A 288,358-nucleotide genomic window follows, 5' to 3' on the forward strand; every position below is an offset into this window, starting at 1 on the left:
CAAACCATTGACCACAGCATGGCCGATGTGTACAACATTCCCCATGCGTGAAATACAGTTTTGGAAACATCCGAAATTCTACTTTCACATCACCTCAACAAAAAATGTGCAATACAAAAGATACATTTAGATACAAAAGATACATTTATTTATTTAAACCAGAAATTAAAACAAAGTTTTCCTCCTCCACAATGATCAGTAGAAGCATGCCAATCTTGCTTAATTTCTAACGAGGGCGGTATTTGAAGAATCAACATGTAATACCCACAGGAGACCGGATGGATGCTCTGTTCTACTGTTCACTCATCGTCCAATCCAAATGACGTTTAGAACATTAGTGTTTGATTTTAGTGTGAATATAGAAGTTTGTTATCGTATGTAGTAGAAAGCAAAGCTTTTTGTTGATGATCAGACCTGAAATTGCTTCCTTGTTATTTATCTCAGTCAAAACAGAAAATGTGTGTCAGTCTGTCTCTGTGAAAACAGTGAACAACTTCTGAATTATATATTATATTTCTGAATTATTATTAACTGACTTAACACAGATTCCAACAGAGGTGTTTTGCGTTGCACATTTACCTTCACTATGACACTTCCTGAGCTACTGGAATCTAAGACAGCAAAACAAAATTATAACATTGTCTCAAAGCTATTACACTTCTTCCCCTGGTCTTTTGCGTTTCTTTTGTAAAGTTATTTTGGGATGATAACTAAGTTCGCAATCAAGGATAAATTGTTTTTAGATAGAGCAATTCATGCCTAGATCAATTCCCCTCAGCAATATTGAATGACTCCAATGCATTAGAAGGGCAAACTTGCACCATGCCATAGCAGCATGCTATGTTTCGGTTGCACAGTGAAAATTGTTACCAAACTTGTACTTCAGGCAGTGTGCATTGTGTGAGTTAAAGTTTTTATATACAGGCACAGGCTCATCCCCAAGGCAGACAGCTGTCTAAGGCACTGCATCTCAGTGCAAGAGGCATCACTACAGTCCCTGGTTTGAATCCAGGCTGTATCACATCCAGGTGTTATTGGGAGTCCCATAAGGCTGCGCACATTTGGCCGAGCGTGTCCGGGTTTGGACGGGGTAGGCCGTCATTGTAAATAAGAATTTGTTCTTAACTGACTTGCCTAGTGAAGAAAGGTTCAATAAAAAATAAAAAAAAAACTGCTGAACATGCGCAGGGTAGCCTAGTAAGCCCACCTACCCTAGACATCCCGAATATCTCGAAATCTACAGAGGCAAGCTTTTCACCTCCACTATTAACGTTGGTAGACATGGCAAGTATAAGAACCACTTAGAATAAAACTAAATAAAACTATATAGGCTTTCCACACAACCCATGCAATAAAGCCAGGCCCTCTCCCGGCTAACAGATTTAGCTACTTTAGTTGCTTTTCTCAAAGATACGCCTGAGCTATACCCTGAACACTGCCACCATTTTTCTTCTTCTTCTAATTTAACCAACTTTAATGGTGAATTACTACCACCTACTGGACCAGACAGAGAAGGTCGAAAGCCTGCCTAATCTCGGAAAACCCGATCTAAAATCGTGCGTAATTGCGTCAGATCCTCCATACCGTCTGTCCACGAGAGATTAAACCCTGTGATAGTAATTCCTTGTAGGGGAGGGCTTATAATTGTCCTGTTACACACAAGTGCATAATGGAAATGTATTGTTTTGCATATCCCAAGTCCCCTTGGGGCAATTAGAGCTAAGGGCCATGCTCAAATGTAGCAAAATATCTATATATATGTTTTACCTTGTCAGGTCCGGTTTTGAAACCAGCAACCTTTACAATTACTGGCTCAACACTATAACCTCAAGGCTACCTGCATTCCCTTATTCTGATGTTTAGCTGACGTTTAGCTTACACTGATTTTGTACTCAAGTGCTCAAGGTTTAATGTAAGAGGTCCCCCATGTCAGAAGCACCCCAGCTGCTGGTCCGTGGTAGAAAAGGTTTGAGATACATTGATTTAGCATACATATTGGACGGTACAAAATGATCTGTAGATTAAGTCGCAATAAAACTATTGAAAATATTTGATTAAGATCTTTATTCTTTATGCATTAGGGTTCTGGTTGGCTCAGTTGGTAGAGCATGGCACTTGCAATACAAGGGCTGTGGGTTCAACTTCCATGGGGGACAAGCATGAAAATGTATGCACTTACTACTGTAAATTGCTCTGGATAAGAATGTTTACTATAATTTTTTGAAGGTACAGTTGGTTCTGTAGATCAGTGAAACAAAATCCTGATTTAATGAATTTACATTTTATATTTTAATTTATAAGGTCACTAAATGTGAGTAATTTCACACTATATTTGAATGCATATTGTACAGTACTGTACATCATTCTCAACTCATAGCTTTGAACATGTTCCAACATGTTGTTGAAAACATAAATAGGCTACAGTATACTTTCACTTATCAGTATTACCAGTACTGTGTCTATTAGAGGAAGATCCAATGTTGAGACGTTGGGAGGGAATCTTCTGTTTTCTTATTAGTAGGTACGGATTAGAGTCTGTTGCTTGAGCATGAATTTGAGGCACTATACAAATATAATAACCCACACACATCAATAGACATTTCTAATATTTTTATTTTTTCAGTGGATATTTTTAGTCTTTTATACACAACAACAACAACAAAAACACAAACCAGTCAGCCATTTACGATTCCTATAATAGGCCTATATGGTTTTGCGGACATACCTGCTGCACTGGGTTTCACTGACTCCAGAATATCGACAATTTGTATTGTGGAGAGAGTGATAAATGGAGATAAGAGATTTACACAGCGCTCTTTTGAAACAAGGTAAATAAATCAAATAAGTCAAGTCGAGTCATACAGAAGTAAATAACGTATATCATTTTTCAAGTTTACAGTATATATGGCCTGTGTTTAAAAAAAAGTGTTTTTATTGTAATGAAGTCATGTCCCAACTAGGGCTTGAACCTAGGCCCTTGAGCCTGTCAACCCAAAACCTTAGCAGTTACGCCAAGAGATCTATATTTCTTCACTATACGATGGGTTCTTCGGAGAATGCATCCTTGTGCTTCACTGCTCCACGTACCTCAAGAGGGCCACAACCGGGGGCCATCCCACTTCTTACACCGATTTTGTAAATGGCGACAGTGCAAAGTCCTATACGTGTCTCGAAACCAGGTCTCCTGAATGGGATTTACACACTTGGGGTCCCTACAATATTATGATGGCAATTTATCTTGACTGCAATTACCTATGTGGATATATGACTCGTGAGGAGCAAATTAGCCTATCAATCTTAAAATAAGCCATTTTGACACACGAGGGCAGGCCTGAACTATTCCTGCGCAGTTGATGCGGGAGTCGGGACAAAAATATTTGGTCATGTGCATTTGCCGAAAGTAAAAAGAAAGTATCTGATCAACAATCTATTCCCTCCACCATTTATTAGTTTATGCGATACAATCAAAATTATTTTGAGATTTCAAAAAATATTTAGATGCTATCAAAAAATGTAGATACCTAATATCTCATAACTCGATGTCACAAAAAAGTATAATAATTTGACAAGGGAATGGGCTTCCATACAAAACAATCAAATAAGAATAAGACCATTTTCAGTTTAAAGACCCAAAACAGACATTTTTATATCAATATCAAATAATTTCTGTACCTTACTGTAATAGTTAAGTACCTTACTGTAATAGATTTCCACTGAAATGGGCAAAAATAGCTATTTCTTAAGCAATAATTTTGCTAGGAGTGTCTGGGAGGGGTCTGAGTGAAAAACTGAAAACTAGCTGTTATTGGCAGAGAGGTTTGGAACTCTCTATGTTATTGGTCTATTAACCAATTTACTGCATGGTGATCTCACCATGGAAAGCCGAAACTCCTTGTTGTGGAAATTCTTACACAGGGACACTCAAAGTCAATCTTAATATGAATCATTGTTTATTTGTCAGCGCGCTGAAGAGGTTCCAACCAACTCAATGCACCACCATAGTACACATGTCAATCAGGAGCTCTGCTTGCTTGGATAATCCCAGCAGTTGTCATATATACAGCTATACACAGACAAGTTATATTTGCACGATTTAGCATAATTAATGAATCATTACCGTTTTGTTTCATTAATGTGACCGACCAATACTGGTTCATAACATGTGACAGACCAATACCTCATGAGGCTTCTTCTCTCTAAGCTGAGACCTTGAAACTGAGATATATTTTTTCTCAAAACAAGGTCTGGACATTCTACCAAATTGCAGATACTGATGATTCGTTAAATCAGTCACTTGCATGAGCACATAAATTGGTTTATATAACAGCACATCAATTGAACACAGAAATTAGTTATAAGAAAAGCACAAACATTAAAATTCCAATTATAACCTGCACATGCAAACATGCTGGTTAGAAGGTCCTGTGTATATTGCATTTTCAACTATCAACTATCAGGAAATAACAGTGATCAAATTCTGTCACACTTTTACAGTGTTAGTTTCATCATCAGTTGTACAATAATGAAAAAATGTTTTTGACTGCAATGGCCTTTAGAATATTACTCAAACTGTGCAGCACCTAGCTGAAATCAATGCTCTTGTACAAGGAGGTTGTGAGGGGTTTGCAAAGGAATGGTATTGTGGTTCAGTTTGTTGGATTCCTGCCACTGCGGGAGTAAAGAGAAATGATAGAGTAGATCTAATCGCGAAGGGTGTAGTGAAAAATAATAATAGTGGATTAGCTGGGTAGACGTGAGGTAAAAACTTTTCTTCAAAAAGACAGGGTTGGAATGCTGGCAGAGACAATGGGATTCGAATAGTAAGGGGAGTCGTTTCTATAGTATTAAGGAAATCTGTACGGGAGGTAGTGTCATATAATGCCATCTTCACTAGCACACTATTTCCCCCTTTAAATGTGTTATGTGAAATGTATTTGTGAATTCAAATCTAAATCTAATTTATTCATATAGCCCTTCTTACATCAGCTGATATCTCAAAGTGCTGTACAGAAACCCAGCCTAAAACCCCAAACATTAAGCAATGCAGGTGTAGAAGCACGGTGGCTAGGAAAAACTCCCTAGAAAGGCCAAAACCTAGGAAGAAACCTAGAGAGGAACCAGGCTATGAGGGGTGGCCAGCTCTCTTCTGGCTGTGCCGGGTGGAGATTATAACAGAACATGGCCAAGATGTTAAAATGTTCATAAATTACCAGCATGGTCAAATGATAATAATCACAGGAGTTGTCACACGAGGGTGCAGCAAGTCAGCAGAGTAAATGTCAGTTGGCTTTTCATAGCCGATCATTAAGAGTATCTCTACCGCTCCTGCAGTCTCTAGAGAGTTGAAAACAGCAGGTCTGGGACAGGTAGCACGTCCGATGAACAGGTCAGGGTTCCATAGCCGCAGGCAGAACAGTTGAAACTGGAGCAGCAGCACGGCCAGGTGGACTGGGGGGTAGGATACTTGTGCGTCTGTTTTTTTTAACATGAATGTGGATGCTACCATGATTACAGATAGTTATAAATGAATCATGAATAATGATGAATGTGAAAGTTACAGACGCACAAATATCATACCCCGCCCTAAAAAATGCTAACCTCCTTATTGTAATGGTGAAAGGTTAGCATGCCTGTATTTGCACATCTAACTTTCTCACTCATCATTATTCCCTATTCATTATGGACTATCCTTAATCATGGTAGCATCCACATTAATGTAGAAGAGTTTTACATTAAAAGTGACTCAAATGACACAATACATTATTTACCATTCATTTCTATTGGGCACAAAATAATCTGGAACACGACCAAAACAAACAGCAAATGCATCCAACAAGTTTGTAGAGTCATAAGCTTGATGTAATCATTGCGTGCTAGGAATATGGTACCCAATACTAAACTTTTGACTACTTTAATACACATACAGTATATGTGAATTTGTCCCAATACAATGTATGTGCAACAAGTGCTGTAATTTCTTAACGGTTCACCCGATATGGATGAAAATACCCTCAAATTAAAGCTGACAGTCTGCACTTCAACCTCGTAGTCATTGCATCATTTCAAAACCAATGTGCTGTAGTACAAAACAAATTGTCACGGTCCCAATACTGTTGGAGCTCACTGTATATCATGAATATCGTACCAGTTAAATTATGTTGATCAGCCTGACAAACAGATTTCCCAGAATGCTTTATGTCAAGCACTCCAGAATGTATGGTAGCCTAACATCTAAAAAACAAAACATAAAAAAACATATTTAAGTGATAATCAAGTTATTATTTGAAATGTTATATTCAATGTTTGCAGTGATATGACTAGTGGCAGATGCTTTTAGTAATATGAATGAGACTTTTCATGTTTCAATCAATTCAAATTTCAATTTCAATTCTGAGTTGGATCGAGTTGTTTTTATACTCTAGTAAGAATGTTTCAAATTGACTACATGTTCACTCATTAGAAGGTTCTCCAATTGAATGTGTTCCCGCATATAAATACTTAAGCATTTGTATTGATATGGATTTGACGTTTAAAAAACATATAGATGAGCTGGTTAAGAATATAAGATTTAAAATTGGCTTTTCCTACAGAAAAAGATCGTGCCTTTCTAGTAGGAGGCAGATTATTCAGTCAACCCTTTTATCTGTTCTTGATTATGGTGATATTATTTATCACAGTGCAGCTGCCTCTACTCTTAAACCTTTGGATGCCATCGACCATAGTGCCCTTCGGTTTGTTAGAGGTGACAGTTTTGATACTCATCACTGCATCCTGTATCAGAAGGTTGGCTGGATTTCGATTTAAGACCCGTAGATCTCTACATTACTCCCTTTTTGTTTACAAGGCCCCACTTCATAAACTTCCAATTTATCTAACTTTGCTGTTGAACTATGGACACATGAGTTGCCTAACTTGTTCACAGGATTGGTTAACTCTTGAGGTTCCTAGGGTCGCCACCGAGCTAGGTAAATATGTTTTTACGTTTAAAGCACCGTATTGCTGGAGCAAAATTCTAAATGTCATCTTAATGTTCTGGTGCTGTTCGGGCAGTTTAGAGTATTGATTGGGGACTTAATTGTGTAGGAATGTAACTGTTTTTATGGGTGAATTGTGATGTTTGCGTCATTTTCGGTCACAACTTGCAGACTTGTTTACGTGCTGCTGTGCGTTTTGTTGCCAACCTTACTTTGCTACCTGACAACTTTACGGTTTTTACTTTTTAATTACCGTTTATATTTTTAGTTTTTCCCTCACTCAACTTTTTTTCATTCAACTTTTTCACTCCGGACGCTTTATCTGGACATGTTTCGCCAGGACCTCCAACAGCCGAAGCTAAGTAGTAACATTAACATGATGCCTTCTAATTGCCGTCGCTGTACTCATAATATACAGGAGAATGATCGCCACGGCGAGGATAGCTGTGCTGTAAGCCCAGCTTCAGACGCAATCGTTAGGCAAGGGTAATTTCAGTGTAGGAAAGGAGTAAACAGCATCTGTGCCACCAGTAAGTACAGATAGTAACTTTCTCGTGGCTTCTGGAGGGAAATGCTGTAGGAATGCTCAACCGGTGTCGCTCATTCAGCCGACAGAAACTTTCAACCGGTTCTCCCCATTAAGCAGCGAGTCGGAGTCAGAGGCCGAGCCTTCTCTGGTCTCTACTCCTCCAGTTACGGGGTCTGAGACGCCGAAGCTTCCCACCATTAGCTCTGACAAATTTAAAACCCTAGTCATTGGCGACTCCATTACCCGTAGTATTAGACTTAAAACGAATCATCCAGCGATCATACACTGTTTACCAGGGGGCAGGGCTACCGAAGTTAAGGCTAATCTGAAGATGGTGCTGGCTAAAGCTAAAGCTAAAACTGTCGAGTGTATAGAGATATTGTTATCCACGTCAGCACCAACGATGTTAGGATGAAACAGTCACCAAGCGCAACATAGCTTCAGCGTGTAAATCAGCTAGAAAGATGTGTCGGCATCGAGTAATTGTCTCTGGCCCCCTCCCAGTTAGGGGGAGTGATGAGCTCTACAGCAGAGTCTCACAACTCAATATAATATAATTTATAGACAATAGCCCTATAAAATATTTTGTCCACGTCTAATTCAATAAAAGCAACAGTAAAATAACAAATCGAGAAATTTTAGCCATAGAGTCCAATGCAATTGTGTGTTGTATGTCTTCATCTGTCCCTATAATAGATTATTATCTCTGGAATCTTAATTGAGTACCAGGCTGACCCACTAAAAAACATGAACACAATCACAAATCATTCAGAATTGCTTAGACCCAATTTCAGGAAAATATTTTTTAAATTAATGAATTAAAGGTTAGTTGTGAAGACATACCTGCAATACATCCAGTTCGATCTTCCCGCTGTCATGTTTATCAAGCGTTTTGAACATTTCTAGTAGCGAGAGAGAAATACAATGTGATTCTGACTGAGAATCTGCCTGCCCATAACAGGTATTGCTAATACCTTTTCATTTTATTGTAGTAACTTTTATAAATGTTAAAACAATATCCTCAGTTCCTGGGCTTTCCCAAGATAGTTCTGTACATTTTTTTAAATAATTATCAACAAATAATAATAATAATGGTCATGTAACAGACACTTTTATCCAAGGCAATTTACAGTGTACAATATCCAGAGATGCAAGCACCATGCTCTGGATTGAGTGATTGGAACCACCTATATTAGAAGGCATTATGAAGTCAAAAACCACTCACTAAATAGCATTTCCAGTCGTATCAGGCAGCCCATGAAGCAGTCAAAATCAATGGCGTACTCTGAGTTAGCATAGCGGGACACAATTAGCTGGAGCACCTCGCTGTGAAGCTGAAACCCTGCGATAATAATAAGCATAATAATTAAAACCTGGCCCAGCATTTCAACCAAGTCCTAATCCCACAATTAGTTATGTACTGACCCATGTAAATGTTGTTGTGTGACATGGGGGTAAATTAACCAGCATGATGCTGCATTCGAATAACTTTTTGCAATTAACAAACAAATGCATTTGAATTGATAATATTACAAAAGTAGGAGTGTTGTGGCAGTAGTAGTTGTGTTAGGAGCAACATACAGTAAGCCGCATTATTGCAACTTTAAAGGGATACTGCGAGATAGCATACACAAGCAGCTAGCATACACCAGTGGTTTTCAACTGGTTTAGCTTGGGGACCCAAAATTGACAATAACAATTGAGTAGTGACCCAATATTATGTTGTATTGCAGCTATATTTTGTAATGTTGTATTGCATCTGCCTTCTTGGGCAGGCCTCACTTGCAAAATAGACCATCTCAATGGGTTACTATTATGGCATTAAAGAAAGTCGTTACACAGCCATATTAACTGAGAAAATATCAATTCAAGAGAATAAGCCATTTAATTAGGCGACCAGTTCAGGAGTGGGTGTAATAAATTATCAGATTCAGAACATGACATCGAAACCAGTCCAGTAATGTTAATGAACAGTAACACATAGCAGTGTTTAAAATAGAAAAAAATAACAATCATTAGGATTTCATAATCAGTTATTTCAACCTTGAAAAGGTGTACATTTTTAACCAGTTCAATAAAATGTAATATTAATGTCAGAATTAATTAACAATAATAATTAACATACTGCACAATAACTCATCAGTGGGAAAACTGGGGGTGTTTCTTCAGTTTGAGACATTTATTCACTGTAAAAAAAAGTCAAAATAACTTATTTTATCTATTCAAGTCAACTACATTTGCAAAATGTGTTGATTTGACAAATCATGTTAAGTTGACTTCAACTCAATAAAAGCTATAAACATATAAAATCAAGTTCAGTTAGCAAAGAACAATTTGCTCAGTCAACTTTCAAATCAGAACTAACAAGTCAAATAAACTAAAACAAGATCCTAGTTGTGCTGACGAAACATGGCAAGTTATAATAACTACCAGTCATTACATTGTCTTAACTTATAAAATCAAGTTGAGTCGGCTATGAACTATGTGTTCCCTCAACTTTCAAATTAGATCCAATAAGTCAAATGAACTAAATAAAGACAACAGTTGCTTTGACTTTAAATGTCAAGTTAGGATAACTACAAATCCTTGTGATTGTGATTGATGAAAAATGCATAATCCATGCACCTTCTTTTTATACCCCAGTTAAAGGGAGCCATGGAAGGCCACCATACAGCTCCCACCAAGTAAGAATCCCTATGGGGTGCCAACAATTGTCATTTTGTGGATCGGTTTGTTTTAAATGGAATTTGATTGGTGCAACTTTGCTGGAGTGACTTCCACCATATTCCTTGTAGCCAATAAATGCATGTTTTGTCTGTGAGGGCAAAGGTCACATGTGTGTTGTTATGTGTTAATAACATTTAGACTACATTACCCAGCAGGCTATGCGGGAGGCAGATGGTTAAAGAATGCCTTGCATGGCTAAACATGGAGTTTTCTAGCTGAAGTATATGTTCATTAAAAGTAGTTAAACCTACGCCCCGGTTTGTCATTATATAAGGAACAAATATAACAACATGCAATATCTAATTTTCTTATTTCTGACACCAATGCCACAAATGTTAAAGAATATGTAGCCACAGCATGAACTGTGTCAATTGTATGGGCTATGGTTTCATATTGTGTTAGCTGAGGGTTACAGGTTTTTACTGCGTGAAGGTCTACACATGTGTAACTAAGGCCAAGCTGCTTGCTTAGCAAGGAGGCCTATTGCTTATTCCTGTAAGACTAACTGTAAGTCGCTCTGGATAAGAGCGTCTGGTAACTGACTTAACTGTAGGAGAATGATTTACATATACTATTTCTCTATGCATGCACATGTATTAGTGATCCTAATATTGGGCCTAAACTTTCATGGCTAGCCATCTAGCAATTCATGTTTGGTGAGGCCAATATAGTGAAAGTAATATGTGTAATGTTACAATTGGTTATAAATGAGATTAACTACAAAAAAACACTTGGAATGCATCAGATCACCTATCCCATTGTGTGATGTTTGTGTAGAGCTTGCTCCTTGTTTGCGTATTGATAGGGGATATAGATCAAACTTAATTTGGTTTAGCACTTGCTCCTTGTAATTCTAGTAATCAATTCAAATCAATAGTAATCAACAAAAGTGTATAATGTTGTCATACTAGCACAATTTATTTTATAACTCAGTGGTAATTTATAGGCGGCGGCGTCATTTCAGGAAGTGGCTTGATCAAGACCGCGCTTCGGCAACTCCTGCATTCAACAGCTTTCCAAGCTGGAGTGAGAAGCTTGGAAAAAGTTGAGTATCTCCTTTAAAACAATACAACCACTAGCATGTTATTTACCTACTTGGTAACCTACACGGTATAAATATTTATTGGGTAAGTTAACAAGTGCCTTTATAAACAATTATGATAACTTTTCAGCACAAGAATAGCAAGGACATTAGCCACTATGTTACATGATAGCTAACTGGTTAGCACCGCACACGCTCAAGGTTAAAATGGTAATTTGGCTAGAAGAAAAACAGATATTTGGCTACGTTTGGCAAGTTTAAATCAGATTACTTGTGCAATTCTGCTACGTGTCCTGTAGTATAATTGTAGCTAAGCTTGCTGTTATCATACTGTTAAATAGTACCGCTCTAGCCAGCAGCATACATGGCGCCAAATTGCAGACATGCTGACTAACTTGTCATTTGTTTGATAACCTGTATAACAGTAGCTATCTACAAAAGCCAACTGTAGCTATGCTTGTAGTTATAATTACTAATAGATTGGGTGGTAATGAGCTGTTATCAGTTTATTTTACTATTGTGGTTGTATTCAGTGACTTGCTAGCCAAACATCAAATATAGGCATGTATAGCTAAGTAAATTTGACAGGGTATGTTGTGGCATTTAGCTAGTATGCTTTTAGATAGAATCGCACTATCTAGCATGGTGTTAGCTAGCATAGTATTAGTTAGGACCGTTTGAACACGTTGCCGAACTTGCACATATGCTGGTTAAAGTGCGTTTAGCTAGCTTGGAAATAGTTTGATAACCTGCTGTCACGCCCTGGCCTTAGTATTCTTTGTTTTCTTAATTATTTTAGTTAGGTCAGGGTGTGACATGGGGAATGTATGTGTTTTTTGTAGTGTCTAGGGTGGTTGTAAGGTTTAGGGGGTTTATTAGAGTAGTTGGGTTTATGTTTAGTATAGTAGTCTAGCTGTGTCTATGGTTGAGTGTAGGTATCTAGGAAAGTCTATGGTTGCCTGAATTGGGTCTCAATTAGAGACAGCTGGTTATTGTTGTCTCTGATTGGGAGCCATATTTAAGGCAACCATAGGCTTTAGCTGTTTGTGGGGAATTGTCTATGTTGAACGTAAGTAGTTTGTGTGTGCACTTGCGTTGGTAGCTTCACGGTCGTTTGTTGTTTTTGTATAGTTTGTATAAGTGTTTCGTTTCATGTTCATCTTCGTCGTTATAATAAAAGAAGATGGCTTATTTTCCACATGCTGCGTTTTGGTCCGTCTCTCCTCCACACGATCGTGACAGAATTCCCCACCAACATGGGACCAAGCAGCGTAAATCAAGGCAGAGTGGCTGGAAGCCCGAGAGGCTACCCCAAAAATTTCTTGGGGGAGGGCACACGGGGAGTGTGGCTGGGTCAAGTGGGAGAATTGAGCCAGTTCCCCGTGCTTACCATCAGGAGCAGTTGGCTAAACGAAGGTATGAGTCGGAGAATGTGGAGGAGTTATTGGACAGATTGGAGGAAAGTGAAAGGATGGGAGATTATGAGACATTTGAGGAGTTGTTGGTGTTATTGGAGGAGAGCGAAGAGAGAGAGATGTTGATATGGGGGAGCATACAACCAGGTAAGGTTGGGAAGCCTCCTGTGCGTCTCCTGAGCCCTGTACGCACTGTTCCTTCTTCCCGCACTCTTCCTGAGGTGCGTGCCCTCAGCCTGGTACCACCAGTACCGGTACCACGCACCAGGCCTATAGTGCGCCTCGAGAGTCCAGTGTGCCCTGTTCCTCCTCCACGTACTAGCCCTATGGTGCGTGTCTCCAGTCCGGTACCACGCACCAAGCTTCCTGTGTGTTCCCAGAGTCCTGTGCGTCCTGTTGCTGCTCCCCGCACTAGCCCTGAGATGCGTGTCCCCAGCCCGGTACCACCAGTTCCGGCACCACGCACTAGGCCTAATGTGCGTCCCCAGGGTCCAGTATGCCCTGTTCCTTCTCCCCGCACTAGCCCTGAGATGCGTGTCCTTAGCCCGGTGCCTCCAGTTCCGGCACCACGCACCAGGCCTACAGTGCGCCTCATCCGGCCAGAGCCATCCGTCTCCCCAGCGCCATCTGAGCCATCCGTCTCCCCAGCGCCATCTGAGCCATCCGTCTCCCCAGCGCCATCTGAGCCGTCCGTCTCCCCAGCGCCATCTGAGCCGTCCGTCTCCCCAGCGCCATCTGAGCCATCCGTCTCCCCAGCGCCATCTGAGCCATCCGTCTGCCCAGCGCCGTCTGAGCCATCCGTCTGTCCCGAGCCATTAGAGCCGCCCGTCTGTCCCGAGCCGTCAGAGCCGTTAGTCAGTCAGGAGCCGCTAGAGCCATTCGTCAGACAGGATCTGCCAGAGCCGCCAACCAGACAGGATCTGCCAGAGCCGCCAACCAGACAGGATCTGCCAGAGCCGCCAACCAGACAGGATCTGCCAGAGCCGCCAACCAGACAGGATCTGCCAGAGCCGCCAACCAGACAGGATCTGCCAGAGCCGCCAACCAGACAGGATCTGCCAGAGCCGCCAACCAGACAGGATCTGCCAGAGCCGTCAGCCAGCCATGAGCAGCCAGATCCGTCAGCCAGCCATGAGCAGCCAGATCCGTCAGCCAGCCATGAGCAGCCAGATCCGTCAGCCAGCCATGAGCAGCCAGATCCGTCAGCCAGCCATGAGCAGCCAGATCCGTCAGCCAGCCATGAGCAGCCAGATCCGTCAGCCAGCCATGAGCCGTCCAGCCAGGATCCGCCAGAGCCGTCCAGCCAGGATCCGCCAGAGCCGGCCAGCCAGGATCCGCCAGCCAGCCAGGATCCGCCAGAGCCAGCCAGCCAGGATCCGCCATTCAGTCCGGTGCTGCCCTTCAGTCCGGAGCTGCCGTACCTCAGTCTGGAGCTGCCCCTTATCCTGGGGCTGCCCCTTATCCTGGGGCTGCCCCTTATCCTGGGGCTGCCCCTTATCCTGGGGCTGCCCCTTATCCTGGGGCTGCCCCTTAGTCCGGTGCTGCCCCTTAGTCCGGTGCTGCCCCTCAGTCCGGTGCTGCCCCTCAGTCCGGTGCTGCCCTTCAGTCCGGTGCTGCCCTTCAGTCCGGAGCTGCCGTACCTCAGTCCGGAGCTGCCCATTATCCTGGGGCTGCCCATTATCCTGGGGCTGCCCATTATCCTGGGGCTGCCCCTTATCCTGGTGCTGCCCCTTATCCTGGTGCTGTCCCTTATCCTGGTGCTGTCCCTTATCCTGGTGCTGCCCCTTAGTCCGGTGCTGCCCCTTAGTCCGGTGCTGCCCCTTAGTCCGGTGCTGCCCCTTAGTCCGGTGCTGCCTCTTAGTCCGGTGCTGCCCCTTATTCCAGTGGGGTTAAGAAAGCGGGTAGTGACTATGGTGGGGTGGGGACCACGACCAGTGCCGGAGCCGCCGCCGTGGACGGACGCCCACCCAGACCCTCCCCTAGACTATGTGCTGGTGCGCCCGGAGTTCGCACCTTAAGGGGGGGTTATGTCACGCCCTGGCCTTAGTATTCTTTGTTTTCTTAATTATTTTAGTTAGGTCAGGGTGTGACATGGGGAATGTATGTGTTTTTTGTAGTGTCTAGGGTGGTTGTAAGGTTTAGGGGGTTTATTAGAGTAGTTGGGTTTATGTTTAGTATAGTAGTCTAGCTGTGTCTATGGTTGAGTGTAGGTATCTAGGAAAGTCTATGGTTGCCTGAATTGGGTCTCAATTAGAGACAGCTGGTTATTGTTGTCTCTGATTGGGAGCCATATTTAAGGCAACCATAGGCTTTAGCTGTTTGTGGGGAATTGTCTATGTTGAACGTAAGTAGTTTGTGTGTGCACTTGCGTTGGTAGCTTCACGGTCGTTTGTTGTTTTTGTATAGTTTGTATAAGTGTTTCGTTTCATGTTCATCTTCGTCGTTATAATAAAAGAAGATGGCTTATTTTCCACATGCTGCGTTTTGGTCCGTCTCTCCTCCACACGATCGTGACACCTGCATAATAGTACAATGGAAAGATGTTTGCTAGCCATGCTTCTAATTAGTATTGGGTTTTAAACCCTTGTTTTTTCAAAAATATATGATTTAAAAACCTAGCTAAGAGTATTCTAATGATTAATTAGCCTAATCTTGCAAGTAGTAACGTTAGCATATATTTTGTTATTTTACAATTGTTAGTTTGAGTGTAATGAGATGTTACGTTAAACAAACCATGTTATAAAAATGAATTTTGCAGTTAGTAAATAGGTTTACCTAGAAAGCACTTATATCTTGAATTTGTTAATCAAATTCAGAATAATTTGTTAATTATTAACATATTAACTAAAGTGTTAAGGCAACATAATTGTTTTGATTCTTGGAAATCCAAAAGCATTCCTTCAATGGATAAACTGGAACTGTAAGTACTGCAGATTTGACACATCAAATCAACACATCCTTATTAGACATTTAAGGTCGACCGATTATGATTTTTCAACGCCGATACCAATACCGATTATTGGAGGACCAAAAAAGCCTTTGATTTAGATTTTAGATTTTTTTTAAATGTATTTGTAATAATGACAATTACAACAATACTGAATGAACACTTATTTTAACTTAATATAATACATCAATAAAATCAATTTAGCCTCAAATAAATAATGAAACATGTTCATTTTGGTTTAAATAATGCAAAAACAAAGTGTTGGAGAAGAAAGTAAAAGTGCAATATGTGCCATGTAAGAAAGCTAACGTTTAAGTTCCTTGCTCAGAACATGAGAACATATGAAAGCTGGTGGTTCCTTTTAACATGTGTCTTCAATATTCCCAGGTAAGAAGTTTTAGGTTGTAGTTATTATAGGAATTATAGGACTATTTCTCTATATACGATTTGTATTTTATATACCATTGACTATTGGATGTTCATATAGGCACTTTAGTATTGCCAGTGTAACAGTATAGCTTCCATCCCTCTCCTCACCGCTACCTGGGCTCGAACCAGGAACACATCGACAACAGCCACCCTCGAAGCAGCGTTACCCATGCAGAGCAAGGGGAACAACTACTCAAAGTCTCAGAGCGAGTGATGTTTGAAATGCTATTAGCGCGCACCCCGCTAACTAGCTAGCCATTTAACATCGGTTACACCAGCCTAATCTCGGGAGTTGATAGGCTTGAAGTCATAAACAGCACAATAGCTGCTGGCAAACGCACAAAAGTGCTGTTTGAATGAATGCTTACGAGCCTGCTGCTGCCTACCACCGCTCAGTCAGACTGCTCTATCAAATCATAGACTTAATTATAACATAATAACACACAGAAATACGAGCCTTAGGTCATTAATATAGTCGAATGCGGAAACTATAATCTCAAAAACAAAACGTTTATTCTTTCAGTGAAATACGGAACCGTTCCGTTTTTATCTAATGGGTGGCATCCATAAGTCTAAATATTCCTGTTACATTGCACAACCTTCAATGTTATGTCATAATTACGTAAAATTCTGGCAAATTAGTTCACAATGAGCCAGGCGGCCCAAACTGTTGCGTATACCCTGACTCTGCGTGCAATGAACGCAATAAAAGTGACACAATTTCACCTGGTTAATATTTCCAGCTAACCTGAATTACTTTTAGCTAAATATGCAGGTTTAAAAATATATACTTCTGTGTATTGATTTTAAGAAAGGCATTGATGTTTATGGTTAGGTACACGTTGGAGCAACGACAGTCCTTTTTCGCGAATGCGCACTGCATCGATTATATGCAACGCAGGACACGCTAGACAAACTACTAATATCATCAACCATGTGAAGTTATAACTAGTGATTATTATTGATTGATTGTTTTTTATAAGATAAGTTTAATGCTAGCTAGCAACTTACTTTGGCTTCTTACTGCATTCGCGTAACAGGCTGGCTCCTTGTGAGGCAGGTGGTAAGAGCGTTGGACTAGTTAACCGTAAGGTTGCAAGATTGAATCCCTGAGGTGACAAGGTAAAAATCTGTCGTTCTGCCCCTGAACAAGTCAGTTAACCCACTGTTCCTAGGCCGTCATTGAAAATAAGAATGGGTTCTTAACTGACTTGCCTAGTTAAACAAAGGGGTAAAAAATAAATAAAAAAAATGCAAAATCAGCATCCAAAATTACCGATTTCCGAATGTTATGAAAACTTGAAATCGGCCCTAATTAATCGGCCATTCCGAGTAATCGGTCGACCTCTATTAGACATTACAAATTGAAGCATGGACATTATGCAAGAACCTGTCCATTACCATTTATCAATCAAGACTACCTTTGAAACAGAAACAGCACTCAAGAAGCATTTGACTCAACACCAAAGAAATGTTCATGAAACAGTTACTGCTTGTATAAAATGTGAACTCTGAAATTTTTCTGAGCCCTGTAATGTTAAGCAGTACTTTTCTCATTTGAGATGTCATTTCAACAACAAGGAGTATATGCAAGAAGAGATTCAGAAAATAAGTCTTGAATGGGTAACTGTTGACGCAACAATGATGACTACTTTCTCATTAAGAAGAAAGGAGATTGGGGAAGATGAGCCCCTTGTGATTGACATTAAATCTAGATGGCCAGCGCTGTTCACAGAAAGACAAGTGCTTATTTAAAATCTGCAACAGGTTCAATAAGATTTTCGGTGATTGTTGAAATTAATAATATACACAGTTTCTCATACTTCAAGAGCTTGTCTCCCTTCAGACCTTTGTGTCACGAGGAGCGAAGGGGGGGAACCCAAGAGCGGACTCAGAAGAGGAAGCCGGGATGAATGCACCAAAAATGTTTATTGAACACAGAAATATGAAGTGCAGAACCAGGGTTGCTCAGATGAGTTGTAAAAACCAGGAGTGTAGAGTGAGGTTGGCTGAGCAGAACAGGGAAACAGGTCCTGAGGGGAATCCAAGGTAAAATGGTGGGGAGTGAAAGCCAGAGCAAGGTGGTTGGTGGTGAGATGTGGAACAGGAGACAGAGCGGTACTGCAAGGAGAGGACAAAAAATGGTGTACGGCAGGGAAACAAGCAGAGCACAGCAGAGCAACGGGCTCTTGAGAAAAGACAAAAGGCTAGAATAATAACTGACTGAGCAGAGATTACGATCTGGCAGAGTGGAAGTGGCAGGAATGGGTATATGTAGAGGTCTTGATTTATGGATGAGTTGCAGCTGGTAGGGATCTGCTCTGACTCCAGCACACCTGTCTCCAACCACACAATTAAACAGAGAGGGAGAGAGAGAGTACAGGGAAAGAACTGTAGGTCAAGGAGACACCGGACGACCAACAGAGGGCGTAGCAGGAGCAGATGTGACACTTTGTGCATTTTGAGATGGTGATTAGAGGACACAAGGAACTACATAAGTTTATCAATGTAATACACTTTCCAAAAATGTATTCATTTTATCTGTAGTGGTCTTAGGCTGGGTTTAAAAATTCTCTGACTGTTTATAGGTCACACAAATGCAGGGCTCTATACAGTGTAAACGTTTCACTCACATTTTCTGAAGTCAATTATGGCTATAAACTATTGTTCTCAAAGTATTTCTGTCATTTAGTTTCATAGCTTGACTCTGAATCCCTTAACTTTATTTAACAATGAGTGCAGTGGCAGTCACAGGCTGTCATAGATACATTTTAAATGATCCCAACTGAGACTTAGCTAGTTTCCATGTTTCCTAGCTATGTATATTTTAATCACATGCTTCCTGGTTTTTCAGTGTTGTTTTCAGTTTAAACTGCATAATCAAAATATATTTCCCCCCAATCAGTATAAGTACTGTAGCCCCATTAACATGGTAACCCTTTGGTCTGAAAGTGGCAGCGGATCATTTTAATCACTTTCCTACATTAACTGCTTATAGTGTTTTTTAACAAGTGTTTTATTTTTTTTGTAGCAATGTAATTGGCTATTTTGCTTGATAGCCTGGCTGATTGTTTTGGTGCACTGGCGGATTAGGCACCCCCTTAAGGCATAATGGCCTCGTCCCTAAAATTCCTTCCCTGGTATGTTGTGCTCTTCAAACAGGTTGCTCTGGAGTTCATGAGACTGGTGTCTGTGGACCTCAAGAAGACATTTTATGAAGGCCTGAACAGTCATCTTTCCAAGCTCCTTGAATTCTACCGAGCCAATAGTGGTGGAGGGACGGAGCTAAAACACCTTATGGACGGTCTTGACAAAGCTGTAGGTTAGATTATATTGACATTAAAGTCTTCTGTACAGTTATTACCTACGTTTTGGTGTATTGATAATTGCTACCTTTTTAAATACACATCAATATTGGGGATGAGACCTTATCATTGACAACCACAATAACAATGTCATAAAACAGTCAATTGTGCTTTTGTTGTTAAGAGTTCCAATCAAAGGAAGAGAGAGGCTGTGCTCCGAGGCTTGCCATACTTCCTACCGAGAAGACCCAACCAATTTTTTGAAGACATGTGGGGTATACAACCCTACAACATAAACGTATGCTTTCTCCCAGGAGTGAAATTTCCTATGAATTATGATGCACTGTAACGTTCAATGGAGTCAAGTTGAATGTCTGTCGCCATCTGAAGTGATTATAACATACAGGCCAAATCAAATGTGAACCAACTACAGTATATAAGGACATCTCTTTTAGCAATGTTTTATTTGTTCTACTTTTACTCAACCTTTCTCCCTTGCCAGACATTCAGTTGAGAATAGTGATTTAGCATGCTTTTTGTCAAGAAGAAACAAAATCTTTATCTTGGACAACGTTATCTTGGACTGCAAAGCAACAGTCTGGACCATACATCAAACACAATACTAGGTTTGGGCGATAATACCTAACTACCATGTAAACAACTATTGATAGCTGTTGTTGACGTTTGTGAAATGTAAGTATGCTCAAGTTTTAGCATATTTGAACGTATAACACATCCCTGGTGTATGGCAGCACACAATACTGCAATGCAGTGTGATATGTCAAATTCCCTATTGTTTGACAATTAACAGAATTAAAAGCTGTAAAAACTATATTTCTTGTCATTTAAAAAATATAAAAAGCGATTTTGATAGGACAATTAATCCCTACACCATGCAGAGCTGATTTTGCCATTTGAACAGGAATTGCAATCAGTTTAGCTTCAACATTGTTCGTCAGTGGGCTCGCGCCGGTCCGTCTTCAATATAAACTTAGCATTTTAGGCTGTGCGTAACAACTGAATTGCTTATTATAGGGAATCATTGTCCTATCTAAATAACTTTTTATATTTTTTAAATAAATGTAAGCTGATCATTTAAAAAGGAAGTAGAAGAGGCGGAATTGTACACAGTGCACGTTTAATATAATGAATGTTGTCTAAGGAGCTAATTGCTAAAACATAGATACAGTGGGGCAAAAAAGTATTTAGTCAGCCACCAATTGTGCAAGTTCTCCCACTTAAAAAGATGAGAGAGGCCTGTAATTTTCATCATAGGTACACTTCAAGTATGGCAGACAAAATGAGAAAAAAAATTCCAGAAAATCACATTGTAGGATTTTTAATGAATTTATTTGCAAATTGTGGTGGAAAATAAGTATTTGGTCACCTACAAACAAGCAAGATTTCTGGCTCTCACAGACCTGTAACTTCTTCTTTAAGAGGCTCCTCTGTCCTCCACTCGTTACCTGTATTAATGGCACCTGTTTGAACTTGTTATCAGTATAAAAGACACCTGTCCACAACCTCAAACAGTCACACTCCAAACTCCACTATGGCCAAGACCAAAGAGCTGTCAAAGGACACCAGAAACAAAATTGTAGACCTGCACCAGGCTGGGAAGACTGAATCTGCAATAGGTAAGCAGCTTGGTTTGAAGAAATCAACTGTGGGAGCAATTATTTGGAAATGGAAGACATACAAGACCACTGATAATCTCCCTCGATCTGTGGCTCCACGCAAGATCTCACCCCGTGGGGTCAAAACGATCACAAGAACGGTGAGCAAAAATCCCAGAACCACACGGGGGGACCTAGTGAATGACCTGCAGAGAGCTGGGACCAAAGTAACAAAGCCTACCATCAGTAACACACTACGCCGCCAGGGACTCAAATCCTGCAGTGCCAGACGTGTCCCCCTGCTTAAGCCAGTACATGTCCAGGCCCGTCTGAAGTTTGCTAGAGAGCATTTGTATGATCCCGAAGAAGATTGGGAGAATGTCATATGGTCAGATGAAACCAAAATATAACTTTTTGGTAAAAACTCAACTCGTCGTGTTTGGAGGACAAAGAATGCTGAGTTGCATCCAAAGAACACCATACCTACTGTGAAGCATGGGGGTGGAAACATCATGCTTTGGGGCTGTTTTTCTACAAAGGGACCAGGACGACTGATCCGTGTAAAGGAAAGAATGAATGGGGCCATGTATCGTGAGATTTTGAGTGAAAACCTCCTTCCATCAGCAAGGGCATTAAAGATGAAATGTGGCTGGGTCTTTCAGCATGACAATGATCCCAAACACACCGCCCGGGCAACGAAGGAGTGGCTTCGTAAGAAGCATTTCAAGGTCCTGGAGTGGCCTAGCCAGTCTCCAGATCTCAACCCCATAGAAAATCTTTGGAGGGAGTTGAAAGTCCATGTTGCCCAGCAACAGCCCCAAAACATCACTGCTCTAGAGGAGATCTGCATGGAGGAATGGGCCAAAATACCAGCAACAGTGTGGGAAAACCTTGTGAAGACTTACAGAAAACGTTTGACCTCTGTCATTGCCAACAAAGGGTATATAACAAAGTATTGAGAAACTTTTGTTATTGACCAAATACTTATTTTCCACCATAATTTGCAAATAAATAAATTAATTAAAAATCCTACAATGTGATCTTCTGGATTTTTTTTTCTCATTTTGTCTGTCATAGTTGAAGTGTACCTATGATGAAAATTACAGGCCTCTCTCATCTTTTTAAGTGGGAGAACTTGCACAATTGGTGGCTGACTAAATACTTTTTTGCCCCACTGTAGATGAGGCTTTACATGGGTTTCCCCCTCATTTTCAGTGATGGACGACCCATGTTTTTTGCAAATAGGAAAAGAACAGACCATGTTATACCTCAACTAAGAACGCATTCTATCTAGACCTGGGAGCAATCATGGTTGACTGATGTGCTTAAGGACCATGCTTGTTTAACGCTTCAATATGCAACAGTACATTTGCAGACAGTTTCAAAGAAAAATTCTATTGGAGGATGTTTTGTAGGGCAATGCCTCTAACATTTGCCTATTTTTGTTCTGCTTTTCAGAAGACAACTGATTCTGAGGAATTCCCCAGCGGAGTGAAAATCGGTATCCTTGTAGTTGTGGATGGAGCTGCAGCAGATGACCCAATGCCAGTTGACAATGTGGACGTTGCCCTTGTGATAGAAGAGCAGGTGATCATACATGAACTTCACAATGTCCCAAATGCCTTTGCCACTTTGATTGGACTTCTTTATTGTCTGAACATGGATTACCCAAAATGTTTGAGGTAGTCCAGAAAATATTCTTGAAGATTGGTGCAGAAAACTGTACAGCAAAAGTGCATGGGCTGAAGAACCGTCTTCTTCGTTAAGACAACTAATTGGTGTGTTTTTGTTTTACTCGCAGTAGTTGAGTTAATTTCTCGTACAACGATGCTGTTATTTGCCTAAATCTTACAAATCTCTGTTTTTGGGAAGATTTAAGTTACCCTATTTTTACGTGTGACCCTCAGTCTACAAACTACAACCGTCTTTTTGTTAGAGACCATTGATTTGCTATCATCTCTTCCCATTATTAACTACAGTGCATTCTGAAAATGTTTACAGCATGTTAGAATTTTTCACACTCAACACCAACTAGAAACCATTCTGATGGTTGTCTTTGTTCATTGTTTGATTTTGTTTTTACCATGCCATAAAACCATTTTCAATGGTGTCATTTACAAATGTGTATGGGTTTATTGGACAGTGGAATATATATTTTTTTTTGACAAAACATTTATCTTAAGAAAATAATGTTCTTAGCTGATATTGGTCAAAAGACCAATTAGTGGGAGCCCATGTAAATGCACCCAAATACTTAAAAAAAAAAAACTTTATATTTAACAAGGCAAGTCAGTTAAGAACAAATTCTTATTTACAATGACGACCTAAGAAAACTGCTTTGTTCGGGAGCAGAATGACAGATTTTTACCTTATCAGCTCGGGGATTTGATCTAGCAACCTTTTGGTTACAGGCCCAATGCTCTAACCACTAGGCTACCTGCCGAACCCCATCTACAAATATGCATTGTTAGATTTTTTTTTCTCATGACTATCAAAATGCATTCTAGGGAACAGTACATTGTTGCAAATGTATTTGTTTGTTAATACATAGTGTAATACATGTTCTGAAATACACAATAGGACTATTTTGTTGCCATTACAATCTAGATGGAATTAATTGATTTCAATGTAAGTTGTTGAATCGATCAATGTACTCTTGATAGTAAATCAATTATTGTAAATATAAAGGCATTTTAAAACGGAGATAAGCTTTACTAAATCTGAACTTTGTTCAACTGTACATACTGGGTTATATTAAGTTTACATGTTCTATTAGTCAAAGTCATGTTGTTGAGTTAGAATAGTGATTCTCAACTTGCAGCCTGTGGCAAGCTTGTCTGTTATGTCATTAATAGTATAGTTATTTATCTGTGTGTAGCTGGTGTAGAGGAGTCAGGCGCAGGACAGCAGATATGAGTAAATAAACGTACTTTACTCAACATATATAAATGCAATACAAAAAAAGAGAGCCCACATTAACGGACCTTACTACATACAAACAATTACTCACAAACAGACATGGGGGGACATTTACATTACATTTAAGTCATTTAGCAGACGCTCTTATCCAGAGCGACTTACAAATTGGTGCATTCACCTTATGATATCCAGTGGAACAACCACTTTACAATAGTGCATCTAACTCTTTTAAGGGGGGGAGGGTTAGAAGGATTACTTTATCCTATCCTAGGTATTCCTTAAAGAGGTGGGGTTTCAGGTGTCTCCGGAAGGTGGTGATTGACTCCGCTGACCTGGCGTCGTGAGGGAGTTTGTTCCACCATTGGGGTGCCAGAGCAGCGAACAGTTTTGACTGGGCTGAGCGGGAACTGTACTTCCTCAGAGGTAGGGAGGCGAGCAGGCCAGAGGTGGATGAACGCAGTGCCCTTGTTTGGGTGTAGGGCCTGATCAGAGCCTGAAGGTACGGAGGTGCCGTTCCCCTCACAGCTCCGTAGGCAAGCACCATGGTCTTGTAGCGGATGCGAGCTTCAACTGGAAGCCAGTGGAGAGAGCGGAGGAGCGGGGTGACGTGAGAGAACTTGGGAAAGTTGAACACCAGACGGGCTGCGGCGTTCTGGACAGAGGGTTAAATCATGAACAAGTAATTGGGGAATTGAAACCAGGTGTGTAAGACAGACAAAACAAATGGAAAATGAAAAGTGGATCGGCGATGGCTAGAAGGCCGGTGACGTCGACCGCCGCCCGAACAAGGACTTTGGCGGAAGTCGTGACAGTGTGGCCTGCCTGGTTATTGTGAAGTACTCTGAGCTTCAAAAAGGCCACGCAACTAGATCACTGGAAATGAGTTGAAACAACAAATCATGTTTTACTGTGTTGATGTCATGTAGCTAAGCATTTCATCACTGCAGACATGCTGCACGTGTAAAGTCAGCAACAATAAGCAGTGCAGCGCACGCACGCCTGTGTGTAGCAGTAACGTTGTGTAAAGTCAGCAACAATAAGCGGTGGAGCGGTATCCTTTCAAAATAAAAGTTTAGGTGTGGCGGTTACCATTCAAAATTATATATATTTTTAAATATATTCTATATAAGTCCCACTACCCCTTCAAATCCTTCAAGTGACCGTTGAGAATCACTGGCATACACTCTCGTACCTGTAGACTTCCAGTCATTGCGCAAACACTAGTTAGCATTGGCTTGCGAAACTACCACTAATTGTCGGAATCTCGCAATATCCCTTTAAATGTGTTTAAAGAGGTTCTCCAACTCTCCATAAAGGAAGAGTGCATTGTGTTGCAATGATGCTATTTGTTCTACTGACTGACCCTGATATGTCTGTGTTACTGTACAGTTGGCAATGTTTTCATGCAGGGCAATACTCCGTTACATGTAGGTAGATGTCTTTTTTTGTTGTAATTTTACTCCCTTTTTCGTAATTTCCAATTGTTAGCTATGATCTTGTCTCATCACTGCAACTCCCCAACAAGCTCGGGATAGGCAAAGGTCAAGTCATGCATCCTCCGAAACATCACCCGCCAAACCGCGCTGCTTCTTAACACCAGCTCGCTTAACCCGGAAGCCAGCCACACCAATGTGTCAGAGGAAACACCATTCAACTGACGACTGAAGTCAGCTTGCAGGTGCCCGGGCCCGCCACAAGGAGGCGCTAGAGCGCAATGAGCCAAGGAAGACCCCCGGCCAAACCCTCCCCTCACCCGGACGACGCTAGGCCAATTGTGCGTCGCCCTATGGGACTCCCAGTCACAGCCACAGCCGGTAGTGACGCCTCAACACTGCGATGCAGTGCCTTAGACTGCTGCGCCATTCGGGAACCACACACATGTGCCCTCAAAACAGCCTCAATTGGTGTCGAAAGTGTTTCACAGGGATGCTGACCCATGTTGACTCCAATGCATCCCACAGTTGTGTCAAGTTTGCTAGATGTCCTTTGGGTGGTGGACCATTCTTGAAACATACGTGAAAAACCCAGCAGCGTTGCAGTTCTTGACTCATTCAAACCGGTGCGCTTGGCATAGCCACGGGTAGGACCCTCTGATAAATTCCAATTAAAACAATATATATATTTTTTTATAATAATAATGGGGGAGGGGAATCATCATTATTGCACTAGGTCTTTATTACTCCTGTATGAGCAGAGAAAAATTGTTGTCAGCAGAGTGGGGAGAAAAATACCCCCCAAACATGTTCCCGAGACCTGGCGCCTGCACCTACTACCATAGCCCTACTGATACCTACTGTAAATCTTTTTTCTTGCCCATTCACCCTCTGAATGGCACACATACACAAACCATGTCTCAATTGTCTCAAGGCTTAAAATCCTTCTTTAAACTGTCTGTCACGATCGTCGTATGGTGGAAGAGAGGAGGACCAAGGCGCAGCGTGAAGTGAATACATTCTACGTTTAATGACACGAAACGAAGAACACTTGACAAACTAACAAAACAACAAACAAACGAACGTGAAGCTATACTACGACAAGTGCAGACACAGGCAACTTACGTAATGACATGGACAATAACCCACGAACTACCCAATGAATATGGCTGCCTAAATATGGTTCCCAATCAGAGACAACGATAGACAGCTGTCTCTAATTGAGAACCAATCTAGGCAACCATAGACATACATACACCTAGACTAGACACTGCCCCATAAACATACAGTCTACTTCATGGAAAGAGCATGTTTTGTACACTCTGTAAATTAAATGGTTAAAAAAATCTACGTTTCTCCATAATACCTGCTTCAGTCAATGCCCCCCTCATCTCGTGGGTGCTCATCGTGCCAGAGTTGTCAGAGTCGTGACTTTTGAAGATTTCCTACAGGACATTAAAATTATTGTCAGACTCAAATGCCAGTGATAAGTTTCAATGCAAATAAAGTTTCAGTATTGTACACTCAGCATAGCCTCTGCCTTTAATCTTACCAAATACTTCTGGATCTTAGTCCACAAAGTATGGAACTCAACCAGGCCCAACTTTGCAGTGCCATTGTGGTCAAGGCAGAACATATCATAATGTATGCCATTTAGCAGACACTTTTATCCAATGGGAACCGAGCCCACAACTTTGGAGTTGCAAGCGCCATGCTCTACCAACTGTGCCACACAAGAACAATATCCTAATACCACATGTTGAATAGTAAAATGTGTATTTTTCCATATCATATCGAGAGTTAATGACTCATGCTACTGTAGGAAAGGATACATCCAACAGACTGATGATGTGACGACAGGTCTCGAGGCTAAATCCATCAGTTTTGACGTGAGATCCTTGAAAACAGAGTAGTAAAAAGTAAAGTTTAAACTTTGTATTGTAAGTAATTATAGGTCATATTTCATAGAAATTTCATAGAATTTCATAGAAACCTGGAAACAATGGACATACTATAGGTGATCTTGTGAGACATTGATTCAGCTTTGATCTAAACTTTATTAAACAAGCACCATTCTGAGAAGCGTAGCTTCGGTGCGCTCCGTCAGCAATAACGTTACACCACTGTAGCAGAAGCTTACGTGTTGGTCTGCAGTAGGGACTCCAAGAAGCTCCTCATTAAATACACTACTGTTCAAAAGTTTGGGGTCACTTAGAAATGTCCTTGTTTTTGAAAGAAATGCAATTTTTTTGTCCATTAAAATAACATCAAATTGATCAGAAATACAGTGTAGACATTGTTAATGTTATAAATGACTATTGTAGCTGGAAACGGCAGATTTTTTATGGAATATCTACATAGGCGTACAGAGGACCATTATCAGCAACCATCACTCCTGTGTTCCAATGGCACGTTTTGTTAGCTAATCCAAGTTTATCATTTTAAAAGGCTAATTGATCATTAGAAAAAATGTATAATCTTAATTTGGGTTTTGGCCACACTTTGCAACACACCATCACAATAAATGTAATTCTACATTTTTTATTTTTTTATTTCACCTTTATTTAACCAGGTAGGCAAGTTGAGAACAAGTTCTCATTTACAATTGCGACCTGGCCAAGATAAAGCAAAGCAGTTCGACACATACAACAACACAGAGTTACACATGGAGTAAAACAAACATACAGTCAATAATACAGTAGAAAAATAAGTCTATATACAATGTGAGCAAGTGAGGTGAGATAAGGGAGGTGAAGGCAAAAAAAGGCCATGGTGGCGAAGTAAATACAATATAGCAAGTAAAACACTGGAATGGTAGATTTGCAGTGGAAGAATGTGCAAAGTAGAGATAGAAATAATGGGGTGCAAAGGAGCTAAATAAATAAATACAGTAGGGACAGAGGTAGTTGTTTGGGCTAAATTATAGATGGGCTATGTACAGGTGCAGTAATCTGTGAGCTGCTCTGACAGCTGGTGCTTAAAGCTAGTGAGGGAGATAAGTGTTTCCAGTTTCAGAGATTTTTGTAGTTCGTTCCAGTCATTGGCAGCAGAGAACTGGAAGGAGAGGCGGCCAAAGGAAGAATTGGTTTTGGGGGTGACCAGAGAGATATACCTGCTGGAGCGCGTGCTACAGGTGGGTGCTGCTATGGTCACCAGCGAGCTGAGATAAGGGGGGACTTTACCTAGCAGGGTCTCGTAGATGACCTGGAGCCAGTGGGTTTGGCGACGAGTATGAAGCGAGGGCCAGCCAACGAGAGTGTACAGGTCGCAGTGGTGGGTAGTATATGGGGCTTTGGTGACAAAACGGAGTGCACTGTGATAGACTGCATCCAATTTATTGAGTAGGGTATTGGAGGCTATTTTGTAAATGATGTCATGACGTTGGCCTGGGGGTAGGTTAATGACAGTCATAAATACCTCTTCCCCCCCCTTTCCTCTCCCTACTCTACTGATGTGACATTAGAAAACCCTTTGGTTAACATAGAGATTCTGGGAACATCAGAAGTTGGGGGGAAATGAACTATATTCTGGTAATCCGACCATTTGAACATATGCGGTGGTACTTAATGAGGACAGAGGGCGCTGTTTTCACTTTGGGGGAAAATTGTGCCCAATTTAAACGGCCTCGTACTCAATTCTTGCTCGTACAATATGCATATTATTATTACTATTGGATAGAAAACACTCTCTAGTTTCTAAAACCGTTTGAATTATATCTGTGAGTAAAACAGAACTCATTTTGCAGCAAACCTCCTGATCAGGAAGTGGAAAATCTGAAAACGATGCTCTGTTCTAGGGCCTGCCTATAAATGGGCTTGATACGTATAAGTATACATGCACGTCATACACCTTCCACTAGATGTCAATAGGCAGTGAGAGAAGAAATGGAGTGTTTATCTTGGTCTGAGGTGGAATAAAAGCTCTTGGCATGACGTGTCACACATTTCCTGTTTTCTGGAAAGCGCGAGAAGGAGCCTGGGATTGCCTTCTGGAAAGCTGTCGTTATAGACCACTAATATCTCCGGCTTTGATTTTATTTGATAAATGTGACAATATCATCGTAAAGTATGTTTTTTCAATATAGTTTTATTAGATTATTGAAATTTTTTCGGGACGTTAGGCGTGTTGCGTTGTGTGCCTTTGTTCAGGAAGGAGAGCTTCGCGCTACTTTGCTAGCTTTCTGTGCTAATTGACTGGAGAAGAGGACGTTCTAAAACCAAACAACGATTGTTCACGACAAAGGACCCCTTGTACAACATTCTGATGGAAGATCGTCAAAAGTAGGACCCATTTTATGATGCTATTTCATATATCTGTCGAACATGTGTACTATTAGGTAGCGCCCAGATTTTGGGCACGCTCTCGCTATAACATAAGCTGGATGTCGTAATGAAGTTATTTTTAGAATTCTAACACGGCGATTGCATTAAGAACTAGTGTATCTATCATTTCCTATACAACATGTATTTTGTAGTCATGTTTATGAATAGTTATTTGGTCAGAATAGGTGAGTTTTAGAAAAATATCAGCACATTCTGGGAAAAAGATGCTACGTTAGCACAATGTATAACCACTGATTTCAGCTCTAAATATGCACATTTTCGAACAAAACATAAGTGTATGTATAACCTGATGTTATAGGACTGTCATCTGATGAAGGTTTATGAAGGTTAGTGAAAATTAATATATTTTGCTGGTTTATTCGCTATCGCTAACGTGCCTATTGCTATCGCTAACGTGCCTTGATGAATGAATGCGGTAGTGTGGTAGGATATTGTAGTAAGCTAATATAATGCTATATTGTGTTTTCGCTGTAAAACACTTAAAAAATCGGAAATATTGGCTGGATTCACAAGATGTTTGTCTTTAATTTGCTGTACACCATCGATTTTTCAGAAATGTTTTATGACGAGTATTTAGGTATTTCACGTTGGTCTCTATAATTACTCTGGCTGCTTCGGTGCTATTTTTGACGGTAGCTGTGATGGTAGCTGCAATGTAAAACTGATTTATACCTCAAATATGCAAATTTTTCGAACAAAACATAGATTTATTGTGTAACATGTTATAGGACTGTCATCTGATGAAGTTGTTTCTTGGTTAGTTTGGTTGGATCTTGGTTAGTTATGTTGGTTATGTGCATGCTACCTGTGCTGTGAAAAATGTCTGTCCTTTTTTGTATTTGGTGGGGGGCTAACATAAATATACGTGGTGTTTTCGCTGTAAAACATTTAAAAAATCGGACATGTTGGCTGGATTCACAAGATGTGTATCTTTCATTTGCTGTATTGGACTTGTTAATGTGTGAAAGTTAAATATTTCAAAAAAAAAAAAAATGAATTTCGCACTCTGCCTTTTCAGTGGAATGTGGGAGGAGTTCCGCTAGCGGAACCCCGGAGCCAGACAGGTTAAGGTATATTATGTCAGTTCGGTTGTCATCCACCACATTCTCATCAATGATAGAATGACATAAACTCTACTGTGGAAAGTCTGCTCATCAGAGGTATCAGATTCACATGGAATTGTTGTTTAATTCAAATGTTTGAATATTAATTTATTTGTGAAGAGATTAAATGTAATTTTAGCTTCCAAATGAGAGATTTGGGTTTTCATAAGTTTAGGGCTCTGCTCAACCAGTTGCCCGCCCCTGTGAAGAGACATGGGTTCTAAACCTTTCAGACACACCCCTCTCCCTCCACTATATAAGCCATTGACGAAAATGTAACCTTCTGTTCCGAGGATGTGAGGACGACTGTCACGTTCTGACCATAGTTCTTTTGTGTTTTCTTTGTTTTAGTGTTGGTCAGGACGTGAGCTGAGTGGGCATTCTATGTTGTGTGTCTAGTTTTCCTGTTTCTATGTTTGGCCTGATATGGTTCTCAATCAGAGGCAGGTGTTAGTCATTGTCTCTGATTGGGAGCCATATTTAGGTAGCCTGTTTTGTGTTGGGTTTTGTGGGTGGTTGTCTTCTGTCTTTGTATTCGCTGCACCAGATAGGACTGTTTCGGTTTTTGCCACGTTTGTTATTTTGTATTTGTGTAGTGTTCACGTTTATCGTCTTTTATTAAACATGTTGAACACAAACTACGCTGCGTCTTGGTCCGATCCCTCTTCAGACGAAGAGGAGGAAGGCTGCCGTTACAACGACGGTCCTATGTCAGAATGGTTCAGATAACATTTCAACTACAGAACTTAGCCAACCTCAGCACGAGCTTTGGTTGCGAATGGTATGAACTTTGAACTCTTATTCACTACAGAAGTGATACCTCCTAGCCGTTGAGTTAGCAACAGCTGCTGCAAACGCAGGTTAGGAAGGACAGACAGAGTATCCAGTCTACCACTCAGCAGTAGCAGCAGAGACATTCTTCAAAGGACAAAGGACCCGGTTGGGCAACACGGCCTTCCATCTACCACCAACCTACCGAAGCACAGCTCAGAGTAAATATTTATTGCATTTTCCTTTTCCAAATGGGCGGAAATTTAGAATGCATAAGATATTGTATTTACGATAGCACAGCTTCGCCCTTTGTTCCTCAGTCTTCCCGCTCTTTCACTCAAACCCAGCCCCTTTTCTTTTGTGTAACAAGCTGTCATATCTGTTCCGCCCGCTAGGGACGTTTTCCTTTATGACGTAATTTGTAATCAAGGTATGATTTATTCTGTGTATATGTAATTGTGTGATTTAGTTAGGTATTTAGTAAATAAATAATGAAACCCAATTTTGTATTGCTGATTCAACTTGTTAGACAGGGTTCGTGAAGATAACCAAGAATTTACAACTTTCAGATGAGACTGAAATAAGGTGAAGATTAATATTGACTGCTGTTGATGTAAAATATTACTAGGTCTTTAAGAATTTATTCGGAAGATAACAGCTCTATAAACATTATTTCGTGGTGCCTCTCCTCTCTAGTTAACCTGTCTAGGACTGGGGTTCCGCTAGCGGAACGTTTCACAAAAATTGGCGAAATGACATTATTATAAATATTTAACTTCAATTAAATCAGAAGTGTTATACACCAAATCAAAGCTATACCTCTTGTTAATCTAGCCACCATGTCCGATTTCGAAAAGCTTCACTGCAAAAGCGATTATCAATCAGTAAACAACACATTAGGTACAGTTACAGCAAAGTAGATTAGTCACGAAAGTCAGAAATTGCAATACAATTCATCAATTACCTTAGGAAATTTTCTTCTTTTGGCAATCCTAAAGGTCACGACGAAACAATAAAGTGGCGTTTTGTTCGATATAATCCATTTTTATAGCCTAACACGAATCATTTTGTAAACGGCTTGGGGGGAAAATTCAGCGTCCTTCAACTTTGGACGTAACATTCATTGTAATTACTCACTCTAAACGGACGTTTATCCAGTCATGTTCGGTTTCATTGCAATCCTCTGTTAGTTAGTAAAACAACCAAACTTCATGGTTCTTTTCCCGGGACATATTGACCGAAAGGAACTGATTTGAACACACCAAACAACGACCTCATTACGCGCCAATGAAATGACTTGTTCTTCGTTGATTGACTGTATTTCGGACCAATGACCACTGATCTTCTTGAAATCTAGCTGGGTGGATAGCCAATGAACTGAGGTAAATGGGAACATGTAATGGTTCGACCCGGGAAGAATAGCCTTTGTTGGAAACTCATGCGTACACACAGCTATTCGCCATTGAAAATTCTACAAGAAGCAGCCACGCAGGTTACGCGCAGCATTTCAGTTTTTTTTAGAGCATTTCCAGAGCAGAATAATGGCAAATAAATCAGTCAAATCGAAGACGAAGACTAAATACACGGACCTACACGATATAATTGACGAAATAGATAGAGATAGTGAAAGTGAACACCAAAATGAATCAAGTGAGAATGAATCCTTTGATTCTGAATTTGAGGAGATGTTCCTCTACGGGGAAGACGCAGTTTTGGATCGGTGAGTAACGTTGTTTGAAATTAATAATATCAAATATTATTCATTTGAGTTGTTTGAGATATTTGTATTTTATTTGCCTTATATAAAAATATGACTAGGACATGAAATATAAAGTACACAAGTATATTGAAATGTAGAAAGTACATATTGCTCTACATTGTGGGTGTATGTCTGTGTCTGTATAATTATTACCTAATTGTTTACATGTATTTTATATCTAAAATGGAATGGACAACACCTCACCATAGTCACTTATTGTATATATAATATGTGTCTGTGTCTTTATTTCACAGTCCCAGCGATTCTGATTGGGAGCCAAGGTGCAAATCCCCCACTGAAGCTGGTCCATCCAGCTGGACCCCTGCTGTTTCCGGCACCACACCTACCCCCGCCCGGCCATCAAGGGGTGGTAAGCCGGCGGCAAAGAAGCGGAGGAAGGGCAGCGTGGAACCGTCCAGAGCGTCCAGCGTGGAACCTGCCAGAGCGGAGGAGGACTGTTGGCACTCTGTTCTGGAGGAGGATGTGGCCCCACCACCTCCACTTTTCCGACCAAAACGCCCAGTAGGCCCTCAATTGGACCTAACTTCCAAATACAGCCCCATGCAACTTTTCCAGTTGTTATTCACCTCGGCAGTTGTTGATACCCTGGTGATGAACACGAATAAGTACGGCGCTAAGAAGCAGGAAGGCAAGACAGAGACATGGAAGGCCATTTCCATTTCAGATCTGTTTTGCTACCTTTCTATGGTCATCTACATGGGGCTGGTGAAGTTGAAAACCCTGAAAGACTACTGGAAAACTGCACCACTCTATCAACTGCCTTTCCCCTCAACGGTCATGTCTTGCAAAAGGTTTCTGACAATTTCACGGGCGCTTTACATCAGTGACCCAGAAGTTGATAAGGACAACGAGACGAAACGAGGCACGGCAGCGTTTGATAAGCTCTGGAAGATTAAACCTCTCTACCACGATATCGTTGAGGCATGCAAGACTTATTTTCAGCCCGCCCAGAACCTTTCCATAGATGAGAGAATGGTAGCCTCAAAGGCCAGAATTGGCCTAAAACAGTACATGCGTAACAAACCGACAAAATGGGGTTACAAACTGTTTGTTTTGGCCGATTCTGCGTGTGGATACACGTGCAATTTTTTTGTCTATGAGGGGAAGAACAGTTGTGCGAACGGTAAGGGACTCAGTTATGACTCTGTGATGCAGTTATTAGATTTCCAGCTGCTAGGGAAGGGCTACAAACTATTTGTAGACAACTTCTACACAAGCCCTACCCTGTTCACAGACCTGAGGAAGCTGGAGATGTGGGCCTGTGGCACCATTCGGACCAACAGAGTGGGCTTTCCAAAAACCAGGGTGAACGACATGCCTGAGCGGGGTACCATGAGATGGATCCGTGAAGATGGCCTGCTCTTTGTGAAGTGGATGGACACCAGAGAAGTAGTCATGTGCTCCACTATTCACAAGTCCTTCGGTGGGGATCACGTTGTTTGACGTTTGAAAGGTCCTACAGGCGCTTGGACCGCCAAAAATGTCCCCATTCCAGCTGCTGTGAAGGATTACAATAAGAGCATGGGAGGTGTAGACCTATCGGATGCGCTGATAGGACACTACAATGTTCTTCACAAGACCATGAAATGGTACAAGACTTTGTTTTATCATTTTATTGACATTGCTGTGGTGAATTCCTTCATCCTCCAGAAGGAAATGGCCAAGAACTGTGGACAGCCCCCCATCTCACAGCTAGCCTTCAGGGAGCTGCTCATCCAGGAGCTTGCTAACTACAGCAAGAACACTGTAGCACCTTCTGTCCCCTCTACCTCTGTCCCTTCTGCTCCAACCAGTGGTACGCACATGCTGAAATTCATCATTGCAGGCAGGAATGTGCCTAAGGGAAAAAGGGGCTCAGTAGGGCGGCTTCGTTGTGCCCTGTGCCATAAGAAGTCCCCTGTCACCTGCACCACCTGTGCTGTGACCCTCTGTTTCACACCAGAGAGAGACTGCTATGGGCTATGGCATCAGGAGTGCAACATTGTGTAGAGGACTGAGAGTCTTCACATGATTGAACATTGAAGTGTAAATAGTTACCCTTGTTCTTTTTTTTATGGTCTTATGGTTTTTTTGTTGTTGAAATATTCATTTTTTTTTTCTTGAATTTTTCAAATATATATGTTTTGGGGTATGTTAGAATAATTGTTTTGTATTTTGTATATAGTTATTTGTATCATTGTACCAATTCGGCCACTTGGGTACATTTGGGAAACTTGTGAGGGACACCTGGGTGACTTCATGCTCAATGGCATGTACCTCACTCATTCCTGAAGGTATCTATCTGAAACTTTGGTCAAATACTGTTGCCTACTTATGTTCTGATTTGAAATGATCCCCAGTATCATAACTGAATGTTTGGCCCTTGTTGATTTTAAAGATGCAACAACAGTAAAAGAACAAAAAACGTCTGTTGATTTCCTTGTATTTTCTTCTACCAGATCTATTGTGTTATATTCTCCTACATTCAATTCACATTTACACAAACTTCAGAGTGTTTCCTTTCAAATGATACCAAGAATATGCATATCCTTCCTTCTAGGCCTGAGCTACAAGCAGTTAGATTAGGGTATGTTTTCAGGCGGAAATTGAGAAAAGGGGGGTCTATCCCAAACATTTACATGATTAGCTCAATCAGGTAATATTAATTACGGAGAAAGTATTTTATAGAATAGCATGTCATAACACTTAATCCGGCATAGCCAAAGACACGACAATGACATCGCCAAAGTCGAGGATTGGTAGGATGGTCAGTTTTACGAGGGTATGTTTGGCAGCATGAGTGAAGGATGCTTTGTTGCGAAATAGGAAGCCAATTCTAGATTTGACTTTGGATTGGAGATGTTTGATGTGAGTCTGGAAGGAGAGTTTACAGTCTAACCAGACACCTAGGTATTTGTTGTTGTCCACATATTCTAAGTCAGAACCGTCCAGAGTGGTGATGCTGGACGGGCGGGCAGGTGCAGGCAGCGATTGGTTGAAGAGCATGCATTTAGTTTTACTTGTATTTAAGAGCAGTTGGAGGCCACGGAAGGAGAGTTGTATGGCATTGAAGCTCGTCTGGAGGGTTGTTAACACAGTGTCCAAAGAAGGGCCAGAAGTATACAGAATGGTGTCGTCTGCGTAGAGGTGGATCAGAGACTCACCAGCAGCAAGAGCGACATCATTGATGTATACAGAGAAGAGAGTCGGCCCAAGAATTGAACCCTGTGGCACCCCCATAGAGACTGCCAGAGGCCCGGACAACAGGCCCTCCGATTTGACACACTGAACTCTATCAGAGAAGTAGTTGGTGAACCAGGCGAGGCAATCATTTGAGAAACCAAGGCTATTGAGTCTGCCGATGAGGATGTGGTGATTGACAGTCAAAAGCCTTGGCCACGTCAATGAATACGGCTGCACAGTATTGTTTCTTATCGATGGCGGTTAAGATATCGTTTAGGACCTTGAGCGTGGCTGAGGTGCATAGCGGAGAAGGTGCGGTGGGATTCGAAATTGCCGGTAATCTGTTTGTTGACTTGGCTTTCATGATCAAAGGCTACTACTAACGTTACTGCTACTGATACCACTGCTACTAGGGAGTAATAATAATAACAATAGTAATAATTATCTTGTTTATGCAGCAGTTCAAAGTGCTTTACAAGCTAAAAAGGAACTTGTAATAGATTTTAACCCAAATAATACATTACCCATAAAGGCGTGTGCGGCATGGCGGCAACTTTAAAACCAGACCAGTTTCAAAAAAATATAAAAATGATAAGAGACACATTATAATGTTTTGGCATACGATACATCTTTAATATTATAACTGTTGACATTACCTACAATGTGGCTTACCTCTTGTTTATTTTGTAAGTAAGAGGAAGTAGTAGTCGCTAGTGCACACTTTATTTTCAGTTGTCCTGCTTTTGGTCGTACTGCATATGCTTGTTTAACATTAGTGAGTGAATGTGGACCATTGAATAGGCTTTTTTTCAACAATCTGGGCAACCTGGGTTGTTGGGTTGTACAATCTGTATCATGTGAATGGATGCTTGTGCAACAATCTCTCGCCATTGAATGGGTGATACAAGGTAGAATTTATGGAAACTTCTGCCTTCTCTAAGGCTGACAGGTCACTGCGCAATAGCGAGCAGTAGTTTCCCCAAGGTCTAGCTAGCTAGATGTAGGCTAGTTTACAGCGGCTGCAGCAGGTTTTATTGAAGAGGATGTTGTCCCTAATTTGTTAGCTTCGCCCAACTCAAGATTAACTTTCAAATTATTATGCGTGTGAAACATTGTTGCAGTTAAACTTTAGATCACCGGTTGCTTTGTGTGATGAACGTGAAAAATATGTATGCAATGGATTGTAATAATTGTACATTTTGATTGGGGAATGCTTAGCCTGATGTCCAAGAATATCGGCCGTATATGTTATACAAAAAGTGTGCTCTCCTACAGTATACTACATTACATGGAGTGTGCTGAATATTAAGGTCGCAGTCCTTTCGGCATCATGAGCCTGTCACACACATTCTTTGATGTGTCACTGTTGTCGCTTTTGGTGATTGTGTGATAGTGATGGCATTAGGCATCCCGTCAGTTCAACGTCTAGTTTTGATTTTATATTTGGTTGAGTTGTCAAAAAATGTGAATTCAACATGAAATCCCCCCAAAAATCACGTCATTGGATTTAGGTTAAGTTGTGTAAAAAAAGAAAGAAAATGAAATGCCCTTATGTTGATGAATTTTGTAAATCCAATTCGTTTTCCGTGTTGATTCAACGTCATCACATATATTTTTTGTGGTTCAAATGTCGTGTAAACAATGTTGATTCAACTTGTTTTACCCCAATGGGGTGGCTCAGGCTTGTTCGATTCAGTTGGGTGCATTAAGTGATGCAATTTTTGTTGTTGTTTTTCTCGATTTTTTGGGTTCGGTACAATGTGTTGGAAGGTTATTTTCCCCACAGGTCCAATAGCCACGGTTTGCCACTGACCAATCCAGTGACAAGAGTGTGTAACCCTTTAATAACAAATCTAACCCTTTATTTCTGAGAGTGCAAACAGAAACTTGTGGCAAACAGATCTTTAAATCTGGATGTCCAGATAATCATTATCTATACTTTTAAATTGATGCAGTGTGCCTCTCATATGGACTACCTATAGGCCAAGCCTGCTTGTTGTCAAACCCTGGGTCCTTTTACTCCTCCATGTTGTGCCAACCACCACGTCCTGGTCACCACCACTCAGCCCACCATCACAAAATGTCAGTGTGCTGCTCAGTGATATATATTACCCTCTTCCAGGAATGTGAATCATCCAGCGGGATGCTGTGACACACTCATGCCATTTTGGTGACTTATCCCGCCAGCTTTGCCCTTGGACCAAATTCTGAATATAATCATGTTGACACTTGTGTTCTGTTTGGTCGCCAGAATTCAAATAAGAGCAAATGATAAAACCAGGGCCCTAGGGGGTCCTGATGCTAGATCAACACTAGGGTCGACTAGGGTCAACTAGGATCGACTAGGGTCGGAGACCTGTTACCATTGGCGAGCGGTGACAGAAATCCTCCCGCAGGCAAGTCAAATGAGTTCGATGCAGCCAGGGTATAGTAACATTTAACATTGTTATTACCGGGAAATCCCACGGGGTTGCAGTTTGGGGGGAAAAATCCAACGGAAGCAGAAAGGGGTGAATATTGACCGTCTTAAACGTACATTTTATTGACACAAAAACAAACATCCATGTTATTATAATTTTTTCTTGAAATAACAATAGACTATTCTGATGCTACAATAGAATAAATAAATCCGCAGTGCCACCTACTAAGAGTTTTAGTCTGTATCGTCCTCACTCAAATGTTTTCAAACGACTCTCCTTAACTCCTTTCTGTGCTCAGGCTGAGATTTCTGAACACACCCATCTCCGTTGTTATCTCAATGTATTAAGAATGTCTGTAGTTTCACACATTGCAACACTGACAAGTAAATACATAATACTGGATACATAAATAAAATGTAATGCATAACACATTATTTGGCATGTGTACTATGTATTATAATACTGGTGAATGCATTTAAACAACATTGCAAATCTCCAGTGTATCGGCAAAAGATGATGCTTTACTGTCAAATCATTTAGGATGCGTTGAGTTTGCAATACTCCCATGAAGATGCATCCATGTTTTTGGGATTATCACTCAGCTACACAGCTATTTCATGAAATGTACCACGAGGCAAAATAACGATTTAAAACAAAAATTACATTACATGACATGACATATAATAATGGTCAAATATAATTTGGTCTGGCTTTGCCGTTTGTTCACTTTAGAAGATATTCCTTAGAGGGTCTGAAAAAAAGAACAGAAATGTTTGCATCATAATATAAAAACACAATAGCATGATGTGTGTATGATGTCAGCCTGTCTCCCTGTGTCAGAAAAATCACAGAAATTGGGGACCATATCAACTGAGTATCATATTATTAATAATTCATGAATATTTAAAGTACATCAACTGAGGCTAATATACAGTATCTTAAAATACCAATAACTCACAATTGTTTTGTTAGAAATTAGCATAAAAACGTTGTACTGTACATCAGTTAAAAACGCATGAAACTAACATGCTAATATCCAAGCAGGACCTACTGTACCAATGAAAGACTATTGAGGAGTTCATGAATTGAGATGTCTTCATTGGTTTGCTGTGAGGAAGGCTCGCTCCTAATGGATAATTCTGGAATAGTAGGTTCCTCCAAGCTAGAATTCAAAAAGTAAAACCATCAGTATTCAATTTGTTTTGGAGAACAAATTAGTTTTAATAGACATTGGACCTACATTCAGGCTTTATACATTCAGGCTTTGGGGCGGCAGGGTAGCATAGTGGTTAGAGCATTGGGCTAGTAACCGAAAGGTTGCAAGTTCAAATCCCCCAAATCTGTCGTTCTGCCCCTGAACAAGGCAGTTAACCCACTGTTCCTAGGCCGTCATTGAAAATAAGAATTTGTTCTTAACTGACTTGCCTAGTTAAATAAAGGTTAAATAAAGGTAAAATAAATACACTGTTTAAATTATATTGTCCAGTCTTTTATGTTAAAAAACTAGGCCTGTCCTGGTTCCTACCTCCTCTTGTTTGACAGCGCTGATTTCAAGTATTTCTTGATGGCCATCTGTTTTCCATAGCGACTGTAGTTGTCTGTAAACACAGTGTCTGACTGGTGTTTTACTGGCAACTGGTCCTCCAGGAGGTCATTACTACAGATGAAAATATAATTAGTCAACAAAAAATTATTACAATAACATCTTCTCAAAGCAAGTTTTACTTGTTCACTGGTTTACATATTGTTGTACCATGATATACAAGACTTTATGAATTGTTGTTGAAACATTAATACTATGGCATTATTGAATACTAGTTTCTGATTGACTTGAAGAGCATTATAGAGTGTGCATTATTTCTCAGTAATGCACGGCAATAACCAACGGCAATGAAGTAGTTTCAGCGACACATTAGTCGTTCTTTTTACCTGTTTGCTAAACAAAAACATTAGCTAAGAATTCTACTAATTTCTGATCGGCTTGAAGGACATTCTAGGATATGCATTATTTCTTGGAGGGTGCACTAATAATTCAGATGGAACTGTTAACAGGTATTTGCTGCAGAGTATGGTCTGTGCTGTAACTATAGCTGATAGAATGATGCCAAGTGGCGAAACCAACATTCTTACGTGTTCCATATTTCAGTTGATCTTTCAAGCCAAATTGAAAACACTATTGGCATTGTTGAATTCCATTTTTATAAATAGTTAGCTAGCTAATATTAAGGAGGACAAGTGGTTTGGTTAGTCACCAAGTCTATTTATTCTGTTACTACACTTTACTGTAGCTGTAGTAGTAAACTTCCTAGCAACTTCAGTGAATGTTGAACACATTTCTACCGGGCAAATTTGCGTGAGTTGTGTGTGTTAAAATATAATCGCAGTATGGTCATGATAATCAACTCGGGGCTCTATGTGATCTCTGAAAATATGCAACCATGCGTAAGTTTGGTGCCACTTCTGACCGGGCAGTACGGACCTGCACAGGGCATTGTTTCAGGGATCTCTGCCATATTCATGGAGATTCCAATCCATAAGGACTCAAAATATTCAGTTTAAGGGGAACTGCAACTTGGGCATTACCACAAGGACCAACCGATGGTCACTACACAGGAATCATTTCCCCCCGAAGGCCCTTCTGATTGACTACTGGGAGATTTGAGGCAGCACTAGATACTTTTTGGGGGAACCATGGCATGGTTGCTAAAAACACAAATAGGGAATCTTCGACATTAATATAACATTGAGTTACGACCCATTGTAACGTTCTTTAATCCAAATCATGTTGCGGTAATAAGAGAAATGTGGCAATATAAGTGAGATATAACGTGTCAAACATAGTACCTCACATACTACTAAGGCCTCATAAACACATTTGACGAGTCAGTCAAGCCAAATTGTGGTGGTATTACATCGGTAGAGTGATTCAATCGCCAGGATGAACTGGCAGGATCGCAAATGCGACATTGTTATGATAAACTTCTATGAACTTCTCAGCTGTAAAACTTCAATTCACACCATGGGTGTTGATTTCGGGCAACCTACCTTAGCGCTGCCCCGGCGTCCCTATTTGAAATTTAACGTACTGATTGACTACATAATGAATGTTAGAAATAGAGGTATAGACCAAGATAAATTAGAGTCCCTCAGAGCACAATTTATGGTTACCATATGAAAGTTGTACCTGACTCGCTTTGCAATCAAGGATTCAAGGTAGTCCTTGGCCGAAAGCTGACCTAAAAGTTTGCTGTAGCCACTTGTGAAGAGACCATCTGCGTGTCTTTTTGGTCTAAAAAAAAAAGATTAATAAAATGCTTTCAGATTGAGATTCAGGACAAATTCTGTTAAGTGTCAATAGTTACATGAATTAACTTTTGATTGTTGCAGACAGGATGTCAAGAGCAGATTATTCAGCAAAATGTCATAGTCACAAAGTATTAATTGCTGGTGACGGGCACTTTAGGACGTTCGACATTTACTGCTAAGAACTTTAGCCTCATCAGGTGGTATCCACTATTTAGTGTGCAAAAGTTAAACTGTGGGAACCTGAATATGTTGGTGGACCCTGATGTGAGGTCAATGTTGCCTTATTATTATCATTGGCTAACAACACAACACATTACATTTTTTATTGTAATACAGACTTGGCCCATCAGAAAACAGATATCAACAGATACCTGTATGACAGACGTGCATTAAAATCCATAGGAGGAACCAATTTCATTCGATTCTGTGCTGAGAAACATAAGTGAGGGACTGATTTCATCACAAACCATGTAACTAAGTGAATGTGACCATTACCTTGCAATTATATCATAGAGAAGTTTAAGGGTTTCCATGTCATTTATTGACAGACTCTGCTCCCAGTCACCCTTTCCATCTGTCTCAACAGTCCCTGACCTATAGAATGGAAGCAATAAGTGAGTCCATCGTCACATGAAATTCAATATACATAATTGACCAATTACATTATTATTTAATTTCTCAATTGCTACATAGTCGAATTCACCAAATGTTTTATGTGATAACGTTTTTCTTTTGAGTTTCTTCTTAAAAGTTCCCTTCGGATGGCAGAAATGAATCTAAACATACACTATATTTAATACGCACCAACAATTTCCAATCAGAATAATTTAGCAAGACCAGAATCATTTAAACATTGTTTTAGTACCGACAGTCAGATAGCTTGTTTATGATAACCATGTAACCATATAGCAAATGTGTCTATCTATCAGCGACTGTAACAAGATGCTTTTCAAGTCAGCTTTTCTTTAAATGATCAGTAAGAGTATCTCAGAACAGAAGTCAGAACAAAATCATAAAATACCGTTACCTGACTGAGTATGCGGCGACAGCAGGTAGACTCATGGTCCTGGTACACAGCATACTGCATAGTGCCATCAAAAAAAGTCGATGAAAGCTGTTCGTCTGTGCCATAACGCTCTGCACATGCAGAGACAGAATAATAGCATTGTATTTTTCTCCTTCTTGATCACCATTGAGACAATTACTTTATCATTGCTGTTAAGCTTAACATTTAAACTAAATTAAATTAAAATACGCCGTCTTGTATTTCTTTAAGTAAATCAGGTTGTATATATTGCACAATGCAATAGACTCACATGCATCAACAATCACCGTGGGTCGGCTGGGTTGCTGTCCACAGTGCTGAAAGAAAAGTTTCTGTATTATTCAAGCCGTGGTTTGGATCTGGTCAAATGAACCACCACCTTTCACTGACTCTGTATCTATTATTTCCTTGCTTTCTAAGTATGGAACGCAATCACAGTAGTGACGATACGTCATCATAACAATTCCCAATGCGCTCGTCGCAGGCTTATTAAGAACGGACAGTCCGGACTTCGTAGTTGGCCCTGATATCACGAGCCAAAAAGGTCAGATTATTACAGAAGGCAGGGCTAAATGTGATATGATGATGATGGCCCTTCTGATATTAGTATTGTCAAAATTCATTCTGTTTAATTGTCTTCAAAATGTTCCATAATGGAGCCCACTGGGCACACACTGATTGAATCAACGTTCTTTCCACGTAATTTCAATGAAATGATGTTGAACCAACGTGGAATAGATGTTGTCTGTGCCCAGTGGGAGGCTTATTGTTGCACTGAGTGTACAAAACATTAGGAACACCTTCCTACTATTGCGTTAAACCCCCTTTTGCCCTCAGAACAGCCTCAATTTGTCGGTGCATGGACTCTACAAGGTGTCGAAAGCATTCCACAGGGATGCTGGCCCATGTTGACTGCAATGCTTCCCACAGTTGTGTCAAGTTGGCTGGATGTCGTTTGGGTGGTGGACCATTCTTGATAAACACGGGAAACTCAGACAGAGAGGGATACAGTTCAATCATTGTCCAAAATTGGATGGATTGGGGTTAAAAAAAAGCAGACAAAGCTGGCGCTACAGTAGTGTGGAGGAAAGACAAATATGTGACAGAAGCCTACCATCAATTAGACAATGACGAATTCTACCAATCTCTTACCTTCAACCCTACAGAGGACCTAAAAACTGAATTGAAAGGGATCCTCACAGAAGCTAAGGAGAATGGCTACATTTCAGAGTTCAAATTTATTTTCAATGGCAGTCCGGCATATGGCTTCTTTTTACCTTCTTCCAAAAGTCCACAAAATCTTGAAAATCCCCCAGGCAGACCAGTCATTAGTGGTAATGAAAGTCTGACAGAACCCATCTCTAAGTACATTGATTACTTCATTAAGCTTTTTCTGCCATCACTCCCAGCCTATCTTCAAGATACCACAGATGTTCTGAACAAAATTAAGGGATTGAGCAATATAGGTACAGCTTCCTTTTTAGTCACCATGGACGTGGAGTCTCTATACACCACCATTGAACATGATCAAGGATTGGCAGGTATGCACCATTTCTTGAGTACCCGGCCTGAGACTGAAATGCCTCCTACAGAATTCATTGTCTCACTGACTAAATGGACTCTTAAAAAAACATCTTTGTCTTACAGGACCGTATTTTTAAACAAGTCAAAGGATGTGCCATGGAAGCATTCCTACAGCCCTTCCTACGCTGGTTTGTACTTGGGTAAATGGGAAAATGACTTCATTTTGGATCCTTCTAATAACCAGTTCTTTGACTGGATTATGTGGTGGGGACGCAATATATTGATGATGTTTGCCTGTTCTGGTACGACTCAGAAGATGAACTTATTTCCTTCCACCAATACCTTAACAGAATTAACCCTAACATCAAACTAACTATGGAGTACAGCAAGGATAACATTAATTTTTTGGACCTTGACATCAGTAAAGATGACAAAGGTTGTTTGCACACATCAATCTTTAGGAAGCCTACAGATGAGAATACCATTCTGAGGGTAGACAGCTTTCACCCCAAAAGGCTAAAAGAAAACATTCCATATGGCCAATTCCAAAGAGTCCGCAGAATTTGCGATCAGGAAACAGACTACAGTATCAAATCTGCTGAATTGGAGAATCGCTTCTTGAATCGGGGCTACAGCGTTGAGGTCCTGAAAGATGCAGGTATAAGGGTCAGACGACTTGACAGAGAACTTGTCGTGATTGGGAGTGCCTCGTGATACATCCAAGAGAGTGTACTTTGTTACAAAATACAGCGCTGAAGCAGAGCACATTAAAATAATCATAAAAAATAATCGCGGAATCATCGAAAGCGATACGCTACTACGCCAAGTCTTCCCAGAGCCACCAGTCATAAGCTTTAAGAGATGTCCTACCCTAAATGACAAATTAGTCCACAGTTATCTTCCTGCTGACTCTCAAAAAAATTGTCCGGACCATAAACCCAAGGGCTCTTAAATGCAACCAGTGCAACCATTGCAGAAATATTGCAAAGAAAAAGTATTTTGTTTCTAAAATGGAGTATCACGTCAAGCATTTCATTAACTGTAAAACCACTCATGTCATCTACAGATTGGAATGTCCACAGCGCAAGGTGTTCTACATTGGACGGACAAAGAGACGCCTTCAAGACCGCTTAGCGGAACACAAGTACGCCATACGGGGTAGGCAATGAAGACCATCCCATGGCAAGGCACTAGAAGTCCTTACACCATGGCCTCCCTACAAGCTATAGGTATTGATCAGGTTCCGGCCTCAATTAGGAAAGGGGGCCGTCTTAAATAGCTAAACCAAAGGGAAAGTTTTGGGATTTACAAACTACAGGCCACTAAGAACCCTGGTTGAACTGAAGATATGGATTTACAAACTACAGGCCACTAAGAACCCTGGTTGAACTGAAGATATGGATTTACAAACTACAGGCCACTAAGAACCCTGGTTGAACTGAAGATATGGATTTACAAACTACAGGCCACTAAGTACCCTGGTTTAAATTAAGATATGGATTTCACACTTTCCCTGTAGGGTCATGACAGGTCCATTTTCTGTCATCTAGTGGACATTTTGCTCTATTGCCCTCAGCCATGTTTAAACTGTTGTTGTCCATGTTTGCTGTGTTCTAGTGTACTATGGAATAGATTGCTTTCCTATTCTTGGCACTTTGCCCAGTCATATTTAAGGTTAGACCTACCTTTCTAGGCATTCTGATGCTTCTAGCTTGGAGTTAAATTTTTTGATAACACATCTACAGTATTTAACTTTTTAATGTGTATAGTATTGCTTGCTAGGTGTTGTCCAATCAATGTTGTAACCACTCCCTCTTCAAATTAGGGATGATTGGATAAAGCTGTACAAAAGAGGACATTGTATTATCATTTCTTTGTACTCCCTGACGAAGGCCATGCAGCCGAAACGCGTCGGATTTTTAAAACTTTGTTTCCATTGAACATGCCATACAAATAAAGGCATTTTAATTAATTATATGAAGAGTGCCTTGGTCCTCCTTTTTTTTTGATAACCAATTTACCCCTTTTAGCAAAGAGCACCTTCTGTCTACCAAAATCTACTATTGTGTCCCTTAGCAGCGCTTCCCTTCCTCCTCTTTTTTTCTACAAACACGGGAAACTGTTGAGCATGAAAAACCCAGCAGCGTTGCAGTTCTTGACACACTCAACCCGGTGCACCTGGCACCTACTACCATACCCCGTTCAAAGGCACTTAAATCTTTTGTCTTGCCCATTCATCCTCTGAATGGTACACATACATAATCCATGTCTCAGTTGTCTCAAGGCTTAAAAATCCTTCTTTAACCTGTCTCCTTCCCTTCATCTACACTGATTAAAGTGGATTTAACAAGTTACATCAATAAAGGATCATATCCTTCACCTGGATTCAACTGGTCAGTCTGTCATAGAAAGCAGGTGTTCCTAATGTTTTGTACACTCAGTGTATGTTCAAAAAGACAAAACAGCCTGTTTTTGGTCTTAGTCAGCACAGCTAATTAAATATGATTTATTCGCATTCACCGCAATGCTTTAGTACCACGATTGACATTTAAGTGGATCATAGCACAGTAATTATTTATGCTACAGAAAGACAGAATCCCAGAGCACACAAGTCATCAGGTCCAATCACATTACAGGACTCAAGACAGCAAATCCAATTCTATTTCACATTTCCCTTTTGTGGACAGAGTTCCCAGATGTACAAATGACTGTTTGAGTGCACATCTCCAGTTGCTGTATCTCTGGTTTAGGTGAACAGTTGTTTAGATTAGACTGGGGGTCAGACTTTCTTACCTTTTAAACATTAGCAAATGATTGACAGCCAGGAGAGAAGTGACAGGCTTTGATTTACATGACAGTTTATCTCAGGTTCATGCTGCCCAACTGTTCCAAAGGGAATTATCAAAAAGTAAACAACATTTTTTTTTAAATAATTTCCTTTACAAAACAAATCACACTAAGTATGTGAGGGCTGTGTCAACCAGACCTGCTTTCAAACACTATATAAGTTAAATAATTTGAAACACTTAAGCTTGCCTAGTGCAGCATTGAATACCATGTCATACCTTGTCCATAGACCGCATACAGGGTAAGGAATTTAATATTGAATTTTGTCATTTGGATGAATTATCCCTTTAAATACATTTTTACTCATATGAGCACCAGGCCCTTGCTTGTGAAAAGCCAAAAGGTTTGAAGATCACCCATCACATCCTATATACAGAATGTTTTGGATGGCAGGGCCAAGCTAAATTTGTCACAGTGTGATGGCAGAAGTTGATTCATAGTGACATCAGGAGTTGATTCATAGGGACATGGCAGTAGAAGCAGAATCACCCTGCAAAAGGCCATCTGTTATGTGCCCACCAGGAGATGGAGAAGGTTAAAAGCCCCTCACAACCTGCCAACACATTCATTTTCTGTCAGAATGACTGTAATTCCGGGCAACTATACTGTCACAATGCATATGATGTATGCATTTGTAGACCAACTTAGAAAATGTAGAATGGTTACATTATCCATAATGCTCATTGACCGGACATTCCAAATTACCATGGCAATTATTCATCACAATAGTAAACCGTAGCAATTTTGCATCACACTAGTAATTCTATTTATATTGTGTAGGGCAGACTAGTAAGTTTTGCCATCATTTTTAAGTTAAGCAATTCAAGACAGTTCAGGAGTCATAGATGGGATCATTAATCCACTGTGATTTTACTGACCCGGTCGCAGAGACTTTTATGGTCACACAAAGTGCCACCTGTAAATTCAAAATGAGTAGCTTAATTATTTTACTAAATTAAAGGGGAATTCCACTCTCACATATTTTCAAGCTTTTATTTAGACAGATTACACATTACAAGGGGATACAGCGGTTAAAGAGGAGAGAAAGTTGGATTGAACCTCGGTCTATGGTGAGTAAGTTGGAAGTGGTATATTTGCTGAGTTACCACTCAGCCACAGCTCAGCACGGCCAATAAACATTTTCGGAACCAAATACTTTTTCAATATTGCACACATAGGGTGACATTTTGCGTGCACAATTGGCAGCGAGCACAATAATCATAACATTGTAAATCAACGGGATGTTGCGAATAGCTTTTTAGCAGCATGAATTTGTGCTTTGAATTTATGATTCTCTGACGGTTGACGTCCGCAAAGATGAAATTGCATTGAATCGAATGAACCAGGTCCATTGATTTAGTGCCCATAGACTGGGGTGAAGCTAGTGTATTTTAATAAATCATGAATGTAAACTCAACTGTAATTGAAGTACAGAAAACTTTTGATTGGTGGATTCATGGACGTGGGGAGGTGGCTGTGGCATATTTTATGCTGTGCCATCATGGCGCACATTGCTTCTCTAAGCAAGCTCTGGCTCAGCCGTAATTATTCTCCTGAGACAAATCTCCACATTTCCTGGAACTGATGGTGAGGGTGCACCCAGGCTAGGGCAATGCAGAGAGGAGAGAAAACACACAGGAAATGACAGTCAAATTACTCCCTTCTCTTTATGTCCCTGCTTCTGTCCTGTTTCTTCTTTGCACTGTTCTCACAGTCCATCATTTGTCAACCACAGGGTTTTCATAATCAGATTCAAATAGCAACTTCAACTCTCAGGATCGATTATTTGATCATGTGCACCTCCATTTTATTTAGCATTAATATTATCCCCAAAACAAAGTATTTCTTGCAAGATATGATACATTCTGCATTCCATAGTATTTTGAGCTTTATGTAGCCATCATTCTACCCTGTCTGGTAAATCCTTGTGAAGAGGTAATCTCACAACTCAAGTGGATTCACTAGGCACACTTTATGATGCTGCTCTACGATTTGTGACCAACATTTACCCATCTCTGTACCTTATATCAGTAAGCAGAATGGCCATCCTTAAAGGGATTATATCCTGAATAAAAAATTTATTAAATGTAAATTTAGTTTGTCACTGGCCTACACACAATACCCCATAATGTCAAAGTGGAATGATATTTTTAGAAATGTTTGCAAATCAAGTAAAAAAGAAAAGCTGAAGTGTCATGAGTCAATAAGTATTCAAGCCCTTTGTTATGGTAGTTCAGGATTCAAAATGTGCTTAAGAAGTCACATAATACGCTGCATGGACTCACTCTGTGTGGAACAATAGTGTTTAACATCATTTTTGAATGACTACCTCATCTCTGTACCCCACACAGACGATTCATTATCTGTAAGGTCCCTCAGTCGAACAGTGAATTTCAAACACAGATTCAACCAAAGATCAGGGAGGTTTTCCAATGCCTCGCAAAGAACGGCAGATGGGTAAAAAAAAAGAAGCAGACATTGAATATCCCTTTGAGCATAGTGAAGTTATTCACTACACTTTGGATGGTGTGTCAATAAACCCAGTCACTACAAAGATACAGGCGTCCTTCCTAACTCACTTGCCGGAGAGGAAGGAAACCGCTCAGGGATTTCACCATGAGGCCAATAGTGACTTTAAAACAGTTACATAGTTTAATGGTTGTGAAGTTGTCTGCGGCGGTCACAGAGAGACTGATGAATATGTTTCTATGTTTAGCGAATATCTTCTGTGTATAAAGTGATATGGTAGGGAAAAACGCATCTAACCACGCGCTTAGCTGTTCTACGAGTGGTCTGAGGCAGTCGGTAAATAACAAGAGTTTAAGTGCAACTTTAGTAATGAGAGTTTTGGGACACAGCTTGGATATTTAACGATGCTTAACATGCAATTAGTTCTGAGCCTTGACAGTGTGCGCATGATGGGTTCGATTAAGGATTTGCGTGCTTACTATGATCCACATAACGCTAGTCTCACGCATTAGCTTTAACAGCCCTAAATTATTTTTATTTCATTAATTCATTTGAAGTGGTGGCTGCATGCGTGCTATGCTGGGTCAGTTTGTAATTCAAGCCTATTTCGTAAAATTGCTACAGTATATTAATCCTAGTCCAAATCTCCCCATTTATTGATGAAATGTCTTCCTCCATCAAATCCCCTCATGTAGGCCTATACCCTAACCCACTTATATATTATAGAGAACAACAATCTTTGATGTCTGAATATAGCCTACTTGTTCATTGATTAGATATATTTATTTTAAGCAATTTGGCATCACAGCATATTTTAGTAGTTTTAGGATTTGCATGATTATTTAAAAACGTGTAGACGAGTGAAATGGGCAAATAGTTGATGTCAACTGTGGTCTCTCACTTGAGAATCCCATTTGAGAACCCATTGACTTCTCCAAAGTGTTAAGCATTGTTGTGAGACGCAATGTGTATGGATCATTCAGTGATTTCATTTCACATTACTTTTACTTACATAGCCAACTCATCTCTTTGGATTACTCATCTTCTGCACAGCGCAGTAGAGGTGGCCACTTGGCTTATGATTTGCCGAATTGACACCTGTGGTTTTCCATGGTTCAATTAAGAATTCCTTCTCTGGTACGGCACCTGCATAATGGTGAGCGACTCATTGCTCTGCGTCTCATTAACCTCTCCTTTTTTCCTGCTGTGTGCTCTTTAAAATTCCTCCCCAGAAAATTCTAAATCATATGAATATGCTGCCCCTAATCCTGTCTCTCCATCTCCCTCTCATTTTATATGCTGTAAAGGCATGAATGACAAGGTCAATGTTGCCAAGTGATCAATTATGAACAGCGAAAACAACAATAAGAATAGTAGATATAGGGCTAATATATATTTATATATACAGTTGTCAGAAGTTTACATACACTTAGGTTGGAGTCATTAAAACTCGTTTTTCAACCACAAATTTCTTGTTAACAAACTATAGTTTTGGCAAGTCGGTTAGGACATCTACTTTGTGCATGACAAATAATTTTTCCAACAATTTTTTACAGACGGATTATTTCACCTATAATTCACTGTATCACAATTCCAGTGGGTCAGAAGTTTACATACAAGTTTACAAATTGACTGTGCCTTTAAACAGCTTGGAAAATTCCAGAAAATTATGTCATGGCTTTAGAAGCTTCTGATAGGCTAATTGACATCATTTGAGTCAATTGTAGGTGTACCTATGGATGTATTTCAAGGCCTCCCTTCAAACTCAGTGCCTCTATGCTTGACATCATGGGATAATCAATAGAAAATCAGCCAAGATTTCAGCAAAAAATTGTAGACCTCCACAAGTCTGGTTCATCCTTGGGAGCAATTTCCAAACGCCTGAAGGTACCACGTTCATCTGTACAAACAATAGTATGCAAGTATAAACACCATGGGACCACGCAGCCGTCATACCGCTCAGGAAGGAGACGCATTCTGTCTCTTAGAGATGAACGTACTTTGGTGCGAAAAGTGCAAATCAATCCCAGAACAACAGCAAAAGACCTTGTGAAGATGCTGGAGGAAACAGGTACTAAAGTATCTATATCCACAGTAAAACGAGTCCTATATTGACATAACCTGAAAGGCCGCTCAGCAAGGAAGAAGCCACTACTCCAAAACTGCCATAAAAAAGCCAGACTACGGTTTGCAACTGCAAAAAGATCCCAAAAAATTGTAGTTTTTGGAGAAATGTCCTCTGGTCTGATGAAACAAAAATAGAACTGTTTGGCCATAATGACCATTGTTGTGTTTGGAGGAAAAAGGGGGAGGCTTGCAAGCCGAAGACCACCATCCCTACCGTGAAGCACGGGGGTGGCAGCATCATGTTGTGGGGTGCTTTGCTGCAGGAGGGACTGGTGCACTTCACAAAATAGATTGCATAGATGAGGAAAGAAAATTATGTGTATATATTAAAGCAACATCTCAAGACATCAATCAGGAAGTTAAAGCTTGGTCGTAAATGGTTCTTCCAAATGTACAATGACCCCAAGCATACTTCCAAAGTTGTGTCAAAATGGCTTAAGGACAACAAAGTCAAGGTATTGGAGTGGCCATCACAAAGCCCTGACCTCAATCCTATAGGCAATTTGTGGGCAGAACTGAAAAAGCGTGTGCGAGCAAGGAGGCTTACAAACCTGACTCAGTTATGGTGAGAATACATTTTGGTGGTAGATGGTTGCTTTAAAACTTGTTTGGGCTGCAATCCCGACACAGGTACACTTATGACAACATCCAGCTCAAGTGCAAGGCGCGAAATTCAAAATCTAGTTTGTTAAAATATTTAACTTTCACACATTAACAAGTCCAATACAGCATATGAAAGGTAGACATCTTGTGAATCAAGCCAACATGTCCGATTTTTAAAATGTTTTACAGGGAAGACAAAATATGTAAATCTATTAGCTAACCACGTCAGCAAAAGAGAGCACTTTTCTAACTCCATCAGTTTTTTACTCCGTCACTAGCTATCACTAATTCGACCAAATAAAGATATATATAGCCACTAACCAAGAAACAACTTCATAAGAGGACAGTCTGATAACATATTTATTGTATAGCATATGTTTTTTTTGAAAAATGTGCATATTTATGGTATAAATCATAAATTACATTTCAGCTACAATCAGAAATTGCACCGAAAGCAGCCATAACATTTACAGACACCAACGTCAAATAACTAATTACTCATCATAAAACATATCTGAGAAATACATACTGTGCAGCAATTGAAAGACAGGATTCTTGTGATTCCAGACAATATTTCCGATTTATTAAATGTTTTACAGCGAAAACAAAATGTAGCGCTATGTTAGCATAGCCACAATAGCCAGACACACTTGGGCGCCCGCGACCAGTTGACATGCACGACAGATATATGAAATAACATTATAAATTGGGTCTTACTTTGGCTGATCTTTCATCAGAATGTTGATCAGGGTGTCCTTTGTCCAGATGAGTCGTTGTTTGGAGTCAGGATGGCAACTTTCCCTTCTCACTTAGCATTGGCACTGGTCGACTGGCACGGATTTGTCCAACGTTAAAAAAGTCAGAGAACGGAACACGGCAAAACTCCCGAAAAAAATTCAAATAATCTGATTAAACTATATTGAAAAAACATACATTACGATGATATGGTCTCATTTATCAAATAAAAACCCAGCCGGAGATTGTTCCCGTCCAAAACAGCAGCAAAACAGAACGCAATTTCACTCCCAAGTCGCGCGCTTCAGACTTCCGGAAGTGGTCGGTCACGTCAAAGAAATAGCTCTTATTCAACCTCTGAACAAGATATTCAGTCAATTTCTTCTCTCATACCCTCTTGACACCCAGAGCAAGGCGTACGGAGTGTACGTAGGGTCTTACGTATAATGACCATGTATAGGCATAACGTTGAAGCGAGCATAGATTTCTGACATTCTACTTCTTGGTCAGGGAAAGTGCTACCAAATGACTTCTGTACCACTCAGAGAAAAAATTAGAACGGTTTTAGAAACTAGAGATTGTTTTCTATCCAATATTAATATTAATATGCATATTGTAAGAGCAAAAATTGATTAAGAGGCCGTTTGAAAATTGGCACATATTTTCCAGTTTTTCCAATACGCCCCCTGCAGCCATAACAGGTTTTAACTCATTAGGAAATATCTCAAGGGCTGTATACATCTCATCTGCTTGGACCGGGAGAAGAATCCCGGCAGATGCATGTAGTTCAGAAGGCTCATTGCCGCTTATTTTCTTCCCAATGTAGTTATTGGAAGGGGATTCCACTACTGCTCCAGTGACAAGGCCCACACACTCACTCACTGTGTTCTACTGGGACTTGGGGCCTACACACATTCATATAGGCCAACTCCTATTCTTCCTACACTGGATTATTCATCGCCCTTTTATTCATGCCATTCCTCTTTTCATCATCGGGTAGCATGTTGCATCATTAAGATTCAGTGAATAAATGGGACTCTATCCGTCTCCTACTTATTCAGGAAGTCACCTCAAACAACGGCCATTTCGGCCCTGTCTTCACCCTTTGCCATTTCACATTACACTCACTTATTCCACTATGGACGGCCTTCAGCTGGTATGGAGGCCAACCCTGTTTGTCATGTCGTTCAGAGAAACGTCTGTCGCTATCTTACATTCGGCAGACAAAGACAGCATGCAAAACCCCCACACTTGAAACGGATACAAAGTAGCCACTCTCCAACTCGGCCCAAAGCGCCGGCCCACAATGGAACAGTCCTACAATGTACAGCCTACCTACATACACATTCATTCGGTTGCGATGGAATTGCTTTTTCACTGACAGGGTGGGTGGCTCTTAAAATATCCTTTGGGTTAGTAGAGCAGTCCAAATGCGCTGCTTACTGGGAGCTGGTGTACTTGGTTATGGCCTTGCTGCCCTCAGACACTGCGTGCTTGGCCAGCTCACCAGGGAGCAGCAGACGCACGGCGGTCAGGATCTCCCTGGAGGTGATGGTAGAACGCTTATTGTGGTGGGCCAGGCGTGAGGACTCTCCGGCGATACGCTCGAAGATGTCGTTCACGAACGAGTTCATGATTCCCCTGGCCTTGGAGGAGATGCCGGTGTCGGAGTGGACCTGCTTCAGGACTTTGTACACGTAAATGGCGTAGCTCTCCTTCCTGGACTTTCGGCGCTTCTTGCCGCCCTTCCCTGCGGTCTTGGTGATGGCTTTCTTGGAGTCCTTCTTGGGCGCGGACTTTGCTGGCTCCGGCATGATGTTGATGTCTCGTTGCTTCTCAGAAACGAATGAGGGGGTGGAGGGCGCTTACTCGTCTTATGAAGAGGAAGCTAACCAAATTCAGCGGCTGTGGACACACCCCTGCTTTCTCATAGGCCCAGTGGAGCTCTAGCACTCAAAAGAGCCTTCCACTCAGAGGCGGGCTTCCCGAACAAAGACAATTGCGTGCGATGCCTTTCTCTCCCCTCCCCTAACCCTTCTCTATTGCCTACATTCTGGGACGGATGGGGAACTGTGTGTTTCAAAAACTGTGTGTGTGGGGGGGGGCACGATTGCTGCTCCAAATAACACTGATCGTAGAATTGCCCACTTTGGCACTGTCACACATAGGCCTCACTCTGTGCGCAATGGCTGCACTGAACAGAGTCCTGTCATTAATACTTCCTGTCCACTCGGAGTGGCTCATGCTTTCCTGCCAAATAGCATACCTAAACAATATTCCAATATCATACCAACCACTATATGGAATTGGCCCTTTTGAAGCGGATGTGGGTGGCTCTTAAAAGAGGCCTTTTGTTTCAAGTCGGGATGTCGAAGTTCCGAAAACAGTGCGTTTAACCGCCGAAACCGTACAGGGTGCGTCCCTGGCATTTCAGAGCGAAGACCACGTCCATGGCGGTAACGGTCTTCCTCTTGGCATGCTCGGTGTAGGTGATGGCGTCACAGATCACGTTCTCCAGGAACACCTTCAGGACACGGCGGGTCTCCTCGTAGATCAGACCGGAGATACACTTCACACCGATAGTGGGCTTGGTGATTCCCTGGATGCTTTCACAGAGAACTTTGCGATGGCGCTTGGCGCCCCCTTTTCCGAGTTCCTTGTCGCCTTTGCCTCTTTGCCTCTTTGACTCTTCCAGGCATAGATTCGTTGCTCTATTTTCCTTTCCCGACATGAATTTACTGTACCTAAAACCAAATGTATTACAATTACAGCTCATAGCTGTACGGGGGGAAATGGAGGGGGGGGCAAAGGAATGCCACCACATATATACACACATTTTTATTTGTATTATGCAAATGTTTATAATTTCTTATTTATTTTTTTTGTGCTCTTTTTATGTTGGAAAATAAACTTTGTGTAATTAAAGTCAGTCTTGCATGATTATGTTTTAGATAGGGGGATATTTTAGGTCAGTTTCAGCATTATGTACATGGGTGTGTCTGTGGCCCAGCTTCCTTCAATTATGGATTATGAGTGGCTCTGTTGATCAACTTCTGTCCAATGATTGACTGTCTATTGTTGATTGATGTGAGTCCGGATATGCTGTGAATGTAGCGATTGCTGATGTATCTTGGTAGTCTGTAAGCCATTTTTATTGCCATGTTTCGGATGATCTGTAGCCGATTCATCTGCTGTGGTGAAGCTGTTATCCAGGCTGGTAGGGCGTATCCAAAGAGAGATCGGATGTAGTTGAGACTTTCAACACTGTCTGAGGTGAAGCTCCGTATTTTCTTCCGCACAGCGTTTTTAAGTGGTTTAGTATTTTTTCGTCCCTCTCTCTCTATGTTCGCTATATGGGTTGTCCCGTGCATGTTCTTCTGGAAGGTGAATCCAAAGAATTTTGCTTATTTTTCTACTTTCATTGTTTCGCCGTAAAGTCTGAGATCTATGGGTTTCCTGTTTTTTTTGCTGGCGCTTCTTGTAAAGAGGACACATTGAGTCTTTTGTGGGATCAGTTTTACTCGCCACATGTTAAGACCATGTCTCAATCTTTTCAATAGACTGCTGGAGTTTTTTTGCAGCAAGTTGAGGACATTTGGAGCTGGACCAGTAGCAAAGGTCATCGGCAAACTGTGAGACTTGGCCTATGGTGGGTAACAAATGTCTGATATGTATAGTAGAAAAAGTAGTGGGCTTAGGAATGCCCCCTGTGTCAGGGGTAAATGGTGGGGATATTGCTGTGGAGACCTTCACTTTAATTGTACGGTTGTGGAGAAAGCTAGTGATAATGTTTCTGATGGCGAGTGGTAGTTTGAGATTGGCGTCTGCAAGCCGTTGGCACAACCCATTGTGCCACATCTTATCAAATGCTTTTTCTATATCAAAGTAATTTTTTCTTGAAGTTCCGAAGGATGTATCAGACCACCACAAAAACAACTCCCACCACATATCCTCAGTCTCATCAAGCAGAAGAGAAAGGTCCGGAGAGATTTTATAAGAACAAGAGCACCAAACTTGAAAACAGTTAATTGGTTACAGAATCATATCAGATATCAATTCACCCTCCACAAATAGAAACAGACGACTGCCTTTTATCACCAGCTAAATACAGACACTAACCCCCGGACCTTCTGGCAAAAAAAATCAAAGCAATTAACGGAGACAAAACCAATAATATCATACCTGTGCTAAAGTCTCAAGACCAATTCATTGAAGACAACAAAACAAAAGCTATATTATTTAGAAACCACCTACAAAATGTTCATTCTCGTCGCAATTAATCCCTCTATGACAAAGAATGGGAAAAACATTGTCGACAGAGAAATATAGAAAACAGCATATACTTCAAATCTGACACCAGTAGACCATCCCCTCACCCACTTTGTTACTATTGACTATTTCACTGCCGTACTGTGTTCGATCTTGTATAGCCATCTTGTCTCAAGAGGACCACAATGGAAATAAGTCCCAGACTTTATTGTGTGTTATCCTCAATGATTTTATTCATGTGCTTGTATGGCTTTTAAGTTTTATGTGTGCTTGTTTTTTTAAATGGTCGAATTAATAAACTAAACTAAAATTGAAGAAATTAAGACTCATCTGAAAGAAAATGAAAAACAAAGCATCTGGGGAAGACAACATTGACAGCACACTCATCAAGCAAGCACCTGACAAACACCTGCACCTCCTTTCTAACCTCTTCTCCACGTGTCTCACGTACGGCCACGTTCCCCTACCTTGGAAATCTGCAGTTGTCACAATGAGTCACAAACCTGTTAAAGACCCACACAACGTCACACGTTAAAGACCAATCAGCCTCCACAGTCATGTTGGGAAGCTGTTTGAGGGAGCACTCACCCAAAGACTGAGGAGCCACACTGAGGAAATGGGCCTCCTTGGAATCCACCAAGCTGGCTTCAGAAGAACAAGATCAGCTACCGATAACATTCTAAGATGCCGTTATCTGTGTTTGGTGGACCTGATTGAGGCCAGTGGCACAGCAAGCGCACACTTTTGCCTGGCCTCTGTTGCAAAGGGGAGTGCACTCGTTCTAGGGAACTAGGGAGGAGCACTAGGGGTTCAGAAAAGAAGAAATGAAATCAACTGACATGCACAGGGAACATACTCAAATACTCATATAGGCTATGTGGAACACAAGGCCAAACTGTGACAACTGGGGGATCAACATTGTTGTTGCACCTGATTTGACTCTTTGAGAACTTGGTGATTAGTTGACAAGTATGTTGAATCAGGTGTGCCTGTCCAGGGCTACAACACAAATGGGTATTGTTGGGGGTAGGCTACTCTTACCACTGGAGTTGGGAAACACTGAACTAGTATGATTCACCCCACTGCAGTTGCCCCTCACACGTGGAAACCCTCTAATAGGGATAGGCCTAAAGAACTCGAAGAGGTCCCAAATAGAGAGGAGAAAACAAGGTGACTCTCCCACACACAAAATAACAACTCACACACCAAACCTCCATTGGAAAAAATGCCCACTTTTTCCATACACGGTACACCGTCAAATCCAAACGCCGAAGATATAGGCTACAGGGAAACAAATACACATGGGATGCCATAAAGGCAAATGGGCCCCATCATGTCACCTTGTGGAAGGCCATGTCATCTTGCAGCGGTAGTATATTGACTGTCCTTAATAACATCATTTTTCTTCTTTCTTCCCTAGACAGGATCCAGCCTAACAGTCAGGGGGCCAAGAGGACCTGAGGTGCCGATAGGATGGGTGGTGATACCTCTGTAAGCTGAAACGCAGTAAAACATTCCTCAGACACCCACACAATGAACAGATTGTTTTCCTATCCATACAGAGGTGATAGGGATGTGCAAATATTGTATTGTACTTTTCTTTGCTAACCAATAACAAAGTGTCTTATTATGGGAAAAACATTGTCGATATGATGTTGCTCATTTCTGGCCCAGATGACACTATGCCCACAAGATGGCCTCAGATGTAGCATAAAACGACGGCCACAGAAGTAGGGTCCATCTCAACTGTTCATTTCAAAAGGGACAAATGGGACGGACCCATTGACGCCATAAGGGTCCAAGAGCACATACTGGCACTTATCATTCAGTGCAGTCTAACATCTCAGATGTGACTAGCTATAATCTAGCAAATTATTATTGCCATACTGGTCTCTTACCTGTACTTACTGTCTGCCAGCCCTTAGTTTAGTAAAATATATATATATATATATATAATATAAATAAATAAATAGTACATAGTACATCAATGAAAAGAGTTTGATTTTTAGGATAAGGGCTGACAAGGTTTTGACTAGGTGGGCTACAGCTAGTGTCATGAAGTGACTTTTTCCTAGCAGGTTAGGAGAATTAGGTTAAGGTTATGAAAAGGGTTAGGGTTACCGAAAATGTCCCTTCTGGTCGTAGCTGTACTCCATCTAGTCACAATCAACTTACAAGTCATCACACAGAGAGCAGACTTGAAGCACAACTGCACTGTCTGGAAGACTGCATCGGACTGAATTGGAATCCCTCAAACAGCACACTAACTACATTCCACTTTATGATGTTACAGTCAGCCCCTCAGAACACTGGCCCCCAACATTCTCAAACACCTTGGATACCAAAGCCAAACATTCTCGAATCACTCGCATGCCCAAATCAACTAGGGAGAAGGCTGCCATGAATTGGATGCTGAAAAGCAAACCTCCTTCACAGAGCAAGATCATAGGACTGGGAGTGAATAATACTCTGTCTGCAGAGGTGTTTGGGGCCTTGTGTTGAACAGCAGGTGAGAGTCTTTCACTAGTTCCCCTCAACTGCTTGCATTCCCCTATTCTCAACAGCCCTGCTCTTCTATAGGCTAGAGTGCAGATACTTCACATGCACAGTACAACAACAAATGACAGAGGGCCTGTTACCACACCCTATAGCCTAGGAAATCTACTTTGACTACAGTGACATTGCTAGTAAGTAGCCTACAGTATAATGGATAGCTCCCCAACTAGGACATGAAGTGGAAATGGAAGGTGGACACACACTGAGGAAAACGCCTACCAACATCAAATCTAATCCAATCACCCATCAAATCAAATCAAATCCTATTTGCCACATACACGTGTTTAGCAGATGTTATTGCGGGTGTAGTGAAATGCTTGTGTTTCTAGCTCCAACCGTGCAGTAATGTCTAACAAGTAATATCTAACAATTTCACAACAACACACACAAGACACACCAATCTAACAAAGGCAATGGAATTACAATATACACATGTACGGGCGAGCAATGTCAGAGCGGCATAGACTAAGATACAGTACAATAGAGTAGAATACAGTATATACATATGACATGAGTAATGCAAAATATGGAAACATTATTCAAGTGGCTGCTGTTCCATTATGAGTGGCTAGTGATTGCCGAGAGAAAAAACACACACCTTAGTGGAACCCACGTGGCAAGACAGGGAGGAAGACATGCAGAGGGACTAATGAAGAGGACATGAAGAAGGCCGGAATTATCTCGAATTAAGTGAAGAAAAGGGCTCAGGACAGGGTTCAGCCGAGATGCACTGTTGACACCCTATGCCTCATTTAGGAGCTCAAAGGAATAAGTAAACTCATGTAGGGAGGGATTTCACCGCCACCTACTGGACCAGAAGTCATGTGGCCAACACTCTGCTTAAAATCATTAGGAGCTATAAGGAGTCAGTCAACTAACTGGTCAGTCAAGTCATATAGGGAGGGATTTCATTGCCACCTGCTGGATCAGAAGTCATATTGCCAACACTGGCCTTAAATGCATTAGGAGCTATAAGGAATAAGTCTACTCATCATTCAAGCCACGGGGGGAGGCATTTGAGCACCACCTGCTGGATCTGAAGTACTATTCACAATGGCCACAGAGAGCCATCATCGCTCAACTGGTGCCATTTCCCCTCATTTATGTGGTAAAAAAAATAAAATAACAACAACAGATCAAATAGGCAGTGCTTTCAAAACTCCAAATACATTTTCAAGTAGAGTACACCAAATCATAGTTACTTTTTCACCCAACTTAATCAGTGTTTCATCTACAAATATATGCTGCACATTGCAATACATGTTTTTATAAAGGCATTGCTTCCACAATGCAATGCTCACATTACTTTTGATATGATATTCTATTTCATTTGTTAAAATGTATTTCACTATTACTTAATCTGACTGCTCTGAAATCCGAATTACTTAACCGTTTGGTGTTGACCTGCACATTTTCAGCTGGTTTTTATCTACTGCAGATTTGGAACACTACGTCATGACACTACGTATGTTTGTGAAGTATAAAATGAGGGTCACTTCAAATGGTACTACTTGATTAAAAATGGATTGCAACTGTTCTCTCTAACCTAGTGCATTATTTTTCTGTACGCTCTCCTACTGGTATATGGATTGTAAAAAAACGTTTGAGATGACATTACATTATATATCCTGTATAACTTCTTCTCGAGGACTATATATTACATCAATGCACCTCCACAATCATTTTGTTGCAGTGACTTAAAAAGTGGAGATTCCACAGATGACCAGGGAAAGTGGAGGAAATAAAGTGGCTTCTGTGAGAATTACAGGGGGGGGGTTATATAGATGCTGGGGTCTATTGGATGAGGGGTGTACTGAACTGTGCCTATAGCATGTCAAAATTCCCTCAAACGGGAAATAGCCCTTGCCAACTGGGCAGAGGTGGTGGCCATTTCACCACCACGGTTACTATGAGAATATTTAGTTCCTTATGAAGTCTATGCAGCAACCAGGACGTACCTGCAATGTTGATAGCAATTCTGTAATTTGTCAAGTAATAATTTGACCGTCGTTGCTGCTGCTTTTGTACTGTTTAATAAGAGCTGTTTTGCAAACCGTTGATGTTTAAATCAATGGATTCCTGCTGTCCTAATACCTTTTCTTTTCAGGGAACTCTGATCTAGTAAATCCAAAGGTAAAATGTGTACCTTTGTGACTGGGTCTAAATGTATTTATAAAGCCCTTCTTACATCAGCTGATGTCACAAAGTGCTGTACAGAATTCATTCATGTCAAATAACATGGATCTGAGTTCATTCAGCTTAATATGATTCCCATGGCCTTGGAGGAGATGCTGGTGTCATGGTTGGACCTGCTTCAGGACTTTGTACATGTAAATGGCGTAGCTCTCCTTCCTGGACTTTCGGCACTTCTTGCCGCCCTTCCCTGCGGTCTTGGTGACAGCTTTCTTGGAGCCCTTCTTTGGCGCGGACTTTGCTGGCTCGGGCATGATGTTGATGTCTCGTTGCTTCTCAGAAACGAATGAGGGGGTGGAGGACCTGTCTTATGAAGGGGAAGCTAAGCAAATTCAGCTGCCTGCTTTCTCATAGGCCCAGTGAAGCTCTAGCACTCAAAAGAGCCTTCCACTCAGAGGCGGGCTTCCCAAACAAAGACAATTGCGTGCAATGCCTTCTCCTCCCCTCCACCTTCTCTATAGCCTACATTCTGTGGCGGATGTGGAATTGTGTGTTTCAAAAAGTGTGTGGGGGGCACGATTGCTGCTCCAAATAACGCTGATCCTAGAATTGCCCTCTTTGACACTGTCACAAATAGGCCTCACTCTGTGCGCAATGACTGCACTGAACAGAGTCCTGTCATTAATACATCCTGTCCACTCGGAGTGGCTCATGCTTTCCTACCAAATAGCATACCTAAACAATATTCCAATAACATACCAACCACTATATGGAATTGGCCCTTTTGAAGCAGATGTGGGTGGCTCTTAAGAGCCTTTAGTTTCAAGTTAGGATGTTGAAGTGCCGAAAACAGTGCGTTTAACCGCCGAAACCGTACAGGGTGCATCCCTGGCATTTCTGAGCATAGACCACGTCTTCCTCGTGGTATGCTGGGTTTTAGGGGCGGAGTCACGGATTTCTAAATAAATAATACTTTAATATATTGAACTGGCTTCTTACCAAGGAGCTGCTGCTTTTCCTTCAAGACTGTTTTGGACATTGAGGATCTCTTGAACCACACGACCACTGCTGATTCGGGCTGCCCATTTATCAATGGAAGTCATTTTGTAGATTTTCTGGTCTGCCAGATTCAATGTGTGCTCAAAGCATCCTATTTTTAGGATGTGTAGCCTCTTGATGGCAACATCCATAATGCCAGCATTATCAACAGTCACAGCTACAATCTTTGCTCAGCTCTATCTCAAACTCTTCCAGAATGTCTGAGATCTCCTGCCACTACTTCGCCAGTTTGCGATTTTTACACTGCCCTGGCTTGTGTAGTGCACTGTAACAGTGAGATAGTGGTCCTGCCAGAGGCTGGTCCACCCGTCTGATGTGATGGCCAGCTTTGGCACGTCCTTCAGCTCAGTGATCACATTGGCCTTTTCTACACCATAGCAGGTAGGAATTAATGTGTCACTGATGTAATTGCTTGGGGGAGAGATATATTTGGGGGTGAGTGCCTTGCTCATCTCCCTACAGTAAAAAATATATAGTTTTCATGTGTTGAATTATCATTATTGTGTTGTGTATTGTGGAGTGATGGGACTAACATACAACCCTTTTATACTACTATATCCTAAAAATTAATACAACTCAATAAATACTGACAGACTGTTACCTAAAGCCCTTGGACTCCACTGTTGCAAAGGGGTGTAGGTCTTTCACTATGAACTTGGTCACGGCTAGGTGGCACTCATTCACCCTCTCCTCAGTCATCCTCCCACTAGCTGCCAGTGTGAAGGGGCTTTGGGCTTGTCTGGCTTGGACCAGCGCTATTAGAGGGAGGCGTGGGTTGGTTCATTGTAGCTGCAACTTTGACAAAAAAGTAGCAAAATCTTTAAATGGGTGATTGAATTTATGAACGCACCCATAGCTAAACAATCAGCTGGTTAATGGTTACTTTGATCATAAACCCATGTTCACATAATTTAGTTAACTCTGTGTGGGCTCTAGGCTCCTAGCATACATACCTAACGTAGATCGGGCAATGAGAGATGAACTATGAGCTATGCAGCCAAACTGCATTTCTCTGCCTGTACATGAAGCACTTTCGATAGATGTTTGGACAGATTGCTCGTGTTTCCACCCTTACAAGCAAAAGTGTTGTTGCACTTGTGGCAACGAGCATTATCAGCATCGACTCTGGTGACGTGTAACCACACTTTTGAACGTTTAGTTCTCTCCGCCATCGTCACTAATTAAGAGCAGGGTCTTTCGTGTGTGTGTGTGTGTGTGTGTGTGTGTGTGTGTGTGTGTGTGTGCTGTAGCATGTGAGAGACACAGGCTCCGCGCGAGAGATCTCTCTTCTGGCTTGGGAATAGCTAAAATGCATCATAGACGAATGTCTTAATCTTATTGCAAATTAGAAACGATTGGTGAGATAAAATGTGCAAGATAACGTTTAGGTTAGCAATAATAAATAGGACATGTATTTTATTAATTTCTCCAGTACTGAAAGCAGAACCGATAACGTCGGAGCTTATCGATACTACGGTCTTTCATAATTTAGCCCCGGGGCCCGTTTAATACCGGGTTTCGGTACCCATCCCTACTCCATTCTCCTGCTTCCTGTTTACAAAGATGCACAAAATACTGAGGTGGTCGGAGGAAGCAGATGCTACAAGACTGTTTTGCTAGTACAGACTGGGATATGTTGCGGGATTCATCCGATTGCATTTAGGAGTTTACCACAACAGTCACGGGCTCCATCAATAAGTGCATAGATGATGTCATCCCCACAGTGACTATAAGAACGTATCCAAGCCAAAAACCATGGTTTACAGGAAATATCCGTCTAAAGGCTAGAGCAAGGGTGCCCAGACTTTAGTTAGATAGGATCTACTTTTTCCACCCTCTTCCTAACGCGGTCTACCCCCCGCCCCCTCCCCTAGCCAATATTAAATAACATTTCACCTTATTGATTGGATGATTTGCACTGCATGCTGTCAGCAAGCTTTGTATAGTCTGGGTTGTAGCTACTGATTGCTATCTTCAAGCAGGTGTCCAGGTGATCATCTGTTAGAGTGGACCGGTATTTTGACTTGATGATCTTCATGTCTGAAAATAGATCCAAAAAACGCTGTCAAGTACATGGCAACTTTTCTCATGTTTGGATATTTTTCCTCCATGATAAGGTTCCGAAAGTGTTCCCCTGATGCCCTCAATTTGATTTGGAGGTCGCTTTGCAGAGTCAAAATTTCACTCTCGGCGGCTGATGCCGTCATGTGAAAAAACTATGCAATTTCTTTTGCAATTTCGTCAACATCAACTTCCACACCAAACATAAAGCACATAAATGTTGCCACATGTTCCAAGATCGCAAAGTCTTGAAAGCGTCGGTCAAAGTCTGCGATAATGTTCAACGTATCGACCACAGTCACAAAGTGCTAGTGCTTTTCCCTGACTTTCAAGCTCTGACATATTTTTGAAATTCCTCAGTTCATGTCACTGCGATTGTGAGGACAGCAATTTCAATTTTTGTTTAAAAGCTGTCACAAAGCTAATAATTTAAACAATATTTGTGTATTTTCCTTGCAGCTCAAAATTAAGCTCATTCAGCCGAACAGTTACATTGGTCAAAAAAGCTAAATTTAACAGCCACACTTTGTCTTGCAACTGCTCATATTCTGCATCTTTTGAGACCAGAAACTCCTCGATTTCAAATAACAGATCCCTAAATTTCTGCAGGAATTTACCTCTACTAAGCCACCTTACATCTGTGTGTTGCGTGTCTGTCGACACGTCAAATTAAAGTGAAAAGAACACTTACTCATTTATGTACTTTAGGTGCTCCCTCAAATCCTCATCCATCATTTCACAGCGCCACAGGTTCCAGGATCACCTGGACACCTTTCAATATGGGACAGGGACATGGATGCATACAAGAAAGCCTGCTACGACCTCCGACGAGACATCAAAAGGACAATATAGGAGGATGGTGGAATCCTATTACACCGTGGAATACTATTACATAACACCATCATCCCAGACACTGTAGACCCACTCCAATTCGCATACCTCCCCAACAGATCCCCAGATGATGCAATCTAACAAAATCGCAATTTAATCCATTTTAAATTCAGGCTTTAACACAACAAAATGCTTTTAAATAGCAACTTTTTAACTGTGTCCAGCAAAACTCCACCAATCAGGCATTTATGTTAGAGTGGCCGAACGGAAGCCAATCTTCAGTAAAAGGCACATGACAGCCCGTTTGGAGTTTGCCAAAAGGCACCTAAAGAAACAAGATTCTCTGGTCTAATGAAATCAAGATTGAACTCTTTGGCCTGAATGCCAAGCATCACGTCTGGAGGAAACATGGCACTATCCCTACGTTGAAGCATGGATGTGGCAGCATCGTGCTGTGGAGGTGTTTTTCAGTGGCAGGGACTGGGAGACTAGTCAGGATCGATGGAAAGATGAACGGAGCAAAGTACAGAGAGATCATTGATGAAAACTTGCTCAGGACCTGAGGTGAACGTTCACCTTCCAACAGGACAACAACCCTAAGCACACAGCCAAGACAATGCAGGAATGGCTTTGGGATAAGTCTCTGAATGCCCTTGAGTAGCCCAGCCAGAGCCTGGACTTGAACCCGATCTAACATCTCTGGAGAGACCTGAAAATAGCTGTGCAGCAACGCTCCCCATCGAACCTGACAGAGCTTGAGAGGATCTGCAGAGAAGAATGGGAGAAACTCCTCAAATATAGGTGTGCCAACCTTGTAGCGTCATACTCAAGAAGACTTAATGCTGTAATCGGTGCCAAAGGTGCTTCAACAAAGCAAAGGGTCTGAATACTTATATAAATGGGATATTTCAGGTTTTTATTTTTATAAATTAGCGAACATTTATAAAAACCTGTTTCTGCTTTGTCATTATGAGGTATTGTGTGTAGATTGATGAGGGGGAAAAACAATTTAATCAATTTTAGAATAAGGGTGTAATGTAACAAAATGTGGAAAAAGTCACGTGGTCTGAATAATTTCCGAAGGCACTCTGTTAGGGGCCTTGCCTTCACCTACATAACTCAGCCGGGCCCGGTACTGAGAAATGGGAGCCATGATGGTAAGGGTTGGCTAATCACTGTGGGAGATAAGGTGGACCACAGCTTACTGGCCTCGTCCTGACAGTGTGTGTTCACTAGTTGAGTTCAAGTGGTTGAATTACCATCCCCAGCCTCTTTGTAGGCTCTGTGGTAAGGTACTCCTCAAACATCATGTAGCACCCACCTGAGAGATGCCGGATAGGGCGCCAAAGGGTCGCTGCACCTCAGTTACAGGAAAAGTCCACCTTGGAGTAACCACTCGGGAGATCTGTGCCATTTCCAAGCCAATTCTTCTGTTCTTGTTAAAATAAAAACAATAGCTAACTAGCTAGTTAACTAGCCTCTTAGTTGTCTTAGCAAACCAACTGACTAGCCAGTCTATGATCTTATGATAACCACTGTTTGCCTGCATTTAATTAGTTATCGTTTTCCTTTACTACTGGTCTGGCTGCTTTGTACATTAGTAAACCCAATCCAACTGGCGGCGCTGTTGCACATTTCCGGGTGCGCCAGCCGCTGTTAAACACAAAAGAAGAAGAAAACCACAAAACTAGATTTAGTTTAGAAGAAGAGAATGGCCAAGGAGAATTTTTTTTAAATTGCCCTTACAAAAAAAGTCCCGCAGGAAAACAATCCTGCAGATAGTCGTCAAATAAATCTTGCAGTATTTTTTCCTGCAGGAATTGGCCCCAAAATACAGTGGGATATCCTGTAGGTAAGATTCCTGTAGGTAATTCCACAAGATTTTCAGGGCCATTTTCCTCTGGACAACCTGCAGGATCCCTTCCTCATCCTTCAGAGAGAATTTCCTGTATGATAATCTACTTTCTTTCAAAGGAATGGACAGAAAGCACAAGATATCAGATTGCATGGCAATTGTATTATTCAATGCAGCAACAGAGGATGTGTTTGATTATCCATTTCACTTGCACTGCATAAAAGATGATTCCTAGGAGAAAGAAAATATGAGTTTTTTTTATAAATATGGTAAAAGCATATGTTGTAACGAGTGAGTAATGGTGACATCACATGAACAGTTTATGTGTATTTGTGTTAAGAGAAACGGTTGTCTGCCAAGGTAAACTTGTTAATAGTTGATTGCCTGGTACACGAACAACATCTGGGAGTATGCATGTGTGTTACTGTCCTGTGCAGTCCCACCCACTCAGGCCCCAGAGACTGAGCAGGGTATTTGAGTTTGCGAATGACTGAAGGAATGGGAATGGGAATGTATATATTTTTTATTCATACTTTTTGGGGAGTTTGTGTGGATTCATCTTAATTTCCCCTTCCCCTATGGAGTTTGTTTTGTAAATGTTTCACCCCCGTCCATTTGGTGGCGACAATACGCCTTTTGCGTGTATTTCGCCATGAAACCCAAAGAAGAAAGAGGAAGTAGATTTGGAGACTAATTTGTTTTGGTTATGAACATTCCTTGCGGATTCAATACCTACTGACTGGACGGAATAGGCCGACTACCCACCTCACTCAGTCGAAAATGTCTAAACTGCAGTCGTTTCGTGTGTTTTTAAATGAGCGTTTAACGGCGGCTGCCCTGGAGATTTTCGTGGCAGTTGAGAAAACGGTGGCAGAGTACAAGGAGGAGAATGATCGGCTACGGAGACTGCTGCGGATCACACCGAAGATAAAACTAAGTAGAATTGGTTAGTATGTAGCTAGTAGATATCTACCAGGGGATCTAGGGTTATGTAATTATGTAATGGATAAACGCCCGACAAATTTTCCCCAAGCTGGTAATGTACAGAACTCAGGCCTTTATCCCGCTTATATACCACAGTTGCCAAATAAAACAATACTAAAGTACACTTACCAGGGGAAAAAATGAATATTTTTTTTACAAGATGAATACTTTAATCTTTTGGTTGCTAGACGCGACCCAGTCGTTCGTTTAGTTCGATATTCATGGACGCTGCCCAGTTCGTTCTATAGCTAGCAAGGCAACGTTCTTGCCCCTTGCTTGCTAGCTAGCCAACTAGCTACGGCTAATACAGTCACGACCTCTGCAGACAGTAGCTACATTTGCGTGTGTTTAAGCTGCTTTCTATTGACATTAATTTGGATACATCCATACCAACTAGCGGATGTTGCCCGATGTTTCCTTGCATAGCTAGAATAGTTTGCTTTGTCAGGGCTGCCAACTTTTGAAAAAAGCTTGAGATTTGCGATGTGAATTTCTTTGCCCCCTGGCACAACCCCTAGGCGGGGGACTGGGGAATATATTTAAAGCGAATTTCATGCCATTCTACGTATTTTGACACAGGCCTAAACTATGACCAGAGTGGGCAATAAAAACCATAGGTCAGGTGTATTCAGGGTGCTTTGAACATTTAAATGAACACTCGAACTTCGACGACTTTGTTACTTGTAGATTTTTTGGGGGGTGAAATTGACACTTTTAGGTTCACAATCTGTTCAACACAATTATTTGTATAGTTACAAATCAGGTCACCTTACAAAACTTCCCTGCTAAAACACACTGTAGATCTGTCTGCTGCTTTTAAGTTGTCACAGCCTAAATGACAAGCACCAAATGAGGGGACTAATGTGATTACATCGACTTTTGTACATGCTGTCAAAAGGCTGCATTCTGCAATAAGGATGGGAGTACCAGCAACCTAATTTAGTTGACAACATTGTACATGCTCCTTTTAGTTAAATAAATTCAGCGGAGAACATTCTCTCTCTCCATTCAGCTCCACTCTAATCTTGAGGTGTGTTTCTTTAAAACATGCATCCAATCCTGTTGATCCCTTTCATAACTATAGAAAAAAGAATGTTAACCTTCATTTAACTAGGCAAGTCAGTAAGGAACAAATTTTTATTTACAATGACAGTCTAGGAACAGTGGGTTTACTGCCTTGTTCAGGGACAGAACAACAGATTTACACCTTGTCAGCTCTGGAATTCGATCTAGCAACTTTTCGGTTACTGGCCCAATGCTCTAACCACTAGGCACCTGCCGCCCCTAGACCAATGAAATGCTTCAATGTGCCACGGGTTCAAAGTGCCGTGGCAAGACAGGCCAATTAGAGGTTTCGCTCGTGATGTTAAGTTGCCGGCGCAGATGAGATCGCATGGTCCGATTTCAAAAACTATTTGGAGCACAGTTGAAAATTGTGTTTCTATTTAATCCTCAGGTATCCTAAAATGTAAATAAACTATAATATTTCATACGGAAAGAAGTATGTTCAATAGAAAAGTAAAATTAGTAAGCGCGCAGTCTATTGGCGTGCTCTTCACCGCGTGCCAACAATGATTTTGAACCAGGAGTCTTTGTACAAAAACGTAAATTTCTTGCTCATTTTGAAGATACAAGCCTAAGACAATGAACAAAGACTGTTGGCATCTAGTGTAAGCCATGGGAATTGCAATCTGGGAGCTGGAATTACATAGAACCCATAGCTTTCCATTATAAGAGCCTGGGAGCTCCAAAAAAAAAATTGGGGGGGGGGGGGAATTCGCCTGCCATATCAATTGTGTTCTAGTCTGACATTATTTTAACATTTCTAGAAACTTCAAAGTGTTTTCTATCCAATACTACCAATTATATGCATATCCTGGCTTCTGGGCCTGAGCAACAGGCAGTTTACTTTGGGCACATCAGTCATGCGGAAATTCAGGAAAATAGACCCTAGCTCTTTAATTTACTTTACCAGATGCCTTTTATGAAGATTTGTCATAAGAAAATGAAAACGCAATCGAAAATCTTCAAAAAAGGCATTTGATAGACGTAAATTCATCCATAAAAATAAATATAATTTGATCTTAAATGACCTCTGCGCGTTTTCATGAATTTCGTTATCTTGCAGCCAATTCACAACATTATGGGAAAGGATATGGAAGTGAAACAGAAGGGTCATCACTTTCACCAAAGATTTGCGATTATATTGACAAGATGGTCGGCTAACCGCTCTAACAATGGAAATGCATGTCCGCAAAAGGCAGGCGGCGAGGTCAGGTGGGAACATTCTAGCCAATGAGAGGCCAGATATGCGTGTGAACAACAGGTGCAACTCCGATATAAAATATTTTTGCGCAAAGTTGCTGGAATGTCACGTGCATTACACTTATATCAGTACATGCGTAACAACCTATAAGCATTATGAAACTTATATTCGATCAAATATTATCTTGACCAAATTTGACACTCTTGGTCTGCTTAACGCTTGATTTCGCACAGATAGATTTTGGGCGGAGTCGAACCCTCTCACTTCGCCTCTACATCTCTGCTCGTATAGCTGTCGCAAAAAAATTGGTTAATGCTAGTGTTTCCCTGGTCAGATGTTGCTGATGCATGTCAGATGCCTGGATAGGTATTTTACGTATCAGCACTGGCAATCTACTCCAATATAAGAATACTGTGGTTTGAGGGTGCCAGAGCGCAGAATAATTGAGGAATATATGAACGACCTAGTACCCAGTTATGACAGGTGTCAGTAAACATCGGCAAAAAAAACGTAATTAAATTGTTGCCAGTGTAACGCAGTTAAGAATGTGCCGTAAGCTCACTCCACAGCCAGCTTGAAATATCCTGGATGGAGCCATCCAATAGATACCTTTGTGTGGCTCAACCCGTCGCAACATTGTCAAGTTTCATAGTTACCCACTAACCCTCTTGATAACATGAAAACACTCTAACCAGATCTGCTAGGACGAGTAAAATGGTCAGAGTGAGGTATTCTCTTATTTGTGCCTGGAAGTAGCTGTTAGCTTGGGTGTTTGACTGACGTTTTGAGGTACGGACGCTCGGATCAATCCTACTCCTCAGCCAGAGGTTCCAGTGTGCACTCTGAGACCGAAACGCTCTGAATTTACGAACGGACAATCTGACCACGCTCTGAATTTACTGATTGCCCAGAACACACTCTGAACACACTCTGACACTCGAGAGTGAATTTACGAATAGAGCACCCTATATGTTATAGCAATCTGCTGCCCTATGACACAGTCAAAGCTGGTCACGCAACCATTGGTTGATGCATGCAATGTCTGAGCAAGGGAACACAACCGAAGATGTCTATACTGTCTCTGGCTGGTGGTGGCTCAAAAGTTGATGAATAAATAAGTTGAGGGTGTGACGAGGGCTTGATCACTCACTGGCCAATCAACGTTCTCCTTGGCTTAGTACTGCATGCTGTTGTCTCAAGTTGTGTAGGTTTTTGATGGTCTTTGCGTTATCATCCACTCCAATTCGGCTGGAGGGCACAGAATATTCTCTTCATAGCCCATTGTAAATTGATAGCGTTTATTACATAGCATGCAGTAACGAATAATAGCAACAGTTAAATGAATCCAGTTTTGCTTAATATGTTTGTCATGTTTGCAGTCTACAATGTTCTATTTGGCTTCAACATGTAGGCCTAAATGCTTTTGCAATCTAGAAATTTGGCACTGTTGGGTTGTAATTTGAAATACTTGCTACACCAGAAGTTAATGTTTATATATAGGGGGAATGTATATGTTGGGGTCAATTAAGGGTGGATATGAGCCATGGGCTTGGAGAGTGCCTTTTCCCTTACTTAGTAAATCACATGGTTGTGGTCACTGATAAGGGTGGATAGCGAGGAATGGCAGCAGAGGTCAGGTCACATGAAGGGACAAGGAACAGTTTATTACCCACGTCCTGCTTGGCAACAAAGATGTCATGTTTAGAGAAAAGTTGATAAAAATGTATACCTTAAGGTGGGTATAAATACTGCTGCTGGTGGGAGCATGTCTTTGTCTGATCAGCTGTGTGACCCAGTGGGTGAATAAACTTGGTTTAAGCTTTACTAATCGTCTGAGTTTTTACTCCGTTTATTTAGAACCTAACAGCACGTTTTCAATAGCAAAGATCTATTTGCCGTTGATATGGAATTATAGGACTGAATAATTTAAATAAGTTTGGAGGAGTGCTTATTTGGTAATCAGACAAGACTCACTCTTTGAAAATGGGATGGATACTTGAACAAGCAAAATGATGTATGCAGGTAACTATGTGATTTATGCAAAAACCTCATATTTCAAGGCATTCTTACGAGTACACCATTTAAAAACCTTCCATTGATGGGCTACTTGGCTAATGCATGGCCAGGATAAAAGACACTGATGCATTGCTGTTAAACCAGACTTCATTATAGTATTCTAAAATTGATTAAGTCATTTTTTCCCCTCATCAATCTACAGTGGGGCAAAAAAGTATTTAGTCAGCCACCAATTGTGCAAGTTCTCCCACTTAAAGATGAGAGAGGCCTGTAATTTTCATCATAGGTACACTTCAACTATGACAGACAAAATGAGGGGGAAAAATCCAGAAAATCACATTTGTAGGATTTTTTATGAATTTATTTGCAAATTATGGTGGAAAATAAGTATTTGGTCACCTACAAACAAGCAAGATTTCTGGCTCTCACAGACCTGTAACTTCTTCTTTAAGAGGCTCCTCTGTCCTCCACTCGTTACCTGTATTAATGGCACCTGTTTGAACTTGTTATCAGTATAAAAGACACCTGTCCACAACCTCAAACAGTCACACTCCAAACTCCACTATGGCCAAGACCAAAGAGCTGTCAAAGGACACCAGAAACAAAATTGTAGACCTGCACCAGGCTGGGAAGACTGAATCTGCAATAGGTAAGCAGCTTGGTTTGAAGAAATCAACTGTGGGAGCAATTATTAGGAAATGGAAGACATACAAGACCACTGATAATCTCCCTCGATCTGGGGCTCCACGCAAGATCTCACCCCGTGGGGTCAAAATGATCACAAGAACGGTGAGCAAAAATCCCAGAACCACACGGGGGGACCTAGTGAATGACCTGCAGAGAGCTGGGACCAAAGTAACAAAGCCTACCATCAGTAACACACTACGCCGCCAGGGACTCAAATCCTGCAGTGCCAGACGTGTTCCCCTGCTTAAGCCAATACATGTCCAGGCCCGTCTGAAGTTTGCTAGAGAGCATTTGGATGATCCAGAAGAAGATTGGGAGAATGTCATATGGTCAGATGAAACCAAAATATAACTTTTTGGTAAAAACTCAACTCGTCGTGTTTGGAGGACAAAGAATGTTGAGTTGCATCCAAAGAACACCATACCTACTGTGAAGCATGGGGGTGGAAACATCATGCTTTGGGGCTGTTTTTCTGCAAAGGGACCAGGACGACTGATCCGTGTAAAGGAAAGAATGGGGCCATGTATCGTGAGATTTTGAGTGAAAACCTCCTTCCATCAGCAAGGGCATTGAAGATGAAATGTGGCTGGGTCTTTCAGCATGACAATGATCCCAAACACACCGCCCGGGCAACGAAGGAGTGGCTTCGTAAGAAGCATTAAGGTCCTGGAGTGGCCTAGCCAGTCTCCAGATCTCAACCCCGTAGAAATCTTTGGAGGGAGTTGAAAGTCCGTGTTGCCCAGCAACAGCCCCAAAACATCACTGCTCTAGAGGAGATCTGCATGGAGGAATGGGCCAAAATACCGGCAACAGTGTGTGAACCTTGTGAAGACTTACAGAAAACGTTTGACCTCTGTCATTGCCAACAAAGGGTATATAACAAAGTATTGAGAAACTTTTGTTATTGACCAAATACTTATTTTCCACCATCATTTGCAAATAAATTCATTAAAAATCCTACAATGTGATTTTCTGGAGAAAAAAAATCTCATTTTGTCTGTCATAGTTGAAGTGTACCTATGATAAATTACAGGCCTCATCTTTTTAAGTGGGAGAACTTGCACAATTGGTGGCTGACTAAATACTTTTTTGCCCCACTGTATACACAATACCCCATAATGACAAAGAAAAAACAGGTTTTTAGAAATTGTAGCAAATGGAAACATAAGTATTCAGACCCTTGACTCAGTACTTTGTTGAAGCACCTTTGGCAGCGACTACAACCTCGAGTCTTCTTGGGTATGACGCTACAAACTTGGCACACCTGTATTTGGGGAGTTTCTCCTATTCTTCTCTGTAGATCCTCTCAAGCTCTGTCAGGTTGGATGGGGAGCGTTGCTGCACAGCTATTTTCAGGTCTCTCCAGAGATGTTAGAGCAGGTTTAAGTCCGGGCTCTGGCTGGGCCACTCAAGGACATTTAGAGACATGTCCTGAAGCCACTCCTGCATTGTCTTGGCTGTGTGATTAGGGTCTTTTTCCTGTTGGAAGGTGAACCTTCGCCCCCAGTCTGAGGTCCTGAGCGCTCTGGAGCAGATTTTCATCAAGGATCTCTCTGTACTTCGCTCCATTCATCTTTCCCTCGATCCTGACTAGGAAGAGTCTTGGTGCTTCCAAACTTCCAGTTAAGAATGATGGAGGCCACTGTGTTCTTGGGGACCTTCAATGCTGCAGACATTTTTTGGTACCCTTCCCCAGATCTGTGCCTCGACACAATCCTGTCTCGGAGCTCTACGGATAATTCCTTCGACCTCATAACTTTGTTTTTGCTCTGACATGCACCTTATATAGACAGGAGTGTGCCTTTCCAAATCATGTCCAATCAATTGAAATTACCACAGATGGACTCTAAATTTTAGAAACATCAAGGATAATCAATAGAAACAGGATGCACCCGAGCTCAATTTCGAGTCTCATAGTCAAGGGTCTGAATACTTATGTAAATAAGGTATGTTTTTTTATTTTGAATACATTTGCTAAAATTTCTAAAAACCTGTTTTCGCTTTGTCATTATGGGGTATTGTGTATAGATTGAGGAAACATTCATTTGATACATTTTAGAATAAGGCTGTAACGTAACAAAATGTGGAAAAAGTGAAGGGGTCTGAATACTTTCCGAATACAAGTATCTTGTGATAGTGGACTTTTGAAGTTGCTTTGAGACATGATTTGGGGGTACGTGTAAGACTAAGAAGAGATGCAAAGAAGTAATTGAAAATGGATTCAATTTTTTTTTTTTTTTTTTTGAATTTCTGTTTACTTCCTGAATTTACTGACTTCAATTCAAATTGACCCCAATTTGTATAGATAATATCTGCTCCTTTCTCCTTCCCTCCAGACTCCCTGCAGCTCTCGCTTGCTGTCTCTGAAGAGGTTCCCTTTGAGCAGCAGCACTGTGAGCAGGAGTGGAGCACAAGACTGGGGCAGGAGGATCCAGAGCCCACACAGATTAAAGAGGAACAGGAGGAAGTCTGTACCAGTCAGGAGAAAGAGACGCTTCAAGGGATGGAGGCTGATATCATAGAGTTCAAATTCACTCCTTGTGTGAAAAGTGAATGTGATCAGGAGGACACACTTCAGTCCTTGACTCTTCCCCAAACCCAAACTGTGGAGAACAGAGATAGTGACTCTAAACTAGTGGATCTCAAACCTTTTGGCAATGTGACTCAACCAAATAATCAAAACAATGACTCCAGCCACACCACGTCTATAAAAACTCAACGCTGCCGTGACTGTGGTGAAACATTTGCTTTGAAAGCTGACCTGCAGAGGCATTTGACTCTCACTAAGATGAGACCCAAGGAATGCAGATTCTGCAAAAAACACTACAACTCCACCTGTAAACTGAAGGCCCATGTCCGACTCTGTCACGTGGATAAACCCTGCTCCATTTGTGGCAAGACCTTCAAATACAAAGGGGTTCTGTCCAGGCACATGAGGACTCATACAGGAGAGACAGGAGAGAAACCATTTAGTTGTGGTGACTGCGGGAAAAGCTTCAAACGCAAGCAGCATCTAACCAACCATGTACGGACTCACACAGGAGAAAAACCATTCAGCTGTGGAGACTGTGGTAAAAGCTTCATTCAGAAGGGACATCTAACCGAACATATTCGAACCCATACAGGAGAGAAACCATTTAGCTGTGATGACTGTGGGAAAAAAAGCTTTAATCAGAAGTGGCTCCTAACCGAACATATACGGACTCATACAGGGGAGAAACCATTTAACTGTAGTGACTGCGGGAAAAGCTTTAGTTACAAGGGGGACTTAAGGAGGCATATGCTGACTCACACAGGAGAGAAACCATTTAGCTGTGGTGACTGCGGAAGATGTTTCAATCATAAGGGGCACCTAAGGAAGCATATATTGACTCACACAGGAGTGAAACCATTTAGCTGTGGTGACTGTGGGAAAAGCTTCAATCAGAAGGCAGCCCTAAAGACACACATACTGACTCACACAGGAGTGAAACCATTTAGCTGTGGTGATTGCGGGAAAAGCTTCTATCAGAAGGGACACCTGAATGAACATATTCGGACTCACACAGGAGAGAAACAACATGTCTGCTCAGTATGTGGTAAAGGATTCACTCAGAAGGCTCATCTGGTGAGACATATAAATAACGTCCACAAAGAAAGGAAACGGGACGAAAACAGGAAATAAGAAATTAGGAGAAAGATCTTTTGTCAGATTAAAAAGGCAGTATGTGGACAGGACAACACTCCTAGGAAAACACAAAGAAAAGCAAAATAAGTGTGGGTCATTCATGCTGTAGGTTTCAGATAAATAGAGGAATGATATTTTGTCGGCCTACAATTGGGGTAAGGGTAGCGACCATAGTGCCACCACTACCAACCTTGTTAGCCTAATGGTTTTGGACCTCTGGTGTAATATTTGAGGGGTTTGACTGATAGTCGCAGGAACTGAGTTTGAGTCCTGGTATTTTTTACCATGTCATTCTTAATCCAGAGGTCTTTGGTGGCTCAGATTGCTTATCTAGCTAAATATATTGTTCTGAACTGTTTGATTTGTCTTCCTAATCATGTTTCTTTAACTTTAAATATATATTATTTATAACCACAGTAAGGAAAGGTGATAGATAGCCTATGGATATTTTGCTCTGAACTTGCCACCCGAAGCAATTTTAGTCAGGGACCATATTTTAGTCCTGTTTTAGGCCTCTCAAATATGTACAAATACATCATACAACGGAGCATATGTATTCCATTCTCTGTATAGTGAACAGAAGATTGCTGTTCAAGGTCATGTATATTAAAATGTAGAGGAAAATAAAGTGCTTGCTAAATGCTGATGGAGTGCTGAACTGCCGAATAGAGATACCCTGTTAATTCTATCCATCATTTTTAGTGAGCCTAAAACACGATTTACTCTAAAAGCATTTGTCTAATTCAATTTGTGCAATCAAAATGTTTTACTCTTAACTATTATCCATGAGTGCTGTAGCTATGCAAAGGTATTCCTGTGTTAAACATTACAGCAGCCATTTGGCATAGACTTAATTTTATCTGATTTCAAGGGCAGAAGCAAACCAAAAAAGCAACTTATTAAGGGTAAATGGCAATGTGTGCAACAGCGTGAGAGTTGTCCTACTTTCGAAAACACAAATGCTGTTTATTACGTGCCACATCAGGCTTGTTGTTTGGGGGCTTACAGTAATTCTGTAAAATTACCTATGTGACAATATATTTTTTTTGTTGCCTGCCTGCCTGCCAGGAATTGCATTGAATCGATTAATCAGATCCATGATTAGTTGAGTCCAGGGTTCAAAATAATGACTCGATGTACCTACAGTTGAAGTCGGAAGTTTACATACACTTAGGTTGGAGTCATTAAAACTCATTTTTCAACCACTCCACAAATTTCTTGTTAACAAACTATAGTTTTGGCAAGTTTTTTAGGACATCTACTTTTTCCAACAATTGTTTACAGATTATTTCACTGTATCACAATTCCAGTGGGTCAGAAGTTTACATACCGGTACACTAAGTTGACTGTGCCTTTAAACCGCTTGGAAAATTCCAGAAAATGTCATGGCTTTAGAAGCTTCTGATAGGCTAATTGACATAATGAGTCAATTTGAGGTGTACCTGTAGATGTATTTCAAGGCCTACCTTCAAACTCAGTGCTTCTTTGCTTGACCTCATGAGAAAATCAAAAGAAATCAGCCAAGACTTCAGAAAAACAATTGTAGACCTCCACAAGTCTGATTCATCCTTGGGAGCAATTTCCAAATGCTTGAAGGTACCACGTTCATCTGTACAAACAATAGTACGCAAGTATAAACACCATGGGACCACGCAGCCGTCATACCGCTCAGGAAGGAGACGCGTTCTGTCTCCTAGAGATGAACGTACTTTGGTGCGAAAAGTGCAAATCAATCCCAGAACAACAGCGAAGGACCTTGTGAAGATGCTGGAGGAAATAGGTACAAAAGTATCTATATTCACAGTAAAATGAATCCTATATCGACATAACCTGAAAGGCCGCTCAGCAAGGAAGAAGCCACTGCTCCAAAACCGCCATAAAAAAGACTACGGTTTGTAACTGCACAGGGGAACAAAGATTGTACTTTTTGGAGAAATGTCCTCTGGTCTGATGAAACAAAAATAAAACTGTTTGGCCATAATGATCATTGTTATGTTAGGAGGAAAAAGGGGGAGGCTTGCAAGCCAAAGAACACCATCCCAACCGTGAAGCACGGGAGTAACATCATGTTGTGGGGGTGCTTTGCTGCAGGAGGGACTGGTGCACTTCACAAAATAGATGGCATCATGAGGAAAGAAAAGTGTGGATATATTGAAACAACATCTCAAGACATCAGTCAGGAAGTTAAAGCTTGGTCACAAATGGGTCTTCCAAATGAACAATGACCCCAAGCATACTTCCAAAGTTGTGGCAGAATGGCTTAAGGACAACAAAGTCAAGGTATTAGAGTGGCCATCACAAAGTCCTGACCTCAATTCTATAGAAAGTTTGTGGGCAGGACTGAAAAGGTGTGCGTGAGCAAGGAGGCCTACAAACCTGACTCAGTTATACCAGCTCTGTCAGGAGGAATGGGCCAAAATTCACCCAACTTATTGTTGGAAGCTTGTGGAAGGCTACCCAAAACGTTTGACCCAAGTTAAACAATTTAAAGGCAATGCTACCAAATACTAATTGAGTGTATGTAAACTTCTAGCCCACTGGGAATGTGATGAAAGAAATAAAAGCTGAAATAAATTATTCTCTACTATTATTCTGACATTTCACATTCTTAAAATAAAGTGGTGATCCTAACTGACCTAAAACAGGGAATTTTTACTAGGATTAAATGTCAGGAATTGTGAAAAACTGAGTTCAACTGTATTTGGCTAAGGTGTATGTAAACTTCCGACTTCAACTGTGACTGCAGAGATGGAGGACAAGCATGTGAAGACTCAAGAGGGAGAAAGAGCTGTGGCAAAGGGAACTGTGTATGTCAACGGAAAGAGAGAGGTATTTTCTTTCTCTGTACTTTACTTTTTTTTCTACAGTAATTGTAATTATTTATCACATTTTGTGAGGGTGTTATGATTGATTGGTCTGTGGTTGACTAACTACGGGGTTCTCAAAGCTATCGTCAGGGACCCCCAGCCGTTCCATGTGTTTGATCTATTCTAGAGCTAGCACACCTGATTCAAATTTGTCAACTAATTATCAAGCCCTTGATTAGGTGAATCAGGTGAGCTAGTTCAGGGCTACAAAAAAAAATTGTGAAACGTCTGGGGGTACCCGAGGAGGGGTTTGAGAATCACTGATCAGGAGCAAAAGCCTATCATCATTCCTGGTACTGGTATCTTGATATAGTATGAGTCTTTTGAGCAAAGTGATAGCAAGTAAGAACATGAACCTTCCAGTGGGCCTTTTCTGAAGAGAGAGAGAGAAAGAGTGTGTGTGGCGTATGTGCATGTCCATTGTAACTCTGTGTCCACAGGATGATGTGATTAGAGGAGTCCAAGCTGAGCGTGGAGTCAGCTGTTCCACACGCAGCTCACACCACCCAACAACCGAAGATGAGCAGAATGGCCAGGGCCATGGACAGAGTTCAAAGAGAAAGGAAGGCAGAAAGACAGGAGTGGAAAAGAGAGATGGAGAGACAGTCAAGGAAAGCTTAGGTGCAGAGGTGAAGAATGAGATCTGTAAGACCTGCAAGAGAGAGAAAGATGAGTTTGAAGGTAAAGAATTTGTAAAAGAAAGAAAACAATTGAAGGGAAGAGAAATAGTAGATGAAGATGGCGAACAAGGAATTGGATAAGGAGGAGGTAGATAAGAAAAAGAAGGAGGTGGTGAGGGAGAGAGAGAGGAGGATAGTTGAACAAGAAGATAGAGACAGAGGAGAAAAAAACAACAGCCTTGGGGAAGGAGAAAGAGATGCTGGAGAAGAAGAGGCATAATTTGGACATAAAGGAGAAAGAGTTGGAGAGAAAAATGGTGGACAGAAAGGAGATGAGAGAAAGGAAGAAATGGACAGGAAATAAAATGGAGACACAAAAGTTTGGGGAAAAGGATAAAGGGTTGGAGAAGAAGTGGAGAAGAAAAACAACAGTCTTGAGAAAGAGATGCTGGAGAAGAAGAGAGTTTGGAAACAAGAGAGAAAGATGTGGAAAAGAAGGTGGCTAGGAAGAAGGATGTCTCTCTCTTTAAAATAGTCCAACATCAGAACAAATACAAGGTGTACACCTATGTATTTTCCTCTGCAATGCTTTTGTACATTTCTATGTAAAATGTGTAGTCTTCTCATACTGTAGTTAAGGTTTTGTTGGGGGCTAAAATGTAGACTTTATTGCTGAATAAGTAAATAACAATAAATATAATATTCTGGGGATTACCAAACGATGTCCCAAATCTCGATATAGAGGCATTACTAAGGCCAACTGGAGGCCAAGGTTCTCTGATTAGTATCATGACTAGGGTTGCAAAATTCTGGTAGCTTTTCCAAATTTCTCAGGTTTTCCAAAAACCCTAGTTGGAGGATTTCCTGCTTATTCCCTCCTGATTCCTCTGGGAATCTTCCACATTTTGGGAAAGTCACTGTAATTTTACGACCCTAGTCATGACAAATGACTCTGATGACGAAGTACTGGATGGAGGCTAAAAGCACCAGATTGTCGCATAGAGTAGATATTTGTGCTGTCAATTTTGACTTATGTAAACATGGTAATTGCTTAATCATTTTTATTCTGAAAATATGTTCATGTACTGGTAGAAAACTATATACACTCCAATCCAACTCATGAAAATATACTTTTCTGACATGTAGTTGTAATAACATTTATAAAAAGTTGTATTTTTTGTCTAAGTTCTCAGATATTGTCAGCACAACTTTAAAAAAAGACAAATTGCAGACACTTCCGCTTGGAACACAACCATTCGATACCATTAGATCGATACCAAAAATTATCTAAACTCAGCAAAAAAAATGTACGACCCTTTTTCAGGACCCTGTCTTTCAAAGATAATTCGTAAAAATCCAATTAACTTCACAGATCTTCATTGTAAAGTGTTTAAACACTGTTTCCCCATGTCTTAATTGAAATTACGGATTGCCTCTTATCCACTTGTCGTCCCCTTATTATACATAGCAAGTTTGCACATCAATTGTCAGTAGAAACCACATTTGTTTAGGTAAGTCAGCCATATCAGCTGTTTTTCTTACAAGGTAGTTAAAGAGGCTGAATTAACTGTTTTGCTGCCAGACAAGGCTTCGCTGATAGCCAGGTGTAGCAGTGGTATAGTGCAATTAATGTATAGTTTAGTGGCTTTGCTGACATGCATCCCACAGTTATGTTTTTGACCCACCAAGATTTACATGCTAAAAATCAACACTGGTTTAAACCATTGTTCTAAGCATAGTTAACAATCCCATGTGGAGTCTAGACAACTGTCTGATTGACCAGTGTGCCAGGTGTACTTGTTTTGGAAGCCTTATCTATTCACTCAACCAGTTTGAATACAAAAAGACATCATCCACCCTTGGTGGATGATCAGCAAGACAATAGAATCTGAGTTGAGAACATGTGAGAAGTCTTGAGGGTCCACTCAATGATAGTTATCAAATTTGTTTCAAAGTAATCCAACATGTAAGAATGTAACTAAGCAAATTACATTACATTTTTGGGGGAATCTGGTTTGATCATTACAGTACATTTAAAATCATGTTACACTTAATCCATTACTACCCATCTGTGGGAACTACAGTCTCCATTATTTTAGGTGTAAAATGTTTTAATGATTTCTCAGATCACCTGCAGTCCAGATTGGACCCCTCCCCATGGGCCAGATCCAACACCTCTGATCTAACATCAAGTTGTAAAATCCTCAACTTCCCCTTGAACATATAGTACAACTGCATATTGTGTTTGTCACAAATAACTCCTCTTCTCAATAATGCATTTGTGCTAAAAACAGTAATACACCCACCAACCCAAATAGATCTACAGTTCATTTGTTACAAATTCTCACATTTGTCAGCAGCCCCCTACATTGTTTTGCATCTGCGTACCATGAAATCACCTCCCTTTTCAATGTCATACAAAGGACAGGCAAAAGGACAAGAAAGTTATTGCACTAGTTGCTGCACATTTAACGCACAGACAATTCCCCTTATCAATAACACTGAACCACTGGGTGTTCTAGGAATGTCAGGACAAATAAACTGAAGTTTGACACAGCCAGAGACTCAATTAATTGTTGGTTCCAACATAACAAAAAGGCATACAATATTAAACGTTTCTGAAATCCACATCCATTTACAAAACTATAATTTGACTACAAACTACTGTACATGAGAAAAGAGTGGAAAAAAGGAATAAGTAAAATAATTAAAGCATTTTGGCAAGTTGTGGGATATTCATTCGGTCTTCGACGAATGTCCCTTCCTTTGGTTGCTCGGGCTCCTCCTGGTGGAGAGAAAGTACCAAAAACAAATAGCACTTTGAATAATCACTGTCCAGAAACATATACAGACCATCTGATAAATATTAACGAGGGAAATAACAAGTCTAAACCACTGCTTGAATTCCGACAACTAGGGATGGGCGTATGTACAGTATACCAAAATATCGATACTGCCAAATCAAACTGATATGTTCTGGTATCGATACTCTGCTCACTTTCTCTTGATTTAAGCATTGGTGTATTTGCAGGTGTGTTTCTTCAGTATTCATGCATTTTTAATCCAATGGTATTGATATCGGCAATAGTAGCCTGATAAATACTTGGTATGATATCGAAATTGAAATGTGCAGCAAAAAAAAGTTGTTTTATGTTGAAATTATCCAACCCTTGAGGTCAGTTTGCCAGAAACAGATTATGCCGAGTCCTGTGTCTAAATAATATTCCCAATTGAGAATCTCCATTGAAAGTGCCTTTTAGTCCAGGACAGGGGCTTGTTCTGGGTCCGGGAAACACCCCATAACGTGTCTCAATCTATTCAAGTGCTACTTCAGCCCTTCCTAATCACCTAGGGCCCCGATTCCGATCAGAGTTAAGTGTGCGTAAATGGATTGCATTTCCCTTTTTAGGGGAACTTTTCGAATAAATGGTGGTGTGGCAGAGGTGTGTCTACAGATACACCATATTCTGACCTTACCTTAATCCCACCCCCTTTACGCCAAGGAAACATGTATAAGGTCTTTTTTATTTATTTATTTATTTATTTATTTAACCTTTATTTAACCAGGTAGGCAAATTGAGAACACGTTCTCATTTACAATTGCGACCTGGCCAAGATAAAGCAAAGCAGTTCGACACATACAACAACACATAGTTACACATGGAGTAAAACAAACATATAGTCAATAATACAGTGGAAAAAAAAATAAGTCTATATACAATGTGAGCAAGTGAGGTGAGATAAGGGAGGTGAAGGCAAACAAATATATGTATAAATAAATAAAAATATAAAAGGCCATGGAGGCGAAGTGAGTACAACACAGCAAGTAAAATAAAAACTAAAAAAACAATGGAATGGTTGGTTTGCAGTGGAAGAAAGTGCAAAGTAGAGACAGAAATAATGGGGTGCAAAGGAGCAAAATAAATTAATAAATAAATACAGTAGGTAAAGAGGTAGTTGTTTGGGCTAAATTGTAGATGGGTTATATACAGGTGCAGTAATCTATGAGCTGCTCTGACAGCTGGTGCTTAAAGCTAGTGAGGGAGATAGGTGTTTCCAGTTTCAGAGATTTTTGTAGTTCGTTCCAGTCATTGGCAGCAGAGAACTGGAAGGAGAGGCGTCCAAAAGAAGAATTGGTTTTGGGGGTGACTAGAGAGATATACCTGCTGGAGCGCGTGCTACAGGTAGGTGCTGCTATGGTGACCAGCGAGCTGAGATAAGGGGGGACTTTACCTAGCAGGGTCTTGTAGATGACCTGGAACCAGTGGGTTTGGCGACGAGTATGAAGCGAGGGCCAGCCAACGAGAGTGTACAGGTCGCAGTGGTGGGTAGTATATGGGGCTTTGGTGACAAAACGGATGGCACTGTGATAGACTGCATCCAATTTATTGAGTAGGGTTTTGGAGGCTATTTTGTAAATGACATCACCGAAGTCGAGGATTGGTAGGATGGTCAGTTTTACAAGGGTATGTTTGGCAGCATGAGTAAAGGATGCTTTGTTGCGGAATAGGAAGCCAATTCTAGATTTGACTTTGGATTGGAGATGTTTGATGTGAGTCTGGAAGGAGAGTTTACAGTCTAACCAGACACCTAGGTATTTGTAGGTGTCCACATATTCTAAGTCAGAGCCGTCCAAAGTAGTGATGTTGGACAGGCGGGCAGGAGCAGGCAGCGATCGGTTGAAGAGCATGCATTTGGTTTTACTTGTATTTAAGAGCAGTTGGAGGCCACGGAAGGAGAGTTGTATGGCATTGAAGCTCGCCTGGAGGGAACTACAGGCGAACTCGCCGCCTCGTCTTAGGGAACTACCTTTTTTTTGTATAGACCACATTCCATTTAATTACATTGTTTTGTTATACTTCATTTGCTTCCTCTGTCAATGGCGTCATGGCCATGTGGTTGTTGCTGAGGATCATGAGTAATAGTTAAATCATATATAAAAATAAAGGGATGGGCTAATTCAATCATTATGGAGGAGCGCAGACCAAGTCATAACAGTCTGAAACCGACGCATGGCGCAATACTTGGCTGTATTATCACATAATTCCATGGCTAGTGCAGGCAATAGATACTGTTTTACTCTATTCTCCCCATTATAATTCTTTGTACACTAATCTTCAAACATAACCATGGGTTAAAGAACGGAACATTTTTAGAATGAATCAAACCAGTATTTCTTTCTTGCGTAAAGGGTCTCCAAACACATTTGACTCATAAACCTAAATAAGCCGCAAGATCAGAGTATTATTTAATCACCAATTGGTGCAGAAACAGAAATGAAAATGCATATATTTAGAGGTCTTTCTTTCATTGAACCCAAATATTTTGAACCCATTCTCTCAAATTCAAACTAAAAAAAGGTACACTATATTTAAAGGGATGGCTTAAGATAAATGTACTGAAAAACCTATTGAATGAAAACTCCATGAGAAAATCTGTTGGCGAGCAAGTGGGGGGGGGGGGGGGTTCAGCGGTTGAATTACATTTATTCAGCGTGCGCAAGGGAACCACACCTGCAAAGCCCTCTATGCACCTTAAAAAAGGTACACTACATGAACAGTATGTTCATTAATATTAATGTGGAGTTTGTCGTCCCCCCTTGCTGCGATAACAGCCTCCACTCTTCTGGGAAGGCTTTCCACCAGGCAGTGTCAGAGGAAGGCCCTAAAAATTGTCAAAGACTCCAGCCACCCTAGTCAGACTGTTCTCTCAGCTACTGCACGCAAGCTGTACTGGAGCGCCAAGTCTAGGTCCAAGAGGATTCTTAAGAGTTTCTACCCCCAAGCCATACAACTCCTGAACACCTAATCAAATGGCTACCCATCCAAAGTGTGCAGAGGGTCTCCCAAACAGTTAGGTTAGAACATGTAGACACCTAAAGGGCAGTTTCTGGTTCAGGTGAAACAAGCTGCGCTGGTCTTCCAAAGTGGTCCGTCACGCAATGTACCAAACAAGCATCAACCTCACTCACTACTGAGCTCTGGATATTTGAAAAATACATTAGAAGGGTGTTAGCGTTTTGCCGTTCCACCCCAAAATTATATTACAACAGCCACTGGTGCAGCGCTTCAGAGCATAGCACATCTCCAATGTCAACTCAATAAGCGAGGGACTTGCAAACACACACGCATACAGGTTCGTGCAAAGAAGTGAACTAGAGTTAAAAATAGGCTTTTAGTTGCTATAAAACATTTTATAACGCACATAATGTGGTTAGCGTATAGCAAAAGCTGCTGCCTTTGAGAAGTATCAGACTGAATAGATCAGGTGTGGAATAGTTTTTACACTGGATTCTGCTGCCTCGGATTTGAATGAAGTCAAATATTTGGCATAATAAATAACTGAAAATATGAAATATTATTTAATTGTATAAGGGCATAATTAGTGTGCCATGCAGACCATTATTTATATACAGATTGGTCTCTAATATGTAACTGAACGGTTTGCGAGTGAACACTAAATTGGTAGGGTGCCCTAGCCTAGTGCTTAAAGGGATATTACACTCAAATTAAGATGGAGCACCACAAATTAGAAAATTACGCAGTGCTTATCGTTTCCATTCGGATTGCGGCTTTTAGTCAATTCGATGAATACATTCTGAGTCTGATAGTTCTCGGCAAGCTTCTGCAGGGTGCACCCCGTCGGCCAGGCACCATGACCTGTGTGGACTCGGAGGCCTCCTGGCTCTGCACATGCGCTGTCATCTCGATCAGCTGCTGTCTGACCTACAACAGGAAGCAATCTGCTGCTCAACACACAGACATTGTCCCAATGCTCCAATTATCTCTCCTTTCTCCTAAAGTGTACACTTGTTCACTTCCCTTCACTGATTTGAAATGACTGGAATAAGAAATATGGTAGATACTACCACTAGCCAATGCTTTTAGATTTGTAGGATGTAGTGAACAAATGCGCACTTCAGGTAGAAAGAAATATTGGGACGCACCCAAAGCCCTGGGTCGCACTCAGGAGGGTGCTTCACTTGGTATACTGAACATTGCATTAACTCTACACAATGTCCTATCAGAATATTCCATATCGTTGTGCCCTTCTGAACTCAGACTGCTGTTCAAAGAGGCCAAAGAGCCTTGTTGATCATTGCCCACACTAAGGGCGCAATACAGTTGGTAGAAGTGACCACTAACCACTGATACAAGATCAGATATTTTTCATAAGCCAATTTTTTTTAACTTCACCTTTATTTAACCAGGTAGGCTAGTTGAGAACAAGTTAATTTGCAACAAAACAAAGGAGATGATTGTGGACTTCAGGAAACAGCAGAGGGAGCACCCCCCTACCCACATCGATGGGACAGTAGTGGAGAGGGTAGTAAGTTTTAAGTTCCTCGGCGTACACATCACGGACAAACTGAATTGGTCCATCCACACAGACAGCGTTGTGAAGGCGCAGCAGCGCCTTTTCAACCTCAGGAGGCTGAAGAAATTCGGCTTGTCACCAAAAGCACACAAACTTCTACAGATGCACAATCGAGAGCATCCTGTCAGGCTGATTCGACTGACCAGTGTGCGTGTGTATTTTCTCAGGTCCAAACCCAGCTGGAGCAGGCTACAAACAAGTTGCAAACTGGAGGAAGAGATGAGACAGCAGCTGGCCGTTGAGATAATGCCTAGATGCTTTTATAGTGGAGATCAATTTTATAAATTGCCTGGCTGGGCTGATGACATTTAACATTACATTTAAGTCATTTAGCAGACGCTCTTATCCAGAGCGACTTACAAATTGGTGCATTCACCTTATGATATCCAGTGGAACAACCACTTTACAATAGTGCATCTAACTCTTTTAAGGGGGGGGGGGGGGGGGTTAGAAGGATTACTTTCTCCTATCCTAGGTCTTCCTTAAAGAGGTGGGGTTTCAGGTGTCTCCGGAAGGTGGTGATTGACTCCGCTGACCTGGCGTCGTGAGGGAGTTTGTTCCACCATTGGGGTGCCAGAGCAGCGAACAGTTTTGACTGGGCTGAGCGGGAACTGTACTTCCTCAGAGGTAGGGAGGCGAGCAGGCCAGAGGTGGATGAACGCAGTGCCCTTGTTTGGGTGTAGGGCCTGATCAGAGCCTGAAGGTACCGTTCCCCTCACAGCTCCGTAGGCAAGCACCATGGTCTTGTAGCGGATTAATTGATGAGACAGTGGATTGCGCAGTCAGATGGAACAGAGTAGATCGGCTAAATCTATGACGTTAAAATGCCTGTGGTAATTTGTGGACAAGACACCGGATTTAATGCGGTTTCAATCAGCATTCCAGATTAGACCCACCCGTTGTATGTCATGACAGCTGACAACCTGTTATAATAATGGTCATAACATATTTAGACCTGTTGTGACATACATAGTGTTATTTTATGGCTGGTTATGAGTGTCACAACCCACAAAACCTACCACACAAGGCAAAACATGGCATTACACCATAGTCTACGTGTCAACAGTATGTTTGTTATATATACACACACACACACAACATTTAAATAAAATGTACCATATTAAATTATCATTGTAATTGCGCACACATTGGGGTCAGACATGCATCTATCCCAATGTTCTGTTGCTGATGACTGGAATGAATGCAGGAGTAGATTTCAGGAGCAGGACAAGACACCCTCTTTTTGACTGATGACTGATATAAGAGCATGTACGTGATAATCATATATGCCAGATAGGCCTATGATGGTCATAATGCTTCTTGACATGGTTTAAGAAAATACACTTTATGACAAAGTAAAGTGACACAGAATGGTCATAATATTTCATGACAGTGTCAGTTTTATCTACAAATTATTTAAAATATGAATGGAAAAAAACTAAAGAATTCATTACAACAAAGGATTTAACAAACTTTCAAATGAAAGGAAACTTATTGGCAGAAACTGACATTTAATTAGGTGTCATAACCATGCATTAAATAACAATATATGTCACAACAGGTGTAAATATATGGGTCATGACGGTGTTATGACAATATTATGTCAGCTGTTATGACAAGTTATGTCAGCTGTTATGACAAGTGTTACCAGATCTTTTTATTATGCTAATTTGATTTCCGCGGGGGCACGGAAATCGACTCTGGGGGGTTAAGTAGATTGTAGTAGTAGATTAGTTGGTAGCCTGTGCCTGCTCAGTCAACTCAGTTGTTGTGTTTGGCATTACAACGATAGGAGTTGGCTAAAGCACAAAGACTGGAATCCAAGCCATAATTTTACAAGTATAGAAACAGGGCAAGTGAAATTCTAAAAGATGTATGAATAAAGTTAGTAAGGCACACTGTAGCAAAACAGAGAACAGAAAACACAAATATCTGTTCTTATGCAACACATTTTAGGTATTACCTCCATATTTCACTACATTTTCTCCCTACTGAACACACCTCAGTTGTCCACATCTGTTCATGATTAAAACTGACTGACCTTAGTCCCAAATAAATGGACACCCATGTTCTTATGTAGTGCACTGGTACAGTAGAACTGAATTGACTAAAGCAAAAGGGGGGGGGCAACTTCATCCTCCTCCGCTCACCTGGAACTGGGCAAGTTGCTCCTCTGCAGCTGCCACTTTGGCCTCCAGGGCCTTCCTGTGCTCATTGTCAGTCTGCAGGGCTTCAGTCCTGTCTCAACACAGCTTCAAGTGTAGATTTTCAGACACAATCTATGATTTTACAACCCAAAGACAATTATATATCTTAATGAGTTTATAACTGTCTTATGAACAAAAAAACAACAAACCTATTACTTCATGTTTCAGTTGTATTAGGGAATTAAATGCTAGAAATGAACTAATTCTCACCCCTTGATGAGTTGAATCAGGTGTTTTAATCTTGGGCTAAATCAAACATGTGCACACTCTGGGAAACCCTGTACTTGAATGAAAATTATGGCCAGAGCTTGCAGGTACAATATCTCTTAGAGTTCTTTGTAATGAAAGCAGTCTAACAGTCTACTTGTGAGTGCTGGACATCTTGAATGTGTTATTCAAGTTGGATTACTACTGAGGCTACAGCATCCAAAGACACTGACATTTTTTCGCCTCTCTCAATTCAGATTTCCTTGATTCCTCAAGTCCTGTCTCCTTTCCGCCTCCTCAAGACTAAGAAGATGGTGGCAGGGAGAGAGGAGATAAGGAATCAAGTTAAGTCGAATTGGGAAAAGGGCATTTTAAAGAGTAGACCACACCTGGGTTGTGTTCATTAGGGCACACCATAGCAGAATGTTTCAACAAAAGAAAATTCCTATTTCTTATTGGGGAAAGCCCAGGCAGTTCCACTCCATTTCAAAATTATTATAAATAAATTTAAAAAATTACATTGGGTGCCCAATGAACAAAACTCAAGATTTCCCCATAGAATAGAGAATAGGAGTAGTATTGTTTATTTCCCCATCTACTTGCTCTCGGACAGGCTGGTGGCCTGGTTGAGGGCGTCTCTCAGGATGGAGTTCTCCTACTGCAAGCAGGCCATCTGAACAACGGGGCCATTGTCCAGCTGTTCCTGCAGTCTCGCTATCTGTATGGGGGTGTTAACAAAGAAAAAGTTCATTTTTGTGCTGACCGTTAAGTTTATTTTTATCGTCTTGTCTGCCTTGTACTTTTATAAACAAGTCCAACACATTTTTACCTAGGGGTCACAATACCTTACTACTGTCAAATTCAGAGGCTGCTGTCAATATCACAAAAAGGAAGTAGTGGTAGCAGCAGCTCCACATTCAGTCAGGCACGAGAACATTGTGGAACGTTCAGATGGAAACACATGCCTCTGATGCGGAGTCAGGACTCAAGTCAGCTCTATTCATTGAATTTCTGTCTGGACTGTTCAGTACGTTAAATCACCCCTCCTGAACACAACCCTGACGTTTATGGGGTAGTGAACTCTGACCTTGAGATTGAGCTGCTGGCTCTCAGCCACGTGGTCCTGGTAAGAGGCCTGCATGCGAGCCTGGAGGGCAGTTATCTCCTGAGTGTGAGCACTCAACTCCGAGCTCAGATGGGTCTTGACCGTCGCCATCTTCGATTTCTCTTGACCGTCGCCATCTTCGATTTCTCTGCGCTCAGCTCCTGTGTTGGCATCGGGGATTGTTAGTGACAGTGAAAAACACTTGGCTAAAGTTGGTGTTCCACCAATCCTGTGGTGCACATTTTTGTTTTACCCTTTTTTTTGTTTTGTTAATCTGTTTCTCCTGAGTGTTCCAACAGGCAGTGTGAGCCAGTGGCATAAATACCGCAGGGAGATACTTACTGTAAGCACCAGCTACCAAATCCTGGCCTACTGCACTGAGGCCAAGACCTGTTTAAGATGCTACCTAGCCCAACAATTCAATTCATCAACTTATCATCATGCATTTCATTAGTCGAACAAAGCGTATTATGGCATTGTTTGTACCCTGTGCCTGGAAGTCAGTAGGATGTTGGTTTACCCAATGATCTCTCCTTCCTCCCAAAGTGTGCACTTGTTTATTTCCTTTCACTGATTTGAAAGGACATTACTGGTATAAGAAATAAAGTGGAAATACCCAGTAGCCCATCCCTCCAACAATCCAATGCTTTTAGATTTGTGTACACTTCAGGAAAAATACGATTTTATTGGGATGGACCCTTGGGCTTTTACGGACAAAATAACCTCTGTTGGGAAATATCAGAACAAAGGCGTTTCCAAAACTACTAGAATGATTCAATGTTAAGGGTGTAAAACTTACAATATTAAATTAATTTGTTAACAAGTGTGAAATGCTAGTGTTCTTTATTACTTGTTGCTGTGCTTAAATAATTCAAAGGTGTCTGCAGTTTAGAAGTGTGTGTATGACTGTTTGACCAAAAAAATATTCCATCATGCACAATCATGTCCGAGTCATTTTAACCGTAACCAAGGTTTCTCAATCTTGTCTCAGAAAACGCCTGGTCCTCTTTATTTATGCATGTATACAGTGCATTGGGAATGTATTCAGACCCCTTGACTTTTTCCACATTGTGTTACGTTACAGCCTTATTCTAAATTGTATTACACATTTTTTTTCTTTCTTACCTATATGCAAAAACAAAAAAACTGAAATATTACTTACATAAGTATTCAAACCCTTTACTCAGTACTTTGTTGAAGCACCTTTGGTAGCGATTACAGCCTTGAGTCTCCTTGGGTATGACGCCACAAGCTTGGCACACCTGTATTTGGGGAGTTTCTCCCATTCTTCTCTGCAGATCCTCTCAAACTCTGTCAGGTTGGATTGAGGGCGTCTCTCAGGATGGAGTACTCCATCCTGAGCATTGATATTTTCAGGTCTCTCCAAAGATGTTTGATCAGGTTCAAGTCTGGGCCACTCAAGGACATTTAGAGACTTGTCTGAAGCCACTCCGGCGTTGACTTGGCTGTGTGCTTATGGTTGTTGTCCTGTTGGAAGCTGAACCGTCGCCCCAGTCTGAGGTCCTGAGCAGGTTTTCATCAAGGATCTCTCTGTACTATGCTTTGTTCATCTTTCCCTCGATCCTGACTAGTCTCGCACTCCCTGCCACTGAAAAACATCCCCACAGCATGATGCTGCCACCACCAGGTTTCCTCCAGATGTGACGCTTAGCATTCAGGCCAAAGAGTTCAATCTTGGTTTCATCAGACCAGAGAATCGTGTTCCTCATGGTATTAGTCCTTTAGGTTATTTTGGCAAACTCCAAGCGGGCTGTCATGTGCCTTTTACTGAGGAGTGGCTTCTGTCTGGCCACTACCATAAAGGCCTGATTGGTGGCGTGCTGCAGAGATGGTTGTCCTGGAAGGTTCTCCCATCTTCACTAAGGAACTCTGGAGCTCTGTCAGAATGAACATCGGGTTCTCAGTCACCTCCCTGACCAAGACTCTTCTTCCCCGATTGCTCAGTTTGGCCGGGATGCCAGCTCTAGGAAGAGTCTTGGTGGTTCCAAACCTCTTCCATTTAAGAATGATGGAGGCCACTGTGTGCTTGGGGACCTTCAATGCTGCAGAATTGTGTCACCCTTCCCCAGATCTGTGCCTCGACAATCCTGTCTCGGAGCTCTACGGACAATTCCTTCAACCTCAAGGCTTGGTTTTTGCTCTGACATGCACTGTCAACTGTGGGATCTTATATAGACAGATGTGTGCCTTTCCAAATCATGTCCAATCAATTGAATCTACCACAGGTGGACTCCAATCAAGTTGTGGAAACAGGGTGTACCTGAGCTCAATTTCAAGAATAATAGCAAATGGTCTGAATACTTACGTAAATAAGGTATGTTTATTTGCAAACATTTCTACAAACCTATTTTCACTGTCATTATGGGGTACTGTGTATAGATTGATGAGAAAAACATTTAATACATTTTAGAAATAACAAAATGTGGAAAAATTCAATGGGTCTGAATACTTTCCGAATGCACTGTATGCCTGCATTTCTTCTAAAGGGAATGCAGAGGTGACTCGGCCACAGGCCACTGTTTGTAATGCTTGCGTGTGTCAGTCTCTCATTCTGTAGAGGAATACTGTACCAGTTGCCAGGAGTCGAGGCCAGCCTTGTCACTGAGCACTTCGATGAGCCTTTGGGTCTCTCCCTCGCTGAATGTCATGCTGCTCACAGCAGACAGAGTCTTGTATGGCAGGAGGGGAGCAGTCGCAGAGTCAACGTCAGCAACCACTACAAGGAGAGCGAGTTAGATGATAAGTCTGCCAGGGAGTTCACTATGTCAGGGGTTACAGGATGTAGTACTCGAGTATCATTTGGTTGACTTACTAGTTTAGAAATTGAATAGTAAACATACTTTACTATAACTTTGATGAATGACTTAATTGTTTCTTACTTGTATGACTAAACTAGTAATAAACAAAAAATAAGTTGGGGGATGGTTAGAGGGGGAGGTCTTGGGAGAATGAAGGGCCATGTGATCTTTAATTCTATACTGAACAAAAATAATGCAACATGTTACAGTTCATAAGGAAATCAGTCAATTTAGATAAATGAATTAGGCCCTAATCTACGTATTTCACATGACTGGGCAGGGGCGCAGCCATGGGTGCACCCCTATGTTGATTCCACAGGTGAAGAAGCCAGATGTGGAGGTCCTGGGCTGGCGTGGTTACAGGTGGTCTGCGGTTGTACGTAATGCCAAATTCTCTAAAATGACATTGGAGGCGGCTTATGGTAGAGAAATGAACATTCAATTCTCTGGCAACAGCTCTGGTGGACATTCCCACAGTCAGCATGCCAATTGCACGCTCCCTCAACTTGAGACATCTGTTATGTGTTATGTGACAAAACTGCACATTTTAGAGTGGCCTTTCTGTCCACAGCACAAGGTGCACCTGTGTAACGATAAGGCTGTTTAAATCAGCTTCTTGATATGGATTACCTTGGCAAAGGATAACATCTTCACTATCAGTGTTGTCAACAAATTAGTGCACAAAATTTGAGAGAAAAAAGTTGTGCATGTAGAACATTTCTGGGACCTTTTCTTTCATGTGCAATAATGTTTAAAAGCCTTTATTCATTTAGAAAAATGTGTTGGCTGGCTCACTGATCTAATATATTACAATGATCAGTCAAATAGGAAAATTACAGGCAGGGGTAGAGATGGCACGCATGAGTGTCTCGCAGAACTTGAGAAGTTCATACCAGTAGGCTATTCGTCCCCTGCGGTACAGGAGAAGACTGACACACGAAAGGCACTAATTACAATAATCATACATTTTACTGAATCTGTAACAATTTGCGTACTATTGAAACTTAAGTAATTGATTATCAACCTAAACTAATGGTCATCTATCAATTGATTAATTTATTGGGATTTTCTAACAGTAACCAGATTCTTATCGTTTAGGGTTAGGCTTTCTTGTTTTAGTGGCCCAGCTTTGGTCAGAGTCTTTGAGGAAAGGGAAACATTTTTTTTGCCCAGTGCCTATGCACTCGTGCCTATGCGTCTCACACATTCCGGTCACTACATTGGTAAAGATGGACCAAATGTTGCTGGGTAAAAATAACAATCTCTCCATTTCAGGAGCTGGTAGCATGGCACTTCTAGTAGGGTTAAAGAAAAACAGATGTCTGAGAAAAGCTCTTCTCACAGAGGACTGAGAGTTCAGCATGCAACATTTCACCCACAAGAGAACTCATGTTACGCAACCCCTCAAAAGACACATATACCCACGCCCCATCTACGTTCATGTAAAAAACACACACTCAGTCTCCAGTTTGCAGAGGATGGTTTGTGCTGTGGCGGAGATCTTTGTGGGCTATACTCGGCCTTGTTTCAGGATGGTAAGTTGGTGGTTGAAGTTACCCCTCTAGTGGTGTGGGGGCTGTGCTTTGGCAAAGTGGGTGGAGTTATATTCTTCCTGTTTGGCCCTGTCCGGGGGTATCATCGGATGGGGCCACAGTGTCTCCTGACCACTCCTGTCTCAGCCTCCAGTATTTATGCTGCAGTAGTTTGTGTCGGGGGGCTAGGGTCAATCTGTTATATGTGGAGTATTTCCCCAGTGTCCTGTGTGAATTTAAGTATGCTCTCTCTAATTCTCTCTTGGGGGACCTGAGCCCTAGGATCATGCCTCAGGACTACCTGGCATGATGACTCCTTGCCGTCCCCAGTCCACCTGGCCGTGCTGCTGCTCCAGTTTCAACTCTTCTGCCTGCGGCTATGGAACCCTGACCTGTTCACCGGACGTGCTGACCTGCTGTTTTCAACTCTCCAGAGACCGCAGGAGCGGTAGAGATACTCTTAATGATCGGCTATGAAAAGCCAACTGACATTTACTCCTGAGGTGCTGACTTGCTGCACCCTCGACAACTACTGTGATTATTATTATTTGACCATGCTGGTCATTTATGAACATTTGAACATCTTGGCCATGTTCTGTTATAACCTCCACCCGGCACAGCCAGAAGAGGACTGGCCACCCCTCATAGCCTGGTTCCTCTCTAGGTTTCTTCCTAGGTTTTGGCCTTTCTAGGTAGTTTTTCCTAGCCACCGTGCTTCTACACCTGCATTGCTTGCTGTTTGGGGTTTTAGGCTGGGTTTCTGTACAGCACTTTGAGATATCAGCTGATGTACGAAGGGCTATATAAATACATTTGATACACCTGTATGCAGTTGCTCTGCACAAATTCCCTATGAGTTACTAGACTAGGAACCATTCCAGAGAAGGACTCCTTCAAGAGTCAGCTTTCAGCCACTCATAGGCAATGCTGACTCAATACAGTAGATAAGGGCTGCCTACCAAATGGTACCCTAGTTCTTATGTAGTGCTCTGTTGACCAGGGCCCTCTGTTCAAAAGTAGTGCACTACATAGGAAATAGGGTTCCATTTGGGACGTAAACAAGACCTCAGGTGAAGAAAAAATGCTGACTCTAAAGGAGTGAAAGACACACGCTTTCTCCCTCTCTTCAATAGTCAAATACTCATAATAGATCAGAAAGCAATAGTATCAATCTTATGGAACACAAGCATTTGGGTATCCATTCTGAAACAGATACTTAAGGATAAAATGCTTTAGTGTTGAATTTAAATTACTTGACAAGGTGATTGGGAGACATTCAATCAAACTGAAATAAACTCCTAAAGGAGCAAACAGTTGATTTATATCAACATTATCCTATAGATAAATAGGGTCACTAAACAATTGGTTTTGCAATGGGCAACTACTCCTCCAATGATGCTTTAAAACAAAACAAAAATGTGGGTGTGCAGTGATTATGCAGTAGCCCATATTGATGAGGTAAAATGTCAACAAAAAACTGTAAATAAAAGTATCCAAAGCCTTCACATCGTTCTCTAGCTACAGATTGTTACACCAGATAATGCGATTTAACCAAATATTGTTGGTATCCATTACTGGGAGCTACAGCTTAGGTACTGTGTCGTGTAGGACAGAGAATTTTCGACCAACCTTAACGATACTATTTTCGTTCTCGACACGATCAAACATGCATCTTTTAAAATGTCATTGTCCAGTTGCATATGGTCGGGTTGAATTTAGAAAATGCTCCCTTATTAAAATAAAAATGTTGCTCCATGAAGTAATCCAACAATACGTACGCCGCCATATTTATTACTTCAATTCTTCCATTAGATCAAGACAATTGAGTCCCATGACACTTAGGGAGTGGACCTACCTGTTTCAATCAATGGTCGAAAATGACCTGTACTGCACCAAACAGTACCTAACCTGGAACTCCCAGTAATGGATATCAACAATTGTTGGATAAATCACATTCTGGTGTAACAATCTGTAGCTAATCATTCTAATGTAAAAATGCCTAATGTATCAAAATACACTAACGTTACATACATTTACCCTAACTGTAGATAATGCTGAATTCCAGAGTGTGTAGAAGGGCTTACGTGTCTACAGACAATTAACCCCTTGTTATGTAACAAGAAGAGTACAGTTGCTTTCACGTTTCTACACATAGTTTACTTGACCACTTGCCAGTTTCACAAAGTTTATTGGCATCATACAACATACAGTACCTCAAATATGCTACCCATTAGAGTTAGACAATTAATAATTTAAAAAAGTTTGAGAATATTATTCAGAATAGGTTTATGTGGCGTTTCACCACAGGCAGGCCTACAATAGCGTACTTTATATACTAGTCTCATTCTGTAAAGTTGTTCATTTTAAAACATCAGGCATCACCTCCACACGAAATACATTTAACTGGGAAATTTGTTTTCGTTGGCCCTAGTTAAGAAAACTTAACTCCAGTGTACAGTAGTATCTTTAGCTACGTGTCCCCCAGAGACGGCCCACAACAATCATTAGAGCCCGTTGATTGATCACTCATTGACCGCAGCATCTCAATTTGTTTGATGTTGAGTCCTTTAACTCAAGTATATGAGCGAGGAAATAAGGCTTTCCCGATACCATCAATACAGCCATTAAAATACATCGTCACTTGGTTTGACTATGTAATATATATATATATAAAGATCAATCAACATTGTATCATCGATAGTTCCGAAATCAAAGTTAAGAATATATTTTTTTCAACGTGAAATATAATCAGTTCATTTTCCGACATGCATTTGTCTATTCGTACGAGGCTGAGTTACAACTGTTCCTTACACTACGCTCAGTTAAGACAATGTCCTATTCTTTTTTTAAATTACTCAAATTGTTTTACAAAGAAACTCTTACCCCGACCACCAATATTCACTGTTTCTGAATAGCCGCTGAGTGTGGAGTCGTGGCACTTTCTCTGAGCTGGCGAAAAGCCATCCCGTTGCCCAAAAAACGAATTTCAAAGAGCGATTTCATTGGGTAGAGGGAGATCAGTCAAAGGCATTTAATAAACTAATGCATGTGTGCTATGTGGATATGCATAGTACCCTCCCATTTAAGTGAACCTAATTCGGGTTCACTTAAATGGGAGGGAACAAAGTGAAGTGAGAGGGAGAGATAAATAGATACTGCTGGAACAGTCCAACAGAAATAGATATGGAGACCTAAATTTGAGACTACAAATCCCAAAAGTCGGGCTTTATTGGACAGTCACACCTCCTCTGTCTCGTGCATCCTAAAACTGTGTCTTCATTACCACAGCCACAAAGTAAAAAAAAAAAACGCCTATTTCTACCATTTATCTTTTTAAAGGTTTCAACTAGTTACCACAGCCACAAAGTCAATATATCGTAAAAATATATATATATACTAAAACATTAGGTTAGGGTTAAAATCAGATTTTAAAAAGATAAATGAGACTACTGTAGGCCTACTAAACAAACACAAAACAACATAACACAACAAAAGACAACACAACAACTACTTTTTGAGTGGTAAAATATCTCTAAGATGTCTGTGACATGTCTGTGACATAAATTCCTGCATGTCATCAGACTTGCATTTACTTTACCAATTTTGGTCCATTGCACCATAAGGATCATAAGCCATCGGTTATCACCACGTACAGGAAATCTGCAAGTCTGTTGATAGTCAGTTTTGGGCATTCACAAATCATTTGTGGGGCACTATCCAAAGGAAGTGGGACCAAATTAACTTTGAAATCCAGTACAATTACATCCCAGAACTGGATATGGTTGTGTTGCTACAGTTGCTCAAATGTTGTAGTTCTTTAATAGGGATTGATTACACTGGGCTTAAAGACATTGTCCTGTGCCTACACAGCCTGGTCTCATAGACTAGACGTAACATAATGAAGCTAAATCCGGGATACTCAATTTAGTATGGTTAAATAAGACTTCATTACTTAAGGCAAAAATAAAAGTATGGTGGTTGGTAGGGGTGGATGGGTAGGCGTATAATGCTAATGTCTAGCGAACCTAAAAGTTGCAAGTTCGAATCTCATCATGGACAACTTTAGCATTTTAGCTACTTAGCAACTTTCAACTTCTACTACTTTTTAGATACTTTGCAACTACTTAGTGTGTTAGCTAACCCTTCCCCTAATCTTAACCCTTTTAGCTAACCCTTTCCCTAGCCTTAACCGTTTAGCCTAGCTACCGTTAGCCACCTAGCTAGAATTCATAACATATTGTACGTTTTGCTAAATCGTAAAATATAGTACATTTTTTTAATTTGTAACCATATAATAACAATTGTAATTCGTAACATAACATACGAAATGGGTGCTGGACATCCACAAGTGAATACACACCATAAAAAATGTAACATATCACACTAAAGTACTTGGGAGTATGGCTGGACGGTGCACTGTCCTTCTCTCAGCACATATCAAAGCTGCAGGCTAAGGTTAATTCTAGACTTGGTTTCCTCTATCGTAATCGCTCCTCTTTCACCACAGCAGCCAAACTCACCCTGATTCAGATGACCATCCTACCCATGCTAGATTACGGAGACGTAATTTATAGATTGTCAGGTAAGAGTGCTCTCGAGCGGGCTAGATGTTCTTTACCATTCGGCCATCAGATTGGTCACCAATGCTCCTTATAGGACACATCACTGCACTCTATACTCCTCTGTAAACTGGTCATCTCTGTATACACATTGCAATACCCACTGGTTGATGCTTATTTATAAAACCCTCTAAGGCCTCACTCCCCCTCTCTGAGATACCTACTGCAGCCCTCATCCTCCACATACAACACCTGTTTTGCCAGTCACATTCTGTTAAAGGTCCCCAAGGCACACACATCCCTGGTTCGCTCCTCTTTTCAGTTTTCTGCAGCTAGCGACTGGAACGAGCTGTAAAAAACACTCAAATTGGACCGTTTTATCTCCATTTCTTCATTCAAAGACTCAATCATGGACACTCTTACTGACAGTTGTGGCTGCTTCATGTGATGTATTGTTGTCTCTAACTTCTTGCCCTCTGTGCTGTTGTCTGTGTCCAATAATGTTTGTACCATGTTTTGTGCTGCTATTTTGTTGTGTTGCTGCCATGTTGTGTTGCTACCATGTTGTTGTCATGTTGTGTTGCTACCATGCTGTGTTTTCATGTGTTGCTGCCATGCTATGTTGTTGTCTTAGGTCTCTCTTTATGTAGTGTTATGGTATCTCTCTTGTTGTGATGTGTTTTGTCCTATATTATTTATTTTATTTTATCCCAGCCCCCGTCCCTGCAGGAGGCCTTTTGCCTTCTGGTAGGCCATCATTGTACATAAGAATTTGTTTTTAACTGACTTTCCTAGTTAAATAAAGGTTAAATAAAATAAATACAAATAAAAGAGTGTTTCGGTTTACGTACAGAATAATACAAAATGCTCTGAGACCAAGTTGGCCTACAAGCTTTCAGAATACTAACAGCTGCATTGTGCTTGTTGTCTGTATGCTTTCTCATCTGCCTATACCTTCTGTTGTGCCGTTTTGCATTTTCTCTAGTTCCATTACTCTAACATCACCATGTATAGGTTTCATTATTAGGTTTTATCTAGCTGACATGTGGTTAGATGCATCCTATATTGTTCTATATTACATTAACTGTATGTTTCATAGACATAGAGCAGAGTCCTGGACTTAATTGCGCTTAAATCCAGACAACTGTAGATTTAGATGCATGGACATGTTTTTATATACACTGAGTGCACAAAACATGACATAAACTGCCCAGGTGAATCTATGGTCCCTTATTGATGTCACCTGTAAAATCTACTTCAATCAGTGTAGATGAAGTTGAAGAGACAGGTTAAATAAGGATTTTTAAGCCTTGAGACAATTAAGACATGGATTGTGTATGTGTGCCATTCAGAGGGGTGAATGGGCAAGATAAAAGACGTATGTGCCTTTGAACAGGGTATGCTAGTAGGTGAGTGTGTCAAACTACAACATTGACGGGCTTTTCACGCTCAACAGTTTCCTGTGTGTATCAAGAATGGTCCACCACCCAAAGGACATCCAGCCAACTTGACACAACTGTGGGAAGCACTGGAGTCAAAATGGGCCAACGTCCCTGTGGAACGCTTTTGACACCTTGTAGAATCCGTGCCCCGACGAATGGAGGCAGTTCTGTCAGCAAAAGGGGGTGCTTTCAGGGCACTTGTTAAACTACATTTTGGTTGGAAGAGAGAAATAACTCAAGGCCTTGCTTTTCTGTACCCCTTTAGAAGGAAAATGTACTACAAACATAGCTACTGTATGTGTACACGATTTATATCGCAGGGTTAAAGTTAGCACCCAAGAATGTACGGAATAGTGAAAAGCAAATATTTGACTGTAAAAAATAATTTGCCTTTCTCAACCACACCACCAATTTTTTTTTGCCTGTTGTTGCCTTACAACCTGGAATTAAAAATATATTTTTGGGGGTTTGGATCATTTGATTTACACAACATGCCCACCACTTTGAAGATGCAAAATATTTTTTATTGTGAAACAAGAAACAAGACAATATAAACAGAAAACTTGAGCATGCATAACTATTCACCCCCCCAAAGTCAATACTTTGTCGAGCCACCTTTTGCAGCCATTACAGTTGCAAGTCTCTTGGGGTATGTCTCTATAAGCTTGGAACATCTAGTCACTGGGATTTTTGCCCATTTGTCAAGGCAAAACTGCCCCGGCTCCTTCAAGTTGGATGGTGTACAGCAATCTTTAAGTCATACCACAGATTCTCAATTGGATTGAGGTCTGGGCTTTGACTAGGCCATTCCAAGACATTTAAATGTTCCCTGTTAAACCACCTGAGTGTTGCTTTAGCAGTATGCTTAGGGTCATTGTCCTGCTGGAAGGTGAACCTCCGTCCCAGTCTCAAATCTCTGGAAGACTGAAACAGGTTTCCCTCAAGAAATTCCCTGTATTTAGCACCATCCATCTTTCCTTCAATTCTGACCAGGTACCCAGTCCCTGCCAATGAAAAAACATCCCCACAGCATGATGCTGTCACCACCATGCTTCACTGTGGGGATAGTGTTCTCGGGGTGATGAGAGGTGTTGGATTTGTGCCAGACACAGCGTTTTCCTTGATGGCCAAAAAGCAAGATTTGTCTCATCTGACCAGAGTACCTTCTTCCATATGTTTGGGAATCTCCCACATGCCTTTTGGCGAACACCGAATGTGTATTCTTAGTTTTTTCTTAAAGCAATGGCTTTTTTTCTGGCCACTCTTCCGTAAAGCCCAGCTCTGTGGAGTGTACGGCTTAAAGTGGTCCAATGGACAGATACTCCAATCTCCGCTGTGGAACTTTGCAGCTCCTTCAGGGCTATCTTTGGTCTCTTTGTTGCCTCTCTGATTAATGCCCTCCTTGCCTGGTCCATGTGTTTTGGTGGGCAGCCCTCTCTTGGCAGGTTTGTTGCAATGCTATATTCTTGACATTTTTTGCGCCGTCAGATGTTCAAAGTTTCTGATATTTTTTATAACCCAACCCTGATCTGTACTTCTCCACAACTTTGTCCCTGACCTCTTTGGAGAGCTCCTTGGTCTTCATGGTGCCGCTTGCTTGGTGGTGCCCCTTGCTTAGTGGTGTTGCAGACTGGGGCCTTTCAGAACAGGTGTATATATACTGAGAACATGTGACAGATCATGTGACACTTAGATTGCACACAGGTGGACTTTATTTGACAAGTTATGTTACTTCTGAAGGTAATTAGTTGCACCAGATCTTATTTAGGGGCTTCATAGCAAAGAGTGTGAATGCATATGTACGCACCACTTTTCCGTTTGAAATATTATAATTTTTTTTGAACCAAGTAATTTTTTCATTTCACTTCACCAATTTGGACTATTTTGTTTATGTCCATTACATGAAATCCAAATAAAAATCCATTTAAATTACAGGTTGTCATGCAACAAAATAAGAAAAGAGGATGAATACTTTTGCATGCACTGTACATTTTCTATCAGCAAAGATACAAAGGGAGCAGATTACCTTCCAGTGATTAAACCACTGCAATTTATACCTGATTGAATATTCACGGGAAGGAGAAAAGGCAAGGATTGACTTTGCCCCTGACACCCCCTTTGTCAAAATACCCCAGTCATTGGGTGACCTCATTGATGGTGGCCTTTGTCAGGTGTGTTTTTGCACAGGTCACAGTTTAAGATCAAATCAAATAAAAAATGTATTTGTCACATGCGCCGAATACAACAGGTTTTGACGTTACAGTGAAATGCTTACCTACGAGCCCCTAACCGACAGTGCAGTTAAAAAAAATACAGACATGTACATGTAGGTAGAGTTAATTAAAGTGACAATGTATAGATGATAACAGAGAGTGGCAGTGGTGTGGAGAGGGGAGGTGGTGGGGCAATGTGAACAGTCTGGGTAGCCATTTGACTAGATGTTCAGGAGTCTTATGGCTTGGGGGTAGAAGCTGTTTAGAAGCCTCTTGGACCTAGACTTGGCGCTCCAGTACCGTTTGCAAAAACAGTCTATGACTAGGGTGGCTGGAGTCTTTGACAAATTTTTAGGGCCTTCCTCTGACACCGCCTGGTATAGAGGTCCTGGATGGCAGGAAGCTTGGCCCAGTGATATACTGGGCCATTTGCACTACCCTCTCTAGTGCCTTGCGGTCGGAGGCTGAGCAGTTGCCATACCAGGCAGTGATGCAACCAGTCAGGATGCTCTTGATGGTGCAGCTGTAGAACCTTTTGAGGATCTGAGGACCCATGCCAAATCTTTTCAGTCTCCTAAGGGGGAATAGGGTTTTGTCGTGCCCACTTCATGACTGTCATGTTGTGCTTGGACCATGTTAGTTTGTTGGTGATGTGGACACCAAGGAACTTGGAGCTCTCAACCTGCTCCACTGCAGCCCCGTCGATGAGAATGGGGGCGTGCTCGGTCCTCTTTTTCCTGTAGTCCACAATCATCTCCTTTGTTTTGATCACGTTGAGGGAGAGGTTGTTGTCCTTGCACCACACGGCCAGATCTCTGATCTCCTCCCTATAGGCTGTCTCGTTGTTGTCGGTGATCAGACCTACCACTGTTGTGTCATCAGCAAATGTAATGATAGTGTTGGAGTCATGCCTGGCCATGCAGTCATGAGTGAACAGGGAGTACAGGAGGGGGCTGAGCACTCACCCGAGGGGCCCCTGTGCCGAGGATCAGTGTGGCGGATGTGTTGTTACCTACCCTTACCACTTGGGGGCGGCCCGTCAGGAAGTCAGGTATCCAGTTGCAGAGGGAGGTGTTTAGTCCCAGGGTCCTTAGCTTAGTGATGAGCTATGAGGGCACTATGGTGTTGAACGCTGAGCTGTAGTCAATGAATAGCATTCTCACATAAGTGTTCCTTTTGTCCAGGTGGGAAAGGGCAGTGTGGAGTGCAATAGAGATTGCATCATCTGTGGATCTGTTTGGGCGGTATGCAAATTGGAGTGGGTCTACGGTTTCTGGGATAATGGTGTTGATGTGAGCCATTACCAACCTTTCAAAGCACTTCATGGCTACGGACGTGAGTGCTACAGGTCTGTAGTCATTTAGGCAGGTTGCCTTTGTGTTCTTGGGCACAGGGACTTTGGTGGTCTGCTTGAAACATGTTGGTATTACAGACTCGGACAGGGAGAGGTTGAAAATGTCAGTGAAGACACTTGCTAGTTGGTCAGCGCATGCTCGCAGTACACGTCCTGGTAATCCATCGGCCCTGCGGCCTTGTGAATGTTGACCTGTCTAAAGGTCTTACTCACATCGGCTGCGGAGAGCGTGATCACACATATGTCTTCCGGGTACAGCTGGTGCTCTCATGCATGTTTCAGTGTTATTTGCCTCGAAGCGAGCATAGAAGTAGTTTAGCTCGTCCGGTAGACTCGTGTCACTGGGCAGCTCTCGGCTGTGCTTCCCAGTACTCTGTAATGGTTTGCAGGCCTTGCCACATTCAACAAGCGTCAGAGCCGGTGTAATACGACTCGATCTTAGTCCTGTATTCATGCTTTGCCTGTTTGATGGTTCATCGAAGGGCATAGCGATATTTCTTATAAGCTTCCGGGTTAGAGTCCCGCTCTTTGAAAGCGGCAGCTCTAGCCTGTAGCTCAGTGCGGATGCTTCCTGTAATCCGTGGCTTCTGGTTGGGGTATGTACGTACGGTCACTGTGGGGACGACGTCATCGATGATGTGCTTATTGATGAAGCCAATGACAGATGTGGTGTACTCCTCAATGCCATTGCAGGAATCCCGGAACATATTCGAGTCTGTGCTAGCAAAACAGTCCTGTAGCTTAGCATCTGCTTCATCTGACCACTTTTTTATTGATCTAGTCACCGGTGCTTCCTGCTTTAGTTTTTGCTTGTAAGCAGGAATCAGGAGGATGGTATTATGGTCAGATTTGCCAAATGGAGGGAGAGCTTTGTATGCATCTCATTTAGCCACTTATATTTTAGACTTTAAACACATTTTGTATGTTTTACATGATTTAATTCGTGTTTTATGTCCAGAATATTTGCAAATTATTATTACTATTATGAATTGCATAATTGTTTACAAAGTTGATTACATCGATTTGTTCTACTGTCTCCAGAGTCGGTACCCTGCTCGGTACTCTACTCCACAGCCTAAACTCATCGACACATTTCTGAGATGGCCTGTGCTGTGCTAACGTTATCCAACTCCTTGTTTAGCAATTCCCTGTGTCTCCAAACTACATGCAATACTAGATAGCTAGCTATGTATACAACCTCTAAAGTTGTACTAGGCGTTTCTGAGATACTTACGGTGAGCACCGTTGCAGGAGTGCATCTCAAGCAAAACTGGGACCAAGAGGTAAACAATTAGCTCGCCTGCGGACCAGCTCAATTACTGTATGCTTCAATTCCCAGACAACGTTAGCTATCTAGCCATGTGTCTTAGTAGGGTACAGTATTTCCCATGCAAAAGTCCGTTGCAACTTAGCTAGCTACATTGAGAACGTTGTCGGGAGAAACATTACCTTTTGCTTAGCCTACGTTAGCTAACACTAGAGTTAGCATCTGCATGCTTTTCTGCTAGCAGACAGCTAACGGTAGCTAGCTAGCAACAGCACATCTAGCCATAATTTTAGACAGAGCAGAGAGAGAATCTGCGAGTGCTCGAGCAACGAAGTCTGACCAAGGAGCTCAAGGCAGAGTGCGACAGGAGAATCAGGGCAGTAGGGCTCCGACCAACCACAGGCATAACAACAACTACTTTGACAACAGCCTTCACAATTGTTATGTAGCGACATGTAGTGTAGCTATGGCTAATGTTCGTGTTAGAATATTGATAAAGCGATGTAGTACACCGCAGTTTTCTTTCAAACTGGGCTGTCTTTGTGCAAATGAGCACCCATGCCTTTTACAATAGACATATTTGTAGATTCTCTGGCCAATGATTTATCAATTACAGGTTTGGAGTAAACTAGCTGACACTGCAGAAGCCATTGCCACCCTTCTGGATAGCTATTGATTGTCACTGGTTTTGAAAAACATGTAGGCCTATGCGTAGCATGCAGTTAGTTCCCTAAAGGTTGGCTATACATAGTGTTTAGTTAGGTAGTAGGTAATGTTATGTCCTTACACAATTGTGACTCTTGACTCTTTGCACAGGATTAGACTGTCTGACTCCACCTGGTGATGATGGAAAGCGGTGGTGAGCAGAGGGGCCAAGTGGAAGATGAGGCCATGTGCAACTCTGCCTCGGAGGGGCTGGAGGAGGGTGAGGTGGAGGGTGAGACGCTGCTCATCGTGGAGTCGGAAGACCAAGCCTCGGTGGATCTCTCGCACGACCAGAGCGGTGACTCGCTCAACAGCGATCTGGGGGAGGACACCGAGGGTGGCTGGAACGAGGACATGGCCTTTTACTGCGACAAGTGCCACAAGTGGATCCCCATCGGTGAGAGGAAGGCCAGGCAGTCCCTGGGGGCGCACCGAAAGCAGGGAGGGAGAGCGACCTCTCCCTGTGACGGGGCGTCATTCTTTCTCAATATCACATAACAATTGCAAATCACAACGATTTGGAGTATATTTTGCGCAGTTATTTCCTCAGTAATTTCAGTGGGGTTGGCCTTATCTGTCCATCCATAGATATTAAAATGGGCTGCTGCTTTTCTCTATAAATTCGCACAAGTCTATATTTGGATGTCGTGTCCTGTTGCACCGTACATGCTTTTCAAATAAAGAATGAGAATGAAATGAACAGAATGCTTTGTCTCTTAGCGGTCTATTTATTCTCATCCCCACCATTCAGCACAGCTGCACGGAGAGCAACCCAGCTACCTGAAAGGAGACAACTTCTTCAAGTTCACCTGCTATGACTGTACGGAAGATGTCAAGGAGACCTTTGAGAGGATGAGACTCACCTGGCAACAGGTATATGTGCCACAATGTTTACAATAAAGAACTGATTTGTAGTGCAGCTTACATAAGATAATAAGAACATGAACAGGGTCAAAAGAGGGAACACCTTAATAAAAACATATGGGGCAAGATCCTTATCTACAGTATGAACAAGTATAAAGTTGCAAAGTATGGTATAATGCTGTAGACTTTATTTCAGTGATTATATTTGTTCTGGGCAACAGCACTCTGAAATGAGTACTGGACAAATGTCATATTTTATTTTCCTGGTTTTCATTGCAGTTCGGTGTGTTTTCTGTTTTATTTCAGGTGGTTATGTTGGCCATGTACAACCTTTCGTTGGAGGGCACGGGGCGTCAAGGCTACTTTAGATGGAAGGAGGACATCTGTGCCTTTATTGGGAGACACTGGACCTTCCTACTGGGCACCAGGTTAGAAAGAGAACAACATTCATTTGGTTGTCAGTTGGTAAGGTTTTGATAAGTTTGCATACAACCTTAAAAATGTAAACAGAAAACCTGATAATCGTTCAGTCAATTATCAGAATATCAAGAGCGGACAGACTTGGAACTTGACCCAACCTTTGTGGAAAGAAGAGCTATGTTTGAATTATTCTTTTCCAGTCTAGTATTTTGTAAATGGTTAGTGTTTTTGACGCCTCACCTTCACCTGCAGAAAGAAGACTTCCACATGGTGGAGCACAGTGGCGGGCTGTTTGTCGGTGGGGAGCCCCACGTTCTTCCGCTCAGGGGCCCAGGAGTTTGGCGAGCCGGGCTGGTGGAAGCTGGTGCAGAACCGTCCCCCCACCCTGCGCCCAGATGGAGACAAGTCCTCGGTGGCCTCCCTAAAGTCTAAAGGTGAACTGCAGAACACTCATAAATAACCTTAAGTTTTCACATTTTCAGACACAACCAAAATATTATTTGGTGATAAAGAAATTATAATAACGTCAGTGTGTTAAATAGACTTATTTAGGAAAAGTCAAGGAGGGATATGACTTTAAAAATGACAGGGATAAATTCACACTTCTATTGTTAGAGGTAGTTAACCCTAAGCAGTTTGCAGAATTGTGCAAAGTCTGTTGTGTGAATCAATTATATGCTTTTGAGGGATAAGCAGCTACTGTTGTATAAAATAAATTCACCCCTCCAGGCGACTGTACATGCATGTGTTTTTGATTGAGCATTTAGAGCCCTTTTTGTTTAACAATTTGCTTAGCTGGCGTTTGTTACTTTCTCAGCCGCCTCCAAGCCAACCCTGGACCCCATCATCACGGTGGAAGGCTTACGGAAGCGCGTGGGCCGGAATCCGGTGGAAAGCGCCATGCAGCTGAAAGAAAAGCGCTCACGCACCCACGAGGCGAAGGACATCCGGCGGGCGCAGAAGGAGGCGGCAGGGTACATGGATCACAGCGCCTCCTCCACGCCTGTCAAGTTCAGCGGCCGTGGCGGCGGGCGGAGACCCGACTTGGTCCTGGAGAAAGGTGAGGTGGTGGACTTCTCCTCAATGAGCTCATCGGACCGAACGCCACTCACCAGCCCCTCGCCATCGCCCTCTCCGGACTTCTCTGCACCCGGCACCCCCGCCTCCCACTCAGCCACGCCCAGCCTGCTGTCGGAGGCTGACCTCATCCCTGACGTCATGCCACCGATGGCGCTCTTTCACGGTAAGAAGTCGGGGTCCCCTTTGATCTTGGAGTTTTTAGTCTAGATAGAAAAGGCAAGATGAGAAATGGTGTCTGATAGCATTTAATGGCACAATGAACGTCAACAAAAAACGTCAACAATGAAGCAATATTCCAAGGTGCATTACATGCCAATATCAATTGATTTCTATGATATACAGTATCTGTCTGTAGTGCTATAGGAATGAATACCACTCAAAAGTGGTATTTAATTAGTTGAAATTATCAGTGAATGGCTGGAAATCTCACAGAATGTATCGTTAATATTTCCCCTTTCTGATTTGAAACTCCAGATGACGAGGAGCTGGACGGCGAAGGCGTCATCGATCCCGGCATCGAGTACATCCCCTCACCCAGTATGTCCCTGGGCACTGGCGCCCTTGTCATTCGCAAGAAGCTGCGGCCTGGGGTGGCAGGGGCGCACATCAAGCAGGAAGCAGAGAGTGACGACGAGGAGGGCCGCGGCCGGAATGATGAAGACGACGAGAGGCGGGGGCACGGCGATGGCCAATCCAATGTGGCCAGGGGGGCCCGGGGTGGCGGGGAGAGGAGGAGGGGGGCCTTAACAGAGAAGGGGAAGGGTTCCCCCCCTTCAGAGCCCCGGTTTGCCCCCCTCAGCCTGTATGAGGAGCGTGTGCTGCTGCAGCGCCTGGAGGCTTGTCCGCAAGCGCTGGCGGTGACTGCGCATGCCAAGCGGCTGCACCGGAAGCTACTGGTGAGGAAGGCCAAGCGCCAGAGAGGGCTCCCCCTGCTGGACATTGACCAGGCGGTCAGTGCCACCCTCAGTCTGGTGGGAGGGTTGTACGGGGCCCAGGAGGGGGGACAGGGCCGCTACGAGGGCTCCGGCGCGGGGAAGTACCGCACCACCAGCCAGGACCTCCGAATCCTCGACCGCTTCCAGGTACACCTTCACTACCACAAGCACAGATGTCAAATTTGTGCACAAATCACACACATACACAAATATATGCACTCTCTGTACTGTTGGTCGCTTTGGATAAAAACTCTGCTATGTGGATTTATGATAAAATTCAGATTTGTTATGAATGGTCACGAACGAGAGGAATGGTTTGAATATTTCCAAACACATTATATCACATGCGTGATACGTCTTTTGCTTCAATCACACGTCTATGGAATGCATTTGATCCCTTTAGACAACGGTGTCCAGCAGAAGAGGGTACCACCAGCCCACAGTGTCCTTCTGGCACCGCCTCATGGGCTCCGACGCCAGCATAGACCAAGGCATCAAGAGCCCGTACACCTCCCGCATCCTCAAACCCTTCATAAGGTATGCCACACGCCCTTACCTCCTTCATGAGGCACACCACATGCAGCCTTTATACCCCTAATATGGTAAGAGACATTTGTGACCAACTGACCTATGACATTAACCTGTAATTAAACCCTGATACTCAAGGTGAGGTATAACAATCACAGCATGGAAGGAATCAATATTATTGTGGCTCAATTCATGCCGTTTCTAATCTATTACGTGCAGTATGTAGCCCTCCTGAACGTGGCCAATATCTTTGTTACATTCAGATTGAAATACATTATGAAGAATAGTCATTCCTCTCTGACACATAAATTAAGAAATCATGTTGGCTCTATTCATGGCATTTATTTTCTATCCCATCTCCTTGGTTATATTCACTAGACACCAAATCGAGCGAGAAAAAAATGGACTGAAACAGAGTGACTATTTGAACTTCTCCAATAAGAAACTCTCGTTTTGGTTGCGAAATGTTTCCCATTGCAAAACGTTTTGCTACGGTGTGCACTAATGAATCCATCACCAGGAGAGACTACGAGAACAAGCCTATGAAGCTGAAGCTGTTGGCGGAGATCCGTGCCTACCCCCACAGGAAGGACCCCTGCTGGGTCCCCAAGCCAGAGGCCCCCATCGACTACTGTTACGTCCGGCCCAACCACATCCCCTCCGTTAACTCCATGTGCCACGACATCTTCTGGCCAGGTAGGAGACTGAACAGGGCCATACTATCACATTTTGATTTTACTTGATCATTTTTACATGTCAGACTGGGAACTTAAAAGGGACATTTAATAAAAAAAAAAAAAATCTGTCAGATGTTCCAGACCTCAAAAGTATCCTTGTGTCGAGTTATATTCCAGGCCATCCGTTGTGTAGATCCAGCTATATGCCTCAATTCCAAATGAATGGAAAAGATGAGCATCATCTAATTTCCTGATTTTAGTCAGTTCTTATCTTTTCCATTCATTTGGGGTTGAGACATATTTCCCTCAGTTTTAGATTGATGGCTGATTTTCTCTCTGAATCTCCTATCAGGCGTGGATCTCTCTGAGTGTCTCCAGTACCCAGACTTCAGCGTAGTGGTCCTTTATAAGAAGGTGGTGATCGGCTTTGGGTTCATGGTGCCGGATGTGAAGTACAACGAGGCCTACATTTCCTTCCTGCTGGTGCATCCCGAGTGGAGGAGGGCTGGGATCGCTACATTCATGATCTACCATCTCATTCAGGTATGGTAACAAAATCATAATAATGATTATTAAAACAACAATACTACAGTTGCAAGCAGCAATTAAAGGGGCACTATACTGGCGTCTACATAAAGTGGTGAAGTGCAGCTTTAATAGTCTCTAAACCACATTGTATAGAGCCATATTGCCATCATATACACGTCATTGTAATAGACACTGAGTGTATAAAACATTAGGAACACCTGCACTTTCTATGACAGACTGACCAGTTGAAAGCTATGATCCCTTAAGGATGTCACCTGTTAAATCTACTTCAATCAGTGTAGATGAATTGGAGGAGACAGGTTAAGGAATAATGTTTAAGCCTTGAGACAATTACGACATTGATTGTGTATGTGTGCCATTCAGAGGGTGAATGGGCAAGGCAAAAAATGTAAGTGCCTTTGAATGGGGTATGGTAGTAGGTGCCAGGCGCACCGATTTCAGTCGGTCAAGAACTGCAATGCTGCTGGGTTTTTCACACAACAGTTTCCCATGTGTGTCAAGGATGGTCCACCACCCGAAGGACTTTCAGCCAACTTGACACAACATTGAAGCATTGAAGTCGACATGGGCCAGCATCCCTGTGGAACACTTTCAACACCTCGAAGAGTCCATGCCCTGACAAATTGAGGTTGTTCTGAGGGCAAAAGGGGGTGCAACTCAATATTAGGAAGGTGTTTTGTACACTGTGTAAAGTCACTGTACTGGTGGTTAGTGCTTTTTAGACCAGGGACTAACTTGACCCAACGGCTACATTAGAATTAGTCGAGTCAGCTCGAGACTGCTAGAAATAACTATAAATAAATAACCATGAAAGTCACTTAAATTGTTTGGATCGATCTACAACAGCACCGGTTAAGTGGTTGAGAAAAGGGAAGGTGTCTTTTCAAGCAAGGTTCTCTTTCCCCCACAGACCTGCATGGGAAAAGACGTCACTCTACACGTCTCTGCCAGTAACCCCGCCATGCTCCTATACCAGAAGTTTGGCTTCAAGACTGAGGAGTACATCTTGGACTTTTACGACAAATACTACCCGCTGGATAGCAAGGAGTGCCGACACGCCTTCTTCCTGCGGCTACGGCGGTGAGACAGGAAACGGGATAGGACAGTATTCAGGCCATAGAAATATAATTACTAGAATGGACATTCCCATGTAAGTTAACGTTCCATTGGTGAACTGGTAGCCATATTGAGTGTACTAGTCAAATTGTCGTTGTCTGTGGAGCTTTGTCTGTTGTAGAGTTTATATTTCTATACAGGCAACCAGTCAGAAGGAGGAAAAAATACATCTGGAAATGCCTGTGCTATTCAGTGTATCCATTTTATGTTACACCGTTTCTTTGTGGTCATTATATTTGTGAGAACCTATGGTGAGGTGTGACTGAAGGACGATATTTTATTGTAATTTTGTACACTTGCATTTCTAAAAAATTCTGCAGTCCAAGTGGCAATTATTTAAAGAAAAACTCACTCACATTGCAAATTCTGTCTTCATTTGCTTGCTGGAATATACTGTACAGTGAGATCCAAAAGTATTTGGACAGTGACACATTCTTTGTTCTTTTGGTTCTGTACTCCAGCACTTTGGATTTGAAATGATACAATGACTGAGGTTAAAGTTTTAATTTGAGGGTATTGTCATCCATATTGGGTGAACCGTTTAGAAATTACAGTACTTTTACTCCATAATACTAACGCAATTGACAGTGAAAAGGATGCCTGTACAGAATAAAAAAGTATACTGCAAAAAATGTGTCAAAGCAATACATGTTTTGTCCTGAATACAAAGTATTATGTTTGGGGCAAATCCAATACAACACATGACTGAGTAGCACTCTCCATATTTTTAAGCATAGTGGTGGCTGCATCATGTTATGGGTATGCTTGTTATCATCACAGACTTGGGAGTTTCAAGAAGAAAAAAAATGGAATGAAGCTAAAGGTAAAATCCTAGAGGGAAAATTGGTTCAGTTTGCTTTCCACCAGACACTGGGAGATGAATTTACCTTTCAGGACAATAGGCTAAAACACAAGGTCAAATCTACACTGAAGTTGCTTACCAAGAAGAGAGTGAATGTTCCTGAATGGCAGAGTTACAGTTTTGACTTAGATATGCTTGAAGATCTATGGCAAGCCTTGAAAATGGTTGTCTTGCAATGACCAACAACCCATTTAACAGAGCTTGAAGACTTGTATAAAGAATAATGGGAAAATATTGTACAATGCAGGTGTGCAAAGCTCTTAGAGACTTACCCAGAAAGATTCCAAGCAGTAATTGCTGCCAAAGGTGATTCTAACATGTATTGACTCAGGGGTGTGGATACTTATGTAAATGAGATACTTCTGATTCTAAAAACATGTTTTCACTTTGTCATTATGCGGTATTGTTTGTAGTTGGGTAAGAGAGAACAATTATGTAAATCCATTTTAAATTCAGGGTGTAAGACAACAAAATTTGGAATAAGTCAAGGGGTATGAATGCTTTCTGATTATGTGAATTTGTCCAAATACTCTTGGTTCCCTAAACTGGGGGGGACTATGTACAAAAAGTGCCGTAATTTCTATGGATGAGAATACCCTAAAATTAAAGCTGACCGTCTGTACTTTAACCTCATAGTTATTGTTTAATTTCAAAGTTCTGGAGTACAGAGCCAAAACTATGGAGGTACATTTGTCTAGAGCAAAACTTTTTTATTTTCAATCAAAAAGAATTGTTCTGAAAGCAAAAAAGAGGCTTCAAAAGTAAAAAAATTAAAAAATGAATACAATTTGCAATAAAATATTTTGTAATAGAGCGCAAAACGTTATGCATTTTATTCCCCCAAAAAGATTTTGAGAACAAAAAATGTATTTGAAAACAAAACTCCAATTTCATTTCGCTATCAACCACCCTCCATTTTGCCCCCTTTGCTTGCAGTGCATCTTTTTTTATTTTTTGCTTTTGAAACCTTTTGTTGATTGAAACACTAGTTCCTCGTTTGCACTTTTGACCCCACCGCTGTGGGCGGGCTTTAGTGGGAGGTGTGGATGATGGTTCTCCATTGGTCAGCCATTTTTGTGAGTGTCAGTTTGGCTACAACCAATACTGCACTTAGAACAGGACACCATCTTGCCTTCTCCAGATGGAAGTGGCGGGGCACTCTGACTGCCCAAAACAACCTAGAGAGAAAAATGTTAAAAAACCTATGGTAGCACCTTGACTTCTCAAAAAATGTATTCTTACACGGAATGGCGTGTGCGCCATCGTGCATACATTTATTTTGTCCCCCCACACCAAACGCGATCACTACACAAAGGTTAAAATATCAAAACAAACTCTGAACCAATTACATTAATTTGGGGACAGGTCGAAAAGCATTAAACATGTATGGCAATTTAGCTAGTTAGCTTGCACTTGCTAGCTAATTTTCCGATTTAGCTAGCTTGCTGTTGCTAGCTAATTTGTTCTGGGATATAAATATTGAGTTGTTATTTTACCTGAAATGCACAAGGTTCTCTACTGCAACGGCACATTTGTGGCCTGCTGGAGGTCATTTTGCAGGGCTCTGGCAGTGCTCCTCCTTGCACAAAGGCGGAGGTAGCGGTCCTGCTGCTGGGTTGTTGCCCTCCTACGGCCTCCTCCACGTCTCCTGATGTACTGGCCTGTCTCCTGGTAGCGCCTCCATGCTCTGGACACTACGCTGACAGACACAGCAAACATTCTTGCCACAGCTCGCATTGATGTGCCATCCTGGATGAGCTGCACTACCTGAGCCACTTGTGTGGGTTGTAGACTCCGTCTCATGCTACCACTAGAGTGAAAGCACCGCCAGCATTCAAAAGTGACCAAAACATCAGCCAGGAAGCATAGGAACTGAGAAGTGGTCTGTGGTCACCACCTGCAGAACCACTCCTTTATTGGGGGTGTCTTGCTAATTGCCTATAATTTCCACCTTTTGTCTATTCCATTTGCACAACAGCATGTGAAATTTATTGTCAATCAGTGTTGCTTCCTAAGTGGACAGTTTGATTTCACAGAAGTGTGATTGACTTGGAGTTACATTGTGTTGTTTAAGTGTTCCCTTTATTTTTTTGAGCAGTGTATATAGACCTGATCATTTGTTGAAGAAATTGACCATCACTTGCTTTCTGACTAATTACATACCACAACAAAAACCTAGGCATTTATACAAGTCTAAACTAAGCATAATAAGGATAATTAGGCTACTCTAATACAATCAATGAGCTCTTACAGTGGGTGGCCGCAGTAGTTTAGTTTCACAGGTGACACAATTTGAGATATGAGGAGGGTTTTCGGGTTCCACACTTGACTGACAGATCACCTTGTTCTACAGCACAGAAAAAGAAAGTGAGTGGACAGGTGTACACATACACACACACACTGCAAGAGAGAAAACCAATACATTTACACTGCTTTGGATTGAAAAGGTAAATGTTAACACACCCCCAAATAAAGTATTCTATATTCAAACGTGTAGATGTGCAAAGTCACAAGATGTTTGAAAGCGGAGTGTTTGTGGCAGTAAACTTCATATTTACCTGGAGTCTTAAGCTGGCCTGAGGCTGGAGCTGGAGGCCTCACATACCACACATGTGGGGGTGTTGACACGCACCATTGTTTTACAGTGGACACACAAGCCCATCTAAAGACAAAAGAGAAACCCAAACCTGGGCTGACGAACATTGAATTGAAATGCCAGAATGAACACACAGGCCAAATTGAACATTGAATTGAAAGGCCTGAAAGAATACACAGACCCGTTAGCCTTGGGTGACAAAGTGGAAAAACGACTTAAAACACTGCATGAAACAAAACTGCATTTCCATTTTGCAGCTATATACTGCAATATGCTAAATATCTCCAAATACTTTTCGGGATTTTCCCTGAATTCCTATTATTTTGTGGTGGCATTTTTTTGCATCTTAATAGGGAAAAACAAACACAGTAAGATTGACCTAATGTTAAATGCCACACTGTAAAATGTGCATACAATCAAAGAGTAGGCCATCAACAAAATGTTAACAATAGTAGCAGTATTAATAGTAGAAGGTGGTTTTAGGACTGGGGTGATACCTGGTATCATTCGCTTCTCCATTAGAAACAATCTCTCTGCATCTTTGTCTCATGCTTTTTCTCTTTCTTTCTCTCACTTTCTGTTCACTCACCTCAGAAAGTCTGTCTCCCTTTGGATCCTTGACATTTGAGTGCTGGTTAGGTTTTTGAAAGGACTGTCTTCCAAGCTTGCAGTCTGAAAGAGCATTCAACAATAAATAATTCATGTTCTGTGGCGTTCTAAGTAAGGAGCTGTATTTGCTCATATGATTTGATCATCTTTGCATGGCAGCCTGTTTGTGATCTCATGTTGAATGTCCATGCAGAATTTTTTGTTGGTAGAATAGGCTAATTTGGAACACCAGAGTTGTGGGTTTGATTCCCACATGGGTCACATGAATGTATTTGTTAACTCTTAGCAGATTCTGATAATTGACCATATTACTACCAGTCACCATCATCACCGTAATAATGATATAATATAATTGATAATATAAATAGAATTATAAACCGGGCGTTGCGTTGTGCCTAAGAACAGCCCATAGCCGTAGTATATTGGCCATATACCACACCCCCTCGGGCCTTATTGCTTAAATAATATTCACAATATATTTTTGGTGAATGTACCAGTGTCTGAGAACGATGTGAAGACATGGGACATAAGCCCTAGACGGCTGCTGAGGAACCATGGACCTTAAGGGGGCCTGCAGGTCTTTGGGACTAAAGAAGACACACACAGCTATTACCAAAACGTACACGCTCTTACACTGCATAACATTCATAAACAATCAATAATCCCCTTCATATTATAAAGGGTATTATTGATAGCTTATGAATGTTATAAAGTTTATAAGTATTATATGAATCTCCATATATATATATATATATATATATATATATAGTAAATGTCAGTTTGACAGTGTTTGCACCAGAGATCCTATTCTAATTCTTAATTCAATGGTATGCACTGACACAGCAGCTTGCACTTATTGAGACAAGCATTTATAAATACTGATATTGAGTTTCTAACAGTGTTGTGCATTGCATATGAATATGATATTTAGTACTTACATTACAGCATGACCGCAGTATGGTCAAGTATACACAAATATTTTTGTGACACTAATACTTTTATAGGGCATTGGGAAATAGCTCAATACTAATTTCCCTAAAGGGCTATCTTTGTCATGTTGTTTAGGCAGTGTAAATTGCTCATTAGTAAAAGTTATTAAATTAGACATACCTTGAAGCTTCAGTGAGGCATCTCCAGAACCGTTCTCTGTCCCCATCTCCTGTGAGAAACAGAGCAATACAATAGATCCACAGTAACAGTATACTCAGCTTCACCTCAGCTTGTTCAGAACAGATATTGATGCAGATGGTAACACATTTGTTTGAATGCTCCATCATTGTGATGTATACAGTTTTCAAGAGAATGCCTGGTGTAGCCTAACATGTAATAACTGTTGTGTCAGTTATGTCACGCCATTGCTAGGCTTCTGCAACAAATCTGTGAAGAAGCATGACATTTTAGTAAAGTTCTTTAGCTTTATAGCAACTGTGATGCAAACCGGCAATGTGACATATCTTATCATAAGTTGTCATTACATGTTACATGAAATGAAGTAGTTCGCATGCAAATATGCCTGACTATACCTGTCTAGGGAGGCCTCCTTCATACTCCTTCAGAAAGTTCTCTTCCTTGTCCTCAATGGAAGGTGGCTCGTCTGAGGGCACATACTCCACCAGAAATAGCTTGGTGACAAGGCTGATAAACATAAGGTCAGTTTCAGTCATCTATTATCCATAATAGCAATTATAATAATATAACAGCACCAGACATGGATCAAATAAGTCAAGTATTTAGGGTATCCCTGCTTGGACTTATGTTAATTCCATGGTACAGGGAAAACAAAATCTGATTTAACCCAGGACTGAATGGCAATGAAACAATAAATGTCTTTGTGTGATATATTTTTGTAGAATCCTTTCACAATTCAACCTGGTAATAGCCAGAGCTATGACTGACACTTTGTCCTCAGGTAAGCATATTGGTCCGCTATACTTCAAAGTGCTGTTCTCTCCAAACCCTGGTCTCTTCATCGCCTCTGGTTTAGTACCATCCAGAGTGTAGTAGATAGTGACATCTGGGATATCTAGGCAGCAATATATGTTGTTTGTCAAAAACCGTTGAATCTAGGGTAGATGTAATCTATCAGTGCATTGTGGATATCACACACAAAAAACTATGAAACAATGTGAAAACAATATTCAAACATAAATGCGGTACATACAATATATTAATGCATCCTCCACACATTATGGATACACGCATGATTTGATCTCAAGAGGAGTTGTGGTGTCTATCTCATCCTTGGCTTTACCAGGAGGGGGGATTCGAATCGATATGATGAGGCACCACAATGCAACCGGCTGTCATGTTCGGTCCTATAATAAAAATGCAGCGATAAAAACATTTTCATCAGACCATTGCAAAAGTGACATGTGTTATTATAAAGTGTTTAAGACGGATAAAGTTTTTAACCTGCTATAGCTGCTTTGAACAGTTTCCGCTGATGTTACAAAGCAGATGCGATGCAGCAACGGAGAAACATAACGTTACACCTTAGCAACCACCACAGCCAATGGCAGGATTCACGATGTTTTCATCGTTTATTCTCAACTTTTATTATATTAGCTATCATTTTGCTATTCCTGAAATACCTGGAAAACGTTGAATGCTCGCGCCATAGAAATGTAATCCACTGCGTTCTATGCATGTCTCGCACGCTCTTTCATTATAATAAACCATTATCAAAGAATATGTGTTATTGTTACAAAATGCACCAAATCACTCACTAAATACTAAAATACTGATGACAATAGGCTTAGAAAAGAAATAAAATTATAAATGAATTGAACTACTACAGTGAAAGGTATTTTCTACGTTTTTAAAATGCAATTTCCGGGCTTCTATATAGCCACCTAAATGCGACTTGGACTCAGAGTCACATGTTCAATTGTTGATGAATTGCATTGTTAGCTAGCTAGCGTTACCTATATAATATTGTACAACTGTCCACGATGGCGGATGTAAAGAAAGTAAAGAAAGAATCCACAGATCCTGTAGACATTGAAAACAGGTTTGTCGCTGTCAAGAAGTCCCTAGCATAGGCTAGCACGCAATCTAGTTAGGTAACTTAGCTGTCTATTTTCACTTGCTCCAATTGGATACATCTGGCCAACTAACGCTAGCTAGCAAGACATAGACCAAGGGACTTAGATACTTTTAAATCTGCCTTATAAAACTAAACAAATCTGCTAAAGAAGGCGTTTCAATTCTTTCAGCCAATGTTTTCAACCCTTGACTTCTAGTCCCACAAGTTTGACAATGACAGTTTGATGCATGTAGCTATAGTGAGCTAACTAACGTTACTGTACAGTCGTGGCCAAAAGTTGAGAATAACACAAATATACATTTTCACAAAGTCTGCTGCCTCCAGTGTCTTTAGATATTTTTGTCAGATGTTACAGAATACTGAAGTATAATTACAAGCATTTCATAAGTGTTAAAGGCTTTTATTGACAATTACATGAAGTTGATGCAAAGAGTCAATATTTGCAGTGTTGACCCTTCTGGTCTGAGGAGTTTCCTGGCCATGGAGCCAAAATATCGATGTTTTGTTCCCCGAGCCACTTAGAGCACCTTGCCATAAGGCAAAAGTGATAACTATCATGCTGGAAAAGGCATTGTTCGTTACCAAAATCTTCCTGGATGGTTGGGAGAAGTTGCTCTCGGAGGATGTGTTGGTACCATTCTTTATTCATGGCTGTGTTCTTAGGCAAAATTGTGAGTGAGCCCACTCCCTTGGCTGAGAAGCAACCTCACACATGAATGGTCTCAGGATGCTTTACTGTTGGCATGACACAGGACTGATGGTAGCGCTCACCTTGTCTTCTCCGGACAAGCTTTTTTCCGGATGCCCCAAACAATCGGAAAGGGGATCAGAGAAAATGACTTTACCCCAGTCCTCAGCAGCTGAATCAACTTTAGGAGACGGTTCTGGCGCTTGCTGGACTTTCTTGGGCGCCCTGAAGCCTTCTTCACAACAATTGAACCGCTCTCCTTGGAGTTCATGATGATCCGATAAATGGTTGATTTAGGTGCAATCTTACTGGCAGCAATATCCTTGCCTGTGAAGCCCTTTTTGTGCAAAGCAATGATGACGGCACGTGTTTCCTTGCAGGTAACCATGGTTGACAGAGGAAGAACAATGATTCCAAACACCACCCTCCTTTTGAAGCTTCCAGTCTGTTATTCGAACTCAATCAGCATGACAGAGTGATCTCCAGCCTTGTCCTCGTCAACACTCACACCTGTGTTAACGAGAGAATCACTGACATGTCGGCTGGTCCTTTTGTGGCAGGGCTGAAATGCAGTGGAAATGTTTTTGGGGGATTCAGTTCATTTGCATGGCAAAGAGGGACTTTGCAATTAATTGCAATTCATCTGATCACTCTTCATAATATTCTGGAGTATATGCAAATTGCCATCATACAAACTGAGGCAGCAGACTTTTTGAAAATGTATATTCGTGTCATTCTCAAAACTTTTGGCCATGACTGTGTAATACATGAACTAGCTACTGTAATGATCTTCATCTACTAGTTAGACTAGCTATCTAGCTACATCAATCATAATTTGAGTAAGCAGTAAGATATTTATAGTTGAGTTTATGGTAAATCTGATGTCCTGACTAGCTAGGTTGCTAACTAACGTTAATGTAACGTTATATTATACTCTGATATTATAAAGGATAAAGGCGCTCTGTCAACAGTTCCCTCGTGGAATAACAGACCAGGTGATCCAGAATGACATGCCTAATTTGGAGGCTCAACAGAGAGCCATGGCCATCAACAGACTACTGTCATTGGTAAGTGGCACAGGTGTAGCCTGGGTGCCCGTCCGTTTCTGCTCTCTTAACGACTCCTTATGTAATTGTCATGCCAAACATGTTTGGCTTGACAATGAGAATGGTGTTGACAAGATCACAAACAGAGGAGTTTGTGATCTCACTGTCATGGGTACGTTGAGTGGATTTGTACATTAGGGTTGGGCGATATCAGCCTTTGTTCCATCGTGATTATGTACTTAGAACATGCCTACGACTTAAATTTGTGTATTTTTGAAAGTGGCAACTTTTTAGGACAATTTCTTAGGCTATACACTGTTTAAAACTAACTTGTCTTAAAGCTTTTGTGATTGGCCTGGTAGGAGGACTGTTGGGCCAATTCGCATGGAGCGATTAAGCTGGCCTGGCATGGATAACTTATTTCTTAGTAAGCGTTGCTCAACTGTAGGCCTATGGATTTTTTTAAACAGTTTTTCTATAGACCACTATTGTTTGTCTTTCAAACTATGAATCCCCTACATTATGTTTTGAAGCAATTCAAACAACTTTCTGAAAGGGAACTCCGTTCGATTAATTCACTGTTCCATTGCATGAAAGCCAGAATGCATAAAACTGAAAGTGTATGTACGCCTATAGCCTAAAGTTGTATTCCTATTGAAGGGAAAAATTCGTTTTTTAAAAGCGGGTAGACACAGGTTAGTTAAGGAGTGTGCATTAGCAAATAGGAATATAGGCAGTTTACTCAGAATGTCCACCAATGCGCTTTCCTGCTGAGGGCTGCCTGACTCTGCGCTTTACTGCCAGTCAAGTTGAAATAGATTAGGCTATCGTCTGTCACATCACAATGTTGTCACCAGCGACGATAACCGTCAATTCTCCTCAATAAATGATACTACCGTAATATGCGTTGGACGATAATGTTGTCATGACCTCGTGTTCATGTTGGTCAGTAGCAAAAACGTGAGGGTAAAGAACATGATGCACGATAGATCCATGTGTTCATCAATGATCACCTTTCCCAAACATTGGCTCAATAGTTCTGGTTGACAGCGCAATGCTGAGGATGGGAATGTTGTAACCGAGTTTAATCTTGTGCACACAGGGTCAGTTGGACCTTCTACGAAACAGCTCAGGACTTCTATACCGCATGAAGGATGCCCAGGCAGCAAGGTAAATGTCAGCATCGTCATTCAACATTTAACAATGTTTTTTGTTTTTTTGAAGGAAGCCTTCAGGAAGGACTTTTATTTCTGGATGATTCGGAACTTCAGCTGTGTTTGTTATGTCCCAAAGCAAAATGAAAGGCTCCGACAATCAAGAGAAGCTGGTCTATCAGGTCATTGAGGATGCAGGAAACAAAGGTAGGGATTTCAGAGGCGTCCTGTCCAGACAACCCCTAGCCCCTACACCCTTAGGTAGCCTACTTGGGTAGATCAGACAGGGTATAAGCAAATGCTTCACCTTTCCCTCTGATAGGCTAGGTGACATTTTCCGCATATTGTTTACATCTATCCGATCCTCTCCGATCTACTCAAGTGCTATGGGGGTAAGAGATGGGTGTTGTCTTTGGATGGGGCCATCAAGTCCATTCAAACCTGGCCAACTCACACAGTTCACACTTGACACTTCACAGTATCCACCACAACATTATTTTCCGTTGTTGTATTTCTTTGAAATGTTCTTTCCATTTTGTATATTCATGAACTGTCCCCTTGCTTTCACACAGGGATCTGGAGTAGGGACATTAGATATAAGAGCAACCTTCCTCTGACAGAGATCAACAAGATCCTCAAGAACCTAGAGAGCAAGAAGCTGATCAAGGCTGTGAAATCAGTGGCTGTGAGTCGAGCTCCAAACACTAAGATATTCTAAAATGCATGTTTTAAAAACCAGAGATATGGTTGAATCAAAAAAAGTACCACTTAATAATTTTATAATAATAATAATAACTTAATAAAATGAATGCATCAGCAGTCATGCTATACAAACTCTGTAAGTGTTTAGTCTTACCTATAATGAGTTGTTGTTTGTCCAGGCGTCAAAGAAGAAGGTTTACATGCTGTACAACCTGCAGCCAGACCGCTCGGTGACTGGGGGAGCCTGGTACAGTGACCAGGACTTTGAGTCTGAGTTTGTGGAGGTTCTCAATCAGCAGTGTTTCAAATTCCTTCAGAGTAAGGTGAAGGGTCCACCGAATGGGAGTGGGACAAATGTCTTACAATGTACAAGTCACAGAAATGAAATGGGTGTGTTCTGTCGTGTAAATGTTTGGAAATAAGTTACTAATTAACTGATATGAGCACATCAATGTTGGGAACAGTGTGAAGCATGCTTCAATCTAATAGATTATGCCATAAAGACAATCTATACGGCTTCTGGGGCACTAGCATTTGTTTTGGAATGCACCCTAAAATTCTTCCAATTCTAAATGCAGGGCTGGTTGACATAGCCAGAAACAACTCTGGCTCCTAGTTATAGGCTATCTGGTAACCAAGAGTTTATTAGGACATAATATCGACGGCCATGTTGGTTTATTTGTCACCCTCTAGGCCGAGGTGGCGAGGGACAGCAAGCAGAACCCCATGGTGCAAAGAAACAGCTCCTTTGCCACCTCTCACGAAGTGTGGAAGTATATTTGTGAACTCGGCATCAGCAAGGTGAGACTGCTGCTGGCGACATTCTGTTCGGTTTTGACCGCAATTTTGTCACGTTCTTGCCAATAACGGCCAAAGTTGTCAAGACCAGGGTGGAATCCTCCACTGGTTGGTGAGGACCGGGACATAATCGTCCACATGACTATTTTCACACTATTGACCAAACAGAGCTGTACTGTCTGCGCTGGCCTGGTTATGAATCTGCCATAGTTGCAGGTAATGGGCCGGAAAGGTCCATGCGAAAAGAAAATATCCGAGCCAACAAAGTATTGTAACGACCCTGGGTTTATAAGCGCGGATATCGACTCTGCCGCTCGAGCATGCTTTTGCGGCACAGTCGATAGCGCGGTGGACTTCGGACTAGAAGGTTGAGGGTTCGAGACCTGCTCCCTGCGGTTTCATTACAGTATGGTTGGTACTCTGTACAAATACGGTGAAAAGGGTACAATGTGAGGGGGTCAAATGTAACAACTGTAACAGTCTCACCTTTCAGCATACAGTTGCTGTGTACAGTTGAAGTCGGAAGTTTACATACACCTGAGCCAAATACATTTAAACTCAGTTTTTCACAATTCCTGACATTTAATTCTAGTAAAAATTCCCTGTCTTAGGTCAGTTAGGATTACCACTTCATTTTAAGAATGTGAAATGTCAGAATAATAGTAGAGAGTGATTTATTTCAGCTTTTATTTCTTTCATCACATTCCCAGTGGGTCAGAAGTTTACATACACTCAATTAGTATTTGCTAGCATTGCCTTTAAATTGTTTAACTTGGGTCAAACATTTCGGGTAGGCTTCCACAAGCTTCCCACAATAAGTTGGGTGAATTTTGGCCCATGCCTCTTGACAGAGCTGGTGTAACTGAGTCAGGTTTGTAGGCCTCATTGCTCGCACACACTTTTTCAGTTCTGCCCACAAATGTTCTATAGGATTGAGGTCAGGGCTTTGATGGTCACTCCAATACCTTGACATTGTTGTCCTTAAGCCATTTTGCCACAACTTTGGATGTATGCTTGGGGTCATTGTCCATTTGGAAGACCCATTTGCGACCAAGCTTTAACTTCCTGACTGATGTCTTGAGATGTTGCTTCAATATATCCACATAATTTTTCTCCCTCATGATGCCATCTATTTTGTGAAGTGCACCAGACCCTCCTGCAGCAAAGCACCCCCACAACATGATGCTGCAACCCCCGTGCTTCACGGTTGGGATGGTGTTCTTCGGCTTGCAAGCCTCCCCCTTTTTCCTCCAAACATAACGATGGTCATCATGGCCAAACAGTTCCATTGTTGTTTCATCAGACCAGAGGACATTTCTCCAAAAAGTACGATCTTTGTCCCCATGTGCAGTTGCAAACCGTAGTCTGACTTTTTTATGGCGGTTTTGGAGCAGTGGCTTCTTCCTTGCTGAGCGGCCTTTCAGGTTATGTCGATTTAGGACTCATTTTACTGTGGATAGATACTTTTGTACCTGTTTCCTCCAGCATCTTCACAAGGCCCTTTGCTGTTGTTCTGAGATTGATTTTTGCACCAAAGTACGTTCATCTCTAGGAGACAGAACGCGTCTCCTTCCTGAGCGGTATGACGGCTGTGTGGTCCCATGGTGTTTATACTTGCGTACTATTGTTTGTACAGATGAATGTGGTACCTTCAGGTGTTTGGAAATTGCTCCCAATGATGAACTAGACTTGTGGATGTTGACAATTTTTGGCTGATTTCTTTTGATTTTCCCATGATGTCAAGCAAAGAGGCACTGAGTTTGAAGGTAGGCCTTGAAATAAATCCACAGGTACACCTCAAATTGACTCAAATTATGTCAATTAGTCTATCAGAAGCTTCTAAAACCATGACATAATTTTCTGGAATTTTACAAACTGTTTAAAGGCAGTGTATGTAAACTTCTGACCCACTGGAATTGTGATACAGTGAATTATAAGTGAAATAATCTGTCTGTAAACAATTGTTGGAAAAATTACTTGTGTCATGCAAAGTAGATGTTCTAAACGACTTGCCAAAACTATAGTTTGTTAACAAGAAATTTGGTGGTTGAAAAACGAGTTTTAATGACTCCAACCTAAGTGTATGTAAACTTCCGACTTCAACTGTATTTCCTATGGAGGTTGAAAGTCTGAATATTGCACTTTGTGCAGGTGGACCTGTCTATGGAGGACATTGAGACTATTCTGAACACGCTCATCTACGACGGCAAGGTGGAGATGACCATCATCGCGGCCAAGGAGGGGACTGTGGGCAGTGTGGACGGCCAGATGAAGCTGTACAGAGGGGTCAACCCTATCATCCAGCCCACAGGCCTGGTCAAGGCGCCCTGTGGCCTCTGTCCGGTGAGCCCTCCTTCACAGGCAACAGCAGCCAAGTGGCTCCGTTTCAATATCCATACCAGCATATCACTTGGTATTAAACATTGCAATCGGGATATACACTGAGTGTACAAAACATTAGGACCACCGTTATCCATGACCGACTGACCAGGTAAAAGCTATGATCCCTTATTGATATGACTTGTTAAATTCACTTCAATCAGTGTCAATGAAGGGAAGGAGACAGGTTAAAGAAGGATTTCCAAGCCTTGAGACAATTGAGACATGGATTGTTTATGTGTGCCATTCAGAGAGTAAATGGGCAAGACAAAATATTGAAGAGCCTTTGAACGGGTTATGGTAGTAAGTGCCAGGCGCGCTGGTTTGTGTCAAGAACTGCAACACTGCTAGGTTTTTCACGCTCAACAGTTTCCTGTGTGTATTAAGAATGGTCCACCACCCAAAGGACATCTCGACAACTGTGGGAAAGCATTGGAATCAACATGGCTCTCTGTGGAGCGCGTTTGACACCTTGTAGAGTCCATGACCAGATTAATTGAGGCTGTTCTGAGGGCAAAAGGGGGGTGCAACAGTATTAGGAAGGTGTTCCTAATATTTTGTACACTGTGTCTAACACCCAAACTACATCAGTAGTGTTGTGGTTTCCTTCATTAGCGTTGTTTATAGTTTGCTGCACCAAAAGCAGCAAACAGAGGCACAAATTAAAACGCCAGCCACTTTATCAGTTGAGAACGCTTCAGAGACGCATGTAGAAAACATGTAAACACACATGCCCTGTATAGTTTGGCCGTAAGTGGTATGCTAGTGTGGACATTGGAGAGCCCAGTCACTCGTCAAATACTAGAACGGCATGTTTTGACCTAGGGCTGGGCAGAAAGAAGGAAAGGAAGGAGACCTGCATATTTCTGATCCTAAGTGTTTTACCAATTCTATTAAAAGGTACTTCACCTGTAGCCAGATAGCCAGCAGGAAGTGCTAGAAAAAGGGAAATTAAGTATTATGTAGGTTTGATGATGCAGGATTCTTCCAGGAGTGTACATTTATTTACGTCTCTTTTCTTAGGTGTTTGATGACTGTCACGAAGGAGGCGAGATATCCCCCTCCAACTGTGTGTATATGGCAGAGTGGTTGGACTTTTGACCAGTGACTTAGCTTGTTTAGTTTCTCTGTGGAGAAAGTTTCATGTGTATTTTTTTTCTAGCAACCTTTGATGCATCTGAATATATTTTTTATTTATACAGGGCTTAATAAATATTTTAAGACCTGATTGAGAATGTCTACTCTCCTTGGGAAATGTAACAAGCTCAATTGTATCCTGCCGCTACATTTTAATCTAGCACTTATGAAAGTGTTGAAGATGGACACGTTTTGCAAAAGCATTCCTTTTGCGCTGGAAATAAACAAGATTGTTTTACTTCTTCAGCACACATGATAAAGCACAGCATTGCAATAGCCTAAATCTTTTTGTCAGACAGCGTTTCAAAATGAACCTTCTTAGCTTCAAACGTCAAGTCAGTCATTTAGTAGACACCATTATCTATAGCAACTATAGGACATTTTAAGTAAAACTAAATCACAAATTCAAGGTTTTACCTGCAATATCTGCAAAATCTAGCCCAGAACTAAAATCTTGCGTGATGTAATGTAAGAGAAAAAACACGAGCAAAGTCTCACCAAAAACACTGAAAAAGGTCAAATATCTCAAACTAAAGCTGTTAGTGTAATTTGTTTGCAATCAAAATGTGTTTGCAAGAACAGATCACTCGAGGCAACTCTTAAATAGACATGAGCGTTATGACGATGTTACAAAACCCTTGCTTACAGATTGAAGGGTAGTGCTTCAGACAGTCCCATGCTTGTAATCTTGGAAGATTGTTGGGAATATGAAGTATCTTAGAGGGCTTTTGGCTCAGATCCACAGGGATCTGGTAAGGCTGACTGTGGTATGTTCCTTCATGACTCTGAAGGCCTTATGTGGATCTCAATCTGATTGAAGAAAAGGAGTAGTATGATGTAGATAATTTGGGTACACTAGATCACTGTAATCAGTTGTATTCCTGTTTGGCAGTGTTGGATTGAAGGGTCCCAATAGCATGTGTTTTTATACCTGAGTTGATTTGTCTGTGTATTCTGTTAGAGCGCAAGCGCCAAGGCCAGATTGGGCACACATGCTGTTTGTCGCAGATTTTTTGTGCCAAAACCATCAACATAGTTAAGGGATGGAAATACATTCTGTTTATTAGTTATAAAAACATCTTTACACAGCATTTTATTCGCAGTTCGATGGAAACTCACGGCTGTCAGTAAAATGTGCATATGGGTGAATCTTAAAATATTTGCTTAACTCTTTCAAACTGACGGAAACACAGGTGAATCGAAACTGGCGAGTCTTCCATAGAGCACTCAAAGTAATGGAGCAAAAGATAAGCACGTTGATGACAATGAGCTACACTTGATCAATTGGAATATCCATATCGTAATCATAAAGGTCCACATGAGGATTCCCCAGAGGGACACAGAATGAAGGGAGCAACTGAACAGAGAATCGTAATTGGGCTATTGTCCTCATTGTGTGTCATATTCCAATGGCGGACAACTCTGCTGCTTTTTAAGCAGCTGCCCTCAGCTTTCTCACTGTGTCAATGAGCTCAGGGAATTGTGTTCTGGAAGTGTCCTCGTTCTATGTACTTGTGCAGCTCCGCGCCCAAGCCCTCGGCCACAACTTGCTGCTCCTCCCAAGGCAGGAAGGGGTCATCCTTGGAGCCAAACTGAACAATGTGCCCAACGTTTCTTCTCATTTGCTCCCACTCCCAGTGCCGGCTAAAATATCCTGAGTGAAGAGATACACAGGGAGACCTAACGGGCGTGTTCCAAACTGCTTACATTGCAGTCGCAGATTATCAGATCGTTAAATTATATCAAACACTATTTCCACATTTGCAGGGATCGGATACAGATCTGATTGGTCTCAGATCTCTACAAATGAGGAAATGGAGTTGTACATTAAACCAATTACTTCAATATGATTTACGATATGATAATCTGCACAACCTGACTGCAATGTAGGCAGCCTGGGATGCGTCCACTGTTTCAGTGACTCGAGGTGGGGGATGGATAAACGACTGGTGATTTACATTAAACTGGATTTAGGAACACTATTGACTGCAGCTTTTCTGTGGCGCTCTTGTATCCCAATTCAGCAATGAACACTAGGCTAGTCTAAACACCTGGGTCCAGTTTTTTATAATGATCTGGATTCTGTAACCCCCTATTTTACAATCCAGGATCAGATCAACCTGGGTAATTTTGAGCAAGAAAATAGTTGGATAGGGTCATTCTGATCCAGGCATTAAAATCTCAACATCACAAAATCTGTATTTTCAGTGCTTTGAAAAGGCCTACACCTTGCCATGCACTGGACAGGTAATGTTACTACAGATTACTAAACTACATGTATAAAGATATTAATATAAATGGAGCTTGCTTCTCTTGTCACTTGTAAGTACATGCTTTTATTTGACACTTCTCAATACAACAACTGACCATATACCTGTACTGCAGTCAATTTAACATACTGGAATATTTAACCCTAACCTATTTTAATTTCTCTGAAATGTCTCCATTATAATACCTTTATAAATCCACCCTTCCAGTGGGATCAAGATTATCCAGATTTTCCATCACTACACACCGAATGATCAGAATCACATTTTTCAGTTTTGAAATACCCAATTCTAAGATTTAATCCAACCTGAATGGAATCCAATTAGAAAAGTGGTTGTTGCAGTTAATTGGAAGTGACACTGGTAATCTGAAATCTGTAAACTCACCACTCTCTCTCTCATTCTCATCTCCCAGGTCGGAAGTATAGGCACCCAACAGAATGAGGCCAAACACTTTGTGCGTTTCTGCATACCTGCATAGTACCTCAAAGTTAGGTATAGTCACTTCAAACAAACAAAAAGGAAGAGTTTTTTGCATGAGGAATATCCTCAAATTCTTTGTAATATCTATCCTACCTCATAGCTGCAGCTGCCCCAGAGCTGTGGCCAATGATGACAGTCTCCTCATCACATTCGAGCTCCTCCTGCATGAATGGCAGCCAAATGCTCTCTCTGGTAGTCACTAAAAAAAATTAAATACAGTACTAGCACCTCACAGTAATGAAACTGGAGGCCCAAAATGAATGGGTTTAAATCCTGAACTTCATTCTACAAACCTGGGTCAGGCATGTTTCTCAACAGGCAGGTCATATCCAGAATCTACAGGACAGCAAGTTAACTATTAATACCTAATGAAGTATAAGTAAGTAAAGGTTGAAAGTGGGCGATTCCACGCCAGGATAGCACCCCAAAAAATTGGTATTTCAGATTGTTATGGCAATTCTCACATAGAAACTTCTTTGGGAGGAGGGATGTTTGATAGGATTTTTACATTTGCATCACAAACCATTTCTGAGAAAAGCATGATGAAAGTGGCATTTTTAGGCCCTTTTTTAGACCTATACCTCTTGTAAGACCCTATGATCTGTGAGCCGCACATGATACAGCTATCTTGGTTTCATTATACTCCGTAGTGTGCTCTAAAACATGGAGTATGTCAAAATTTCGAAATTACATTTTTCACATACATTTATTCAACATTGAAAATATTAATATGAATATCTCAAAAGTACCCTTTTTGATATAGCTTATTGTTAGACATTGTTTGGAACAATATATTCTTCAAACACGTCACATTTCCAGAGTGGGTGCTTTGCTACTTTTGAAGATATGACCCATAGAAATTGACATGTCATATTTCAGCAAATCACCAGCAGAGGAAGTTCCCTTTGAATCCATTTTCCCCATTCAATGTGTCATAACTTCAAAAGTAGCAGAGCACCCAGTGAAAATGTGATGTACTTGTAGAGTATATTGCTTAAAAAGTTTTGTCTAAAAATGTACAAAATCAAAAAGGGTACTTTTGAGATATTCACATTAATATTTTTAATGTTTAATAAATTCATGTGAAATGTTTTATTTCCAAATCTAGACATAGTCCATCATACTCTTCCATCATATAATTCTCAGAAATGATTTGTCATACAAATGTAAAAAGCATCAAACATTCTTGTATCAAACATTCTTCCTCCCAATGAAGTTTCTATGGGATAATTGCCAGAACAATCAGAGTCTTCCCTGCATTGCACTTGTCAATTAGAACCCTGTATGGAGGATATCCACTCATCCAAAATGCAGGGCTCTGTATAGAGCTAGCTTATGATGTGATATCTGAGGAATCTAGGCTAGTTTATAATGTGATATGTGAGGAATATAGGCATTAGTGGTAATCTGTCACTGAATATAATAAAAAATGATTTGGTGTGTATTTTATACACGTGTGAATTTGATTATTATTTTTTAAATCCCAACTCCACGAGACACCCTCAGAGAGTGGGGTCACCATTGTCCAACGCCCCTGCGGCAATTAGGGTTCAGGGCCTTGCTCAAGGGCACAGACAGACCTTTTCGGCTCGGGATTCGAACTGAGTGAGCCCAGGCAATGATAATCTGTGCAGTATCCTGTCAATTTATGCGCATATTAGGGGCAGTCTGCAGTTCAAACAAAGCAGACCCCGCCACTGTTAAAAACAAAAATCAGGAATTGGGCTGACCATCCATGAGAACAAAATAATTATTTTAACTATGTTTTTGAAGCTGTACAGTGTTTACATTACATTGCTTAGCCTACAAACATTGGAGTAAAACTTGCCAGAAGATACTGACTCTACAGTTATGCTTGTTAACACTGAGCTGCACTGGGGTCGGAACGCAATCATGGTTACATTAAGACACTGTGGGGCCAGGGTGAGATATGGGTCGGAAAACGTACTTCAATGCAGAGATGGCATATACAGCTGTACTCCAAATCTGACCTTTATCCACACTGCTCCATCGAGAATATTGAAATAGTGCTAGTGTTCCTGGAAAAATGCGCTTTGTCATCATGCTAGCTAGCAGTAGCCACTGCAGCCATTTTGGAATAGCAATGTCAGACAATCAGATCCTTTGTTGTTCAAAGCCACCTTGCCATTCCATAATTGCTGCTGTGGCTTCTGCTGGCTAGCATGAGGGAAAAAAGGGCAGTTTTTCAGGAAAAATATAAGTATTTAAATCTTCTCGATGTACCATCTCTCGCACTGGCTCCATGCCGTCTTAATGTAACCATGATAGCGTTCTGACCCCATTAAAGCTCAGTGTAAACTAGTGTAAAGGTAGGATCAGGTATCTTCTGGTTAAAGTAAAACAAGTGGTTCCTAGAGTTAAGTTCATGAGGCATTTATATAAGTTATATTATTCTTGGTGTTTACATAACATTACTCTAAAAGTCCCAAAATGTATGTAACATGCAGAGTAATCAATAACGTCACATTAAAACGTTTTCAAAATCATAGGAGCCACATTATTGCATATCGTGTGGGGAGCATGCAGGCGCAAGCTGTTAGACTTTCCTATACATTACCAGTGCGCACCTTATTTATCTGTTTTTTTAGCCCAGCAATACCAATTGCACCGCTCTACATCTCCAGCTCCATTTCCTGGGACAATTATCGCTATCGTCAATGGAATTTTCTCTTATCGACGTTGTCTTCTGTCGACGTTTGAATACAATTCCCCTAAATTATGCTGCCTGTGAGTAGTCAAATGACTTTCATCAGTGCATGTTCGAGTGCGTTAATGTTGCGCAGTGAATGGTAGTGTTCAAATAGGATGCTATGGTTTGTAAATGGATTTAAGCTATATCAACGCCATCTTGTGGCCACAATAAATGAATGCCACACAATATTTGGTTCAGGACTCCAGCACAGCAGGTGGCCTTAAATCACTTTTTTTTTTCAAACACTAAAGAAGGAGAAAATGTACTACTTTAAAGGTCCAATGCAGCCGCTTTCATTTCAATATCCAATCATTTCGAGGCAACAATTAAGTACCGTACTGTGAGTGTTTTCAAATAAAATGGTCAAAAAGAGAAAAAAAACAGCTTCTTAGCAAAGAGCAATTTCTCAAGCAAATATTTTGCTAGGACTGTCTGGTAGTGGTCTGAGGGGGGAGGGGGAAACTGAAAACCAGCTGTTATTGGCAGAGAGGTTTGGAACTCTCTTTCTTATTGGTCTATTAACTAATTTACCGCCTGGTGACGTCACCGGGCAGGCCAAAACCACATCCCACCAAAACAGGCAGAAATTTCAGGTTGTCTTTTCAAACAGCTCTTACACTAAAAGGGCATCATCATACTTTTTACAATTTAACAGTATTATTCCAACCTCATATTGTGGAAATGTATACAAAACACAGGATAATCACATTTTTGACTGCACTGGGCCTTTAAAATGGAGATAGACTCAATGGCGCTGCCCATGCTGTCACAGATGCCATAATGGCACAGATACAAAGATGAGACCTCTTTCCATCTCTATGAGATAGGCCTACACAAATGACAAAAGAATTATATAATTCCATCACAAATGACAAAATATTTCAAGCATACATTATGGTAGTCATACACTAGATCCAGAATACATTGGTATTGGTTAAAATCAAAAACCAATTGCTGGAAGTAGGCTATTCATATGGAAGTTTAGTTGCTATTTGTTTCTGTCAAATTTGGACTTGATTGTTGGGCTGTATAGCATCAGAGGTGTGCCGTTTCTATCCAGAGGTAATTTCTGGACAATATTTGTACAAGTAAAAATATGGTCACATTTACATTTACATTTACGTCATTTAGCAGACGCTCTTATCCAGAGCGACTTACAAATTGGAAAGTTCATACATATTCAGTCACATTTTGTATAGGGAACACATTTTAAGGTACTATGTATGCCCTTATTAATCTAACATTGAGACAACATACTAAGAATCTGTTTTTTTGTGAAACTTGCCCTTTATTAACTATTATTAACTATACACCTTTATTATGGCTATGAGTTTATTACGGATTGACCAGTAAATACATGACTTACAATGTTTGAATAAGAAACACTTAATTTAGGTCTACTAATAATACATAATAAAAGCCTTATTAGCTATATACACACTTGCAAATGAGAAAATAGAGGCTAATATGTGTACCTTTTTTGAATCTTATTTAATGTATCATCATCTTATATTAATTTCATATGTTTTAAGAATGTAATGTGTGTTTAAATGTTTCAATCGAATTTGCATTAATCAACACATGCATCTTTGCCTATATGTACGCAGTATGATTCATAATGTCATATTAATCTAAGTGTTTGAAAGCAATGCACTTTTCTGTCTGAAAATAAAACGAATATTTTCCTCAACTGCGTTATGCACTCAAGTCAGCAGATGGCGATGTGTGTCTAACAGTGGACGGCACAGTTCTTTTGGCTGTTTAAAATACAACAACAGATCCCACCTCTTGTAGCTTGCTGCTATCCGGCATTTCCGGAACATTGAAGCTTTTTAGACCTTTTCGGTATACTAGTCACTGTGTGTTTTAAATACACTTGTATCATATCTAGTAGTTACCTCATAAATTTCATATTTTCATATTAATCAGCAAGCTGGCTGACACCTATAGGTTATCTTCAACCTAGATTAGCACTAGCCTAGTCGCTAATGATAGCTAGCTAGCTAGCTAACATCCCCGACCATGAGCTCACTGAGCTACTTCCCCCTTGCTAAAGAAAAGGACGTCGACTGGACAGACACGCTCTCGTGAAAAATTGGAGAAGGAAGAGGAGGCTGTCCCAGTAAAAATATTTTTTGAGGAAGTTACAATGAAAGAAGAGGAAGCTTTTAGAGTGAAAGAGGAGGAAGAGAATGAGGAGGATGCAGTGGTTGGCGTGAAAGAGGAGGAGGGTGAGATGACTGTCTCATTGAAAGAAGAGGAGGGTGACGAAGAGGAGACTGGAGATCTTAACACCAGTGAGTACAGTCTTAAAACGGGCAGAGACTTAAACTGATGTGTGATTTTAAAGTGGCATCCCACTGAAGTTCTACACTTGAATATGTTGTTCTGTACTGTAGGAACTGTTAAATCCACACTCTGTAAGATGTTTAGCCTATAGCATCAAAGAGGGCTACCAACAAAATATTAACAATGGATCAAATGCATCCTATGCCATTGATGTAAATATTGTAGTTAGATATTACATTTTTGGACAATACAGATGTCTGATATTTTCTTTGCCAAAAAAAACGATACCAGTAAACAGTATTTACAATTTTAGCAGCCTTTTAAGCATTTTAGTACAGTTAAATAGTTAACACACACACGTGGACGCAGCGGTCTAAGGCACTGCATCGCAGTGCAGTGTCACTACAGTCCCTGGTTCGAATCCAGACTGTATCACATCTGGCTGTGATTGGGAGTCCCTTAGGGCGGCGCACAATTGGCCCAGCGTCGTCCGGGTTTGGCCGGGGTAGGCCGTCATTGTAAATAAGAATTTGTTCTTAACTGACTTGCCTAGTTAAATAAAGGTTACATACACACACCACATTGACCAAAAAGTTATTTTGTTTGCATTTACGTATGTCCCCATTACCAGTAAAACATAATCAAAACCTATTTCTTTCACTTACTTGCTGTGCTGTTTCGTTGTTCATTTGTTCAGTCGGTTCATTCTCAACCAGGATTTCATCATACATGTCAAGCAGTTAAGTTTCAGCTCTGTCTGTCCGTGGCCTCTCTTCCTCTGTGCGCACTGTCACTGTGTCCGTTTCCATCTTGTCCAGCTGTGTATGTAACATTTCACGTAAACCCTGTTTCTTGTCTGCATCGATGTAGCAGTCGTAGTACATAGCATCGGGCATGGTGGCGACACATTAAAGAGAGAATGCCACCGAATCGCTTGATCACAGCCTGTGTCGGCAGTTTTGTTGAGCAGGCGCTTCAATGCCAAGACAGAGGGTATCACGCCTGCTGCAGGCGCAGTTGATGAGCTTATTTCTCGAGTCAGTTGTTCGAATGGAGCTAGCTAGTGTGTTCATGTTTCCAAGTTTCAAACCTGTTCTCAAATGCCATTGAAATAGCAGCAGCGATATGACAACCAGCACATTCATGATCATGCAATACGACTTTCCTCAGTACGAAATCCTCGACGACCCACTGTGCTGTCAGACTCAGCATGCTCATGGGGCTGATATCGCTGTTCCAAATGTCAGTTGTGAAGCTAATAGCAGTGACGCTATTACTGTGTAACTCTGGTAGGGCAACATCTGAAAAAAAGCGCACTTGGTAGTGTGTGCCGGTGCTCGACCAGTTGGCGAAAGCCAACATCACCCACGACAGAGAACAGTTGATTGTCAAGGGCAATGAATTCAATTATGTTTCAGTAACACGGTACCTCATTTTGTTTACCTGTCGGCCCCAGCCTCGAACTCAGGTCCTGTATGTATCTAACTGACCCGCTCTGCCCATTCATCGCATTTACCCATTGTTGTCTTAGCTCTCCTGATCAACACCTGTGATTGCTTTATGCCTCTCTCTAATGTCAATATGCCTTGTCTACTGCTGTCTTGGCTAGTCTTTACTGTTTTATTTCACTGTAGAGCCTTCAGTCCCGCTCAAAATGCCTTAGATAGCTCTTTCGTCCCACCCCACACACATGCGGAGACATCACCTGGCTTAACTTGTCCCTCCAAAGACGAAACCTCTCTCATCGTCACTCAACGCCTAGGTTCTCTCCACTGTACTCACATCCTACCATACCCTTGTCTGTACATTATGCCTTGAATCTATTCTACCACACCCAGCAATCTGCTCCTTTTATTCTCTGTCCCCAACGCACTAGACGACCAGTTCTTATAGCCGTTAGCCGTACCATTATCCTCCTCTGTTTCTCTGGTGATGTAGAGGTTAAACCAGGCCCTGTAGCCCCCAGTTCCACTCCTATTCCCCAGGCGCTATCATTTGTTGACTTCTGTAACCGTAAAAGCCTTGGTTTCATGCATGTTAACATCAGAAGCCTCCTCCCTAAGTTTGTTTTATTCACTGCTTTAGCACACTCCACCAACCCTGATGTTCTAGCCGTGTCTGAATCCTGGCTTAGGAAGGCCACCAAAAATTCTGAAATTTCTCCTTCACCCAAATCCAGATAGCTGATGTTCTGAAAGAGCTGCAAAATCTGGACTCTTACAAATCAGCTGGGCTAGACAATCTGGACAATCTCTTTCTAAAATTATCCGCCGCAATTGTTGCAACCCCGATAACTAGCCTCTTCAACCTCTCTTTCGTATCGTCTGAGATCCCTAAAGATTGGAAAGCCGCGGTCATCCCCCTCTTCAAAGGGGTTGACACTCTAGACCCAAACTGTTACAGACCTATATCTATCCTACCCTGCCTTTCTAAAGTCTTCGAAAGCCAAGTTAACAAACAGATCACAGACCATTTTGAATCCCACCGTACCTTCTCCGCTATGCAATCTGGTTTCCGAGCTGGTCATAGGTGCACCTCAGCCACGCTCAAGGTTCTAAATGATATCATAACCGCCATCAATAAAATACAATACTGTGCAGCCGTATTCATCGACCTGGCCAAGGCTTTCGACTCTGTCAATCATGGCATTCTTATCGGCAGACTCAACAGCCTTGGTTTCACAAATGACTGCCTCAACTGGTTCACCAACTACTTCTCAGATAGAGTTCAGTGTGTCAAATCGGAGGGCCTGTTGTCCGGACCTCTGGCAGTCTCTATGGGGGTGCCACAGGGTTCAATTCTCAGGCCGACTAACTTCTCTGTATACATCAATGATGTCGCTCTTGCTGATGACGATTCTTTGATCCACCTCTACGCAGACGACACCATTCTGTATACTTCTGGCCCTTCTTTGGACACTGTGTTAACAAACCTCCAGACGAGCTGCAATGCCATACAACACTCCTTCCGTGGCCTCCAACTGTTCTTAAATGCAAGTAAAACTAAATGCATGCTCTTCAACCGATCGCTGCCCACACCTGCCCGCCCGTCTAGCATCACTACTCTGGACGGTTCTGACTTAGAATATGTGAAATACAAATACCTATGTGTCTGGTTAGACTGTAAACTCTCCTTCCAGACTCACATTAAGCATCTCCAATCCAAAATTAAATCTAGAATCTGCTTCCTATTTTGCAACAAAGCATCCTTCGCTCATGCTGCCAAACATACCCTCGTAAAACGGACTATCCTACCGATCCTTGACTTCGGCGATGTCATTTACAAAATAGCCTCCAAGACTCTACTCAACAAATTGGATGCAGTCTATCACAGTGCCATCCGTTTTGTCACCAAACCCCCATATACTACCCACCACTGCGACCTGTATGCTCTCGTTGGCTGGCCCTCGCTTCATATTCGTCGCAAAACCCACTGGCTCCAGGTCATCTATAAGTCTTTGCTAGGTAAAGCCCCACCTTATCTCACCTCACTGGTCACCATAGCAGCACCCACCCGTAGCAGGCGATCCAGAAGGTATCTTTCACTGGTCACCCCCAAGTCCAACTCCTCCTTTGGCCACCTTTCCTTCCAGTTCTCTGCTGCCAATGACTGGAACGAATTGCGAAAATCACTGAAGCTGGAGGCTTATATCTCCCTCACAAACTTTAAGCATCAGCCGTCAGAGCAGCTTATCGATCATTGCACCTGTGCATAGACCATCTGTAAATTGCCCACCCAACTACCCCATCCCCATATTGTAATTTTTTTATTTTTGCTCCTTTGCACCCCAGTATCTCTACGTGCACATTCATTTTCTGAACATCTATCACTCCGGTGTTTAATTGTTAAATTGTAATTATTTTGCCACTATGGCCTATTTGCCTTACTTCCCTAATCTTACTACATTTGCACACACTGTATATAGACTTCTCTATAGTGTCATTGACTGTACGTTTGTTTATCCCATGTGTAACTCTGTGTTGTTTGTGTCGCACTGCTTTGCTCTATCTTGGCCAAGTCGCAGTTGTAAATGAGAACTTGTTCTCAACTGGCCTACCTGGTTAAATAAAGGTGAAATAAATAAAATAAAAATTCTTGCCATTAATGGATCACCTTTGAGTTGTCTCTCGGAAATGTTCTTACTCTTTCAAGTGACTGCTCGATCCACACAGCAGACATTGTGGGCTAGGTTAGGAATGATGTGTTGCACGTGTAGCGCAAATTTTTATGTGGTTTCATTACGTCATGTACCTAGGTTATATAGGTATGCACGTCAGCTTTGACATCGGTTTTGCACATCGGCGTTAAACTAGACATCGGGCCGATGCTGGCATTTTTAGCTAATATCGTCCGATTCCGATATGTTCACCGATATATAGTGCATCCCTAATTGTAGTTCTCAATATCTATTTCTGCTCAGCCTAAATACATGACATTTCATGAGAGAACGATTAGATTTGAAGCTCTACATAATTTGTTTTTTCATTCTCAATTGTGTTGATGGCCACAAAGTAAAAAAAAAAGAAAAAAAGATGAGCCTAAATGTTCTGAAAAGACAGGTTATTAAGGGATCTGATTTGGATTGAACCTAATAGGATGTTGGATTTATCATGTGGAGGTTTCATTCAGGTCTCGTTGTTTAACTGAATACTCTGTCTTTGGCAGGAGAGAGACTAGACTCTCGCTCTGAGAGTGGGAAGAGTCCTTCAGAGGAACCAGACCTAGAGAAGCCCAAACCAGCCAGACCACATCAATGCTCCCACTGCGGAAATAGTTTTACTTGGTTAGTGGACCTGAAAAGGCATAAGAGTATACACACAGGAGAAAACCTTTACCACTGCTCTCAGTGTGAAAAGTGAGTTTCAACATCACAGTCATTACAATTGTACCAGAGAGTATACACAGGTGCAAAACTTTACCACTGCTCTGACTGTGGGATGAAGTTTGCGCTGCCAGGTAATTTGAAAAGACACCAATTGGCACACACGGGAAAGAAGTATTACAGCTGTGATCAATGTGGGAAGAGTTTTACTCCATTCAACTCCCTGATAAACCATCAGCGAATACACACTGGAGAGAAGCCTTACCACTGCTCTGTCTGTGGGAAGAGTTTTAATCAACAAAGCAACCTGAAATCACACCAGCGGAGAGACTCAGGACAGAAGCTTCATCACTGCTCAAATTGTGGAATGAGTTTTACTACTTCTAGGGAATAAAACAATTCACCAGCGAACACACACACACAGGAGAGAAACCTTACAGCTGCTCTGACGGGGAAAAGTTTTGCTAGATTAGATGGATTGATGGTACACCAGCGAATACACAGAGCAGAGAAACCTTTTAGCTGTGATCAATGTGGGAAGACACTCAGTCAGCACATCAGGCTCTACACAAGAGAATACACACAGGGGAAAAGCCTTATCACTGCTCAGACTGTGGGATGAGCTTTACTAACTCAAGCCACCTGGCAGCACATCAGAGAATACATACAGGAGAGAAGCCTTATGGCTGTGATGAATGTGGGAAGAGTTTTGTTAATTCAGGATCTCTGATTAAACACAAGCAAACCCACACTGGAGAGAGGCCTTTCCATTGCTCTGAATGTGGGAATTGTTTCGTTAGGTTGGCACATTTAAAATTGCACCAAAGAATATACACAGGAGAGAAGCCTTACTACTGCTCTGAATGTGGGATGAGTTTTACTCTGGCAAGCAACTTAAACAGCCACCAGTAAACACACAGGAGAGAAGCTGTACCACTGCTCTGACTGTGGGATGCGCTTTACTTTCTCAAAAACCCTGACCATACACCACAGAGCACACATGGGAGAGAAGCCATATCACTGTTCTGACTGCGGGAAGTGATTCACTCAGGAACCCTGGTTAAACATAAGAGAATACACACTGGAGAAAAGCCTTACCACTGCTCAGACTGTAGGATGATCTGTACTTCTAAGAATTTAGTAGTTCACCAACGAATACACACCAGAGAGAAGCCTTGTAGTTGTGATCAGTGTGGGAAGAGATTCACTCAATCAGGAATCCTGATTAAACACAAGAGAATACACACAGGAGAGAAGCCTTACCACTGCTCTGACTACGGGAAGCGATTTGCTCAATCTCAGCAACTGGAGAAAAGCCTTATGGTTATGATCAGGTGGGAAGAGATTCACTCAGGCAAGAAGCCTGGCTGAACACAAGAGAAAAACACAACACTGGTGCGTAACCTTCCCACTTTTGTTAGCACAAGCAAGTTGATGGTAGACCAGCGGACACACAAAGCCGTGCCTTACTGTGACTGGTGGGAGTTTTGCTACCTCAAGCTTTCTTAAAGTGCATTATTGTGGCCTTCATCAGTGTGATCTAATGCACGGTCAACAAAGTGCCAGCCCTCTCAAAACTTGTCAGCCTTTATTAAGAGTTACAAAATATTGAACATTGGGTAATAAACTGTATTTGTGGGGGTGGGCGGGGGGATTGTTTCACCCTCAGAGGGTTCTAGGAAACCAGAAGCATCCGGTTTTCAGGGGAAAAACAAAATAGTTTTACGGCTGCTACGTTAGGTTAGTGTTGTTTAAACATTGTAGGAGTCTTTTTTTTCAGCATTGTTTTAAATGTTTTTTATCAATAAATGGCCCCAGGCATTATTGAACACTAGTGATATAGGTTGATGCTTGCTATTGTAGAGTGGAGACCAGGCCTGCCTCCAGGATTACATGCCTTAGGGGGCATTTTAAATCCATGGGGGGGGGGGGGGATTTAAAGTATTGATTTAGAGCCCAAATAAAACAAGGTAGATTGGTCCTACTACTGCTCAAATGTCCCAAAAATTATCTGGAATGTAGCGGTACACAACATCCGTTGTTTTATATTTATTTAACCTTTATTTTGATAGGGAGTCAATGTTGAGACCGAGGTTTCTCTTCCAGATGAGCCCTTTATAGCAGTACAATACACATAGAAATACAATAAAATACACGTTATTATACACAATACACGAAAAACAAAATCATAAAAAAACAGACACATTCTTCAGTAAAAATGTCCCCTAACAACCACATTCCACACGAAAAGGTGCAAGGAAATTAAAAGCTGATTTACCTAACTCTCTGGACACTAAAGGAGTCTCCAGAACGGGTTTGATAACTTGTAATTTTTAATCTTAACCTTTGATGTTAGGTAAATCAGAAGTTTGTTGAGCAGGGCTTTGTGTGGGAAAAAAAGGAGCTTTATGATGTGATCTATGTGACTTCAAAGAGGTCCAGCCAACCTTTTGGTAAGAATACAGTGATGAGTAATACAACTGTCTCCTGTGATAAAATGAAGGGTGCTATGAAAAACGGCATCCAAGAGTTTTAAGAATAGAGGCAGCTGCTCCATTCAATAAAATATCATACTGAGGTGTAACCTACAGTGTTGGCAGGGCTGAAATGCAGTGGAAATGTTTTGGGGGGATTCAGTTCATTTGCATGGCAAAGAGGGACTTTGCAATTAATTGCAATTAATTTGATCACTCTTCATAACATTCTGGAGTATATGCAAATTACCATCATACAAACTGAGGCAGCAGACTTTGTGAAAATTAATATTTGTGTCATTCTCAACTTTTGGCCACGACTGTACAGTTTATACTTTTATATAATCTTTGTTGTTTTGTCTTTGTCTATAGTTTCTCTTAATGCTAGGGGGTTACGAAACAATGTAAAGCGCAAGGCCTTATTTTTATTTGCAAAATAATTTCTAACAGATTTTTGCTTTTTTCAAGAGTCACTCAATTTCGGCTCATGCCAACTTCTGGAGGTCACAGTGGGGCAACGATATTTGGCTTTCCCATGGATCTGAACGCTGGTGTCACTACAATGAAAAATACCTTTGGTGGTAATATTCTACACTCGGAATGTGACCCCTTTGGTCACTTTATTTGTCTTGTGATCAGTTACAATGACATTACGCTCATTACTGTACACTTCTACGGGTACAACACCAAACATGAGAATGGTGAGTTGCTTGAATCTATAGAGAAACATATACTTCATTGGTTATCTACATTTCCAAATTCGTTATTATTGATAGGAGGGGACTTTAACATTACCATAGATAATTCAACTGATAGATGGCCCCCAGGTAGGCCAACCAATCAGAATTTGGCTTTAATACTTTTAATGGAAAAGTTTGATCTTACTGATATATGGAGAGAGAGGTTTTCGGCTGACAGATCATTTACTTGGAGTAACAAAACAGGTTCCAGACAATCCAGAATAGATTTTGGGCTTATATCCAAATGTATTGATAGTGAGTGTGTTACTACAAATATTTGTACTACTCCCCTCACAGACCATAGGGCCATTTACATTGATATCAAAATATTTACCCCTGATACTAACCTTGGTAGAGCATCCTACTGGAAGCTAAATAGCTCGTTATTAAATAATGATTTAGTTAAGTTTGAGGTTAAAGATCTGCTTTCACACTTTTGGGAAAGGGCTTGTGAAGAAAAATCTTATTGCAAGAACTGGGAGCTCTTTACATTTGAGGTGTCCAAATACCTTAGAAAATATGGTAGTAATCTTGCTAAGACCAGAAGAGCTGAGGAGGAAAAGGTGATCATTAAGATAACTTCCCTTTCTCAGAGGTCCCCAGCCGGCCTCTCGGGGGAGGAGAAGATGGAACTGATGGAGTTACAAAATAAACTGGATAATATATATAGATTAAAAGCAGAAGGAGCCTTTATTAGATCTAGGAAAAAATGGATTGAGGAGGGAGAACATAATTCATCCTATTTTTTAGGCTTGAGAAATTTCACTCTACAAATAACACTATCCATAAGTTAAACATTGATGGTGTTATTACAGATGACCAAAAATGATTTGCTAAATACTGTAACAATTTTTACAGAAAATTGTATAGCTCTACGTACTGTCAGGAATCCACAGATGTTTTTTGACTCACCAAATAATGTTCACTCTATCAGTGATATAGAATCTTAACAGTGTGATGAACCCATCAAAGTTGAAGAGATTATTACCCATTACATTAGGAAAACTGTTGTAATGAACATGTATGAGCATGGTGGGCTGAATTTTCTGGACTTTACTACCTTAAATAATACTTTTAAGATCAATTGGATAAAAGAATTCCTAAGAAGACCCACTTCTATGTGGAATTTTATTCCTCATCATGTCTTCTCTACTTTTGGTGGCCTTAACTTCATGTTGGTTTGCAATTATAATATTGACCAAGTTCCAGTGAAACTTTCTGCTTTTCATCGGCAGGTTTTCTTGTCATGGTCCTTAATTTATAAGCGTCATTTTTCTCCACACAGATATTATATATGGAATAATCGGGATATATTGTATAAAAATACTTCTTTGTTTTTAGAATATTGGTTCCGAAATAATATCCTATTGGTGAGCCAACTGGTAAACACAAAAAAGTTAGGTTTTGAATTAGACCATTTGCATTTGTGAATATGAAATGTACCTAATATTATTAGCAGTTGAATTAAATATGCTACATCTTTATCAATGTCAGAATTTCTGAAATAAATCATTATATCAAAACCATTAAATAGTACAACCGGTTCTATTTTTTTGTAACAAAATTCTGTATGTCAATCCAAAAAATTATACTATAAATACAGGCAAAAAACAAATGCAAAATGGTCTCCTCCATTCCACAGAAATCACATTTATAGTCAATAAATTATATGTAACATTTTAAATGAAACTTCCTTTACCTTGTTACTGATACAATATTTGTTAGCAATTTTCCATGCTGTCCCCCATTGTATATCACCATTGATTTGACCAAAATAATCTTGCTGAGGGAATTGTAGTATCACAAACAATATTCCTAGTCTATTTATTACTACATTTATCTTTGATGGTAATATTGCCAATTAATATATTTTCATGTACCACAGAGGAATTTAAAAGAGATACAACCCCCCTTGAAATCGCATCAAAAACAATTGCATATTCTTTCGGGGTTATTGTGATTTAAAACTTATCAAGAAATTCCCGGATCTCCATCCTCATTCAGTAACTGACCCACCAAAATAATTTTATTCTAAAAAAATTGACTTATTTTTAAATCGTATATCTTTGTTGTTCCATAGAAAGTATTTGTGAGGGGAAAAATTGTGTTTATACACTAACATCCAAGCAAAAATTGCCTGCTTATGGAATTTGGACAATTACATACATCGAAGCAAAAATTCTAAACCACCAACAGAGTCAAATAAATACTTAGGGAAGACATTCCAAATACTCTTCTGGTTCTACTTCAGAATCCAATTTATTTTAAAATTATTATTTAGAGTATTGAAATCTAAAACATCAAGACCTCCTTGTTCTTGGGTATTAGTGAGAATATCTTTCCGTAGATAGTGAGGCTTGTTCCTCCAAATAAAATTATGAAGAATCTTATCTAAGTCCTTTACAATTTTAAGGGATAATTCAAGTGATAACGAGACATAAACCGAGCTGGATAACCCTTCAGCTTTGGACAATAACACCCGACCGTATAACGAATTATCTCTCAGCAACCAGAGGTTCAATTTCTTCTTTGCTTTCTCAATAATGGAGTTAAAGTTTAATTCACTCCTTTGTTTTTCATGCTTGCATATAACAATTCCAAGATAAGTAATCTTATCTATAATTGGGGTACCCTAAACTTTCTGTAAAACACAATACTTGAGTGGAAATAAGACTGACTTATTGATATAGATTTTCAAACCCGAAACGAAGAGAAAGTCTTCAATACAGGAAACTGCTTTAGAAACCTCATTCCTGTCTCTCAAAAATATGGTGGTATCATCAGCCAGTTGACATAGTTTAAATTCATTGCCAAGTGCTGAAACACCTTGAAAATTCCCTTTCTTGATATGAAAAGCCATCATTTGAGTAACCAATAAAAATACAAATGGACTAATTGGGCAGCCCTGCCTAATGCCACAGCCAACATCAAATCTTTGGGATGTCCAGTGAGCTAATTTTACAGAGCTAGTACAACCACTATACAAAGTTTTAAAAAGTCACCAAACCCCAAAACTTTGAACATAAACTCATGTTCTACTGTGTTCTACTGTGTCAAAAGCTTTATAAAAATCAACAAACATAAGAAAGCTATCATCAAGGATGAGGTCATTATAGTCAATCATATCTAAGATCAACCTGATGTTATTACTAATGTGTCGACCATGCATAAAACCAGATTGTTCTTCATCAATTATATGATGCAAGCCTTGTTTCAACCTATTAGCAAATACAAGGGCAAATCATTTCACATCATTATTCAAAAGGCTAATGGGTCTCCAGTTGTCTATATAAAGGCTATCCTTATTAGGTTTGGGAATCAAAGTAATTACATTATAGCCGGCAACTCCATTGATTCTTGGAACATAGCAAGAATGAAAGGAATCAATTTATCATTGAATGCTTTATAAAACATGCCTATTAAACCATCATTTCCAGGGGACCTATTGTCCTTAAGGCTTTTAATACAGTCTTTTATCTCAATTTCAGATAACTCATCACAAAAATCCCTGAAATCATTATCTATCTTCTTAGCAATGTTTGCTACATTGTCTAAGAAAAGATCCATATTGGAAGTTGACTGGGCTGATGTATACAGATTCTGATGAAACTGGGCAACATGCTGAGATTTCTTTTGGATTTTTATTGGAAGTATTATTATTCATTAATTTACATATGGAAGTATTTTCGTCTGCCCTTTTTTCTAAATAAAAAAAATATTTTGTATTTTTCTCTCCCTCTTCCATCCATTTTCATCTTGATCTTACACATGCTCCCCGGGCCTTTTCCTCGTAGATAGAGTCTAACTGCATTTGCAATGATGATAGCTCCAGTAATTCCTGATTAGTTAGTTCAGTTTTTTTTAGTATAAACCATTATTCCCTTTATGATGTCATATTCTTTCTCTCTCTTGGCATGAGCAATTTCTTTCCCCATTGAAATAGCCAAAAGCCTTATATCAAATTTCATTAGCTCCCAGTAACTTCCAAACGTATTCATAACACAGGCACAATTTCAGTATTTATCAATAATTCCTGCTACTTCCTTCTTAAATACTTCATTCTCTAGTAAAGTCTTATTCGTTTTACAGTAACCTTTACTAACTTTTTTGTTGACAAACCATGCATATTTATCTCTATTGAGATCCCTTTGTGGTCTGTTCAAATTGATGGTTCAATCGAGACTGTATCAACCTTGTCAGCCATATCTTCAGATATCCGTCAGAAATCAATACGGGATTGTATAGATAAATCTTTGGTACTCCATGTAAACATAATCTTATCTGGGTTCTTATGTCTCCAAATATCTAGAACACCTAACCTTAGACATATATTCCTTATCTCACAAACAGAATTTCTATCCTTAGGAGGCCATCTATCTAGATGATCATGTAATACTGTATTAAAATCTCCACCCCATATTACTTTGGCCAATGGAAATTTAGACATAATTTGACTTGTTTTCCTCTCAATGTATCTAAATAAAATCAGTTACTTGACTTGTTATTGGAAGCATAGGTATTGAAAACAATGAATTGAATGTGGTTGACATCTACCAATAGTATAATCCATCTCTCTGTATTATCTGCTTCATGACTCAATCAAGTTGCCTTTTAAAATAGCGACACCTGCTGACCGATTAGTACCAAATCAAAACCAAATATCATTCCCCCATTGACACTTCCAAAACGCAGTATCTGTGGAACTGGCATGACTACTACTATGTTTTTGTTAGTTTCTTTTTGAAGCACTACAGACAAGAAGTTCCCTCATGGGAAATATAAATCTCTTCTATAAATAAAGTAATTCTAAAATTGATCGCTATCAGTGAAAAACATGTTTTTGTCCAATCTGTGTCCATGCACACTCATAACACAATATAATACATTCAAACTCAGTTTTTCACAATTTAATCCTAGTAAAAGTTCCCTGTCTTAGGTCAGTTAGGATCACCACTTTATTTTAAAGAATGTGAAATGTAGGATTATAGTAGAATTATAGTAGAGAGAATGATTTCTTTCAGCTTTTATTTCTTTCATCACATTCCCAGTGGGTCAGAAGTTTACATACACTCAATTCGTTTTTGGTAGCATTGCCTTTAAATTGTTTAACTTGGGTCAAACATTTCGGGTAGCCTTCCACCCACAATAAGTTGGGTGAATTTTGGCCCATTCCTCCTGACAGAGCTGGTGTAACTGAGTCAGGTTTGTAGGCCTCCTTGCTCGCACATGCTTTTTCAGTTCTACCCACAAATTTTCTATGGGATTGAGGTCAGGGCTTTGTGATGGCCACTCCAATACCTTGACATTGTTGTCTTTAAGCCATTTTGCCACAACTTTGGAAGTATGCTTGGGGTCATTGTCCATTTGGAAGACCCATTTGCGACCAAGCTTTAACTTCCTGACTGATGTCTTGAGATGTTGCTTCAATATATCCACAGAATTTTTCTCCCTCATGATGCCATCTATTTTGTGAAGTGCACCAAACAATGTACCATTGTGTGTGCAGATGAACGTGGTACCTTCTGGTGTTTGGAAATTGCGCCCAAGGATGAACCAGACTTGTGGAGGTAATTTTTTTCTGAGGTCTTGGCTGATTTCTTTAGATTTTCCCATGATGTCAAGCAAAGAGGCACTGAGTTTGAAGGTAGGCCTTGAAATACATCCACAGGTACACCTCCAATTGACTCAAATTATGTCAATCAGTCTTGAGATGTTGCTTCAATATATTCACACAATTTTCCTGACTCTTGATGCCATCTATTTTGTGAAGTGCACCAGTCCCTCCTGCAGCAAAGCACCCCCACAACATGATTCTGCCACCCCTGTGCTTCACAGTTGGGATGGTGTTCTTCGGCTTGCAAGCCTCCCCCATTTTCCTCCAAACATAACGATGGTAATTTTGGCCTAACAGTTCTATTTTTGTTTCATCAGACCAGAGGAAATTTCTCCAAAAAGTACGATCTTTGTCCCCATGTGCAGTTGCAAACCGTAGTGTGGCCTTTTAATGGCAGTTTTGGAGCAGTGGCTTCTTCCTTGCTGAGCGGCCTTTCAGTTTATGTCGATATAGGACTCGTTTTACTGTGGATATTGATACTTTTGTACCTGTTTCCTCCATTATCTTCACAAGATCCTTTGCTGTTGTTCTGGGATTGATTTGCACTTTTCACACCAAAGTATGTTCATCTCTAGGAGACAGAACGCGTCTCCTTCCTGAGCGGTATGACAGCTGCTTGGTCCCATGGTGTTTATACTTGCATACTATTGTTTGTACAGATGAACGTGGTACCTTCGGGCGTTTGGGAATTGCTCCCAAGGATGAACTAGGTCTACAATTTTTTTGGGGGGGGATTTTGGCTGATTTCTTTTGATTTTCCCATGATGTCAAGCAAAGAGGCACTGAGTTTGAAGGTAGGCCTTGAAATACATCCACAGGTACACCTCCAATTGACTCAAATGATGTCAATTAGCCTATCAGAAGCTTCTAAAGCCATGACATAATTTTCTGGAATTTTGCAAGCTGTTTAAAGGCACAGTCAATTTGTAAACTTGTATGTAAACTCCTGACCCACTGGAATTGTGATACAGTGAATTATAAGTGAAATAATCTGTCTGTAAACAATTGTTGAAAAAATGACTTGTCATGCACAAAGTAGATGTCCTAACCGACTTGCCAAAACTATAGTTTGTTAACAAGAAATTTGTGGAGTGGTTGAAAAACGAGTTTTAATGACTCCAACCTAAGTGTATATAAACTTCCGACTTCAACTGTACATGCACAAACAACTCACAAATCATATGCAGTCAAAATGTATTCCACTGTTGTTATAAAACCAGTCCCACAATGGTTGTTCCTTTCCCATCTCCCAAAGTACTTATTGGTGCGTGTGTGTTGAATAGGGTATGGTGATGGTCAGCCCGAAGATGAACCTCACCATCTGCTGGTAGTTTGAGGCGGCCATCGTCCTTCTCTTCCACGCCAAAACATTCCGTCGGGGCTTCCAAGTGACTGTGCACGTGGGGAACGTAAGACAGGCGGCTACCGTGGAGTGCCTGCATAGAAAAGTTAGTGATAATAATTATAAACTGGGTAGTTAGAGTCCTGAATGCTGATTGACTGAAAGCCCTGGTATATCAGACCAAACTACTTGTTTACTGTTCTAATTACCTCGGTAACCTATTTATAATAACAGTAAGCCACCGCAGGGGTTTGTGGTATATGGCCAATATACCACAGCTAAGGGCTGTATCCAGGCACTCTGTGTTGCGTCGTGCACAAGACCAGCCCTTAGCCATGATATACTGGCCATATACCACACCCCCTCGGGCCTTATCGCTTAAGTATACACTGCCTCAATATGGCCGCGTTCAGTAGGACACAACTTTGTGCAATGTTCAGATAGAGATTTTATTATATAGAACAAACATGCCTCTCTGCCATATAGAGAAAGAGGAATCAGGTCAGCTCTATCCATGACATTTCTATCTGCAACGTTCCACAACGTCTGCCTACTGATTGTGGCCCTGCTGATTATTGAGTCAACACGAACCGTTTTATGTCCCCTTCCCTGTTTTCACCACCAGGAGGAGCTGCGCACAGGAGAGAGGGCTGTGGTCTGCTTCCGCTTCATGAAACACCCCCGAGTACCTCCGCATGGGCGCCAAGCTGCTCTTCAGGGAGGGCATGACCAAGGGCGTCGGCCACGTCACCAGCCTCCTGCCTGACCAGAACCAGAGGGAGATGGAGAAATAGAGAGGAGGAGAAAGGAGGGAAGGAGAGGAAATGATAAGCTCTCCTGAACATGTCCCCCCCTCTCAGAGTAAGTTTGTGTGAACTGCCGGCGCCGGACGTCATCCCAGTAGATTGTTATTGAACCACACACTGGTATTTTAATCCCCATTTGTGTGTATCTAAGTGTGTCTGTACTGCACTTTCCACATCTGCCCTTCGTGCCATGTAGAGATGTGAAGCCCTATTGAAACACTTGATATTTCTCAGTGGTGGATTCTGGAACGACGCTTTGATGAGTGTGGGTTCGGCAAAGGTCGGCGTCTTAAATCAAAGTCGGGTGACCTCTTCGAAGACAGGCTAAGCTTTCATCTAATCTGCTGTGGATTGCTTGAAGGAACCATTCCCATCCCTCTCTTTGTCATTTCATAACAGATACAATAGATCAAATGCCTGCTCTCCCTGTTTTACTATACTGGACGATGTAGAACATACTCAGCATACCCATCCTTTGGAGGTTTAAAGGGATAGTTGGCTTTTTAAAAGTATTAGGTCATTGTCGACTTACCTAAGGCAGGGTTTCCCAAACTCGGTCCTGGGCCCCCCTCCCCTTGGTGCAAGTTTTGGTTTTTGCCCTAGCAATACAATTAACCAACTCACCATCGAGCTTTGATCATTTGAATCAGCTGTGTAGTGTTAGGGCAAAAAACAAAGTGCGCACCCAGGGGCGGCCCCAGGACCGAGTTTGGGAAACCCTGACCTAAGGTGTTGTCGTTTTTAAGTTTGTTAGCTTGTTATTTACCAACATCCAGAATGGCTAGCATGTAGCAATGCTAGTGTAAAAAGGTTGTATCAGTTAGCATTGCTTTCAAAAGCATGAGCAAAGCAGGGGAGTTGACCAGTGGTGGTCCTGTCTGCAAATCAAAGAGCTCTTTTACCATGCTTTTGAATGAAAGCTTCCTTATTACGTGGTTTACTCTTCATTAATACTAACCAAGACGAATGAAGTGCAAAGTAGACTACGTGCCGCACATTTTGGTGGCACAAGTGGCACTAGCACCAACCGTAAATGCTGCCATGCTAATTTTCTAAATGTCAAATTCAACTAAGTCTGTGTAGGGCAGCAGTACTGTGTGAGGGTTGAGAATGAGCAGAGTCAAGACTCTTGGCGTAGTCAAGAGACTGTTGGATTGCAAACCCGTTCTGAACTTCTGAATACCATATTGAAGCACTAAAATTGTCGTGAGAGTTGTCGATTTTGCACTTTGTATTTTTTGAAATAGCTTCTGCATGTTTGTGTGTATGCCAGAGGTTACCGAATATAGTCCGGGAGAGCTTTAAGGTGTGCAGTAGTGAAACACGGGATTCAATTTATCACGGTGTTGATGCATATTGAGGTCTTGGTGACCACTGATGTATGCCGTTTATTAAAGTATCAGCTGATCTTTACAGTATCTTAAATGTTTACTGTCATAAGAAATATACAAATTGAGTACAGAAAGCATGCAGAGCACTTTTCTTTTAGATTATATATTAAATATTACAGGTATTATTAGCTTCTATTCTGTTGAGACAAGTGGCAAGTTTGCAGTATGTCTATGTATTGCATCAAGGTTGTGTAAATATTAAACATGTTTTATCATGACTTCCGTAGAAAAATCAAAAGACAATCTTTTTGCATATTTTTATTGACTTTTTAAAAGCTGAACTTATTTGGCTTGATGGTCAACACCGATTGTTCACAGAACACATTTAATGTGAATTTTGCAGTTTTGGCTGAAAGCAAAGTTTTTGAAATGTCACTGGTTTAAATTACTCAATTCCATTAATAAAATGTGTTTACACTTTTATAATGACTTTCATGAATAGGCTAAACATGTATAAATAGTTAAGGGTCTACATACTATTAATATGAGTATTTCATCATTTACATTGAAATTAGGTATTTATAAAGGATTAAAAAGCATTTATAATGGCTTAATCATGAAAGTTGTGTAACCAAAAAATGCTGGTCATATTCTGTCTGGTCCATGTAGGTTTTCGCTCCAACCGCAGTTGTAACTGACCTGATTCACTTTATCAACCACCTAATTGTTATAAATAGGGTGGGCTAGATTATGGTTGGAGCAAAAACCTACAGGACGATACCTTTCCACGAACAACGTTGAGCATCTCTAAGATATGAAGGATTGGAATAAGGACGTGATGTTGAGCAAGGCCGTTGAAGCTTGTGCATTCAACATTATTAGCACAGAATGTCAGGCTACATACAGTACACACACAAAATATTGAAAAATAAACATGTATAGGAAAACTGAAAGTAACACAACATTGCAGAGCTTCAAATCTAGGTGGAACTACAGTGCCTTTGGAAAGTGTTCAAAGGCACCCCTTGACTTTTCCCACATTGTTGCGTTACAGCTTGAATTTAAAATGGATTAAAACAGATTGTGTCATGGGTCTACACACAATGCCCCATAACGTCAGTGTTTTTTTATTTTTACAAATTAATTAAAAATGAAAAGCTGAAATGTCTTGAGTCAATAGGTATTCAACCCCTTTCTTAAGGCAAGCCTAAATAAGTATATATATTTTTTGCTTAACAAGTCACATTAGTTGCATGGACTCACTATGTGCAATAGTGTTTAACATGATTTTTTAATGACTACCTCATCTCTGTACCCCACAAATACAATCATCTGCAAGGTCCCTCAGTCGAGCAGTGATTTTAAACACAGATTCAACCACAAAGACCAGGGAGGTTTTCCAATGCCTCACAAAGAATGGCCATGATACTTGGTAAAACATTTAAAAACAGACATTGAATATCCCTTTGCACGTGGTGAAGTTATTGCACTTTGGATGGTGTATCAATACACCCAGTCACTACAAAGATTCAGGCGTCCTTCCTAACTCAGTTGACGGAGAGGAAGGAAACCGCTCAAGGATTTCACCATGAGGTCAACAGTGACTTTAAAACAGTTAGAGATTAACGGCTGTGATAGGAGAAACTGAGGATGGTTCAACAACATTATAGTTACTTCACAATACTAACCTAAATGACAGAGTGAAAAAAAGAAAGCCTGTACAGAAAAAAAATATTCCAAAACATGCATCCTGTTTGCAATAAGGCACTAAACTAAAACTGCAAAAAATTGTGGCAAACAAATTAACTTTATGTCCTGAATATTGTTAGGTTTGGGGGAAATCCAACACAACACATCACTGAGTACCACTCATCATATTTTCAAGCATGGTGGTGGCTGCATCATGTTATGGGTATGCTTGTCATCGGCAAAGACTAGGGAGTTTTTTTGTAGATAAAATAAAACAGAATAGAGCTAAGCACAGGCAAAATCCTAGAGGAAACCCTGGTTGAGTCTGCTTTCCAACAGATGCTGGGAGACAAATTCACATTTCAACATGACAATAACCTAAAATACAAGGCCAAATATACACTGGAGTTGCTTACCAAGATGACATTGAATGTTCCTGAGTGGCCTAGTAACAGTTTTGACTTCGGATTCAAAATCTATGGCAAGAATTGATAACGGCTGTCTAACAATGATCAATCAATTTGACAGTGCTTGAAGAATTTTTTAAATTATAAATGTGCAAATATTGTACAACCCAGGTTTGTAAAGCTCTTAGAGAGACTAATCCAGAAAGACTCAGCTGTAATCGCTGCGAAAGGTGATTCTAACATGTAATGACTCAGGGGTGTGAATACTTGTTAATTAGATATTTCTGTATTTCATTTTCAATACATTTGCAAACATTTCTAAACCATGTTTTCAGTTTGTCATTATGGGCTATTGTGTGTAGATTGGTGAGAAAAAAACTCATTTAATCCATTTTGAATTCAGGCTGTAACACAAAATATGGAATAAGTCAAGTGGTATGAATACTTTCTGAAGGCACTGTATACCCACAGCAGGATTGTCAAATACACAACCAATGTTTTTATATACTGTATATTGTGTGGATATAAGCGTGCCTCTTGCCATGACGTAGAAAACGCTTTACATTTCCAACTGCCACAGTTACAAACCCTTACAAATGGATTCTGCTCAGAAAATCACACGTCTACAAAAAAAACACTGTTCAGAAGTCTCCAATACAAATGTTGCGCGGTGTATACATTCCTCCAGTGAAAAGGAAACAGCATGGCCATGTGAATATTATCCATACATAGGTTGAAAACCCTTTAGCATGATATGGTCTTTCACAGACAGGTCCAAAAGCTTGAAGTGGAATGCTTGACTTTGACATCCAAAAAGACCAGAAGCGTGAAATGTAGCACTGGACTTTTAGGTTCTTCATTCGCCTTTCAAAAGTAACTTCTTGTTGAACTTCAAGTCGGAGTAGTTTTCAGCGAGTAGGGTGGAACGTATAATTTAAGCCAAGCTCCTCTGCCGTGGCTTGATCCTCAGATACAGCTAAAAATAAGAAAGTACAACTTTAACGATCATAGAACTATGGTAAGCAGGGGGCTGAGATTCTCATTTACATGTCTCAATTTAGATTCAGCATTATTACATAATATTCTTAAGTGACAGGATTTCCCCCTCTAGTTAAAGAAATCTATTAATCATTGCCAGATGTGGGATGATCTCCATATGTGAAATGGCAGACGAGTTTTTGTCAAGGAGGTTACGCATAGAGCTGGTAGGTCTTTACAAGGCATGCGTGACTAAGAAATGTTAGCGTTGCATAGCACACTGTATTACTTATACAACTAATATAAGGACTGGACATGAGACGGGAGTAGAAACTAACGCGGGCATTGTTTAATGCGTTTCACAGGACAAAACATTCCCAGCATTCCAACGTAGGTAAGCAGGGGGGTGATACAGGTGCCCTAAAGGGACAAACTAGAATATCAACACAACAGTTAGATTTTCCCCAGTCTTCTAATCAGAGAAGTAGACCCCCCGAGGGTAATTTCTTCCCAAATAGATTGCAAGTTGCACTTTTCACAGGGGCACAATTTTGGTTTTAGAAGTGGGGGTGACATAATTATTCTTATACATTTTTCTCCAGTTGGATAAACACTCTAAGCAGTCTACCCGACCACTTGGAGGCGTCCGCATGGTCATAAAGCACACCGTTGCCTCGTTTTGTACCCCCCGTCCCCAGTGAAAGTTGCACCCCTGCTTTTCACTGAACATGTTCTTCGAACCTCCAGCACCGGGGCCAGTATTCACAACATCTCAGAGTAGAACTTTTCACATTTCATTTGCCAAAATTGATCACTTTAAGCAACCGGTCGATTATTTGCTTTATACGCAGAGCTCACCCTGTTATAAATCGGGTTTCTAGCTCTACAAGTTGATAAAAACAGCTACTGTCATTAATAATTACACCAACAGTTCCGTTTGCTAATTAAAACACTTACATTTAGAACGCACTACAAATGTTAGGCTACAAAGGCCGGCAAAGTGGATTATGGTAAAGTTAGTTTGAGGTTGGAAGTTAGAGATATATCTCTAACTAGCCCCATAGAGCCGAATGTCTGTCGAATATCCAACCTCTATGTAGGCCGTCATTGTAAATAAGAATTTGTTCTTAACTGACTTGCCTTAGGTTAAATAAATAAAAACACGGTTGTCAGTTTCTTTTGCTGGCTACACAGACAAAATTATTGCATTTTGGCAGATAGGGATCAATCATCCAGGGCGAGGTAGAGAGAGAGGATTGAAAAACAATTATGAACTCTTTGGTAGAGATGCTGTGAAATTCCACTGGAGCAGTGTATGCATAACCTACTGGTAATTACCCTGTTTTGACCCTACACTTAATACAGACTGGCATTTATTTTGCGATGCCCGGCCATTAGAAGTGACCCGAGTTTGTTGGAGGCTCGCCGTTTAATGGAAGTTTTACGGTATATGGACAGATCCTAAATCAGCATTCCTCCTCTTAGACACTTTGTGGAAATGGCCCTTGGTCAAAACCACTAGATATGTGCATGTCCACTTTTCCTATACTAAACCACTGCTCTGAATACAATATGGAGCTGCAGCCCACAGACAGACACTATTGCTGGATTCCAAATTGACTGCTCTTCACCCTGCCTATGATTTTTGCCACATTTCTACACCTATCCAATCATTTCAGATCTACAGGAGTGCCTAGGGCTTAGGAACTAGGGGTAAAGCATATGTGTGGCCAGGCTAGTGTCCCTACTCTCTCTCCTGCTCACCCCTAGCAGGTTCCTTGGAATGTAGCCCTCTCGGTCTCCGCAGCGGGCCCACCACCACTCGATCTCGTCCTTGTCCTCGCGCCGCAGCACCGTCATGCAGTCGCCTTCCTGGAAGGCCAGCTCGTCATCGTCCTCAGCCTCGTAGTCCCACAGGGCGTACACCACCCCACGGTTCATGATGCCCATCTTCTCCTGTACACCTGCATCGACACAAAGTCACACCCACCTCGTCAGGAACAAGCCGTTAAGATTCCATTTCCGCTAAAACATGTTATGGAGGGCAGAATGTTAGAGTAGATGAGGGTAGCTACATTTTGTAAACAAGCGGAGGGGTCGAGTGCAAAACGGGAAAAGAGTAATAGGCACACTGATTGTTTTGAGCAAATAATGTTTGTGCTTTGTCTCCAGTCAGAGAACACTAGCGGTCTCACCGTAGAGGAACTGGGAGCACTGTGCGTAGCCCTCCTCCATCTCCTCGCACTTGTCTGCCGCTGTCTGCATGTCACTGTAGGTGGTGGCGAACACAGCAGCCCCGGACTCCACCAGGAACTTACACACCTGCACATTGTTACAGGAGGCCGCACAGTGCAGTGGAGTCCTGGGAGAAAGACAGACACGGAGAGGTAGAGTGAGGTAGGGATGGATGGAAGAAAGAAAGGGAAGGAGGTAGAGAGGAGGGCAGAGGGAGAAGGAGATAAGGCGGGAGAGTTGGAGGAGATGAGAGCAAGAGGATGGGTGAGGGGAGTGAAGGAGGGGAGAGATAAAAAAACAATAACTTTTTAATAATAGTGGGCGACTGGATAACATCAGCCACATGAAAACATTGGATGTGACGTGCTACTGGTTGCTGGGGGTGATGACAGCTTTTAGAAAGCCACTGTAAAGGGACAACGGCAACTAACGTGACAATGGCCACTGTAAAGTGACAATGGCTCACCAGCCATCGCTGTCGGCAGCGTTGGAGTTCACGCCAAACTGCACCAGGAACTTGACGATCTCGGTGTGGCCGGCGCAGACGGCGTTGTGCAGGGCTGTGATGCCCTCGTCATTGGGTAGGCTGGGGTCATCCACCTATAAGGCGGAAAGTTAATAGGCTTCAAGACATTTCCTAGAAAGCGGTCAGTTATCGGTCTTTACCCCTTACGGTTGATGTTAGGATTTGGGGAGGGATTAGCTGATCTTAGATCTGTCCCCTAAGGGCAACATGGTTGAGGTTAGGATTTGGGGAGGTTTTAGCAGGTCCTATAACTGTGCCTAAGGGCAACTTCTAAGCTAAGCATTTTGATGGCCATAGACCAGCATTTCTTGTTGCTTAAAGAGTACTACTTAAGCATTACTTGCAGCGGCATTGCAAAGCCTTTGCTTATGGGATGTCTACGTGGAAGAGTCGTCTGTGGTATTAACATTGAAACAGCCGAAATTAGCAGGGCTAATGATGTAAAACTCACATCACTGAGAATCTGACCAACAGCCCTTTGACTTCCCACCCCCCTTTTCTTCCCAACGCTATACTATCTCTTCAATTAAAAGGAGTGGGACTACTCACGTCATAGATGACCCTCTGCACCAGATCATACTCGCCCTCCAGAGATGAGTCCAGCAGCAGGGCCAGGGGGTTAAACTTGACCCGCATGCCGTGGTCGATGCGCTCCGAGCCGACCTTCCGCAGGTTGGTCCTCTTACCCTGCAGGAGTGGAGTTGGAGTAGAGGAGTGAGGGGTGTAGATGTTTCACAATTAGAATATAAATGCAGTGACATCTGCTAGCTATGGTCATCGAAATTGTTAAAAGGTTTTAAAATGAATTATAATAAATGCAACAGTTGGACAATGGATAAAGATCCTCCAAACTTTTAGAATTTGTATTATCCATCAGATATTGGACTAAATTATAGCACATAAAACATTTTACTGGCTCAGACAAATAATTAATGCAGTTCAGGGACTTTGGTGGAAATGCAGGTATTCAATTTGTCCAATATATACATTTTAATATTGTATCAGGTATTTTTTTGGGGGTGTGTGTTAAAAAATAGAATTATATGTGCATCATATGCATAAATACACTGGATGTACTTGCATATATGACACATTAACATAAAGGGGTGGAACAGGGTTGCAACCACCTGCACTGTCTAGACTGCTTCATTAATTACTGTTGTCACATTCTCTTGCATAATTCAACAAGTGTGTCAATAGCAGGATACCCTCGGATAAAAAAATAAACACGCTTGCTTTAGAATACACCCGTCTAAACATACTTTACATTATGTCCGATTTCGCAAACAATATCACTATAATCCGAGTGTTTATTTTCGTAAATTGCTTTATTTCAGGGAAATCTAATTCGTTAACATTTTGTTATCTTTTTTCCTCAACTGGATTAAATTATTACTTTTCAATTCCACAAAAAACTAACACCCATCAAAATAAAGTTATATTTATTCACTTTCTTGTGACGTAAGTGATGAGACTGTGTTAAATCCCAGACAAAGCTTTAGCCTTCTAGTCAACAGAAAGCCAATGTATTCCATTGAGCCCATTTCAGCCATTACCGGGGTGTGTTTGACAGGTCATTACAAACATTTCCACAGTCGTAATGTTAACGGGGAAAAAATTACAGGCACAAGCAAGAGTGTGAAAGAGTCGCAGGAGTAAAATGAAAACCATCAATCAACTAGATTTAAGTGACGAGTAGGGCTGTGGCGGTCATGAAATGTTGTGAGCCAGTTATTGTCATTCAAAAGACTACCGGTCTGATTCCTATGCTATTATTTTATACAGTATTACATGGTTTTATAGTAATAAGAATGGAATTTAACTTAGTGCGCCTTCGGAAAGTATTCAGACCCCTTGACTATTTCCATATTTTTTTATGTTACAGCCTTATTCTAAAATGTATTAAATATAATTTTTCCCCTCAGCAATCTACACACAATAATGACAAAGCGAAAAGTGTTTTTAGAAATTGTTGCCAATTTATTAAAAAACTAAAATATCACATTTACATAAGTATTCAGACCAGGGACTAGGAGATTAGCCAGGATCGAGGGAAAGTTGAATGTAGCAAAATACAGAGAGATCCTTGGTGAAAACCTGCTCCAGTGCACTCAGGACCTCAGACCGGGGCGAAGGTTCACCTTTCAACAGGTCAACGACCCTAAGCACACAGCCAAGACAACGCAGGAGTGGCTTCTGGACAAGTCTCTGAATGTCTTTGAGGGGCCCAGCCAGCCAGAGCCCGGACTTGAACCAAATCGAATATGTCTGGAGAGATCTGAAAAATAGCTGTGCAGCAATGCTCCCCATCCAACCTAACAGAGCTTGAGAGGATCTGCAAAGAGGAATAGGAGAAAACCCCCAAATACAGGTGTCATGACGTTGGCAGTGGGGGTAGGTTTATGACAGTCATAAATACCTCTTTCCCCCCTCCCCCGTTCCCCTTCCCTACTGATGTGACATAAGAAAACCCCTTGGTTAACATAGAGATTCTGGGGACATCAGAAGGTGGGGGGGAAATGAACTATATTCTGGTAATCCGACCAACTGAACATATGCGGTGGTACTTAAGGTATATTATGTCAGTTCGGTTGCCCTCTGACACATTCTCATCAATGATAGAATGACATAAACTCTACTGTGGAAAGTCTAAATGTCAGAGGTATCGGATTCACATGGAATTGTTGTTTAATTGAAATGTTTGAATATGACATTATTTGTGAAGAGGTGAAATGTAATTTTAGCTTCCAAATGAGAGATCTGTGCTTTCATAAGTTTTCCTCTGCTCACAGTGGCCCGCCCCTGTGAAGAGGCATGGGTTAGAAACTTTTCAGACACACCCCTCTCCCTCCACTATATAAATCCATTGACAAGAATATAACTTCCTGTTCCGGGTACACCAGGATGACGGTCCTGTGTCAGAATGGTTCAGACAATAACTACAGAACTAGGCCAACATCAGCATGGACTTTGATTGTGAATGGTATGAACTTTGAACTCGTGTTCACTACAGAAGTGATATCTCCTAGCCGTTGAGTTGGCAACAGCTGCTACAAACGCAGGTTAGGAAGGACAGTCCGAGTATCCCGTCTTCCACACACAACGTTACTACAACGTATCCCGTGACTACGAGACATTCTCCAAAGGACAGAGGACTCGGGTTGGCGATACGGCCTTCCATCTACCACCAACCTACTGAAGCGCAGCTCAGAGTAAATATGTATTGCATTTTCCTTTTCAAATGGGCGGTAATTTAGAATGCATAAGATACTGTATTTACGATAGCACAGCTCGCCTATGTTCCAGTCTCCCGCTCTTTCACTAAGAGACAGCCCCATCTCCTTTGTGTAACAAGCTGTCATATCTATTCCGCCCGCCAGGGACGTTTTTCTGTATGACGTAATTTGTGATTAAGTTATGATTTAATTGTATATTTACATTTACATTTAAGTCATTTAGCAGACGCTCTTATCCAGAGCGACTTACAAATTGGTACATTCACCTTATGATATCCAGTGGAACAACCACTTTACAATAGTGCATCTAACTCTTTTAAGGGGGGGGGGGTTAGAAGGATTACTTTATCCTATCCTAGGTATTCCTTAAAGAGGTGGGGTTTCAGGTGTCTCCGGAAGGTGGTGATTGACTCCGCTGACCTGGCGTCGTGAGGGAGTTTGTTCCACCATTGGGGTGCCAGAGCAGCGAACAGTTTTGACTGGGCTGAGCGGGAACTGTACTTCCTCAGAGGTAGGGAGGCGAGCAGGCCAGAGGTGGATGAACGCAGTGCCCTTGTTTGGGTGTAGGGCCTGATCAGAGCCTGAAGGTACGGAGGTGCCGTTCCCCTCACAGCTCCGTAGGCAAGCACCATGGTCTTGTAGCGGATGCGAGCTTCAACTGGAAGCCAGTGGAGAGAGCGGAGGAGCGGGGTGACGTGAGAGAACTTGGGAAGGTTGAACACCAGACGGGCTGCGGCGTTCTGGATGAGTTGTAGGGGTTTAATGGCACAGGCAGGGAGCCCAGCCAACAGCGAGTTGCAGTAATCCAGACGGGAGATGACAAGTGCCTGGATAAGGACCTGCGCCGCTTCCTGTGTGAGGCAGGGTCGTACTCTGCGAATGTTGTAGAGCATGAACCTACAGGAACGGGTCACCGCCTTGATGTTAGTTGAGAACGACAGGGTGTTGTCCAGGATCACGCCAAGGTTCTTAGCACTCTGGGAGGAGGACACAATGGAGTTGTCAACCGTGATGGCGAGATCATGGAACGGGCAGTCCTTCCCTGGGAGGAAGAGCAGCTCCGTCTTGCCGAGGTTCAGCTTGAGGTGGTGATCCGTCATCCACACTGATATGTCTGCCAGAAATGCAGAGATGCGATTCGCCACCTGGTTATCAGAAGGGGGAAAGGAGAAGATTAATTGTGTGTCGTCTGCATAGCAATGATAGGAGAGACCATGTGAGGATATGACAGAGCCAAGTGACTTGGTGTATAGCGAGAATAGGAGAGGGCCTAGAACAGAGCCCTGGGGGACACCAGTGGTGAGAGCACGTGGTGCGGAGACAGATTCCTGCCACGCCACCTGGTAGGAGCGACCTGTCAGGTAGGACGCAATCCAAGCGTGGGCCGCGCCGGAGATGCCCAACTCGGAGAGGGTGGAGAGGAGGATCTGATGGTTCACAGTATCAAAGGCAGCCGATAGGTCTAGAAGGATGAGAGCAGAGGAGAAAGAGTTAGCTTTAGCAGTGCGGAGCGCCTCCGTGACACAGAGAAGAGCAGTCTCAGTTGAATGACTAGTCTTGAAACCTGACTGATTTGGATCAAGAAGGTCATTCTGAGAGAGATAGCAGGAGAGCTGGCCAAGAACGGCACGTTCAAGAGTTTTGGAGAGAAAAGAAAGAAGGGATACTGGTCTGTAGTTGTTGACATCGGAGGGATCGAGTGTAGGTTTTTTCAGAAGGGGTGCAACTCTCGCTCTCTTGAAGACGGAAGGGACGTAGCCAGCGGTCAAGGATGAGTTGATGAGCGAGGTGAGGTAAGGGAGAAGGTCTCCGGAGATGGTCTGGAGAAGAGAGGAGGGGATAGGGTCAAGCGGGCAGGTTGTTGGGCGGCCGGCCGTCACAAGACGCGAGATTTCATCTGGAGAGAGAGGGGAGAAAGAGGTCAAAGCACAGGGTAGGGCAGTGTGAGCAGAACCAGCGGTGTCGTTTGACTTAGCAAACGAGGATCGGATGTCGTCGACCTTCTTTTCAAAATGGTTGACGAAGTCATCCGCAGAGAGGGAGGAGGGGGGGGAGGGGGAGGAGGATTCAGGAGGGAGGAGAAGGTGGCAAAGAGCTTCCTAGGGTTAGAGGCAGATGCTTGGAATTTAGAGTGGTAGAAAGTAGCTTTAGCAGCAGAGACAGAAGAGGAGAATGTAGAGAGGAGGGAGTGAAAGGATGGCAGGTCCGCAGGGAGGCGAGTTTTTCCTCCATTTCCGCTCGGCTGCCCAGAGCCCGGTTCTGTGAGCTCGCAATGAGTCGTCGAGCCACGGAGCAGGAGGGGAGGACCGAGCCGGCCTGGAGGATAGGGGACATAGAGTCAAAGGATGCAGAAAGGGAGGAGAGGAGGGTTGAGGAGGCAGAATCAGGAGATAGGTTGGAGAAGGTTTGAGCAGAGGGAAGAGATGACAGTATGGAAGAGGAGAGAGTAGCGGGGGAGAGAGAGCGAAGGTTGGGACGGCGCGATACCATCCGAGTGGGGGCAGTGTGGGAAGTGTTGGATGAGAGCGAGAGGGAGAAGGAAACAAGGTAGTGGTCGGAGACTTGGAGGGGAGTTGCAATGAGATTAGTGGAAGAACAGCATCTAGTAAAGATGAGGTCAAGCGTATTGCCTGCCTTGTGAGTAGGGGGGGAAGGTGAGAGGGTGAGGTCAAAAGAGGAGAGGAGTGGAAAGAAGGAGGCAGAGAGGAATGAGTCAAAGGTAGACGTGGGGAGGTTAGTCACCCAGAACTGTGAGAGGTGAGCCATCCTCAGGAAAGGAACTTATCAAGGCGTCAAGCTCATTGATGAACTCTCCAAGGGAACCTGGAGGGCGATAAATGATAAGGATGTTAAGCTTGAAAGGGCTGGTAACTGTGACAGCATGGAATTCAAAGGAGGCGATAGACAGATGGGTCAGGGGAGAAAGAGAGAATGTCCACTTGGGAGAGATGAGGATCCCAGTGCCACCACCCCGCTGACCAGAAGCTCTCGGGGTGTGCGAGAACACGTGGGCAGACGAGGAGAGAGCAGTAGGAGTAGCAGTGTTATCTGTGGTAATCCATGTTTCCGTCAGTGCCAAGAAGTCGAGGGACTGGAGGGAAGCATAGGCTGAGATGAACTCTGCCTTGTTGGCCGCAGATCGGCAGTTCCAGAGGCTGCCGGAGACCTGGAACTCCACGTGGGTCGTGCGCGCTGGGACCACCAGGTTAGAGTGGCAGCGGCCACGCAGTGTGAAGTGTTTGTATGGTCTGTGCAGAGAGGAGAGAAGAGGGATAGACAGACACATAGTTGACAGGCTACAGAAGAGGCTACGCTAATGCAAAGGAGATTGGAATGACAAGTGGACTACACGTCTCGAATGTTCAGAAAGTTAAGCTTACGTTGCAAGAAATCTTATTGACTAAAATGATACAGTACTGCTAGATGGTGAAGTAGGCTAGCTAGCAGTGGCTGCGTTGTTGACTTTGTTTGAAAGTGTAGCTGGCTAGGTAACCTCGATAACTGGCTAGGTAACCTCGATAATTACTCTAAACTACACAATTATCTTGGATACAAAGACAGCAAAGACAACTATGTAGCTAGCTAACACTACACTAATCAAGTCATTCCGTTGTAATGTAATAGTTTCTACAGCGCTGCTATTCGGTAGGAGTTGGCTAGCGGGCTAGCTAGCAGTGTTGACTAGGTAGGAGAACGGCGGCGCTAGCTAACGGCGGCGCTAGCTAACCTCGATAATTACTCTAAACTACACAATTATCTTAGATACAAAGACAGCAAAGACAACTATGTAGCTAGCTAACACTACACTAATCAAGTCGTCCCGTTGTAATGTAATAGTTCCTAATAGTTCCTACAGTGCTGCTATTCGGTAGAAGTTAGCTAGCTGGCTAGCAGCTAGCAGTGTTGACTACGTTAGAAGGACGAAAATAGCTGGCTAGCTAACCTCGATAATTACTCTAAACTACACAATTATCTTTGATACAAAGACGGCTATGTAGCTAGCTAAGAAGAAATTGCTAAGATCAAACAAATCAAACCGTTGTACTGTAATGAAATGAAATGATGGGGTATTGCATGTAGATTGATGAGAAAATGGAAACCAATGTAGTCCATCTTAGAATAAGGCTGTAAAGTAACAAAATGTGGAAAAAGTCAAGGGGTCAGAATAGTTCCGAATGCACTGTAGCTGAATAAAGCAAAGGATATTTTTCCTATTACGGAGCGAGTGCACATATGAAGTGGCTATGTTGAGCGTAAAAGTGATCATTTGAAACAGGTCCTATACACTAGATTTAGCGTTATTTGACAACTTTAGTTGTGAATGATACAAACCTTAGAATGTCTCAGAAATCAAAACATACAGTGGGGAGAACAAGTATTTGATACACTGCCGATTTTGCAGGTTTTCCTACTTACAAAGCATGTAGAGGTCTGTAATTGTTATCATAGGTACACTTCAACTGTGAGAGACGGAATCTAAAACAAAAATCCAATTGTATGATTTTTAAGTAATTCATTTGCATTTTATTGCATGACATAAGTATTTGAAAACCTACCAACCAGTAAGAATTCCGGCTCTCACAGACCTGTTAGTTACCTGTTTACCTTGTTCTCCCCACTGTATATGGGCTGCATGATAAGCGATTGATGATTTGAGAAAGTCGCAAATAAAGCTTGCGCTCTTGTTCCTTGCCTCAGACTGCACATGCTGTCCTCTCATCAAGCGATCATATTTTCACCCATCAGACTATTATCAATTTAATCTCGTCTTGACTAATACAGTACCAGTCAAAGGTTTGGACACACCTACTCATTCCAGGGTTTTTCTTTATTTGTACTATTTTTTACATTGTAGAATAATAGTGAAGACATCAAAACTATGAAATAACACATATGGAATCATGTAGTAACCAAAAAAGTGTAAAATGTACTTTGTCAAATTAGTATCGATTTAGAATCAATCAAATGGCCTTATCAAATGGCCAGGAACAGGGGCAAAAAACATCTGCACTCGAATAGTGAATGGAGGCCGCTTTCCTGCCATGGCGGACTGGTAGGCTACTCCAGATTTATAGTGGAGCATGTGCTTAATATGAGCAGCTGGAAATAAAATATAGTAGCAGTATCCTCTTTAGTGGCAACCATCAAAACCCTGCGTTCCCACTGGATTACATATAGAAAAGTCTGGGCTTATAAGAACACGCATTTCATATACAGGCCTATGCGTATACATAAGCTCTAATATGCGTATTGGGGTTTTGAAAGAATCATCACCTCAGAAAGCGCTGTCCATTTTGTTGTGTTAGGCTTTGAAACAACATCCACAATGAGCATGTTTTCCAGTGAGTTTTAAGCTGTTGCTGAACTTCTTTCTTCAAATTGACCAATCACAGTGCGGTGAGTTTTAAAAGCATGATACTGTTCTGATAAACGTTGGATGTGATTTTCCACTGCATTTATGTCAGAGTGGTTAGACTAGAGGGACAATAGAGCGCTGAGTACCAGGCGAGTTGGGTACCCCCAACGCATGTCCAGAGTGCATAAGAGGAGATGACCGTGACTCAACGGTTACATGGAATTTTACTGCGGTCATGACTCGTGACTGCCGCTGTGGAGGTAATATGGTCACCGCAACAGCCATACTGACAAGTGAATTTGACACCCTTCAAACACAGATGGCTGAAAAAGACAGATCCTCAGGTGGCCATATATGTTGTATACAGTTGAAGTCGGAAGTTTACATACACTTAGGTTGGAGTCATTAAAACTCGTTTATCAACCACTCCACAAATTTCTTGTTAACAAACTATAGTTTTGGCAAGTCGGTTAGGATATCTACTTTGTGCATGACACAAGTAATTTTTTCAACAATTGTTTACAGACAGATTATTTCGCTTATAATTCACTGTATCACAATTCCAGTGGGTCAGAAGTGTACATACACTAAGTTGAATGTGCCTTTAAACAGCTTGGACAATTCCAGAAAATGATGTCATGGATTTACAAGCTTCTGATAAATTATGTCAATTAGCCTATCAGAAGCTTGTAAATCCATGACATCATTTGAGTCAATTGGAGGTGTACCTGTGGATGTATTTCAAGGCCTACCTTCAAACTCACTGCCTCTTTGCTTGACATCATGGGAAAATCAAAAGAAATCAGCCAAGACCTCAGAAAAAAAAATGTAGACCTCCACAAGTCTGTTTCATCCTTGGGAGCAATTTCCAAATGCTTGAAGGTACCACGTTCATCTGTACAAACAATAGTACGCAAGTATAAGCAGCATGGGATCACGCAGCTGTCATACCGCTCAGGGAGGAGACGCATTCTGTCTCCTAGAGATGAACGTACTTTGGTGTGAAAAGTGCAAATCAATCCCAGAACAACAACAAAGGACCTTGTGAAGATAATGGAGGAAACAGGTACAAAAGTATCTATACCCACAGTAAAATGAGTCCTATATCGACATAACCTGAAAGGCCGCTCAGCAAGGAAGAAGCCACTGCTCCAAAACCGCCATAAAAAAATCAATTTTGCAACTGCACATGGGGACAAAGATTGTACTTTTTGGAGAAATTTCCTCGGGTCTGATGAAACAACAATAGAATTGTTTGGCCATAATGACCATCGTTATGTTTGGAGGAAAAAGCGGAAGGCTTGCAAGCCGAAGAACACCATCCCAACTGTGAAGCATGGGGGTGGCAGCATCATGTTGTGGGGGTGGCAGCATCATGTTGTGGGGGTGCTTTGCTGCAGGAGGGACTGGTGCACTTCACAAAATAGATCGCATCATGAGGAAAGAAAATTATGTGGATATATTGAAGCAACATCTCAAGACATCAGTCAGGAAGTTAAAGCTTGGTCACAAATGGGTCTTCCAAATGGACAATGACCCCAAGTATACTTCCAAAGTTGTGGCAAATGGCTTAAGGACAACAAAGTCAAGGTATTGGAGTGGCCATCACAAAGCCCTGAGCTCAATCCTATAGAGAATTTGTGGGCAGAACTGAAAAAGCGTGTGCGAGCAAGGAGGCCTACAAACCTGAATCAGTTTACACCAGCTCTGTCAGGAGGGATGGGGCAAAATTCACCCAACTTATTGTGGGAAGCTTGTGGAAGGAAACATTTGACCCAAGTTAAACAATTTAAAGGCAATGCTACCAAATACTAATTGAGTGTATGTAAACTTCTGACCACTGGGAATGTGATGAAAGAAATAAAGCTGAAATAAATCATTCTCTCAACTATTATTCTGACATTTCACATTCTTAAAATAAAGTGGTGATCCTAACTGACAGAATTTTTACTACGATTAAATGTCAGGAATAGTGAAAAACTGAGTTTAAATGTATTTGGCTAAGGTGTATGTAAACTTCTGACTGTATGTCACACGAACAATACATCAATCAAAATGGTTTCCCAATACCAAATATCTCACCATCCATGTACCCCAATATCCATACCAGCACAACTTTTAGTATGTTTGGCTAAAACATGACCTCATACTATGTAGTACGCTAGTATGGGGTATTTGCTGTGGCTACATACCGGTGGCAGAGTGACCTGTCCCGTGACCTCCGGAGCCTTCATGTCGAGGGTGTCCTCCCCCAAGTCCTGCTCCCCCGCGCTGGGGTATGGAGGGGGCGGGTAGGGCGGGTACTCCTCCAAGTAGGCTTCTGGCTGATGGGGGGGCGGGTGGCAGGGCTCCGGCTCCTCTTCCTCCAGCGATGGGGGCATGGTGTGGCTGGAGGAGGAAGAGGGCTCTGGGATGGGCGAGCGAGGGGGCACCTGTGCGTCTTCCTCGGTCTCAGCGAGGGACGCTGCAGCGGTGAAAACTTGGGACGTACCAGTGCGGTCTGGGGCTCCACCGGCACTGGCCCCCTCCTTCCATGTTCCTCCACCTTCACCCTCGTAGGGGGACCCCACAACAGTCTCCATGGCGGCCAGTGTGGTCTTCTGGTAGAGAAGCTTTTGGATGTTGGGCCCCGCGGGGCCCTCAGGCTCTGTGATGGAGCTGCGCTTCTTGAGGGGTCGCGGGGCATGGTGCAGTCGGCGGCGCAGGGCTTCCAGGTCGGCATCGCTGGGGTGCCGGTGAGGGTGCGAGATGAAGGGGAGTAGCTTGGTGGGGCTGAGGGGACGAGGGGCCCGCTCCGTCTCCTGGCCCCACTGGCTCTCAGGGGCCGGAGACGCCAAGCCGGGACCCCCCTGGTCCACCTCGAAATCGCCAGCCCCCGAATAGGTGGAGTCCTGGAGGAGCGACTGCTGCCCCCCACTGCCTAAGATGACTGGCTTTCCATACACTATCAGAGAGAGTGTGAATGGTCAATCTAGCATGCTAACACAATCACCATTAACATCTTTTAAAACAATGTAAGTTTGTTAAGTAGGGAAATTTAAGGCAGGTATTTTCCAAAACAATAACAGAAAATTCAGAATGATTTTAACAAATTACTTAGTTTAGTAACATAGTAAAGATCCAGGAGTCACAGGAGTAGCCAAGACACTACAGTAGCCCATGGCTCTTTCTCTCACCTCTGGGCTGCGTGCGTGTCAGAGTGCCCCCGCCTGTCCTGGGCTGTTGGGTGTACATGGAGTAGATGGAGGAGGCCGCCACCGTCTGTGGCTTCTGGAGAACAGGCACTGCCGCTGTGGACTCTGGAGGATCCGGGGTGAAGGGGCGCACCGTAGCCGCTGGAGGAGCCTCCTGCTTGGGGGGCAGAGGCAGGGTGTGGTTGTGGATGGGGATGGGCAAAGGTGCACACAGATGGAGGGAGGCGGACGGTTTTGCCTTGCCCGGGAAGGTGCCCGTGCTGTAGGGCGGTTTGCCGAAGGTCGGGGGCTTGGTAGGGATAGGAGGTGGCACCTTGCCGAGAGCCTTACCACCCGCCTATCAAGTCAAGAAGACGGTAACATACATAGTATGATAAATTAAATGCATAATAATATAACTGCAACAATGTCAGTTAACAGATGGTTTTATCCAATGCAACTGTTCAAACACATATCCAGTATTAAGTATGAGGGCCACGAGGGAATCAAACCTACAAATGGTGTTGCAAGTACCAAGCTCCAACCAAAAAACAATACAACCCTGTATATCAAAAATACATTGAAGCTGCTTCATTGACTTATCGGGCATTTATGGAAAAAGACAAAAAAAATGGAAAGCAGAATAATCTATATCTCTGACCACATTCTCTGTGGGTCTGTGATCATTTCTAGGAAGAATGGAAGTCGGGAGGGAGGAACATGTCAAGGGAGCATCTTTTAAGTATATTGTATGAACGTTCCTAAAAATGCTTCTGAAAATCAGTGCAGTACCTGGGTATCCCTCAAGAGGTCCTCGCTGCTCTGATTGTTCTGTGAGTGGAGGGGAGCCGGGGCGTCAGACATAGAAATGTGACGCCCCTTTTGGTCCTTGAGGGTCTCGGCATCTCCTGCAACCGCAGAGGAAACCACATCAGAACATTATCTGAACCGTATGACATTTACATTATTAAAACCATAGGACATCCAAATCAGAACATTATTAGAACATTATCCAAACCATATGACGTCCATCAAACATCAAGATGATCAGAACCATATACACATCACAAATCACTGTAACCTGGAGCCAGTCTTTATTTTGAATATATTCCCAGCATCAGTTTAATAAAACACTATACTACATCTCAGGGGGTGACCTGACATTCATTTCTAAATTAATGAAATAATATGGCCTTAGCAAGAATTCCCTTCATTAATTCAAAATTGTGCAAATTTCTATTAGGATTTGTTCATTCATGCAGTGGAACTGACCCCAACCCTGTTTCCAAGCCAAGTCGAAGGAAGATGGTTACCTGAGCCCTGTGAGGAGAGGCTGGACATGCGAGGCAGAGTAGAGGACATGCCATGATGACTGCCGCTGGACTCTGCACTGGAGCTGGACCAGTCGGACAGCTTAGACGTCTTGGATGACTGAAAACCTGTCAGAGCTAGGAGAAGTGTTAACACATGGAAAGAGCACTTGAATTGCAAAGGCAGATATACACAATCTACTACTACACAGTTACACACATGCACACCAACACAGCCACAAGCGCACACATACAATCACAATTGAACACACACAAAGTAAAATCATCCATAACGAAACAACATTCTTACCTGAGTAGGGTTTAAGCGGTCTAGGAGGGGCCTTCATGGAGGAGTCTGGCATGGGTAAGGTGGTGGTGCCGTCGGGGTAGGCAGGCTTGATCAGCAGCTCCTGTCGGCTGGGCACCGGAGGCCCTGGGGCCGCAGTGGAGGACAGGATGTAAGGGCCCACGGCCGCCACCCTGGAAGGGCCACATGGCTGCAGGGCCTGGCTCTTTGTGGGGACCTGGAGAGAATGTTTGCGTAACACATTATCTAAAGTTAGCAGGTATGATGCTTTATTAGTTGTTATAAGCATGTATGAGCCTTTATAATATCTTATTATGAGCCTTATATGTTATGTCACCCTATGTAGGCCAGGGATGGGCAACTGGCGGCCCGCGGATCAATATCCATAAAAATATTAATAGAATAATAATGTTTTTAGGAACTCAGTTGGGGTCTCAACTATCTGCTGTCGCCGCTGTCAAGAGGGGGCTGCTAAAATGTTTAACTTGCATGGTGGTGGGGGGGGGGGGGGGGGCAACAAAATATTACTCCTGCACACATTGCATGTATCTCATGGACTGTGAGGTCTCGCATCGATAGCCCCATCTATGAATTGGAGTGGTGGTACATTTCCCTGGCCCCATTCCTAAGCTTAGTTCCAAAAAATGTGGTCTGATGAAACACTGCCCTAAGGGAACAAATAAAGCTTTTGAACCTCGACCTGACTCACGGGCAAGTTCGCCTTCTGCTGTAGCGCTGCCTTCTTCTTCCACAGGCGTTCGCGGAGTTCGGCCACTCGCTTGTCCATGGTGGCCACCTCCAGGTTGCGCTTGCTCAGGTTCTCACGCTGCTGTTGCAGCTTGGCACTCTGGTCCTGGTTCAGCTTATTCCTCAGCTTAAAATCGGGGGGAGAAGGGAGAAAGAGCTCGAGTCAGCGTTATGTGTGTATAGCGATTTTCCCACTACTGAGCCGAGCCAAACCAATCTCTACTGAGTTTGCCTGGTTACATACCCACCATAGTTGCTGGAACCGTGCTGAAAAGGACAGTGTGAAAAGAAAACTTCAGAGCCAGCAGTTTTGTTCTGGGGGTTATACACAATATATACACACAAAAGTATGTGGACACCCCTTCAAATGAGTGGATTCGGCTATTTAGGCCACACCGGTTGCTGACAGGTGCATAAAATTGAGCACACAGCCATGCATAAAAATCGTCTGTCCTTGGTTGCAACACTCACTACCGAGTTCCAAACTGCCTCTGGAAGCAACGTCAGCACAAGAACTGTTCGTTGGAAGATTCCTGAAATGGGTTTCCATTGCCGAGCAGCTGCACACTGGTATCTGGAGCAGTGGAAACGCGTTCTCTGGAGTGATGAATCACGCTTCACCATCTGGCAGTCCGACCAACGAATCTGCAATTTGCAGATGCCAGGAGAACGCTACCTGCCTGAATGCATAGTGCCAACTGTAAAGTCTGTTGGAGGAAGAATAATGGTCTGGGGCTCTTTTTCATGATTTGGGCTAGGCCCCTTAGTTTCAGTGAAGGGAAATCTTAATGCTACAGCATACAATGACAATCTAGACAATTCGGTGCTTCCAACTTTGTAGCAACAGTTTGGGGAAGGCACTTTCCTGTTTCAGCATGACAATGCCCCCATGCACAATGCGAGGACTATACAGAAATGGTTTGTCGAGATCGGTGTGGAAGAACTTGACTGGCCTGCACAGAGCCATGACCTCAACCCCATCGAACACCTTTGGGAATTGGAATGCCGACTGTGAACCAGGCCTAATCACCCAACATCAGTGCTGTGGTTATGATGTTATTTTGCAGAGTCTACCTGTAAATGCCACAAAAAGAAACTTCTGTGGAAGCAGACAAATCTGATCTTCTCTTACCTGCAGCTCCTTGTAAAGACGCTCCAGCTCGCCGGCGGAGCTCGGGCCGTCATGAGAGGGCTCCATCTTGACGCTTTTCAGGGTCTCCAGCTGCCTGCTCAGCTCCTCCACTCTCGAGACGGCCACCAGGAGCTCGCACTGCTTACTCTTAAACAGCCTGTTCATCTGCTCTATCTCCTCCACTATACAGCCAGGCACACACACACACACACACGCAAATCAACAAACACACGCAAGCACAGACAGACACAGACAGACATGCACGTTAGTCAAATTTGAAAAGTAACATTTATAGAATGCTAATGATGTGTTAGGTCAAACCAAAATCGAATGTTCCGTCAACGCCAATATTTTATCTTAAACCTAAACATGTTCTGTGAACGTCTGGTGTGGTAGATAAAAAAATAAACATTTGAGAAATGTTTTTGCTAACATTCCACCAAATTGCACCTTCAGGTTCCCATAACCGTCAGGTGTACATTCTCGGGAACACACAGATAACTGGACAAAATAATATTCTGGATACCTAAACCTGGAATCTTCTTTTGAACCAAAAGTAGTTAGCTGGTTGTACACTGTAGGCCTAAGCCAATCAGCTAAAAGAAAATGTCAAGTGTGTCAAGTAGGAAAAAAAAAATGTCACCCAGAAAGTCCTACTCAGCTCCTTCCCCAAACCCCTCTTCATTGAGTGTCTTGACTCCTCGCTCTCCCATTGGCACTGACCCAGTTTGCTGTTGCTGAGGCGTTTCTGCTCCACTTGACCCTTGAGGGCCCGCACCCGCCGCAGCTTGGTCTCCTGGTTCTCAGCGTTCTCACGAAGCTGCCGTAGTCTCTCATGCTCTGACGCCTGCTGCTGCTGCTCCTGCAGCTTCACGTAGCGCAGACGTTGTTCCTAGCCGACCAAACAAGAAAACATTTTCAGATTAAAGTTTTTAATAATACCCACATGGTGTATTAAATGTAGTCAAAGTAGTAGTATTTGGTCCCATATCCCTGGCACACAATGACTACACAAACTCAGCATTTTCAGTTTGTTTTGGGTATCTTTTGTATCATGTCTTGCCCAATAGTAACTAAATACGGAATAATGTATTGTCATTTTGGAGTCACTTTTCATGCATGTGAGAATAGAAGATGTTTCTGAACACTTCTATATTCACATGGATGGTGCCATGATTATGAATGAATCCTAAATGAAGCATGAATAATGATGAGTGAGAAAGTCAGAAGCACAACGATGATTTCCCCCCTCTCTGAATAAGAGCGTCAGCTTAATGACTCAAATGTCAAATGGTAACCTTCCCTGTTACTGGTAATGGTGAGAGGTTAGCATCCTTTAATGTAGCCTTTGTAACCTTCTAACTCAGTGTAGGAGAACACACAGCCCTTCCCGTGCCTTTAAAGAAAAATACTTGTCTTTATTAATTGAGCTTAATAAAAAGAGAAGGCAGAGAAGACAGTGGAACTGTCTAGGAAGAAACCTTGACAGGAACCAGACTCTAGAGCAGGCCTATGTCAAGCTAATAAGAAAGGGAAAGAAACAACTTGTTTTTATTGGACATTGTCTCATCTAGACCCCTGCCATATAGGCCCATCTGCCTCACGCTGGCCTAAACATGAGACAAGGTGAAGAATTAGATGTCTTGACCTTATTTAGTGGCTGTACTCCTCTGCCAAACGAGTCAACGGGCTTGTTTGACATCGACTGCACCCTTGCATCATAATTAACTACTGATTATGATTTATAGCCAAGTCTGTCAGTCACAAATTACCCACAACGTATCATGCTCTCCAACATGGCCAATGTCTTGCCCTACCTTTGAGGCCAGGAGCTGCTGCTGCAAATTGATCTGCTGCTGTTGCCGTGACGCCAACTCCTGCAGCTCCGAGAGGGTGATGTCCATGCAAGGTGGTGCCACCTGGGGGGGGGGGGGTCAATGATGACAAAGAATGTGTCGCACCATACCATTTAACCATCTGCTTCTATCTTCCTTCATTTTACTGTAGTACCGTTGTTGCACTCACCCCATTCTCCACGCATCGGTCCACAGGGACCTTGACCATGTTCCTTTTAGCGGAGTGATCGGAGACCCTTGATCCGCCTACACAAGACAAAATACAGCGGTCTTGTGAGTGTGTGTGTTTATATCTAACTGTTGGAGAGGGACGTGCATTATGCTTCACAACTGATCATGGGAAGTATAAAGAGGTAAGAAGCTAATTGCTATTTGGGGAAAATTCCACATTCGGAGGCATCTCTGCTAAAAGGGGGCTCCAATTTGTTTGTGTATTACAGTCTGTTCATGACCAAAGTTGGAACAAACGTGACCGGAAAACCGACACAAGACCCGAGCACTGCACCATTAATAGGGGTCATACTCTGAGGATACGGGATGAAAAGGACAAGCATGAGTTGTAGAACTGCTCATTATGTAATAACTGGTAGAGCAGCCAAAGAACCAGGCCTCTTCCACACAGCTGCTCTTCCCGTGCCAGTGTCTGACAGTTATGCAATGCTGTTTTGCGAACTCCTTATATGGGTAACCCAAAAAGGCTGATCCCTTTAATAAGCTCTTTGGGGGTCACAACTCAGGCTTATGAGTTATACAACCCAAATTCTACACCTTATATGGTAATAACGGCACAAGCTAAACAGGGAGCCAAGCCAGACTGGTTGTAATTGACTACAATCGTGTCCCAAGAACAAATAATAAAGCCTTTGTGCTGTGATACCCCTTGCACTGTTCTGTTGCGTAATATGGCTTTGTCCTGCGTAGGGGGCCGTTCCAAGCAACTAGAAACCCAAACACATGGAACTACACAAGGTTCTCAAGTGACCAGAGAGCTTTGGTTAAGAAAGACATGGTTTTCTGTTGTTTTCAAGTTGCATAAAGGACTAAGTTATGCGGGGGCATCACATAGTGATACCATTGAAAAGAACATGTCCTTAGCTAATCGTCTCATGAAAACGTAATGCGGATATTCGCAGAAGAAATTACAAGCACAAAACTAAAATCACAGCAATGAAAGTAGTGTACTGTTCCCTATGGGCTCACTTTAACCATTAACACGGGCATATTCATTACACCGATTCTGTTGCAAAACGTTTCTTAAACGGAAGCAAATGGAACAAAAACGGAGAGGGACCTACCTGAATTTGTCAATATAAAAGTGAAATGATCAAACAGTGAAATATGGTCATGTGATGATGGCTGTGTATAGAGATGTAAAAGGCCGCTGTTTTGCTTTGTTTGCTTCCGTTTGGTTCTTAAACGGTAAACGGTTTCCGTAATGTATACAACCCAGCTGAGAGGGCGGTTAATGGTTAGCATGCTACAGTACCTAAGACTACAAGGTGAAGTTGTTAAAAATCTGTTTGGGATAGGGGGCAGCATTTTCACTTTGGATGAATCGTGTGCCCATAGTGAACTGCCTCCTACTCTGTCCCAGATGCTAATATATGCATATTATTATTACTATTGGATAGAAAACACTCTGAAGTTTCTAAAACTGTTTGAATTATGTCTGTGAGTATAACAGAACTCATATGGCAGGCAAACTTCCAAACAGGAAGTGAGAATTCTGAGAAGGGTCGATGTTAAAGTCATCGCCTATTCAATTCCCTGTAATATATGGATCTGTTTGCACTTCCTACACCTTCCACTAGATGTCAACAGTCTGTAGAACGTGGAATGAAGCCTCTAGTGTGATGTGGGGCCGGATGGCAGCTATTTGAGTCAGTGGTCTGGCAGAATGCTAGTTCCTGGTCATGCGCGCTAGTCATGATATGGCCATGTGTTCCATTACTTATACAGACATAAAGAAATGCTCCGGTTGGAACGTTATTGGATATATATGATAACAACATCCTGAAGATTGATTCTCTACTTAATTTGACCAGTTTATTCGACCTGGAATATAACTTTTTGAAGTTTTCGTCCGAGTTCGCCTGGACCGGCGCCAGCGTTTGGACATGTGAACTAAAAGTGCTAGCAAAAGTAGCTAATTGGACACTAGTAATGGACATTATCGAACAAAACAACGATTTATTGTGGAACTAGGATTCCTGGCACTGCATTCTGATGAAAGATCATCAAAGGTAAGGGAATATTTATGATGTAATTTCGTATTTCTGTTGACTCCAACATGGCGGAGAAATGTTGTGTATTTCTGAGCGCCGTCTCAGATTATTGCATGGTATGCTTTTTCCTAAAGTTTAAAAAAAATCTGACACAGCGGTTGCATTAAGAACCAGTGTATCTTTAATTATATGTAAAACATGTATCTTTCATCAAAGTTTATGATGAGTATTTCTGTTATTTGACGAGGCTCTCTGTAATTACTCCGGATATTTTGGAGGCATTTCTGAACATGGCGCCAATGTAAACCGAGATTTGTGGATATAAATATGCACATTATCGAACAAAACATAAATGTATTGTGTAACATGATGTCCTATGAGTGTCATCTGATGAAGATTATCAAAGGTTAGTGATTAATTTTATCTCTATTTCTGCTTTTGTGTGACTATCTTTGGCTGGGAAAAATGGCTGTGTGTTTTTTGGATTTGGTGGTGATCTAACATAAATATATGTTGTGTTTTCGCTGTAAAACATTTTTGAAAAATCGGACATGATGGGTAGATTAACAAGATGTTTATCTTTCATTTGCTGTATTGGACTTGTTAATGTGTGAAAGTTACATATTTCAAAAAAATATTTTTGAATTTCACGCGCTGCCTTTTCAGCGGAATGTTGTGGGTGTTCCGCTAGCGGAACCCCTGGGCTAGAAAGGTTAAAGGTGCTTACACATGTGGAAGCTTGGTGAATTGCAACAGGACTAGGCCGCATTCAAAACAAATACCCCCGACCCCGCATCCCATTTCCCCATAACATGGTGGAGATTCGCGCTTGAACCTTTTACTTTCGGTTTTGGTCCACCACCTTCAAACAGCAGTAACAACTTTATTTTTTGTTATTGAAAATATATTTCACAGCGATTTAGACACTACAATGATTCCCTACACTATTCAGTGTTTGCTTTCTCACATAAACTGAAATTGAGTGAAAAGTGTAGAATTTTAGCACCCAGGAAATGACAGAGCAACTTCTACATTGGCCACTTGACCTGATTTCCCCTAAACACAGCCACAAAATCAAAACAGCTTTCCCCATTTTGACAACAGATGCCGGCCTAGCAGGATAGGCGAATATCAATAGGCGAATATCACAGCCAATCACAACACTGGCGGTAAGTAATACTGTGAAACACTATCATTACACTATTACTGCAGATAATGTACATAATATTTCTGAAATTACATTAATTAATTAATTACTGAAAAGCACCTTTAAAGTGTTAAATATTGTACATCATATGGGGGTGTGTTCAAAAACTGGATTGTGTTATTACAACCACAACGGATCCTATGACAAGTGCCACTGGTTTATGGCAAGTTCATATAAAATATACAAAATATAGAAGAAAACGCAAAAGCAGCAAAAGAAGGATTAAGGATGGCTAAAGAATCTTTCTGCCACGCATTTACATAAGCCTTAGTATGTGTGGGCCATGTGGCACATAGGGTGGCATGGCATTGCCTGTGGCATATCATCACCACCACACACAGGCTGCATCATGAATGGCATCCTATTCCTTATTGTGTACTACACAGTGACCAGGGCCCATTGGCCATTTGGGACGCAGCCAGTCAGAAAAATCCTGAGTTACCTTTGGGCCTGAGAGAATGCAGGCAAGACAGAAAATTAGAGTGTACCCTGTTCTTAAATAACTATGTTCCCAGCAGCCGCAAAACATCATGGCGATTTTAATTATCTCAGCGATGTTTAGAATGCTTGGCACTGTGCCATGGTCAAAACCGCATGCATCACCAAATAACATGAAGATATACAATCTTATCACTCATTTTCTTTATCATTTTGAGTTTTTACTTCACGCGACAGTTATTCTAATCCATATACAAAGCAAAATGATTGAATTGATTTGGAGAAAAAAAGTAAAATCCAATTGTGACCATGTAACAACTCTAAGATGGTAACAATTGTATTGAAATTCATCATCCCAACAATGGGGACTAGGAAGTGTGTCTGCCAGTTAGAATAGTAGCTGGCTGTATTGACTTTGGCTCAACTGTAATGGAATAGAACATTGTGTAACGGCCAGTAAACACACCTGCCTACCCAGGCTTTCCCATTTTTCAGGCTACGCTTGACACATTCAGTTACCACACTATTTACCATCCAGGGTACTGGTGGTGGATGGGCATCGATAAATGTGTGTTTGTGGCTCTCACCTGACTCTCTGCAGGGTGCCCGGTCATGGCGCAGGAGGAAGCGCACCTCCCCCCTCTGCTGTCCCCAACACTGGAGCACGTCCAGCATTCGCTCTCCGTCGCCAATGGCGCGCTCTGGTGTGACAAAGAAAGATGCCTGAGTAAGCGGTTCTTGAGTCCAAGGCACGGTTCCATTTTGGTCCCTTGCCTCTTACCCCCAACCTACCCCTCAGGTATTCACATCTGACGGGATAGTGATACTGCTTTCACCTATTATGTCACCTTTAAGATTAGTGAACACCAAAGTTGTAGGGGCTAGGGAGTGAAATGGAACTGGGCCAAAGTTGACATTGAACAAGATTTTTGGGGGTTCCTCCTACCCACCACTGAAAACCTTTGATTGGCTTCATTCAGTTCAACACTTGGATGAGTGCAGCCCCGCATAACATCAACCTAGAGTAAACACTGACATCAAAAGTTAGCCAGGAAGTGTCCTGGCTGGTCTAGCAGTGATACCACAGCCTCACACATGACTACGGTGTCGGCATGGGTTTGAATCTGGCCCATGCCCTTCTAGCACCTCTCCTACTTTACTGTCTCGTTTTACTGTCCAATAAACTTGATCCTTAAGTAGTTGTCACTTTACGACAAGTTTAAAAGGCATAAAATTGAGAAGACTGAGTCACAACCGTTCTGAAACTCACCTGAGCCTCGCCACATTTCAGCTAGGTAGCATTCTCCCTCCCCCGGCTCCTTGCACAGCTCCACCACATCACGACACAGGGTTTCCGGGGTAATGGGCACCTCTGTGAAATGCTGGTCATTGTTGCTGAGGTACACGGTGAGGAACATCTAAGACAGACAGTGGAAAATAGACCATTAGAACAGTGTTAGAGAAGATTGGGGTCCAACCCCAGACAAAGACTGAGCCAATTCAGAAACCCCCACTGCAATGGGTTTTAGTGAGAACAGAATAAGTAGCACATTAGGTCCCTGTTCTATTTGAAACAAACAGATGGTCAATGTCTATTTTGGATCCAAAAATCTTACGGGGAGTCATTTGTCAATGTGGTCTTTTTTCTAATAGGGGCAATTCCACGATAATGGAATTGCGCTGAGACTGATATTTTTTACTTAAAATGTATGCCAAACGAAAACCATTGATTTAAAAACAAACCACACAACTCTATGCACAAGGACTACTTTTAACAATTTACATACTGAAAATTATTTACTGAAAGAACTGTGCAGATGCAAAGGTTGGTAACAGAATTTCAGTTAAATCTCCCTCAGTTTGTGACCACGTTTTCCAAACACTTGGAAAACGTGGTCTCAAAAATCTGCTCCAAATTAAGATTCAAAGATGTCTGCAGAAAAAAATGGTATGTCAGCTATGACATGACACAGAGTAAAAAAAAAAAGTATTTTGGTTATTGAACTGTATACATTAAGTGAAGTAAATCTACACCCGGTAACAGAATTCCATCATGGGTCCTTGATCTATGCTGTACAGAAATGCATAAATCCTAAATCCATACACAAAGGTGCAATATCATCCTTTGCATATTTATGTATTACTCTACACACTGGCTATTATTTTAATGAGCTCCACCACCAAACAAGACCAAATCGGAACCAATCATAGACGTCTATTTTTCACAAGTTTGGACATCAAATTACAGCACAGTAGAGCTATGTAATATAGCACAGAACAGTAAGTATAGTTCAGTACAGTAGAGTATAGCACAGTACACAAGTGTAATGTACTGTATCTTACTGTACTATATTCTACTTTTATTTACTGTACTATGCTGAATTATACTCTACTTTTGTTTACTGTACTGTGTTGTCCAAACTAATGAAACATAGGCGTCTGGACCAAATCTGAACTAATCGTGGACGTCTATGTTTGGGCCGGTCCAGATGTCTATGGAAGCTGAAATCAAGACTGGCCCGGACCAAGACATGACGTCTGTGGACGTTGAAATCAAGGCCAGGGCGGACTGACCAAATAAAACATTTAAAGGGAGGGGGCACATGGGTAGGTGTCAGTAAGAGCCAGGAGAGGTTGCATTAATTAGAGATAGACAATAGAGAGAAGAGAAGATCTCTCTTCTCTTCTCTCTCTCTAACTAATGCTTGTCTAGACTTTTCTGCTTGTCTAGGTTGTCTAGACTTTTCACACTCTTGCTTTGACAACCAGATGACAGAAAGGAAACATAGTTGGGTCGCTGAACATAGTTGGGTCGCCTGCTACTGTTCTCCCTTCCGCTGGCATACTATTGTTGTTTGTGACTACTATGATTTCCCATTGTAGCCAATTAAATTGCAGACATTCCGTTAACAATTTTTTTGAAACTCTGTTACCGATCTGGTAACAGAATTTAGTTTGAATCATTTAATAATTCATGAAAATAAAATTGACATCTATAAAAACACGAATTAACTGACGGGGCCTATATAGAAAGAACTAAGCCCCGGGGCCTATGATTTCTTAATCCGCCGCGGCTCATGAGGGAGAGAAATGTGAAGATATCTTAAAGATATGTGGGTTTTTGGTAACTGAATTTTAAGGCACATGGCAATGTTTCTTAAACTTACACAAGGCAGAAAAGGTTAAATCCTAAACTATACTGAACAAAAATAAACGCAACATGTAAAGTGTTGGTCCCATGTTTCATGAGCAGAAATAAAAGATCCCAGAAATGTTCCATACTCAAAAAATATTTTTTCTCAAATTTTGTGCACAAATTTGTTTACATCCCTGTTAGCGAGCATTTCTCCTTTGCTAAAATAATCCATCCACCTGACAGGTATGGCATATCAAGAAGCTGATTAAACAGCATGATCATTATACAGGTACACCTTGTGCTGGGGACAATAAAAGGCCACTTAAATGTGCAGTTGTCACACAACACAATGCCATAGATGTCTCAATTTTGGGGTAGTGTGCAATTGGCATGCTGACTGCAGGAATGTCCACCAGAGCTGTTGCTAGAGAATTTAATGTTCATTTGTCTACCATAAACCGCCTCCAATGTTGTTTTAGAGAATTTGGCAGTACGTCCAACCGTCCTCACAACCACAGACCACATGTAACCATGCCAGCCCAGGACCTCCACATCTGGCTTCTTCACCTGTGGGATCATCTGATGCCAGCCACCCGGACAGCTGAGGAGTTTTTCTGTCTGTAATAAAGCCCTTTGTGGGGAAAACCTCATTCTGATTGGCTGGGCCTGGCTCCCCAGTGATGTGAAATCCATAGATTAGGGCCTAACAAATTCATTTAAATTGACTGATTTCCTTTTATGAACTGTAACTCATAAAGTTGTTGAAATTGTTGCCTGTTGCGTTTATATTTTTGTGGTGATATTAGTTGTCAGGGGTCTAATTCAACATTATTATATTTTGATGCATTTCTAATACCTTTTAAGACTTTTTCTGGCAGATGTTTTGTAAGACCCCTTTTCCATCTGTTTGACAATAAATCAAAGCCTTTGCTTATTCCTAATTTTGAGGATGGAAAATGGTTGAAATGTAAACATGCCTTAATTTCTCAAAAATAGACTCGTAGCTTTCATTTCATAGAAATTACCATAGGAAATTCCACAAATAATAATGGTGTTGCTTCAACATCTGGAGTGAGCCAGGCCAAAGACAAAATGGGGACAGTCTGGGACCTACTCCAGAACCCCTTCTGGAATTATGAAGGGGCGAATGCAGTTCTGAAAACTTTCTCAAAGAGAAAACTGGGTCTCAAATTCCAATAGAGCCAAGCCCCAATCTCTGAAAATGAAAACACACTGGTCCTTGAAAGTGGTCAAATTCCTCTGTGAATTTGACCTTTCACTAGATTATACATAGGTCAATGGTTTCATTTCAAATGCGCAAACGTGCAAGTCAGCAATTTCTTCGCACCATAAATAGCAGGCCAAGCCAAACACGCTCCGCTGCCCAAAGGTATAGAGGATGCAAAAAGCAATCATTGACTTGTTGCTTCGTAGAGGTGGTCTGGCATGGGGCCTGAAAGGGCTATACCACTGAGATAACAGATGGGCTTTAGACTGAAGATGCTTTCCCAAATGGCACCAAAATTCAATTTGGGACATATCCTGATTGTAAGATGGAAGCTGTCCTGTAGACTCTGCCACTGCTGCAGCACTTAATTCCCACGAACAACCTACAGAACCTACCATTCAGAAAACATCTGCCTAAAACCAGTTATAATTTGGAGATAATCCATATAAAATCAGGAGATTTAGAATTGACTGAGCTATCGATCTGAGTGGTTTTCAAATTCTTTGTCAGACTGAGCGGTCTACCAATTTCCTGAAATTGTGGAAGGTTTTCAACCCTGAAGCCATTCGTGATAAATCTATGATGTCAAGTACAGGTGGATTATGGAAAGAAACGTCATTATGTTGAGGCAACAGTATAAAATAATAAAGCCTTCCACATCCGCCACAAACATCTGGCATTTCACAGAAGTGGCTGAGAGACGCGTAACAATGCTAAACCACTCGCAATGCCGACTGACCCGACATTTGTGAAACTGAGGCACAAGCTTGCCAGCTGATACTCCACGCACCAATTCAAGTACCGGTTTAAAGCAGCTGTGCACTATAGGTTTTAAAAAATAATTTAAAAAATTTAAAGAGGCTTTTTTGTCCTTTTAAAATATGCTCTCAATCTGGGCATTGGATCGGACTACAGCTGGCGATATAACTGACTGCCTTTCTGTCCTAGTCACAGTAGGAGTACAAGAAAACCAGACTGGCAATTAGAGTTAGGATAACATCATGGCCATGTGCCCTCTTAAAAAGGTAGACTCCGCCATATGACGTCATCGTGGAAAGCCAGGCGACTTCCTGCATGCAGAAAACAAGATCATTAATATCTGCAAAAAGAATACTACTTCCCAACTTTCGGCCTCTCTTGAGAATGCCCACATTGGGGAGTGGCAAATAGAGGCCAATTCTCAGTTTGTTGTTGTTGATTAAGGAAGTCACCCCACTTTGCATGACAATGTAATTTTCCTAAGTCTACCTACAACACTTTAAATGCATTCCTCTCTCCAGAAGTAAAGCTAACCTCTGACATTTCACCGTTGCATTGTATTTTTATTTTATTCAATGATCAAGTGACACTTAGCCTAGGTGAGACTACATTACCTCTCTGCACAGCTGACTTTCCCAGTTTCTCTGAAGGGTCTGTCTTTAAAGAGCCGCTGAACACACCGATTGGCACGTGTGTTTTTCTGTTTTCAATCTTGATGTGAATTAGCCTATCAGGAGCTTCTAAATCCATGACATCATTTTCTGGAATTGTCCAAGCTATTTAAAGGCACAGTCAACTTAGTGTATGTTAACTTCTGACCCACTGAAATTGTGATACAGTGAATTATAAGCGAAATAATCTGTCTGTAAACAATTGTTGGAAAAATTATGTCATGCAAAAAGTAGATGTCCTATAAGGTTTGCCAAAACTATAGTTTGTTAACAAGAAATTACTGGAGTGGTTGAAAAACGAGTTTTAATGACTCCAACCTAAGTGTATGTGAACTTCCAACTTCAACTGTGTATGTATGTATGTATGTATGTATGTATGTATGTATGTACATTTACATTTAAGTCATTTAGCAGACGCTCTTATCCAGAGCGACTTACAAATTGGTGCATTCACCTTATGATATCCAGTGGAACAACCACTTTACAATAGTGCATCTAACTCTTTTAAGGGGGGGGGGGGGTTAGAAGGATTACTTTATCCTATCCTAGGTATTCCTTAAAGAGGTGGGGTTTCAGGTGTCTCCGGAAGGTGGTGATTGACTCCGCTGACCTGGCGTCGTGAGGGAGTTTGTTCCACCATTGGGGTGCCAGAGCAGCGAACAGTTTTGACTGGGCTGAGCGGGAACTGTACTTCCTCAGAGGTAGGGAGGCGAGCAGGCCAGAGGTGGATGAACGCAGTGCCCTTGTTTGGGTGTAGGGCCTGATCAGAGCCTGAAGGTACGGAGGTGCCGTTCCCCTCACAGCTCCGTAGGCAAGCACCATGGTCTTGTAGCGGATGCGAGCTTCAACTGGAAGCCAGTGGAGAGAGCGGAGGAGCGGGGTGACGTGAGAGAACTTGGGAAAGTTGAACACCAGACGGGCTGCGGCGTTCTGGATGAGTTGTAGGGGTTTAATGGCACAGGCAGGGAGCCCAGCCAACAGCGAGTTGCAGTAATCCAGACGGGAGATGACAAGTGCCTGGATTAGGACCTGCGCCGCTTCCTGCGTGAGGCAGGGTCGTACTCTGCGAATGTTGTAGAGCATGAACCTACAGGAACGGGTCACCGCCTTGATGTTAGTTGAGAACGACAGGGTGTTGTCCAGGATCACGCCAAGGTTCTTAGCACTCTGGGAGGAGGACACAATGGAGTTGTCAACGGAACGGGCATGGAACGGGCAGTCCTTCCCCGGGAGGAAGAGCAGCTCCGTCTTGCCGAGGTTCAGCTTGAGGTGGTGATCCGTCATCCACACTGATATGTCTGCCAGACATGCAGAGATGCGATTCACCACCTGGTTATCAGAGGGGGGAAAGGAGAAGATTAATTGTGTGTCGTCTGCATAGCAATGATAGGAGAGACCATGTGAGGATATGACAGAGCCAAGTAACTTGGTGTATAGCGAGAATAGGAGAGGGCCTAGAACAGAGCCCTGGGGGACACCAGTGGTGAGAGCACGTGGTGCGGAGACAGATTCTCGCCACGCCACCTGGTAGGAGCGACCTGTCAGGTAGGACGCAATCCAAGCGTGGGCCGCGCCGGAGATGCCCAGCTCGGAGAGGGTGGAGAGGAGGATCTGATGGTTCACAGTATCAAAGGCAGCCGATAGGTCTAGAAGGATGAGAGCAGAGGAGAGAGAGTTAGCTTTAGCAGTGCGGAGCGCCTCCGTGACACAGAGAAGAGCAGTCTCAGTTGAATGACTAGTCTTGAAACCTGACTGATTTGGATCAAGAAGGTCATTCTGAGAGAGATAGCAGGAGAGCTGGCCAAGGACGGCACGTTCAAGAGTTTTGGAGAGAAAAGAAAGAAGGGATACTGGTCTGTAGTTGTTGACATCGGAGGGATCGAGTGTAGGTTTTTTCAGAAGGGGTGCAACTCTCGCTCTCTTGAAGACGGAAGGGACGTAGCCAGCGGTCAAGGATGAGTTGATGAGCGAGGTGAGGTAAGGGAGAAGGTCTCCGGAAATGGTCTGGAGAAGAGAGGAGGGGATAGGGTCAAGCGGGCAGGTTGTTGGGCGGCCGGCCGTCACAAGACGCGAGATTTCATCTGGAGAGAGAGGGGAGAAAGAGGACAAAGCACAGGGTAGGGCAGTGTGAGCAGAACCAGCGGTGTCGTTTGACTTAGCAAACGAGGATCGGATGTCGTCGACCTTCTTTTCAAAATGGTTGACGAAGTCATCAGCAGAGAGGGAGGAGGGGGGAGGAGGGGGAGGAGGATATATATATACACATACATACACATATATATATTTATTTATTTATTTATTTATTTATTTAGAGGTCGACCGATTATGATTTTTCAACGCCGATACCGATTATTGGAGGACCAAAAAAGCCGATACCGATTAAATCGACCGATTTCTTTTTTTAATGTATTTATAATAATGACAATTACAACACTACTGAATGAACACGTGTATTTTAACTTAATATAATACATCAATAATCAATTTAGCCTCAAATAAATAATGAAACATGTTCAATTTGGTTTAAATAATGCAAAAACAAAGTGTTGCAGAAGAAAGTAAAAGTGCAATATGTGCCATGTAAAAAAGCTAATGTTTAAGTTCCTTGCTCAGAACATGAGAACATATGAAAGCTGGAGGTTCCTTTTATCCTTTTAACATGAGTCTTCAATATGCCCAGGTAAGAAGTTTTAGGTTGTAGTTATTATAGGACTATTTCTCTCTATACCATTTGTATTTCATATACCTTTGACTATTGGATGTTCTTATAGGCACTTTAGTATTGCCAGTGTAACAGTATAGCTTCCGTCCCTCTCCTCGCCCCTACCTGGGCTCGAATCAGGAACACATCGACAACAGCCACCCTCGAAGCATCGTTACCCATCGCTCCACCAAAGCCGCGGCCCTTGCAGAGCAAGGGGAACAACTACTTCAAGGTCCCAGAGCGAGTGACGTCACCGATTGAAACGTTATTAACGCGCACCCCGCTAACTAGCTAGCCATTTCACATCGGTTACACCAGCCTAATCTCGGGAGTTGATACGCTTGAAGTCATAAACAGCTCAATGCTTGAAGCACAGCGAAGAGCTGCTGGCAAACAGACGAAAGTGCTGTTTGAATGAATGCTTACGAGCCTGCTGTTGCCTACCACCGCTCAGTCAGACTGCTCTATCAAATCATAGACTTAATTATAACATAATAACACACAGAAATACGAGCCTTAGGTCATTAATATGGTCAAATCCGGAAACTATCATTTCGAAAACAAAACGTTTATTCTTTCAGTGAAACACAGAACTGTTCCGTATTTTATCTAACGGGTGGCATCCATAAGTCTAAATATTCCTGTTACATTGCACAACATTCAATGTTATGTCATAATTACGTAAAATTCTGGCAAATTAGTTCGCAACGAGCCAGGCGGCCCAAACTGTTGCATATACCCTGACTCTGCGTGCAATGAACTCAAGAGAAGTGACACAATTTCCCTAGTTTAATATTGCCTGCTAACCTGGATTTCTTTTAACTAAATATGCAGGTTTAAGAAAATATACTTCTGTGTATTGATTTTAAAGAAAGGCATTGATGTTTATGGTTAGGTACATTCGTGCAACGATTGTGCTTTTTTCGCAAATGCGCTTTTGTTAAATCATCCCCCGTTTGGCGAAGTTGGCGAAGTTGTCTTCACACAGTTCGCAACGAGCCAGGCGGCCCAAACTACTGCGTATACCCTGACTCTGTTGCACAGAACGCAAGAGAAGTGACACAATTTCCCTAGTTAAAAGAATGTCATGTTAGCAGGCAATATTAACTAAATATGCAGGTTAAAAAATATATACTTATGTATTGATTTTAAGAAAGGCATTGATGTTTATGGTTAGGTACACATTGGTGCAACGAAGGTGCTTTTTTCGCGAATGCACTTGTTAAATCACCCGTTTGGCGAAGTAGGCTATGATTCAATGATAAATTAACAGGCACCGCATCTATTATATGCAACGCAGGACAAGCTAGATAAACTAGTAATATCATCAACCATGTGTAGTTAACTAGTGATTATGTTAAGATTGATTGTTTTTTATAAGATACGTTTAATGCTAGCTAGCACCTTACCTTGGCTGCTTGCTGCACTCGCATAACAGGTAGTCAGCCTGCCACGCAGTCTCCTCATGGAGTACAATGTAATCGGCCATGATCGGTGTCCAAAAATGCAGATTACCGATTGTTATGAAAACTTGAAATCGGCCCTAATTAAATCGGCCATTCCAATTAAAATCGGTCGACATCTAATAGACCCCAGCTTGTTTCTCTGTATACAGCACACTTCTCAACAGCAAATGTATTTAAACTAACGCTGTTCATCAACCAAACCAAACTTATACTAATGTATTAATTTATTGAGTGGTAATAAGAAAATGTTGGACTAAATACACATCTGAAGGAAGCCCATGCTTGAACCAATACAGAAGTGGGGGATGGTGTCAGAGGTTGATAAAGTGAAGAGAAGTAGGCTGTCATTTTCTATTTCACTGCACTGGGCCTTCATTTCATCACATAGGGCAAGGGCTATGGGAACCAGTAGGCACATTTGGAGATCTGAGTGAGCCTTGAGGCCATCTAGGACAATCAGAGATTAACTGGACACTACTTGTTAAGGCTCCTTTGACAGTTGACATCTAAAAGGACTGAAAATGCAGTAAAAATGCCCAAACAGAATGAGCTTTATTTACAACTACAATTTTGAAATAATTAGGTTTTCCATTTTCTAGTTCTTATTTGTTTGTTTTTTCAAAGGGGACGCAGACATTGGGGGCTTTTGCTAATTCCTTGGCATGTCCCTGTTTGCTTGGCACCACTCACTGAATGCGTGGCATGTAAAGAGATCTGTTGTGCTTTTGTAAGACTTGTCGAATACAAATCGACCGAACATCAAATTACATGCCAAGTAGCACACTTGTATTTCCATACACAAACGTATAGGTGAGCTATCATTGCTGGCTCTTGGCCTGCGTCCCAAATTGCACCCTTTTCCCTATGCAGTGTAATACTTTTGACCAGGACCCATAGGGATATGGTCAAAAGTAGTGCACTATGTAGGGAAAAGGTTACCATTTTGGATGCACCCTTGCAGTGGATGACCAAGTCTTAAACAGAATTGGGGAAATCTTATTTTCCCCTCAGAGAATAATCAGTCCGTATGGAAATTTGGCTTTTTTTTATTTTTACGAGTGCTAATGACTATGTCCTTGTGCTATCCCCCACGGTCGACGTTCCATTGATCTTGTACTGTATGTAAAAGTGGGGTCCGAAATTATTAACACCCTTGATAAAGATGAGCAATAATGACTGTATAAAATAATTCAAATACTGAGTTATATTGTATGCAACAAAATATTTTTGGGTGAAACTATATAATTTTATACATTTGATTAGAGAAAGAGATTTTGTTTAACAAGTAATATAAAAAAAAGTCTCAAAAAGGTAGGGGTTAAAATTATTGACACCCCTAAAGATTCTTATAAATAAAGTAGTCAGAAGTGTAGTATTTGGTCCCATATTCCTAGCAAGATATGACTACATCAAGCTTGTGACTCTTCAAAGTTGTTGGACGTAAACTCCGCAAAAAAAAAGAAACGTCCCTTTTTTAGGACCCTGTCTTTCAAAGGTAATTCGTAAAAATACAAATAACTTCACAGATCTTCATTGTAAAGGGTTTAAACACTGTTTCCCATGCTTGTTCAATGAATCATAAACAATTAATGAACATGCAACTGTGGAACGGTCGTCAAGACACTAACAGCTTACAGACGGTAGGCAATTAAGGTCGCAGTTATGAAAACTTAGGACACTAAAGAGGCCTTTCTACTGACTCTGAAAAACACCAAAAGAAAGATGCACAGGGTCCCTGCTCATCTGCGTGAACGTGCCTTAGGCATGCTGCAAGGAGGCATGAGGACTGCAGATGTGGCCAGGGCAATAAATTGCAATGTCCGTACTGCGAGACGCCTAAGACAGCACTACAGGGAGACAGAACGGACAGCTGATCGTCCTCGCAGTGGCAGACCACGTGTAACAACACCTGCACAGGATCGTTACATCCGAACATCACACTTGGGGGACAGGTACAGGATGTCAACAACAACTGCCTGAGTTACACCTGCATTACACCTACACCTGCAGTTACACCATGCTTCTACACCTGCATTGCTTGCTGTTTGGGGTTTTAGGCTGGGTTTCTGTACAGCATTTTGAGATATCAGCTGATGTACGAAGGGCTATATAAATACGTTTGATTTGATTTGAGTTACACCAGGAACGCACAATCCCTCCATCAGTGCTCAGACTGTCTGCAATAGGCTGAGAGAGGCTGGACTGTGGGCTTGTAGGCCTGTTGTAAGGCAGGTCCTCACCAGACATCACCGGCAACAACGTCGTCCTATGGGCACAAACCCACTGTCGCTGGACCAGACTGGACTGGCAAAAAGTGATTTTCACCGACGAGTCGCGGTTTTGTCTCACCAGGGGTGATGGTCGGATTCGCGTTTATCGTCGAAGGAATGAGCGTTACACCGAGGCCTGTACTACAGAGCGGGATCAATTTGGAGGTGGAGGGTCCGTCATGGTCTGGGGCGGTGTGTCACAGCATCATCGGACTGAGCTTGTTGTCATTGCAGGCAATTTCAACACTGTGCGTTACAGGGAAGACATCCTCCTCCCTCATGTGGTACCCTTCCTGCAGGCTCATCCTGGGATGACGCCACTAGCGTTGTAAATAAGAATAGAATATGTTTCTAAACACTTCTACATTAGTGTGGATGCTACCATTGTTACGAACAATCCTGAATGAATCGTGAATAATGATGACTGAGAAAGTTAGAGGACCAAAGATCATGCTGCCAAAACATGGTAACCTCCCGTTATTGGTAATGGTGAGAGGTTGAGGGTATGATCTTTGACCCTTTACATTTTCTCACTCATTATTCAGGATTATCCATAATCATGGTAGAATCCACATTAATGCAGAAGTGTTTAGAAACATATTCTATTCTTATTTATAATAAAAGTGACAATACATTATTGACCATTCATTTATATTGGGCACAAACTAATCAGAAACAACTAAAACAAACTGCAAATGCATCCAACATGTTTGTAGTCACGAGCTTGATGTAGTCCCTGCGTGATAGGAATATGGGACCAAATATTAAACGTTTTACCATTTTATTTATAAGAATCTTTAGGGGTGTCAAGAATTTTGACCCCTACCTTTGAGAAAAAGATAATATATCGCTTTCTCTAACGAATTGTATTAGTATATAATTTCCCAAATGTCTCATTTTTTTTGCAATACAATATTGTATAAGCTCAGTATTTGAATTCTTTATTTTTTACAGTCATTATTGCTAATCTTTATCAAGGGTGTCAATAATTTTGGACCCCAATGTATATTTTGGAGAAGTAGAATAGAATACTTTACTGCTTTTGAGAGAATGTGTCCTATAGGCTACATTGTATTCCAGGTAGCCCCCACATACAGATCATTCCAGTTTTCAGAATATAGACGTGCGGAGGCAGTAGTTGTATAAACAAAGCCATGATATAATTGAAAACAATAAATTCTTATTCTATGGATAGGTTCTATATAGAACACTTATGGCAGGTGGCTTGATTGAATACAATTCCCCTGATTCACACAGCTGGGGAAAGGCAGAGCACTTTGATTTTGCATGTGGGTGCAGCCCTAATAACACAACACTGCCCTTCTCTTCAGACAGATCAGACAGCTCCGGGGTGAAGTTTCCCCTAAGTACACATCTAGGATCAGCTTCTCCTCCCCCAATCCCGAAAAAATGCTAAACTAACCCATGATGAGCGTCTGGGGCAACTTAACCCTCCTCCGATTAGACATTAGCCTAGTCTGTGGTAAAAAAATTTAATAAAGTTTCACAGTGTGGGGCATCTAATGAGATCGGTTAGGCTAAGCTTCTCATTAATGGAGCATCAGTGTGACTGAGAACAAACCTCATTAGCAATAGGGATTCTTATTTGGTGGAGGATAAGGCGATGAGCTAAGTGCTATGAGATCTTCGGAAATGTTTGCTGTAATTGCAAATTGTTCCTCTGTTATTAGGTGAGATGGGCATTTGACAACTAAAAGGTTCTGTATTTCATCATGTAACCATGACTAAATCACTGTTGATAGGGATAGACTAAATGAATGATGGATTGTGGTCTTCATCCAAAAATCTAATTACTGACAAAGTAATTTGCAGGCCCTTCTTGTGCCTGCAAATTCACCCCCCCCCCCCCCCCCCACACACAAAAAGAAAAATATATAAATAAAAATATTGCATGAGAAGCCTTGAGGAAATCAAAGTAACCTTTTTTGTGACATTCATTGTTGGTGAATTATTGTGCTGTGGTGGTAAAAATGCTAGAGCGTTCAAAAGTAGACGTGGAAGGAGAACAAGTTGAAATGACACACACAAGTTGTTATAGGACTGACCATTACATTTGGTTAATAAACAGGTCGAGTGGATTGTCGATATACCATGACGGACTCCAATTGAAAGCTAATTAATTGGAATAGAGTGAATATTGATTAAGTTTGCTGTGACGGCAGTGACAAGCTACAGGAGTAATCCAATCCACTGCTGTCATTCATTATTCATGCCAATAACAGCATACAGCAAATGAGCATCTGTTCGATACATGCATCATCCGGGCAAAGCCATCCTACAGAGTCCAACTTCAAAGAACTGTTGTGTTTCCTCTTGAAACGGGGACCTTTTCAGTTAAAGCGGTAATCATTTTCTCCATTACGTGTTTAAAAAAATACATTAGCACTAACTCTTGACTTGTGGTTGTGTGGATCTTTAATAAATGTTGGCAGATTGGTTTGCAATCCGTTACCGCTGGTCAGCTCCCAATGTTTTTAAGCTGCGGCCTGGACCCAGGCCATATGGCCAGGCTCACGTGACTTTACTATTGAATCAGCGTAGCAGTAGCAACCCTCCCCCGTTCCCAACCCCCACTGTGCTGAGCATTACTCTGGCAGCAGAAAAACAGTACTGGGTGAAAACAAACACAACCCAGTCACTGAAAAGTTGACATTTTCAAATGGCATTTGGGACAATGGGAAATGTCATTGACAATCTCCACCACAGCCACGGAGCAGTACTTTTGACTAATCGCCTAATGAATTTATAAATAGCCTAAATGTGACAGCAGGAAGATTGTGTGTATGTCTGTCTGTGTGCTTACTTACTGGCCACTTACTGTTACTGGTACCAGTTGCAAAGGCACTCCGTAACCTCGGGTGTGGGATGAGTTTAACAACGGTAATCAATGACATTTGGAACCAGATAACAGAGTTAGGTGGAGCCTATCAACTCATCGATTATTTACTATCTGTGTCACCCCTGACCCTGCTAAATATTTGCGTTGTTTCCACAAAATGTGTCCCCCATATAACTGGTGTCACTTTTTGGTGCCAACCGTGGCTCATACCTCACTTATAGATAGGATGTCCTTTTCAAGTTGAGTAAAAATCAATGCTCAGTTCACATAACCACACGATGGAACAGCCTGAAATAGATTTAGCCTTAGCACAACATTTATGAATTCTACCAGGGCTAACAATAATCTTCCAGGATCTCGACATATATAAAGAAATACAAGATGTTGGGCCAACACCATAGGGCTCCCAAGAGGAACAAACCGTCTGGTGTTTCCTCACTTGGAAACACCAGACCAGACTCACTTGGAAACACCAGACCAGACTCACTTGGAAACACAAGAAAATCTGACAGATTAAGATTCTGGAGGTTGTTCCCGATTTTGCCATTGCAAACGTAATCACCAAAGCCTAATTGTGTGTGTGTGTGTGTGTGTATATATATATTTTTTTTTTTTAATGTAACCTTTATTTAACTAGGCAAGTCAGTTAAGAACAAAATCTTATTTACAATGAAGGCCTACACCAGCAAAACCCGGACGATTGTGCGCCGCCCTATGGGACTCCCAATCACGTCCGATGATGAATTATGACTTTCCATAAGTGAAATAGGCTATTCCCACTAGGCACAAACTGTTATTTAAAAAAATAAAATAATAATATTGTACTTTTGTTCTCCCCAATTGGTAGTCACAGTCTTGTCTCATCGCTGCAACTCCCCTACGGACTCGGGAGATGCAAAGGTCAAGAGCCATGCGTCCTCCAAAACACGACCCTGCCAAGCCACAGTGCTTCTTGACACACTGCTCGCTTAACACGGAAGCCAGCCGCACCAATTTGTCGGAGGAAACACCGTCCAACTGGCGACCGTCGTCAGCTTGCAGGCGCCCGGCCTGCCACAGGGAGTCGCTAGAGCGCGATGGGACAAGGAAATCCTGGCCGGCCAAACCCTCCCCTAACTCGGACAACGCTGGGCCAATTGTGCGCCGCATCATGGGTCTCCCGGTCACGGCCGGCTGTGACACAGCCTAAGATCGAACCCGGGGCTGTAGTAACGCCTCAAGCACTGCGATGCTGTGCCTTAGACCCCTGCACCACTCGGGAGGCTGTTGTTTTTTTACGAGATCCCAATCAATCAATTTGACACTCATTGGATTTACACACAAAAAGGCAATGGTCAAAAACATTATCACCATGTCATCCAACAATGTTGTGTACGGACAGAATAGCGTACACTTAGTTTGTTAGACAACCACAAACCTTTAAATTGGGATTTTACTTGTGTGTGGTCCATTGAAGCTTTTCTTGCTAAATATGGTGTAGTAGCCTAATTGGCAGTTAACCTCATATGCATGCCGCATGATTTTAAACCATTCTTTAATTTCTGAAATGTCATTGGTCATGAGATATGATTTAAGGAAAGCAAAACCTGCTAGCTAGACATTCAGAGAAACGTGGAATTTCTGGACCACATTAGCATGAGCAACAATAGCGGAATCTGCAGGTCACCTTCAAAATAAAAGTCTGCCATTGAAACTATTGCAAACAGATGAAACCAGTGAAAATAAAGTCCCGCAATAAGAACTACGGCGCGAGAGAGAGAGAGAGAGAGAGAGAGAGAGAGAATAGGCAGGGTGAGATGATTGAAGGCTGAGGAATGCAGAGAGTTTGATTGTGAGAGAGATATTTGCTGAGAGAGGAGGCTGATGGCTTTGGGGTAATTTACTGTGTTAGTTGTTGCTGGGAGCAGTTGGTATATTCTGTGAGTTTGTTGCTCAGTCAGACAGAGCCTCATTGATGTCCTGTGTTTCTGAGTGTTTGTGAAATTGTTAATAATTATTCTGTTTCATTTGTTCCCGCGGGCATACATATACCCGTAGTATATTCACTGTCTAGGCACACTAGGTAAGACCTGGGCGGACCACCCCCTGTATTTTGGTTAGGGCACCAGGTGGTGCTAAGATAGGTAGTAGTGGGTAGGCAGGTTAGATAGGAGAGGGGGAGCTTTGATATTTACTTTCTTTGCTTTGGTTCCGTCCAGCCCCTTTTCCCCATATTACCGTGTAGGAAATAAATCCTAGTAAACGGTAAATTCTGCCTTTGTCGTCCTTTCTCGCACCTACAGTTCATACCTCTTTTGCTTCACGGGGAGTTGAGTTGCAGCAGGGTGTTGCGTTCCTTCTTCTCAGAGGCGTGCGTAACACCAGGATCCATAGGTAAGGTTGTACATGCTCAATACACATACACTAGGTTGACTGGTGAGTTTAAAAGGAAAAATCCACCCAAAACCACTAATTTCTTGAATTTACAGTGTTAAAAAATACGAATGTGAGAAGAATATTTTTTGTGAACAAATGTTTCATTTTGGCATTACAAAGGTTGGTAGCAATAATGAAAATTGTTGTGTAGATCTGTTGCATCTCAAGTCAATTACAAAATCCACAATGCAATGCTCTCCATGGGCTGGCTGGCTGGCTGGCTAACTAACCAGCAAACATAGCTACACTCAATAATACCAAAGAAATATCAGCATGTAACGTAGATAGTTAGTGTATTAGTGTATTTTGTTTAGGCAATTTTACAGCTATCAATTTAGAAGTCTACAATCTCAACCTGCAGATCGATGTGCCTCACAGAGCAGAGTCTGACATTCGCAACGGCAGATATACTTTTGTGATGGGAAACGTTGCACATGCTACGTCAATGGGCCGTGGGGTGCATTCTGGGACAAGGAGTGCTCTGAGTCAATGGAGTGAATGAGTCTATTGGGCGGTAGCTCAAAAACCCAACATTAGCACGAATTTCGTCAACAAGAAGTACAACATTACAAATCTTTTACGAGATGTTAGATCATCTGTATATCAATTCAATTCAATTCAATTCAAGGGGCTTTATTGGCATGGGAAACATGTGTTAACATTGCCAAAGCAAGTGAGGTAGGTAATATACAAAAGTCAAATAAACAATAAAAATGAACAGTAAACATTACACATACAGAAGTTTCAAAACAATAAAGACATTACAAATGTCATATTATATATATGCAGTGTTGTAACAATGTACAAATGGTTAAAGCACACAAGTTAAAATAAATAAACATAAATATGGGTTGTATTTACAGTGGTGTTTGTTCTTCACTGGTTGCCCTTTTCTTGTGGCAACAGGTCACAAATCTTGCTGCTGTGATGGCACACTGTGGAATTTCACCCAGTAGATATGGGAGTTTATCAAAATTGGATTTGTTTTCGAATTCTTTGTGGATCTGTGTAATCTGAGGGAAATATGTCTCTCTAATATGGTCATACATTGGGCAGGAGGTTAGGAAGTGCAGCTCAGTTTCCACCTCATTTTGTGGGCAGTGTGCACATAGCCTGTCTTCTCTTGAGAGCCATGTCTGCCTACGGCGGCCTTTCTCAATAGCAAGGCTATGCTCACTGAGTCTGTACATAGTCAAAGCTTTCCTTAAGTTTGGGTCAGTCACAGTGGTCAGGTATTCTGCCACTGTGTACTCTCTGTTTAGGGCCAAATAGCATTCTAGTTTGCTCTGTTTTTTTGTTAATTCTTTCCAATGTGTCAAGTAATTATCTTTTTGTTTTCTCATGATTTGGTTGGGTCTAATTGTGCTGTTGTCCTGGGGCTCTGTGGGGTGTGTTTGTGTTTGTGAACAGAGCCCTAGGACCAGCTTGCTTAGGGGACTCTTCTCCAGGTTCATCTCTCTGTAGGTGATGGCTTTGTTATGGAAGGTTTGGGAATCGCTTCCTTTTAGGTGGTTGTAGAATTTAACGGCTCTTTTCTGGATTTTGATAATTAGTGGGTATCGGCCTAATTCTGCTCTGCATGCATTATTTGGTGTTCTACGTTGTACACGGAGGATATTTTTGCAGAATTCTGCATGCAGAGTCTCAATTTGGTGTTTGTCCCATTTTGTGAAATCTTGGTTGGTGAGCGGACCCCAGACCTCACAACCATAAAGGGCAATGGGCTCTATGACTGATTCAAGTATTTTTAGCCAGATCCTAATTGGTATGTTGAAATTTATGTTCCTTTTGATGGCATAGAAGGCCCTTCTTGCCTTGTCTCTCAGATCGTTCACAGCTTTGTGGAAGTTACCTGTGGTGCTGATGTTTAGGCCGAGGTATGTATAGTTTTTTGTGTGCTCTAGGGCAACGGTGTCTAGATGGAATTTGTGGTCCTGGTGACTGGACCTTTTTTGGAACACCATTATTTTGGTCTTACTGAGATTTACTGTCAGGGCCCAGGTCTGACAGAATCTGTGCAGAAGATCTAGGTGCTGCTGTAGGCCCTCCTTGGTTGGTGACAGAAGCACCAGATCATCAGCAAACAGTAGACATTTGACTTCGGATTCTAGTAGGGTGAGACCGGGTGCTGCAGACTGTTCTAGTGCCCGCGCCAATTCGTTGATATATATGTTGAAGAGGGTGGGGCTTAAGCTGCATCCCTGTCTCACCCCACGACCCTGTGTGAAGAAATGTGTGTGTTTTTTGCCAATTTTAACCGCACACTTGTTGTTTGTGTACATGGATTTTATAATGTCGTATGTTTTACCCCCAACACCACTTTCCATCAATTTGTATAGCAGACCCTCATGCCAAATTGAGTCGAAGGCTTTTTTGAAATCAACAAAGCATGAGAAGACTTTGCCTTTGTTTTGGTTTGTTTGGTTGTCAATTAGGGTGTGTAGGGTGAATACATGGTCTGTTGTACGGTAATTTGGTAAAAAGCCAATTTGACATTTGCTCAGTACATTGTTTTCATTGAGGAAATGTACGAGTCTGCTGTTAATGATAATGCAGAGTATTTTCCCAAGGTTACTGTTGACGCATATTCCACGGTAGTTATTGGGGTCAAATTTGTCTCCACTTTTGTGGATTGGGGTGATCAGTCCTTGGTTCCAAATATTGGGGAAGATGCCAGAGCTAAGGACGATGTTAAAGAGTTTTAGTATAGCCAATTGGAATTTGTTGTCTGTATATTTGATCATTTCATTAAGGATACCATCAACACCACAGGCCTTTTTGGGTTTGAGGGTTTTTATTTTGTCCTGTAACTCATTCAAGGTAATTGGAGAATCCAATGGGTTCTGGTAGTCTTTAATAGTTGATTCTAGGATTTGTATTTGATCATGTATATGTTTTTGTTCTTTAGTCTTTGTTATAGAGCCAAAAAGATTGGAGAAGTGGTTTACCCATACATCTCCATTTTGGATAGATAATTCTTCGTGTTGTTGTTTGTTTAGTGTTTTCCAATTTTCCCAGAATTGGTTAGAGTCTATGGAGTCTTCAATTACATTGAGCTGATTTCTGACGTGCTGTTCCTTCTTTTTCCGTAGTGTATTTCTGTATTGTTTTAGTGATTCGCCATAGTGAAGGCGTAGACTCAGGTTTTCCGGGTCTCTATGTTTTTGGTTGGACAGGTTCCTCAATTTATTTCTTAGATTTTTGCATTCTTTATCAAACCATTTGTCATTGTTGTTCATTTTCTTCGGTTTTCTATTTGAGATTTTTAGATTTGATAGGGAAGCTGAGAGGTCAAATATACTGTTAAGATTTTCTACTGCCAAGTTTACACCTTCACTATTGCAGTGGAACATTTTACCCAGGAAGTTGTCTAAAAGGGATTGAATTTGCTGTTGCCTAATTGTTTTTTGGTAGGTTTCCAAACTGCATTCCTTCCATCTATAGCATTTCTTAATGTTACTCAGTTCCTTTGGCTTTGATGCCTCATGATTGAGTATTGCTCTGTTCAAGTAGACTGTGATTTTGCTGTGGTCTGATAGGGGTGTCAGTGGGCTGACTGTGAACGCTCTGAGAGACTCTGGGTTGAGGTCAGTGATAAAGTAGTCTACAGTGCTACTGCCAAGAGATTAGCTATAGGTGAACCTACCATAGGAGTCCCCTCGAAGCCTACCATTGACTATGTACATACCCAGCGTGCGACAGAGCTGCAGGAGTTGTGACCCGTTTTTGTTGGTTATGTTGTCATAGTTGTGCCTAGGGGGGCAATATCTACCTGTAGTATTGTATAGCTTTGGAATCGTACTATCGGGATTGCGTGACGATTAGCTTAGCAACCCGCGTGAAGCGTCATGACAACGTGAATGCGATTGGTCGACAGTCTGCTGCGTGGGGTGCTATACGTTCCTTCAGTCATTGTAATCCATATATTGGTCAACTGCACCATGCAATGCACCCTGGACTTAAGAGGCAGACAAACAGGAAAAATGAGCTAGACCCTCCATTACAAATGACACATTTCTCGAGGTAGGAATATCACAAACAGATGATCAATGACACATTCGAGAGGAGACATACTCTCGAGTTATGACATCGGCCAGTATTGAAATCTGACATGTATGATAGACATTTCGCGATCTAAAACTCGTATTCCTATTAACTTCCAGTGTAGTGAGAGCGACTATCACTGTGCTAAAGGATGCCAGACGGATTTCTGCCTGCTTGATTGCCAATAACTCAGATGCACATGAAATAACCCAGGGAATTAATAGAACATCACCCAGAGATGCACAAAAACAATATAACATTCAAAATGGGTGAACCTTTCCTTTAATATGTTGCTAATTTCACAGTGGTTTCAGAGTCCCGCAATAAACTACGACAGCTAATATTTGTGAAAACTCTTTACAGTTCTGTTCTCTGAGTGTCACCGAGTAGGCTGATACCCCAATTTTAATGGACCCAAGATCCATAGGTAAGGCTGTACATTGCAATATATGTATGCCACCATTGCAATTCTGAAGTCTATACATCCACAGTGCAATTTCAACAGATTTTTACTTTGTGTCAGATGAATTAGTTATTGTCTTTTGTTGAATGAAAACAACACTCCAACCTTGTTTAGCAGTATCTAGTACAATTGTGTCATGAGTCCACAATGTGTATCTGTTTGCATCAGTTTCAATAGGGAACTTTTATTTTGAAGGCAAACCGCCGATTCCACTATTGTTAATCACGCTAATGTTGTATACAACACTCTGGTCAAGGAAGCCCATAATTGGCCAAGATGTGGGTTATTCAGACTTTATTAGTAAGGTTACAAACAGTTAATAGCCCACTGTGCATTATTATTACTCTGGATTGGAAGACTGGGTTTACTGAGTGTCATTGATGCTGCCAGTGATCAATTGGAAATGGAAGGCTGCAGGTAGCCTAGAGCGTTGGGCTAGTAACCGAAACGTCGCTGGTTCAAATCACGATTTGACTAGGTCAAAAATCTGTCAACGTACCCAGTACTTAACGGCAATTGCTCCTATAAATCTGCTACATGACAAAAATATACAGTATTTAAAGAACCTGCTATTCGTTACGTTGACTGTCAGTGTGCTAAAAACATGTTCATATTTTGTGTGGTTATCCTTCCTTTGTCTCAATATAACAGAAATAGGGATGGTATAGGCTGAGGAACGAGATACAACATAGCCTAAGGAGTAAGATCACATGCTAAACAATTCTGTCTTGTCTAATCGAAATCTCAATCATAACACGAACATAAAAGGAACATGTAGTCTGTTACAATAACTCACCGGCATCATATTGGCAACGTATCGCATGCAACGTTGGCTACTGCTATCTTCGATTCGAGGATATTAAATCCTTCACGTATTCGATAATCCAACAGAGCAGTGACATCAGATCTAGTTTATTCCTTTTTTCTGTCGCCCGTCTATTATACGCACGAGCCTCTCTAATTTTACATTCTCCCGTTCCACAATTATTGATGTTGTCTTTACTGGAGACCTGTTGCAATGGTACTGTAACAAGGCCCTTCTCAATGACAACGATCTATCCCTTGAAATAATTTCTCACGATTAGTCCGGTGGCCACCTGATCGACATGGTTATTTGGCCCAACAATGTGCAAATGTGCAACCATGAATAATAGAACGGCAGAAATAGCCAACTGTACGTCCATTGTTAAATCCAATTTTCAATCCATCTTTATCCCTATCTATTAAAGACTTTCATTTTTAGACAATGTGTATCTAGAAGTGTACTTGCCCACTAGGAAAGGTATCGGTTGAATTTACAAACGTCGGCAACCCAACCCAAAAGCGAGTGAGGCGTTCTGCGAATATAATAATGCGGCGTTCCTAACCAAGTGGAAAGGTGGTAATCATCAGTTGTGAAGCGGTAAATAGGAGTTGTGTACATTCACATGCATTCAACTCGTTGAGAAACGCTGATTGGCTAATGGCAAACAAGCTGCGTCAACCATCAATTAAAAGTAGAGCTATCATGCTCGTAAACAAATCAGACTTCAAAAACCATATTAATAATGTTTATTGTTGCATTTAACTGCTGAAAATGCTGTTATAGCAGCCTAGTTTTAAAGACTAGCCATAACATAGTAAAGTTCACTCAAATGAGTATGATATGTTACGTTTGGTATATATGGTTATGTAAGACTTTTGGGCGACCAAACCAAAATCAAATCAAATCTTATTTGTTGTAATTTTATTGTTATTGTATTGTTGTTTTTATTTTTAACTTTAGTTTATTTAGTCAAACAAATTTTTCTTAACTCACTTTTTTTCTTAAAACGTAATTGTTGGTTAAGGGCTTGTAAGTAAGCGTTTCACCTTAAGGTGTTGATGTGACAAATCAAATCAAATTGTATTTGTATGCGCCGAATACAACAGGTGTAGGTAGACCTTAACGTGAAATGCTTACTTACAAGCCCTTAACCAACAATGCAGTTTTAAGAAAAATAAGAGTTAAGAAAAGATTGACTAAATAAACAAAAGTTTTAAAAAACTAACACAATAAAATAACAATAACGAGGCTATATATACAGCGGGTACTGGACCGAGTCAATGTGCGGGGGTACAGTTTAGTCGAGGTAATTAAGGTAATATGTACATGTAGGTAGGTGTAAAGTGACTATGCATAGATAATAAACAGGGGTGTCAATGCAAATAGTCCAGGTAGCCATTTGATTAGTTGTTCAGCATTCATATGGCTTGGGAGTAGAAGCTTCTAAAGAGGCTTTTGACATGGTGCTCCGGTATCGCTTTCCATGCGGTAGCAGAGAGTCAAATCAAATCAAATGTATTTATATAGCCCTTCTTACATCAGCTGATATCTCAAAGTGCTGTACAGAAACGCAGCCTAAAACCCCAAACAGCAAGCAATGCAGGTGTAGAAGCACGGTGGCTAGGAAAAACTCCCTAGAAAGGCCAAAACCTAGGAAGAAACCTAGAGAGGAACCAGGCTATGAGGGGTGGCCAGTCCTCTTCTGGCTGTGCCGGGTGGAGGTTATAACAGAACATGGACAAGATGTTCAAATGTTCATAAATGACCAGCATGGTCAAATAATAATAATCACTGTGGTTGTCGAGGGTGCAACAGGTCAGCACCTCAGGAGTAAATGTCAGTTGGCTTTTCATAGCCGATCATTGAGAGTATCTCTACCGCTCTTGCTGTCTCTAGAGAGTTGAAAACAGCAGGTCTGGGACAGGTCAGCACGTCCGGTGAACAGGTCAGGGTTCCATAGCCGCAGGCAGAACAGTTGAAACTGGAACAGCAGCACGGCCAGGTGGACTGGGGACAGCAAGGAGTCATCAGGCCAGGTAGTCCTGAGGCATGGTCCTAGGGCTAAGGTCCTCCGAGAGAGAGAAAGAAAGAAAGAGAGAAAGAGAGAATTAGAGAGAGCATACTTAAATTCACACAGGACCCCGGATAAGACAGGAGAAATACTCCAGATATAACAGACTAACCATAGCCCCCCGACACATAAACTACTGCAGCATAAATACTGGAGCCTGAGACAGGAGGGGTCAGGAGACACTGTGGCCCCATCCGATGATACCCCCGGACAGGGCCAAACAGGCAGGATATAACCCCACCCACTTTGCGAAAGCACAGCCCCCACACCACTAGAGGGATATCTTCAAGGCCGAGTATAGCCCACAAAGATCTCCGCCACGGCACAACCCAAGGGGGGGGCGCCAACCCAGACAGGAAGATCACGTCAGTGACTCAACCCACTCAAGTGACGCACCCCTCCTAGGGACAGCATGGAAGAGCACCAGTAGGCCAGTCACTCAGCCCCTGTAATAGGGTTAGAGGCAGAGAATCGCAGTGGAGAGAGGGGAACCGGCCAGGCAGAGACAGCAAGGGCGGTTCGTTGCTCCAGTGCCTTTCCGTTCACCTTCACACTCCTGGGCCAGACTACACTCAATCATAGGACCTACTGAAGAGATGAGTCTTCAATAAAAACTTAAAGGTTGAGACCGAGTCTGCGTCTCTCACATGGGTAGGCAGACCATTCCATAGAAATGGAGCTCTATAGGAGAAAGCCCTGCCTCCAGCTGTTTGCTTAGAAATTCTAGGGACTATTAGGAGGCCTGCCTCTTGTGACCGTAGCGAGCGTGTAGGTATGTACGGCAGGACCAAATCGGAAAGATAGGTAGGAGCAAGCCCATGTAATGCTTTGTAGGTTAGCAGTAAAACCTTGAAATCAGCCCTTGCCTTAACAGGAAGCCAGTGTAGGGAGGCTAGCACTGGAGTAATATGATCACATTTTTGGGTTCTAGCCAGGATTCTAGCAGCCGTATTTAGCACTAATTTAAGTTTATTTAGTGCTTTATCCAGGTAGCCGGAAAGTAGAGCATTGCAGTAGTCTAACCTAGAGGTTGCAAAAGCATGGATACATTTTTCTGCATAATTTTTGGACAGAAAATGTCTGATTTTTGCAATGTTACGTAGATGGAAAAAAGCTGTCCTTGAAACAGTCTTGATATGTTCGTCAAAAGAGAGATCAGGGTCCAGAGTAACGCCGAGGTCCTTCACAGTTGTACTCCTCTTCCATGGCTGTGCAAAGTTGCTGGATATTGGCAGGAACTGGAACACGCTGTTGTACACCTCGATCCAGAGCATCCCAAAAATGCTTAATAGGTGACATGTCGGGTGAGTATGCAGGCCATGGAAGACATGGGACATTTTCAGCTTCCAGGAATTGTGTACAGAACCTTGCAACATGAGCCCGTGCATGATCATGCTAAAACACGAGGTAATGGCAGCGGATGAATGGTACGACAATGGGCCTCAGGATCTCCTCACAGTATACATTTTTTTTAAATGTATTTATCCTTTATTTAACGAGGCAAGTCAGTTAAGAACAAATTCATATTTACAATGACGGCCTAGGAACAGTGGGTTAACTGCCTTTTTCAGGGGCAGAACGGCAGATTTGTACCTTTCAGTTACTGGCCCAACACTCTTACCACTAGGCTACCTGCCGCCCCCAAAAAAGAAGAAGAATAAGCCGGATGTGGAGGTCCTGGGCTGGCGTGGTTACATGTGGTCTGTGGTTGTGAGGTCGGTTGGACGTACTGCCAAATTCTCTAAAACAACGTTGGAGGTGGCTTATGGTAGAGAAATGAACATTAAATTCTCTAGCAACAGCTCCAGTAGACATTTGTCGTGGAAGTTCTAAAGAATCAGGAGATTCTTGTTAACAAGGGAGCAGTTCAATACAACACACACATATATGGTGAATCGATAGAGTGCTCGAATAATACAGAAACGCAAGGGGTTTATATAGAAACCCCAACATTTCTTGGTCATGGTAGGTTCCACCCCTCCCCGGCAGATGAGGGCATCATAAGCTACCTTGTTTTCTTCTTGTGGCCAGGTGTATCGGGTGTGTGAGGTCATAGCGGACAAACAAGTGATAACGGCAGTTCCGTTTACTCCTTCCTCTACCAAGCTAGACTTCTATCTCTTGTATCTCCCGACAGCTGTGCCCTTGGAAGATAGTAAAAGAACAGGATGGACTGAAGAACTGTGGTCACTCTCAGAGGCTCTTTGTCTTATGCCATGTGACCAGGTTACTCAGAAGCAAAGATGATTGAAAACAGTACAGGTCTATCTGTTCCTCAAGTTTATTTCTATCCCATGTACTTGACTACACGCCTAGACCAGCTGCGGGGATTGAATGTGGAAGAGATTAACCATCCTTTCTCAGAAGCACAGCATTGGCACTAAATAAATGTCTTTACTGTTGATAAGCATATTAATAGTTAAATATTAATATTAAACAAAAAAGGTAAATACGTAATTTTTCTCTCACACATTCCTGCAGTCAGCAAACCAATTGCATGCTCCCTCAAAACTTGAGACATATGTGGCAATGTGTTGTGTCACAAAACTGCACAGCTTAGAGCGGCCTTTTATTGTCCCCAGCACAAGGTGCACCTGTGTAATGATTATGCTGTTTAATCAGCTTCTTCATATTCCACACCTGTCAGGTGGATGGATTTTCTTGGCAAAGGAGAAATGCTCACCAACAGGGATGTAAACAAATTTGTGTACAAAATTGGAGAGATAAGCTTTTTGTGCGTTTGGTAAATTCGAGCATTTTTTTTTTCAGCTCATGAAACATGGGACCAACACTTTACATGATGTGTTTATATGTTTTTTCAGTATACATTATAATGCCTTTGCCTATCATGGAAATTGTGTAGATTACCACACAATGTGCTCCGAGACAGGATTGTGTCGAGGCATAGATCTGGGGAAGGGTTCCAAAACATTGGAACCACCAAGACTCTTCCTAGAGCTGGCTGCCCAGCCAAACTGAGCAATCGGGGAGAAGGACCTTGGTCAGGGAGGTTACCAAGAACCTGATGGTCACTTTGAGATGTGGAGATGGGAGAACCTTGCAGAAAGACAACCATCTCTGCAGCACTCCACCAATCAGGCCTTTATGGTAGAGTGGCCAGACGGAAGCCACTCTTCAGTAAAAGCCACATGACAGCCAAAAGTCAGATCCAGGACTCTCAGACCATGAGAAACAAGATTCTCTGGTCTGATGAAACCAAGATTGAACTATTTTGCCTGAATGCCACACGTCTGGAGGAAACCTGGCACCATCCCTACGGTGAAGCATGTTGGTGGCAGCATTATGCTGTGGGGATGTTTTCCAGTGGCAGGGACTGGGAGACTAGTCAGGATCGAGGGAAAGATGAACGGAGCAAAGTACAGTGAGATACTTGATGAACACCTGCTCCAGAGCGCTCAGACTGGGGCGACGGTTCAACTTCCAACATGACAACGAGCCTAAGCACACAGCCAAGACAACGCATGAATGGCTTCAGGACAAGTCTCTGAATGTCGTTCAGTGGCCCAGCCAGACCACGGACTTGAACCCGATCGAACATCTCTGGAGAGACCTGAAAATATATGTGCAGCGATGCTCCCCATCCAACCTGACAGAGCTTGAGAGGATTTGCAAAGAAGAATGGGAGAAACTCCCCAAATACAGGTGTGCCAAGCTTGTAGCATCATACCCAAAGAAGACTCGAGGCTGTAGTCGCTGACCAAGGTGTTTCAATAAAGTACTGAGTAAAGGATCTGAATACTTACTATGTAAATGTGATATTTCAGTTTTTTATTTGTAATAAAAGTGCAACATTTCTAAACCTGTTTTTGCTTTGTCATTATTGGGTATTGTGTGTAGATTGAGGGGGAAAAAACGATTTAATCAATTTTAGAATAAGGCTAATGTAATAAAATTTGGAAAAAGTCAAGGGGTCTGTATACTTTCCAAATGCACTGTAAATTATAAAAGCCTACCCTACTGTAATCGATTGCACACAACCAACCATCTAAAATGTGATTTCACATTACAGATCAAATGGTCTTTTAGGTGTACGTAAATCCATGACTCTTGCATTTAAAGAAGCACTATGCAGAAATTGCTCCCTCATTTCCTGGTTGCTAAAAGTATAATAGGTCGCCTAATAAAAAGTTACATATTCTAGCTTTAACATACGGCTCACATAATAAACCATGGGCCTATAATTAATAGACTGAGACTAGAAGGGGGGGGGGGGGGGTCAAGTGCAAGATGTAGGGTTTCAGGTGATTTCGGAAGATGGCTTCAGGGGGAAGGTGGTTCCACCATTGGACAGGGGTGTAAAGTACTTGAAAGTACTACTTAAGCAATTATTTTGGGTATCTAAACTTTACTTAACTATTTATACTTTTGACTACTTTTCCTTCACAACATTCCTAAAGAAAATTGTATTATTTTTACTCCATTCATTTTCCCTGACACCCAAAAGTACTCGTTACATTTTGAATGCTTAGCAGAGAGGAAAATGGTCCAATTCACACACTTATTAAGAGAACATCACTGGTCATCCCTACTGCCTCTGACCTGACAGACTCACTAAACACATGCTTCATTTGTAAATGCTTCACATGCTTCATTTGGTGCTGTCTGATTTGCTTAATATAAGGAATTTGAAATGATTTATACTTTTTTTTGTTGATACTTAAGTATATTTTTAGCAGTTACATTTACTTGTGATACTTAAGTATATTTAAAACCAAATCATTTTAGACTTTTACTCAAGTAGTATTTTACTGGGTGACTTTCACTTTTACTTTAGTCATTTTCTATTAAGGTATCTTAACTTTAACTCAAGTATGACAATTGGGTACTCTTTCCACCATTGCCATTGGGGTGCCAGGAGAGAGAAGAGCTTGGACTGGGCTGAGCGGGAGCTGCCCTCCTGTAAGAGTGGGAGGGCGAAGAGACCAGATGTGGTAGAACAGAGTGCTCAGGTTGAGGTGTAATGCTTGCTATGAAATCTGATGGTGTATGCATATTTAGGCCAGTGCTTGACTTGGACTGAAATAGGTGCCAGTACTCATTTTGGGTGCCGGTACCAGTTATATTTAGGTGCAGGAACTCCTAATTACTTTGGAGCTAATATTCTACAGGAGGAGCAAGAACTCAGTTATGGTGAGCTCCTGCCCAAGTCAAGTACTGTGCTTAGGTAAAAAGACAATTAATGTCCCGGTGGGAACAACAAGTAGAGCTCAATCTGATTGGGTGGGCCTGAGCCCACCCGTGCCTAGGCCCCTGCTGTAGCAGACTTTTGTTTCTCATTACTGCTTAGCATGTCCCTGGCATTTTGATTCAGTCAATCATGCTGCCACTTCTTGTAAATGCACGTTTACGTAGTCTCCGAGGCATTTCTCGGGGCACACTTAATAGGCTAATGGGTTTCTTTACATTAGGGATTCTTAATCACTATCATAAATATTTAGACTCACTTGGCTTGTTTGCACAACAACAAGCAATGGGAAGATATCAGAACAGGGACGTTGGGGAATAATAACATATTGTCCGGGATACATTTGTACTGTGGTGAAGCTGTCTCTATAGTAATGCAAGGTCTCTCATAATCATCATCATCAATTGCTATGGAAATGCTGGGATGTGTTGTTCTATGAAAATGATGTTTAATGTAAAGATGCAACTATGATGGTGATATGATATGGATTACAAGGCTATACTCATTTCATGTTACACACAGACACTCAACCATGCAAATTGGCTGGGTTATTATTTATTTAGGCATCACACATTATAGTCTTACTCTTATCCAGACATCATATACATTCTCACTAAATCACATCCAATATCACACATCAACCTACTCAGATCTACTACACACATAATATCTTGACTTAATTTTCTAACATCTGTGGCATTGGCTCAAAGGCAAACAGGCAAGGAAATACAACATATACATGTATATAGCTAGAACCTGTTTCTTCAATTCTAAACATCAGACATTTGAAATCTCATAATACCTCAAATGGCAGTAACTTTACAAGCACTAATTATGGAAAATGTAGACTGAGAATAGTTATGTTATCGTTATGGTAAGGGGTGAAATAAGTATAGCCAGTTTTAATTGTAACAGCTTAGCAGATTATAAAGAAAGAAGATCAGTCTTTGCCACAGTGTGTCGGGCGAGCGGGCCTGTCTGCTGTGAGCTGCAGACTGTCAACATGGCTGAATGGGGGCAGCAGCAGGGACGGGACACAAACCTACAGCCAGTGCTACAGTGGGTAGAGGCGCAGATGAGGCCACCATGGGAAGAGGTGATAGCGCTCTCACTCACGACCAAAGGGTTGTGGTCAAAGTTTGAGCGACCGCGGCTGGCTGATGGCGTGCTACAGCGGGCATGGAAGGAGCCAGCTACGGGAGAGGAGAGGTGGCAGGTGGTGGTCCCAAAAGCATTGCGGGAGGCTGTGCTCCAGAGTACTCATGCCCCCCATGAGGAGAAAGGTGGCACTGCACCGGGACAGGTTAGCCCCATACAGAGGGGCCTCTGCTCCCCAAACCCCAGGGACCCCCACAATTCCCCTCTCTGGCAATGACATTCTCCAGGCACCTACCCCCAGGTGCCGCAGACAAGGCTCCAGACAGCCCACTCCCCCTGTCTCCCTCCCTGTGTCACAGCGTGGTTCCCCAGAGCCACGGACTGTATTTCCTGTTCCTGCTTCCTTGTCCCCCATATCCCTTCCTTCATCCCCTGGGTCCCAGAGAGGCAGCCCCCTGCCACGGATGGAGCCCCCTGTTTCACATCTGGACACTCCGCAACCATCACGGCCACGCAAGTAAAGGAGACCTCCGGGTCGCTTCAGAGACTTTGTTTGTTCCCTCAGGGACGAGGGACTTTGTGGTGGAGGGGCTGTGTAGCAACCTGCACAGACAGAGGTGTGTTATGTGGTAGGCTATTAGTGGGTTGTGTTGTACTTACCAGTGTTCGCGGGGTCCGCCAATCAACCTGCTATCTGCCAATCACGGGGATGCCTGGAATGTTCTGATGCCGGGCATCCTGGTGTTTGGCGGAGTGGCGTGGAGGGGGGCTGGGCAGGGGGATTGAGCATTGGAAGTTAAGACCAGGTTTAGCCAATGTTCTCTCTCTTACGTCTGGGCTTCACAAGAGAAGGTCACGGTTGGCTTGTGGGGTATCTTTCGTTTATTTGGCGTGGGCTACGGCCAAACAGTAGCCAGTGTAAAGTTGGGTTAATAAACCGTCAATTCGTAAACTCAACCCTCTGTCTGGACAATTGTTCCTTTATGATCTAGTCAGGTCATTACAATATTAATCTAAAATTGACTATAGAAATAGATGTTGTTGGGAGTTGGGAGATCTGGAGAGACCTGGTCAGTCAATTACTAATACTCTTAGTAAAAGTATTTATCTTCAACACGCAATCTGTGGATTCTATTCAATTAGATAGATTCGAATGGTATGTTAAACATCACAGCATATTTGAAAGATATATGGCACGTAGAAATCAGAAGAGAGTGGCCAGCAGAGATGGGTTGTAATGTGGAATTGGAGACAAGTGGGAGTAGAGTTGCTGGGCGGGGGACAGAATGATCATCAAAGATAAACGTTTTTTTTTAAGTTTAGAAAAAATACATAAAGTTTGAATAACACTGAGGGGCAACGTTGTTACAAGTAATGCCTGTTTGCCTGAGGCTGATGCCGCGCAGGTTTTGTAGGTGTGTACACATTGTGACGGCCCTGAATTTTTCTGAACAGTCTCAGTGCTTCTCCTTCCAATAGGGCGCTTCCCCTTTAATTCCCAATTAAATAGTGCTTCTCCTTCCAATAGGGCGCTTCCCCTTTAATTCCCAATTAAATAGTGGTTCCCCTTTAATTCCCAATTAAATAGCCAGCATCAACTGCTCAAAAGTGGGGTTGTGATGGAGACGTGAAAGAGGATGTGGTCAACCCTCAGTTCCGAAGCGTCTCTATTCCGTTTGTTTTGTAGCCTAATAGCAAGTTTGCCCAGGATCTGATCCACTCTTTGCGTCCTTGGAATACACCTCTCCGTTGTTCTTCGTGGCCTTTCTCCGCTGGATATCTGTTGGCAGATTGGATTGTCTGACCGACTGACTACAACCTTTTTGTATACTGTATTTCACTTGTTTCGGTGATGTATACCGCGATGATTTATGTAGTTAGTTGTAGTTGAGGACTTATTAAGAGTTGATACGCTTGATGGTTGTGTGGTAAAATAATTGTTATTTTGATTGTATGATTTGATACTGGCTTTACGCTACACTTGTATGAACGGACAAACATTGCGTGACTAAGGTCACTTGAGTTCCCTGAACTCCTTTACCGGGCTGGACTCTTTTAGGCCCGAGGTACAGGACAACCAGAGCTCATTATTTGTTATATTGTAATGTGTATGTGTGATCATTTATGTTTGTAATACAACCCACGCAAAAGAATACAGTTTTTGAAGTTCTTTCCAATGTTTTAAGGGTTTATGAAAAGTGTATTTCCATCCTGACTTTTACATAAGTCCTTTGTATTGGTGTAGACTTGACGGACCAGATGGGACTCATTCCCTCCCAAACCAAAAGGAGAAACCAATGTTTTCTCTGGAAGGCACAACCTACCTGGCACCCCTATAAATAATAACCTCAAGTCAAAACCGTTACAACATGCATATACACACACTTGCATTCAAACCCACACACGTGCACATACACACACATTTTAAATATGGGAGGGCAGGGTCTTGGATGGTTGAGGGGCAGCTCTCGGGGAACTGTGGATATTGGAGGGCTGGTTGGGAGCTTGGGCCGGTGGCTGATAGGTCGCTGGTTCGGGTCCCCGTTTTTGACCTTGTGGGAGAGCTGTCGACGTGCTCTTGAGCAGGGTGTTGAAGCTGGTTGCTTCTGTGGGTCGCTATGGATGGGAGTCTGTTACATGACTGAATGTAATGTAAATGTTGAGCTGCTTCACTGCAAGTAGATATGTTTTAATTTATTTTTGTAAATGATATAATAAAACAAAATGTTGTCTTGTGTCAAACTTAGTTTTGCAGGAAGTGAACAGAGATATATCCAAATCTTTATGTAATTAATTAATGCTTATATCGATCTGATGACATTCATAGTAATTCATCACATTCTGCATGCAATGCATAGGCCTAGTGATTATATTATAGCTCATCGTATTATAACACTGTTGGTGTGTTACATGAATAATCATGCGTAGTCTCTTGATAAGCCTTGTATTCTTCAATACAACAATTATATTTCCATGTTGAGTGCAAAAGCTAGTCAGATGGATAACTACAACACTTGAATTTGGAATTTCAGTTTCTACATTTCCTGACACTCCATTGCCAGCAAGCATGGACCAGTATTGTATAGTAAAACAAGTATCCTAAAGTCTATAGGCGTAGCCATTCAGATTTTACATTATGTTGGCCTACATGCATAATCGTAGTCTACTTTGCAATATACTGCCGTTTTATCAAATGATTCTTCAATGATTGTTTTTATCCATGCTTTGAGCTCAGTATACCTATGACTGCATAACTCATCACTCTAGGTATTTCATTCATTCTCATAACATTTCTACAAACAACTTTGACATGTTAGGTCAATCCTTGCAGTCACAGTTCCATCTTGTATAATGGTTCAGTGTTGAATGGTTATATTCTCCTCCAAGTGGCAGGGTGGTCATCGACTGCAATATATAAATTCTGATTTGTGGTTTTCAGCTTCAAGTTATGGTTGCCCGCAGCCCATGAATGACAATTTCAGTTTGTGTGGTCATTCCAATAATTTTGTAAATGGTTCCAGGTGGTTTCAAACGTCTAATTATTCATTTTGTTAGACAGTTTATTCTCTGAGTCAGGGTTTTACTACAGATTCTTCTCACCAGTGTACCTTTGGGCAAATATCAGGTTTAGTATTACAGTACAACAGTTTGATTTGTTTGATCTTAGCTGGCTACATAGCCGTCTTTGTATCCAAGATAATTGTGTAGTCTAGAGTAATTGTCGAGGTTACCTAGCCAGCTACACTTTCAAACAAAGTCAACAACGCAGCCACTGCTAGCTAGCCTATTTCACCAGCCAGCAGTACTATATCATTTTAGTCAATAAGATTTTTTGCAACGTAAGCTTAACTTTCTGAACATTCGAGACGTGTAGTCCACTTGTCATTCCAATCTCCTTTGCATTAGCGTAGCCTCTTCTGTAGCCTGTCAACTATGTGTCTGTCTATCCCTGTTCTCTCCTCTCTGCACAGACCATACAAACGCTTCACACCGCGTGGCCGCTGCTACTCTAACCTGGTGGTCCCAGCGCGCACGACCCACGTGGAGTTCCAGGTCTCAGGCAGCCTCTGGAACTGCCGATCTGCGGCCAACAAGGCAGAGTTCATCTCAGCCTATGCTTCCCTCCAGTCCCTCGACTTCTTGGCACTGACGGAAACATGGATTACCACTGATAACACTGCTACTCCTACTGCTCTCTCCTCGTCTGCCCACGTGTTCTCGCACACCCCGAGAGCTTCTGGTCAGCGGGGTGGTGGCACTGGGATCCTCATCTCTCCCAAGTGGACATTCTCTCTTTCTCCCCTGACCCATCTGTCTATCGCCTCCTTTGAATTCCATGCTGTCACAGTTACCAGCCCTTTCAAGCTTAACATCCTTATCATTTATCGCCCTCCAGGTTCCCTTGGAGAGTTCATCAATGAGCTTGACGCCCTGATAAGTTCCTTTCCTGAGGATGGCTCACCTCTCACAGTTCTGGGTGACTTTAACCTCCCCACGTCTACCTTTGACTCATTCCTCTCTGCCTCCTTCTTTCCACTCCTCTCCTCTTTTGACCTCAACCTCTCACCTTCCCCCCCTACTCACAAGGCAGGCAATACGCTTGACCTCATCTTTACTAGATGCTGTTCTTCCACTAATCTCATTGCAACTCCCCTCCAAGTCTCCGACCACTACCTTGTATCCTTTTCCCTCTCGCTCTCATCCAACACTTCCCACACTGCCCCTACTCGGATGGTATCGCGCCGTCCCAACCTTCGCTCTCTCTCCCCCGCTACTCTCTCCTCTTCCATCCTATCATCTCTTCCCTCTGCTCAAACCTTCTCCAACCTATCTCCTGATTCTGCCTCCTCAACCCTCCTCTCCTCCCTTTCTGCATCCTTTGACTCTCTATGTCCCCTATCCTCCAGGCCGGCTCGGTCCTCCCCTCCTGCTCCGTGGCTCGACGACTCATTGCGAGCTCACAGAACAGGGCTCCGGGCAGCCGAGCGGAAATGGAGGAAAACTCGCCTCCCTGCGGACCTGGCATCCTTTCACTCCCTCCTCTCTACATTCTCCTCTTCTGTCTCTGCTGCTAAAGCCAATTTCTACCACTCTAAATTCCAAGCATCTGCCTCTAACCCTAGGAAGCTCTTTGCCACCTTCTCCTCCCTCCTGAATCCTCCTCCCCCTCCTCCCCCCTCCTCCCTCTCTGCTGATGACTTCGTCAACCATTTTGAAAAGAAGGTCGACGACATCCGATCCTCGTTTGCTAAGTCAAACGACACCGCTGGTTCTGCTCACACTGCCCTACCCTGTGCTTTGACCTCTTTCTCCCCTCTCTCTCCAGATGAAATCTCGCGTCTTGTGACGGCCGGCCGCCCAACAACCTGCCCGCTTGACCCTATCCCCTCCTCTCTTCTCCAGACCATTTCCGGAGACCTTCTCCCTTACCTCACCTCGCTCATCAACTCATCCTTGACCGCTGGCTACGTCCCTTCCGTCTTCAAGAGAGCGAGAGTTGCACCCCTTCTGAAAAAACCTACACTCGATCCCTCCGATGTCAACAACTACAGACCAGTATCCCTTCTTTCTTTTCTCTCCAAAACTCTTGAACGTGCCGTCCTTGGCCAGCTCTCCTGCTATCTCTCTCAGAATGACCTTCTTGATCCAAATCAGTCAGGTTTCAAGACTAGTCATTCAACTGAGACTGCTCTTCTCTGTGTCACGGAGGCGCTCCGCACTGCTAAAGCTAACTCTCTCTCCTCTGCTCTCATCCTTCTAGACCTATCGGCTGCCTTTGATACTGTGAACCATTATATCCTCCTCTCCACCCTCTCCGAGCTGGGCATCTCCGGCGCGGCCCACGCTTGGATTGCGTCCTACCTGACAGGTCGCTCCTACCAGGTGGCGTGGCGAGAATCTGTCTCCGCACCACGTGCTCTCACCACTGGTGTCCCCCAGGGCTCTGTTCTAGGCCCTCTCCTATTCTCGCTATACACCAAGTCACTTGGCTCTGTCATATCCTCACATGGTCTCTCCTATCATTGCTATGCAGACGACACACAATTAATCTTCTCCTTTCCCCCCTCTGATAACCAGGTGGTGAATCGCATCTCTGCATGTCTGGCAGACATATCAGTGTGGATGACGGATCACCACCTCAAGCTGAACCTCGGCAAGACGGAGCTGCTCTTCCTCCCGGGGAAGGACTGCCCGTTCCATGATCTCGCCATCACGGTTGACAACTCCATTGTGTCCTCCTCCCAGAGTGCTAAGAACCTTGGCGTGATCCTGGACAACACCCTGTCGTTCTCAACTAACATCAAGGCGGTGACCCGTTCCTGTAGGTTCATGCTCTACAACATTCGCAGAGTACGACCCTGCCTCACGCAGGAAGCGGCGCAGGTCCTAATCCAGGCACTTGTCATCTCCCGTCTGGATTACTGCAACTCGCTGTTGGCTGGGCTCCCTGCCTGTGCCATTAAACCCCTACAACTCATCCAGAACGCTGCAGCTCGTCTGGTGTTCAACTTTCCCAAGTTCTCTCACGTCACCCCGCTCCTCCGCTCTCTCCACTGGCTTCCAGTTGAAGCTCGCATCCGCTACAAGACCATGGTGCTTGCCTACGGAGCTGTGAGGGGAACGGCACCTCCGTACCTTCAGGCTCTGATCAGGCCCTACACCCAAACAAGGGCACTGCGTTCATCCACCTCTGGCCTGCTCGCCTCCCTACCTCTGAGGAAGTACAGTTCCCGCTCAGCCCAGTCAAAACTGTTCGCTGCTCTGGCACCCCAATGGTGGAACAAACTCCCTCACGACGCCAGGTCAGCGGAGTCAATCACCACCTTCCGGAGACACCTGAAACGCCACCTCTTTAAGGAATACCTAGGATAGGATAAAGTAATCCTTCTAACCCCCCCCCCCCCCCCTTAAAAGAGTTAGATGCACTATTGTAAAGTGGTTGTTCCACTGGATATCATAAGGTGAATGCACCAATTTGTAAGTCGCTCTGGATAAGAGCGTCTGCTAAATGACTTAAATGTTAAATGTAGTCATTTGCAGGCCTTTGCCCTTCCTTACTGATAAACGGTCAATCTATAGTGGGGAAAGTTATTTCAATTTATGCTCCAATGTGCTTCGTAAGTAAAAGACTACAACAGTGGTTACCAACAGGTCTATCGTGATCTCCAAGCATATCTGTAAAAAACAACGATAAGCCCAAAGACATGGTTTATAAACTGATAAAGCCTTGCTTTCCTATTTTTTATTTATTTGTTTCGCGCTGTTAAGCGTAGGTGCACTTGATTCAGCAGCCCTAGTGCCGGGAAGGAGAAGTAGGCTACAATTATGCATGTAGACCAAAATTATAATGTAATCAAGTGCACTATGCTTACAAACTTTAGAATGCATGTACTTGTTATTACTCATATTATACATCAAATGTTCTCTCGATGCATCCTTATTCCTGGTTCCCTATGGTTTACAACTTCTCTTGGGCCTTTTGTTCCTTCCCGCAACATATGTTTGGCTCATCTGGTTTTCCATGCTTCTTGTTACTACCTTAACTCTCAAGCACTCTTATAGCTTGCACAATTGTTTTGTTAGTTCTATTTCTTTCCGAGGAAAAGATATATAGTTAAATCTTGAATTTAAGGGGTTACAGGTAATTTTAGATAGTTGGTACATAACCTTTAAACAATATAAATTGTAAATTAGGGAAATATCATTTCTATGTGAAGGGTACAATTAATTTGTTAAACAGCTGTAAGTATGACCATTTGCCACAAGAGATGGTATACAAAGTGGTGTAGACATGTTTTTTTTTTACCAGTTTAAAAACAGATCTAGGAAGTTTAACCTCAAATTGCTTCCAGTCACAAACAAAAGTATATTTTAGAAATCCAATACAAAAATACAAAATACAAAAAAAATCCAATACAAAAATGAATTCCCCCTATTATCCATCAGAAGCAACTATATCCTCTTATACATCCATTCTTCGTAGTGCCGAGATTTGTTTCCTAAACTTTACATTTTCTAAATGGATGATTATGGTTAAACAGTTTCCAGTAGAGTACAACTTGTTGGTGAAAAGAAAGCTTAAAAAGCTTACAATTCTGAATAGTAAAGTCACAGCGCAAAACAAAATCTATACCTAAAATATAACCTCAATTTAAAGGTTACATTCTGGACTGTCACCGCATATTCATCTTAAATACAAAATGCTGGAATATAGAGCAAAAAAAAATGTAAACCTTAGCTTCAGTGTCCAAATACATATGGTGAGGACTGTCTGCATCTTGTCAAGCTCTCTCTTTGTGTATAAGACCAAGACAATGTTGCTGGTAGGAAGTAAAACTGAAGCGTGTCACTGCCTTGACTCACATAGTGCCTATTTGACATCTCTTTCTGTTGTCCATTGATGGTTTTCAATAACTTTTCAAGGAACTATCAGTCAGCTGACAGACATGATCTCACTCAAAGATCGGAAGCAATTGTTTGTGTACTTTTCCAATGTACCAGCCTCCTAGAGAAAAAGAGTGAGTGAGCCAAGAAGCAACAACGGGTTGAGTTATGAGTACAACTTATCTATTTAGCGAATTTAAAATGTTACGAAATTTGCTAGAAAAAAAGCAAACCTGGCACAGTCAGGGCAGCATTGATGAAAGGTAGTTGAACCCCATTGGCTCCTGGCTATACCATATGCTGTCACTGGTGATGACCATCTTCTTAGGATGGAGGTAGAAGGCGGTGGCATCTGACGGGATCTTGCTCAGATACTTCTCCAAGGAGGCGACGGGACAGAGGTGACAAGGGTTCTGAAACATGATTCCACAGCGATTCTGCCAGTTCTGCTCTTCTGCATCTTTGTGGTTCGGTCTTTCTTCTTTGGAAGTCAGCGTTGCATATTTTGCTCCGTTTTCATCCTACCTTATTACAAACGACTGTGGCGTTAGCCGTCTATTGCCCTCTTTTCCTCTGGGGCCAAAGTGTAACTGGATATCAAACCACACTTTGTTCACTAGTCCTCTGGGGCTTAGCACAGTCGAGTTCTGAAGAATCTCAAGGTCTTGTGCTGTAATCACCTTAGGATGGGTAGTTTTGTCCCTGCCCTCTCGTCTGAGTTTCTTTAGTACCCCAATAAATACATTATTAGAGGAGGTAAACTCACTGTCCTTCATCAAGCACCAGGATCTGCTAAGGGGAGGGAGGTTAATGAATCTGTTCACACCAGCCCGGATTCCGATATAGCTTGGGATGCAATACTCCCCACCTTTACCCCTTCGAACAGAACAGTAAAAATCTCGCAAGAGGACATTCATTTCAGATTTCTCAATGGTTGAAAAATCCACTATCATCTGTTTCTCTGCCAGCCAGTCCTTCAAGCAGTTTATAGCCGACAAAGTTTGCTTGTTGGTTGCTTGTACAATGCTGCTCTTTTCTAATTGATCTAATACTTCAGCGTCTACCTCTGCATGTCTTGACACCATGGGCCTATCCGTATCCATGTTCAGACACTCTTCTATGAACAGATAAAATGTTATGTTTGTAAATTGATCCTTGGGATAACTGTGACAATGTTTTGTTAAGGCGTCAGCATGCTTCAGTTCGGCTGGCGGCTAGGCGAACCCGAACGAGTGTCCTCCCCTACTCCCTTCAAAAGACCTTTGCTTGAAAAACGAGAACATGGCAATAGTACTGTTGGTCCATTTTGATACGCCGTAGCCAGTATACGCCTCCTCAAAACAGTCAGAATTGATCTAAAACAACTCAAGAAATCTGTTATTAATTTAGACGTTTTTGTAGAGGAGATCTTAGTTAGATGTACAATTGCGAGACTAAGATGTTTGGTGCAGTATTTCTTAATAAAAAGATTTGCATCAAAACGAGTCATCTCTCGTTGAATGACAAAAAAACACTTTATTGAAGAATCCCTATTGTTGACCAATCACCGAAGGGGCGTAGACTTCAGTTCCGAACTTCAGCTTGCCTTAAGAAAAACATATATAGTGTACCCGAACAGCCGAAAAAACCCTCACCGAAGTCCAAAACGAACAAAAACGTCACTAAATGTCACCATGCACGAACTTTTCCGAACTGTTTTGGCTGGGAAGCATGCAGACGCCTTTACAAAGTTGCAGAACGTAAATAATTCACAATGATACCTTTTTATAGTGAAAGGGATGAGGTAGCCATGAGGCTATTCCATATTAAATCAATTACCTTTGTGTTTTTCTAGTTGATCTAATATTTCGGTGTCCACCTCTGCATGTCTTGACACCGTGGGCCGATCCGTATCCATGTTCAGCCACTCTTCTACGAACAGATCAAATAGTCTGTGTGTGCAAGAACTCAATTCACCCTTGAACTCCTAAACAACAACATTTTTTGAAACTTTGACAAAGTGTCAAGTCTACAACATTTGGTGCAGGGGAGAGTGGGGTAAGTTGATCCAAATGGATTATATGAGCCACCCTTGCTTCTAGGAAAACATACCAAAATATTTTATATTTTACAAAATATTTAGGAAGAGGTCATCATTTCATGGAGTCTGTCATACAGCACCCCCTGAAAAATCGGAATAAATTTTTTTATAAATAAAAGGTTAAAAAAAAGGTCCTTTACTAGTCATGTATTAGCAGATCGATATAGCAGTCTGTAGTGTGAGCAAAAAATGTTCTGCGCTCAACATACTGCATGTTCTTCACAATATATTTGCGGGTGAGTGGAAGTTCTAAACCGATGCTTCAGATTTATATCACCAATGATGCATCTAGTATATTTTGTCTGTGGTGATACTTTTGAGAGTGAAAGTCATTAAGTAGCCGTGAGGTTATTCCATATTAAATGATTCACCTGTTTTATTGAAATCAAACTTTCTATACATGCCGATGGTAGAAATGATGAGGATGTGAATCTTGGACCTGAATGACCAACCATTCAGGGGATAGAGGTGCTCAGTTGGCTCATTTTGGACCCCCCACTCTATCATGAAATACCCATAGCCCTGTCACTAATAAAGATAATACGTTTGTCTTTAATATCATTTGAAAGCTTAAAAACGCAGGATCGTAAAACTATTTAATATTTTTGTCTCAATGCTATATGACAGCAAATTATTGATACAATCCTTATTTTATGTTTCAGCTCCATTTATAGTATTAATGAAATAATCCACTCAAAAATGTTTTGTTTTCTTCATTAGTGCACTGTTGATCCAGTTCCAAAATGTTTTACATGTCAGCAATCAAGATTTCAAGATATAGCACTTCAAGATGCAAAGTGTATTGTGCCACATCATGATGATGTGTTTTGCAACATATGATGCATTTTGCATTATTGTGACGCAATACAAAAATGTAGATTGATTGTACAGAACCTTAAGCCTAAATAAGTGAATTGAAATATCAGTTATACCTGTTGTTTTGATTCTCTTTTGTGTTTGAATGGTTGCACCGTCTTCAGCATCGATTAGATCTCCGTCTGTGATAAATGGCAAACACATGAGAACTGCAAAGAAACTGCAAATATACAATATGTTGTGACACAGATTATTTTATCTTTCAACATTTTTTTTTTTTTTTTTTTAAAGGCCCGGACTACTCTGTCAGGGAAACCGGCTCCTAATGCTTACCAACCACATTTTTATTTTTGGCCTTTGTATTTCTTGGTCCTGGTGCTCAGAGGAGTCAGATGTCTCATCAATTGGTATAGGGGTTCCCACTAGATTATTTTGTGTGGAGGGTTTGCCTGGCTGTACTGGTGTGGGGAATTTTGGCTGTATAAGTCTGGGGATTTTGGGCTGTATTGATGTGGGGTTCTGTTCATGCAGATGGATGTGGGGATTCCGTCTAGCTTGGTTGATGTGGAGGGTTTTCCTGGGTCTGTTGATGTGGGGAGTCCGTCTAGCTCGGCTGGTGCAGGGGTCCCCACTGAATTAATTGGTGAAGGGGTTCCCACAGGATTGGTTGATGTGGAGTATATGCCTGGCTCTGTTAGTGTGGCGATTTTGTTCAGGCTGATGGATGTGGGGATTCTGTCTAGCACAGTTGGTGCAGGGGTTCCTGATGGATCAATTGCTGTAGGAGTTCCCACTAGATTGGTTGGGGTAGGGATTCCCACTGGATTGATTGGTGTGGAGGGTTTGCCTGGCTCTGTTGGTGTGGGGATAAGGTTCAGTCGTAAAGATATGGGGATTCCGTCTCGCTTGGTTGGTGCCGGGGTTCCCGCTGGATTGATAGTTGTAGGGGTTTCCACTGGATTAATTAGTGTGTTGGGTTTGCACGTCTCTGTTGGTGTGGGTATTATGTTCAGTCGGATGGATATGGGTATTCTGTGTACCTCGGCTGGTGCGGGGGTCCCGTATGGCTCTGAAGACACTGGGGAGCACTGGCATTGGGACTCGGTGCCGAGTGTGACTGCATTATAAAGAATGATAGTTATTCAAATATCACTACAATGCGCATCGGAAGCTTTAATGTGGATGTCAAATAAAGAAACATGAAACATGAGGTACACTACCTAGAAACACAAAGCTCATCTTCAAGCTTAACTACAGTGAGCTGGTTACTAATCTTAAACAAAACATAGAGAGCTGGAGAATACGGACTATCCATGATGGGGTGCATTAATGCCATAAAAATGGTTTCTCTTCCCAGGTTCCTTAATCTTTTCTTACCTCTTCATATATATATATATATATTTTTTTTTTTAAACATTGGATTCAACAATCATGCCATTTGTCTGGGGTAACAAAGCCCATTGTATCTGTAAAGCTCACTTGCAAAAGCCCAAGGAAAGTGGCGGCCTAGGCCTACCAATCTGTAAACATTAATAATGGGCTGCAAATGCCAGGGCATTAGGTTTCCCTGATAAATTGGACACTGATGCCCCCCTGTGGCTAAATATTGAAGTCAAGACCGCAACAAATTCCTCTCTTCTGGCCATGCATTTTTTAAATATATATATATATATATATATATATTTTTTTTAACTTAACTAGGCAAGTCAGTTAAGAACATATTCTTATTTACAATGACGGCCTACCCCGGCCAAACCCTCTAACCCGGACGACGCTAGGCCAATTGTGCGCCGCCCTATGGGACTCCCGATCACGGGCAGTTGTGATACAGCCCGGGATCGAACCAAGAATCGAACCAGGGTCTGTAGTGACGCCTCTAGCACTGAGATGCAGTGTCTTAAACCGCTGTGCCACTCGGGAGCAAAACAGAGTGCCTAAACAAACTGACAAGCAATACCTTTCTTTTGAGAAATGTTTTTAAGGAGCCCGATACCTCTATACACCCCAATGTTTTTATTATTATTTTGTTCCATCCAGGTCTGATAAGGTATTTGTTGAGTGGGGGGGAAAGGGACTGGCCACAATAGAACAAATAGATAAGCAATTTGCATCATTCAACCAGTTAAAAGAACACATTTGAACACAGATTCCCATTTGTTGTTATGCTATTTACATGTAAGACACTATGTCAAAGGGAAGATCCAAAATGTTGAAATCCTCCCTGTACAACATTTATTTTATTACCCGCTACAGTGCCCTCCCAACTCAACACACCTTGTCTCACAGTCTGTCTCCTTTTTCTCCAACTATACGGAGGCCTCTACTAGTCACCCCAAGGAGACCTAGGGTAGCTAAAGAGTTAAATATTTAGATCTCAGATGATATCCGGGGAGAAACCCTGTCTAGAATTCAGTCATGTTCCACCAATGACAGATATCAATTGATACAAAGTAATGCATAGGCTTCATTACTCCAAAACCAAACTACATATAATTTACCCCCAGGTCTCCCCACTGTGTGACAGATGTAAAGCCTTAGAGGTTTCATGACTTTTGTGTGAACATTTTTTTTATGCTATTCAAAAAGGTATATGAGAGGGCCATTGAATCTGACCCAGAACTTGCTCTCTTCGGTGGCTCAGAGACTGTTTTAAAATCATCCTATGAGGAACAACAGGCTCTGATGTTTGGTATGGTGGCTGTCCCCAAAAAATGATTCACAGAATGCAAGTCACCTACCCACCCCTACTTACTTCCGCAGATAGCTATCAAAAATGATTAACACCATAAACATGGAAAATATTAGTTTTTACAGGCTAATTTCTCCAACAGATGTCTCAATAAAAGTAAATTGTTAAGTCTTTTGTCTGTAATGTCTTTTTCGTTTTGTGTCGGATCCCAGTAAGACTAGCTGTCGCCATTGGCATCACCTAATGGAGCTCCTAATAAATCAAATTAAGATTTAGGGCCCATTTCTGGATAGAGACTGATTGTGACCGCCAATTGTTGTTGTAGCTGTCATATTGATGTCACTTAAAAGGAAAGATTAACAGATTTCTAAAGTTATATCGTCACATTGCATCATATAATGCAAAATGTGTCATACTGGCTGTATGCTTGAATGGCGAATAGCTCAGATACACATGAAATGACCCCGGGGATTGATAAAATACATAACTTTCAAAATGGATGAATCTTTCCTTGATGCAATATTCCACTTCGTCTAGCAGCTGAGTTGGAGTACTAAATTGTAAAAGAAAACCCTTCTAAAATAAAATATTAAAAAACAAACGCGTGGTACACTTACCATTCAGAAGACCTAAATAAATGTTTCTCAATGTTTCAATAGAGCCCGTTTCTTTTATGACTTGAGGGTGAGGGCAAAAGGAATCCATATCGATATGTTTTGTTCCATTTCTCCTTTTACCAAGCAGGAGAAGGGGAACAAATCCCAGAGTATGTAATTTGTAGAGCTGAAATACAGAATCAGACACTCGGGTTTAAAGTAGTAGCTTGCCTATCATTTGAAAAAGAGTATTACTATGTTTAATATTGTTATATGAGGGGGAACACTTACCAATACTTTAGTGGAAGTCAATATCTGAGAGCTATTATTATAATGGGTGCAATCATTGTGTCCCCAGTCGTAATCATACTTCTTCATTGCTTGTAACATCTCTTTTGGATGGTTAAAGAAACAACTGTTGCAGGTCTTACTAAACACAGTGGTTTGTGTCTGACACTGTATACACAGTGAGCCTGACATTTCATCCCTTTTAAAATCTGATGAGAGAAATGACAAGCAGTTTAGTCATGCCAAAACTACCACAATTAGCTAAATAGCTAGCTAACAAGACAGGTAAATAGTGTAAAAGGCAACAAAAGTACTGGGCAAGGGGTTCTAACTTCAGTCCAGGGGAACGTTAGTTAGCAAATAAAACTACAAACTAGCTAGCGAGTTTGCAAGCTATTTTGTAGCTGGGCAGAGCACTGACGTCCAACTGAACCAAGGGAAGTTACACATCACATAGGTCCTAGGATAGGATATCCTAATAAATGTCAATAGAAAAAAGTTCAAACAAACGAAAATTAAGCAAAGACTGTTGCAGCCAGCAACATGGGGGTGTATTCAGCAGTCGTAACTGAAGCAAAACTATTTGCAACGGGAAACGTTTTGCAACAAAAACTAGAGTTTCTATTGGACGAATTCAGGTAGGCCCCTCCCGTTTGGTTCCTAGTGAACACGCCACATGCTTCTGTAGCATAGCAACAAAGTCTTGTTTTTAACAGGTCTAAGTCTAGCAAACGCGCTCTCCGGTGGGCAGATTAATACAAATACAAAAAATAATATTCGTTCTTTTCAATTGTAATTTTTAAGCTAGTTTGTAAACGTTACATAGTAGTACACATACGACCGTGTAATATGATGAATATAGTCACAGGTAAATGGATGGCCCGACGCCATTTTCCTGTGACTATATTCTTGATATAGCACGGCCTGTCTTAACGTTACTGCTCTTCTAAAACTGTTAGAACATGTGTAAAACACAACATAATAAATATGTCTTACCGTCACGACATGAACATAGAGCGAATTACTAACTCAGAGATCTCGGGGGTGACCTTGCCCCTCTACTTGATTAAATAATTCGAATTTTCTTCTGCTGCAGCTGGCAGTAATAAAAAAATAACTTCCGGTTTTGTGCCTTCAAAATAAAAGCGCTTCTTTGACTACAAGTTAAATTGATATATTTTAAATAATGATCGCTGTCTGAAATTGTTCAAATTCAATACGTTTTTTTCATTGGCCATTTTAACAAGCTACTGCTACAGTGCTACACAATCATTTTATTTTTTATTTTTTTTTGTAATTAACTCTCAAAAGCTAAAGTATAGGTATCTTATTTTAATTAAATAAATCAAATAATGAAACAAAATGGAATTACACATCTCACTATTACAGTGGTGATTTTAGCATGTAAATGTTGATGGGGCAAACTCCACACAACACAACACAATACATGAATTGCACTATAACAGTGACAAACGGTGCCCACAAACTGTTAGGGCCTAGATAAAGCTGTCCCAACAGCAGAGCTTTCTTTTGAGCACCGTTGGTAGAAATCTTACCACCATTACACCTGGCTACTTATAGGCTCTTAACCAACCATGCTATTTTGTTAGTTTTTTTGCGTTGTTTGTAACTTGTTTTGCACATTATGTTGCTTCTACCGTCTCTTATGACTGAAAAGAGCTTCTAGACATCAGAACTGAGATTACTCACCTCAGATTAGAGAAAGAGTTTTTCTTCAATGAGTCGGACGGGAGCGATATACTACAGACACCTGACCAGGCCCAGATCTCCGTCATTCGCTGGAGAAGGAAACAGAGATTTCGCTGAAAAAGATCAGGGTGCCTTGTGAGGATCAGGCGACGAGTGGCTAATCTGCCTTTGCCTTCAGTCCTGCTAGCTAGCGTTCAATCGCTGGAAATAAATGGGACAAACTGAAAGCACATACAGTTGAAGTCGGAAGTTTACATACACTTAGGTTGGAGTCATTAAAACTCATTTTTCAACCACTGCACAAATTTATTGTAAACAAACTACAGTTTTGGCAAGTCATTTAGGACATCTACTTGCATGATACAAGTAATTTTTTCAACAATTGTTTACAGACAGATTATTTCACTTATAATTCACTGTATCACAATTCCAGTGGGTCAGAAGTTTACATACACTAAGTTGACTGTGCCTTTAAACAGCTTGGACAATTCCAGAAAATGATGTCATGGCTTTAGAAGCTTCTGATAGGCTAATTTACATAATTTGAGTCAATTGGAGGTGTACCTGTGGATGTATTTCAAGGCCTACCTTCAAACTCAGTGCGTCTTTGGAAACATCATGGGAAAATCAAAAGAAATCAGCCAAGACCTCAGAAAAAAAATTGTAGACCTCCACAAGTCTGGTTCATCCTTGGGAGCAATTTCCAAACGCCTGAAGGTACCACGTTCATCTGTACAAACAATAGTATGCAAGTATAAACACCATGGGACTACGCAGCAGTCATACCGCTCAGGAAGGATATGCGCAACTCAATCCCAGAACAACAGCAAAGGACCTTGTGAAGATGCTGGAGGAAACGGGTACAAAAGTGTCTATATCCACAGTAAAACAAGTCCTATATCAACATAACCTGAAAGGCCGCTCAGCAAGGAAGAAGCCACTGCTCCAAAACTGCCATAAAAAAGCCAGACTACAGTTTGCAACTGCACATGGGGACAAAGATCGTACTTTTTGAAGAAATGTCCTATGGGCTGATGAAACAAAAATAGAACTGTTTGGTCATAATGACCATCGTTATATTTGGAGGAAAAAGGGGGAGGCTTGCAAGCCAAAGAACACCATCCCAACTGTGAAGCATGGGGTGGCAGGATCATATTATGGGGTGCTTTGCTGCAGGAGGGACTGGTGCACTTCATAAAATAGATGGCATCATCAGGTAGGAAAATGATGTGGATATATTGAAGCAATCTCAAGACATCAGTCAGGAATTTAAAGCTTGGTCGCAAATGGGTCTTCCAAGTGGACAATGACCATAAGCATACTTGCAAGCAAAGTTGTGGCAACATGGCTCAAGGACAACAAAGTCAAGGTATTGGAGTGGCCATCACAAAGCCCTGACCTCAATCCTATAGAACATTTGTGGGCAGAACTGAAAAAGCATGTGCAAGCAAGGAGGCCTACAAACCTGATTCAGTTACACCAGCTCTGTCAGGAGGAATGGGCCAAAATTCCCTCAACCTATTGTGGGAAGCTTGTGGAAGGCTACTCAAAATGTTTGACCCAAGTTAAACAATTTAAAGGCAATGCTACCAAATACTAATTTAGTGTATGTAAACTTCTGACCCACTGGGAATGTGATGAAATAAATCAAATATGAAATAAATCATTCTCTCTACTATTATTCTGACATTTCACATTCTTAAAATAAAGTGGTGATCCCAACTGACCTAAAACAGGGAATTTTTACTACGATTAAATGTCAGGAATTGTGAAAAACTGAGTTTAAATGTATTTAGCTCAGGTGTATGTAAACTTCCAACTTCAACTGTATATCCAGCCTCTGGTAAGACATGGGGCGGGGGCCTATGCATATATGTAAACAACAGCTGGCGCACGATATCTAAGGAAGTCTCGCGATTTTTGTTCGCCTGAGGTAGAGTATCTCATGATAAGCTGTAGACCACACTATCCACCTAGAGTTTCGATCTGTATTTTTCGTAGCTGTCTCACATAGCACCACAGACCGATGCTGGCACTAAAACCGCACTCAATGAGCTATATACCGCCATAAGCAAACAGGAAAACGCTCATCAAGAGGAGGCACTCCTAGTGGCTGGGGACTTTAATGTAACGAAACTTAAATCAGTCTTACCTCATTTCTATCACCATGTTAAATGTGCAACCAGAGGGAAAAAAATTCTAGACCACCTTTACTTCACACGCAGAGATGCATACAAAGCTCTCCCTCGCCCTCCATTTGGCAAATCTGACCATAATTCTATCCTCCTGATTCCTGCTTACAAGCAAAAATTAAAGCAGGAACCACCAGTGACACGGTCTATATAAAAGTGGTCAGATGAAGCAGATGCTAAACTACAGGACTGTTTCGCTAGCACAGACTGGAATATGTTCTGGGATTCTTCCGATGGCATTGAGGAGTACATCACATTAGTCACTGGCTTTATCAATAAGTGCATCGAGGACGTCTTTCCACACAGTGACTCTACGTACATACCCCAACCAGAAGCCATGGATTACAGGCAACATTCGCACTGAGCTAAAGGGTAGAGCTGCCGCTTTCAAGGAGCGAGACTCTAACCCGGAAGCTTATAAGAAACCCCGCTATGCCCTCAGATGAACCATCAAACAGGCAAACGTCAATACAGGACTAAGATTGAATCGTACTACACCGGCTCCAACGCTCGTCGTATTTGGCAGGGCTTGCAAACTATTACAGACTACAAAGGGAAGCAAAGCCGAGAGCTGCCCAGTGACATGAGCCTACTAGACGAGCTAAATAACTTTTACGCTCGCTTCGAGGCAAGTAACACTGAAACATGCAAGCTGTTCCAGACGACTGTGTGATCACGCTCTCCGCAGCCGATGTGAGTAAGACCTTTAAACAGGTCAACATTCACAAGGCCGCAGGGCCAGACGGATTACCAAGACGTGTACTCCGAGTATGCGCTGACCAACTGGCAAGTGTCTTCACTGACATTTTCAACCTGTCCCTGTCTGAGTCTGTAATACCAACATGTTTCAAGCAGACCACCATAGTCCCTGTGCACAAGAACACTAAGGTAACCTAGGCAGGTTGACTACCGACCCGTAGCACTCACGTCTGTGTTCATGAAATGCTTTGAAAGGCTCATGGCTCACATCAACACCATTATCCCAGAAATCCTAGACCCACTCCAATTTGCAAACCACCCCAACAGATCCACAGATGATGCAATCTCTATTGCACTCCACACTGCCCTTTCACACCTGGACAAAAGGAACACCTATGTGAGAATGCTATTATTTGACTACAGCTCAGCGTTCAACACCATAGTGCCCTTTAAGCTCATCACTAAGCTTAGGACCCTGGGACTAAACACCTCCCTCTGCAACTGGATCCTGGACTTCCTGACGGGCCGCCCCCAGGTTGTAAGGGTTGGTAACAGCACTTCCGCCACGCTGATCTTCAACACGGGAGCCCCTCAGTGGTGCGTGCTCAGTCCCCTCCTGTACTCCCTGTTCACTCATGACTGCACGGCCAAGCACGACTCCAACACCATCATTAAGTTTGCTGACGACACAACAGTGGTAGGCCTGATCATCAACAACGATGAGACAGCCTATAGGGAGGAGGTCAAAGACCTGACCGTGTGGTGCAAGGACAACAACCTCCCTCAACGTGATCAAGACAAAGGAGATGATTGTGGACTACAGGCAAAGGAGAACCGAGCACGCCCCCATTCTCATCGACGGGGCTGTAGTGGAGCAGGTTGAGAGCTTCAAGTTCCATGGCGTCCACATCCCCAACAAACCAACATGGTCCAAGCACACCTAGACAGTCGTGAAGAGGACACGACAAGACCTATTCCCCCTCAGGAGACTGAAAAGATTTGGAATGGGTCCTCAGACCCTCAAAAGGTTTTACAGCTGTACCATCGAGAGCATCCTGACGGGTTGCATCACTGCCTGGTATGGCAACTGCTCCAACCGCAAGGCACTACAGAGGGTAGTGCTTACGGCCCAGTACATCACCGCGGCCAAGCTTCCTGCCATCCAGGACCTGTATACCAGTCGGTGTCAGAGGAAGGCCCTAAAAATTGTCAAAGACTCTAGCCACCCAATGTCGTAGACTCTTCTCTCTGCTACCGCACGGCAAGCGGACCGGAGCGCCAAGTCTAGGTCCAAGAGGCTTCTAAACAGCTTCTACCCCCAAGCCATAAGACTCCTGAACATCTAATCAAATCGCTACACCGATTATTTGCATTCCCCCCCCCCACCCCCCTACGCTGCTGATACCCTCTGTTATTATCTATGCATAGTCACTTTTAGAACTCTACCTACATGTACATAGTACCTCAATTACCATGACTCCTGGCCCCCGCACATTGACTCTGTACCGGTACCTCCTGTATATAGCCCCGCTGTTGTTATTTACTGCTGCTATTTAATTCGATGTTATTCTTATCTCTTATTGTTGATGGAATTTATAGCTTTAAAGGAATGATTAGAATACTCTACTCTGAAACCATATAATTGTAGAAATTGACTAGAATCATAAAGTATAATTAATGCTGTGTGTAGCTTTAGTCAGTCAAACAATATGTCTATTATAGTGTCTTGAGCACAGACTGTCTGAGCAAGATTCGGGGCCGACCTTGGCTGGGGGCCACTGAGAGATTGGGGAGAGGACAGGGAGTGATTCTCACGGTGTTCTCACGGTCCCTAATCTTTGTCGGCTGGGTAGCAGGACAGTGTGGGCGTAAGATACCTACTGTTTGTGTGCAAATGTATGTGCGTAGCTATAAAATGGATGTCTTTGTATTCTTGACTTTAGAACGTTCCCGTGAATAAACATTTGACTATTGTAGACTGGGCCTCTGTCTGTTTTCATTTCAATCAGTATCTTACAAATCCTGATTCAGCAGACTGAGTAGTTTAATTGAATTGGTTTATGAACATTGAGAACATAATTCTCGTAACACTTATCTCTCTTATTTTTAAGGGCTTGTAAGTAAGCATTTCACTGTAAGGCTGTATTCGGCGCATGTGACAAATAACATTTGATTTGATTTGATCAGCCAAGCCTTGTCTGGCAGCGAAACAGTTAATTCAGCCACATTTCCTTCCTTTAAAAAAAACATAGCTGATATGGCTGACTTGGTTAAAATATTGTGGTTTCTACTGAAAATTGATATGTACACACTATGGCATAAGGGGACAACGAGCAGATAAGAGGCAATCCGTAATATCGATTAAGACATTAATGAGCGAGCTTGGACGGGCCTAGTCAATCAGTGGAGGAAGGGGATGACCATCCTCCTCAGTGAATTTCATAAAAAATAAAAATGGTAAGACATTGAAAAGGTTATCCTTTTTGAGATAAAACTATACTAAATATATTCACGTCACCAAATAATTGATTAAAACACACTGTTTTGCAATGAATGTAACCTCAACAGCACTCTGTAGGGTAGCACCATGTTGTAGCCGGAGGACGGCTAGCTTCCTTCATCCTCTTGGTATAGTGACTTTCAAAACCTAGGAGGCTCTTGGTTCTCACCCCCTTCCATAGATTAACACAGTAATTATGTCAACTTCCGGAGGACATCCTTCAACCTTTCAGAGGTCTTGCAGCATGAACTGACATGTTGTCCACCCAATCAAAGGATCAGAGAATGAATCTAGTACTGAAAGCATAAGCTAGCACTGCAGTACATAAACAGCACTAACTGCCACTGTAGTCAATATAACTATTTGTTCAGCACTTTTTATTTTTTTATTTCACCTTTATTTATTTATATTTATTTATTTATTTTGAAATGTACAGCGACAGAATTCAGAACATGGGCCATTCTTTCAGTGTTCTCCCAGTACACCAAGTCAGAACCGTAGGATAAATAAAGGGGACATATAAGCAGACAATGAAAGCTCTTACAAAATTCGATCGTTACATTTCTCTAAAACAGGTTATAGGCTACATGTACACCACCAAGTCAGAACAGTAGGCGAAATTAAGAGGGGTAAATAAACCAAATGATTAGGGTGAGGCACATGGTCTACTAACAGCTTACTACACAACATATACTTAGTATTACTTTCTTAGCTACAGTATACATATCTCCCTGGCATATTAATTATAATTTATGCCGCAGCATACAAGACATTTTTGGACTCACCTTGTTGTGCTGTGCTCGAACAGGAAGGTGGCACGGCAGTCCTTCGTGTGCAAATTTTGTCATCAAAGTCTGGCATTCTCTGGATTTATGGTGCTTTCAAGACTACCGGGAACTCTGAAAAAAGCAAGGTCGCATCATGATGGCGTCATTGGTTGTAGCTCTAGAAAGAGGCCCGAGTTCCCGATTTACAATTCCGAGTTGGATGACTGTTCAAAATGTATTTCCCAGTCGGAGCTTGTTTTTTTCCCAGAATTTCCAGTTGTTTTGAGCGCGGCACAAATCATGCTTCATTGACAGCATGGCCAATGTTGAATGTTTATCATTTTAAACTTGAAAAGAGACACTTTATCCCTGTAACGAAAGTCGTCGGGAGAAGGAGAAGAGGACCAAGGTGCAGCGTGGTAAGTGTTCATTTTTAATGTTACAAAATAAACTGAACACTGAAATGACAAAAACAACAAAGAGAGAGAACAAAATGAAGGGTATACACACAAAACAGAAAACAATCACCCACAACTCAAAGTGGGAAAACAGGCTACCTAAGTATGGTTCTCAATCAGAGACAACGATTGACAGCTGCCTCTGATTGGGAACCATACCAGGCCAAATACAGAAATACAAAACTTAGAACAAAACCTAGAATGCCCACCCCAACTCACGCCCTGACCAAACCAAAATAGCGACATAAAAAAGAAACTAAGGTCAGAACGTGACAATCCCAGATTTGGGACCACACAGCCACTCCACTGAATATCAGGCTAGGGATTGTTTTGCAATGCTTGTAGTTAGCCACTGTCACTAATTCCTTCCAAACCACTTATTGTTGAATTTGCGGTTTCCAACTTGTTCTGAAATGTTTATGTCCAATGGCCGATGACCACCGATACGTTTTCTCTATAATTTCTCTTCATTATTTATCTTCATATGACAAGGATTAAAAAGGATTTAGCAGTAGATTGTCGACTTGATTCATGATAATGACTGCTAGCCAAGATTTTGAAAGTATGACATTGACCTGATCAGTGCCCTGAATGACGGGTCACCACTGTGGCCAATATACCAAGGCTAAGGGCTGTTCTTAGGACATAGCCCTTAGCTGTGGTATATTGGCCATATACCACAAAGAGCAGACTTTAGCCATGGTATATTGGCCATATACCACAAACCCCCGAGGTGCGTTATTGCTATTATAAACTGGTTACCAACGTAATTAGAACAGTAAAAAGTATGTTTTTGTCACTCCCATGGTACAGGTCTGATATATCATGGCTTTCAACCAATCAGCATTCCGGGTCAAACCACCCAGTTTATAATTGTAAATAAATACCGTTTGCGCATGTGCGTAACTATAGATACATCTGACAGGAGAGTTTGAGTGATGAATGTTGGACAGAGGATCTCGAAATCTCTGTGCAGAAAACACTTGGACGAACTTCAAAAAACGAATGTTAAGCTATTTTCTGGCAATTGTGCCATTATTATGTGCCAGATGTTAAGACTACAAACCATTATAAATGGCCTATTTTCGAGATTGACTTGTTAGTTCAATAGGCATAGGCTCCTTGACTAAAATCTGGGTTTATAATTGCAATTTAACTTTGCCATGGTTTGCTGAGCTAGATGCAGGTAGCCTATAGCCCCTGATAGGCCAACATGCCAACAACTAATTTCAGGGAAACGTCCACAATGAAACTGACATTAAATGTGTCGAATTTGCGATAGAGCTGTGAACATATAACGCCATTTGCGATAGAGCTGTGAACATATAACGCCATTTGTGATAGAGCTGTGAACATATATATATATATTTTTAAAGAGAAACGTGACCAATACATTTTCAAACGCGACATCGTTTTCAAAGTAGCCCAATTTGGCGGCAAAACTACGAACATGGCAACACTGATTGACACTCATATTGCACACAATCCATAGTTAAGGCTGTACAGCAGAGGAGGCTGGTGGGCAGAGCTATAGGAGGACGGACTCATTGTAATGGCTGGAATGGAATTAATGGAACAGAGTCAAACAGAGTTTTCATAGCTCTTTTCCTATAGCTCCTCCCACCAGCCTCCTCTGCTGTACAGCCTTAACTATGGATTGTGGATCCATGAAATGGGATATCACCCTACTCTGTGACACCCACAACTGTGGCGAGTTTACACGAACATTAGCATCATGGCTCTTATTGCGGGACTTTGACTGTGAGGAATCATCTACCCAATCAGCCTATTGTGCGTATTGACATTCATGTTGCAATACAATGAGGTCTGCAAACCAGTGTGAAATATAAGTTTGTTATTTGTATTTGTAGTAACAGAATACATACAATAACTTAAAAAAGAAAAAGTACAAAAAGTAGGAAGTAATAATATCAAATAATATGATATTTGTCCATTTCATTTATTTTCCTTGGCACAATTTTCCTTGATAAGTCACTCTCACTTAGATATCATATTGAAAACTGCAAACATTTCTCTCCTATGGCAAAATGTATAAAACTGCATGAAATGAACTGTGAAATGGCGTTTTCTCTCCACCCCATGGCAAAATGAGTGGAAAAATTTGTAGAATTCCAGGAAATTAACTGTAAAAATGGCACATTTTTCTCTCCGCACCATGGCAAAATGAGCAGAATGACATAAAATTAGCTTTAAAACTGAAAAATTTTCTCTATGCCCCATGCATAGATTTCTTTGGGGCCCTGAAACACTTAGGGCCCCCAAAAGCCTAGGGCAGGCTCTGACTGCATGTGTGGTTATAGAGCTTGCCAGCTTGTAGTTCTAAAAACCGGACATGAGTTACCTCTGGTTCGTTCAGCTATTCCTATGGGGAAAATTAATGAGGAAAGAATAGGGTTTTGGGGTAAACACCAAAAATAAGGTCTGAGGTTGACACAGGTTTAGGAGATCTGTGAGATGATATCAGTCAGTAAACATCACCTTTATGAATTAAAATGGTAAAGCCTGTAGGTGCTTTTTTTAAATTACATAAATGCTTCAAAATTCACAAAAAGTGATGTTAGCTAATGAAGATGATCTCATAAGACAAAACGTATAAGATCTCCTAAGCCTGTATTTACCACAGACCTTATTTTTGGCGTTTATCCAAAAACCCTACAATAACGTCATTCATTTCCCCATAGGCTTTGTAAAACTAACTATGGCGGAGTTAGTGCCTACAAAAAAGACACGATTACTATTTCTCTCTATAGTTGTGGGCATGCAGACCTGCGAGACACTCATGAGTTCAGATTTTTTGTGGCCCCACCCCCATCAGTTGCTCATCCCTAAACTGTCCAGCAGAGGGCAGTGTCTTACTGCTTGCCTGGTTCACTGCCTTAGACACAGAAGGCCAGAGTCAAAATTCAATGAAGTATTAGGCACAGTTTTTTTACCCAAATAATAATTATTCAACTTCTATTGCATTTTTCATTACAAAGATAATCTCAAAAGCGCTTGAAAAAGCCAAACAAACAAGAATCAAATAAAAATCCATGATAACAGTGACACTGAGACTCAGATTTTTCTCTTTAAAATGTATGTAAAAATAAAAACAATGATTGCAAAATTGAATAAACCATGCAACTCTATGCACAAGGACTACTTTTAACAAATTTCCACTGGAAATTGAAAATATTTACTTGAAGAACTGTGCAGATGCAAAGTTTGGAAACAGAAAGACATCACACACAGCAGAAACCGTCCGTCGTTCCGTTACCAATCTTTGCATCTGCACTGTTTCTCAAGTAAATATGTTTTGCAATATTTTCAGTGGAAATTGCGAAAAGTAGTCCTTGTGCGTAGAGTTGTATGGACTGTTTAACTTGGTAATCATTTGTTTTGTTTGATATATATGTAGTGAAAAATCGGAGTCTCAGTGTCACTCTGTAACCATGGAAATGCCCATAAGAGTAGGTCTGGATTAAGATTTTCTTCCAGAGTTGAAGGTTCTAAGTGTTTCAAGCCTTCAACAGATGGAGCGACAGTCAAGAAGGAAACACATAGCTTGACCAGAGGGAGGAGGTCAACTGTATCGAATGTCATTTTACAATGATAGGAAAATGTGCTTGAGCTACACTATATATACAAAAGTATGTGGACACCCCTTCAAATGAGTGGATTTGGCTATTTCAGCCACACCCGTGGTTGAAAAGCACAGAGCCATGCAATCTCCATAGACAAACATTGGTAGTAGAATGGCCTTACTGAGGAGCTCAGTGACTTCCCAACAAGTCAGTTCGTAAAATGTCTATGCCCTGGTTAACTGGAAGTGCTGTTATTGTGAAGTGGAAACAAATACCACAACCGTCTGGCACCAAGTCAGTGATGGTAAAAAGGTTTGTTTTAGACTGTCTTGCCTCAATTGTTACTCCTAAATCAAAAGAGCAGAATACCACCCTTGCGTGATGGGACCGCTGGGGGCTCAAAAACATACACTCCCAAGAGACCACGCTCTTCCCCATGGCTGAGGTATCATGCTGTGACTCTCAGTGCCGCTGACCCTAAGTACATTGTGTGTGTGTGTGTGTGTGTGTGTGTGTGTGTGTGTGTGTGTGTGTGTGTGTGTGTGTGTGTGTGTGTGTGTGTGTGTGTGTGTGTGTGTGTGTGTGTGTGTGTGTGTGTGTGTGTGTGTGTGTGTGTGTTACAATAATAGTGAGGTCACCGCTGCTGTGGAGAGACTCTGTCCATCACAGTAGAGAACTGTAATGCGAGAAAGCCCACATAAAAATTACTACAGTTTACTATAAAATACTATAGTACTTACTATAGAATTCTGTAGTGAACTGTAGAATACTTTAAAATCCTATACTCTACACTGTAGTATCCCTCAAATGTGTAGTACTTGCTTTATAATTTTACAGAATACTGTAGAATACTATACACTATAGTATCCCTCGATCATGTAGTGCTTACTTTAGAATTTTGTAGTATACTGGAGGATACTATACTACACACTGTAGTATCCCTTGATCACATAGTGCTTACTTTAGAATTTTTAAATCGATTTACTGCTAGCTTTGTCAATGCTGTTTTGATTTTAATGTGCTGTCCTTGGAGAGCTCATGTTGGGGATTTCCTCAGAGGTTCCCTCTCGATCGTGTAGTGCTTACTATAGAATTTTGTAGTATACTATACTTAAATTCACACTGCAGTATCCCTTGATTGATTGATTTTATTTGACCATTTAAAAATAATACATCCACATGTGGATAATGCAGTTAGAATATTTGTTGAGAATAACTATTTATTTCCATTGTGGTCCTAGTTTAAACATGTTACTCATTTATAGCTAACCCACACAAAGAAAAAAAATACTATAGTATACTATGGTTTAAATACTGTAGTATTACCATATTTATATACTATAGTATTCACTGTAGGATTCACTGTTTGATTCACGTGTTCTTGCAGATTGTAGTATACTATATTATTCACTTGTGTTTTTGCAGACTTTACTGTAGTATTTACTGTCGTGCTTTTACGAACATGACTAGTATACTGTAGTATTTACTGTAGTGTTTTTGAGGCCATGACTGTTGTATAGTTTACACCTGCAGACTAGGGTTAGCTAAAATGACACAACTTCCCGACTATGCCAGTTACTGTTAGATTAGTGGGAACATCTCAACCAGAACAGGTTGTGCCAGTGAATACCAAAGTATAATACAGTCATGTCCGCAGAAACAAACACTATAGTATATTACAGTGAATAATTGCAGTAAAGTCTGCAAAAACACTACAGTAAATACTACAATATACTACCAAGGTTATTACAGTTTTGTAATTTTATATTCGTTTTTTGATTTTTGTTTGAAATTCAGTTTAGTTTCAGTTAGTTTTCTGGTCTGCTTATTGGTCTGCTCTGGGGCACCTCCTCTTCAAGGCGGGGCAATAAGCAAACCAGAGTGGGCCCACCCCGATCAAAAACATTTTTGTGGCCGTCTCGCTTTCTCTATCTCTGCCTCAGATTTCTTCCCTGTTGTTAACTAGTGATAGCAAAGATTATCTACTATATTGACGCTCGAACAATGAAAATACTGTGCATGTCCTCAAGGCAGGCGGGAGGAGACACGATCAGGTGGGACCATTCTAGCCAATGAGAGGGCAGATATGTGTGTGAACAATAGACACAATTAAGTTGTTTTTCTCAAAGTTGCAGAATGCCAAGTGCGTCCACTTATTTAAATTTTGGTCATTTAGCAGACACTCTTATCCAGAGGGACAGTTAAAATGCATTCATCTTAAGATAGCTGGGTGAGACAACCACATATCACACTCATAGTAAGTACATTTTTCCTCAATAAAGTAGTTATCAGAAAAGTCTGAGCTAATAAGGCGGGAAAAAAGTCAAGTGCGAGTGTTCGTTCATAAAATACTAAAATAAAAATAATTATATTTAATGTTTTATTAGGGCCAAGAGACCACAGGTGGCAGAACGGATTGCTTGGGTTGGGTTATAGCATTGCCTGAAGGTAGGGAGAGGCAATTCTTCTTGCTGCTCGCTTATAGGGTGTCAAATCCGATCCAAAAGTCAAACAAGCTCTAGATGGCGCGCTGGAGCAAGATGAAACATCAATGCGTGAGCAAACACTGTGTCGAAAGAGAGAGGAAATGGATGAGCGAGCAGAGGACCAGTCCTGCAATTGCACAGGCCGGTCAAGAGCGCAAATTAAATGTGTGACTTTGAGCAAGCAGAACATAATTGTCACTGATCAAAAATGTCTTAAATAGTACATATGGAACTGTAAGCAAAGAAACGTGATTCAAACATGTAAAAACAACCACATTTGAACACATTCAATTGTCCACCAGCAATAGTCACTTGTCATTGTGTCAGTGGCGTGAAATTCTGTGACATGTTTGCACACGATGGCTCTCTCTTCATCCAGCTGTCGATCGTCTCCAGCAAAGCTGGCCAGCTCTTACATCATACTTCAGGTCCCTTAGGGAGACCTGTCCTGTGGCACTGAATAGTATTTTTGAGTATGAAGACGGAAGCTGCTGAGATTTATGTGCTTTTTCATAAAGTGGGTGTGTTTCTGACCAACGCGAAAAAAAAGCTGGAGGAAACAGCGCTGTGCATCACAGATGTTTACGAGGAAGTCCAAAAGTTCAACATTAAAGATGCTTCAGCTGAAACAGGACAGTTTTTTTCTGATACCAGACCAAGCAGCTGATGGACAAACAATTGTCAGCACAAAGGTCTAAGCAGCAACAGGACTTTGAAGTTCTATGACACTGTCATTACATACATTGACAAGTGGTTTGATTTCTCAGCAGAAAATGTAATGGTGAAACTGATTGGCCTGTATGAGGAGCTCTCCTTCACTGACCTGGAGACAGTCAGTATGGACCAGCTCTATGAAGAGTTTTGTGCTAGCCGGGAGGAAATACAGAAAGCCAGACAGGATACCACAAAATCCACCAGTGAGAAGTAGGTGGCAGTTTTCCAAAACCTAGGGAAAGCCAACTTGATCAACATGTTCAGGATTGTCTCATTTGTCCTCAGTGTGCCAGACTCAAATGCCTTTGTAGAGAGGACTTTCTGTCTGATGACCTTTAAATGGTCAGACTCAAGAAACCGATGTAGCACAGAGCTGATCAAAAATGAACTTCAAATATCTGGGAACTGTGACTGGTCATGTAATGACTTCTCTCTGGCTATGCAAGAGGAGAAAGGACTGCTTGAATGAGTCAAGAGCAGCAAAAAATGTGTAGACTTGGTGAGTGACTCATGCCCCTCTTTTCCTCTTTTGCACTTGAAAAGTATTTTTTTTTTGCTGTAAAGGTCCAAATTGTGATTTCTTTGCGTATTTATTTTGAGGTGTTTTCACATAACGATACAGTTTTAGTAAAGCTATAGGCTAAATGGAATATACAAATGTTTTGCCTTTCCAATTGAATAAGAATATACATGTAACGGTCTGTGTGTAGCTGGTGCAGAGGAGTCAGGTGCAGGACAGCAGAGATGAGTAAAATAAAAGTAACTTTACTCAAAGTCATCAAAATACAAGAGAATTACTAAGCCCACAATACGGACCACAATACAACAAACAATCTCTCACAAATACAACATGTAGAACAGGGGGTTAAATAATAAACAAGTAATTGAATAAGTGAAGCCAGGTGTGAAAAGACAAAGACAGAACAAATGGAAAATGAAAAATGGATCGGCGGTGGCTAGAAAGCCGGTGACGTCGACCGCCGAACACCGCCCGAACAAGGAGAGGGACCGACTTCGGCGGAAGTCGTGACAATACACTGTATATTCTTTCAAACAACACCATACCCCCGTGCACTGGCACGCAACCTTTTGTCCCTTATTTGGTAGTGAGAAAGTTGGCAACCCTACCAGTAACCGAGCCAAATGTGAAAAATCTGTCGAGCACTTGAGCAAGGCACTTTACCCTAATGGCTCCTATAAGTCGCTCTGGATAAGAGCTTCTGCTAAATGACTCAAATGTAAACAAATAAGCTAAATTATGGATATAAGAGATGTGCAAAGAGCAATGTGCAGTTTTGGGATGATAGTGCAGGGTGCATGGTCTGTAAATTAATCATGTAGAGTGCAAAGTCCATGGATAAGAGGACCAGGTGGACGGTTGGTGAGGGCCATGTCATGGGGGAAGAAAGTGTTCAGGAGGCGGGAGATTTTGGTTGTGATTGACCTGAACTGTTTGCCAGAGGGGAATCTTTGGAGGAGAGTGTGGAAGGGGTCGTCGATGATCTTTATTGCATGCTTCTTTGCCCTGGAGTCATACAGGACCTCGATGGAGGGCAGGTGGCAGCCAATGACCCTCTCAGCAGACCGGACAATCCGTTTCAGTGATGGAGGAGGTGAGGATGGACTCGATGATGGTCATTTTAAGCTGAATTCTTATCTACATATAAGAGGACTGAGGACAAAAAAGACCTTGCATTCACCAAACATTGCACTGATGGAAAACATTTTTATTATAGTAATTGTCTGATTGGGAACTACCATCTATCAAGTATAGAATCCCAAATTATTTATATTTGACATTGGACGTTTTATTGAATACAGTCAGTAATACAGGAGTCAAATCGCATTTGGAGTCTCATCAGATCAGATGTTATCAGCAAGACAGAGCTATCTGTGGAAAGAGCACAAGTAGAACAACGATTTTATTTTATTTTTTATTTCACCTTTATTTAACCAGGTAGGCCAGTTGAGAACAAGTTCTCATTTACAACTGCGACCTGGCCTGTCACGACTTCCACCGAAGTCGTTTCCTCTCCTTGTTCGGGCGGTGTTCAGCGGTCGGCGTCACCGGTCTTCTAGCCATCGTGGATCCACTTTTCATTTTCCATTTGTTTTGTCTTGTTTTCCTACACACCTGGTTTCCATTTCCTTCATTAATTGTTGTGTATTTATCCCTCTGTTCCCCCCATGTCTTTGTGTGGAATTGTTTGTTGTAAGTGCTTGTGCACATGTTTACTGGTGCGCGTTGGGTTTTTGTACCCATATTCTGTTGTATTTTTATGCCGTTGGGTTTTGGATTAAACTGCTCCGGCTACTACCTAGTTCTGCTCTCCTGTGTCTGACTTCTATGCCACCAGTTACGCACCCTTTTACATGGCCAAGATAAAGCAAAGCAGTGTGACACAAACAACAGAGTTACACATGGGATAAAAAAACGTACAGTCAATTACACAACATAAAAATCTATATACAGTGTGTGCGAATGTAGTAAGATTAGGGAGTTAAGGCAATAAATAGGCCATAGTGGCAGAATAATTACAATTTAGCAATTTAACACTGGAGTGATAGATGTGCAGAAAATGAATGTGCAAGTAGAGATACTGGGGTGCAAAGGAGCCAAACAATATGGGGATGAGGTAGTTCGGTGGGCTATGTACAGGTGCAATGATCGGTAAGCTGCTCTGACAGCTGATGCTTAAAGTTAGTGAGGGAGATATAAGACTCCAGCTTCAGTGATTTTTGCAATTCGTTCGAGTCATTGGCAGCAGAGAACTGGAAGGAAAGGCGGCCAAAAGAAGTGTTTGCTTGGGGATGACCAGTGAAAGATACCTGCTGGAGCGCGTGCTACGGGTGGGTGCTGCTGTGGTGACCAGTGAGCTGAGATAAGGCAGGGCTTTACCTAGCAAAGACTTATAGATGACCTGGAGCCAGTGGGTTTGGCGACGAATATGAAGCGAGGGCCAGCCAACGAGAGCATACAGGTCGCAGTGGTGGGTGGTATATGGGGCTTTGGTGACAAAATGGATGGCACTATGATAGACTACATCCAATTTGCTGAGTAGAGTGCTAGAGGCTATTTTGTAAATGACCGCTGAAATCAAGGATCGGTAGGATAGTCAGTTTAACGAGGGTATGTTTGGCAGCATGAGTGAAGGATGCTTTGTTGCAAAATAGGAAGCCGATTCTAAATGTAATTTTGGATTGGAGATACTTAATGTGAGTCTGGAAGGAGAGTTTACAGTCTAACCAGACACCTAGTTATTTGTAGTTGTCCACATATTCAAGTCAGAACCGTCCAGAGTAGGGATGCTAGTCGGGCGGGCGGGTGCGGGCGGCGATCGGTTAAGAGCATGCGTTTAGTTTTACTTGCATTTAAGAGCAGTTGAAGGCCACGGAAGGAGTGTTGTATGGCATTGAAGCTTGTCTGGAGGTTTGTTAACTTGTTATGGCAGAGATCCCGTTAACGGGATCGACTTGACAACAGCCAGTGAAAGTGCAGGGCGCCAAATTCAAACAACAGAAATTTCATAATTAAAATTCCTCAAACATACAAGTATTTTACACCATTTTAAAGATAAACTTGTAAATCCAGCCACAGTGTACGATTTCAAAAAGGCTTTACGACGAAAGCACACCAAACGATTATGTTAGGTCAGTACCTAGTCACAGAAAAACACAGCCATTTTTCCAGCCAAAGAGAGGAGTCACAAAAAGCAGAAATAGAGATAAAATGAATCACTAACCTTAGATGATCTTCATCAGATGACACTCATGGGACTTCATGTTACACAATACATGTATGTTTTGTTCGATAAAGTTCATATTTATATCCCAAAATCTTAGTTTACATTGGCGCGTTATGTTCAGTAATGTTTTGCCTCCAAAACATCCAGTGATTTTGTAGAGAGCCACATCAATTTACAGAAATACTCATAATAAACATTGATAAAAGATACAAGTATTATACATGGAACTTTAGATACACTTCTCCTTAATGCAACCGCTGTGTCAGATTTCTTTTTTAAATTATGGAAAAAGCACACCATGCAATAATCTGAGTACAGATAAATGGGGGGCAATTAATTCACATATGGTGTCCAGGGCACAGCTGGGGGTTGAGGGGGGTCTATAACAAGCGGCAACAGTGAGAGACTTATTTCTGGAAAGGGTGATTTTTAAAAGTAGAAGCTCGAACTGTTTTGGCACAGACCTGGATAGCATGACAGAACTCTGCATTCTATCGCTGCAGTAGATTGCAACTCCACCCTCTTTGGCAGTTCTATCTTGGCGAAAAATGTTGTAGTTGGGAATGGAAATGTCAGAATTTTTGGTGGCCTTCCTAAGCCAGGATTCAGACACGGCTAGGACATCAGGGTTGGCAGAGTGTGCTAAAGCAGTGAATAAAGCAAACTTAGGGAGAGGCTTCTGATGTTAACATGCATGAAACCAAGGCTTTTACGGTTGCAGAAGTCAACAAATAATAGCGCCTGGGGAATAGGAGTGGAACTGGGGGCTACAGGGCCTGGGTTAACCTCTACATCACCAGAGGAACAGAGGAGGAGTAGGATAAGGGTACGGCTAAAGTCTATAAGGACTGGTTCTCTAGTGCGTTGGGGACAGAGAATAAAAGGAGCAGATTTCTGGGCGTGGTAGAATAGATTCAGGGCATAATGTACAGACAATGGTATGGTAGGATGTGTGTACAGTGGAGGTAAACCTAGGCGTTGAGTGAAGATGAGAGAAGTTTCGTCTCTGGAGGCACCAGTTAAGCCAGGTGATGTCTCTGCATGTGTGTTGGGTGGGACAAAAGAGCTATCTAAGGCATTTTGAGCGGGACGGAGGGCACTACAGTCAAATAAAACAATAATAACTAGCCAAGACAGCAGTAGACAAGGCATATTGACATTAGAGAGAGGCATAAAGCAATCACAGGTGTTGATCAGGAGAGCTAAGACAACAACAGGTAAATGGCGATGAATGGGCAGAGCAGGTCAGTTAGGTACATACAGGACCTGAGTTCGAGGCTGAGGCCGACAGGTAAACAAAATGAGGTACCGTGTTATTGAAACAGTCCAGGGGGCATCAGCTGTATAGCCGAGTGATCATAGGGTCAAAAGAGCAGCAATAGGGGATTCAGGGTGCCAGGCGAGCAGGGGACACAGCGTTCAGAAAAGCTAGCGGGGATAGTAGATGGTTCTTCGGCGACATCGTAACAGCATAGCCTGTTGAGACCACCTCGGGCGATCACGTCGGCAGTCCAGTCGTGATGGATCGGCGGGGCTCCGTCTCAACAATAAAGGGTCCAGGCCAATTGGCAATGGAGGTATTGTAGCCCTAGAATTAGCTGGTATATGGGCCTAGCTCGAGGCTAGCTCAAGGCTAGCTGGTACTTGCTTCGGGACAGAGGCGTTAGCTAACAGTAGTGACTCGTTTGCAGCTAGCTAGCTGCGATGAGCCAGTGTAATGATCCAGAGCGGCAGGAATCTGGTGATGTGGTAGGTAGAAGCAGTCCGATATGCTCTGGGTTGACGACATCGTCGATGCACTTATTGATGAAGCCGGTGACTGAGGTGGTATACTCCTCAATGCCATTGGTTGCCATTGGATGAATCCCGGGAACATATTCCAGCCTGTGCTAGCAAAGCAGTCCTGTAGTGTAGCATCCGCGTCATCTGACCCCTTCCTTATTGAGCAAGTCACTGGGACTTCCTGCTTTAGTTTTTGCTTGTAAGCAAGAATCAGGAGGATAGAATTATGGTCAGATTTGCCAAATGGAGGGCGAGGGAGAGCTTTGTATGTGTCTCTGTGTGTGGAGTAAAGGTGGTCTAGAGTTTTTTCCCCTCTGGTTACACATGTGACATACTGGTAGAAATTTGGTAAAACGGATTTAAGTTTGCCTGCATTAATGTCCCCGGCCACTGGGAGTGCCACTTCTGGATGAGAATTTTCTTGTTTGCTTATGGCCTTATGCAACTCGTTGAGTGCCGTCTTAGTGCCAGCCTCGGTTTGTGGTGGTAAATAGACGGTATGAATAATATAGATGAGAACTCTCTTGGTAGAGTTTGGTCTACAGCTTATCATGAGGTACCTCAGGTGAGCAATAACTCAAGACTTCTTTAATATTAGAAATCGCACACCAGCTGTTATTTACAAATATACACACACCCGCGGCCCTCGTCTTATGAGCTGTAGCTTCTCTGTCCTGCCGATGCATGGAATACCCAGCCAGCTCTATAGTATCTGTGTCGTCGTTCAGCCATGACTCCGTGAAACATAAGATATTACAGTTTTTAATGTCCCGTTGGTAGGCTAGTCTTAATCGTAGATCATCCATTTTCCAGTAATTGCACGTTGGCCAATAGTACGGATGGTAGTGGAAGTTTACTCACTCGCCTACGAATTCTCAGAAGGCAGCCCGACCTCCGCCCCTTTTTCTCAGTCTTTTCTTCACGCAAATGACGGGGGTTTGAGCCTGGCCTCCAGAAAGCAGTATATCCTTCGCGTCGTACTCGTTAAACCTGTTTTGGAGACTGTTTTTTGTTCGGAATTTCAGATGACTGACGTGCCCAAAGTAAACTGCCTGTTACTCAGGCCCAGAAGCTAGGATATGCTTATACTTGGTAACATTGGATAGAAAACACTCTGAAGTTTCTAAAACTGTTATAATAATGTCTGTGAGTATGGCAGGCAAAACCCGAGGAATATCCATCCGTAAAAAAAAACTGTTGAGGTCACAGGCCAATTCAGTGCTAGCCTATGGGAAATACAAATAGATAGGACCCATATTGCAGTTCTTATGGTTTCCACTAGATGTCAACAGTCTTTAGAAAGTGTTTCAGGCATGTTTTTTGAAAAATGAGCAAGTAGTTGGAAGAACTACAAGGTGTCTCTCATTAGAAAAGTAGTCTTGTTGGCGCATGAATGAGGTGCGCGCTCTTCGTTATTTATCTTTCCTATTGAACATACTATTCTCCGTCTTAAATATGATAATTTATTTAGATATTAGAGTACCTAAGGATTAATTAGAAACATTGTTTGACTTGTTTGGACAAACTTTACCGATAACTTTTTGAATTCGTTTGTATGCATGTTGAACGAGTGGATTACTGAGATCATTGGCGCCAACTAAACAGACTTTTTTGGATATTAAGAAGGAATTTATCAAATAAAACAAACATTCATTGTGTAGATGGGACCCTTGGGATTACAAACAGAGGCAGATCTTCAAAGTTAAGTGATTTATTAAATCACTATTTGTGATTTTGTGACGCCTGTGCTGGTTGAAAAAGTATTTTGGTGTGGGGCGCTGTCCTCAGATTATCGCATGGTATGCTTTTGCAGTAAAGCCTTTTTGAACTCTGACAACGCGGTTGGAATAACAGGAAGTTAAGCTTTTAAATGATGTATGACACTTCTATTTTCATGAATGTTTAATATTACGATTTTTGTATTTTGAATTTCGCGCTCTGCAATTTCACCGGATGTTGTCGTAGGTGTCCTGCTAGCGCCAAAAGAGGTTAAAGAAAATATCTTTGTCCAGGTCGAGGTGAGTAATCGCTGTTCTGATGTCCAGAAGCTATTTTCGGTCATAGGAGACAGTAGCAGCAACATTATGTTTTGCTTTATTGTCTAGGCTAGGGGGCGGTATTTTCACATCCGGATAAAAAGTGTACCCAAAGTAAACTGCCTGCTACTCAGGCCCAGAAGCTAGGATATGCATATTATTAGTAGATTTGGATAGAAAACACTCTGAACTTTCTAAAACTGTTTGAGTGATGTCTGTGAGTATAACAGAACTTATTTGGTAGGCAAAACCTAGAGGACAAACCATCCAGAATTTTTTTTGGGGGAGGTCACTCTCTTTTCAATGGGATTTTTATGTGGATCTAGATTTCTAAGGCACTTGCTTGCAGTTCCTATCGCTTCCACTGGATGTCAACAGTCTTTAGAAATTGGTTGATGTTTTTCCTTTGAGAAATGAAGAAGTAGGGCTGTTCAGAACGAGGGTCGAGTCTAGTGTACTGTTGTGGTTGGGGCCTGAAAGCTCGCTCCACTTTGTTTTTATCCGCTATTGAACGCAGTTTATCCCGTCTTAAATGTATCGATTATTTACGTTAAAAAATATCTAAAGTTGTATTAGGAAAGTTGTTTGAAATGTTTGGACAAAGATTACAGGTAACTTATTAGATATTTTGTAGTCATGTTGTGCGAGTTGGAACCGGTGTTTATCTGGATCAAACGCGCCAAATGAATGGACATTTTGGAGATATAAAGACGGAATTAATCGAACAAAAGGACCGTTTGTGATGTTTATGGGACATATTGGAGTGCCAACAGAAGAAGCTCTTCAAAGGTAAGGGATGAATTATATCGTTATTTCTGAGTTTTGTGTCGCGCCTGGCGGGATGAAATATGATTGTCTGTGTTTGTGTGATGGGATGCTGTCCTCAGATAATCGCATGGTTTGCTTTCGCCGTAAAGCCTTTTTGAAATCTAACACCGTGGCTGGATTAACAAGAAGTTAAGCTTTATTTTTACATATGGCATGTGTATTTTCAAGAATGTTAAATATTTACAATTCTGTAGTTTGAATTTGGCTCCCTGCACTTTCGCTGGATGTTGGTCAGGTGGGACGGTAGCGTCCCATCTAGCCTAGAGAGGTTATCTTCTTATGGCTGCAATCCCGGTAACAGGATGATATGACAACAGCCAGTGAAAGTGCAGGGCGCCAAATTCAAAACAACAGACATCTCATAATTAAAATTCCTCAGACATACATGTTTCTTATACCATTTTAAAGGTAATCTTGTTGTTAATCCCACCAAAGTGTCGGATTTCAAATATGCTTTTCAGCGAAAGCGCTACAAACGATTATGTTAGGTCACACCAAACCACAATAAGCACAGCCATTTTTCCAGCGAAAGATAGCAGTCACAAAAAGAAGAAATATAGCTAAAATGAATCACTAACCTTTGATGATCTTCATCAGATGACACTCATAGGACTTCATGTTACACAATACATGCATGTTTTGTTTGATAAAGTTCATATTAATATAAACAAATCTGAGTTTACATTGGCGCGTTATATTCACTAGTTCCAAAATATCCAGTGATAGTGCATAGCCACATCGTTTCAACAGAAATACAAGTTATACACATGGAATTATAGATATACCTCTCCTTAATGCAACCGCTGTGTCAGATTTCAAAAAAACTTTACGGAAAAAGCAAACCATGCAATAATCTGAGACGGAGCTCAGAACAAGAGTCAAATTAGCCGCCATGTTGGAGTCAACAGAAACCAGAAATGACATGATAAATATTCCCTTACCTTTGATGATCTTCATCACAATGCACTCCCAGGAATCCCAGGTCCACAATAAATGCTTGATTTGTTCGATAATGTCCGTTATTTATGTCCAATTAGCTAATTTGGTTAGCGCGTTTGGTAAACAATTCCAAAGTCCCAAAGCGCGTTCACTAAAAGTGACGAAATGTCCAAAAGTTCCGTAACAGTCAGTAGAAACATGTCAAACGATGTATTGAATCAATCTTTAGAATGTTGTCAACATACATCTTGAATAACGTTCCATCCGGAGAATTACATTGACTTCAGTTGAGCGATGGAACGGAGCTGCCTCTCACGTGAACGCGCGTGGTCAAAGCGCGGTCACCTCATGGCAGTGGTTACTCATTCCTGTCTCCTTCGGCCCCCCTTCACAGTAGAGTCATCAGACAAAGTTCTATTGACTGTTGACATCTAGTGGAAGCCGTAGGAAGTGAAAACTCATCCATATCTCGCTGTAATTTTAATGGGAGCTTGGTTGAAAATCTACCAGCCTCAGAAAAAATCCAAACAGGAAGTGGAACTTCTCAGGTTTTTGCCTGCCATATGAGTTCTGTTATACTCACAGACATAATTCAAAACGTTTTAGAAACTTCAGAGTGTTTTCTATCCAATACAAATACAAATAATAATATGCATATATTAGCAACTGGGACTGAGGAGTAGGCAGTTTACTATGGGCACCTCTGTGCACCTTTCATCCAAGCTACTCAATACTGCCCCTGCAGCCATAAGAAGTTAAACAGGTTAACATTCACAAGGCCGCAGGGCCAGACGGATTACCAGGACTTGTACTCCGAACATGCGCTGACCAACTGGCAAGTGTCTTCACTGACATTTTGAACCTCTCCCTGTCTGAGTCTTTAATACCAACATGTTTCAAGCAGACCACCATAGTCCCTGTGCACGAGAACACTAAGGTACCCTGCCTAAATGACTACCGACCCGTAGCCCTCACGTCTGTAGCTATGAAGTGTTTTGAAAGGCTGGTCATGGCTCATATCAACACCATTATCCCAGAAACCCTAGACCCACTCCAATTTGCATACTGCCCCAACAGATCCACAGATGATGCATTCTCTATTGCACTCCGGCAAGCAGTACCGGAGCGCCAAGTCTAGGTCCAAGAGGCTTCTGGACAGCTTCTACCCCCAAGCCATAAGACTCATGAACGTCTAATCAAATGGTTACCCAGACTATTTGCATTTTATGCTGCTGCTACTCTCTGTTATTATCTATGTATAGTCACTTTAATAACTCTACCTACATGTACATATTACCTCAATTACGTCGACTAACCGGTGCCCCGCACATTGACTCTGCAATGGTACCGCCTGTAGATAGCCGGCTATTGTTATTTTACTGCTGCTCTTCAATTATTTGTTACTTTTATTTCTTATTCTTAATTTTTGTAGGTATTTGTTTAAACTGCATTGTTGGTTAAGGGCTTGTAAGTAAGCATTTCACTGTAAGGTCTACACCTGTTGTATTAGGCGCATTTGACAAATACAATTTGATTTGAGTTGGTTAGGAGCGCGAAAAATGTCAGCCATCTCCTCCGGCGCCATTATCATTATCTCTGCTCAAATCCTCACTTCCTCTCGCAGCCTTCTCAAAATCCATTGGAGGGGTCTTAGGCGAGTAACCTTGGGTCATCTCCTCCAATGGGGTTTTAGGAGGAGTTGTGATGGTCAGTCCTTGTATCCATAGCTCTGTCTATAAATTTGAGAGTGGTTACATTTCTCCAGCACCTCAGCATTTTACGAAACAAGGGTGAGGAGAACACTTTGTTATTGTTTCAACTGCTGATTGCTGCTTTGAGAACACATGAATGAGCATACAAGTATGTTTAAGCATACATGGCTGTTGGGCGTGCGGTGCCATACCTTTAGCTCCCAGGTGCAGCAGAGCTGACACACTAAAGATGAAGTTGCGGCAGATGTCTCGACCACCCTGTGGCTGTTCTCTGGACAGCGGTAGCACTGGAAGGTGTCCCAGGCACTGTTTGTGGCCACACCACCTCCCTCAGAACCAGTGAAGATCTCCAAGTTTTTACAGTCGGGCATCAGCAACCCCTTTTGGGTGGTGCCGTGGTGGAGATTTTTGTGCGCTATACTCGGCCTTGTCTCAGAATGGTAAGTTGGTGGTTGAAGATATCCTTCTAGTGGTTTGGAGGCTGTGCTTTTGCAAAGTGGGTGGGGTTATATCCTGCCTGTTTTGCCCTGTCCGGGGGTATCGTCGGATGGGGCCACAGTGTCTCCCGACCCCTCCTGTCTCAGCCTCCAGTATTTATGCTGCAGGAGTTTGTGTCGGGGGGCTAGGGTCAGTCTGTTATATCTGGAGTATTTCTCCTGTCTTATCCGGTGTCCTGTGTGCATTTAAGTATGCTCTCTCTAATTCTCTCTTTCTTTCTTTCTTTCTTTCTTTCTTTCTCTCTCTTTCTTTCTCTCTCTTTCTCTCTTTCTTTCTTTCTTTCTTTCTTTCTTTCTTTCTCTCTCTCGGAGGACCTGAACCCTAGGACCATGCCTCAGGACTACCTGGCCTGATGACTCCTTGCTGTCCCCAGTCCACCTGACCATGCTGCTGCTCCAGTTTCAACTGTTCTGCCTATGGAACCCTGACCTGTTCACCGGACGTGCTGACCTGTCCCAGACCTGCTGTTTTCAACTCTCTTGAGACAGCAGGAGCGGTAGAGATACTCTGAATGATCCGCTATGAAAAGCCAACTGACATTTACTCCTGAGGTGCCGACCTGTTGCACCCTTGACAACCACTGTAATTATTATTATTTGACCCTGCTGGTCATCTATGAACATTTGAACATCTTGGCCATGTTCTGTTATAATCTCCATCCGGCACAGCCAGAAGAGGACTGGTAGCCTCTCATAGCCTGGTTCCTCTCTAGGTTTCTTCCTAGGTTTTGGCCTTTCTAGGGAGTTTTTCCTAGCCACCGTGCTTCTACACCTGCATTGCTTGCTGTTTTGGGTTTTAGGCTGGGTTTCTGTACAGCACTTTGAGATATCAGCTGATGTAAGAAGGGCTTTTGATTTCAGCATAATCTAAAGAGAGGGCAGAACAGTACAGGATATGAAATTCGATTTAGTATGATTCGAAGTCCCAAATTATAATCTTTGCACAATCCAAAGACATTGGTAAAAAGGTTAACAAAAGCATGGTACTGGAGTTTGAGGAAGATAGAGTGATACATACAGTACCAGTCAAAACTTCAGACACAACTACTCATTCCAGGGTTTTTCTTTATTTGTACTATTTTCTACACTGTAGAATAATAGTGAAGACATCAAAACTATGAAATAACACATATGGAATCATGTAGTATCAAATAAAGGGTTAAACAAATCAAAATATATTTAGCCACCCTTCGCCTTCATGACAGCTCTGCACACTCTTGACATTCTCTCAACCAGCTTCATGAGGTAGTGTTGGGTTCACCTTAGGTTCATGATAGGGGCTGTACCAAATTTTTGAAGTATTATAATAATTGATTATGCTTATGTTGTATTAATAGAAGGGGAAGGGTTATAAGACCCATCCCCCCTTACATGTATAGGGTCCTAGACCACAGATTAACAATATATATATATATATATATATATATATATATATATATATATATATATATATATATATATATATATATATGCATTATAAGGTTTAATATTGTTCCACAGTACTTTTCTAGTCTCTGCTTCTTATAAAAAACAGTCTGAGAGATGTGTGAGTTATGGCAATCAAAACAGGGTGTCTGTGAAAAAGCACCTCAAAGATAAAAGAGACGCATAGACACAGAACTCTGCAGGGGAGTGAAAGAGATAAGAGACTAGTCAGACATACCACTATAAATCAACTAGGGGAGTGGACATTGACTGCTGAGCCTTTAGTCTTGTTTGTATAGCTGTGTAGGCATGGGCTTGGTCTCATGAGTAGAAGGTAATGATGTAGGCAGTGACATCACTAAGGGATGACTGCAAGCATAATAAAACCACTTGGACCCTTTTCTATTATGCAGAACCTACATGGAAACATGCGTGCTATGTTCCCGTTGTCAACTTCTGTCTGCAATTGTATTAATAAAGGTTTTTGATTGATTTACTTAAAGACATTGTCTAAATGCTAATTTCACCAATGAGCCAATGATTGACAAAGAACAAGGAACGAACACCAACAGTAGTCACCTGGAACGTATTTCAATTAACAGGTGTGCCTTGTTAATTTGTGGAATTCCTTTCCTTCTTATTGCGTTTGAGCCAATCAGTTGTACTGCGACAAGGTAGGGGTGGTATACAGAAGATAGCCCTATTTGGTAAAAGACCAAGTCCATATTATGGCAAGAACAGCTCAAATAAGCAAAGGGAAACGACAGTCCATCAGTACTTTATGACATGAAGATCAGTCAATCATTTCAAGTTTCTTCAAGTGCAGTCGTAAAAACCATCAAGCACAATGATGAAACTGGCTCTCATGAGGACCACCACAGGAAAGGAAGAGCCAGAGTTACCTCTGCCGCAGAGGATAAGTTAATTAGAGCTAACTGCACCTCAGATTGCTGCCCAAATAAATGTTTCAGAGTTCAAGGATGGTCTCTCTCAAAAAAGACATTTCAGGTTGGTTTTTCTTTGGATTTTCTCCTACCATATCTATTGTGTTATATTCTCCTACATTATTTTAACATTTATACAAACTTCAAAGTGTTTTCTTTCCAATGGTACCAATTATATGCATAGCCTGGCTTCAGGGCCTGAGCAACAGGCAGTTTACTTTGGGCACGTCATTCAGGCGGAAATTGAGAAAACAGGGGCCTAGCCCTATTAATGAAGCTGCCAGTTGAGGACTTGTGAGGCACCTGTTTCTCAAACTAGACACTCTAATGTACTTATCCTCTTGCTCAGTTATGCACTGGGGCCTCCCACTCCTCTTTCTATTCTGGTTATAGCCAGTTTGCGCTGTTCTGTGAAGGGAGTAGTACACAGCGTTGTATGAGATCTTCAGTTTCTTGCCAATTTCTCGCATGATTTCTCAGAAAAATAATAGACTGACGAGTTTCAGAAGAAAGGTCTTTGTTGATGGCCATTTTGAGCCTATAATCGAACCCACAAATGCTGATACTCCAGATACTCAACTAGTCTAAAGAAGGTCAGTTTTATTGCTTATTTAATCAGAACAACAGGTTTCAGCTGTGCTAACATAATTGCAGAAGGGTTTTCTAATGATCAATTAGCCTTTTAAAATTATAAACTTGGATTGGCCTGGATTAACACAACATGCAGTGCAACATTAACAATGTCTACACTGTATTTCTGATACATTTGATGTTATTTTAATCGACCAAAAAATAGCTTTTCTTTCAAAAACAATTGCAAGGACATTTCTAAGTCACCCCAAACTTTTGAATGATATGTCAAACAAACCAATGATTTAAAAGTGAAACAAACCATACAATTTAATGCACAATAAATACTTTTAATAATTTGCAATGATTGGTTTGTTTGAAAAATCTGATTCTCAGCATCATTTCCTTACGGTGGAATTGCCCTGTACCAATCCGTGCCACTTGTCAGTCAGCATGGCTTAGTGGCGCAACGGTCTACCCCCAAGCCATAAGACTCCTGAACAGGTAACCAAATGGTTACCCGGACTATTTGTGTTCCCCCCCCAACCCCTCTTTTACGCTGCTGCTACTCTCTGTTTATCATATATGCATAGTCACTTTAACCATACCTACATGTACACACTACCTCAATAAGCCTGACTAACTGGTGTCTGTATATAGCCTTGCTACTGTTATTTTCAAATGTCTTTTTACTGTTGTTTTATTTATTTACTTACCTACACACACACACACACACACACACACACACACACACACACACACACACACACACACATACCTTTTCTTCGCACTATTGGTTAGAGCCTGTAAGTAAGCATTTCACTGTAAGGTCTACACCGGTTGTATTCGTGACAAATAAACGTTGATTTGATTTGATCACACCGACAGCGTCATTGCGCAAAATAGTATGCAGCATCATCTGGATATGTATGCAACAAAAGTTCAACATTCACCTTCTGCTACCATTTCTGTCAAGCCGTCTACAGTTTGACGCAGATGTTCGATAAATCCAACGAATGCACCACACCGAACACACGGCAACTGCCTCTGCAACGCAATGCTACAAGGCAAGCGCCTCATTTCATTGGAAATGAATGTAATTCTAGTGTACCAAATTGCAATGACGCTGTCAGTGAGATCGAAGTGTAAGGCACTGCATCTCAGTGCTAGAGGCGTCACTACAGACACCCTGGTTCGAATCCAGGCTGTATCAAAACCGGCCGTGATTGGGAGTCCCATAGGGCGGCGCACAATTGTCCCAGCGTCGAACGGGTTTGGTCGGTGTAGGCCGTCATTGTAAATAAGAATTTGTTCTCAACTGACTTGCCTAGTTAAATAAAGGTGAATAAAAATAATAAATTGAACAGCATGCCGTCAGTTCATGCCCAACCCACCTCGGAGAGAACTATCCTCCTATAGGTTCACTTCATCCCTTACCTGCACTATTCTGATTCAGAGGGGTTGGGTTAAATAATAAAGACACATTTCAGTTGAATGTATTCAGTTGTACAACTGACTAGGTATCCCCCCTTCCCTTTCATATTGTTTAGCAATGACTATCACATACATACAGTATAGAACAGCAGCTTTGGTTGAACCACATAGCTAAACGTTAGCTAGTTAGCTTCCTTGTCATGTTTTGTCTTTGATCTTCATGTCTTGTCCCTGTGCTTCCCTCTGCTGGTCTTATTAGGTTCTTTCCCTCTTTCTCTCTCTCTCTCTCCTCCTCCCTCTCTCCCTCTCCCGCTCTCTCTCTCTATCGTTCCGTTCCTGCTCCCAGCTGTTTCTCATTCTCCTAACGACCTCATTTACTCTTTCACACCTGTCCCCTATTTTGCCCTCTGATTAGAGTCCCTATTTCTCCCTCTGTTTTCCGCTTCTGCCTGGTCGGATTCTTGTTTGATGTTTGCTGTTCCTGTGTCCTTGTTCCGCCCTGTCGTGTTTTTGCCTTCTTCAGATGCTGCGTGTGAGCAGGTGTCTATGTCAGCTACGGCCTGTGCCTTCCTGAGGCGACCTGCAGTCTGTGGTCGCGTCTCCTGTCGTTCCTCTCTACTGACGAGAGGATTTCAGTTTCCTGTTTTGGATTTACCTTTGATATATCCAGGAGAATCATTGTTTGTTTGATACTGGAATAAAGACTCTGTTACTATTACGTCGCTGTTGGGTCCTCATTCATCAGCATAACAGAAGAATCCGACCAAGATGGACCCAGCGACTATGGATTCTCTCAACACTGCCGTCGAGTTCCAGGGAGCAATGCTCGGCAGACACGAGCAGGAATTGTTTGCTGCTCGTCATGCCGTTGAGACCCTGGCCGCTCAGGTCTCCGATCTCTCTGGACAGTTTCAGAGTCTTCATCTCGTGCCACCAGCTACTTCCTGGTCTTCCGAGTCTCCGGAACCTAGGGTTAATAACCCACCATGTTACTCTGGGCAGCCCACTGAGTGTCGCTCCTTTCTCACCCAGTGTGATATTGTGTTCTCTCTCCAGCCCAACACGTACTCAAGAGAGAGAGCTCGGATCGCTTACGTCATATCACTCCTTACTGGTCGGGCTCGGGAGTGGGGCACAGCTATCTGGGAGGCAAGGGCTGAGTGTTCTAACGATTATCAGAACTTTAAAGAGGAGATGATACGGGTTTTTGATCGTTCAGTTTTTGGGAAGGAGGCTTCCAGGGCCCTGGCTTCCCTATGTCAAGGTGATCGATCCATAACGGATTACTCTATAGAGTTTCGCACTCTTGCTGCCTCCAGTGACTGGAACGAGCCGGCGTTGCTCGCTCGTTTTCTGGAGGGACTTCACGCTGAGGTTAAGGATGAGATTCTCTCCCGGGAGGTTCCTTCCAGCGTGGACTCTTTGATTGCACTCGCCATCCGCATAGAACGACGGGTAGATCTTCGTCACCGAGCTCGTGGAAGAGAGCTCGCGTTAACGGTGTTTCCCCTCTCCGCATCTCAACCATCTCCTCCCACCGGCTCAGAGACTGAGCCCATGCAGCTGGGAGGTATTCGCATCTCGACTAAGGAGAGGGAACGGAGAATCACCAACCGCCTTTGCCTCTATTGCGGTTCTGCTGGACATTTTGTCATGTCATGTCCAGTAAAAGCCAGAGCTCATCAGTAAGCGGAGGGCTACTGGTGAGCGCTACTACTCAGGTCTCTCCATCAAGATCCTGTACTACCTTGTCGGTCCATCTACGCTGGACCGGTTCAGCTGCTTCCTGCAGTGCCTTGATAGACTCTGGGGCTGAGGGTTGTTTTATGGACGAAGCATGGGCTCGGAAACATGACATTCCTCTCAGACAGTTAGGGAAGCCCACGCCCATGTTCGCCTTAGATGGTAGTCTTCTCCCCAGTATCAGATGTGAGACACTACCTTTAACCCTCACAGTATCTGGTAACCACAGTGAGACCATTTCCTTTTTGATTTTTCGTTCACCTTTTACACCTGTTGTTTTGGGTCATCCCTGGCTAGTATGTCATAATCCTTCTATTAATTGGTCTAGTAATTCTATCCTATCCTGGAACGTTTCTTGTCATGTGAAGTGTTTAATGTCTGCTATCCCTCCTGTGTCTTCTGTCCCCTCTACTCAGGAGGAACCTGGTGATTTGACAGGAGTGCCGGAGGAATATCATGATCTGCGCACGGTCTTCAGTCGGTCCAGAGCCAGCTCCCTTCCTCCTCACCGGTCGTATGATTGTTGTATTGATCTCCTTCCGGGGACCACTCCCCCTCGGGGTAGACTATACTCTCTGTCGGCTCCCGAACGTAAGGCTCTCGAGGATTATCTGTCTGTTTCTCTCGACGCCGGTACCGTGGTGCCTTCTTCCTCTCCCGCCGGAGCGGGATTTTTCTTTGTTAAGAAGAAGGACGGTACTCTGCGCCCCTGCGTGGATTATCGAGGGCTGAATGACATAACGGTTAAGAATCGTTATCCGCTTCCCCTTATGTCGTCAGCCTTCGAGATTTTGCAGGGAGCCAGGTTCTTTACTAAGTTGGACCTTCGTAACGCTTACCATCTCGTACGCATCAGAGAGGGGGACGAGTGGAAAACGGCGTTTAACACTCCGTTAGGGCATTTTGAATACCGGGTTCTGCCGTTCGGTCTCGCTAATGCTCCAGCTGTCTTTCAGGCATTAGTTAATGATGTACTGAGAGACATGCTGAACATTTTTGTTTTCGTTTACCTTGACGATATCCAGATTTTTTCACCGTCACTCGAGATTCATGTTCAGCACGTTCGACGTGTACTCCAGCGCCTTTTAGAGAATTGTCTCTACGTGAAGGCTGAGAAGTGCGCCTTTCATGTCTCCTCTGTCACATTTCTCGGTTCTGTTATTTCCGCTGAAGGCATTCAGATGGATCCCGCTAAGGTCCAGGCTGTCAGCGATTGGCCCGTTCCTAAGTCACGTGTCGAGTTGCAGCGCTTTCTCGGTTTCGCTAATTTCTATCGGCGTTTCATTCGTAATTTCGGTCAAGTGGCTGCCCCTCTCACAGCTCTGACTTCTGTCAAGACTTGCTTTAAGTGGTCCGGTTCCGCCCAGGGAGCTTTTGATCTCCTCAAGAAGCGTTTTACATCCGCCCCTATCCTTGTTACTCCTGACGTCACTAAACAATTCATTGTCGAGGTTGACGCTTCAGAGGTGGGCGTGGGAGCCATTCTGTCTCAGCGCTTCCAGTCTGACGATAAGGTCCATCCTTGCGCTTACTTTTCTCATCGCCTGTCGCCATCGGAACGCAACTATGATGTGGGTAACCGCGAACTGCTCGCCATCCGCTTAGCCATAGGCGAATGGCGACAGTGGTTGGAGGGGGCGACCGTTCCTTTTGTCGTTTGGACTGACCATAAGAACCTTGAGTACATCCGTTCTGCCAAACGACTTAATGCACGTCAGGCTCGTTGGGCGTTGTTTTTCGCTCGTTTCGAGTTCGTGATTTCCTATCGTCCGGGAAATAAGAACACCAAGCCTGATGCCTTATCCCGTCTCTTTAGTTCTTCTGTGGCTTCTACCGACCCCGAGGGGATTCTCCCTGAAGGGCGTGTTGTCGGGTTGACTGTCTGGGGAATTGAGAGACAGGTAAAGCAAGCACTCACTCACACTGCGTCGCCGCGCGCTTGTCCTAGTAACCTTCTGTTCGTTCCTGTCTCTACTCGTCTGGCTGTTCTTCAGTGGGCTCACTCTGCCAAGTTAGCTGGCCATCCCGGCGTTCGGGGTACGCTTGCTTCTATTCGCCAGCGGTTTTGGTGGCCTACTCAGGAGCGGGACACGCGCCGTTTCGTGGCTGCTTGTTCGGACTGCGCGCAGACTAAGTCAGGTAACTCTCCTCCTGCCGGTCGTCTCAGACCGCTTCCCATTCCTTCTCGACCATGGTCTCACATCGCCTTAGACTTTATTACCGGTCTGCCTTCGTCTGCGGGGAAGACTGTGATTCTTACGGTTATCGATAGGTTCTCTAAGGCGGCACATTTCATTCCCCTCGCTAAGCTTCCTTCCGCTAAGGAGACGGCACAAATCATCATTGAGAATGTGTTCAGAATTCATGGCCTCCCGTTAGACGCCGTTTCAGACAGAGGTCCGCAATTCACGTCACAGTTTTGGAGGGAGTTCTGTCGTTTGATTGGTGCTTCCGTCAGTCTCTCTTCCGGGTTTCATCCCCAGTCTAACGGTCAAGCAGAAAGGGCCAATCAGTCGATTGGTCGCATATTACGCAGCCTTTCGTTTCGAAACCCTGCGTCTTGGGCAGAACAGCTCCCCTGGGCTGAGTACGCTCACAACTCGCTTCCTTCGTCTGCTACCGGGCTATCTCCGTTTCAGAGTAGTCTTGGGTACCAGCCTCCTCTGTTCTCGTCCCAGCTCGCCGAGTCCAGCGTTCCCTCCGCTCAGGCTTTTGTCCAACGTTGTGAGCGCACCTGGAGGAGGGTCAGGTCTGCACTTTGCCGTTACAGGGCGCAGACTGTGAGAGCCGCCAATAAACGTAGGATTAGGAGTCCTAGGTATTGTCGCGGTCAGAGAGTGTGGCTTTCCACTCGTAACCTTCCCCTTACGACAGCTTCTCGCAAGTTGACTCCGCGGTTCATTGGTCCGTTCCGTGTCTCTCAGGTCGTCAATCCTGTCGCTGTGCGACTGCTTCTTCCGCGACATCTTCGTCGCGTCCACCCTGTCTTCCATGTCTCTTGTGTCAAGCCTTTTCTTCGCGCCCCCGTTCGTCTTCCCTCCCCCCCCCCCGTCCTTGTCGAGGGCGCTCCTATTTACAAGGTACGAAAGATCATGGACATGCGTTCTCGGGGACGTGGTCACCAGTACTTAGTGGATTGGGAGGGTTACGGTCCTGAGGAGAGGAGTTGGGTTCCATCTCGGGACGTGCTGGACCGTTCGTTGATTGATGATTTCCTTCGTTGCCGCCAGGGTTCCTCCTCGAGTGCGCCAGGAGGCGCTCGGTGAGTGGGGGGGTACTGTCATGTTTTGTCTTTGATCTTCATGTCTTGTCCCTGTGCTTCCCTCTGCTGGTCTTATTAGGTTCTTTCCCTCTTTCTCTCTCTCTCTCTCCTCCTCCCTCTCTCCCTCTCCCGCTCTCTCTCTCTATCGTTCCGTTCCTGCTCCCAGCTGTTTCTCATTCTCCTAACGACCTCATTTACTCTTTCACACCTGTCCCCTATTTTGCCCTCTGATTAGAGTCCCTATTTCTCCCTCTGTTTTCCGCTTCTGCCTGGTCGGATTCTTGTTTGATGTTTGCTGTTCCTGTGTCCTTGTTCCGCCCTGTCGTGTTTTTGCCTTCTTCAGATGCTGCGTGTGAGCAGGTGTCTATGTCAGCTACGGCCTGTGCCTTCCTGAGGCGACCTGCAGTCTGTGGTCGCGTCTCCTGTCGTTCCTCTCTACTGACGAGAGGATTTCAGTTTCCTGTTTTGGATTTACCTTTGATATATCCAGGAGAATCATTGTTTGTTTGATACTGGAATAAAGACTCTGTTACTATTACGTCGCTGTTGGGTCCTCATTCATCAGCATAACATTCCTAGCTAGATGAGCATCAATAGTCTGTTTTAATAACAGAAGACCAAATAACTGCCACCGTCAATCTCAATATTGAAATCAATATTGAATTCACCGTTCCCTTTCATTTCCATAGTCAAAAATCGTGTTAGAGAGCAGTCAAGCTGTGATTGGTCCAAAAACGTGAACAATTGCGTTTCAGTAGACTGTTACAGGCTATGCTCATTGGCTAGAATTTCCCCGTTATAAAATATAGTAAGCAGTTGCAAGAGCAAAATGGATTTGAAAGCAAACTGGAAAATTGGTCTGGGCGGGGAAAAAAGACCCGTGTGGAGAAGCGGCGTGTACGTGAGAATGTTGACATGTAGTAAGTATTTCTTCAGGCGAACAAAAATCTCAGCTTTCAAATTAATTTACTGCGTGCAGAATGCAGTTCTGTTCGCACAAAGTCACACTCATAAACTCTCAAGTTTAATTTGCATGCACCACCCTGGCCTGTGCTCGCGGAACCCGTCCTCTGTTCGCTTGACCATATTTCACTTTATCTGGACATCAGATTAACAACATGAATTGGTGCATGAGGCATAAATAATGCAGTGCGACTTGAATTTCAGCCATCAGCTGGAAGACAGTGTCCCCTTTTCTATGTGGAGGGAGGGAGAGCGGAGAGACTGAGTCGGGTGAGATGCAGCCTCACCCCTGCTCTCTCCCTTCTCTCAAACTGACCATCAGACCAGTCCAGTAAAATAATACAAATAGCAAAGTATTACGCTCACTCAGCTGTGCCTGAAAAGTAATACAACAAATTATGTATTATAAGTGTGATCATATAGGCCACCTACATTTTTTAAATATAATTTCAAAATGGTCTGAGAAGAACAACATTGGCAGGGAAATTGAAGCATAGCAGATATGCAGTCAGAATGTATTGGGCATATAGCCTACTACAAACTTCATTGCTACGGAACTGTTTTTAATAATAGGTTAATGTTTCATATGTTTACGTAATTTTTTAAAATATAAGCAGTAGATCTCTGCTTGCATTTTGACCCAGAAAATGATCTTGACTCAGAAAAGGTTGGTGACCACTGTTGTAGAGCATGAACCTGCAGGGGCAAGTCACTGCTTAGATGTTTGCAGAGAACGACAGGGTGTTGTCCAGGGTCACGCCAAGTTTCTTTGCACTCTGGGAGGGGGACAGTGTGGAGTTGTCAACCGTGTTGGAGAGGTCTTGTTGCAGGCAGACCTTCCCCGGGAGGAAGAGCAGCTCTGTCTTGTCGAGGTTGAGCTTGAGGTGGTGGACCCACATCTAAGCGGAGATATCTGCCAGGCACGCAGAGATGCGTGTCGCCACCTGGGTGTCAGAAGGGGGGGAAGGTGAAACAAAGTAGAGTGTCATCCGCATAGCAATGATAGGAGAGACAATGTGAGGATATGACGGAGCCAAGTGACTTGATGTATAGAGAGAAGAGGAGAAGGCCTAGAACCTAGCCCTGGGGTACACCAGTAGTGAGAGTACCTGGTGCAGACACATATCCTCTTCATCACTTATATCAGTACGTTTGTAACATGCTAAACCTTACTCTATTTGATCAAATTAGCCTTACGTAATTTGACACTCTCATAGACCTCCATGCAAAAAGGTCTGCTTATCTCGCGGGGACAGATTTTGGCCACATGTAATGATCTTGCTTTGCCTCTCCGTCTCTGATGATAGCTAGTGATAGTGATGCACAAACTAGGTCTATTTGCCATCAACTGGCAGCATTTACTCGTCAGAATCAGAAGCTTGAAAAAGTTTGAAAGCCGCATTAGATTTAAAACTGAACATAATTTATGATGGTTTTTATTTTATTTTAGTTCGCTTTGCAGTCGAAGATAATAGTTTCAGTATAGTTTTAATTGTTCCAATGTTTTTCATAATTATTCTAAGGTATTTTAGGTTACTAAATAGTTTTTCCAATTGTAGTTTTTATTTTAGTTTTAGTTTACTATAATAACCTTGTATTCTACAGTAATGTCCACAAAATCACTACAGTGAATACACTACAGTCAGGGTTGGGTAGGTTACTTTCTAAATGTAATCCGTTACAGTTACTCGTTACCTGTCCAAAATTGTAATCAGTAACACAACTTTTGGATTACCCAAACTCAGAAATCTAATCTGATTACATTCAGTTACTTTTAGATTACTATCCCCTTAAGTGGCATTAGAAGAAGACAAAAATGTATGTTACCAATTGAACGACATCTATTGAAGGATAAAGTTCAAGTTAAAGTTTACATAGCTGGCCATACCACTGCTGTCATCCTTACCGTAGCAGTAGCAGCATTGGAAGACATATATTGGACTGTAGCCTACAAAAAGCCCATTCCTGCTAATTTCCAGAGATCCATCAAACACATTTGGTGTGTCATAATAGTGGTCTCTGATTTGTGGTCAGACTCGCTCAGGTGGAACAAATGAAAATGTGTTCCTTTTTTCAATGCTGATTTGAATGTCATTGAGAAAACAGAGAAGTGTCAAATATTTTTTTTGCTAAATCCTTTCTGAATTTAAAAGTAATCCTCAAAGTAATCATCTAGTTTTTAAAAAAGTATCTGTAATCTGATTACAATATTTTTGCATGTAACAACGGATTACAGTTACCGTAAAAAAAAATAAAAAAAATGACATGTAACGGATTACATGTAATCCGTTACTCCCCAACCTTGACTACAGTCATGTCCGCAAAAACACTACAGTGAATACTACAGTATACTGGTCATGTCCAAAAGAACACTATAGTAAATACTACAGTATACTACAGTCATGTCTGCAAAAACAGTGAATAATATATTATATAAATATAGTAATACTACATTATTTAGATCATAGTAAACTATAGTATATTTTCTAAGAAACTAAGAAAACTAAGAAAATATACTTTAGTTTACTACCTGCTGCTTGTCTTTACACACTCAACACAGTGGCCAAAAGTGGCAGGAATTCTCTCTTTCAATACGTTTTGACGGTGTGTGTCGCCTTCCATTGGCGTTGCAGCAATACCAACGCTAACTTGTTATGTTCAGTATTGATGTAAAAAAAAACACAGAAGTCCAATTGATGATTTAACCATTCGAAGTCTATTGTTTTAAAGGAAAACCTGCAAGTCTGGTGGTAGTGACCCTAATTTACAGATTACAGTGGGGAATTTTTTGCAAAACAGTTGTTAACCCTTGGTGAAGCATCTTAATCAGACTAACTGGATGATGAGCCTCGGGGAGAGACTAGAGAAACAGAGTGTTAGTCCCAAATTGCACTCTATACGCTGGCCCTGGTGAAAAGTAGTACACTATTTAGGGAATAGGATTCCATTTAGGTCATAGTCAGAGAAGAAGAAGCGTGCTACATGTGCCGCCTAATCTGGCCCGGACAAAGTAATTTCACTAATTACCAAAAGCGCACTAAGCAAACACAAGGAAATAAGAACGAATTGGCTGTGTCCCGCAGATCACCCCGCGGGGGGTCCTGTCTAATTTTTAGGAGACGAGGGTATTGCCGCTGGCCCGGGCTAACACGTACAGGGCAGAGCGACCCCAATAAACACACACACACGCAACCCAGCCTTCCACACCACAATCCCCAACCAGCTTGGCGGCAGATGGTGGAGTCTGCGCAGCATGTAACCCCCCTCCTCCTCCCCTCCCCCCCCCCCTTCTCTTTTGTGCTCCTCACCGTGGCGCGCTCAGGGGTCCACCAACAACAGCCAACACCCCCTTCCCTACCCTGCCTCTATCTCTGTAGCCATTGTTGCGTGGGCTACTAAGAAGGGGTGCAGTCAGGTGTCCTAATGCGCCTGTCAAGGGGGGAATCGAGAAAGCCGTTTATATGTTCTGGGCGGTGGTGTTGTGTCACGTCCACCAGCAGCCCCCTGTTCTGTTCTTTAACCTCTCTGTCCCTGTTTCACTTTAAATTACACAATTACTTATTTGTTTCCTCACCCTGAAAGCAGTCTATAGACATGGACACAGCGCAATCACGTTGAGTTTGTTTACCTAGCGACTGTCAACCAACTGCTAACTTTAGAATTTTTTTAACCAAAAACGAATGGAAGTCAATGTAACCGATATTGGCATGTTTTACATTTCATGCCAAGATCATCCCAAAATCTCTGAAAGGGATTGTGCAGCTGGCACTTTTCAGCTGCTCTGTGGTGCGCCAGAAGTAGTTGTTGTTGAGGGACTGTGGGTTTGGGGCTGGAAAGACCTATTTACCTGATGTTTGTGTCCCAAAATATTGAGCCAGTTTACCTGAACATCCCCAACATAGCCAAAGTAATGATATATAGCTTGCTTTCCTAAAAGGTGCAAATCAAATGTTGGTGATTGTGCAAGAAAAACACTAGGCTATACCAACTGAGCACAGACACTTAAAATGCCAATCCAAAATATAAGACAATAGATACTTTTCAAATTAAACCTTTATTTAAGTAGGCAAGTCAGTTAAGAACTGACTTATTTACAATGACAGCCTACCCCAGACAACGCTGGGCCAATTGTGCACCACCCCACGGGACTCCCAATCACAGCCAGATGTGACGCAGCCTTGATTTGAACCAGCTACTGTAGTGACGCCTCTATGCACTGAGATGCAGTGCCTTAGACCACTGCGCCACTCGAGAGCAGTGACCTCCAATTTATAGGATGAGCCGGACAAATGCAGTCATGTACCACCATGTCACATCTACAATATAGACTATGGACCTTTTAAAAGGGGAACCATTATCATTGTGCTCTCACACTATAACTTTTCCTTCATCAAAAATGGCAATAATGTTTGCAGTAACTCCAAATATTGTTAGCATCATGTCCTGAAATGACAACATGTCATCTATACTTCAGAGGCACTATTTATAGATTCCTCCATACATCAAAATACGACACAGAGCAAACATGGTGATCAAAATAAAATGGCGGAATGCATCATTTTGTTTTTGCACTGTCACAACTGTTATGTAACAGCCAGGGGACTTGAAGGTTCCTGCGGTGATTTCCATATGACCCAGGGTGGGGTCCCTGGGGACTCCGGCACACGTGTCCTCTCAGTGGACGACCCCTGGGTCCTGGGGGCAGGGCCAAGAGCGCTGGGGGTCACCGGACAACTGGGACCCTCAGCTGGGGGAGAGGGAGTTAGGACAGGTTGAAGGGCCAAATTGTGAAGGGGTCAGTTCTCAAAGTGGATTACATTTACATCCTATTACCATGCAAGGGGACTGGTTACTTGATGCTATTGCCAGATTCGCCGGACCACACAGTGCTGTGGTCAGTGATGTAGTGGTAAAAAAATAGGTGGTGCATAAACAGAGTTTGTGTGTTTACCCTCCACTACACCACTGGTGATGGTGCCAGATTTGACGAAATGGGTGCTGGAACACATTTGATAAATCACTGGGCACACCATGTAATTTCAACGTGGATAATTGTGTAATATTTGGTTGAGATATTGATCAATGAGATAACAACCTATATTCACCCACTCAAAAAGAGAGTTGCATTTACAATGTGCTATCATAATGCTTTCAACCGTCTAAAAGCATAACCAAATTCCAATGGAAAAACAATGTCTGATTTTTGGTTTTAGTTGTCCCCCAAATGTACATCACCGCACTTCCAACCATTTAAAAGCACAGCGAAGTTCAAATGGGAATGCAATGTCAGATATTTTAATAATTTATACAACAGATTAGTGTGTTATCACTGTGCTTCATCTAATAGTAGAACCAACCCACTGGACACAGACGTCAGTTCAACGTCTAGCTTTCATTAACAATTGTTTGAATTTTCAACTGACGTGAATTCAACGTGAAATCAACAAAACATTTCATTTACTGAATTTAGGTTCAAAGTTAGGTGAAAAAAATACAAAATCCCCTTATGTTGATGATTTTGAGCAAATCTAATCAGTTTTCCACGTTGATTCAACGTCATCCCATTGATTTTTGGGGTTGAAATGCTCAGTGGGAAATGACCTCGATTGCAGTTGAGATTACCTTAAAAGTACATGGTGCAAGTGATTAATGCCGTTCGAGATTCTGTGCAGATTATTACAGCAATTATCACAGACCTGCGATGACCTATGCATGCTATATTGAACATGCACACGTTATATGATTACTTAAGACATTTATAGTTAGAGTAATCTCAATGTGGCCATGGATGTGTCACTCATTTTAAGGTTGAACGTTACATTAAGACAGCCTTAACTTTAGGCTATTTTGCTTTATTACAAAAGTAATATTGAATTGGGTTTGGTTGACAATTGGGTTTGGGTGACAACATTTTAAGGATATGTATCTACTGGTATGTATCTACTGCTTGGATAGTTCCATCTGGGACACTGGTGTCACGCCCTGACCTTAGTTATATATGTATATATGTATTTCTGTATTATTTTGGTCAGGTCAGGGTGTGACGTGGGTGGGTATGCGTGTTTTGTGTTGTCTAGGGTTTTTGTAGATCTATGGGGGTTTTGTAAGTCTAGGTTATTGTAGGTCTATGGTGGCCTGAATTGGTTCCCAATCAGAGGCAGCTGTTTATCGTTGTCTCTGATTGAGGATCCTGTTTAGGTTGCCAATTTCCATTTAGGATTTGTGGGTTATTGTCTATGTGTAGTTGCATGTCAGCACTAGTTGTTTATAGCGTCACGTTTGTTTAAGTGTTCTTCGTTTGAATAAAAGAAGAATGTATTCCAATCACACTGCGTCTCCTCGTTACGACGAACGTGACAACTGGCTTAATCCCATTCTTTAACTTTGAACTTTTGTTTAAATTGGAGACATGAATCCAACATATCATTTGTTAACAAGTTAATAGGCTGTTTATTGTATTTCAAAAGTGATATTGAATTGTGTTTGGTTGTCAACGTGACCAAATATCAACATTTGAAGGATGTTTTTCTTCTGCTTGGATAGTTCCATCTGTGCCACTGACTTAGTCTGACTTTAATTCCAGTTTGTTTACAAATTAATAATTGTTATGTTGGATTCACGTCTCCATCTCAACCAAAAGTCAAAGTTGAAGTTTCGATCTCAATACCCAAACATTTCTGGGTAAAAATTAGTACCTTACTGTGATTGTTTTCAATTAAAATGGTCAAAAAGAAACAAAAATAGCTTATAAGCAAAGAGCAATTTCTCAAACAAGAATTTAGCTCGGACAGTCTGGGAGTTGTCTGATTGGGGAGGAGAAAACTGAAAACTAGCTAATATTGGCAAAGAGGTTTGGAACTCTCTTTCTTATTGGTCTATTAACTTATTTACCACCTGGTGACGTCACCAGGCAGGCCAAAACTCCACCCCACCAAAACAGGCTGACGTTTCAGACAGTCTTTTCAAACAGCTCTTACACTAAAAGGGCATTATCATCATTTTCACAATTTCACAGTATTATTCCAACCTCATAGTGTGGAAATATATACAAAACACAGGGGGAAAAATCACAGTTTTGACTGCACAGGGCCTTTAAATAAAGTTTGATGATTGATAAAGTATGGTCAAATGTCATTTGCTCTGTTAAACCTACCCTTTGGAATGACTTCAATAGCAACAGTGAATATATACTGTATTTTTTTTTTAAGTGGAGCTCTCTCAACGAGCATATTCACAATAGCACATTGACAATAGTCAGTGACAAATATCTTCCCAGCCTCTATTTTTTTTCTGCTAAGATCTGATGTTTTAAAGGTACAAATTCTACATAAGTTTGTATATGTTGACATTTGGTTACCATGATGACATAATCCTGTGGGTGAAAATGTAACTCTCAAAACAACAGTTTACGATAATTACTTTTTCCAATCAAATGTATTTTCGACGTAGATTCCATGTCACAATATTTTGACAAATTACGTTGAAACAACGTTTACATTTACATTTACATTTAAGTCATTTAGCAGACGCTCTTATCCAGAGCGACTTACAAAAACTTACAAAACGTTGATTCAATCAGTTTGTGCCCTGCGGGTGGTTCCTGTTTGAGTACGTTAAAGGGGGGCTGAACTGACCGATTTTGCCTGGGCTTTTCTGCTACTCATTATGAAAAACAAGATTTGCTTCTTGGGGGTGCGGTTTGATGTGGGTGTGTTATGTCAGTTAGGACTGATTTCTGGGAACACGTCTACAACCATTCCTTGAGGAAATCACTGGTTTTATACAATAATATGAGTGAAATATTTTTGGGGGAGACCATGTTTTTACCTATCGACTCACGTACAAGTCCGTTTCAAATGACTATATTCTGCAACAACTCCAAATATTTGTTTGTCTTCTTTGGTTAAGTTCAATTACAGTATCTCTTAGGACTGTGGTGTACTCTGGTAGCTTTTATAATGATGCCAGTGGAGTTCTTAAGGTGCCTCATGGTTACAGTACTCATATACAGTACTTTGCAGAACAATTCATCTTTTCTCTCTTGAATCCCATCAATTCTGTAATTTTGCAAACATGTTTTTTTTCTTCTTCTAGTGTCCCTCTCACACTATGGACTATTCAGGGAGAAGAGGACAGATGAAAAGAAAGGGGGGGGGGAAATCAATACTCATCCTGCAGCATGGATCCAATAAAGCAGGAGAAAGATTAATGTAAGGATATATCAGTTCGGCCTGGGTGCAAGAAGGGAGATAGAATGAGAGGGAGAAAAAAGAGGGAGTGGAGGGGAGACCTTGCACGAAGTGACATTTCAAATGATCAAAATGATCTCTTCCTCTTTTTCACGTACACACGTGCATGCACACACGCACGCACACACACACACACACACACACACCGAAATTCATCCATACATACATAGTACTGTACTGACTAAATACACTATGTCCATTCAGAGGGTGGCGAAGGAACAGATATTAATGAGAGAGCGGCAATAATATAAAGAGGGATAGGGCAGATATTAGCAGGCTTACTGCCCAGACAGTAGTCACTAGTCACTACCTCCCAGCCCTCCTGCCATTTCAACCTCTCAGGAGTTGGAGGGAGATGGGAGGAGGAGGCTGCTCTCAGTCGCTGCTCCACTATAACACACAGACAGGCAGGGGGCTTCAGCCAATGGAGGAGATAGGTGGAGGAGGGGGGAGCTTACGGTACCGCCCACCACTCCCCAAGCTGCCAGGAGAGAAGAAGCATCAAGGACTGAGGCTGGAAGACTTCTTGTTTTCTCCTTTCTTTTCTCTGTATATCTTGTCCTCTCGTCCTCTCGCTCCCTGTCCCTATTCCCCCACCCTCTCTCTTTTTCTCGTTGTCTGAATCAGTGTTGCCATGGAGTACTGGAGCGATACACCTGTCCGGGCTGTTGCCACACAACACCACTGCGATGCATGCAAGAGGTACCCCCTTTCTTTCTCTATTTAATTTTCCCTCCTCCATCTTTCCCTCTCTCCCTCTCTATTCTCCCCACTTTCTTTCATCTATTAAATGTTTGCTAATTTAATGTGAAACTTTTCAATGATATATTGTACGAATGGTTCCAGTCATAACACAGGAGTGTATTGCCTACCCCATGCCGAAAGGTTAACTGAAGTAATTATGATTCTCTTTTTAATTGATATAGAACAATATAGTTGATCAGTGTGTCAATTTGATGTGTGTATTTTTGAGGTTTTCATGTTTTTTCCCCCCAAATCAATATGATCAATACTAATTGCAGTTAGTTAAAATTGTAAAATGACACACATTTTCATCTTGATAATCTTACGGTCATGCCTTGATTTTCATGATATTGACGGTCATGATATCACAATTATTTGACCTGTGAAGATAATTCCAGTTTTCTATGGCTGTAATATATTCTGTAATACTAGGTCAAATGAAAAGGTAGTGAATCTTACTGATGTAATGCTAACAGTAAATCAAAGTAACGAACAACTTACAAGCTTACAAAATATTAACCCGCTGATATAACATAAAGTGGTCAATCTCAAATGTGACACTGTAAAATGCTTAGGATTTTATTTGACAGCAGACTTTGTCATACAATAAATTATTTAATGATAAATGTGGTGTCTACCTCATTCCTGCTAAATTAGCACAAGTATGCCAGATGGTACTGCAGCGACCTTAGCACAACAATTTACAACATAGTCAAGATGTTCAGACTACCCCCTAAATTCGCTACTGTACTTTATTTCACATAAATCAAATGGTTGGTTTAATACGCTTTGAAATGATTGGATGATTATATGCACAATGCGTGAGAGACGTACTATGGATGTAGTCCTTCAAAAAGATGGAACAAGACAAATATTATCTTTTACAACCAGCATAAACATACAATTACCAAATTAGCAGTGATGAGAAAAGTATTAATTGTGTCAGTGGGGTAAACATTCTTGGCTAAACTAGAGCTGCCACAAAAGCCTGGAGTCACACCCCATTTTAAAGCTATAGTGTTCCTATTTCGGCAATACAGAGTTTAGCACCACACAAAGGTTCAGATAGAATGAAACACTAGAAATTCTTTTCGCAAACCTACCATTCCAGTTTGAATTGAGCTAAGGGAAGCGGATGCTGTTCCAGCGACAGAGTGCTAAAGGATATTGTCTGCCATTCATTAGAGTACTATCACTTATATGCAGATGCTTTTATCCAAAGCGACTTACAGTAGTGCGTGCATACACTTAAGTATGGGACGCCCTGGTGGAAATCAAACCAACAGTCCTGTTTTTGAAAGTGCCGTGCTCTACCAACTGAACCCCACAGGACCACATAGTAAATGCAGTGTCTTGGGCACGAGAACCCTTGCCTGCTTGAGCAGAGCAGACAAGTTGACTATTGACTATACAAGCTCATTGAGATTGAGGGGACCAGAGCTAAACTTTCAATTCTAAATGCCAACTGAAAAATGTAATTGATAGTTTCTATTGAAAGTGATAGTGAATATATTATGGTTAATGCCCGATGCCTCAAATAGTGATATAGGCAGGCCTATTTCCTTTCTAATTACCCTGACTGGCACCACAGAAGCCATTTTGAAGGAAATACAGCAACAGAATAGACCAGATTTTCAATATCTGGCCCAGGGTTTGTAGTTCGGCTGTGTTGTTTAAGGGGCCATTTGCTCCACGAGGAGCTTAAAGGAATAAGCCAAATATGGCAGCTACAGGCTGATTTACAGTGAGTTACAGTGCATTGAAGCATGCAGCAGAACAAACAGGATAGGAGGATAGGATTGCAGTCAATCTCTTGGCACACAATGTTTTATTTGAACCTGACAGAAATGCGTTGATCAGTATGACTTGAGCCTTTGTTTTGTGGGAAGAGACAGTGCCTGCCATGACCTAGAGTGGACAGGAAAAACCCAGGCCCTACTCAGCGTGCCGAAGGTGATGGTAGAATTCAGTGCTTCAAGTGAAATGAAAAAGGTGCTATTACTCATTTTAGGTTCATGTTTTAGAGCAATATTCTAAAAGAAATCTTGACAGTCTCGATCTCACGTACATAAAAAAAAACACGGCACACTTCTTCGCCAACCAATTAAAAGGAGCGCAAACAGCTCAAACATCCTAATACCTGGGTGTCGTCCCCCTATTTCCAGTTCCTTGTATTGACCATTATCTGTGGAGCGTGTGTGTCTGTGTGTGTGTGTGTGTGTGTGTGTGTGTGTGTGTGTGTGTGTGTGTGTGTGTGTGTGTGTGTGTGTGTGTGTGTGTGTGTGTGTGTGTGTGTGTGTGTGTGTGTGTGTGTGTGTGTGTGTGTGTGTGTGTGTGTGTGTGTGTGTGTGTGCGGGGGGGGGGGGGGGGTTGGCAACAGAAGGGCACTGATACCAGGCCTGTGGTCATCTTTCAATTCTACTGCCTTTCATGCCAAAGGTCACCAGGGGTCACGGAGAGGCAGAAGCTAATTAGTTTAACCCCCAAGAGGGCAAGGTCACCCAAAATAGGATTGGAGCGGGGGTCCCTCAATCAATCATTCTATCCAGCCCTTCCTTTCTCCGTCCATCCTTATCACACACAACCCCGCGTGTGCTGCTGCCCCCGGTTCCTAATTGGTGATGAGATTGTGTTCCTGTAACGTTATGATAACATTTGTTACTCAATGAAATTATACTCGTGAAAGTGCGATGCGGTTCTCATTGTGCTTTCTGTCATATGACCACTTTTGCCATATGATGACCTCAGGTACCTTGCATCCTTAAAAGGGAAATCAGCAGTTGCAACATCCATTTTTTTGACTTAAATTAAAGATTGATTCTTGAAGAATATAACACATAAATGCCTCATGAGCTTAGTTCAACTGTCGTAACCCATCAGGACCCAGAATATAAACTTTATTTACTCCACTGTTTGTAAACAAAGTCAATGTAAACAAACACTATACAGCCTCAGCACGGTTAAAACTATAATTTTACATCATGGATGGTCAGTCCATGCATCCATGGTACCGCCTATGAATTTGAGAGGTTACATTTCTCCAAACCCACGCCTCGGCTTTTTGCTGGAACAGGGGCGGGAAAACGCCTTGTTATTGTCTCTACTGCTGATTGCCACTTTAATTGAAATGGTCCTGAGACTAAATGGAAGCTTTATGATACAAATATTGAACATCCGCACAATCGTTTACCTCATAACCTCATTGGTTGAAAATGGTTTGTTTCTTTATTCTGAGCATCAATAATTGGCCACGGAGGCGTAGTGTTATTCAACATAATCATGAATGTGGCGGCTTCCCTTCCTCCCTTACTGCAGTTTGCTGTGATGTGGCCTGTTTTTTTTATACTAGAAAGTAAACAAGATCAGCAATAGTCAGTGGCCTCTCAGATAATACTACACACCTATAATAATGCACCCCTGGTAGGTAGACTAGGTGGCACATCAGATGCTGTAAGTGCAAACTTGCGTGTCCAGCACAGTTCACCAGTACCAATACAGATAGTCTTTTTCAACTTGTATCTCATACCTGGATGTACCGGTTTAGTACATCCATTCACATAAGTACCAAGCCATTGCAGGAGGGCCATGTGATAGCAATTTTCATTGGGAGATGGATATCTAAAGTTGCTCATTTTCAATGGATGATTTCAAGGCAATCACTAATGGCATTATTGCTTGACAATACTGCCCCAAAAATTGCCTCTGTACCATAGGCTTTACACATATGGTAGATGGCGAATGGAAAGGGTTGTCGTTGTATCTCAGCAGAGTTGCGCAACGTAGGGCCTTGTGAATAATGTCAGGTGTTTGAGGAGGGGACAGAACTCAGGGACAGAACTCAGTGTCTGATAGAGATGGGACAAACAGTTTGAGTTGAAAGGCAGAGGTATGGGAAGGTCACCGGCTGTGTGGCCACCGCCGATAAGGGTTTGCTGATCTGGGAGTTCTTACATTTGTCCTATTTCACACATGTACAAGTGTGTATTATACGCATGTGAATTAGAAATGTTTTCTTTGCATATCCTACTCCCCCCTGAGAGTGAGGTCACGGCCAGGGATAAGCCATTATTGACAGTGACCCTGGAGCAATTAGGATTAAGTGCCTTGCTCAAGGGGACATCGACAGATTTTTCACCTGGTCGGCGATTCAAACCGGAAACCTTTCGGTTATTGGCCCAATGCTCTTTTAGAAAATAACCTCTAGGCTACCTGCCTAACTCAGTTATTTTGCAGGCCTACATCTTTATATGCCTTTATATGCATAACAATTGAGATAGCGGCAGGGCAGCAGGTAGCCTAGTGGTTAGAGCATAGGGGCCAGTAACCGAAATGTTGCTAGATCGAATCCTGAGCTGACAAGGTAAAAATCTATCGTTCTGCTCCTGAACAAGGCAGTTAACCCACTGTTCCTAATCTGTCATTGTAAATAAGAATGTGTTCTTAACTAACTTGCCTAGTTAAATAAAGGTTAAATAATAAAAACAAATAGATAGATTTAGATCTATAAATGAGCACTGGTCTACAGGAATGAGGCAATAATGACATCCCAGTCCACCATACATGGTCTATATGAAGCGGATGGCGAAGTATATTGCTACTGCCTTACTGAGACCTTGAGGTACTGTAGACCTGGATCCAGAAATGCCTTTGCTTTCTTTGAATCAGTGGTATTGATGGTGCTTCTTAGGGCTGTGAGTTAACGACCTGGATGGGGTGATATTTCCACTCCGTCACATATACGGAAGAAAATTAGTTATTTTGATTGACAACATATCCTTACAGGGATAATGTGATAGCAACAGTGATAATGCTGTGTGTGGATCAGCCTTTTGATACTATCTTTGAAGGTTACTTTGATTGTAACAATGCAGCGCTGTAGTGCAATTCAGCCAGTTGTATGGGACAAACGATAGAACACATTTTATATATACTCTACATGGCCAAAAGTAGGTGGACACCCCTTCAAATGAGTGGAATTGGCTATTTCGGCCACACCCATTGCTGACAGATGTATAAAATCAAGCACACCGCCATGCAATCTCCATAGACAAACATTGGCAGTAGATTGGCCCGTTCTGAAGAGCTTAGTGACTTTCAACGTGGCACCGTCATAGGATGCCACCTTTCCAACAAGTCAGTTCATAAAATTTCTGCCCTGCTAGAGCTGCCCCGATCAGCTGTAAGTGCAGTTATTGTGAAGTGGAAACATCTAGGAGCAACAACAGCTCAGCCGCGAAGTGGTAGGCCACACAAGCTCACAGAACGGGACCGCCAAGTGCTGAAGCGATTCAAAATCGTCTGTCCTCGGTTGCAACACTCACTACTGAGTTCCAAACTGCCTCTGGAAGCAACGTCAGCACAATAACTGTTTGTCAGGAGCTTCCGAGCAGCCACACACAAGCCTAAGATCACCATGCGCAAATCAAAGCATCGGCTGAAGTGGTGTAAAGCTAGCTGCCATTGGACTCTGGAGCAGTTGAAACGTGTTCTCTGGAGTGATGAATAATGCTTCACCATCTGGCAGTCCGACGGAGGAATCTGGGTTTGGTGGATGCAAGGAGAAAGCTACCTTCCCAAATGCATAGTGCCAACTGTAAAGTTTGGTGGAGGAGGAATAATGGTCTGGGGCTGTTTTTCATGGTTCGTGCTAGGCCCTTTAGTTCCAGTGAAGGTAAATCTTAACGCTACAGCATACAATGGCATTCTAGACAATTTTGTGCTTCCAACTTTCCTGTTTAAGCATGACAATGCCCCCATGCACAAAGTGAGGTCCATACAGAAATGGTTTGTTGAGATCGATGTGGAAGAACTTGACTGGCCTGCACAGAGCCTTGACCTCAATCCCATCGATCATCTTTGGGATGAATTGGAACGAAGACTGCGAGCCCGGCCTAATCGCCCAACATCAGTGCCCAACCTCACTAATACTCTTGTGGCTGAATGAAAGCAAGTCTCCGCAGCAATGTTCCAACTTCTAGTGGAAAGCCTTCCCAGAAGAGTGGAGGCTGTTATAGCAGCAAAGGGGGGACCAACTCCATATTAATACCCATGATTTTGGAATTAGATGTTTGACGAGCAGGTATCCACATACTTTTGGTCATGTAGTATATATATTTATCTCAGTGGAGGCTCCTCTGTTTTGCAATAAAGGTCTACAGTAGCCACAACAGCACTCTGTAGGGTAGCACCATGGTGTAGTCGGAGGACAGCTAGCTTCTGTCCTCATCTGGGTATATTAACTTCATGGTTCTCACCCCCTTCCATAGATTAACACAGTAATTATGACAACTTCCGGGGGACATCCTTCAACCTATCAGAGCTCTTGCAGCATGAACTGACATGTTATCCACCCAATAATCAAAGGATCAGAGAATGTAGTACTGAGAATCTAGTACTGAAAGCATAAGCTACAGCTAGCTAGCACTGCAGTGTATCAAATGTGGTGAGTAGTTGACTCAAAGAGAGAGAAAGACAATAGTTGAACAGTTTTGAACAAATGTATTTCTTCAAAAATGGAGGCGCTAGAAATAGAGAGCGCTAATTATAGTTTGTCTTTTTTTTTTTTTTAAATGTCACTTTCACTTACTTAGCTAGCAGATGCAGTTAGCTAGTTTGACCTACTCGAACACCCGGCTAAAACATAGGGATGCTATGTTAGCTAGCTGGCTATGACTATCCAACACTGGAGCTCTTCCAAGTCAAGGTAAGCTTTTGGTTTTTACAAATGTATTGCCACTGGAGCCCACCGGTGTAACTGCTAAACTGACTGTACACTGTACTGTATGATTGTAGCAGGTTTACTAACGCGTTAGTTCTATTACCTATGTTGACTATGACGTTACTTTAGCTAATATGGTGACGACGATGTAGGCTGTGTGTAGCGGTTATGATATGAAGGTTCGGCTTGGAAAGGTTTTTTCACCTGGTCACAGACAGCTGATGTGACAGCTGATGGCTTCAGGACAAGTGTCTGAATGTCCTTGAGTGGCCCAGCCAGAACCCAATCGAACATCTCTGGAGATACCTGAAAATAGCTGTGTGGCAACGCTCCCCATTGAAGTCCATAATTGAAGGGAAAATGTGAGAGTAGGAGAATGCGTAGATGCGAGAAGGAATACAATGACTTGTTTGAATGTTGTTGTGAAATTGAACGGTTTGCGTGTGATCAGGGGTGTATTGTTTGTCACTGTCTGTCGCCTCAAATCTTTCTCTCGGCCTGTGTGCACCTACGTTGTCAACTTTCATTCATAGGCTGGGTTGTAGCAAACTCATGATGAGTATAGGGAAAATTTGAATAAAGCTACCGATGCTACATTGAACTGGGTGAATGGAGTATGAATGACAGTCATCCAATATGCTGTAATAGATATAAGGTAATTTTCATTAAAAAAATAAATAATTGTCCTCCCTCATCTTAGATATAGTATATAGTGCCTTCGGAAAGTTTTCAGACCTGTTGACTTTTTCCACATTTTGTTACGTTACAGCCTTATTGTTAAAGGGATTAAATAAAAATACATTTTTACATCAAAATTGAGCTCAGGTGCATCCTGTTTCCATTGAACATCCTTGAGATGTTTCTACAACTTGATTGGAGTCCACCTGTGGTACATTCAATTGATTGGACATGATTTGGAAAGGCACACCTGTCTATATAAGGTCCCACAGTTGACAGTGCATGCCAGAGCAAAAACCAAGCCATGAGGTCGAGGGAATTGTCTGTAGAGCTCCGAGACAGGATTGTGTCGAGGCACAGATCTGGGGAAGGGTACCAAAAAAATTCTGCAACATTGAAGATCCCCAAGAACACAGTGGCCTCCATAATTCTTAAATGGAAGAAGTTTGGAACTCCTAAGACTCTTCCTCCACCAATCAGGCCTTTATAGTAGAGTGACCAGACGGAAGCCACTCCTCAGTAAAAGGCACATGACAGCCCGCTTGGAGTTTGCCAAAAGGCACCTAAAGACTCTCAGACCATGAGAAACAAGATTCTCTGGTCTGATGAAACCAAGATTGAACTCTTTGGCCTGAATGCCAAGCGTCACATCTGGAGGAAACCTGGCACTATCCCTACAGTGAAGCATGGTGGTGGCAGCATCATGCTGTGGTGATGTTTTTTTAGCGGCAGGAACTGGGAGACTAGTCAGGATCGAGGGAAAGATTAACGGAGCAAAGTACAGAGACATCCTTGATGAAAACCTGCTCCAGAGCACTCAGGACCTCAGACTGGGGGCGAAGGTTCACCTTCCAACAGGACAACGACCCTAAGCACACAGCCAAGACAATGCAGAAGTGGCTTCAGGACAAGTGTCTGAATGTCCTTGAGTGGCCCAGCCAGAACCCAATCGAACATCTCTGGAGATACCTGAAAATAGCTGTGTGGCAACGCTCCCCATCTAACCTGACGGAGCTTGAGAGGATCTGCAGAGAAGAATGGGAGAAACTCCCAAATACAGGTGTGCTAAGCTTTTAGCGTCATGCCCAAGAAGACTAGATGCTGTAATTGCTGCCCAAGGTGCTTTAACAAAGTACTGAGTAAAAGGTCTGAATACCTATGTAAATGTGATATTTCATTGTTTTATTATTTTAAATTAGCACAAATTTCTAGACACAAAGTGCATGTTTTCAGTAGCCAGCATGATCGAAATATCACATCTAGAGTTTTATCGGGGGGGAAGTGTAATATATCGCAATACTGTGGCATAATAAGACTACCCTCGATGGGGGCAATTCTGACTTGAATCGTGTTATGTAGGAGATCACAGGTACCGAAGGTGCACCTATCATTCTGATCAAGCACGAATCACACATGGGCCCTTCCCAAATATGACATAAATGTTTGGTATGAGCTGTTTACACCTGAACTGGCCATAGGCCCGTTAGACTTTCCCCCCTTAGCACAAAGACACTATATTCCTCCAAACCCACTAACAGAGCAAAAAAGAAAACAGATAATTTTATCCATCTTTCTCCTCTGTAGAGCAATGCGCCTATGCCTATCAAAATGTATAAACTACTGTGAATTGCTTTGGACAAAAGAGTCTGCTAAATGGCATATAAAGATGTATCATTACATTGGTACAAGACAACCGGTGAACTTCAGTTTTTGAATAATGGAAAATGGCTTCGGATCAGGCGGTGAGTGTGGGTGTTGGATCAGTACAGGGGGGCCATTGGAAGAGGAATGCTTGGCTTGACGGGAGGGTTCAGCCTTGGAGTGGATGGAACAGGGAGGGAACTCGTGGGCACATGGTCTAGTAAGAGCAACGTGGGGTGAACACACTCCCAGACTGTGCATAGTGTCTGTCAGGGAGAGAGTGCCAGAGCAAGCCCGCTTCTGTGACGGTATCACAGACCTGTGGTTCGTAGCAAGGGCTAAGGTAAGAAAGTGTATTTTCCAGCACAGATTATATTGTATTCTAATTTGAGGGCTATTGTGTATTATATTGGGTATGAATGAAGACTCGGTTGGATTTCATGATCATAGAAATGACACAAAGATTGTAAGGGGAGCAATGTGAAATTGGGTGCATATCCACAGTGTACTCTATCTACAGTATTAAGCATTATTCATTTATAACTATTTGATGCTCATACACACTCCGTCTCTGTCTTGCTCTATATGGCATTTGGTGTTTGTTCTTGCGATCCAGTATTGAAAGAAATAATGAATTGGGACCTCAAGCTGATTTATCCTTTACCCTTCTATTTTCACTATAGTCTTTCTAATTTGTGTGTATAGTGGAAAAGGCTGAAAGAAATGACATGTTTCTGTTCACATTCCATTTGGACAAGAGCCAATGAACTCCCCATAAAGGGCTTCACATGAATTGACGACTTCCATTTTAATATAGGGAATTAACATGGAAAACAATTGTGCAATAAGTATTTCAATGTATTTGACACATGTACGTATTTGACCCACATCCGATGTTAACAGAAATCCAATCAAATATTAGAGTCTGTGCGGACACAAAATGACCATGAATGCAAACCGAAGACACATTTTCCTGTGCATAGTAACCTATTTGTAGCCTTAATAGTAGCCTGCTTTGTTTTAAAGTCAATTGCAGCTTTTAGGTATAAGTTCACCAACTCACTGGGAAGACCATGTGTTCCTAAGAAACATGACTGATCTTGAACCGTATGTGTTCCAAATGCTCCATGAGAGGTAGTGCAACGACAGAACAGTGCACACGGTTGAACACAATAGATTAGAGAGCACCGCTTTACTCTTGGGGGACCTCACTGTCACGTCTCAGAGCCTTTAAAGTGCACGGTACCAGAATCAAATCATATTGTCTTTATTTTCAGTTCTTGTGACAAGACAATGCAGAACCATAGGGGGGCCAAGTTCGGTATCCATTGCCAATCCAGCCGGTCCAATTTAGCTTTGTGTTCCCACCGTCTTCCCTTGTTAATGGCAAGAAAGGACTCAGAACCTCAGGCCCGGAACAAATCACGAATGTCATCTCCGCTCATGCTGATTGCAATTGTTTGTGTGCAACCCGCAGCCCTGAGGTCTTGGGATCTGGCCCTGAAGAGCGTAAGGAGGGCAAGGGGTGTGCTCCAGGGGTGTGTATCCGTCCCCCTCCAACACCTCTCTGGTCCAGTTCAGTTCCTTACCCCACTGATGGCCCCAACCGAACAATACAATGGCCTCTCCAGGAGGCAAATCCATCCCAAATCTCCTCATAATTCGCATGGAAGGGGCCATTGTACAGTAGCCCTTTGAGAATGACCACCAACCGACACAACTGATCTTTTTCTTATGGGAAAAAAAGTGCGGGTGACTGAAAAAATATATGGAAAAATACAGAGGCACAAAACAGTGCATGCGTACAGTTCTTTTTTTCTTGTAACAATTGCACTACCCCGTTCAATTGTGGAAAGTGCGTAAGGTTGAGCTTCATAGTATTCATAGTCCACCGAATGCAAAAGTAATGGATAACTTGAGGTGTTTATTAATGATGACGATATTTGTTAAAGAGAAAGGCGGCAATATTCCATATTTGTTATGGAAGTTTAGTTAATTACGACAGGTTTTGGCTTGAATGCGGCTGTATGGTTTAAACACATAAAACATTTCTGACTGTCTATTTGGTGGACCCCTTTTGTTTCAGGAGCATGCGTGAGGCTCTAATTTCTACTGCCGTTATGGCGGCACTGGTGTTAAACGCACGTTAGTTTGCAATTTCGTCATGTAAAAACTGTCGCACTGGCATTTTCCAGCCCTAAAGCCAGGTTCCGCAATGTACCTCTCTTATATCAGTTCCTAGTGCTCAGATAGGCGAGGTGGAAATATTTGAGGTGTGTCCTTAAAAAGCACGATCCAAAGTGCTAATTTCAGGCAGAGCTGATAGGAATATTTAACACCAACCAAAAGCTGATTTTTAGCGGTAATGCAGTTGCTTATGGCATGCATTTTGATTGCGGAAGCTCAGCCTATCCAGCCGTCCATATGTGTATGAAACAAGAGTTGCCTACTCTTCTTTTGGTGCCTGTATACGTTGTATTTAGAAACATAAAAAAGTCATGTTTTTTCCGATTTCGTTTTATTTGATTAAAAACCAAGCATAGCCTCCCGTCCTGTCAAGTATGGCTTTTTTTGCAGTCGCGAAGTAGTCAAGACTGTCGATAAAGGGTTTGGCTCCTGAGACTGCTTGGAAATAAATCTTACTCACCAAAGCTTTAGGAGCAAAATATTGACAATCCCTTTTTTATCTTTCCATTGTAGGCAGACCTTATTTTAGCCATGCAGGTCCCGTTTTGGACGTGCGTAAACCCCCGTAACATCCCCTCTTATTAACACTCGAGATGAGAACCTCGGTACCAGAGAACCTCGGTACCAGTGAACCTTGTATTTCGAAGTTATTTTCGTGTGACCAATTGCTTGTTTTCCGTTGCATATGTTCAAAACCCAAGCCCTCCCTTACCCTAGGTCTACTACAACGAAGGCTGGTTCAACAGCAATGTATGTCTTTGCTTATCCCGGAGATTTTATGATATCGTTGCATTTTACATGTATTTTGTTTACTTTTATTACAACCAACGTATTAGACTGATTCACCTTCCTGGTTTTATGGTGACAATACCGTGGCGACTCCTGGAGATGTGAGAATATGATCTGATCTCTAAGATGGTTCTGATTATGTTCATGAAACACATTTGGGAGCCGTATAACGGTGAGTAGACATTCTCCCTTTCTCTTTATATCGGATCTATATTGGATCCCGCTACTGTGAAAAGTGTGGATGTGAGTAAAACCCTCATAGTCTGCGTTGTTTTAATATGATATGCACACTGCGAGAAATGATGGTGCCTGTAAGTGTGATATAGCCTATTTAAAACGAATTGTTGTTTCGTTTTGTTCAGAATTTTGATTAGAATTATTCGTTCTCTTTTGAGGCCTTATCAATAATTTATTTAATCTTGCTTATTGACAATGTGTGGCATGCCCATGCTCAGCCACAATGCAATGTACAGTAGGCCCGGCCCCTATATCAGTGTGAATGCTATTGAAGCCATGCAATTACTTAGAACAATATGGATTGCAATTTAACAGTTAATGTACTTAGCAAAGAAGTAAGCCATTTAACAAACTATAACGGACTAACATTGGAATTGGAGTTGATTCCAAGGCAATACATAAACGACAGTAAATACACAACTTGAAGCAACCACATATTTCGCCATGGAGCGCGTTCTGATTGGCCAGTGAGGGGCCAAGCCTCGACACACCCACAACTTGTTTATTCATCAAAACCCATCCCTTTAGCTGCAACACCAGCAAGTGCGCCGATAATTGCAATCGTGAAAATAGCACGAATATGTCTGACACGCCCCTGAACGCTACCGCCTGCGCTTAGATGTACCATTGCATTAGGTTTGCTAAAAATAGAGCCCCTTAGAGTAAAATGTTCGTATACCCTCTTTGTCATAAAGTGTATTGTTATCAGTAAATGCCAACGGTAAAATTAGCCACTCCTGTATACAGTGATAACTACCACTTCTGGATAACTTCACTTTGATAAACAAAATGTTCCTCATAATAGTAACTCAACATTTGCATGTACATCAGCCTCATACCCTGCACCCCCCCCCCCCCCAACAAAAAAAACATGTGCCCTTCAAGTAAGCCATCTATCTCGCTTAGAAATTTTATTTTCCCCCTTTTTTACAAAATGTAATATGTATGCATATCCATTCAATAAATTTACATCTGTAGTCTCCAATGACCAAAAAACATAGGGATGAACACATTTGCCATCGATTTTGAAGCCTTGTTTTGAAAAGTCAATCCTGCCCAAGCGAGGCCATTAAATAACGCATATGCTTTTTGTTGTAATGTTCACTGTTTGAACTAAAGCGTGTGCGGAGCAGGTACTTTTATGGCAAAACTCCACTGTTTTGACAGATGGTGGCGAGCGTATGAGTCCTGCTGTGCTCTGCGGGGCTTGTAGATTACGAGGCTAGGACTGTCAAAAAGATTGAGTGAATAACAATGCTCTTATTACTTGAGAAGACCCAATTCTTTGTCATCACTCCCAAAATTGCAACGAATAGCCTTGTGTTGTGTGTAAGTTATATTTCATGTTTGATTACACTTTATACAGTGTGCAGATAGCAGGATGTTGTGATTAGACAGTAATTATTCGATACACTTTTTAGACAATTTGGCCTGATTCCAATTTTTTGTCATAAAATCTGCATATACAGCTGGGAAATTGTACTCTGGTCACTTCATGGTATAAGCAAAAATCATTAGAAATTATTTATGCCTATAGAAAGTTCAACAATGCAGTTCAACAAGTATCCTTCCCCCTTAAAACGTCCTTATGTCCTTTTACTGTAGCTTTTTAGTTGTGTCTGACATCCACAAAGTTAGTGGACAAAGTGTTGAATTAAAAACGAACCAGAAATGAGAAAAGTTTCATGCTTTTGAATTGACTTAAACTGGAATCATTTGAGTTAATTTCAGTGGAGGCACATTTTAGGTTTTGGAAATGAATAAATTCAACAGTTAAAAACCAAACTGAAATATCTTCCAGTATCTCCAAACAAATGGTTTACATTTTGTTCTAAATCACCAAACATCTGATCCAGGACAAGTAGTCAGATCTGATTTAGGAACACTGACGTGTGCTACTGGTCACTGTTGAATGTATTCTCTGAAAGTGTCTCTCTCTCTCCCTCTCTCTCTTCCAAACTCCTCTATTCCTCCTCTTTCCTTTGCCCTATCCCTATCAATTTGTTGCAGTGGTCCGGAGGTGTCAAAAGGCCAGGGACCGTGACTTTTAAGGTGACCTGGAGTTCTCTAACAATGAGGGACCCCCATTCGCTATGGTAACGAGTTCTGGTGGATGAACCTTCTGGATGGATTGGGGTGAGGTCTGGGGGTGAGTGCGGCTTTTGGGGGGGGGGGGGGGTTAGTGGTCTCCTGGATGGGTCTTTCTAAGGACAGGGGGCACGCGCCAGCTGCCACTGGCGGGGAGACGCCTTTTTGCACACCAGCTGGAAGCAAGATTTAACCCCCCCCCCCCCCCATCCGACCCCTCCTTCATGGTTTGAGGGGTGAGTGGATTAGCTTCACTGCTGTTTGTTTACGGCACACTTCTATTGTTATGGCCGTTTACATATGTATATGTTTCAGGCCCGACCGAGGGACAGAGAACTGCCCATAGTAGTCCTCCTCCAACTCAGCTGCCAGCCCGTCATTGGCTTTTAAGTCCTGCTTGGCTTTTAAAGAGAGAGAGTATCACCGCTGCCAATACAATCTCCATGCTCAGTGTTACTGTGGATTGTGGTTTGGGTAACCCTATAATAAGATTCTGGGTTGTGTTCATTGGAAAACACTGTTTTAAAACGTTTCACGACGGAAAATGAAAATTACTGTTTCTTATTGGACATGTACAGATAATACCTTCATGTTTCACTCTGTTTTGGAGTGTGTTCCTACTGAACACGACCCAGGTATGAGTCATTTGACCCAGGTATGAGTCATTTGATCCGATCAGTGGCCACATCTGGGGAGATGAGGTCACAGTGGCCAGGTTCGTGTTCATTAGGCACCAAGTAGAAATAACTAAAACAGAGAGGGACTACCTGGACTAAACACATTTTGTTTCAAAATGTTTAAAACGTTTTATATTGTGTGATGAACATGACCCGTGTGTGGGCGCTTTTGGGACAGATTGGGATTCATT

The 288,358-nt window shown here is 42.0% G+C and overlaps 9 protein-coding genes, 2 long non-coding RNA genes and 1 pseudogene across 18 annotated transcripts; 5 read left to right on the plus strand and 7 right to left on the minus strand.

Annotated features, from left to right (window-relative positions):
• Nucleotides 1–39,006: 39,006 nt before the first annotated feature.
• vipb (vasoactive intestinal peptide b) lies at nucleotides 39,007–43,680 on the minus strand. The gene is made up of 7 exons (XM_071388405.1): nucleotides 43,538–43,680; nucleotides 43,249–43,358; nucleotides 42,717–42,815; nucleotides 42,100–42,204; nucleotides 40,441–40,572; nucleotides 39,972–40,077; nucleotides 39,007–39,666 (listed from the first exon to the last, which is right to left on the minus strand). Exons 1-7 carry the CDS (start codon nucleotides 43,541–43,543, stop codon nucleotides 39,658–39,660), a joined length of 567 nt encoding a protein of 188 aa, XP_071244506.1. The 5' UTR covers nucleotides 43,544–43,680; the 3' UTR covers nucleotides 39,007–39,657.
• Nucleotides 43,681–55,010: 11,330 nt separating this feature from the next.
• On the minus strand, nucleotides 55,011–55,385 carry LOC139566993 (histone H2B-like). Its single transcript, XM_071388406.1, has one exon. It carries the CDS (start codon nucleotides 55,383–55,385, stop codon nucleotides 55,011–55,013), a length of 375 nt encoding a protein of 124 aa, XP_071244507.1.
• A 578-nt stretch (nucleotides 55,386–55,963) lies between these two features.
• On the minus strand, nucleotides 55,964–56,302 carry LOC139566963 (histone H4-like). The gene has a single exon (XM_071388351.1). It carries the CDS (start codon nucleotides 56,300–56,302, stop codon nucleotides 55,964–55,966), a length of 339 nt encoding a protein of 112 aa, XP_071244452.1.
• Nucleotides 56,303–68,985: 12,683 nt separating this feature from the next.
• LOC139566979 (gastrula zinc finger protein XlCGF57.1-like) lies at nucleotides 68,986–78,601 on the plus strand. Its single transcript, XM_071388370.1, has 2 exons — nucleotides 68,986–69,281; nucleotides 76,625–78,601. Exons 1-2 carry the CDS (start codon nucleotides 69,116–69,118, stop codon nucleotides 77,950–77,952), a joined length of 1,494 nt encoding a protein of 497 aa, XP_071244471.1. The 5' UTR covers nucleotides 68,986–69,115; the 3' UTR covers nucleotides 77,953–78,601.
• A 4,056-nt stretch (nucleotides 78,602–82,657) lies between these two features.
• LOC139566983 (uncharacterized) lies at nucleotides 82,658–99,799 on the minus strand. The gene is made up of 5 exons (XR_011673195.1): nucleotides 99,573–99,799; nucleotides 94,930–95,075; nucleotides 92,321–92,499; nucleotides 90,970–91,951; nucleotides 82,658–84,227 (listed from the first exon to the last, which is right to left on the minus strand). It is a non-coding gene; the product is annotated as an uncharacterized lncRNA (long non-coding RNA).
• A 7,502-nt stretch (nucleotides 99,800–107,301) lies between these two features.
• Nucleotides 107,302–115,030, plus strand: LOC139566977 (cysteine-rich protein 2-binding protein-like). Of its 2 annotated transcripts, none has more exons than XM_071388368.1 (11): nucleotides 107,302–107,540; nucleotides 108,341–108,626; nucleotides 108,981–109,102; nucleotides 109,400–109,521; nucleotides 109,766–109,947; nucleotides 110,331–110,756; nucleotides 111,068–111,675; nucleotides 111,932–112,065; nucleotides 112,577–112,752; nucleotides 113,086–113,276; nucleotides 114,193–115,030. In XM_071388368.1, exons 2-11 carry the CDS (start codon nucleotides 108,368–108,370, stop codon nucleotides 114,364–114,366), a joined length of 2,394 nt encoding a protein of 797 aa, XP_071244469.1. In that variant the 5' UTR covers nucleotides 107,302–107,540; nucleotides 108,341–108,367; the 3' UTR covers nucleotides 114,367–115,030. The 2 variants fall into 2 exon arrangements, with proteins under 2 accessions (XP_071244469.1, XP_071244470.1); XM_071388369.1 differs by lacking the exon at nucleotides 107,302–107,540 and adding an exon at nucleotides 107,591–107,926.
• Nucleotides 114,202–121,334, minus strand: LOC139566981 (double zinc ribbon and ankyrin repeat-containing protein 1-like). Of its 4 annotated transcripts, none has more exons than XR_011673194.1 (8): nucleotides 121,057–121,334; nucleotides 120,878–120,905; nucleotides 120,627–120,780; nucleotides 119,989–120,488; nucleotides 119,576–119,624; nucleotides 118,446–118,528; nucleotides 117,819–117,922; nucleotides 114,202–117,607 (listed from the first exon to the last, which is right to left on the minus strand). XR_011673194.1 is itself a non-coding variant. In XM_071388373.1 (8 exons), the coding sequence occupies exons 3-7, from the start codon at nucleotides 120,433–120,435 to the stop codon at nucleotides 117,827–117,829; spliced, it is 441 nt and encodes a 146-aa protein (XP_071244474.1). In that variant the 5' UTR covers nucleotides 120,436–120,488; nucleotides 120,627–120,780; nucleotides 120,878–121,334; the 3' UTR covers nucleotides 114,202–117,607; nucleotides 117,819–117,826. The 4 variants fall into 4 exon arrangements, 3 of the variants coding, with proteins under 3 accessions (XP_071244474.1, XP_071244476.1, XP_071244475.1); XM_071388373.1 differs by having other exon boundaries at nucleotides 119,989–120,100; nucleotides 120,335–120,488; nucleotides 120,878–121,334; XM_071388375.1 differs by having other exon boundaries at nucleotides 119,989–120,100; nucleotides 120,878–121,334.
• LOC139566980 (DNA-directed RNA polymerase III subunit RPC6-like) lies at nucleotides 121,331–129,506 on the plus strand. The gene is made up of 9 exons (XM_071388371.1): nucleotides 121,331–121,475; nucleotides 123,149–123,266; nucleotides 124,348–124,415; nucleotides 124,539–124,606; nucleotides 124,972–125,084; nucleotides 125,281–125,424; nucleotides 125,795–125,902; nucleotides 128,051–128,242; nucleotides 129,302–129,506. Exons 1-9 carry the CDS (start codon nucleotides 121,417–121,419, stop codon nucleotides 129,377–129,379), a joined length of 948 nt encoding a protein of 315 aa, XP_071244472.1. The 5' UTR covers nucleotides 121,331–121,416; the 3' UTR covers nucleotides 129,380–129,506.
• A 945-nt stretch (nucleotides 129,507–130,451) lies between these two features.
• On the minus strand, nucleotides 130,452–135,004 carry LOC139566982 (serine hydrolase RBBP9-like). 4 transcript variants are annotated; one of them, XM_071388378.1, is made up of 4 exons: nucleotides 134,754–135,004; nucleotides 132,259–132,354; nucleotides 132,070–132,155; nucleotides 130,452–131,069 (listed from the first exon to the last, which is right to left on the minus strand). In XM_071388378.1, exons 2-4 carry the CDS (start codon nucleotides 132,330–132,332, stop codon nucleotides 130,888–130,890), a joined length of 342 nt encoding a protein of 113 aa, XP_071244479.1. In that variant the 5' UTR covers nucleotides 132,333–132,354; nucleotides 134,754–135,004; the 3' UTR covers nucleotides 130,452–130,887. The 4 variants fall into 4 exon arrangements, with proteins under 4 accessions (XP_071244479.1, XP_071244480.1, XP_071244478.1 ...); XM_071388379.1 differs by having other exon boundaries at nucleotides 134,744–135,004; XM_071388377.1 differs by having other exon boundaries at nucleotides 132,259–132,364; nucleotides 134,754–135,002.
• Nucleotides 135,005–136,617: 1,613 nt separating this feature from the next.
• LOC139566984 (uncharacterized) lies at nucleotides 136,618–154,588 on the plus strand. Its single transcript, XR_011673196.1, has 3 exons — nucleotides 136,618–137,175; nucleotides 152,101–152,265; nucleotides 152,785–154,588. It is a non-coding gene; the product is annotated as an uncharacterized lncRNA (long non-coding RNA).
• Nucleotides 141,413–150,149, plus strand: LOC139567034 (zinc finger protein 135-like; annotated as a pseudogene).
• A 13-nt stretch (nucleotides 154,589–154,601) lies between the features above and the next one.
• On the minus strand, nucleotides 154,602–204,559 carry LOC139566976 (apoptosis-stimulating of p53 protein 2-like). Its single transcript, XM_071388367.1, has 18 exons — nucleotides 203,931–204,559; nucleotides 182,389–182,536; nucleotides 181,706–181,819; nucleotides 177,418–177,494; nucleotides 177,210–177,311; nucleotides 176,116–176,284; nucleotides 175,393–175,574; nucleotides 174,223–174,387; nucleotides 173,517–173,730; nucleotides 173,210–173,344; nucleotides 172,689–172,804; nucleotides 171,900–172,254; nucleotides 170,916–171,667; nucleotides 160,681–160,818; nucleotides 160,072–160,205; nucleotides 159,566–159,732; nucleotides 159,135–159,334; nucleotides 154,602–157,368 (listed from the first exon to the last, which is right to left on the minus strand). The coding sequence occupies exons 1-18, from the start codon at nucleotides 203,955–203,957 to the stop codon at nucleotides 157,327–157,329; spliced, it is 3,237 nt and encodes a 1,078-aa protein (XP_071244468.1). The 5' UTR covers nucleotides 203,958–204,559; the 3' UTR covers nucleotides 154,602–157,326.
• Between the last annotated feature and the right edge of the window lie 83,799 nt (nucleotides 204,560–288,358).

Source organism: Salvelinus alpinus, unplaced genomic scaffold (assembly GCF_045679555.1).
Source record: "Salvelinus alpinus unplaced genomic scaffold, SLU_Salpinus.1 scaffold_40, whole genome shotgun sequence".
In the NCBI taxonomy this organism is placed as follows: Eukaryota; Metazoa; Chordata; class Actinopteri; order Salmoniformes; family Salmonidae; genus Salvelinus; species Salvelinus alpinus.

Coding starts and splice junctions, on each gene's coding strand:
- vipb (XM_071388405.1), bottom strand. Junction 42,816..43,248: donor GTCGCCGCATACTCAGTCAG/GTAACGGTATTT, acceptor TCCATTCTATAG/GTCAGGGACTGTTGAGACAG. Junction 42,205..42,716: donor CTCTATGATATAATTGCAAG/GTAATGGTCACA, acceptor TTTTTTTTTTAG/ACCAAAAAGACACGCAGATG.
- LOC139566993 (XM_071388406.1), bottom strand. CDS start 55,385: ATGCCGGAGCCAGCAAAGTCCGCGCCCAAGAAGGACTCCAAGAAAGCC.
- LOC139566963 (XM_071388351.1), bottom strand. CDS start 56,302: ATGTCGGGAAAGGAAAATAGAGCAACGAATCTATGCCTGGAAGAGTCA.
- LOC139566979 (XM_071388370.1), top strand. CDS start 69,116: ATGTCTAAACTGCAGTCGTTTCGTGTGTTTTTAAATGAGCGTTTAACG. Junction 69,282..76,624: donor GATAAAACTAAGTAGAATTG/GTTAGTATGTAG, acceptor CCTTCCCTCCAG/ACTCCCTGCAGCTCTCGCTT.
- LOC139566977 (XM_071388368.1), top strand. CDS start 108,368: ATGATGGAAAGCGGTGGTGAGCAGAGGGGCCAAGTGGAAGATGAGGCC. Junction 110,757..111,067: donor ACCGATGGCGCTCTTTCACG/GTAAGAAGTCGG, acceptor TTGAAACTCCAG/ATGACGAGGAGCTGGACGGC. Junction 112,066..112,576: donor ATCCTCAAACCCTTCATAAG/GTATGCCACACG, acceptor ATCCATCACCAG/GAGAGACTACGAGAACAAGC.
- LOC139566981 (XM_071388373.1), bottom strand. CDS start 120,435: ATGAAGAGACCAGGGTTTGGAGAGAACAGCACTTTGAAGTATAGCGGA. Junction 118,529..119,575: donor TGCCTCACTGAAGCTTCAAG/GTATGTCTAATT, acceptor ATGCTCTTTCAG/ACTGCAAGCTTGGAAGACAG. Junction 117,923..118,445: donor AGGGAGACAGACTTTCTGAG/GTGAGTGAACAG, acceptor TTTTGTCTTTAG/ATGGGCTTGTGTGTCCACTG.
- LOC139566980 (XM_071388371.1), top strand. CDS start 121,417: ATGGCGGATGTAAAGAAAGTAAAGAAAGAATCCACAGATCCTGTAGAC. Junction 123,267..124,347: donor TCAACAGACTACTGTCATTG/GTAAGTGGCACA, acceptor TTGTGCACACAG/GGTCAGTTGGACCTTCTACG. Junction 125,425..125,794: donor TCAAATTCCTTCAGAGTAAG/GTGAAGGGTCCA, acceptor GTCACCCTCTAG/GCCGAGGTGGCGAGGGACAG.
- LOC139566982 (XM_071388376.1), bottom strand. CDS start 132,492: ATGACCTGCCTGTTGAGAAACATGCCTGACCCAG. Junction 132,156..132,258: donor GGGGCAGCTGCAGCTATGAG/GTAGGATAGATA, acceptor GGTACTATGCAG/GTATGCAGAAACGCACAAAG. Junction 131,070..132,069: donor TGAGAATGAGAGAGAGAGTG/GTGAGTTTACAG, acceptor CTCTTCACTCAG/GATATTTTAGCCGGCACTGG.
- LOC139566976 (XM_071388367.1), bottom strand. CDS start 203,957: ATGCGATACGTTGCCAATATGATGCCG. Junction 181,820..182,388: donor TGAAATGTGGCGAGGCTCAG/GTGAGTTTCAGA, acceptor TTGTCACACCAG/AGCGCGCCATTGGCGACGGA. Junction 159,335..159,565: donor GTGCTCCCAGTTCCTCTACG/GTGAGACCGCTA, acceptor GTGTCGATGCAG/GTGTACAGGAGAAGATGGGC.